Below are 251,463 nucleotides of genomic sequence, written 5' to 3' on the forward strand. Positions count from 1 at the left end.
TATATATATATATATATATATATATATATATATACACATATCTAATCCACTGTAGTATAGATAATGTTCCTGAATTCATGTGAGACAGACAGGCAGAGAGAGCGGGAAAGAAGAGAAGAACTGGAGATGAGCTAGCTGGAAGATTGAATAAGATCTGTGTCAAATAAAGAAAGATAAACTGAACTAAACGACTGTTTATTTGAACAACACAACACCCACAATTTTTATCCAAGACATTGAGATGGAAATGTGTTCATTTATCAAATCTTTTAAAACATATTGATTTCAGATAATTAAAAATACTTGGATATTATACATGACTTACACACAATAACACTGAGTGCTGCTTATTCAAATTTGGCAGTTAAATATCAAACATTAAAATCATGTTATGGTTATTATATCAAATATTTTAAAATATATTTATTCCCACCATGTATGAGTCCGCAAAATGGACTCAAAATATCATAATATAGAATCAGATATGGAATATTTTAGATGAGCAGCTGTCATTCTGTTAATATTGGAGCATTACTGGTGATCTGTAACCAGGATGAACCAGGTCAGTCACTCTGATCCTTCAGAACCTCAGATGAAATTCAAAATGAACCAGAAACCATGAGAGACCTTTTATTTATGTACTCAAGTTTTGAATTTATTTTATGTAGCTTTAATTAAGCAGCATTTCATCCCTGCCACCAGGAGGCCAAAGTTTTGTTTTTATGCTCGAAAGAAGACAACGTGTTGTGGTATGGGCATGTAGATCCCGTGGCCAGTTCTAATAAACCTGTTCAATTTGATTAAGCTTAAGTGCCTCCATAAATTGCTTTGCTTCGAGTTCAGCGCAGTGATGCTGCAATAATCCAACAAATCATGGGCCCAGAACGAATGCAAAGGCGCTTGTTGTTTTATTGTCGATAGAAAGTTGCGATGGACAGTGTGCTAAAGGCAATCTAGCTTTATGGATCAACGACAAACAAGTAGGTTACCTCCACTCATCACTCAACTCTTAGGGTGAAAGGAGACTGTTTTGAAAAAACCGAGGGGTGAGGCCATGGTAGCAGCCATGGCAAAAAAATGCTGACGCGTATGCTGAGAAGATTCAACTGGTGGACAACAAAAGCCTGTCATTAATTATGAGGGATGCGTCCGTTAATAAAAGAGATGCACTGAAAATTTTGAGAGGCTACCATGCAGGAAGAGGAAAGGCCTGCATTATCAGCCTGTACACAACACTTACATTGCTTAACCCTTGTGCTATCTTAGGCACTTTAACATTGGGAGTTGGGTCATCTGGACCCCACTAGACAGTGTGCTGAACTTTTTTTCTTCATTCATTTGTGATCTTCACTGGTTTCCATGGATTACATGAAATCTTTCCAGCTTTATCCACCTTTGTCATGGTAGGGATAACACGTCAATGTAAGGGGTGGGGTCATAGGATAGCACAAGGGTTAAGAAATGGAGCGAGTAGACGGTTACAGATTACGTCATCAGAGCTGAGGCTCTGGGCAATGTTAGACATTTGCAGATGCCCTGCTGATTGCTATGGTTCTAAAATTGGAAACCATTTCCAATACATGTGACTCATAATAAGAATGATATGACATTTCCTGAATTCAAAACAGAGTTGCGCAGTTATGAAGACACAGAAAAGTTAATGTGGCAGAGTCAAATGTCAAAGTCAAATGTCAAAGAACAGGGCAAAAGCACATCGAGTCAAGCGCACATAGTAGAGGCTACAGTGATGCAGATATTAAATGTTGTAAGTGCAGAACAAAGGGCCACCGAGCAAAAACATGCAGGAGGAGAAAGCGGTGCAACCATTGCAGGAGCAGCACACACAATGATACCATCTGTAGACATAAAGGCAAACAGGATGGAGCAAGGAAAGTCGCAGATGAAGGCTGCAACGGATCTGGAGCTACACTTGCAGATTACGCCTTCCGGGTTACAAATGCAGACATCAAAAGCCAGCAGCAACCAGCACGTTGCATTGAGGAGAAGGGCCTGATGGTCAGCACTGGAGCTATACCTCACACATCATTAATATATTGCCAAGTTCAAGAGTTTTGATGAGGAAATGTTCCTGATAGATAGCACAGGTCAGCAGCACAAACAACCCTGAGATGAGCGTTGTTTACTCCATCGTATTCCCAAGACATTTTACAAGTGAAGTCAGCTACAGCATCAGGAGCTACAGTCCCTTTCAAACAAGGATGAGATGTGTTAACCCATTAAGAAGGTACTAACTTATCATTCATGTGCATGACAAGTTGTATTCTTAGCAAACTGAAGTTGAGGATGATAATAAATGTAACACCTGTCACGATATGCAGACGTGGCATGAGATGTTAGGTCACTGCATCTATGAGGATATACTAAGGTAGCAAAATGTGGTAGATGGGATGACTGTTAAGGGCAGAACAGATAAGTCTGACCACAAATGTGAGGTGTGTATTTAGGAGAAATTTATACAAACACAAAATAGGAATCCTGATAAGAGAGCAACAGCCCCCTGCAGATGGTACACACAGACTTAGCAAGACCAATAGCAAATGAGTCTATTGATGGATACAAATAGAGCCATTCACTGATGACTCCTCGAAAACAGAATTTGTATATTTTTTGAAAGCAAAACGTGATGCACTGCACGCAACAGAGACATTTTCAGCTGATATTTCCCCTTTTGGGAAAGTAAAATGCACGCGATCTGATAACAGCTGGCGCAGTCTTTTTGAGATGGGCAGGTTTATGCTAATCTAAAGTCAGTTACCCAAAAGCCTATGGAACAATGCTGTTCAAACAGCAGCTGTAGTGAGAAACAAATGCTTTAATAAGCAAACAGGAAAGACCTCTTTCCAAATGCTAACAGGAAGAAAGCCAGACCTGTCAAAAATGCAAAAATTTGGGTCTGAATTTTGTATATAAAAACAGGATAGGGGAAAGCTTGATTCAAAGTGTGACGGAGGATTCTTTTGATATTGTGCCTCTGTCAGACTCCTCCCCCTCTCCTCTCCGCTTGGCTGCTGATTCATCCCAGCTGCGACCACTTACCTCATCACCTCACCTGCCTTCTTAAGGAGCTCCTGGATCATTATTCTCCGCCAGTCCGTTGCCCCTGATGGAATCCATAACCACGAGTGGTCGCCAAAATCCGCCTCAGCCATGACAGAACGGACTGGCCATAATCCCGACCCAACTGACCCAGAAGGACTCAGACTAGCCGTTTCCCAACAAGGCATTATGCTGGGACGTCAAGCGGACGCCCTGTCACAAATGGCTGCAGGCCAGCAGGACCTCTTTCATCGCCTGGATGGTATGACAAAGACCTTACATGAAATAACAAGTCAATTTTCCCATGTTTCGCCCGCCACAGCTCATGCTCCCGTCAACCCAGCTTCTTCCGCTTCCGGATCACTGTCCGCCCACGAAAATATCCAACTCCAACCGGAACCCTTCTTCGGGCATGTTGAAGCCTGCGGAGGGTTTTTGCTGTAGTGCCAGTTGATATGTCAACAAGCTCCCAGTTACTATCAAACCGACCACAGTAAGATCACACTCATTATCAATTCTCTGCGAAATAAAGCTCTCCAGTGGGACCAAGCCTTTCTCTCTGCCAATCCTATCACTCACCTGTCTTATGAACATTTCCTCAGCGAATTTCGCCTTATATTTGACCAACCTCGTAAGCAGGAAGAAGCGACATGATGGCTACTCGCTCTCAAACAGCGGAGCAGACCCGTTAGCGATCATGTCATCGAGTTCCGGATCTTAGCGGTGGAAGCTGGCTGGCCCGATCTGGCTCTTAAAGGTATTTTTTACCAATCCCTGAACGATCAAATTAAAGACCACCTCTGTTCTCAACCCGAAGCACGCTCCTTTGAGGAGTTAGTCTCTGCAGCTCTTAGATCGGACATTAGGATACGAGAACGTCAAAGAGAGCGAAGTCATCCACCAAATCGTCTTCCAAAGTCCGCCCACGTTCCACCGATCGAACAGAGCATGATCACCGAGCTCTCCGTTCCCTCCAAACCCCCGGATGAGCCCATGCAGATCGGTCACTCCAGGCTGTCTGAGGAAGAGCGTCGCAAGAGACGCGAAGTTGGAGCTTGCTTCTACTGTGGGACTAAAGGCCACTTAGTTTCTGTTTGTCCACTCCGTTTAAACTCCCAAGCCCCTCGCTAGACGACAGGCCGCGAAGGGAGTTCACAGCCACAGATTCTGGTAAAGAATTTTTGTTTTTACCTGTCAAGTTATGCCACGATCTTCAAGTTCATGATTTAAGGGCCCTCATCGACTCTGGGGCTGAGCAGAGCTTAATTGGTTTTCATGTTGTTAACCCCCTATTACTCACCGCACCAAGCCCATCTTGCTAGTCACGTCAGGTAACCATGGAGAATCTATCCAATTTTTCATCACTCAGTCTGCCCACACTCCCATTGTGTTAGGGTTCTCCTGGCTTAAATTAGATAACCCTCAGTTCAATTGGTCTCAGGAATCCATCACTCAATGGAGCCCTTACTGCCTCGCTAACTGTTTATTATCCGCAGTACCTTGTGTGACCACCCCTGACCCAGAGAGTCCAGTTTCCATAGATTTAACTGCTAACCCGCAGTGTTACCACGACTTAAAAGCTGTATTTAGCAAGACCAAGGCTAGCGTTCTTCCTCCTCACAGACCCTATGATTGTGAGATTAATCTCCTGCCAGGTACTCCCTTACCCAAGGGCCGACTGTTTAACCTGTCTGGTCCCGAAAGAACCGCTATGGAGCAATATGTTCAGGAAGCTCTCGCTTTGGGTCACATTCGACCTTCTTCCTCCCCTGTGGGGGCGGGATTTTTCTTCGTAGAAAAGAAAGATAAAACACTCAGGCCATGCATCGATTACCGCAAACTTAATCAGATCACTGTCAAAGATAAATACTCTCTGCCATTAATCACATCCATTTTCGACTCAGTTCAAAAAGCCCTCATTTTCACTAAGCTTGACCTCCGCAATGCTTATCATTTGGTTCGCATCAAAGATGGCGACGAATGGAAGACTGCCTTTAACACCCCCCTTGGGCACAATGAATATTTGGTCATGCCCTTTGGCCTCACCAATGCCCCGGCAGTCTTCCAGAGAATGGTCAATGACGTTCTTCGAGACTTTCTCAATCGTTTCATTTTTGTGTACTTAGATGACGTACTCATCTACTCTCACAATCAGGCCCAGCGCGAACATCCTGTGCGTCTAGTACTCGAGAGATTACTCGAAAATCAGCTTTACGTCAAGCATTAGAAATGCGAGTTCCATGTGGCTACCGTCCAGTTCCTAGGTTACATCATTGAGGCCGGCTGCATTTGTCCTGACCCCTCTAAGATTGAGGCGGCCACCAACTGGGCACCTCCTGAAAATCGAAAGAAACTTCAACAGTTCTTAGGCTTCACAAACTTTTACAGACGTTTCATCAGAAATTATAGCAGCATCGCCTCCTCCCTCACTCGTCTTACATCCATTAATCGGCCTTTCATCTGGTCCACGGAAGCTAAACAAGCCTTCGATGAGCTTAAAAACTTTTTTGAAACCGCACCCATCCTCATCCAACCTGACCCATCTCGACAATTCATTGTTGAAGTGGATGCGGCGAACTCAGGTGTAAGGGCTGTCCTCTCCCAAAAGGAAGCCACCACAGGCAAATTGAAACCTTGTGCCTTCTTCTCGCGCAAACTGTCACCAGCAGAACAGAATTATGATGTCGGGAACCAGGAACTACTCGCCATCAAGCTGGCGCTGGAGGAATGGCGTCACAGGTTGGAGGGAGCCGAGCAGCCGTTTATTGTATGGACCCACCACAAGAACCTGGCCTATCTCCGCTCCGCCAAGAGGATCAACTCTAGGCAAGCTCGATGGTGTCTCTTTTTCAACCGCTTCAATTTCACGATCACTTACAGACCCGGATCCCGTAATGTCAAGCCTGACGCCCTGTCCCGGAAATACAGCCCTTCTGAACACACCCCTTCCAATATCCTGCCGTCCACCTGCATCATCGGAGCCCTTACTTGGGATATCGAAAATAAGGTACTCCAAGCCCTGAGTAACCTCAACAACCATCCTCCTGTCCCCAGAGGCACCTTGTTCGTTCCGCCTGAACTGCGTTCAGAGGTCATCACCTGGGGACATACGTCCCCAGGTGATGACCTCTGAACGCCTGCCATGGGGGAGTGCACCGGACCCTGAGTCTCATCTGTAAGAGGTTCCATTGGCCTGCCATGGAAAAAGACGTGCGGGAGTACATCGCAGCCTGCTCCACATGTGCCCGGTCTAAATCTTCATCCTCTGCTCCAGCAGGTCTGCTCCATCCCCTTCCTACTCCCAACTTACCCTGGTCTCACTTGGCCATGGATTTCGTCACCGGTCTTCCCCAGTCACACGGTAACACAGTCATCCTCACTGTTGTTGATCGTTTTTCTAAGATGGCTCATTTCATTCCCCTTCCTCAACTCCCCACGCCCCCACGTTGTCCCATGAGGAACCACGTGATGTCTCCTCTAGTGATATAACTCATTGGAAGGACCCCGAAGGACCCCGAGAACATCCGGCAACCCGAGAACATCCGGTACCCACAATGGCCACTTGTTTTTCTGTACTTAGCTGCTTTTTTCTTGCCATAATACAAATTCTTTTTTTGAACTTGTACTTTATTGAATTTTTATTCCTTGGTAGAACATCACAAACATGGGAACAACGCGAGCAGAGGTATTATTACATATAAAGATGGCATCACACACACGGGCTGCACGGTGGCGCAGTGGTTAGCGCTCTTGCCTCACAGCAAGAAGGCCCCCGGTTCAAGTCCCGGCTGGGGGACGTGAAAAACAGAACATCAGTGGGGGACCTTTCTGTGTGGAGTTTGCATGTTCTCCCCGTGTATGCGTGGGTTCTCTCCGGGGTCTCCGGCTTCCTCCCACCATCCAAAAACATGCTTCATAGGTTAATTGGCAACTCTAAATTGACCATAGGTGTGAGTGCGGGAGTGAATGGGTGTGTGAGTGAGGACATTCTACCCTGCAACAAACTGGCGACTTGTTCAGGGTGTCCCCCCTGCCTTTGCCCACAAGTGGCCGGGATAGGCTCCGGCAGCCCCGTGACCCCGAAAGGGATAAAACGGTTAAAGAAAATGAATGAAAAAAATGAATGAATGAATCATAATCACAACAAAAATAAGATAAACAATTAACAAACAATTAATTTTTTAAATTATTTTTTGATGAAGGAATGGGATAGTTGCCAGAGAGACTCCTTTAGAAGTACTTTGTTAGATCTGCTTCCATCCAGTTTCTCCCTCCGCTCTAATCCAAGTCACCACTGCAGTGAGTTGTGCTGCAAAGTAGTAGGTTCTGAAACTTGGCAGGCCCAGTCCACCCTCCATAATACAAATTCTAACAGTCTATTCAGTAGGACTATCAGCTGTGTGTCCACCTGGCTTCTGCACAACACAACTGATGGTCCCAAGCCCATTTATAAGGCAAGAAATCACACTTAATAAACCTGACAGGGGACACCTGTGAAGTGAAAAACATTTCAGGTGACTACCTCTTGAAGCTCATCAAGAGAATGCCAAGAGTGTGCAAAGTAGTAATCAAATCAAAAGGTGGCTACTTTGAAGAACCTAGAATATGACATATTTTTTGTTGTTTCACAGTTTTTTGTTATGTATATAATTCCACATATGTTAATTCACAGTTTTGATGCCTTAAGTGTGATTACAATTTTCAGTCATGAAAATACAGAAAACTTTTTGAATGAGAAGGTGTGTCTTTGGTCTGTATTGTATATAAATACTTAAAGCATGAAATGTAACAAATGTAACAGGCGTGTATCTGCCTGGTTGGAATTTAGTTTGTGATGCACATCCGTTGACCCAAAAAAATCTGCGTTGGGTTTTTGTTCTGCTGGAACAATGGTGAGTCTGTTCCCAAACATCTGCTGATTGATGCCCTTTTTTATTGATGACAGCAGCAGGATCTGTACATATCAAACAAAAAATAAAGAAAACTCTGTGACACCTAGTTCCCTGGTCAAACACGTGGGGTCGCAGTATCCTCCTCTCAGTTGTCTCTGCACTAACTTTCACAAAATGATAATAATAAACGTAAAGCATTTATTTTCCTCGATAACAAATATACAAATGAAATACAACCAAAATATTTGCAAGCTCTTAAAATATTAAAAAACATGTAACTTAATATAATATTCAGCACAACCAGCATTAACATCAATTATGTAACAACACATGAAACAGAGTCCATACCTGTACATATCAAACAAAAAATAAAGATAACTCGGTGGCATGCAGTTCCCTGGTCAAACACATGGGATCGCAGTATCCTGTTGAGCAGGAAACAGAAAACCTGTCCACACGTGTCTTTTACAAACCTCTAATATATCTGCAAGGTTTGCTGTAGAATGAAATGCATAATCACCATACATAGTTAACATTGCACTTTAACACATTTTCTGTTGCATTTTCAGCAGTAACCCACAAAATAAATTCAAAATGCAAGCAGAGAACAAAAGCATTAGTTTGCCAGCCCAAAAGTCATCTGAAAACCGCCAGACCCAGCCAAAAAACCCCCAACAGGGGTCGGGGGAGCACGTGACGTGGGTGTGATTTTTTCCCCCGTACTGGACTGATTTAGCACCCGATCCTGTGATTTTCAACATAAATGATTTCTCAAAATAAAAGATGGTTCAGACTATTAATAAAAGTGATACAGTATTTAATATTATAAATATAAATGTACATCCTGATTATGAACAAAATGAACATTTCATTAAATATATATAAAAATGATCAGGATTTAGTTAAGTTCAAAACAAATAGGCACAAAAATAAAACAGTCTACCTTTGTTACACAATTAAATAAAATATAATAAAAAAACAACCCTGGCTATCCCAACATACATAAACTCTTTTTGTAAAAGTTAAACCTGTCCAACAGAAATGGCCTTCAGCTCTCATCTGTTCGCTCAGTTGTTGGACAGAACAAGTTAAAAGAAAAAAAGCATATGAGGTTCACACTGGACTGTCGCTACCCGATGCTAATGAATGTTCCTACAGTTGGAAGAGGCTTTGTCAGAAAGTCAAAGTCGTGCAAATATCACAAATATTGCATCAGACCTTTTCTTTCACAGCTCTATTGGGATATATAGAAAAGATTTCATACAGATTTGCCCATTTTTTTGCCCAGTCTTCAAGTTTTCACCGTAACAGTTACTGTAGTTTTTCACTCAAGTCACTGGATATGTCCAGGAGAAATACAGCTTTAGAATTTTGAATAGTGTTCCCTTTCTTTTGATAAATGTAAGCTTAACTAAGATAACATAAGCCCTTCTACTACAATAAAAATAGTTAAAGGTTTTTGCTGTAGTAGTATGACTTCTGTAAGTACAAAAACCAGATTTTGCATCCACGTTAGTTGGTTCTGTCAGCTGCTGTGTGAGAGGAGGCAAGGTTAGACTCTCTTGGTTTGACACTTGGCTGGTAACCTCCCTGGTGAAGCAGCTTAGGATCTGGACAGAGTGCTCTGACAGGTGCTGAACTTCACATGGATGAAGAGTGTGGAGGGTGAAAGGCTGGACCCATCCAGCTTAAACAAGGGAACATGTCGGTAACCTGTAAGAACAAAAGGTCAGTCTACCACAACCTCTATGAAGGCACAACCCCAACTTGTAACATTCATGTATCTCTCACCTGACCGTATACTGGTGAACGGTAATGTGTATTGTCCTAGGAAGTCATTGCTTGACGTGTAGTCATGATCCTCCACCATGAAGCGGACCAGAGCCAAGTCGGGAACACGGACGGTGAAATTCAAGGTGCAGTTCCACTGTGGGTTAAGGCCTGAGAGAAATATAAGGTATAATTAGATTTTTATAACTAACAGTGGACGCAAAACTGAGAAAACATGTCTATGAAGACTCTCATTCATCCAGGTTGGTTCCATCGTAGTAGTTTTAGGGGATGTCATCTGGACTTGGTTTTAAAGTTGGAAGACGTTTCACCTCTTATCCAAGAAGCTTTGTCAATTCTGAAATAGCTGGTCTAAGAGCTGGTATATATGCGCTCATGGGGGAGGAGTCAGACCTGAAACTGGAGGTGTTGTCCACTTAGCCTACGTGGTTTCGGGTCGTTAATAGTCCTTTGTCCTCAGCTGGGGGTTGGGGAGTCAGTGACTCCCTCTCCAAATGGTCGTCTCTTTCAGCGGTTAACGACTCAGGTGGAACTGGTTTGGTTTGTTTAGGTTTCAAAACACTGCCGTAGATGGATGGAAGAATAAACCTGAGACCACCATTCTTATTAAGAGAAGGTTTATCCTTCTTGACAAAGATGGCTTCTTTCACTCCTCGCTCAAACCATCCTTTCTCTCTGGCTAGAATTCGGACTTCACTGTCCTCGAAAGAGTGGTTTGTGGCCTTCAGGTGGAGATGTACTGCGAATCTAGCCACAGGGGTTGCAAGCCAATTGCCTCTGTGCCGGTCCCAAGCCCGGATAAATAGAGAGGGTTGCGTCAGGAAGGGCATCCGGCGTAAAAATTGCCAAAATAACCATGCGAATCATCCACAACACTTTAGACATACCGGATCGGTCGAGGCCCGGGTTAACAACGACCGCCACCGATGCTGTTAACCTACAGGGTGTCGGTGGAAATTTGACTACTGTTGGTCGAAGAAAGAGGGGAGGCAGAAGGGCCCGTGGCCAGAGAGAGAAGGGAAAAGGCAGGAACATAGGTTTGAGAATAGGGACTCTTAACGTTGGCACAATGACAGGGAAAGGCAGAGAGCTGGCAGACATGATGGAGAGAAGGAAGGTAGATGTACTGTGTGTGCAGGAGACAAGGTGGAAGGGCAGCAAGGCACGTAGTATTGGAGGAGGATACAAACTGTTCTATCATGGCGTTGATAGGAAGAGAAACGGGGTAGGAGTGATTCTGAAGGGGGAGTTTGTAAACAGGGTTCTAGAGGTGAAAAGAGTCTCAGACAGGATGATGAGCTTAAAGTTAGAAATCGAAGGGGTGATGGTGAATGTAGTCAGTGGGTATGCGCCACAGGTTGGCTGTGAGTTAGAAGTGAAGGAGAGATTCTGGAGTGAGTTGGATGAGGTCATACAGAGTTTCCCCAGAGGAGAGAGAGTTGTTATTGGAGCAGACTTTAATGGGCATGTTGGTGAGGGCAATAGAGGTGATGAGGAGGTGATGGGCAGGTTTGGTGTGAAGGAAAGGAATCTGGAGGGACAGATGGTGGTGGACTTTGCGAAGAGGATGGAAATGGCTGTAGTCAACACTTACTTCCAGAAGAGAGAGGAACATAGAGTGACATACAGAAGTGGAGGTAGGAGTACCCAGGTGGACTACATCCTATGTAGACGAGGTCATTTGAGAGAGGTTATTGACTGCAAAGTGGTGGTAGGAGAGAGTGTAGCCAGACAGCACCGCATGGTGGTGTGTAAGATGACTCTGGAGGTCAGGAAGAAGAAGAGAGGGAAAACAGAAAAGAAGACCAAGTGGTGGAAGCTACAGAATGAAGAAACGTGTGAGGAATTTAGGCAGAAGTTGAGACAGGGTCTGGGTGGTCAGGATGAGCTTCCAGATGACTGGGAAACTACAGCAGAAATTATCAGGGAAACAGGTAGGAAGGTGCTAGGTGTGTCATCTGGAAAGAGGAAAGACGGTAAAGAGACTTGGTGGTGGAATGAGGAAGTACAGGAATGCGTCCAGAGGAAGAGGTTGGCTAAAAAGAAGTGGGATGTAGAAAGGACTGAGGAAGGTAGACAGGAGTACAAGGAAGCGCAGCGTAGAGTGAAGAGAGAGGTGGCAAAGGCCAAACAGAAGGCTTACGATGAGCTATATGACAGGTTACACACAAAGGAAGGAGAGAAGGACTTGTACAGGCTAGCCAGACAGAGAGACAGAGATGGGAAGGACGTGCAACAGATAAGGGTGATTAAGGACAGAGATGGAAAGGTGCTAACAACCCAGGAGAGTGTACAGAAAAGATGGAAGGAGTATTTTGAGGAGCTGATGAACGTGGAAAATGACAGGGAAAGAAGGGAGGAAGATGTGGTTGTTGTGGAGCAGGAAGTAGCAGAGATTGGAAAGGATGAGGTTAGGAAGGCTCTGAAAAGGATGAAGAGCGGAAAGGCCGTTGGTCCTGATGACGTTCCTGTGGAGGTATGGAAGTGCTTAGGAGAGGCAGCAGTGGAATTTCTAACAAGGTTGTTCAATAGGATTTTAGAGAGTGAGAAGATGCCTGAGGAATGGAGGAGAAGCGTTCTGGTTCCGATCTTTAAGAACAAGGGTGACACGCAGAACTGCAGCAACTATAGAGGAATAAAGTTGATGAGCCACACAATGAAGCTGTGGGAAAGAGTAGTGGAAGCCAGGCTTAGGAAGAAGGTGGAGATCTGTGAGCAGCAGTATGGTTTCATGCCCCGTAAGAGCACCATTGATGCCATTTTTGCTTTGAGAATGTTGATGGAAAAGTACAGAGAAGGTCAGAAGGAGCTGCATTGTGTGTTCGTAGATTTAGAGAAGGCGTATGACAGGGTGCCGAGGGAGGAGCTGTGGTACTGTATGAGGTCGTCTGGAGTGGCAGAGAAGTATGTCAGAGTAGCTCAGGACATGTATGAGAGAAGTATGACGGTGGTGAGATGTGCTGTTGGTCAGACAGAGGAGTTCAAGGTGGAGGTGGGACTACACCAAGGATCAGCTTTGAGTCCTTTTTTGTTTGCTATGCTGATGGACAGGCTGACAGATGAGGTAAGACAGGAATCTCCCTGGACAATGATGTTTGCGGATGACATTGTAATTTGCAGTGAGAGTAGAGAGCAGGTGGAGGAACAGCTAGAGAGGTGGAGGTTTGCTCTGGAAAGAAGAGGCATGAAGGTCAGTCGTAGTAAGACAGAATACATGTGTCTGAACGAGAGGGATCAAGGTAGAAGCGTTAGGTTACAGGGGGCTGAGGTGAAGAAGGTGCAGGAGTTTAAGTACTTGGGGTCAACAGTTCAGTGTGATGGGGAGTGTGGAAAAGAGGTGAAGAGGCGAGTGCAGGCAGGTTGGAGCGGTTGGAGGAAAGTGTCAGGAGTGTTGTGTGACAGAAGAGTGCCAGCAAGACTCAAAGGAAAGGTGTACAAGACAGTGGTGAGACCAGCTCTGCTCTATGGGTTAGAGACGGTAGCAGTGAGACAGAGACAAGAGACTGAGATGGAGGTAGCGGAGATGAAGATGTTGAGGTTCTCCTTAGGAGTGACCAGGTTAGACAGGATAAGGAACGAGTACATCAGAGGGACGGCTCATGTTGCCTGTGTTAGCGACAAAGTCAGAGAAGCCAGACTGAGATGGTTTGGACATGTTCAGAGGAGGGATAGTGGATATATTGGTAGAAGGATGTTGGAGATGGAGCTGCCTGGCAGGAGGGCAAGAGGACGGCCAAAGAGGAGATACATGGATGTCTTAACAGAGGACATGAAGTTGGCTAATGTTAGGGTAGAAGATGTCCATGATAGAGTGAGGTGGAAAAGGATGATTCGCTGTGGCGACCCCTGATGGGAAAAGCCGAAAGAGAAAGAGGTGGAGATGTACTGCAGACTCAGGTCCACTTGGGTTGGCCCTGCGATGTTGGTAAAGCCGCTTGTGTAGCGGTTGTTTGGTTTCTCCTATATACTGTTCATTGCAGTTCTCTTTGAAGTGGATAGAGTACACAACATTACTCTGTTTGTAGCTGGGAATTTTGTCCTTTGGATGAACCAGTTTCTGTCTGAGGGTATTGACTGGTTTGAGATGAACTGGGATGTTATGTTGTTTTGAAAATCCTTTTAAGTTTTTCAGACAGGCCTGAGATATATGGAATTGAAATACTGTTCCGTTTTGTCTCTTGTTCCTTCTTGTCTTGTTTTCCTGTATGTTGGGATCTGGTGAATGCCCACTTGGGATATCCACAGGTTCGGAGGGCTTGGTGGATATGTTTCTCTTCCTTCTTCTTTCCGTCAGAGCTTGTGGGGACCTCCTGGGCTCTGTGTTGTAATGTCCTGATGACGCCTAGTTTGTGCTGTAAAGGGTGGTTTGAGTCAAATAACAGGTACTGATCTGTGTGAGTAGGCTTTCTGTACACTTCAACCTGGAGCTGTCTGTCCTCTCCAATGATCACAGCACAGTCTAGAAAGGCTGTGTTGTCCTTTGTGTCTTCCCTGGTGAACTTGATGTTCTTGTCTACTGCGTTGATATGATCTGTGAAAGTCTCCACTTCCTGGCTTTTGATCTTGACCCAAGTGTCGTCCACATATCTGAACCAGTGGCTTGGAGTTGTACCTGGGAAGGAGTCCAGGGCTCTTCTCTCAACTTCTTCCATGTACAAATTGGCCACAATGGGTGAGATTGGAGAGCCCATGGCACAGCCGTGTCTCTGCCTGTAGAAGTTTCCCCTGAATTGGAAATATGTGGAGTTGAGGCACACTTCCAGCAGTTCGCAGATGTGGTCTGGTGTCAGATTTGTTCTGTCTTGTAGCTGAGAATCCTGTAGTAATATCTTCCTCACTGAAATCACTGCCTCCGTGGTGGGAATGCAGGTGAAGAGGGAAGTTACGTCGTAAGACGTAAGATGAGGTCACCACACTCTTAAAATGCATTTTAGACATTGAGTCATGGATGGCAGAGAACTTCCTACAGCTAAACCAGGACAAAACAGAGGTTTTAGTGATCGGTTCTGAAGACAAGAGAGATATAGTTTTATCTAAACTAAAGAATTACAAAACTTCTCAGTGTGTGAGAAACCTGGGTGTCATTTTTGACTCTGAGTTGAATTTTATCCCACAAATTAAAAATATCACAAAAACAGGATTTTATCATCTAAAAAATATAGCCAGAGTCCGCCCATTTCTCTCTCTTGCCAGTACAGAGGTGCTAATGCATGCTTTTATTACCAGCAGATTAGATTATTGTAATGCCCTGCTCTCTGGTCTTCCCAGAACAAGAATAGCAAATCTTCAACTGCTGCAAAATTCAGCAGCACGCGTTCTGACGAGGACCAGGGGGCGGGAACACATTACACCAGTTTTAAGATCGCTGCATTGGCTCCCTGTGCAATTCAGGATTGATTTTAAAGATCTTTTATTGGTTTACAAATGTTTTTATGGTCTCGGACCTTCATATTTATCTGACATGATTTTAAAGTATGAGCCCTCGCGGACCCTGAGGTCCTCTGACACAGGCCTTTTGGTTATTCCAAAAGTTAGAACAAAAACGTACGGCGAGGCCTCATTCAGTTTTTACGGACCTCGCCTGTGGAACAGCCTCCCAGAGAGCCTCAGGGCCACAGACACTGTTCATGTTTTCAAGGGAAGGCTTAAGACCTACCTTTTTAATTTAGCTTTTAGTTGAATTTTAGGATTTTAAATTATTATTTTTTTTTAATTTGTTTATTTTTTTTTTTTTATTAGTATTATTTTTTTAATTTATTATTATTATTATTATTTTTAAATATTTTAATTATTTATTTTATTTTTATTTTAACTAGTTTTATATGTGTATGTAAATACATTTATTTATTTATTCTATTAATTTTTAAGTCGCTCTTACTATTTCATATGCCTATTAAGGTTTATGTAATTATTTGTTTTTTGTCCATGTTTTATATATATTTTAATTTTATTCCTTTTACATTTTAGTACACTCCAGTGTTTTCCTCTGAGGGATCCTCCACATCGGTGACTGACCCTTCTCAGTGAGCGGGGTCGCTGCAGTGGGATCTCCTGGGTCTGACTCTTTTGATCGGATCTGGGGGGTTCTGTGGTAGTGTTCTCCGTGAACTTGGGTTGGGGGGTCGCTGGTGTGGACATGTCCCCAAACTATCGTTTTCCCACCTCAGGACAAAGCCAGGTCTCTACATTCTATCATTTTATCACTTTTTTATTTATTTATTCATTTATTTATTTATTTATTGATATGTGTGTGTGTTTTTGCGGGGGGGGGAGGGGGTTGTCGCACGGTTTGTCTTGTCATCTTGTTTTTAAATTTTATTGTATTTTATGCACAGCACTTTGAGTGACATATGTTGTCGAAAAAGTGCTATATAAATAAAGGTTGATTTGATTTGATTTGACATGGTGTCCCCTGGTTTTATGCAGATGGACAATGCCAAGGTTAAAGCGGTTCTCACTCAAGTGGCCTGTTCCTTCCGGACGCAAACAGCTTCAGCGCTTTTTTGGGTTTGCAAATTTCTAAAGACCTTTTATTCGAGGTTTTAGTAACGTGGCTGCAACCCTTCATAGACTCCCCTCAGCTAAGCTACATTTGTCTGGGTTGAGGAGGCTGAAAAGACGTTTCTTTGTGGCTCCTTTCCTGACACAGCCTGACACCTTGAAGCAACTTATTGTATAGGTGGGTGCGCCCGAGTCAGGAGTGGGAGTTGTGTTGTCACAGAGGACGTCTGATAATAAAGTTCATCCTTGCGCATATTTCTCCTTCAAGCTCACTCCTGGATAGGGAAACTATGACACAGGGAGCTGTTGGCCATTAAATTTGCTCTGGAGGAGTGGAGCCATTGATTGGAGGGGGCTGAGCAACCTTTTCTTGTGTGGACTGACCACGAGGATCTGTAATATATTTAGTCTACCAAATGACTGAACCCGTGTCAAGTGAGATGGACCTTGTCCTTTGATTGGTTTAACTTCTCCCTTTCGGCCTGGGCAGCAAGAACACTAAAGATTCCCATCTCACCAGTTCCAGTTGGTGTAGGAGTCTGAGAGTTCTGCAGCAGCTTCCACTATTATGCCTTCTCATTTTGTGCTGGGAGCCACTCATTGGGCCTTGGAGCGCAGGGTCGAGGTTTCAACTCCTGATACTTCCACCATACCTGCGGGATGCTCTGCTGGCTGTCTATTTCTTCCTCCCTACCTTAGTCCTGCAGTCCTAAAGTGGGGGCACTTATCTTGTTTGCCCTGCCATACCGGAATTAAGAGAACTGTTTTCTTTTGGTTCAACGGTTTTGGTGGCCTACCATGTCCTCAGAAATCAGGGCCTTCATCTCGTGTGTGCCAGTGTAAAGACTCCTAGAACCCCACCTGCAGGACTCCTACAGCCTCTACCTGTGCCCTCCAGATCTTGGTAACATGGAGCCATGGACTTTATCACTGGACTACCCAGTCCTAAAGGTAAAACTGTCATTGTGACCTTAATAGACAGATTCTCTTAACTGGCTAGAGCTGTGCCCCTGCAGAAATTAATTTCAGCCAAACAACTATCAATAATTGTGTCCCAACATCTATTTTGGCCACATGGTCTTCCTCAGGACATTATTTCAGATCGTGGGACGCAGTTTGTGGCTACATTCTGGAGAAAATTCTCCAAGTTTCTTGAGATCAAGGTCAGTGTGAGTTTGGGATTCCACCCAAAAACCAACGGACAGGTAGAGCGTTACAACCAAGATCTGGAGACCACTTTACAAGCTATGTGTGCTAAGAACTTCAACACTTGGTCCGATCAGCTTCCTAATACTAAGTATTCGCATAACTCTCTGATCAACTCTACAGGATACCCTCCTTTTCAAGCCGCTTATGGTGATCTGCCACCCCTTTTTTCCCCACCAGAAACTTCAGATCCAGCAGCATTTGGTAAAGTTATCAAGTCCAATTGCTACAAAACCAGGAGAGATTCACCTTTCTGGGCAAAGTAATAAAAGTAATAAAATCTGTTGATTAATTGCTCTTAAAATGTACTAATTATTTTTATCAAAGTAGAATGATGTCTACGAAAACCATATTGGTGTTTGTATAAAACTGCATTTAAGTCTAAAGAAAAAAAACTTGTTTATATAAAGTTTTATGCAAATTTTTTGAAAATCGTAGCAAGATGGAAATACTTAAATAAAGTTCATCATGTCCACAAAATTAACTGATTTCTTAAAGTTGTTTTTTGCTCAGACACGGTTTGTGTTTTGTCATATACCTGAAAAAATTCCCAGAAACACACGAGGGGACCTAGTGAATGACCTGCAAAGAGCTGGGACCAAAGTAACAAAGGCTACAATCAGTAAGACACTATGCCGCCAGGAACTCAAATCCTCCAGTTCCAGACATGTTTCCCTGCTAAAGCCATGTGAAGGCCTGTCTGAAGTTTGCTAGAGAGCATTTGGATGATCCAGAAGAGGATTGGGAGAATGTCCTATGGTCAGATGAAACCAAAATGGAACTTTTTGGTAAAAACTCTACTTGTGGTTTTTTGCAGGAGAAAGAATGCTGGGTTGCATCCAAAAAAAACCATACCTACTGTAAAGCATTGGGGTGGAAAAATCGTACTTTAAAAAGCTACCTCTTGAATTGAATTGACTACCTCTTGAAACTCATCAAGAGAATGCCAAGAGTGTGCAAAGCAGTAATCAAATCAAAAGGTGGCTACTATGAAGAACCTACAGTATGACATATTTTCAGTTGTTTCACACTTTTTTGTTATGTCTATAATTCCACATGTGTTAATTTACAGTTTTGATGCTTTCAGTGTGAGTCTACAATTTTCACAGTCATGAAAAAAATATAACTCTTTAAATAAAAAGGTGTGTCCAAACTTTTGTTCTGTACTGTATGTAAAGAAATATATGATTGCCTCATGGCAGGCCTGCAGACTGGAAACCTAAAGGATAATAAATGCTTTTATATGGCATCTGCTGTTGCAGTCCAACCTCTTACCATTTTTCTTAACATAATGAGTTTTCTGCTTGTTGTTGTCAATAGGAACTCCATGAATCTCCACCCAAACTTGAGGGTCCACAATACAGCTAGGTTTCTCCCTTTCTGGTTTTGGGAGCTGCTGAGCTGAAATGACCTGGTTTGGCAGAAGAAAAAAATATGTTAAAAGTTTGTCTTTAACTGGCCATGTTAACTTGCAACATAAAGCCACCATCATGACCATGATAAACCACTGTTCTGATGGATGTAAGCATAAATAATAGAAACACCCATAGCTTTCTTACCCGAATGGTGAGGAGGATAGGTCTGTGACCGGGGCCTCCTCCAACGTTTTCAGGGTTGAAGGTGCTGTCAGGTTTGCACATGAAAGGAGGCTTCAGAACATATCCACACAGACCGTTCTGCAGAAAACGGCCTTGGTTCAGGTCCATCTGCTCACCAGGTGTCTGGAAGTTCAAAGCAACTGAAGAAGACACAACAGAGTTGTTTCAAAGTTCACAACTGGTTCTAAAAGGGGCTCAACCAGCTGAGCTCCATGGGTTTGAATCTGCAGGTTCTACCTCTTCATTGCCATACTGCATGGGCTTTTAACTGGCATTTTAGGAATGCAACATGAATTTATACTCCAACCATGACCTGAGGTCATTTGAGCAATTTATTGCACTTTAAATAAAAGTTACACTGGAAGGGGCAATTTATGTTTTTTTAAGGCATCATTTTTGTGTAAAGCTGCTACCTTGATGTATTGATCTGATGTTTTAGCAAATAAAAACAAGTTAGATGACTAAACATACAGGAATATTAAGCACTTGTTGCATTACTTATTTTGATTTTTTTGAAAACTGTTCATTGATTTGATATATTGATTTATTTCAAGCATTATAGTCAAAGCAATAAAGAATTTACACTGATTTATCAAACTCATTACAGTTAAAGATAAAACTCATAGATAAAAAAAACAGAAAATAAAACAGCCAAAAAAGACACTTAAATTACATATGCTTAATTAAAAACAGTGATCATTAACTTATTATCTTATATAATCCGCCCCTACTAAGTTAATTCATTTTATATTTTTACATAGATTTTGTTATCTGGTTCTGATCAGATAGTCTTTTCAAGTTACAAAATCTAGTGCCTAGTAATGATTGATTGTCTTCAAAAAACAGTCATTCATGATTTCAGTAAACAGTAACGGTAACCGATATGTAATATTCATTGATTACCACTGGAAGACATTATCACATTACACCAGTAATTATTGGTACACATTGCAGATCAAGTAAAGAAAAGCAGTAGCTTATTAAATGTAATTAAAACCTTTCAGTAAACGTTAATGCAGATTACAGTGTAATACTCATTGGTTGTAATTAAAAGAGCATTGATTATTTCACCACAATCAAGTTCACACATGTTTTTGAAATTATTCAAACACCTGTTGATCCTTTACCCCTCTTGTCTTCGTATTGTGAAATCAGAGTTTCTTTATACATTTCCGTGAATATTTGGATATATGAACATTTTACTTAACCCGTTCCAAAGTTTAGTGCCACACACAGACACACAGAAACTTTTATTTGTCGTTCTTATCAATTTGAACTTGAAGTTCCTACATTCCCTCAGTTTGTAGCCTCCTTCATTTTCCAAGAACTGTTTTTGGATATTGAATGGTAATGATTTCCCACTGGTTCTGTATAGAAGTTGCGCTGTGTAAAAATCATCAAGGTCATACAGTTTTAAAAGTATGGATTGATAAAATAAATTGTTTGTATGATCAAGATAGCCAGCTTTATGTACAATTCTGATGGCTCATTTTCGAAGTAAAAAGAGAAGATGTGGTGAACTCTTATGATTGTTCCCCCAAATTTCTGTACAGTAGGTGAAATATGGAAATATTAAGGAACAGTACAATAAATATCTGCTGTTGTATTCTAATATTTGTTTAGATTTCTTTATGATTGAAATACTTTTTGAGACTTTTGTTTGTATGTGTCTTATGTGTGGCTTCCAACTTAGTTTGTTATCAATAACAACCCCTAAGAATTTGATTTCTGTGACACTTTCAGTTAAGACATTATTTATTTTAATTGAGAGCTCGTTTTTGGCGTTGTAGTTACCATGTTTTAGCAAATAAAAACACGGTAGATGACAAAACATACAGGAATATTAAGCAATTCTTGCATTACTTATTTTGATTTTGTTGAAAACTGTTAATTGTAATAATACATGGCAAGTCTTTTATGTTAAAAACCCAAATTCTGTGTTTTAAAGTTCTAGTAAGTCAGTTAGAAGACAAAGGTTGTGTCTGAATTCCTTCACTACTCACTACATAGTGCGTTCGCCATTTTGTAGTGCTGTCTGTATCTACAATTACCAAATCAGGTGCCTAAAACTTTCCCAGAAGTCTTTGCAAAAAACCAGTCTGCATCGATGCTCAGGCTTGGTGAATATAGATCACAATGCATTGCATCGGAACAATTTTTGCCAAAAAATGTATTTAAATTATTTTTTTTAATAAACCATCAACATTTTTATCTTCAGAAGACAGTGGACTCACAAATGATGTGTCGCAAAACGCTCATATCAATTTGATTTTAACTTTGTGAAATCGATGACGTCAATTGTTTGATGCTTCCTCTCAATCAGAGTTTGCTTTTTTTGTAAATCATTTTAGACAAAAGCATTTGCTAAATAACTAAACAGCATGTCTTGCTAAAATGTAAAGTGTTCAAAGCTAACCGATCTGACAGCCTGCATTCCACATCTGCTGAGGGTTGTAGTTGGAGGCCAGGAGGCGCCGGCCAGATGGGTAAATCCTGCTGAGCTTGTGACTATTGTGGCGCACAAAGAGGACCCCTGGAAAGGTCAGGTGGACAACAGTTAGTCTGGACATTGACGCATTCAAAGATCACAAACTTGAGCACACAAGTGTCTTACCAGAATCCTTAATAAGCTTGAGTGCTTCTCTCTCAGAGAAGGACGACATTTGATACGGTGAGTTTTTGGCAGCTTGATCAAAACCCTTAAAGTGAACGCTGCGAGTGTATACCACCAACTCAGACAGCTCTGGACTCAGCTTTGACACACCAGCCTAGTAACACACGCAAAACAATCACTGTGGAACAAGAGTCACTTCCCTTTGGGCAATCAACTACTGCAGAACCAACCTTTTTGCCATCTTTCTTCTTCTTGGATCTCCCTTCTGCCACGCTGGTCTCGTCATCTGAAGAATTAAGGTCTGAAGAACTGGATAAACACTCCTCTGCTGACTCTTCCCTCTTCCCCTTAACCAGGATCTTACCCTTCAGATCCTAATTGGCAAGAAACATTGAAAAACAAATATGAATGTGGAAACTGGAGCAAAATGAGAGAAAATAGTTTGTTTTGGGAAATGTTTTGGGAAATAGAAGACATAAGCCTGAAATATAATCATCCATTTTCTGAACTCACTTTTTTCTCGTATGGAGTCACGAGGTTGCTAGACCCTGTCCTAGCTACTGTTTGGCGAAGGCAGACAACACCTTGGATGGTCCGCCAGTCCATTACTCTTACTATATCTGTACATCAGATTCATATATTATACATTAATGCAGCAAATAATTTATACATTTTTTGGATATTTTTCACAGAAGGCTTCATTGAGTTCTTATTTTTGCGCAAAGGTGTGGATCTCCCATCTAAAGCACTTAAGTGCACCAAAACGTGCAAAACCTACTGTAACTCTAAAGCTTATGGTATTACAATTTTGTACACATTCTACCATGAAATAAATTAGAACAAAAGCTTATCAGCTGAGCCTTTATTATATTTTTACTTCGGGGAAAAGCTGCTTTGAATTTTTGCTTACCTGCGCAAAGCTACTTTTCTCTGCAGATCCGCTAATTTGTTTGTCATGGTCAGAGCAAAGCAGGCTTTGACAGACATTAAGTTGAAAAAAAAAAACGTAACTCTTAGGGACCCAAAGAAAAAAAAAATCCCCATTGGTCACAATGGGAATTTGGTTCAGGGACGTTGTGCGGTATATAAGGAGAACAGGTGTGTCTGTAGGATTCAACACTTGGGCGTTTCTGCCGTCGTGGCACACACCTGCGGAGGTACGGCTACATTTGGCGCTGTGAGCAGGACCATTGCGTTAAGGAGTGGAGGCGGCTGGAGACTGATTTGCAAACCAAAGCAGCGGCTCGATCAGGTGTTCGGCCGCTGACGTCATCACGGGATTCTGGGGATTCCCTTTGCCGCTGTCGTCATGGAGGAGCTGCGAGCTGAGCTGCAGGCTTTGAAGGAATGAATAGATGTGGACTAAGCGACCATGGACGCCTGGCGGAACATGAATGACGTGTTGACTGAGCTGGGTCTGGTTAGGCGGCGGCGGCGTACCAACTGGACGGAGCAGCAGGTGGTTTGTCATCAACTGATGAAGGACTGTTTCATTTACTTCCCTAAGGAGAAGAAATGCCGCACTTTTTCCGGGGGTTCATATAAGGATTTTTACAAGTGGCTGGATGAGATTAACCACGGTGTTAAGTTTCCGTCATTTTCAGCTGAGCGAGAAAGCAATGTATATTGTAACAACCCAGCCAGTAAGTCACTTTAGTGGTGAAGCAAAAGCCAAGCTGCTAATAAAGCGGCTTCATTGGAGAGCTGTCCGTGCCCCACACGCCGCACGACCCCCGGACAGTCTCAAGAAGTAATAGGCAGGCAAAGCTTCCTTTTCAGCATCAACGCCCATTTATTTTGAACACACAAACAGCCCAAACAGTATGGACGTCACTTCAACTCACAACCCTCTCACTCATGTTTTCGCCCAAGATCCCCCACTTCCCATGAATCTTAGGGTCTGAAGGCAGGGCTAACCCCCAGGTCGCTACAATATATATGACCATCTCGGGGGCGAGGCTAAGCAGGAAATGAAATACTGATGGACTGCTGGCGATATTAAATGAAATTTATGGACAGTGGTCTTCGTTGACTCGCCTGCAGAAACTTTTCTTTGACAGAAGACAACGTGATGGGGAAACGATCTGTGAGTACTGATCATTGATGTAATTAACCGCTGTGAGGTACACTTGGTGTTATTTACCACATTCTCAATTTGCTGAGAATGTGCGGGACTCGGTTCTGAGACGGGAATTAAAGTGCATCATCAGCCAGGATCCTGCCATCTCGTTTTATAACCTGCGGAAGGAAGCTTTACTGTGGGAGGATGGGGACGTGACTGCGTCTTACACTTAATGTAGAGCTGATGTGTGTCAGGTTGAGGGGGAAAAGGAGTTCCAGAATGTAAACGCGGTTACAGCTAAGCCAGTAGTGGATCCAACTGCAGAAATGATGAGCCTTATGATGCAACAGCTGCAACAAATTACTAACTTAGCTAAGAAGGTGTCAGATTTGTCAGTAGAGATCGGACAACCACGGTTTGACTCGGAAGGGAAACCCATCTGTTTTAGGGTGTCAGTGGGCGGGGCATATTTTCTCGTCAGTGTAGATGGGGATCTTCAGGTAATCAGGCCATTTTCGTACCGCCTAACGCTTCTGGTCGTGGCAACTCGGGCATTGTTAGGGAGCAACAGGAAAACTCTCTGCCCATGTGGGGATGAGCCCAACTACAGGTGGGGGTGCGCTGGGCTCGGAATCATAGAATTCTGACGCACTTAAGGTTGAATGTCTAATTGAAGTTTGTCCTACTGTCGATGTTTTCATTGGTGATTTACGGGTCAAATGTCATTTGGACACTGGTTCAAATATGTCAACAGTCACTGAGTCATTTTTTAATAAACATTTCCGTCCGTCTTTGAAAAATTTTGAATGGCTGTCACTCTCTGCCGCAAATGGTTTAACTATACCTTATTTGGGCTATTTTGAAAGATATGTAAACGCATTTGGTGTCACCATAAAAGGTAGAGAGATCCCTGTGGTCAAGGATCCAGAGACTAACCTTATGAGGCAACGTAAAAACACTGCCCTCTGCATTTTAGGGATGAACGTGATCAAGTGTTTTTATGAGAGTAAAGGTCATGGTTATGAATCGCGCAGTCATTCATTCCCTGATGCATGGCAAAATGCTTTCAGAGTTTGCCAGTCTCAACAGGCCACTTCAGCAAGCACTTATGTTAACTCCACTGTTCCTTTCACCTGCCCAGCCGGTGTACTGTGTTTTTTTCCGGCATCATTTCAAATTTGGCCACTCCTCCTCAGATCCTTTTGCCCTTGTGGAGGCACTCAGCACGGAAGAAGGGGGTTTGCCAGGGAAACTGCTGGTTTTCAAGGCTTTAGTCCCTATGGACAATGGTCATGTGGCCATTCCAGTGCTTGATGTCGGATGTTCAGATGTGGAGCTTGAGCCGCAAAGCAGGGTCTGCTCATTACACTGTGTGGATGTTCTGCCACTGGGATCAACTGGCATCAGCTTTGAACGTGTTAGTCCAGGAGAGGGAAGGGTTGTGGTACAGGAGCATTTGGGTGTGAGGACTGAACAGCTGACAGTGGGATAAGAGGCGGGCAATCTTGACCTCAAGGGACTTACCTTAAAACAAACCAAAAATCTTAGGGAGCTTTTGAAAAAACATGAGGATGTTTTTGCACAATCAGAGTTAGACATGGGATTCACTAAACTTATAGAGCATGAAATCCCTGTCCTGAATGATGCTTTTACATAAAACAGCGTTGCAGATGGATTCCCCCCAGTCAGTATGAAGAAGTCAAAGGACACATTACTCAGTTGTTGCAAGAGGGCATCATCAGCAAGAGCAGTAGCCCACATTCTTCTCCTCTTGTTATAGTACACAAGAAAAACGGCTTCGGCTTTGCGTTGACTACCGGCAACTAAATGCAAATACACGAAAGGATGCTTTTCCTCTTCCGCAGATTGATGAATCTTTGGATGCTCTTAATGGGGCAAAATGGTTTTCTACCCTCAATCTGGATAGTGGGTACCACCAAGTGGGAATGGCTGAAAAGGATTGCTGTAAAACAGCCTTTTGTACGCCATTTGTTCTATTTGAGTTTACACGCATGCCATTTGGGTTGTGTAACCATCTTCACCTCTACTTTGAGAAACATCTAGAGCGTCTGGATCTGGTGTTTTCCCGTCTAAAACAGTACAACCTTAAAGTCAGAGAACATACTGTAAGTGATCCTTTTTGAAATCTGAAGTGGCTTGCCTTGGACATTTGGTTTCAGCTGCCGGGGTAGTCACAGATCCTGACAAAATCAGTTGTAGAGTGGAAGAGGCCGAGCTGTGTAACCCTTGTGCTATCCTAGGCACTTTAACATTGGGAGTTGGGTTATCTAGACCCACTAGACAGTGCGCTGAACCTTTTTTCTTCATTGATTTGTGAACCTCACTGGTGACCAGTGATTACACGAAATCTTTCCACCTTTATCCACCTTTGTCATGGTAGAGAGAACACGTCAATGCAAGGGTGGGGTCATCTAAGAAAGCACAAGGGTTAAGCGTGGAAAGTCCTTTTTAGGCTTTGCACATTTTTACAGGAGGTTCGTAAATAATTTTGCCAAGATGGCTGTGCCTCTCCATGCCTTGGCCTCCTTGCTATCTGCAAGCAATGGTGGTCGCCCCACAAATGGGTTTCGGCGATTATGGGATTGCGTATGTGAGGAGGCTTTTCAATGTTTGAAAAAAAAAAAACTCACTTCAGGGAGTAGAGCGAACCTTTAAGCTGGTCCGTTGTCGGGCATATTGGCCTTGGATGAACAAAGACGTGGAGGCTTTTTGCAAGAATTGTGAGCGGTGCATTGTTTCTAAGAACCCTCACCTGCAGGTGGTTGCATCACAAGGACATTTGCTGGCTTACAGGACCCTACATGACCTGTTGAGAACACTGCATCCCCATCAGAAGAGACGATGGGTTGAATACCTTACTGAGCTGCTATATGTGTATAACACCACCGAACACCATAGCACAGGTTACTCACCATATTTCCTGATGTTTGGGAGGGCCCCACTTAGGCCTTTCGATATTTGGTTGGGTCAGGAATAGGGAAGACTTTGAGGGTGACAAGCATGCTTGGGTGGTGGAACATCAGGAGTGACTGCCTTGGGCTTATCACCCAAGCGGGTCAGAATCTGGACCGAGCGGCAGAAGCTCGTCGTGCTTATGCAGGTCATGTAGGGAGTGATGCATCCCTGCTGCAGAGCCGACTGGTGTACGTGAGAAACAGGCGGTTTATTGGAAGGCATAAAATTCAGGATGTGTGGCTTCCTGCTCCCCATAAAGTGTTGGAGCATCTGGGTGGGGATTCACCTGGGTACTCTCTTGCACCTGTCGACTTCCCTGGGCCACCCTGCAATGTACACCATAATGAGCTATGGCTGTGTGGTCCCAGTGTCCAGAGTGGGGCTGTGATGGTGCCCCCTGTGGCGGAGGAGGATGGTGAGTTGGATGCCAATGGGGAGGCTGATGACTCAGTGATTGGTGTCCTTGTGCCGAGCACTGGGTCCAGTCTTGAAGTTCAGGGGCCTGGTTCTTATGGGTGGGAGTGAGGCTTCAGCTGCTTCTTTTGACACTTCTGCCCCATGTGTGCAGTGCATCCTGCAGTGCTTCCCTCAGCATGTGGGGTTGAGGTGGGAGCAGATGACCCACAGTTGACACCTGTAGTGTCTGAGCTTGTTGGGCCTCGCCGGATAGCTAGTTCAACTGCAGCGTTACACTCTAACCCTTTTCATTTGCCCAAATCGGTGGCAGATCAGTGGGGCACTAATCTTTTCTTTGGGGGGCGTAAATGTGACCAATGGGGATTTGGTTCAGGGGCGTTGTGCGGTATATAAGGAGAACAGGTGTGTGTGGGATATTACACTTGGCCGTTTCCGGTTTGGTGGTGTGTCTTGGGGTTGCTGTTTATGTGCCGCTGCTTTGGTCTGGCAATATAAAAATAAAAGGGCTTGAACCTTTCCATCGTCTTCGCTATCGTTTCTGCCGTCGTGGCACACACCTGCGGAGGTGTGGCTACATTAATAATCCTCAAGTCTTCCTGCTCTTGATCTCCTGATCTGTGTTTTTTTTTTTACTTTAATCTGAAACTCATTTGATTTGGTTCCCACTCTGCAGACACATGTGTCAGAGTCAAGGCAGGACAGACTAGTACATTGTTCCTGGTTTTCTGGCCATTACCCAACAGGAAAGTTTTGTTTACTATCAGTAGCTGTTTACATTGACACAAGTAATTTGAATAAACACCTAATTAGAATAAAAATGCATCATGTAAACACCCGGTTTGGAATACTCTGACCCCATCAGACTTATCAGGATCAAAATTCCTTAAGGATAGAGATGAGAGGTTATGCGGATTGTTGATCCGTTCGTAGTGCCTGTAAAAAATGTATACTGATTGCTGGTCATTACTGTGCTGGCTTTTACATCATGCATAGATGGTGTGGCGCTCCAGAGGCTTTGGACCACCAACAGGACTGGCCAGGTGCTCCGGACAATCAAAATGATTTCTTCTGATCGAAAGTGTGGCGTATATAAACTTTTGTTAAAAGACATTTTGCACATGTAACCGCAACTAGCGTGTAGACATGTGTGTGTGAATGAGTAAACATTCTCACTGCTCTGAGGATTTTGTAAATGAGTGAATGCCCCCTCCCCTGTCTCTATGAGCATCACACACCTCTGGGGAAGGAAGGCATTTGGACTTCTCTGTGCTGAGAGGCCGCTGCAGTAGTTTCTCCCCAAGAATGGAGCGCAGGTGTCGGGCCATGACAGCTTGTTGTTCCACAGAGCAGTGGTTCTCCAGAGAGAGGATCAGAGGAAAGGGGGACGCCTGCAGGGAGGGGGTGCATCAGCAGCTGCTCATATTCATTTCCTGTCTTACAGATGTCACTTACCTTGAAGGCGAACTCATTGATGATCTTGATGACTTCAACAAAGGGCACTTTGGAGGTCAGGATGTGTCCATGGTAGATGACAGGCTCCCCTCCATCTCCATCCCAGCAGTCCAGCTCTACACAGCGACAGCCATGGCTCAGAGCTCTGACGGACAAAGAGCCAAATCATCATTCAGAGGAGATGCAGCCCTCAACCATCGATACAATTCATTAATGCTACGGTACGAGATTTGAGAAATATTGGGGGACAAAAAGTATACCTCCGAAACCCAAGATTGCCTGGGAGTTTCAATTTAGTGGTCGGTGCAGCTGCCTTAAGAAAGAAGCATATGTATTTCTGACACTTTACCGAGCAACTTGAAATATGTCAAGAATGAGTCGGATGTGGCGTGGAGAATTGAGCCATTTTCCAAAATGAAATTTCCTTTAGAATCAGGTTATTTATAAAATAGAAAAATGTGGGGCATGTTTTTATTTCTCTGTGGCCCGGTACCAATTATACCCCAGGCCGGTACTGGCCAGCAGCCTGGGGTTGGATACTCCTGCTTTGAATTATTTAATTCAAAATAATATAAAAAAAAATTCATTTCCTGTTCCATCTTGATTTTCATTGATAAAATTTCACGTGCATGCTTATTGCAATCCAGCGCTCCTCCTTCAGGTACAGGACGTCCGAAAGCATAAAGACAGATTATGTTCTCAGACTGGTGAAGGATTACCGTATGTATGGCTCCGTGCTGCTGTTTCTGGTCATCTGCTCCTTGGTGAGGTAGGTTTTGTGAGATGAAGAGATGAAGTAGTGAGCCAATGGCTGCGTCATGTCCTGGTAGACCCAGGCGTGATCTGGATTGAATACACAGTTGTGCTTGGACAGCATGTACATGGTAAACCCATTGGGGGTCATCAGATGGTTCTTCTGGGCTGCAGTAAAAAACAAAGATGTTGAGCGGACCTGTTAATCCAATCCAATCCAATCCAATCCAATCCAATTAAGTCAAGTCAAGTCAAGTCAAGTCAAGTCAAGTCAAGTCAAGTCAAATCAGATCAATCTTTATTCATATATCATTTTTCATACTTAATGTAACACAAAATGCAGTTGGAACTGCAGTTGAATCAAAACATTACTTATCCTACCCCACTTGTTGAGCTCGTAGGTAAGGATGAGGCTCTGGGCGTGAGTCACAGAGCAGTCCTCCTCCTGCTCCTTCAGGAAGTCCCTTAGGTCATCAGTGGAGAGCATAAAGCCGTTGGCCGAGTGCTGGATGAAAATGGTGTCCAGTTCTGGTCTTTTTAACAGCTCCTTGCAGAAGACTTCAATCTCTTCATGGTCCAGGTGGCCATCAGCAGAGTGATCACATTTCTGACGGAGCAGAACTACGTCAGGACAAAGTATCTTTCACAGGAGAGCAGCTTCACATAATGCTGATGTACCTGGAAAAGGCTGCGGGCGTACTGATCGCTCTGGTCCACGTTGATCATGCGCAGCAGTTTTTGCACCTCCTCGTAGCTCATCTTGTCATCATGGTTCTCGTCTGCCCGGCTCAGGTAAGCATGAATCCAAGTAAAAGGTCAAGGAAAGCAAAGAGAATAGAGATGGAGATATTGTTTATTGATCCCACATTGGGGAAATTCAATTGCTACAGCAGTTCAAAAAGCAGAGAAGAATGACAGCAATGTGCAAAAGAATGAAGGGTGTTCAAAATGTGCAAAAATACAAATACAAAATGTGCAAAAATAGAATAAGTAATAATTTATGTACACTATTAGGACATAACGTATGTTATGCGTAAAAAAACAGAATATACAGATGGGCCATGGATTTATGATTACTAGTTTGTACATGCATATTTAAATGCTGGCATTGTACAATCTTACAGCTGTTGGGATGAATGACTTGCGGAACCGTTCCTTCCTGCATGGGGGGTGTAGAAGTCTGCAACTGAAGGAGCTGTTCAGTGCCTCCACTGTCTGATGTAGTGGGTGAGAGGTGTTGACCATGATGGATGTTAGCTTGGCCAACATCCTTTCACCCGATTCCTCCACAAAGTCCAGTGGACAGCCCAGGACAGAACTGGCCCTCCTGACCAGCTTGTTAAGTCTCTTCCTGTCCCGGTCTGTGCTGCCTGCTCCCCAACAGGCCACGGCGTAGTGGATAACAGAGGCTACCACAGAGTCATAAAAAGTCCTTAAGAGAGGCCTGCACACTCCAAAGGACCTCAGTCTCCTCAGAAGGTGGAGGCGACTTTGGCCCTGAATGAGAGTCTTCTCATCAGAAAGGACAGATTTGTTACCATAAAAACACAAATTTCCTCTTAAGGTCTGTTCAATTCACAGAAGAATGAACAAAGGCAAGCAGGAAAAGGATATTGGTCCAGTTTCTCCTTGTGGGTCATGTTATCCATCCGCTCCTGCAGGGTCCTGATGCCACGGACCCACTGCTGGGCCTCCTCCTCGCTCTGGCACAGGAGGACTAGACTCTTGCGTGGCCCCTTGAAGACCACAGTCAAACCCCGCTTTGTGGATTCTGAGCCCATCTTGTGGCGCACTGTCTCCAACTGGCAGCCTTCACGAACACACTCTACGTCCATGATAGAGACTGAGGAGCAGATAAGGATCATTAGAAAAGCAGAACTCTGTCAGCGAGGTTTCCTTTCTGAAGCTCCTGCACTGATCAGTAAACAGGACCTGCACATGAAGCAATCCAAACACAGCAATTAAATAAGATCATTATCCATAGTTCACTGTGGAGGAGTTGAGTCTTGTATGCCAAACACCAAATACTTCTCTGTGTTATATGCTAATCAGAGATTTTGGCAGATCCAGCTGGATGACGAAAGTGAGACTTCCTATTCAACACAGAGAATAAATTACAGAGCATAATGAAATGTTGTTTTTAGTTAGGATGTTATATTTTCTTAGTTTATTGAAAATGTTTTATTTGTTTCACAACTTGTTATGAAAGGGGATGTGACGTGTGTGAGTTGCTTGTTATTGCGAGATTTACACTAGGAAGTGATAATGTGCACAAGGCTAGTGGTGAATCTGTAACACATTAAAGCTAATATTCTTTAATATTCTTTAAAGCCTGTTCAAACTAAGTCGGTTATCCTGACTCATCAATATTTACATGTAAAAGAAACTGACGGGGCGGGCCGGACTCATTCGACCCGGCCCCCTGAATGACACCAGCTAGAGACCTTTTTTTTCTTCTTTTTTTTTGCAGTATTATTTTTTTAGGCTGGCCATGGAAGCAAGCATGGAAAACGGAATCACTGGAATTGTTTCCTCGTGTCAATAAAGCTTGTTTTAATGGAAATGTGGGCTGAAGTAAAAATGTTGCTACTGCAACCTCACTCTTCCCGTCATAGAACTCGAACGTGACCCCGCCCCCCAATCAGAACGGAAAATTGACAAAAAGGTTAGGTAAGGAAAACATTAATTCAGAATGCAGGGTATTTAACCTGGGAAGTTGATCAGAGAGAACAAACATTGGTTTCTCCAAAACTGGATTATAAGGAAAGAACACAAAAATCTTAAGAGACTGCTCTGCTCACATGAGTCATTTAAGAGATTCTGGACATTCTGCACATTAAACTAAGATTGTGCATGGACAACAAAAGCTTTATTTCTGTCAACAACCGACAGAGATTTATTTGGTTGTTATTGATTTTCTAAAATCTAAGATACTGTTATAATATATTTCGTGACTTTTAATGTAAAGAACCTAAATAAGGTTATTTGTTTTTAGTGATTTCATACTCTTATGCTGATTATTACATTTTATTTTTATTTTTGGTGAAGAACCCAGAGAGGAGTATTTGATATCAGATTGGGTTATTAATATTTGGTTATGTGTGGCTTTCAGTTTACATTTAGGCACCCCTGCCACTGTCACACTTTTTCTGTTTCAAACTGACCCTGGCCCCCGATCAGAGAATGGAAACATCACGTGGCCCTCGTCAGAAAAAGTTTGGGGACCCCTGTTCTAAGGGTATGTTAAATATTTCATGTTTTTTATGATTTGCTATGAATTATTGCAGAAAGCATTATAGGCATAATGACTGAGATGGAAGACCTGCAGCACTGAAAATGAGATGGTCTGATTTCTATTACACAAGAGCACAGACTCTCTCACCACTGCAGCCAACTTTCTGCCATTGGTCATCTTTATCTGCACTGATGGTGGACAATAATGGCTTCACAGGAGGATGAAAGATGGCGTTCAGGCATGGTTCAGCTGCTCTAGACCACAGCAAGGCAAAGCAGAGGTGGAGGGGAAGAGTGTTCACAAATGAATTATTAAAAGTATGACATAGGAAAAAAGAGAAAACCAAACTGATGTCAGCTATTCCAGTTTCACATAAGCTTTTCACTCAACCAGAACTAAGGCTGGATATGTGATGTCTTAATCTATTTCCATCAGTTCAATGTGTTTTTAAAAAATGTTGTTCTGTTTTTGCCACCTTGCAGAGTGTCTCCACCTTCTCCAACAGCAGGCAGTGGACATTATTATTTTTGCATTGGTTCTTATGCTGAGGTTGAAGTCCCACTTTCTGTCACACACCTAGGTCTGCAAAATTTGTTCTCCACATCTGAGCCATTCCCTGGGGATGCGTTCACAGTCGGGCTCGGCAGTGGCGGTTCTACCCTGAATTACTCCCCGGGCCGAGACCCTCCCCAGGCGCCACCCCCCATAGAGTCCCTTTGTCCATGTCAACTGACATGTTTTATTGTAATTGAAACTAAGAAATTGATAAAAAAAGACGTTTATCAGAATTCTGCACTGCATTATAACAGTTATCAGAACAAAAAAAATAAAAGACCATAAGTATGGCAAAAATACAGTTAGGTAGGAAAATATTAAAACAAACACAATATTGAATAAATAATATAAAATAAATATTATAAAGCACAAATCTTTTATCACACAAATAACTCGCTAAAATAAATATAACTGCAGCACCAATACAATAAGAACAGAAAACACTGACTAAAACCTAACCTTTCTAGCCTTCCTTGATGCAAACTCATCAATAACGTCATCATATGAAATCTGCTCCCCTACTGAATGATTGATACTAACAACGGCAAGGTATAACGGCATAATTATTAGGCAACTTAACAAAAAAAAAAATATTTACCCATTCCAATTATTTATTTTCACCAGTGAAACCAATAGAACATCTCAAGATTCACAATAAAATATACATTTCTGACATTCAAACAAAACAAAAACAAATCAGTGACCAATATAGCCACCTTTCTTTGCAAGGACACTCAAAAGCCTGCCATCCATGGATTCTGTCACTGTTTTGATCTGTTCACCATCAACATTGCGTGCAGCAGCAACCACAGCCTCCCAAACACTGTTCAGAGAGGTGTACTGTTTTCCCTCCTTGTAAATCTCACATTTCATGATGGACCACAGGTTCTCTATGGGGTTCAGATCAGGTGAACAAGGAAGCCAAGTTATTAATTTTTCTTTTTTTAGACCCTTTCTTGTCAGCCACGCTGTGGAGTACTTGCGTGTGATAGAGCATTGTCCTGCATGAAAATCATGTTTTTCTTGAAGGATGCAGACTTCTTCCTGTACCACTGCTTGAAGAAGGTGTCTTCCAGCAACTGGCAGTAGGACCGGGAGTTGAGCTTGACTCCATCCTCAACCTGAAAAGGCCCCACAAGCTCATCTTTGATGATACCAGCCCAAACTAGTACTCCACCTCCACCTTGCTGGTGTCTGAGTCGGACTGGAGCTCTCTTCCGTTTACCGATCCAGCCACGGGCCCATCAATCTGGCCCATCAAGACTCACTCTTATTTCATCAGTCCATAAAACCTTAGAAAAATCAGTCTTGAGATATTTCTTTGCCCAGTCCTGAGGTTTCAGCTTGTGTGTCTTGTTCAGTGGTGGTTGTTTTTTCAGCCTTTCTTACCTTGGCCATGTCTCTGAGTATTACACACCTTGTGCTTTTGGGCACTCCAGTGATGTTGTAGCTCTGAAATATGGCAAAACTGGTGGCAAGTGGCATCTTGGCAGCTGTACGTTTGACTTTTCTCAGTTCACAGGCAGTTATTTTGCGCCTTGGTTTTTCCACACGCTTCTTGTTGACTATTTTGAATGAAACCCTTGATTGTTCGATGATCGTGCTTCAGAAGCTTGGCAATTTTAAGAGTGCTGCATCCCTCCGCAAGATATCTCACTATTTTTGACTTTTCGGAGCCTGCCAAGTCCTTCTTTTGACCCAATTTGCCAAAGGAAAGGAAGTTGCCTAATAATTATGCACACCTGATATAGGGTGTTGATGTCATTAAACCACACCCCTTCTCATTACTGAGATGCACATCACCTAATATGCTTAATTGGTAGTAGTTTTTTGAGCCTATACAGCTTGGATTTAGACAACATGCATGAAGAAGATGAGGTGGTCAAAATACTCATTTGCCTAATAATTCTGCACTCCCTAGTAGCTGTGAGGACATACCATTTTCTTTGTCTCTTTTCTCCTCTCTCTGTTCTTTTCTTTCTTTAGGCACCAGATGGCTTTTACCTTTTTTTGTCCATATTTCTGATGGTTTTTTTGCATTTAACAATAAATGTTTTCACGAAGGCATGAAGTCCGTCGACTAAACCAACTGTCACCTTAGTGACAGCATTGTTTGGTGTTCCCATTTTTTATTTGGGCATTTCACACAAAATTAACCCAAAAAACAATTATTTTTTTATACTTTTATTAAAATGTAGCTTATAGAATGTCACCGTATGACTGACTTTAAAAAAAGTTTTATAAAGTAGATTCCACCCCGCCGCCCTTGTCCCTGAAGGAATTTATTTTTTGTGGTTCTTATTTCTCCTGGGTTTTTATCTTATCTTTATTTCATTGAAGGTTTTCTTTCAGGTTTACTGTGTGTGTGTGTGTTTCAGCCATTTCAATCAAAAGGGACTTCCTGATAATTGCATATGTAAAGAGGTTTTGATGCTGCAGCTGCAAACTCATCCCCCTCCAGGAGAAAACAGTCTTTGATCTTCTAAGACCATCTGGAAGCCTTAACTGTAGATCTGACATGGACCAGAATTAAATTATCTCCAGGATTCAATTCTAATCATGGGAAACTCTGACGGTGCCAACTCTCATGAGTAGGACAAACAGTTGGGACTGACTGCCTGTGGCACCAAAAAACTGCATGGCACCAAAAAACAGGAACACTTTAAGACACATCAAGATGGAAATCTAAATGTTAAAACTTGAGTAATTATACCAAAGTAAAATGGTCATTTAAAGACTCACTCCGTCACCTTTTGACCCATTGTAAAAACATTCCCAGTAGACAAAATAAAAAAAACTGTCTTTTTCTAGGTAGTGTTCTTTGCAGAGCAGCAAGACTTCATCAAAAACATGCCTGCTTTCATGCTATCTTAAAGCCCCTCACAACCCCAATCTAACATTACCGGTGAAACAAAAATGGAGAACAATATTGGAGCTATGCAGCTGTACAGTTTTGAGCCTGATGCCAACTCAGAGGAGGAAAACAAATACGTTTTATTCTAAATCACAAATACAATCTTTTCAAACTTTGTTTTTTCGTCTGCTCCTGATTCACGATTGGAATAAAGAAATATTCAGAAATGCAATTTTAAGCTTAATTTCTTTTATACAAATGATATCACCAAAATTATCCGCCTACTTATCCAAATGATCAGAATCAGGTGTCCTAATGACTTGGCCTGCCTACATGTGTATAAAATTAAACACTCGGGCATGCAGACTGTTTTTACAAACATTTGTGAAAGAATGGGCCACTCTCAAGAGCTCAGTGAATTCCAGCTTGGAACTTTCAAAGGATGCCACCAGTGCAACAAATTCAGTTGTAAAATATCCTGGCTCCTAAATACTCTACAGTCAACTGTCAGCTCTATCATAACAAAATGGAAGATTGGGAACAGCAGCAACTCATCCACGAAGTGGTAGGCCACATACACTGATGAACAGGGATCAACAGATGCTGAAGCGCACAGAGGTCACTGACTTTATGCACAGTCAATTTCTGGAGAGCTTCAAAGTTCATGTGACCTCCAGATAAGCCCAATTACAGAATGTAGAGAGCTTCATGGAATGGGTTTCCATGGTCGAGCAGCTGCATCCAAGTCACAGATCACCAAGAGCAATGCAAAGCGTCAATTGCAGTAGAGTAAAAGCATGCCGCCACTGGACTCTAGAGCAGTGAAGACATTTTCTGTAGTGCTAAATCACACATTTGGTGGAGGAGGAATTACGGCGTGGGGTTGTTTTTCAGGACTCGGCCCCTTAGTTCCAGTAAAAGGAACTTTGAATGCTTCAAGATACCAAAACATTTTGAACAGTTTTCTGCTCCCAATTTTGTGGGAACAGTTTGGAGCGGGCCCCTTTCTCTTCCAATGGATGGCAGAGTCTGGTGTGGATGAATTTGACTGGCCTGCACAGACTCCTGACCTGAACCTGATAGAACACAATTGGGATGAATTAGAGCCAGACTGAAAGGCAGGCCTTCTCATCCTTGAAACAGAAATTACATTCTCAAAACAACATGGACAAACCTCCAAACCATCAGAATGGCATTTGTCATTGGTTTCATCAAATTTCAAATGTTTTAGTACATGTTTCAATGTCTCAGTACATCTTAGCAAGTGATTAAGTACAGGTAGCCTTCATTTAGCACAATTTCCAAGTGAATAGATCTTGTTGATCTAAACTGATTGTTGATTCTCAGTCTAGTGGTTGTTCGCTCCAAAATGAGTCAGCATCATTTCATTGTGTAAGTCATCAGATTCACAATAGTCTGTTCAATTGTTAAAATTAGTCAAGAACATAATACATGAATATGATATATGAATCCCTTGGAACATTTGACACATTTATTACAGCAATTGACAGTCAGGTGAAACTAGAACTTGACTAACGAAGGAGGATGTCCCAGGCCAGCGAGGGGGCAATATAACTATGTGTGCTGCCATATCTGAGAATGGTGTGGCCACTCACATCCCCAGTCTTGGCCCATACAATACACAGAAGCTCCTCATCTTCTTGGACTGCCTTCATTTTGATTTGATCCCTGAAACTGAGAGAGGTCTCTTAGGGCATCACCTACCACTATATGTTATTGTATAAGACAATGCATTGGTGAATGACCTCACCAATGCACTTTTGGATTAATGGTCAAATATTCCTATAAACACACTCCTCAAGCTTGTGGACATCCTTCCCAGAAGAGTTGAAGTTGTAATAGCTGCAAAACGTGGATCAACATCATATTGAACTCTATGGGTTGGGAATGGGATTTCACTTCAGTTCATATGCAAGTCAAAGCAAGTGAGTCAATACTTTTGTCAATATAGTATATGTATGCCCTCCAACATGAGAAAAATGCTACAAGAACATGTTAACAACACATAAAATGATTTTTATCGGAGGGGGTTTCTAAGCTTTTCATATTTCCACAAATGACATAAGGCAATCTTAACTCTCACAAACGCCCAGGCTGAAATTAAGCTGGGAATTTATTTACTGGGAAAAACTCAAAAACTACAAAAAGAAAACAACCATATCAAAATACAAGGACCAATACCTCTAACAATATCAATCAAAGTGGGCTCTGTTGCTGCCAGCTAGAGAGAGAGAGGGGTGGGGGCGGGGTGTCTAACAAATGATGCGGCAGTATTTAAACCCGAGCTGGACATCCCCAGCCAATCAGGTGCTCCGGACACTTTGGGCTACAATCTGCACACAACTGTAGGAGGGGAAGAAAAAGAAAGACTGCAGACCTCCCACTGCAGCAGAAAACAAAAGAAAACAGTGACAGAAAAACACTCCAAAAGTACAAACAAAACAATATTATGGCCACAGCTATGACCCCTACCAAAGCTGTTATAGAAGAATATGGTCTTGGGATTGTGACACTAAAGACCCATACTCAGAGAAAAGCTACATATTTTTAACTTTTGATACTTGATCAAATTATGTTATGAAGATTTTTGAAGCATGATTTTTCTAATGAATATAATCTGCATATATTTTTAATAACTGATCTGCATTTGCCATGTTAATTTTAAAATAGTTATGTCTAAATTTAACATATTAATTTAAGGAATTCATCTTTGCCAGACGCTGTATTGATACATAACCCTTGTGCTATCTTAGATGACCCCACCCTTAGATTGACGTGTTATTCCTACCATGACAAAGGTGGATAAAGGTTGAAAGATTTCATGTAATCGATGGACACCAGTGAAGATCACAAATCATTGAAGAAAAATGGTTCAGCGCACTTTTTAGTGGGTCTAGATGACCCAACTCCCAATGTTAAAGTGCCTAGGATAGCACAAGGGTTAAGGATTCTCAATTCTGTCTGATAAAAGTTATGAACCAGATAATGATAAATCATGTAAAATGCTTACGGGAGAACAGGGGTGGGACTATATAAATTCGCTTCCTTCCACTCCCTTTCAAGCAATATTTAATTTTATTTCTTTTTTTTTTTTTAACTTGTCCTGTCCAACAGCTGGGCAGACAGATGAGAGCTGAGGGCCTCTTGTGTTGGACATATTTTACTTTAACAAGAGGGGTTATTAATCTTCAGACAAACCAAAGGTATGTCTGAATAAACCCCTTTTGTAATTGAGGCCAAACTTTATTAATTTCAATCATGTCTGAAAATCTTTGGTGTTGGACCGGACGGAAAAGGAAAGAAGGGAAGAAAAGAGAGGGATGTTAGAGAGAGGGGGGGTAGGGGGTGATAATAGGAGGGGAAGGGGGATAAGACCATGAAGCAGCATAAAGCAACAAGTTTACTGGTTGTTAATCATTATGGTAAGGTTCAAATGTAGAAAAAAAAAAAAAAAAAAAAAAAAAAAGGGCGGAGCCTGTCCACACACACACTCAAATGTTATAAACATTAATTTAATTTTATTTCTAATTATCCTAAGTTTGATATGTCATTGTATGAATGTATAACTGAATGTATAACTGATGATAGTAATATTTAATTTTATTTCTAATTATCCTAAGTTTGATATGTCATTGTATGAATGTATGACTGATGATTGTAATGTTTTTTGTGTATTATTCTTATTTGATTGCTTGAACTAAACCATTTCAAATCAAATCAAAAATCAAATAAATTGTAAAATATACATAAGTAACGTAACCATGTGAACACGTGAATGCATGTTTATTGAATCAGATTACAAGGGGCATATTTAAGTTTCTCAGCTATTACTTCCCCGCCAACTAAATTTTGCTGTCATTTTACTATTTATTGCGGCACATATCAACTCGAGACAGAGTTTTTAAATATTCAACTTTTTCAACAGAGTAACTGCTTTTTGCCCTTTTAATAATGTTTTTTTTGTTTTATCTTTGCTGTTAATTTATTCTTTGTCCATGTTTTATGACAAAGAGATGGCCCCGCTTTGGTTGCTGTTATACAGTGGTGGAAAAAATTGTTGGTACCCCTCAGTTAAATAGAGAAAGTCCACAATGCTCACTAAAATGACTTGAAACGTTCAAAAGTAACAATAAATTAATATTTATTGAAAATTAAGTAATCAAAATCAGCCATTACTTTTGAGTTGTTGTTTAACAAAATTATAAAAAAAAAAAAAACACTAATGAAATAGTGCTGGACAAAAATGATGGTACCTCCATAAAAGACTGAGAACTAATTGCCCAGGGGGTCATGTTGAACTCAGGTATGTCCTTTAATTGACATAACAGCTGCTTTCAAACCCATAATCAGTCAGTCTGCCTATTTAAAGGGAGACAAATAGTCACGTTGCTGTTTGGTGAAAAGGTGTGTTCCACACTGAACATGGACAACAGAAAGCGAAGGAGAGAATTGTCCCAGGACATTAGAAACAAAATTATAGACAAACATCGTAAAGGTAAAGGCTATAAAACCATCTCTAAGCAGCTTGAAGTTCCTGTGACGACAGTGGCACATATTATTCAGAAGTATGAGACCCACGGGACGGTAGCCAGCCCTCCTGGATGTGGCCGGAAGAGGAACATTGATGACAAATTGAGGAGACGGATAGTTTGAACTGAACCAAAGAGCCCAGAACAACCTCCAAAGACATTAAAGGTGAACTCCTAGATCAAGGTACATCAGTGTCAGATTGCACCATTCGTCGTTGTTTGAGCCAGAGTGGACTTCAAGGGAGACGACTAAGGAGGACACCACTGTTGAAAGGAAGTCATAAAAAAGCGAGACTGGAATTTGCAAAAATGCGTGTTGACAAGCCACAAAGCTTCTGGGAAAATGTCCTTTGGACAGATGAGACAAAGCTGGAGCTTTTGGTCAGGCACATCAGCTCTATGTTCGTAGACTCAAAAATGAAGCATGCAAACAAAAGAACACTGTCCCTACTGTGAAACATGGAGGAGGCTCAGTTGTGTTTTGGGGCTGCTTTGCTGCATCTGGCACAGGGTGTCTTGAAGTTGTACGAGGTTAAATGAAATCTCTACATTATCGAGGCATTCTGGATAGAAATGTGCTGCCTAGTGTCAGATAGCTTGGTCTCACTGGCAGGTCATGGGTCTTTCAACAGGACAACGATTCCAAAACACACAGCCAAAAACCCCCAAGAATGGCTCAGAGAAAAGCGTTGGACTATTCTGAAGTGGCCTTCTATGAGCCCAGATCTGAATCCCATTGAACATCTGTGGAAGGAGCTGAAACATGTCATTTGGAGAAGACACCTGTCAAACCTGAGACAACTGGAGCAGTTTGCTCATGAGGAGTGGGCCAAAATCTGTCGACAGGTGCAGAAGGCTCATTGAGAAATACTGAAACCGTTTAATTGCAGTGATTGCCTCAAAAGGTTGTGCAACAAAATATTAAGTTATGGGTACCATCAGTTTTTGTCCAGCCCTATTTCATTAGTGTGTTTTTTTAATGGTTCTGTTCATCAACAACTCAAAAGTAATGGCTGATTTTGATTATTTAATTTTCAATACATTTTAATTTATTGTTACTTTTGAACGTTTCAAGTCCTTTCAGTGAGCATTGTGGACTTTCTTTCTTTCACTGAGGGGTACCAAGAATTTTGTCCCCCACTGTATCTCCTTCCACCACCACCTGGGGGACCAAAGTTTCCAAAAATCAGTGCCACTGATACAGTTGAAAAAGTTGGTGTCATTCACAAGGTAATTTACTATTTGTTAATTTTGAGCACATGTAAAACTGGTAAAGAGGTGAATGATACAAATTGTAGGCAAGTTTACTTTAACATAGAATTTTTGTTCACTTGTGCAGTGCTATTTTCTGACTTGAGTGTCCAATGTCCCTTTTAAACCTCAGTCTTGCTGCAGTTTGGAAGACCATCTTCAGAATCAGCAGAACCATCAGTTATACCTCTTAGCCGTTGGTCGCGAAAAATAGGAACATTGACAGATTGTACATCTCCTTTGACAAACGTCTCATCCCTTGCCAGGCAAACCACTCCCTTGGGGCATTTGATGAACTTTTAAAAACCCATTTTGTTTTCAGTGTGTCTTACGATGGTGCACTTCTGAATCCTACACCTTTCTGCAGACAACTGTTTATAATATTGACATCGGTAAAATGAAGGTGTCACAAAAAGTTTGAGATATGAGAGCCAAACTCCTTAGCCAGGAGGGGCTTCTCACGACCCAGATTTAAAAGCCAGGGCAATTAAGGGCATTTTAAGCAAGATTCTCATGTTTTTTGTGCAAGAAAGTTTTTCCCTGCAGTCAGCAGTTGATTTCACATATAAGAGGGGAACATGGTTATTATCCAGGACCAACGTTCAAGTTGTTTTGTTGTGAGCCAAGTTGTAGGCTTCAATTTTTAAAATTATACAGGCTTTAAAAAGCACCTCAACATTGTTCATAGCAAAGTTGAACAAACTGTTTATACTTCAGCTGTCGCTAATTTGCTTAGTGATATAGTTTCACATGGTTTGGAAGACGAATCTCATTCTATAGATCTTTCTCAAAGTGTATCCAGTATTATTCTAGAGTCTAGTTCTTCCCATGTTCCAGAGAGTAGAGAAACTAACGCTTCAAGTTTTAGCAGGGATTCATCCAAAAAAATGTGTGCATCCAATGTGGCCAAATTTTTAACACATTTTAACAGTTTAGTATCTTCCCCCATGGGTAATTTGGAGGAACTAACAAGCGAGCTTCATTCAGATGCAAAGCAGGCCATCATTTCTGCTTTACGGTGCTGGTGTTGGAGCCAGACGTCATCGGTAAGCAGGGATTGATTCAAGTTGGTCTGACTCTAAGTTTCTGGCAACCACTCTAGCCAATCAGGAGTGACTCTAGTTGGAAGTCCACATGCCTACCACTTGAAAGAGGACTCGGGAGATTCAAGTATTTTGAACGTTGGCCATGAGACCACATACTTTCATTAAGGCACTTGATTGGCCAGTTTATGACTTCAAAAACTTTCACTACAGAAAAAAAATATGAAAAAAAGATGTTAAAAAAGGGAGCAGAGCAAGAACGGTTATTCTGACAGATGTAATGACCGAGTAATAGCTGTTTATTTCTCAATAGGATTTTGGCTTCTTGGATCCAGTTGGTACTTCCTGTTTGAAATGCGAGGTGGGAGGAGTCACTCAGTCCAGTTCTTATATACAGTCAATGAGATGATCACAGTGGACGGAAGGGGAACATGAAGGGTGGAAACAGAGCTCTTAAGCTCTGACCGTAGACACAACAACTAAAACCATGAAGAGGGTTTGCTTATTGCCTAAATTGATGGTTTTTGAGGAAAATGTAAGAAAAATGAAGTCAAGGTAATTTTTGAATATAAATTTGGTATGACTAATACTGTATCAAGTACGTCTTTTGTTTGTGTACAAATATAAAAATACCTCAGAGTGGAGCAAGGCCAGAACCTGAGATTAGAAGCTCACCCCCCACAGATTGAAGTGGTGAACCACAGAGTTTGAGCCCCTCTGTAATCTTTGAGCCTGCTGTCAGGAGAATTACTGCTTCTTTCAGCTGTGAGGTTCCCATCCGCTGAGGTTTCCAGTAAGAGAGGACATTAATCACCAGGGGTGTTTTTGTAATGAGGGATGGTCAGAGATGGGGCACCAACAGCCCACTCAGCCCACTCTTTGCCCCATAGGTTGGCAAATAAGAACAGCAAAGTTGTAAGCCATTAGAAATGAAAAGATCCAAAATTTGTTAATATAAAAATTACGTTAAATACCTAATTTGATGTGCTCAACATTTCTTTTAAAAATGCTGCTTTTGTTATTTTTTGCAATTCTTAGAGAAGCTTGTATTGATGATTTCTTAATCTTTGTAAACAAAAAGAGCTAATTCTATGATCTTAGGACAGAAGATGGACATCTTTTAGAAAGAGAGGGGCTTCAAAAAGAGGAGAGCATCCTCCCCTAACTGCTGCTTAACCTTCTCCCATGCTGCTCTTGAATATCTGCATTTCGACTATCAACTCTCAAGCTTTTTGCTGAAGCTGAGGACCAGCAGGTTCTGAGATAAACTAAGGAGTCCAGATCTAACGTCCTTGTGAAGCCCCAGATCTTTACGCATAAAAATAATTGTAAATTGATGTTTATGTTCAATAAACTTTATCGATAAATCAGAGGACAGCTTATACTCAGACATGTTTGTTTCAGATCTTTTTGTGAAAATTTACAGGTTTCTGTGACAGTTTGCCTCTGTATTCTTCACCTCCATCTTCTTCAAAGACAAAATAAAGTCCTGCTCCTCCACACCTTTCCTGAAATCTGTCAACAAACTCAAACCTTTTTTATATTTTGTGTTCCTTTTGCCCTCAGCATTGACTGTCAGGTGACACACGCGTATAAGGTAAACAGCAGAAACAGACGCCTTACAGGATTGTTGTTCTTTGGTCCGGCTGGATGATTTGTGTGACTGGCACCAGATAGTGACTCCATCCTCCAGCAGCCGCAGAGTCCTGCGCTTCTGCCGATGTGGGGAGCGAACCTTGAGGAGAGAGGGACGGATTAGATCTCCATCCATCAGGACCGTGCTCAGCCTAACAGAGCTTCACTGTCTGTACCTTGACTATGCTGGAGCCCTGCAGCATCTTCTTCACATCCTCATCCTCCTGGATTCCTGCACAAGAAGACATGCGGTCAGAGGTCCTAATGCAGAACACGAGAGAAACTTCAATAATTTGAAAGCCATGCACCCTTAATAAAACCTGCATGCAAACATGTATTTTGAATACATGTTTGTGTTCTTTTCAACACATCCAGCCCATTCTCAGCAATGTGACCACTTTCCACGACAAGTCTATGTAAACCTGCATTCAAAATGTACACACTCAAGCAAAGCTACGCAACTGTTTTGGGGCTCTAAGTACTAAACGTGTTACAAGTTAAACCAGGACAACTTTGACCATTTATGGACTCTGATTTGGTACTAACGTCTGGATGGCGTCCCTTTGAAAATTGATCATGGAGGAGAAATTAATATTTGCCGTTTGTGTGGAATTATATGACACCAAATCTTTGGCGTTCTTAAACATGTGTCACATGCCTGGTGTGAACATAGCATAAGAGGGCTCGTGAATTATTTCTCCTCCCAAATCAATCTTATGTTTAACCAGATGTTTTAACAACAACAAAATTTCAGATTCTTAATGAATCCAAGAAATCAGGGTTGCTCTTCGTCTGAGCAGCACCACAGACGTACTTACTAAGTCCAAGAGTGCCTCATTCACAAGCTGATGGGTTTAAGCTAACATTACTTATTGACACTAAAAAAGTGGGAAAAGTTACACACAGCAGTATTTTAAATGAGATTTAGGGAGCGCAATGGTTTTGATATAGAGAAGCAGAAGCAGGACAGAAAGGTAGCAAACACAAGATGACATTTATCTTGTAGGAATCAAGAGATATTGGTGGATGACACAAAGTAAAAATGTTGATGACTTTGTCAATAGTAGTTGACAAAACAGAAGAAAACTGAGAATAATTTGAAGTTGGTGTATATTTGGTTTAATCTTTTTTAAAGAAACATTCAAAGTATGATGGGACATAGGAAAAAGGCAAATAGATGGACCTAATTTATGGCAGCTTTAGTTGTTACCGTCAAAAACATTAAAACAATTACTGGGCTCTATGAACATTTAAAGGGCCTATACCATGCAAATCTTTTTTGAGCTTTTAAGTGTATTATAATGTTCATTCCTCACAAAAAGAAATCCCAAAGCATTATTTTGATCAGTTTACTCATTTCTGGGAATCACGCAAAAAACCTTCACTCTGAGCACCAGCCCCTCCGAACCCACAAAAACAAGCAAGTTCTCACGAGCTGACATAGACCGGTGAGAACAGCCCCTTCCAGGAGGAGTCTGTACTGGCAGCACCTCCCCGAGGCTGAAACAAACACACACTTTCTCTGCGGAGCCAGCAGTGCTCAGCAAAACTACTTTCATTTTATATGCACATTATGCACATCCATCTTTGCATAAGTTAAATAACATTTATGTGCATGACAAGTTGTATTATTTGCAAACTGACGTTGAGGATAATGATAAATTTAACACCTGTCACGATATGCAGTGTGGCATCACTGCAATGAGGATATGCTAAGGTAGCAAAATGTGGTAGATGGGATAACTATTAAGAGCAGAACAGATAAGTCTGACCACAAATGTGAGGTGTGTATTCAGGGGAAATTTATACAAACACAAAATAGAAATCCTGATAAGAGACCCCCACCCCCCCTGCAATTGGTACACACAGACATAGCAAAACCAATAGCAAATGAGTCTATTGATGGATACAAATATGCACAGCCATTCACTGATGACTCCTCCAAAACAGTATTTGTATATTTTTTGAAAGCAAAAAGTGGTGCACTGCACACAACAGAGACATTTTAACTGATATTTCCCCTTTTGTGAAAGTAAAATGCATGCGATCTGATAACGGCACAGAGTTTACATGCAGAGACTTTCAAACTTTGTTGAGAAAAAATGGTATTAAGTATGAGACGTCAGCACTATATTCACCTCATCAGAACGGCACTGCCAAGAGAGGCTGCCGTTCTCTTTTTGAGATGGGCAGGTATATGATAATCAAAAGTCAGTTACCCAAAAGCCTGTGGAACTGTGCTGTTCAACAGCAGCCGTAGTGTGAAACAAATGCTTTAATAAGGAAACAGGAAAGACTCCTTTCCAAATGCTAACAGGAATAAAGCCAGACCTGTCAAACATGCAAAAATTTTGGATCTGCCTGTTATACATACAAAAAGGACAGGGAAGAGCTTCATTCAAAGTGTGATCGAGGATTCTTTGTTGGTGAGGACAAAAACAGCCCAGCCTACTTGGTTTAGCTAGTTAATTTCCTCTCTGATTAGTGTTTGACTCTTATTGGTTGAATGCTTTATAGCAGTCAACCCATTGTTTCTCTTTATTTCTTTCTTTATTATACAGCCAGGAGAAAGGAATAGATTACTGTAAAACTTTTCACCAACAGCAAAAAGCAGCTCAAGAGAACTAGTTACTTTATCAGATGATGTAAAAACAGCTCACTTACACACTCCCATAGATTATGAGATCTACACTGACTAGCCAGAAGTTTATGAAGAAGGGATATGTTTGGTTTGTAAGCGAGAAAAATCTCTGTACGGCCTGAAACAGTCTGGTCGGAACTGGAATACAGTTTTACATGACTATCTGACTGAAAAGGACTTCACACAAAACCCAACAGACCACTGTGTTTACACCAAAGAGACAGACCGTGATTAAACAAGGATGATCATCTGAGTTGTTAATGTGATAATAGCAGCAAGTATTGAAAAGGTCATGAGAGATGTGAAAGAGATGCTTAAGTTAAGTTTAGGATGAAGGATTTGGGCAGACTTAAGCATTTACTTGGAGTTGATTTTTTCCAGCCTGATGGATGCATGAAAATTTCACAAGAAACATATGTCAACAAGATACTGACAAGTGCTTTCAGTATGCAAAATTGTAAAGCTAGGGAAGCTCCCTGTGACCAGAAGCTATGCTACACTCTAAAAAAACATTTCATGGGTGCAGTAAATATGACAGAAAAATATAGGTATTAATTCATAATAAAATTGTTGAATATCATTGTGAAGACTATTTGAGTTCATTGCAACAAGTTTTGAAAGTACTAATCTAACAAGAGCATTTGAATGAACATGTAAAAATTAAAGTAGATGTATTCAAAATAAATAAATGTTCAAGAAAGAAAAAAAATCCTTTAAAATGTTTTCATTTTAAATAGTATTTTCATCAATTTTTTTGAGAATGAACTACGAACCTAAATTAGTTTAAATATCTGCAATTATTATAGAATTTAACTAAATTGTATTAAAAATCTACCTAGACTTAAATAATTTAACCTAAACAAGCAGAAGTGGTGTTTAGATGGACAGAGACTGATTGACTGACAGCGGGATGAGCGGCTCCTCGACACAACTGTCAACCTGATACTACGGTAAGTACTAATATTTACTTAGCCTCCTAAGTTTAAGAAGCCAAGCATAAGCATAAAATATCAATTCATTCCGAAATATGAACATCACGAAATTATATTTTTACAGCAAAAACTAGTTTGTCAATTTCCTCTCTGATTAACGTTTGACTTTTATTTTATTGGCTTTACTTGTATTTTATTTTTATATATTCATGTATGAAAAATACAACCATCTGTCACTCACACTTCTAATATCCATAAACAAGAGCGTGGATAGAGAACATGCGCACTGACGCGGAGCTGCTACTGCTCTTAGGACAACAGAACTGTCACTTGTGGTTGCGCACGCGCGGCGCCCTCGAACCCTTACCTAAGTTTCTCAGGGGGTTGATGGCCGTTGTCTCGGATGTCCCAGCGTCTTTCTTCCTGGCTCCCAGCATGGCGCGTGATCGTCGAAGACAGGAGAGCAGACGAGGGACCGCTCTGTGCGTGAACCTTTATCCTGCGAGAGGCTCCAGGCGGGTCGCCGCCCATTCTCAAGCCTGATGACGTCAAAAACCAGGAATTGATAAAAAAAAATAACCTTAGCTGTGCGTTATTGTATTGAACTATCCGGGGGTGGTTGAAAGAAAAAAATATGATAAACTGGATTAGTAAACGTTGTTTACATCAGGACCAGTCTGTTGTGATCCTGTGGGGATGCTCTCATCCAGTGCCTGAGCCACACCTGCACCTCGTCCTGGTCACGCACCTGCTCCTTGTCAGCCACTCTACATAAACCTCACATGGACCTCCAGCCGACGACAGACTATTGTTCACCTCTGGGAACATTATTGGCAAGTACAATCAGAGCCAAGAAATTTTTATGTGTCCTAATCCACCTGTTTCTCCCTCCCAAGATTCTGCCAGCCAGCCAGCCAGCCAGCCAGCCTGCCATCCTCACTCTGTTCAAAATAAAACTTGTTACCCAGAAAGAAGTGTCCACATTTTGATTCCCCCTTGCACCCACCTGCCATAACAGAAAAGTCTGGCCAGCTTAAATCCAGCGGACATCTCTTCTTCCCTGGACCTTGCTCAACAACCTGCTTCTCCTCTCAACCCGGAGCTTTTGAGACACGAGCACATGATACTCACCCTGGACCACAAATTTAACAAAATTGTCGGTCAGGTTTCACAACAGTTTTCCTCTTTTTCTCTCACAGCATACGCCAGCCAGCCCCACCCACTCCTGCTCCTCCATGGAGTCCACCAGGAGCTGTTAGATAAACCCATATCCCGGACCCCAAACCTTACTCTGGGGACCTGGGTAAGTGCAGGGGCTTCCTCCTGCAGTAGGCCTTAGTTTTAGAACAAACACTGAAGATCTGCTGCATTGTCAGTTTACTAGAGGGACAAGTGTTGCAGTGGGCGGAGTCTTCTTTGGTTCACCATGGTTTTGGACATCTTTCTTTGATTTTATTTATTGTTTTTTTTTTTGGTGACTGAAATAAGACGTGTATTTGACCACCCTGTGAGTGGGCGGGACTCAGTCAACTGATGAGGATCAAACAGGGTGCTCGCAGTGCTGCTGACTATGCTGTGGATTTTAGGACTCTGGCTGCTGACTCAGGGTGGAAAGATGAGGCTTTCAGGGCGATGTTCAGAAAAGGCCTCACCAAACGGCTTAGGGATGAGCTGGCCAGCAGAGATCAACCTCTTACCCTGAATGTGCTGATCACCCTAACCATCCGATTGGACAACCGGTTAAGAGACCGGGCTACAGAACGAAGATCCAGCCTACCACCACCCAGTCCAGGTACTTCCATCTCTCACACATCATCTAATTCTAACACTTCTACCTCTACTGAGGAACCCATGCAGCTTGGCTGAACCCATCTCTCTCTGCTGACAAACGCCAGAGACGCATATCAGCTGGAGTTTGCCTCTACTGTGGTGGCCCTGGTCATTTAATAGATTCCTGCCCAGTCTAGCCAAAAGACAACGGTCGCCAGTAGCAGCGGAGACACCACATCAACTTCCGATAACTCTTCCTCTCATACTAAAACTTTTCTCCCAGCAACTTTGTGGGTACATCACCCTTCTCACCCAGTTAAGGCATTACTGGATTCCGGAGCAGAGGCAAACTTCCTGGACTACGCCTTTGCTTCTCAGGTGAACCTTTCCCTGGAAACACTTCCTACGGCTGTTTTGGCATAGGCTTTGGATGGCAGGGAACTCTTTCAGATTACTCATAGATCCACCTCAGTCAAGCTCATCATTTCAGGTAACCACCATGAGAAGATCCAGTTTCTCATAATCACCTCCTCTGAAAGTCTCATTGTTCTTGGGCACCCATGGCTGTCCTCTCACAACCCGCACATAGGAACCATCAAGAACTGCAGCCAAGCTTGATACTCTTCTTGCCTCCTTTCTGCAGTTCCCACTAAGCCTAGTCAGGCTCCCTCACTCAAGCCACCTGACCTGTAAGCCATTCTTGAGGTGTATCATGATCTCGGAGGTTTTCAGTAAGGATTGGGCCCTGTCTCTTCCACCACACCGTCCCTATGATTGCGCCATAGACCTGCTGCCCGGAGCACCTCTACCCACCAGTCGCTTATATAACCTGTCCAGACCCCAAGCAGAGACCATGGAGGCTTATATCTCAGACTCCCTTGCTGCTGGTCTCATTCGATCTTCATCAGTATCATTGCACATGAGTGAGTTCCGCAGTTTATTTTTTAGCAAGAGTTATTTTTGTTTTATGTGAAAATGAATTTTTGTTTGACCACCTGCATGGCAATAATCAAAAGCTGTTCTCCATCCTCCATTTAGTAAATCTTTAATCGCTTCAAGGGTCACTTTAGATATTAGGCTGGCTGTTCAAGGTTTAATACTTTACATTTCTGCAAACAAAATAAAAAAATATTTTGCCAGAAACCACTAATGCTGCACGTTTAATACGTACAGCTTTACATCAGCTGAAACAAAAGTGGATTATGGATTACCCATCTGATAAACTGAGCCCCAGAGGAAAGAAGTACAGCTGATCCTTTGAGAACTGCTGTTGATCTGGAAGGACTGAAATCTTTGAAGCCTTTTAGTCTCTTTAGATTTCAGATGACTGGTTATGTTCACCTGCATTTATTGGGCAAAGACTACTTGAAGTATTATACCCGGTGCAACCCAAAATAAAAAAGTTGAATCTACACATTTTTATAAAAACTACATACTTAAATGAACATTTTTTTTAAATTATTTTTTACATGTGTTTGAGACAACCTGTACACATTGGAAACAAATATAAGTGATTCATTTAATAGTCTAAACTTATTCTGCTTTCAAGGTTACGTGTATCAAAATATATATATCTCTTATAACTGACAATATATGAGTCATTCTAATCCACTGTAGTATAGGCAATGTTCCTGAATTATCCTTGGACAGACAGAGAGTGGGAAAGAAAAGAACCGGAGAAGAGGTAGTTGGAAGATTGAATGAGATCTGTGTCAAATAAAAGAAACTGAACTAAGACTGTTTATTTGAACAACACAACATATTGGTGACGAGGATGACATTTTTAAGGATTTCACAACAAAGGACGACCAGGATTTTACGTTCCTGCCAAGGAAGAAAGAAAAATGAAATTCAGCGATGTTGTCGGACGGTCAGCGCCAAGGATCTGCATGAGCTGCAGTGGGACCAAGCTATGCTCAACTACCCCCGCTGAACCTTAGTGCCTCAGATTTATTCATGGAATATAACCTGTGGATGGACTCCTATAGATTTTTTAGAAGTTGTCAGTGGTACCATTAACAATAACGCGAAGAAGTTTGAGGTTTTATTGTCGATAGAAAGTTGTGACGGACAGTGTCCTAACGGCAAACCAGCATTATGGATCAACGAGGAACAAGAAGGTTACCTCCACTCATCTGTGACGGAGATGAAAGCAAGTACGAGCTTTGGGAAACTAAAGTGCTTGGACATTTTCAACTTTTAATGTGGAAGGAGACTGTTTTGAAAGAACCGAGGGATGAGGCCGTGGTAGCGGCCATATCAAGAAAAATGCTGACGTATATGCCGAGAAGATTCAACTGGTTGACAACAAAAGCTTGTCATTAATTATGAGGGATGCGTCCGTTAATAAAAGAGATGCACTGAAAATTTTGAGAGGCTACCATGCAGGAAGAGGAAAGGCCTGCATTATCAGCATGTACACAACTCTTATTATATTGCTAAACCCTTGTGCTATCCTAGGCACTCTAACATTGGGAGTTGGGTCATCTAGACCCCACTAGACAGTGTGCTGAATTTCTTTTCTTCAATGATTTGTGATCTTCACTGGTGTCCATGGATTACATGAAATCTTTCCACTTTTATCCACCTTTGTCATGGTAGTGAGAACACGTCAGTGTAAGGGTGGGGTCATAGGATAGCACAAGGGTTAAGAAATGGAGCAGACAGTTACAGATAACGTCATCAGAGCCATGGCTCTGGGCAATGTTAGACATTAGCAGATGCCCTGCTGATTGCTATGGTTCTAAAATGGGAAACCCTTTCCAATACATGTGACTCATAATAATAATGATATGAAATTTCCTGAGTTCAAAACAGAGTTGCGCAGTTATGAAGACACAGAAAAGTTAATGTGGCAGAGTCAAATGTCAAAGTGATGAAGATGATGGCAAGAACAGGGCAAAAGCACATCGAGTCAAGCGCACATAGTAGAGACTACAGTGATGCAGATATTAAATATTGTAAGTGCAGAACAAAGGGCCACCGAGCAAAAACATGCAGGAGGAGAAAGCGGTGCAACCATTGCAGGAGCAGCACACACAATGATACCACCTGTAGACATAAAGGCAAACAGAATGGAGCAAGGAAAGTCGCAGATGAAGGCTGCAACGGATCTGGAGCTACACTTGCAGATTACGCCTTCCGGGCTACTAATCCAGACATCAAAGGCCAGCAGCAACCAGCACGTTGCATTGAGGAGAAGGGCCTGATGGTCAACACTGGAGCTATACCTCACACATCATTAATATATTGCCACGTTCAAAAGCTTTGAAATGTTCCTGATAGATGGCACAGGTCATCAGCACAAAACAACCCTGAGACGAGCGTTGTTTACTCCATCATATTCCCAAGACATTTTACAAGTGAAGTCAGCTACAGCATCAGGAGCTACAGTCCCTTTCAAACAAGGATGGGATGTGTTAACCCATTAAGAAGGTACTAACTTATCATTCATGTGCATGACAAGTTGTATTATTAGCAAACTGAAGTTGAGGTTGATAATAAATGTAACACCTGTCACGATATGCAGTGTGGCATCACTGACATATCGTGACACAAAATAGAAATCCTGATAAGAGACCCCCACCCCCCCTTGCAATTGGTACACACAGACTTAGCAAGACCATTAGCAAATGAGTCTATTGATGGATACAAATATGTACAGACATTCACTGATGACTCCTCGAAAACAGAATTTGTATATTTTTTGAAAGCAAAAAGTGGTGCACTGCAGGCAACAGAGACATTTTCAGCTGATATTTCCCCCTTTTGTGAAAGTAAAATGCATGCGATCTGATAACGGCACAGAGTTTACATGCAGAGACTTTCAAACTTTGTTGAGAAAAATGGTATTAAGCATGAGACGTCAGCACCATATTCACCTCATCAGAACGGCATTGCGAAGAGAGGCTGCCGTTCTCTTTTTAAGATGGGCGGGTGTATGCTAATCAAAAGTAAGTTACGGTAAATGCTTTAATAAGGAAACAGGAAAGACTCCAAATGCTAACAGGAAAAAAGCCAGACCTGTCAAAAATGCAAAAATTTGGGTCTGCATCATGTACATAAAAACAGGACAGGGGAAAGCCTGATTCAAAGTTTAACCAAGGACTATTTGTTGGTTTTGACACAAACAGACTGGACATGGACAGGGTTGTCTGGAAACAGACACCTCTTTAACACCTCTGCTCAAGCAGCTCTGAGGGTGTCTGCCCCCTCCTCGCACCTTTATTCAGAATTGGGCAGCTCTAGTTACATGGGGAGTGAAATACCTATATGTCACAGGGTTAGTAGTTATCGATATATCCTTTAATTTCTGCTGTAGTCACAGGAATTTCTATCATTCATGATTAAATCAGCTCACATTCCAGACACTCCTTTCTTTCTGGTGAGGTGGCACACGGAAATATCTAAAGACAACAAATTTAATCGTGTAAGACAAACAGAAGATAAAAAAACAGTCTTAAAAACAGCAGTTAGAATGATAATAAAGAAAATAAAAAATATACATCCAACAATTCACTAGTGAGAGAAGGATTGAGCAGGATTGACAGGTGGACAGGTGCAGTATTGCAGTCACTGAATCGATCTGTTGTGAAGAAGTAGCCGAGCTCAAAGGCAAAGCTCTTGATTTGCTGGTCAATCTCTGTTCCTACCCTCATCTATGGTCATGACCTTTGAATCAAGACTGAAAGGATAAGACCCTGGACACGAGCAGCTGAAATGAGCCCTGAAGAAGACATTGGACATGCTGTGTCTCTTGCCTGTTACAAGATAGCAGTGAACGATGGATGCATGGATAGAGGTTTTATTAACACAGTAAGAAAATAATACACCATAGGAAAAAAAGAGTAGAAAATGAACCTCAAAATCTATTTAAAGTCCCACTGCAATTATCTTTTAAGGTTTCCAGTGTACTTTAATTATGATTGTGCTATTTTTAGTTAAAATAAAATAAAAACTGTTGTTTTCTGTGACATAGTTTCTGCAGAGCAGCAATAGTTCTTTAGAAACTCACCTTTAAGTTGTAGTTGTAGGCAGGACTGCTGTCGCGGAGAAAGCCCACTCCCACTTACTGTCACCCACCTGTCCCGCTAACTTAAAGCCTCTCACAACCCAGACCTAATATTACTAGTAATCATAACAATCACATCCAGTTATAGATAAAACTGTTCGGACCTCCTGCAACATAAAGTCAGGAATCTGTGGTGAACCATTTTTTAAACTGCAAAGCTGTAATAAACAGTGAAATGAATTTGTTAGACTTTATTTCTCTCATTTGGGACAACTGTAAAACTTTACAACAGTACATAAGTACACCTCCTGGTAAAATAGCTTACAAACATAGCTCTGATTGAAAACCATCCCATCTTCATTTGTTAGTACAGAAATATTTAAAACACTGTTATAGTACATTAAAAAGTCATAGACAGATGTGGATCAGGAGGTAGAGAAGTCATAATCTAAAGAGTTTGTGGTTTGATTCTTAGCATCCACAGCCGATATGCTCTTTTGTAACCCCCTCAACTCTTTGTTGCTACCATAGCGCTCATCTGTGTTTGTAAGACGCTCTGAGTGAGTTTTACTTTAAGGTTCTACGATGAACACAACCAGGAGCACTTAAAAAACAAAAAACCAACAACTTCAATGCAGGCATGAATGCTGGAACTGTTTTTGGATCATGATTACATATATTGCTTTAGCACAAACCAAAACATTAATGTCACTTTGTATGGTGACACATTCCCCTTCAGCAGTACATTGTTCATCTTGAGGGGCATTTACTGGTTTCCTTTGACGGTCCTCTTGGTTTGGCAGGTGTTCTGACCTGAAGATAACTTGGTTCCTCTTGAAAATAATGGTATTCTTAACTTGCAGGTGAAATAAAGTGTGGGTTTCTTTAGTTTGAATGCAAACAGACTTCACTGACAAAAAGGACGAGGAGCACCCAAAAAAGGAGAAAAATACTTAAGATCCTTGGATTAGGAAAAGAAAAAATTGTGACAACATTTGGCCCTTGGGGCTTTGGGGCTGTAAGCCGTGCCACCACCCACATTCTCTCAAAGTTAGTTGGTTGAGGAAAAGAAAGAAAGAAATTATGAGATGGCTCTTCCTTTTTAACTTTTTTTTTAGTAAAATAATTTTGAAATCACATTCCCCAATACAGCAAAAGGTCTTAGTTGGCAAGCTTCTTATATAGGCTTTGCACGTTCTCCTCTGCATGCATGAGTTTTGTCAGGGCATGCAGGGTTCTTTTCTTGGGTACTTCTGCTTTATATCACAGTCCAAAAACATGCTGTATGTTTCTAATATTTCTAAGGTGTAAATGGGTATGTTTGCAGTGAACTGATGAATTGTCCAGAGAATTATCAAGTGATGCCTTCAGTAGTTGGTGTCCAGGATCCTAATGACCTCAGATGGAATACAGTGGGTTTAGAAAATTGATGGATAGTCCTGATTTTAGAAATATTGTAGGAGATGAAAGAAGAAAATTCCACAAACTTGATTTCATAAAAAATGACTCTAAAGTGTCTCACATCTCTGAAGACCACAATGATGTCATCCAGTGGGATTCTGTACAAGTAAAAGTAATCAAAATCTTTAAATTACTAAGATATCCCTTAAGTCTTGTAAACTGTGAGATAATTCTGGTTAAATAGATAGGCAAAACTATGTATCATCAAAAAACAAAATAAATGTATGCTATCTTGACTAATAATAATTGATGAAAGTAAATACTAAACAGAATTGCATCAAACAGAGAGCCTCTGTGGTACTCCATAACTGACAATGCTGTCTGAGCAAGCCTCATCCTTTCTTTAAGTTTTTAGGAAGAATAAGGAAACACTTAGTGTTTCATTAACACTTAGGTATAGGTTCACACATAAGACTTAAGAGCCCTGGATAGAAATATTTTTTAATCTTCTCATACCCAAGTATGTGACAACAATTTTTAAAATAAAATATATGGCCTTGGCACAAATGGGACAATAAAGTATTTGACACCCAAGGATGATGTGGTATATCTAGGACTTACCACTGCCCTTCCTGACCTAACTGCAGACAGATGGTTTGACAGTGTTTCCCTGAAATATTTCTTCACTTTAGACTGCCTTAATTTGTTGCTGAGTAAATACTTTAAATAAATACTATAGTGCCTGAAGCTTCAACATCAGAGTGGAGTTTTTTCCAGGAACATGTCCCGGACGCTACAGCACCCCCAGACTTCAAAAACAGCAGTAACTCAGTAGCTGCGGTTACAAGTGCAAAATGTCTTTGAACAGATCAAAGATCAGCTTAGAATTGAACTGTATACATGGGCCCAGAAAAACTTTATCCAATTATAACAAATGTTTACATATGCACATTGTTTACACATGACGTAAAAGCCAGAGTAGTAGTGACCCACAATCAGAAAAAATTGTTTACATCCACTATGATCGTATCAACAATCGGCATAACCCACCTATCTCGATCGGAAGGGAATTTTGATTAGAATGAGTACTCCGAACAGTGAGTTTACATGACGCATTTTTATGCTGATCAGACGTTTACTCCGATTACTTTTGTCCATGTAACCGCAGCTGGTGTTCTGAGACCATAGAGACAATAAAAGGTTAAATGAGCTGTTTACATGAAATTGAAGAAAAGTGGTGAAAGTTTGTTCTATTCAATGCCTTAGTCGCATGCAGCCATACAGGGGGTTGTGCTGTGGGTTTTTGGGTTGTCCGGGCCCATGGAGGTTAGTGGACAAGTGCACCCAATCTTTAAGTGAGCTCAATGTCCTGCAGTTCACTTAAAGCCCACGAGGCCACCTTAAGGACGTTATGAATATGCCACGTACAATTATTGTGTGTGTGGTAAGTTTGATGCTACATATACACTAACATGTGATATGTGTTCAAGAACGCGCTGAACAGCCATTAATAACCGTGCTTTTAGCGTATGGTGTTCACACTGGACTTTCGCTACCAGATGCCAACGCTTGTTCCTACAGTCCGAAAAGTCAAAGTGGTGCAAGCTCTATTTGGATATATATAAAAGACTTGATGTCATATAATTCCGGCCGGGCACAAACCTTGAACATTATCCATGTCTTCCGTTTATTGTAAACAGCAAAAACGCAGACACCGCTCCATGTTACTATCAGGCTAAAAATATTTGCTGGAAGCTCCTTTCACACGGGGCAGGGGCGTCAAGCTCTGGACAGAAAGGTGTTCTGGAAAGAAAGGTGTTCTGGAAAGAAAGGTGTTCACACAGCGAAAGAGAGCCGACTGTTGCGAATTTGCTGCGCAAATTGCTATTGACATGAACGCAGCTTAACAGGCAGGCTGCACACATGGAGTGTGCAAAGGGTGCGCAGGGTTTGTAGGGTTGAAAAAATTGAAAATTTTGGATGACGTGCCTGTGTCTCACCTACGCACCTTCCCCCTTATATGTTGTATAAGTGTTTGCTACAACCTGTAGGCCTGTAGAAAAAATGTGCATTATATAATAATGAATATTTTTGCCTTAAGGTCTATGATGTTGAAATTATTTGTGGGCCACCTGCATGTCTTATAAAGATTTGCCCATTTTTCACCCGCAGACGGCTCGTATCCACCCATTAGGGCAGTTGTGACTAAGGCATATGGTACATAAGAGCGTTTTCTGTTAGAAATGAAGAGATGAAGTCTGATAATATGTTTAACTGTCATGCAAAAGAACAGCAGATTTAAACAGTTTTCTCTTTCTTCTTTTTTGCCAAAGAAAACAGAAATTCTTCAGGTTTTCACCACAACAGTGACTAGTTTTTCACTCAAGTCACTGGATATGTCCAGCAGCAATACAGCTTTAGAATTTTGAATAGTGTTTCCTTTCTTTTGATAAATCTAAGCATAACTAAGATAACATAAGGCCTACTACTAAAATAAAAATAGATAAAGGTTTTTTGCCATAGTAGGACTTCTGTGAGCACATAAACCAGATTTTGCATCCTCGTTAGTTGGTTATGTCAGCTGCTGTGTGAGAGGAGGCAAGGTTAGACTCTCTTGGTTTGACACTTGGATGTTAACCTCCCTGGTGATCAGCTTAGGATCTGGATGGACTGCTCTGACAGGTGCTGAACTTCACATGGATGAAGAGTGCAGAGGGTGAAAGGCTGGACCCATCAAGCTTAAACAAGGGAACATGTCGGTAACCTGTAAGAACAAAAGGTCAGTCTACCACAACCTCTATGAAAGCACAACCCCAACTTGTAACGTTCATGTGTCTCTCACCTGACCGCATACTGGTGAAAGGTAACGTGTATTGTCCTAGGAAGTCATTGCTTGAGGTATAGTCGTGATCCTCCACCATGAAGCGGACCAGAGCCAAGTCGGGAACATGGACGGTGAAATTCAAGGTGCAGTTCCACTGTGGGTTAAAGCCTGAGAAATATAACAGATTAACTTAATTTTTATGATTAACAGGTGGAAAAAAATGAGAAAAGAAAATTGAATACAGTGCAGGGAGAGGCAAAAAATCCTGCAGGGGTTATTTAAAGCCTCCACCTAATACATTTGCACAAAGATTATAAAGAACTCAGACACTATAAAATACATTTAAAAAACAGTCATAATCAGAAGTTTATTATAAAGTTCATCAAAATACAATTTTGAACAAGATGCATTTTGTCAGATGGTTGCTTCTTGGAAGTCCGTTCATGTCAGATAATGCACACCTAGAAGGGCATTATCCCGCTCATATAATGGTTATTTACAAAAAAATTAATTATAAATGATTGGGCTCACACTGCATCCAGTCCAGCTCCGGTGTAGCTGCTGGAGTATTTACGTAACTTGAAAAGTGTGATCTATCCGGCGCCTCAAAAGGGGAAAGCACTTCTTTTCATGCACCGTTTTCAGTGTAGGTGGGGAGCTGTTGACTTCGACTTGGGACATTGTCAGGCAGTGGAAGGAATACTTCAAGGATCTTCTCAATCCCACTGACACGCATTCTTTTGAGGAATCAGAGAATAAGGACTTTGGGGTGAGGCTGTCTGTCACCCAAGCTGAAGTCACTGAGGAAGTCAATGAGCTCCTCAGTGGCAAGGCTCCGGGAGTGGACAAGTCCGTCCTGAGTACCTTAAGTCTCTGGATGCTGTGGGAGTATCTTGGCAGTTGGGAACTGTACCACTGGACTGGCAGACAGGGGGGGTGGTTCCCCTTTTCAAGAAAGGGGGACAGGAGGGTGTGTTCCAGCTACTGGGGAATCACACTCCTCAGCCTCCCCGGGAAAGTCTATGCCAGGGTACTGGAGAGGAGAGATCCAGGAACAACAGTGCGGTTTCCGTCCTTGTCGTGGAACAGTGGACCAGCTAGAGGGTTCGTGGGATTTTGCTCATCCAGTTCATACGTGTTTTGTGGATTTGTAGAAGTAGTTTGACCGCGTCCCCCGTTGTACCCTGTGGAGGATGCTCTGGGAGAATGGGGTCCAGGAGCCTTACTGAGGGTTGTCCGGTCTCTGTGTGACCGGAGCAAGAGCTTGGTTAGCATAGCCGGGAGTACGTCAGACCTGTTCCTGGTGCATGTTGGACTCCGGCAGGGCTGCCATTTATCACCGGTTCTGTTCTTAGTTCATGGACAAAAGACACAGCCAGGGGCCGGAGGGGGTCTGGTTTGGGTACCACAGGATTTCCTCTCTGGTCTTTGCAGATGATGTTGTCCTGTTGGCTTTACTGAGCTGGGACCTCCAGCGTGCATTGGGGCTGTTTGCGGCCAAGTGTAAAGCGACTGGGATGAGGGTCAGCACCGCTAAATCTGAGGCCATAGTTAGCCCTAATTTGCAAATTAATCAACCTAAACGTGCATCCGGTACATTTTTAAAATAAAAGGTTTTTTTCACTGTACTCGCTGCGTTTTCACCAAGTTGTAAACACAACGTCATGCCGATTTAGGGTCACAAACTGTGTGGGAGAGCGTCATATTGGTCATTTAACACCATGGAAGATGAGAGGTCCAGAACTTCCCCATCCTTTATGATACTACACATCCTTTATATAAAGATAATGACAAAAAGGACAGATCTTGGGCTGCTGCAGGACTGCAGCCATCCGTGGCCAATGTGAGTCATCTGCCGTAGCTAGACCGCTTCGTGGCTGCACCAGAGCCGGACTGGATACAGTGTGAGCCCAGGTTAGAACTTCAATTCTGTTTTATTTCTTTGTTTAAATAGTTTTTCCCGTAAATTTGACTATTTAAAACGTGGTGTTTTAAACATGGTGAATGCTACAGTGCCTCACTCTACTCTCACTCTTTTCTCTCTGATGAAAGTGTTGGTCTTGAGAAGTTAAAAAAAAGCATAATTTCAGAGGGAAAGTTCACCTCTTAGCACTTGTTTTCATCCAGATGATGAAGCAAAAGTTTGTTTCACATAAACAAAGTCCCATGTTGGTAAATTCCTCCGCAGTCAGCTCCTTGTGTCTCATTTCCTTGTGTTCTCCTTTCTCCTCTGCTTCATCGCAGTCTTTAAAATTATGAAATTCACCAATTAGATTGAAGACTATAGATTGAAAAATATTAAATCATTCATGTCTTTTCCCCTTTCTTGCTGTTGTGATAAACTGTGGAAAAAGGTATATCAACATTTGAATTATGGTATTAATAAGACATTTGAAGTCAATATTCTTTGGATTGCTCAGAAAAGTGTTCCAACTGTTTTATGGTGCATTAAATTAGAATACTCTGGACCTGATGTGTATTATTTTTATTTTTCTCTCCAAATTGAGTATAAAAATAGCCCTTGCTGATGTTAAAATAAAGGTTGTATGTCTGTTATAATAAAAAAACTTCATAAGGCCACTGTTTTTAACTGTATTTTGATCTCTTACTGTGCCACAATGTCACAAATTTAAATGAAAATAACTCATAATTTGGCTTTTCATAGCAATTATTAGGTTAAAGATATTTTAGATTAAAATTATATTAATTAAAATTTACAAATTACAGGTCATGATCAATTAGTCAACCAAAAAGATGACTAGCATGACAGCACTAAACAAAGTCTTTTTGCAAAAACTGTCAAAACCAAACTAAAATAAGACAGATATGGATAAATCAAGCTATATTAAAGAATTAGAACACTACTTTTGTCCTGCAGTTGGGGCACTTGTTTGCCCTGCCATCCCGGAATGAAGAGAACTGTTTTTCTTGTGGCTCAACGGTTTTGGTGGCCTACCATGTTATCAGAAACAAGGGCCATCATCTCTTCTTGCCCCGGGCGTGCCAGTGTAAAGACTCCTAGAACCCCACCTGCAGGACTCCTACAGCCTCTACCTGTGCCCTCCAGACCTTGGTCCCATGTAGCCAAGGACTTCATCACTGGACTACCCAGTCCTAGAGGTAAAACTGTCATTCTGACCTTGATAGACAGTCATTCTGACCTTAGTAGACAAATTCTCCAAACTTGCTCATGCGGTGTCCTTGCAGAAATGGCATTCAGCCAAACAACTATCAATAATTGTGTCCCAACATCTATTTTGGCCACATGGTCTTCCTCAGGACATTATTTCATTGGCCGCAGTACATTCTGGAGAAAATTCTCCAAGTTTCTTGAGATCAAGGTCAGTCTAAGGCTACGTTCACACTGCAGGGCTTAATGCTCAATTCGGATTTTTGGAAAAAATCCGAATTGTTTGCTAGACCGTTCACATTTCCAAGTAAATCCGAACTTTTGTGATCTCCAGTGTGACCGTGACACGACCCAAACGAGACCCGCATGCGCAGAAGCCAGAAGAATACTCAACGGTGAACGACGTCACTTGTTTGCGGAGCAGATGTCAACAACAGTGTTGTCAAAAGCGGAGCTCTTTTTGTAATATTAAATTTATTTTCACGAAGGAGCAGCACAATTACAATCTTCTCATTTTAAGAAGGCAATGGAGTCTGGATCGTCTGTACCCACTGTTGTGGAATGGAAATGTGTATGTGTTGGAGCCGCTCGCCCGCGTGTGTGCAAGCGCGTGCCGCGATAGAGAATAGGGGGGGGGGGCAGTGTGTGCGCGCATTCATGTTGTGTGTTACGGAGGACGGTAATAAAAAAAGGTTTCCCCCAAAATAAATGCTATGGACTCTTTATTAACCCGTTCTGGAGAATCTAAGGATCAGAACAGAGAGGAGGAGGAGGATCGCCTCGGGTCCCCCGCGCTTGAGCACGGTCAAAGGGGAGAAAGAAAAAAAAGTTATCGCGGTAAAGGTTCAACACCACGCTCTGCCATTTATCTGGAAATTTTTTCAAAAACCGTCCAGTTGCGATCAGAGCCCTGGAGTTTGGCCTGAAAAGAGCGATCAGCCCAAATATTAATCCAATCGGGGATCTCGCTTCCCTTCCACTGACTGATCTCAGCAGCATCGTCCACCATGGTTGATGTTTACGTTCTCGTTCCTGCCTACTTTAACGCAAAATGATGACGTTTGTTGCGTGTCGATGACGTACAGTTCGGAATCAAGTCGCCTGGCCGGTCAGACGGCGGTCGCAATTGAAAAGAACGGCTACAATTCGGAATCAGGACGGCAAACCCACGGGGCCTGGGTCGCATTTGAAAAGATCGGATCTGTGTCATTCAGACTGTCATGAAAAGATCGGAATTGGGCCGCTTAGGGGCAAAAAATTCGGAATTGGGTCGTTTCAGCCTGCAGTGTGAACGTAGCCTAAGTTTGGGATTCCACCCAAAAACCAACAGACAGGTAGAGCACTACAACCAAAATCTGGAGACCACTTTACAAGCTATGTGTGCTAAGAACTTCAACACTTGGTCTGTTCAGCTTCCTTGGGCTGAGTACTCGCATAACTCTCTGATCAACTCCTCAGGATACCCTCCTTTTCAAGCTGCTTACGATGATCAGCCCCCCCCCTTTTCCCCACCAGGAACTGTCAGCCTAAACTTCAGATCCAGCAGCCTTTGGCAGGGTTATCAACTCCTTCTTTCTCTTTCAGCTTTTCCCATCAGGGGTTGCCACAGCGAAACAACCTCTCTTTTTGAGGATGAGGCGCATGGTTAACTTGGCAATGTTTTACGCCGGATGCCCTTCCTGAAGCAACCTTCTCAATCTATCCGGGCTTGGGACCGGCACACAGAAGCAAAGAAGGGAACAGGGAACAGCCCGGATTCGAACCCTGGTTTCACGGACGGAAGGTGCCGCAAACCAGCACGAGCTAAACTGGCTCCAGGCAGGGTTATCAACTCCAATTGCTATAAAACCAGAAGAGAGGCCAACTCCTCCTAAGTACAAGGTAGGAGACAGGGTATGGCTGTCTGCTACTGACATACCATTAAAAGGGGATTTTTGGAAGCTGTTTCCTTGTTACCTTGGCCTGTGAAGACCACTTCCTTTCAATCTACATCGGCGTCTCCTCCTGCACCTCGCCATGTGGCTGGTGGTCCTGCCTACACGGTCAGAAAGCTCTTGGCATCCAGGCGAGTTGGTTGAAGTGTCCAATACCTTATCGACTGGAAGGGTTCCAGTCCTACAGATCCTTAGTAGGTTTCACAGAGCCAAATTCTAGATCGGGAACTTATCTCCCTGTTCCATCAAGACCACCCAAACCAGCCTCGACATCTGTCTAGGAGCCAGACTTTGTGAGGAGACTTATGTCATGCTCGCCCTCTAGTCTTATGTTTTGGGTTTGTTCTTTCCAGGTTGGCTGTGGCTTTTCATGAGATGTCACACCTGCCTACAATTAAGTACTTTAGGGTTTGGTATTTAAGGCATTTCTTTTGTGTGCTTGTCATAGGAGCGTATGTCATTGTTGTGATGTTCTGGCCTTCATTAATAAATTCTGTTCACCTATTGGAGTTGTTCGAGCCCTTCCTGCTTTTAGGTCTCCATCTACAAAGCGACCAGCAAAACCATTTATGTGTAGTTATAAAATCCATATATTTACAGTTTTGGTAATAAAATCTGATGATTATATCAGTATCAGTTGCTCTTAAAATGTACTCATTATTTTTGAGTGGACAGTTAACTTAATCAATTAAGTACTACTTAATCAAAGTAGAATGATATCCATGAAAACCATATTGGTGTTTGTAGAGAACTGCATTTAAGGCTAATGAAAAAAACTTATTTAAAAAGCATATAAAATTTTATGCAATTTCTTTTGAAAAACATAGCAAGATGAAAATACATCTATAATTATGAAAACAACATGGGTCATTTGTCAGGTAAAACTTTGGTGACTTTTAGTTCTCAGGTACAATGCCTGTTCTCAATGATAATGAAAAAAGTGTGAACCTGCTGAATGGAATATATAATAATAATACATTTAATTTATGAGCGTCTGTCTGGGCTCCCAAGGACTCTTTACAATTCTGAACAACACAAAGTTAAAAACATAAGATTAGAACCACAAACCATAAATGTACATTGGGGCAAAAAAGTATTTAGTCACCCACCAATGGTGCAGCTTCTCCGAGGATCCCTTTTAGAGAAGAAGTTAAAGGTCTGTGAGAGCCAGAAATCTTGCTTGTTGGTTTTTCTGTGACCAAATACTTATTTTCCACCATAATTTACAAAAACATTCTTTAAAAATCAGACAATGTAACTTTGTCAAATTTTTTTCTCATTTTCTCTCTCATAGTTGAGGTATAATGACAATGACAGGCCTCTCTCTCTTTTTCAGTGGGATAAGTTGTACAATTGGTGGCTGACTAAATACTTTTTTGCCCAACTGTAAGACGAGATGTATAGAAGTGTGTATATGGATGTAAAGATGTATATGATTCCATCATTGAAGGCCTGCAGACTGGAACACTAAAGGATAATCAATCCTTCTATATAGCTAGCCCTTTGCTGTTGCAGCCCAACCTCTTACCATTGTTCTCAACATAATGAGTTTTCTCCTTGTTGTTGTCAATAGGAACTCCATGAATCTCCACCCAAACTTGAGGGTCCACAATAGAGCTAGGTTTGTCGCATTCTGGTTTTGGGAGCTGCTGAGCTGAAATGACCTGGTTTGGCAGAAGAAAAAATTATTATGTTTAAAGTTTGTCTTTAACTGGCCATGTTAACTTGCAACATGAAGCCACTACCATGACCATGATAAACCATTGTTCTGATGGATGTAAGTATACATAATAGAAACACCCATAGCTTTCTTACCCGAATGGTGAGGAGGATAGGTCTGTGACCGGGGCCTCCTCCAACGTTTTCAGGGTTGAAGGTGCTGTCAGGTGTGCACATGAAAGGAGGCTTCAGAACATATCCACACAGACCGTTCTGCAGAAAACGGCCTTGGTTCAGGTCCATCAGCTCGCCAGGTGTCTGGAAGTTCAGAGCAACTGAAGAAAACACAACAGAGCAGTTTCAAAGTTCACTACTGGTTCTAAAAGGGGTTCAACCAGCTGAGCTCCAATCAGCAAGTTCTACCTCTTCATTGCCACACTGCATGGGCTTTTAACTGGCATTTTAGGAATGCAACATTAATTTATACTCCAACCATGACCTGGGGCCATTCGAGCAAGAATAAGATAAGATAATAATAAGAAAAGGGGCAATTCATGTTTTTTTATGCATCATTTTTATGTAAAGCTATTACCTTGATGTATCGATCTGATGTTTTAGCAAATAAAAATAAGTTAGATGACTAAACATACTGGAATATTAAGCAAGTTTTGCATTACGTATTTTGATTTTGTTGAAAACTGTTAATTGTAATAATCCATGCAAAGTCCTTTATGTTAAAAACCCAAATTCAGTCTTTTACAGTTTAAGTAAGTGAGTTAGAAAAATAAGGTTGTGTCTGAATTCCTTCACTACTCACTACTACAATTCCAAAATCAGGTGCCCAATAAATTTCCGAGAGGTCTTGGCAAAAACTAGTGTGCATCAGTGCTCACTCGATTGGTGAATATAGACCACACTGCATGGGCAGTGGCACCAAGGGTCAGTGTTAAGTCAATGTACAGATATACAGGTGCGATTTGAGCATCATGGGTGGCGCAGCGGTCTACTGAAATTCTGTTTCTGGTGATGTGCCAACGCAGTCAAAGTTTTGACTTGTGGCGAGATGTTTCCATGGTTCAAATAACGGAACTTTGGCAAAAACTGTGCATCAACAAATCAGGAACTCAACCTTGGCCCGGGATATTGATGATGTGATCAGTGGGTGGACTGAAACCATAAGGGATCTTTCTGATTTGTTTCTTACTTTTATGGAGACAACTACAAAAACATCCTCTAATTTTATTCGTATTTTTTCTCTCCTCAGAATAATGCGGGTCAGTATATTGTCAAACTGGGTTACAGAGAGACTGAAATACAGCTGAAAGCGTCTATCTTTCAGATGTACTCCTGCAGTAGATGGTCAACCGCATCACAGACTGTGGGAGGGGCAGGTTTATAAACACTTTTTTGGACAAGCATCCAGCAACAAATTTGAGTCAAAACAGAGGCGGTGGACAAATATTTGCCGTGCAAATCGTGCTCATTCTGAACAAAGCATTACTCAGCCGTGGGCGGCCGTGGTGCAGCGGTAGGGCGGTCGACCCATGATCGTAAGATTGCAGGTTCAATTCCCACCTTGCACGCCCATGAGTCGAAGTGCTCCTGGGCAAGACACTGAACCCCACCTTGCCTCTGGTGGTAGGCGGGCGCCTGTGCTTGGCAGCGGAGCCGCCACCAGTGCGTGAATGTGTGTGTGACTTTATCTTGGACTCAGCCAGTCATCTCTCTTGCGTCTCCAACGTGTTCAAAATGCAGCTGCTCGTCTTATGGTTGGAGCACGCAAAAGAGACCACATCACACCGATCCTAGCATCGCTTCACTGGCTGCCTGTGCATTTTAGAATTCATTTTAAGATTCTTCTGCTTGTTTTTAAATCTTTACACGGTCTTGCCCCGCTGTACCTCTCTGAGCTTCTCACTCCCTATTCGCCGGCACGGTGCCTCAGATCAGCTGATCAGATGCTTTTAGAGGTACCGAGGTCCAGACGGAAGCTCAGAGGGGACAGAGCTTTTGCTGTAGCCGCTCCAAAGCTGTGGAATACTTTGCCACTGGCCATTAGAGAAGCCCCTTCACTGTCCATTTTTAAAACCCGTTTAAAAACCCATTTTTATGCTCTGGCTTTTAACCCAATATGAAGACCACTGTTTTTCTAACTGTTTACTGTTTTCTATAGTTTTATCTCCCTCTGTGTTTTCCCCCCCGTAACATGTTTTAATGTTTTTTACTGTTGTGTTCAGCACTTTGTCTCAACTACTGTTGTATGAAAGTGCTATATAAATAAAGTTGAGTTGAGTTGAGTTGAGTTGAGTGACTGGGTGAATGGGTCTGTGACTGTAAAGTGCTTTGTCCTTGTAGGAAGAAAGGCGCTATATAAGTATACGCCATTTACCATTTACTCATGGAGTAAAGACCCAACTACCATTGTCTATGAGCTGGTGAAAGCCACGTCCTGTGAATCATTTCATTGCTCCCATTGCTAACACTGACTCCAGCCGATCACCACATCCATTATCAGCACTGTTGAAGCAACTCATTTGTAGTCATAGGAAGGATGATCAAATTCATTTGCTCAGCCGTTCACCTCAGTAATGTAGAAATTAGGGCTGGTTTGAGAAAAAAAGGTGGAAGGAGCCACACGATGTGGAAGCACTTAAAGCTCACAAGCTGTACAAAACTGTCAATCATGCCTGAAACATTTGGGATGTTAATAACCAAAAGGAACGGGATTGTAGATTAACTTTTAAACAGACATATTTAGTACAATCCCCAAAAAAACACAAAGTGTTCTGGGATGAGTTTTCTTATGATGAGGAACTTATGGAATTTTGTTCAATGTTGATTGTCCGACGTGTCCTCTGACTCAGAGTTTGCTTTTTTTTGCAAATCATTTTAGACAAAATCATTTGCAAAATAACTAAACAGCGTGTCTTGTTAAAATGTAAAGTGTTTAAAGCTAACCGATCTGACAGCCTGCATTCCACATCTGCTGAGGGTTGTAGTTGGAGGACTGGAGGCGCTGGCCAGATGGGTAAATCCTGCTGAGCTTGTGACTATTGTGGCGCACAAAGAGGACCCCTGGAAAGGTCAGGTGGACAACAGTTAGTCTGGACATTGACGCATTCAAAGATCACAAACTTGAGCGCACAAGTGTCTTACCAGAATCCTTAATAAGCTTGAGTGCTTCTCTCTCAGAGAAGGACGACATTTGGAGTGGCGAGCTTTTGGCAGCTTGATCAAAACCCTTAAAGTGAACGCTGCGGGTGTATACCACCAACTCAGACAGCTCTGGATTCAGCTTTGACACACCAGCCTAGTAACACACGCAAAACAATCACTGTAGAACAAGAGTCACTTCCCTTTGGCCAATCAACTACTGCAGAACCAACCTTTTTGCCATCTTTCTTCTTCTTGGATCTCCCTTCTGCCACGCTGGTCTCGTCATCTGAAGAGTTAAGGTCTGAAGAACTGGAGGAACACTCCTCTGCTGACTCTTCCCTCTTCCCCTTCACCAGGATCTTACCCTTTAGATCCTAAATGGCAGGAAACATTGAAAAACACACATGAATGTGCAAACTACAGTAAAATGAGAGGATGTGTGTTTTGGGAAATGGGCATGGAAATCCATCCATTTTCTGGACTCACTTTTTCTCGTATGGATTCACGAGGTTGCTAGACCCTGTCCTAGCTACTGTTTGGCGAAGGCGGACAACACCTTGGATGGTCCGCCAGTCCATAAAAGAACTCTTACTATATCTGTACATCAGATTCATATATTGTACAATAATGCAGCAAAAAAATTTTTTTGGCTATTTGTCACAAAGGGTTTTCTTTGAGTTCTTTTGCGCAAAGAAGTAGATCTACCATCTAAAGCAGGGGTATCAAACATACAACCTGATGGTTTAATCAGTCATAAAGAGTAAAAATTTTAAGGATGTTTAAAAAAAATAAGCACATTTCTAGTCCATTCCTGTGGCAAGTTACAGTCAGGACCATAAATATTTGGACAGAGACACATTCTTTCTAATTTTGTTTCTGAACATTACCATAGTTAATTTAAAAAAAAACACAACTCAGATGCCATTGAAGTGCAGACTTTCAGCTTTTATTCCATGGGTTGAACAAAAAGATTGCATAAAAATGTGAAAAACTAAAGCATTTTTTGAACACAGTCCCTTTATTTCATGGGCTCGTAAGTAATTGGACAAATGAAATAACTGAAAACAAAATAGTCATTACTAATATTTGGTTGAAAACCCTTTGTTGGCAATGACAGCCTGAAGTCTTGTACTCACGGACATCACCAGATGCTGGGTTTTCTCCTTCTGAATGCTCTGCCAGGCCTTTACTGCAGTGGCTTTCAGTTGCTGGTTGTTTGTGGGCCTTTCTCTCTGAAGTTTTGTCTTTAACAAATGAAATGCATGCTCAATTGGGTTAAGATCAGGTGAGTGACTTGGCCATTCAAGAATATTCCACTTCTTTGCTTTAATCAACTCCTGAGTTGCTTTGGCTGTATGTTTTGGGTCGTTGTCCATCTGTATTATGAAACGCCGCCCAATCAGTTTGGCTGCATTCACCTGGATCTGCGCAGACAGTATGTCTCTGAACACCTCAGAATTCATTCGGCTGCTTCTGTCCTGTGTCATGTCATCAATAAACACTAGTGTCCCAGTGCCACTAGCAGCGATGCGCGCCCAGGCCATCACACTGCCTCACAGTGTTCTACTGATGATGTGGTGTGCTTTGGATCATGAGCTTCTACATGCCTTCTCCATAGTTTTTCCAGAACTGCGCTGGCTTTTTTAGATCCTTTTTAGCAAAGTCCAATCTATGCTTCCTATTCTTGAGGCTTATGAGTGGCTTGCATCTAGCAGTGTACCCTCTGTGTCTACTTTCATGCAGTCTTCTTTTTATGGTAGACTTGGATTTCAATACGCCTACCTCCTGGAGAGTGTTGTTCACTTGGTTGGCTGTTGTGAACGGGTTCCTCTTCACCATAGAAATGATTCTGCGATCATCCACCACTGTTGTCTTCCATGGACGTCCAGGTCTTTTTGCGTTGCTGAGTTCACCAGTGCTTTCTTTCTTTCTTTCTCAGGATGTACCACACTGTTGATTTTGCCACTCATAATGCTGTAGCAATTTCTCGCATGGTTTTTTTCTGTTTTCTTAGCTTAATGATGGCTCCTTTCACCTGCACGGAGAGCTCCTTTGACCGCATGTTGTCTGTTCACAGCATAATCTTCAAAATACAAGCACGAGTCCTCTAATCAACTCCAGGCCTTTTATCTGCTTCACTCATAATATCATAACAAGGGAATTGCCCACACCTGCCCATGCAATAGCATGGAAGTCAATTGTCCAATTACTTACGAGCCCATGAATCGAAGGAATTGTGTTTGAAAAATGCTTTAGTTTTTCAGTTTTTCACATATTTATGCAATCTTTTTGTTCAACCAATGGAATAAAAGCTGAAAGTCTGCACTTCAATGGCATCTGAGTTGTTTTATTTAAAATTCACTGTGGTAATGTACAGAAACTAAATTAGAAAGAATGTGATGTGTCTCTGTCCAAATATTTATGGTCCTGACTGTATGTTTTTTCAAAGAAAAAAACAGAAGTGTGTAATTTCGCAACTAGGGGAAGCGAAGGAAAAGCAAAAGAGGTGAAAAAGAATATTTCTGCATTTGCCAAAAGCGAAAGCTTTGCGTCTGGGTAAGATGCAGTTTGGTTCCCCGCGAGCCTCACCGCTGTTACGTTGCTATAAGAATGATCAGTAGTGACACCTAACTACCAAAATGTTGTCCAAATAAAAAAAGGTTGAATTGGAGCACTGAGCTTTCCAGGTAAAATGGAAAGTTTGATTTCTTTACGAAGCTGAATGCAAAACTTGTGAGCTTGGTATGTCATCAACAGGTCACAGTGCTCAAAGAATATAGCATTCAGCGCAACTATGAGAGTCACCATAAAGAAAGGTTTCACCATTTGCAGGGGTAGTTAAGAAAGGAGAGGATTTATCAACTATTAGCTGGACTGAAAAAACAACCGTCTGCATTTACTGCAGCCGTGACGTCAGTGATGCAGCAGTGACAGCTGCCTCATGGCAAACAAGTTGGTGCAAACATCCAAACCATTTTCAGAAGGTGAACTTTTTGGAAAAATGCTGAAGGCTGCAGAAGACTTGAACCCCAAAAAGCAGGCGACCTTTGCCAACATAAGTCTGTCAAGGATTACGTTTGCAGATACAACATCTCTGAGGAGACTTGGGCAGCCAAATCAGCTGCGTGAGCCAATTGCCAGACTCAGGAGAACCCTGTCTCCCAGGAAAACTGTGTCTCTGAGCAGCTTCAGACTGGTGTGTGAACTGGCGGAAATGCCGCTATGTGTAGTCCTGTGAAACCATGCAAACAATCACATGAATTTTTTTTCTAATTGTGCCCAGACAAAATGTTACTCCCACATATTTACGTACAGCCAACATGCACACTGCTGCATTGACCTCATGGATGTTAAGTATATCCAAAGCAATTTTGTTGGCACATATTAGCCTAATCCTAACGCTTCTTGCGGGTCTGTGCACCCAAGAATAAAGCACTGGCCGCCCGTATTTAGAAAATTATATATGAACACGTTTAGAAGATCATCTCGCTCTATGCCGCCGCTTTTTTTGTTTACAACGGAACTCACTATTTCTTCTTCTACTGCCGTTTCCGTTATTTTAGATAGTTCTGTCCGTGTCAAAATGATTTATTCTGATCGATAGTGTGGCACATGTAAACCTTTGTTATAATTGTATAAAAATTGTCAGGGCCCATGTAATATGATCTTTGATCCAATCAAATACATTTTGCACATGTAACCGCAACTAGCGTGTAGATATGTGTGTGTGAATGAGTAAACATTCTCACTGCTCTGAGGATTTTGTAAATGAGTTAATGCCCCCTCCCCTGTCACTATGAGCATCACACACCTCTGGGGAAGGAAGGCATTTGGACTTCTCTGTGCTGAGAGGCCGCTGCAGTAGTTTCTCCCCAAGAATGGAGCGCAGGTGTCGGGCCATGACAGCTTGTTGTTCCACAGAGCAGTGGTTCTCCAGAGAGAGGATCAGAGGAAAGGAGGACGCCTGCAGGGAGGGGGTGCGTCAGCAGCTGCTCATATTCATTTACCCTCTTACAGATGTCACTTACCTTGAAGGCGTACTCATTGATGATCTTGATGACGTCAACAAAGGGCACTTTGGAGGTCAGGGTGTGTCCATGGTAGATGACAGGCTCCCCTCCATCTCCATCCCAGCAGTCCAGCTCTACACAGCGACAGCCATGGCTCAGAGCTCTGAGGGACAAAGAGCCAAACCATTATTCAGAGGAGATGCAGCCCTCAACCACAGATACAATTCATTAAAGCTACGGTCCGAGATTTGAGAAATATTGGGGGACTAAAAGTATTCCTCCGAAACCCAAGATTGCCTGGGAGTTTCAATAAAGTGGTACACACAACTTGACATCTGTCAAGAATAAGTCGGATGTGGCGTGGAGAATCGAGCAATTTTCCAAAATGAAACTTCCTACAGGATCAGGTTATGAATAAAATTGAAAAACGTGGGGCATGTTTTTCTTTCTCTGTGGCCTGGTACCAACTATCCCACAGACCAGTACTGGCCTGCAGCCTGGGGTTGGACACTCCTGCTTTGAATGAATTTATTCAAAATATTGTTATTTTTTTAATTTCCTGTTTCATCTTGATTTTCTTTGATAAATTTCAAGTGCATGCTTATTTTGATCCGGTGCTCCTCCTTCAGGTACAGGAAGTCCTGAGGCATAGAGTCAGATTATGTTTTCTGATCGGTGAAGGATTACCGTATGTATGGCTCAGTGCTGCTGTCCCCGGTCATCTGGTCCTTGGTGAGGTAGGTGTTGTGAGATGAAGAGATGAAGTAGTGAGCCAATGGCTGCGTCATGTCCTGGTAGACCCGGGCGTGATCTGGATTGAATACACAGTTCTGCTTGGACAGCATGTACATGGTAAACCCATTGGGAGTCATCAGATGGTTCTTCTGGGCTGCAGTAAAAAACAAAGATGTTGAACGGACCTGTTAATCAAAGCAAATCAAATCAGATCAGATCAGATCAGATCAGATCAGATCAGATCAATCTTTATTCATATAGTATTTTTCATACTTAACGTAACACAAAATGCTGTTGGAACTGCAGTTGAATCAAAACATTACTTATCCTACCCCACTCGTTGAGCTCGTAGGTAAGGATGAGGCTCTGGGCGTGAGTCACAGAGCAGTCCTCCTCCTGCTTCTTTAGGAAGTCCCTCAAGTCCACAGTGGAGAGCACGCAGCCGTTTGCCGAGTGCTGGATGAAAATGGTGTCCAGTTCTGGTCTTCGTAACAGCTCCCTGCAGAAGACTTCAATCTCTTCATGGTCCAGGCGGCCATCAGCAGAGTGATCACATTTCTGACGGAGCAGAACTACGTCAGGACAAAGTATCTTTTACAGGAGAGCAGCTTCACATAATGCTGATGTACCTGGAAAAGGCTGCGGGCGTACTGATCGCTCAGGTCCACGTTGATCATGCGCAGCAGTCTTTGCACCTCCTCGTAGCTCATCTTGTCGTCATGGTTCTCGTCTGCCCGGCTCAGGTAAGCATGAATCCAAGTAAAAGGTCAAGGAAAGCAAAGAGAATAATAATCTCCTAATCAGAAAGGACAGATTTGTAACCATGAAAACACAAATTTCCTCTAAAGGTTTGAACATTTCACAGAGGAATGAACAAAGGCAAGCAGGAAAAGGATATTGGTCTAGTTTCTCCTTGTGGGTCATATTGTCCATCCGCTCCTGCAGGGTCCTGATGCCACGGGCCCACTGCTGAGCCTCCTCCTCGCTCTGGCAGAGGAGTTCTAGACTCTTACGTGGTCCCTTGAAAACCACTGTCAAACACCGCTTCGTGGATTCGGAGCCCGTCATGTGGCGCAGTGCCTCCAACTGGCAGCCTTCGCGAACACACTCCACCTCCATGACAGAGACTGAGGAACAGAGAAGGATCATTAGAAAAGTAGAACTCTGTCAGCGAGGTTTCCTTTCTGAAGCTCCTGCAATGACCGGTCTGAAGCTGCATTGGATTATAAGGCCCACCATCAATGAATGGTTTATTGTTTAAAGTTATATGATATATAAGGTGCACTATACAGCACAAGTTAAAAGAGTCAGCGAGTCAGTGAGTCAGACTTTATCGACTGCATTCATGGTAATTCTGATACCACAAAAAAAAAGAAAACGCAGACTGATACCATTACACGTTAGCTGCTTTAGCGTATTTACAATAACACCCAACCTTGTTTGCCACACGTAAAAACTTGACTGATATTACTAGAACAAATGTTGCTGTGACTATCTCCCAAGCTTGCTAGTAACACGTCTTAAATTGCCCTGATACCACCAAAACAAATGTTGCTGTGACTATGCTAACTCCCAACCCTGTTAGTAACACATACAAAAACGGACTCACACGGCTAAAACATGCATGACTGTGACTATGTTAACACCCAACCTTGTTTGACACACTAGCAACAAGGTTTGTGAGTTGTCCGTTATCGCGATATACACACTAGGAAGTGGTGATGTGCATGTAGCTTGAGCACAAGGCTGATGGCGAGTCTGTGTTGAAGCCTGTTCAAACTAAGTCGGCCGTCTTGACTTATCAATATTACATCGTGTGAGAAGAAAAGACACTTGAAAGATGAGGAAATGGCACAGTTTCAACCACCACTAAATGTGATTTTGCGAGGAAAGTTAGTGGAGAACTGGAGAAGCAGGAGCCAGCATTTTGAGCTCTTCTCTACAGCCAGCGGCATTGCCAAAAAGTCAGAGAAGGTACAATGTGCATCTTTTGATGACTGAAAAAACAAAAAAAGTCACAACCAACTCAGTTTTGTTCCCACTGCCTGTTTTAAAACACACACTATCATGCATGTCTTACCAGTATGTTTTAACGTGCCCACGCCCTAAAACCCGATGCACTTTTTGTATGTGTTCAATACAGAAAAAGCACCCATAACTGAAACTATGCCCTATAATCCAGTGCACCCTGTGGTACATTGGATCAGAGAAGCTGAAAATGACATGTTTCTGAGAGCAGTAAAAACAGAGGAAAAAGTCATTGCATTGATGGATTCTGGAGATACAAACAGTGAGATTTGGACAAAAAACTTAAAGACAAACAAAAATCAGATGACATGGAAGCTGGACACAGGAGCAGATTGTAATATAAAGTCTGTGAAAATTCCCACTGCACTTGTAGGTTAATTGAAAGCAAATAAAACAAAACCACTACCCTGTTTTGGTCACAAGGTAGCAGCAGTAGGCAAGAAACTGATCTGTGAGTGTAAAGGAAACAAGCACAACACTGAGTTTGAAATCTCTCAGGAAGATGTCAGCACTATAGTTGGAGGTGCGACATGCTTGAAACTACCGTAGGCTAAGTTCACAGAGTATATGATGTTGGAAGAGAACAAGACATTCTCAAAGACTATAATAGTTTGTCAGGTCATTTGTTTGCCAGGTCAGCATCACATTCAAATAGACCACGCAGTCTCACCAGTTGTTCATGCACCCAGAAGGATTAGTAAGATTACTAAAAGAAAGAAAAGTAAAGAATGGAAAAATGGGAGTTATTACAAGACAGACAGACAGAACCAACAGAGTGGGTTAACATTATGGTCACTGTGGTTCCACCCAAGAAAATATGCATATGTATGGATCCATAAGACTTGAACAGAGCAATAAAACAAGAACATTATCCATAGTTCACTGTGGAGGAGTTGTGTCTAGTATGCCAAACACCAAATACTTCTGTGTTAGACGCTAATCAGGGATTAGCATCAGCACCCAAAGTGTTCCAGAAATGATTGAGGATCTGAATGATGTTGTTAACATCATAGACAACTTGCTAGTCTGGGGTGAGTCGAGAGAGAAACATAATCATAGACTGAACAGAAACAAATGTTTAATCAGAATTAAAGAAATCAAATACATTGAACATACACTCACAGATAAAGGTCTGAAACCAGATGAAGAAAAAGTAATAGCAGTTGCCCCTCCCAAACAAGAACTACAGAGGTTTTTAGTGATGTCCAGTATCTGGACAAATTCATACCAACCACCATCTGCTTGAAGGAGAGATAGATTGGCATTGGGAAGAAGCACAGGAAAGGAGATTTGAAAAACTTAAAAGACATTCAAGACATTCAGGCTGAATGTTTTTTCCATTTAGGCTGAAAGTGATGGGGAGCATCTTTAAAAAATCTCTGCACCAAGCTCCCATGAGATTACAGAGAATGCTTCTGAGATTGCAGAAATACAGCCTGAAAGTGACTTTCAAACTTGGCAAAGAACTTCATATTGCAGACACACTCAAGCGAGGATTCTTAAGTTTAAGCACAGAAACACGCAGAAGAAGCAAAAGCCTTACTTCGACAGAAAAAAAATAATTTTTCCAGAACTGCATGCAGATGAGAATGTTAGGATGCAGAAAGGAACAACATGGCTGCCAGCAGTGGTTCTACACAAGTATGAGCAGCAACATTCATTTGTGGTTCGCACACCTGATGGAAGACTTTACAGAAGAAACAGGAAACACCTGAGTAGAACGGAGGAGAGGGACAGAACATAAATGAAGAAATCAACAGCAATGATGTTGCGAGACAACAAATTGAACAAACCAATGACAACGAACAGACTGTTGTGGTGTGGATGCAGTTCATTCGCTTCTCCAATAGATTTTTGTCAACAAACACCTTTTTTTCTCATCTGGATCAGGATGTTTTTGGACAAAAGCTGCATGTTTATTCTGGAATGTCTTGCCACATTTTAGACTTTGTTGTTTGCTAATTCCTCATTACATATTATTCACACTGGTAAAGTCGTTGAGAGCAAGTAAATGTAGTTTTCTTCAGGAACTTCAATTTACTCAAAATTCTCCATCGTTGTCCTACTTGGGTCAGTACATTGTTGGAATTACAAGCCGGCTGGAGTTGTGGCGGTGTGCAGGTCGATCGTCACAAAGAACTTTACTTAGAAAATGTCTACATTTAGAATTTTTTTTAAACCTAATACTCAACCCGGTAATTTTTTGTTTTGTTTTTTTAACCCTTGTGCTATCTTAGATGACGCCACCCTTACATTGACGTGTTCTCCCTACCATGACAAAGATGGATAAAGGTGGAAAGATTTCATGTAATCCATGGACACCAGTGAAGATCACAAATCATTAAAGAAAAAAGGTTCAACACACTGTCTAGTGGGAATAGATGACCAAACTCCCAACGTTAACGTGCATAGGATAGCACAAGGGTTAAATTATTTGAATGAGCTTTTCCTGTTTACTGCTTGCTTTTTTACTCTTTTAATCCGCTGCGTTCCCTGCTTCTGCTCAGTGGACGAACACACCACCCTCCTGTTTCTGAGTGAGTTTGCAGACGCATCAAGTCAATGATCAGGATGTTGTTCATGTTATAAATTAACGCTGGAGACAATCACAGTCGCAGGCAAAATCTAAGCAACATTGCGTGAATGGAATAGAGCGTCAAGTGCAACAAGAAAACTAGAAGTGATAACATCAACACAAAAACGTACAGAGATGAGTGACACTGGAAAAAGAAGCAAATTCCAGAACCACTTCATTTTAATTGATAATGTGAAAAGAGAATTTAGAGACTGCAACAAAACTATTCCATCCGGAACCAACTCCACAACCAACCTGCACCTGAGAGTTATGGTTTTTTGTTCATTCTCCTGGCGAACGTGAAGATTGTATTTTGCACACAGTGGAGTTTTGTGTTTGGTATTTTGTATGTGCAATATATTGTTAATAAAGTTTATTTAAAAAAATAAATAAAAAAACCTGCACCTGAGAGAATCTTCTCCAAAACAGAACAGATCATCACTGACCGAAGAAACCAGATCAGCTTCATAAAGCCGAGAGTATTTTTGAATGCCAACCTTTGGTGTGATAAAAAAATATCCCACTGAGTTACATGCCTTACGCATGTAACTCCACCCATGGTAACCCTTGTGCTATCCTGGGCACTTTAACATTGGGAGTTGGGTCATCTAGACCCACTAGACAGTGCGCTGAACATTTTTTCTTCAATGATTTGTGATCTTCACTGGTATCCATGGATTACATGAAATCTTTCCACTTTTATCCACCTTTGTCATGGTAGGGAGAACACGTCAATGTAAGGGTGGGGTCATCTAAGATAGCACAAGGGTTAAGGTTTGCCACGGTCTGCAGTCTGCAGCCAGGGGCTTCTCCCCATAACAGACTCTGGTCCGTGTTAACACCTGAAGATTCACCCCTCTGCGCGTTCAAGGTGCTCTCTTCTCTTTCGCACATCCTGACAGTGTTAAAGGCACCACGACAATCTTAGAACATAATAGTTATTTTACAAAACCACAGAGAGCTGCAGCACAGAGATGAAAGAGCTGCATGCGGCTCCGGAGCTTCAGGTTGCCAACCCCAAGATTAGCTCAAGTACAGAACACAGAGAGCTTCATGGAAAAGGTTGCCATGGCCAAGTAGCTGCATCCAAGTCACACATCACCAAGAGCAATGCAAAGCGTCGAATGCAGTGGTGTAAAGTACGCCGCCACTGGACTCTAGAGCAGTGGAGACATGTTCTGTGTAGTGATGAATCACAAATTTGGTGGAGGAGGAATTATGGTGCGGGGTTGTTTTTCAGGACTTGGCCCCTTAGTTCCAGTGAAAGGAACTTTGAATGCTTCAGTATACCAAAACACATTCTATGCTACCAACATTGTGGGAACAATTTGGAGTGGGCCCCTTCCTCTTCCAACGTGACTGTGCACCAGTGCACAAAGCAAGGTCCATAAAGACATGGATGACAAAGTTTGGTGTGGATGAACTTGACTGGCCTGCACATAATCCTGACCTGAACCTGATAGATGAATAAGAACTGACTGAAAGCCAGGCCTGGCAAGAACAACATTCCCCCCTAAAGTCCCTACGCTCTTTGGATTACAATTACTCTCGGTCGCAAATTAAACAGCTCTTAGTCTGAGATTGTCATTGCAGCTTTTCGAGTGAATGACAAGAGCAGCTCCTTCCTGGGAGCAGTATTTATTTTCTCAATTCACCCAGTCTCTCTATTTTCTATTCAAGCTTCACGTGATTAGTCAATACATGCATGCTAAGTGCGTGCACATAAAGTAGCCTGAAAAAAATGATTTATAGCAGGAAAAGAAGCAAAATTGAGAACCATTTCACTTTTATTAACAATACAAAGGAAAGGGGTAGAGTCGTCAAGCAATAATTTAATCTATAGAGTCTATTCTACAACAAACGTACAGGTACCTGAGAACCTAGAAAACCGTCATCAAACTGTATTTCTAAAGGCTAACCTTTATTGCGACTAAGTCTTTTTTCCTGGTTTTGCACAATTTATTTTGTATTTTGGGTTGTTGCTCCAGTGTTTTGTATTGCTTTGCTTCCAAAGATTTTAAAGGAAAAAAAATGAAAAATGTGTAGTTAAAAGTTTAATTGTAAAAAGCTAGTTTTGCTTGTATCCTTTATTTTGTACATTTTATCAGGAAGAAATTAATAGTAGCATATATATATATATATATATATATATATATATATATATATATATATATATATATACTTATACGAACAAAAACACATTATTTACATCAGTTATTCATAGTGCATATTTTTATATAGCTGTTAAACTAAACAAAGCAATAAAACAACCGAAAAAGCTGCTTGGGAGCCAAAAGAGCCGGTTCTTTTTAGTGAGACAATCCAAAAGAATTATCATCACTGCAACCAATTAGAACGATGACAAAAAACGTAAAGGTGGAGCCATTTTGTAGTTTTCTGATGATATGCCTACGATGTAAGGAGGTGGGGCTCTGTCAGAAGTCAGTACTCTGTCTCCCCCTCTCTGGTCACCAGCGGGAAGCATCTCCAGAGTTCCAACCACACTTCCTGGATGCTGCACACCTGACTCTTATTCACTCAATCAACCACAGCTCTGCACTGAGCTCAGCTCGGTGTGAAGTATTGTTTGTGCCACTCAGCCTGCCCGCCTGCCCTTTGGCCTGTGAGCAGAACGGGACAGAATTACTCTCTGTGGGAGCAGGACAAAGGTGGAAACCCCCTTATCATCCACTAGTGAACAGCACTTTGGGCCTCCTTGGATGGTGAAAGAAGGTGCTATAGAAAGGAATCAATGAAATCTAATTGACAACGCTCCTCTCATGAGCCAAAACCAGTTTTAAATTTGCAGTAACCAGGTGTACTGAATGAGGCTGATCCATTGACTGTATATGACTCCTGGACCGAGTAAGTGTAATGTCACCTATAGAAAATGGCTTGTAGTGGTTCAAAAAAGTAGATTTTTTTAATTTATTTTTAGATGCAGACGGTGCCGTGTTGGAGCCAGACATCATCAGCAAGCAGTGTTGGTCCAAGTTGGTCTGAGTCCGTTTGTGGCAACCGCTCTAGCCAATCAGGAGTGAGTCTAGTTGGAAGTCCACATGCCTACCACTTGAAAGAGGACTCAGGAGATTCAAGCATTTTTAACATTGGCCGTGAGGCTGCATACTTTTAAGGTATCTGATTGGCAAGTTTATAGCTTCAATAACATTCACTGCAGAAAAAAATTTCTTGAAGAAATTGACTAACAAAAACATGTTAAAAAAAGAGGGAGCAGACCAAGAACGGTTATTCCGACATATGTGGGGCGGCAGTGGCGGATGAGCAGGTCGTCCAATGATCAAAGGGTCGGCGGTTCGATCCCCGCTCCCCCCACTGCTCCCCAACCAACCATCGCTGTGTCCTTGGGCAAGACACTGCACCCTCCTTGCCTCCAGTGTGGCTCTTTTGGTGTATGAACGCATATGAATGTCCCGGTGATGGTCAGAGGGTCAGAGCTTACGCCTACGCCGTAGGCGTAAACTGGCAGCCATGCCTCTGTCAGTCTGCTCCAGGGCAGCTGTGGATACTTCTGTAGCTTATGTGGCACTGTGTGATTTAAAAATTCATTAAAACAGATGCCCACCATTTAATTTCATTTTGATCTCTGAAATAATCAGTAACATCACTGTTAGAACTACTTAAACTGTCAGTTTGTGTTTAAAAACGGTTTTGGCCGATACCTAACTTCGCCAGCAGAGGGCGCTCGGTGCTCTATACGTCAGTAGCTGACCAGCAGCAGAAGCCAAGTCAGGACTGGATGAATGAGTCAGCAGAATATATCACGACTTGCGCTCTTTTTGACTGTGATTTTGTATATTTTGCAGGTAAGGTGGCTGAAATCAACACACAAATGATTTTCTAACAGTAATGATGTGTTTTGAGGGCTTTAGAGGGGAACTTAAGTGACGGGGGGGCAAAAAATAAGATCACGTCAAGTGAATTACACATTCACTAAACACAGATGTAGAAAGGGGATATTACTCGACTGGCTTTTTCACAGCTACCTGTCCAGTCTAAAAGCACAATCATATCTATCTATCTATGATTGGGAGAAACAACAATATACAGCTTTTGTAGATTTTTTTCCCCTACTGGACTGATTAAGTACCCGATGCGGTGATTTTTCAAAATAAAACATTTCTCAAAATCAAAGATAGTTCAGACTATTGATAAAAGGAGTACAGTATTCAATACTTCTTCAGCGGACCGGCCTTCTTCCATTGATTTTCTTAACCCGCTATAACCAATGTATAACCTCTTCCATCCTACCGACCGTGTCAACATGCTGCTATGACCGTATTTTGCGCTCTCTGTGTTGGACACACTGGAGGAGCGCGGTGGAAAACAACTCTGAGCTAAAGAGGATATGAACAGGTGGAGCGGAAAAGCAGGTAGAGAGGCGGTGGAGGGGCGTCGGCTTCAAACTGTCAGAGAGATGGAAACACGGGCGTCAGATTCACACGCATCTTTCACTGCGGGAGTTGAAGCAGAGACTTTCTGGGACGATCTCATGAACTCAAACATGGAAACATGATTACCAAGTAGAACTCTCCAAAATATTAAACCTGATCTCTCCACATTCTCCGTGTCTACCATGCATCGATACACACAGACATGCAGCGATCAGACCATAACGTTAGCTCGTAGCTCCGCCCACACGCGACCGCAGTGTCAGCTTTAAACAACGCAACTTCTGAGAGCAGGGGCGGGGCGGCAAACCACCAACAACAGGTTAGATGACAGAACCCATTAAGCGTCTCTGCCTGGTGCGTTCACGGAGCTTCAGAACATAAGACTTCAACAGCCACCCAGCCTAACGTAGTCCGCTATTATATATTCATGAGTGTAAAAAAACCCGCAGAACAGACCCTAAAACCGCCCAAATTATGCATACCCGCCCGAAGCCATTTTTACCCGCAAATTTAGAACCAAAACCGCCCAATTGGGCGGAAAACCGCCCAATCTGGCAACACTGTCTAGTATCCAGTGGGTACTTCCTGTATGAAATGCGAGGTGGGAGGAGTCACTCAGTCCAGTTCTCATATACAGTCTATGAGCTGATCACAATGGAAGAAAGGGGAACATGAAAGGTGGAAACCGAGCTCTTAAGCTCTGACCACAGACACAGCAACTAAAACTGTTAAGAGGGTCATCTTATTGGGGGTCTAAATTGATGGTTTTTGAGAAAATGTAAGAAAAATGAAGTGGGCGGAGCCACAAGATATTTTTGGAATATAGATTTTGCTTTGAATAATACTGTATAAGGTACGTCTTTTGTTTGTGTAAAAATAAAAATACGTCAGAGTGGAGCGAGGCCAGAACCTGAGATTAGAAGCTCACCCCCCACAGATTGAAGTGGTGAACCACAGAGTTTGAGCCCCTCTGTAATCTTTGAGGCTGCTGTCAGGAGAATTACTGCTTCTTTCAGCTGTGAGGTTCCCATCCGTTGAGGTTTCCAGTAAAAGAGGACATTAATCACAGTTTTTGTAATGAGGGACAGCCAGAGGTGGGGCATCTACAGCCCACTCTTAGTGGTCAGGGTGGGGCCCCATATGGAGAAGGCTGAATTCTGTCAGGTGCTCATTTCTAAATCTTTGTGTGGATTTCAGTACAAAACTTGGTGTGCATCTGAATTTAAAATATTGACATAAAAATATTCAGATAAGGAAACATGATATAAATTGTCTGTGCTCATTCTCCTTCAATCAGGGCACAAATGAGGGCCTTATTTGTCTGTGAGAAACATTGGTAGAGCAAGAACATTTTATGTGGGAGGGGGGAAGAAGACTTTGGAAGGGTGGCAAATAAGAACAGCAAAGTTGAAACCCATTACAAGTGAAAAGATCCAAAATGCATATATATATATACCCATGGTGGCTCCACCATGGGTATTTATGGGGATTATAAACTCCTGTAATCCAGCATTTTCAGTCATCCGCCTCCAAAAAAGGAGACCTCTAATTTAGGCACAGATAGTAAGGGAGGGATGCCCCACCCTGCATAACTGTGTGACTCTTTCTCACTCCCGCCTGAGAGCAAGAGTCACACAGGACTAAAATGAATCAACAAAAAGAGCTAATTCTATGATCTTATCACAGAAGATGGACATCTTTTAGAAAGAGAGGGGCTTTAAACAGATGAGAGCATCCTCCCCTAACTGCTGCTTAACCTTCTCCCATGCTGCTCTTGACTGTCTGCATTTCGACTCTCAACTCTCAAGCTTTTTGCTGAAGCTGGGGACCAGCAGGTTCTGAGATAAACTAAGAAGTCCAGATTTAAGGTCCTTGTGAAGCCCCGGATCTTTACACATAAAAGATTATTGTGATTAATGTTCATGTTCAATAAACTTTATCAATACATCAAAGGACAGTTTCTACTCAGACGTATTTGTTTCTGATCTTTTTGTGACCATTTACAGGTTACTGTGACAGTTTGCATCTGTATTCACCTCCGTCTTCTTCAAAGACAAAATAAAGTCCTGCTCCTCCACACCTTCCCTGAAATGTCAACAAACTCTAACCTTTTTTTATATTTTGGGTTCCTTATGTCTCAGCATTGACTGTCAGGTGACACACGGGTATGAGGTAAACAGCAGAAACAGACGCCTTACAGGATTGTTGCTCTTTGGCCCGGCTGGATGATTTGTGTGACTGGCACCACACAGTGACTCCATCCTCCAGCAGCCGCAGAGTCCTGCGCTTCTGCCAACGTGGGGAGCGAACCTTAACGAGACAGAGGGACGGATTAGATCTCCATCCATCAGGACCGTGCTCAGCCTAACAGAGCTTCACTGTCTGTACCTTCACCATGCTGGAGCCCTGCAGCATCTTCTTCACATCCTCATCCTCCTGGATTCCTGCACAACAAGAGATGCGGTCAGCACACTTAGAGTTAAAAGGCCAAAAGTAGTTTAGGAAGCAGAACAGTATCATAAGAGGCTGCAACAGAGGTCCTGATGCAGAACACAAGAGAAACTTCAGTATTTGAAAGCCATGCACCCTTAATAGCACCTGCAATCATGCATTCACAGTTCATGTTTGTGTTCTTTTAAACTACATCCACACCGTCCTCAGCAATGTGGGTGAGCGTTTCCACGACAAGTCTATGTAAATCCAAGAAATCAGGGTTGCTCTTCGTCTGAGCAGCACCACAGACGTACTTACTAAGTCCAAGAGTGCCTCATTCACAAGCTAACGGGTTTTAGCTAACATTACTTATTGACACTTGACCTTTAACACTTGAACACTAAACAAGTTGGAAGAATTTGAAACAGCACTATTTTAATTGAGATTTAGGGAGTGCAATGATTTTGCTATGAAGAAAAAAAAGCAGAACAGAAAGGCAGCAAACACAAGATGACATTTAACTTGTAGGAATTAAGAGATATTGGTGGAAGAGACAAAGTAAAAATGTTGATTACTGTAAATAAAGACGACGGAGATGGGAAAACCCAAAAAAATATAGATTAATTTGAAATTGGTGTATATTTGGTTTAATCTTTTTTCGAAGCAATGTTCAAAGTATGATGGGACATTAGAAAAAGGCAAATAGATGGACCTAATTTACGGCAGCTTTAGTTGTTACCGTCAAAAACATTAAAACAATTGCTGGGATCTATGAACATTTAAAGGGCCTATACTAGGGCTGTGCGACATAAGGGTAAACTCGCGATGTTAGTGACCAATATTGCGTTGACGATGTAACTTGCAATATGAACAAATAGCAAAACAACTAGAAACACCATTTCCATTTCACTGCAACAGTTTAGAAATTATACTCCAAATGACTCTCGTCTACATGGGAGGCAAACATCTAACATACCATCCGATTGGTCAATAACGTGACCATTTGATTGGTCAAATGCATAAGTTGATTTTTTTTTTATTAGTTAAATACTTTAAGCTGCCATAAGGTTGTTTTAGGCCATTTAGGTAACCATTTATTGCATTTTGCGCTGTCTTTTGCGATATGGATATTGCACAGATTGATATCGCGATAACGATAAATTTGCGATTTATTGTGCAGGTCTAGCCTATACCATGCAAAATATTTTTTTGAGCTTTTAAACGTATTATGATGTTCATTCCTGACGAAAAGAAACCCCAAAGCGGTATTTTGATCAGTTTATGCATTTCTGAGTCTTCGTGTAAAAATCTGGACTCTGAGCACCAGCACCTCCCAACCCAGGAAAACAAGCGAGTTCTCACGAGCTGACATAGACCGGTGAGAACAGCCCCTTCCAGGAAGAGTCTGCGCCTCCCCGAGGCTGAAACAAAAACACACTTTCTCCATGGAACTAGCGGTGATCGGCAAAAAGCTTTCATTTTTTATGCACATCCAGTTTGGATGTTGTTTGTTTTCGTAGTCGAAAAGCAGACATGCTGACAAGGCCGTCTCTAGGTTGACATCTTAAAATGGGTGGCACTGACATAGAGCGAAAGCCGATGCCTCAAAGATCGAGTTGTCTTACTTCCGAGTTGGAAAAGAGCTAAAGAAAATAACTAATATTCAATTTAAAAAAAAGGGTTCTTTAAACGATACTTTACTCTATGATACTCTATGATACTTTGTATCATAGATGGATATTGTTTACTATAAAAGGCTTAAGATTAGCATAGTTTAGGTCCTTTAAAATAACATAGTCTTGCCTAAGTGTTATTTGCGGTACAGAGACCGTTTTTGCTGCAAAATGAGAAGGAAATCTAACATTGTAAATTAATGTTAAGTCGGAGCGTTAGATTTTCTCTTTCATTCTTAAAATTTTTAATCACTTTGTGCGGACAAAAACAGAAATTATCTTTAAAAACAATAACGTTTGACTTTTTAATTTAAAAAGATATTCTTTTATCTTTCTTTGTTTTTTTGTATCAACCAGGAACTCTGGACCCTGGCCTCTTCTAGAATGAAATGAATGAGTAATCTAATGAGAGCCAATGAAATGTGATTTTTGTAAAAGCGCAGGCGGCAGTTTATTATCCAGAAGATGGAGTCAAAATTTCATAATATAGAATCAGATGTGGAATATTTTAGATAAGCAGCTGTCATTATGTTGTTATTATTATTATTATTGTAGCATTATTGGTGATCTATTACCAGGATGGTCAGTCATTGATCCTTCAGAACCTCAGAGGAAATTCAAAATTAACAGGAAAATAGAAGGACAAACTGAAAAAGACTCAAACATCTGTCACTTACACTTCTAATATCCATAAACAACAGCGTGGATAGAGTACATGCGCACTGACGCGGAGCATTTCTGCTTTCAGGAAAACATAACGGTCGCTTGAGGTTGCGCACGCGCGGCGCACACGAACCCTTACCGAGGTTTCTTAGGGGGTCGATGGCCGTCGTCTCGGACTTCCCGGCGTCTTTCCTCCTGGCTCCCAGCATGGCGCGTGATCGTCGAAGACAGGAGCGCAGACGAGGAGACCGCTATGTGCGACAACCTTTATCCTGCGAGAGGCTCCAGGAGCGCGCCCGCCCATTCCTAAGTCTGATGACGTCACAGAGCAGGGATTGAAAAAATAAAAGAAAAAAGCTGTGTTGGTACGTCATTGCACACGAGCGAGTTCCGCAGTTTTTTTTTTATGTTTGTTTGTTTTTGTTGCTTTTGATAATTTTAGCAAGACTTATTTATGTTTCACGCGCAAATGAATTTTCTTTGACCACCTGCATGGAAATATTCAAAAGCTGTTCTCCATCCGCCATCTAGTAAATCTTTAATCGCTTCAAGGGTCACTTTAGATATTAGGCTGGCTATTCAAGGTTTAATATTTTACATTTCTGCAAATAAAATAAAGAAAATAATTTAAAAAAAACTTTTATTCTGCCAGAAACCACTAATGCTGCATGTTTAATACGTGCAGCTTTACATCAGCTGAAACAAAAGTGGATAATGGAGCACCCAGAGCCATCACCCATCTGCTAAACTGAGCCCCATAGGAAAGAAGTACAGCTGATCCTCTGAGAACTGCTGTTGATCTGGAAGGACTGAGATCTTTGAAGCCTTTTAGTCTTTTGCTTTTTTACCTATAGAAATTACCCAAAAAATGTGAGGTAACAATTTGCATTTATCATGACTGGTTACATTCACCTGCATTGATTGGGTAAAGACTACTTGAAGTATTATACCCAGTGCAACCCAATACACGCTCTTGTCAGAAGTCAGAACTCTGGTGTCCAGTGGGAACCATCTCCAGAGCACTGAATTCACTTCATCTCCCAGCAACCCCAGCATGCACTTCCTGGATGCCAAACACCTGACTCTCATACACTCGATCACTCACAGTTTGAGTATCGCACTTAGCCACGCTTAGTGTGAAGTATTCTTTGTGCTACTGTGCCTCCTTTACTCAGTGTTATATTTTGGCCTGATCTTCTGCCCCGACTGCCCTGGATCCTGACAACCCTGCCTCTCCTCTGATGATCTTATGCATGTAATCAACCCCTGCCTGCCTGACCCTGATTTAGGTTTGTGGACTTATAGTTGAGCTAATAAACCTGCTGCATTTGGATCCGACCGTCTGCCTGTTCTTGTAATAGGTTTACTGTCGAATAATATTTTCACAGACCGGTCGGAATGGGCCAAAGTTGGCATTTAATAGTTTATTAGCTTATGGGTTCTGAAAAACCTGTTTTTCAAATTAAAACCCCCCACGAGAAATTTAGTTCTAAACAAATCTGAAAACATTAGCAGGTTTATTTTTGCAGTTGTTTTAGTTATGCAAGTTGTTTCTGATTTGTGAAAATTCAATAAAAGGGACATTACAGTTTTTTTTATTATATAGAATGTCATTATAACATTGAGAACTCAACCAATCCTCAGTTCATCTTTCAGAGCAAAAAAAGTTTTCATAATTTGTTTTTATATAAATCCTGATTCATTGTGTATTTATATTTAACAGAAGAATGTTTTCTGTGCTAAATGTTCTTAACTGCCTGCCTAATTCACCCTTAATATCCCTTTTACAAGTTTCTTCAGATCAGAAACCAGAACCTACTGGTAGCCCGGGGTCTGGTGGGAGATGGAACCCTGAGTTCTCTGGCAAGATCATGACCCGGGGATCCCATCACATCTGAGCCTGGGGTGTTGGTGTCCTTGTGGTGCGGGTTCTGGACCTTGCCCTCAAGCACCGGGCCTTTCCAAAAATTTCAACAGTGGATGAGTAAGCCTAGGTGGGCAATATTTACAACACTATTCGGGGACCCCCACTTCATTTGGGTGTCCTCATCCTGGGCAGCCCCTGCCTCGCTCTCTCCTATATCTCCTGCGGGGTGGGCAGGTGGTGTCCTGAAGTGTGGGGCGGGTCTCCCCTGGGGGCCCTGGCTCGTTCCTAGGGTTGGGGGGACGCTCAGAACTCCTGGGTGGTGGTGGGGGTTCATCTGGGGCTGGCTGGGCTGGAGCTTGCACTCTCTTTGCTCCTGTGCCTCCCTGCTCTCTGGCATTGGGGGCCCCTGTGGCGGTCCTGCTGGCCCTGGTCTGGGTGGCTGACGTGAAAGCTGAGCAGGGAGATTTCATCTATTTGCTATACCATCAGAGGCTCCTGGCTATCGCTGCTGCTTTGGATGTCTTGATGTGGGGATGACCGGACATGCTCCCTCTTTTTTTACATTCAATCATCCACCTGAGCAGAAAATTCACACTCACCTGGGTTCAGGTGTCGGCTCACCTTTGCACAAATAATATGCAAGACTGAATTAAATGCTTTACATGTGTTGGTTTGTATGCGTAACTATGTGCTTGTGAACTGCAGTTGTAATGTGTATATGCTGACGTGTTTATATGTGAAGATATTTGGAGCCAACAGGTGTGTTTGTTACATTCAAATTGTTACTTGCTGCTTTATGATTCTTACCCCACCTCTCTAATGTCCCTTTCTCTTTTTTCCTATTCTTCTTTTCTGTCCGGTCCAACAAAATAAGGATACACACATAATCAATTGAAATAAAGTTTAGCCCAGATTACAGAAGGGGTTAATTCACATATACACCTTGTGTGTCAAAGGATTCATAACTCCCTGTGACAGTTGAATATGTCCAACACAAGAGGCCTTCAGCTCTTATCTGTTTGCTCAGCTGTTGGAGAGGACGAGTTAAAAAAACATGATAGAAAAAAAACATTATAGACATAGCATACTAGATTAATTAAATATGTGATGATCAACTAAAGTCATGTAGAGCTTGATTTATTGCTTGAAAAGAAGTGGGAAGAAGTGAGTTTATATAATCCCACCCTTACTGAGTTAATTCAGTTTATAGTTTTGCAAAGTTTTCGAAATCCGGTTCTGATCAGATTCTTTTCAAGTAACAAAATCAAGTGCTTATTGATAAGTGATTATCTTCAGAAAAGATTCATTTACGGTTTCAGTAAACAGTAACGGGAATCACACACCATGTAACAGATTTGTAGTGCTCGTTGATTATAAGCAGATTACAATTTCATATTGATCTAGATATCATTGCTACACATTGCAGATCAAGTTATCAAGTAATTCAATCGAGTGCTTATTGATTATTCTCAGGAAGAGTCCTTACATCTTTTCAGTAAACATCAATGATTCACACTTTAGGTAACTACCTAAATAACACTTTAGGTAGTCTGCAATTACACGCACATCCACCCGTGCTGGATTTGTCTCCTGGATCTCCATAACACAGTGCTGAGAAGCCGAGCCCCCACAAGAATGGCAGAGCTCTCCTAAAAGGGGACATAGATGAGAGATGCTCCAACCAGACAAGTGCAGACAAAAGATAACATGATGTCATCACTCTTGCGCAGAGTGTTTGTTGAAATTGCACGAAATTTGTTGAAAATGTTCAGCTGTGTGGTAGAAAATTAGCTTTGTAGTTAACACTGGCACTTTTACAAAAATGTTCATGATACATGATCAATGTCCCTGTTCAAATAAATATTAAATACATAAATAGATACGGTAGCAGAGAGCACTCAAGTGCAGTTCCATCTTCTTCAGTTCCCATCACTGCTGAAGTGCTTTATGGCAACAGGAAAGTTGTGGAGTCAACTAAAAGTTCTATGTAGTGCAGACTTGGGCTTAGTCCAATGTAGATCTGATAACGTTGAGATGTTGTTTGAAGTTAATAATAACAAATACAACCTTTCCCACATGGCAGCAAAAGGGTAGGTAAATTAGGGTTTTCATCAAATCGCTGAGGACACTGTTGGACATTGACTGGTCACCACCAACACCAAGACAGCCTACCAGAGGGAGATCAGGAATCTGGAGAATAAATTCCAAAGAGAAAGTGTCATGTCAACACGAGAAAAAATGTTCACAGTGGACTTCTACACAAATCAAGTCAGGAACCACCTAAAGGAGCCAAGTGGAGAGAGAGAGTTTTGAGAGTCTCATTTGTTTACATCAGACAAGACCTATAGGTCTTTTAACATGATCACTATGGTAACAAGAGCCTAATAGCATCCATTCCAGACTTTAGTCCCCCCCCCCCCCCCCCCCCCCCCAGAAGTTTTATCCCTGCTAACAGTTGAACTATAAGACGGGGCTGGGGAATGTAGGCAACAATATATATATCTATATATATATATATAGATATATAAATTCTGCACAAGCAATTAATGAACTATGAGATTGTTTTGATATTGTCTCTGAATAAACAATAAACTATTTTTTAATTGTATATATATTTTTTCTAGCAAATTCTAATTCTAAAATAAAACTTAGGAAAACTGAGGATCTTTCGGACAGTTTGATTGACAGCAGTTTAAAAGGAGAATTACTCAGAAATGCAAAAAAGAAATTAATTTTTTCTTTTACATTTGTTCTCTTTCATAAGAAAAATGCCACACGTACATGTCAAAAACTCAACACATGCTTTTCATCGGAGGGGGACTTTAAAAGATCTAGTCCCTTTTGTTTTGTTCTTCAACAATGACTTAGATCAAAATATTGTCTTAAACATATTGACCTTTAAAAAATTTGATGACACTTTTTTCTTGACTTTTGGTTAAACTAAAAATCACTGGCTGTGTTTATATTATTTATTTATTGATTGACTGATACATTTTATTTTATTTGTTTAGTCTAGAAATGGCTTTGTGTATTTATTTGGCTTTCAGTTGTAGTGATAGTCCAGCTGATGTATTGTATGTGTGAAAAATAATTTAGTATTTGGGAAAAACTGTTACTGCAGCTTTAAATCCTCTCGTGGGCGTGGTTATCTACCTGTCATGTGACCTGACACGGAAATGGCTGCTGTGCACGACGCACAGTAGGTTAGCTCCGCTCGGTTCTGTTCGGGGTCAATGGACGGGTTTGTGGAGGTTGCAGAGGCTGACCTTTGACCTGTTACAGGGAGGCGCGCGTGTCAGACTAGGCGCGCTGTAAGGGTTTAACTAAGAACGGACTCTCAGTGAGGTAAGCGAGGCCCGAGTACACTTTACAGTAGATCGAGGGTTGTTCGGAATCGGTGGATCCCCACTATATGAGCCATAATGTGACCTCAAAAACATTACGGATCGATTCACCTGATCACAGAGTGACGTAAGTGAAGACGTCACTGCTGTCCTTGTAATCTTCGGGCTCGGTGTCCACGAGAATAATAATGATACCCACACTTTTGTGTGAACATGAATTAAACAAAGCGGTGTTTAATTAAGATAGAAAACACCTAAACCCGCACGTTCTTGTGTGAGAAAGTCCTTACCTGGTTTCTCCTGCAGGAATCCACCATAAAACAGATTCTGAAGACCAAACTCACAGCTGATCGTGACCGCCAGCTGCCTCAGTTTATCAGAAAATGTCCAGATGATTTCTAAGACAAAGTTGAATTTTCTGGAAGGTGTGTCCCCCTTACATTTGGATCATTCTTCCAGGTAAAAAGAATCAAACCAACAGTCAAACAAAGTAGGGGTAGGGTGATGGTATTGGACTGTTTAGCTCCTTCCTTGCTCCCGTTTAGAAAAACATGCATTCTGCTGCCTAGCAAATACTCTGAAGAACGAACTCCTCCATCCTCAAGGTGATGAAGATTTGAGTTCTGTAGGAAAACAATCAGCAACAGCAGGCCCACCCATGAAGAACAAAATGAGGACTTAAGAGTCAAAGTCCCTGTCTGGATTGGGAAAGCTGTAACCTTCAAAAGGAGCTTCATGTTGGATGAAGTACTCCAGAACCGTGGAAGACCGTCACTCATCATTTCCTCACACAGAGTCATGCTGGCTTTTCCCGACAAAAGAAACGGCTTCCTTTAGAAACACAGAGCTTTGCTCATTCGTTTGATCCTTGTCTGTTAAGAATACATTGATTTGAAACAATTCAGTGCTTGAGGAGAGCATTGTGGACCAATTTAGCTATTTAGAAGAGATTAAATTGTCAAATTATTCAACTTGCCAAAAATAAATGATGTCAAACGCAGGCAGGTCTGATTCCTCTGAGCTGGGTTTGTTTTGCTGTAGGGCTGCACGATATGAGGAAAAGTCAACATTGTGATGACGATATAACTTGCGATAAATGAACAAATAGTAAAACAACCAAAAACATTTCCATTTCACTGAAACAGTTTAATTTAAATAAGAGTCAACACAAAGAGTACAACTTAAATTGTACTCTAAATGACCCTAGTTTACATAGGAGTCGGGCATCTAACATAAAAGGGCTCCATCCATTTTGTCAACAACATGAAGTGCTGTATAAAGGGATTTATTTGATTTTGTAAATACTTCAAGCTGCCATAAGATTGTTTTAGCGCATTTAAGGTAACCATTTATTGCAATTTTTGTTGACTTTTGTGATATGCCTATTGCACAGCTTGATATTGCGATCACAATAAATTTGCGATTTATTGTGCAGGCCTATTTTGCAGAGTTTAGAGACCAGAGTGCCCCCCCCCCACAAAAAAAAAAGCATTGTGGGGTCCAAACTGCATCTGTGTGGTTCCTCCATTCAGTCTACTAAAAACCAGTCTAAATGTGCCTACACAGGACAGTTTTCTGATTATTTCAGCTTAAACTTTCCTGTTAAAGGGCCTATAGCAGGGGTCACTAACTAGCGGACTGCGGTCCGGATCCGGACCCAGACGCTGGATCATGCGGACCTGGACCCGGATCCGAACTTGACGCAAAACCAATACAATGGGCACCTCTATTTTAAATGGAGCAGCTCTTGTTGTCGTTGCAACCAACAAATTCTCACTCACAACTTGTCATAGATGGGTTAAAAAGTAACGCGGAGGGGGCCTGGGAAATACCTCCATATATAACAAGCTGGGAGGGAGAATGTGTTGGTCTTGACAATAAAGGAGTTGGCCTTAGTGATCGAGGAGACCCACATATGACCCTGATATGCGAGTTACACAACCCATGTGATACCACACAGCCAATCAAATCTGCATTCCAGACGGTGATGGTACGCCGGCCTGGGAGATGTAAAGGTATTTGGAATTGAAAGGCGGTAGACAGATACGAAAGAAAAAAAAAAGGATAAAGAGAGGTGACGAGAAGCTGAGGGAAAGGCGAGTTACCCGAAGAAAGTGAAGTTAAGACGAGAGAAAGAGGAAAAGACGAGGGAGTTGAAGAAAGTGAGGCGGAAACGAGTGTGAGGAAAAGAGTGAACCGGAGAAAGGTGGGGGGAAAATCTCCCTTTCTAAAAAAAGAAAAGTGGATAGTGAAAATCAATCCTTTAATCCTGAGTGGACAGAGTCCTTTCTGTTCATACTTCCCACTCAGAGTCCGAAACTATGAAGTGATATTTATGTCACCACATTGCAACAGAATCTAGACCAGGGCTTGGCAACCTTTACCACTCAAAGATCCTTTTGGATCAGTTTCCCACAGAAAGTAAAACACAGGGAGCTGAAACTGGGAAATCCAGTGTTTCCAGTGAATGGCATAATTTCATCCCTTTTTAAAATTTCGGGAAGAGATGTTTGTATTTTTGTTCCCTCTGTCATTTAATGGGTTCCGATGTGAACTATTCCCCAAGAGGCCACAAAACTAGCAAAAATGTTGTAATTAACTAGCAGTTATTCTGCTCTGAATAGATTTTTGTCAACAAACAACTTTTTTTCTCATCTGGATCAGGATGTTTTTGGGCAAAAGCTCCGTGTTTATTCTGGAATGTCTTGCCATGCGGTGAAAACAAACTAATCTGCCCAGGTACCATTAAATGTAGTTTTCTTCAGGAACTTCAATTTTCTCAAAATTCTCCATCGTTGTCCTACCTGGGTCGGAACAACGTTGGGAATTACACGCCGGACGGAGTCGTGGCGGTGACACGGGTTGATCGTCACAATGAACTTTACTTAGAAAATGTCTACATTTAGATTCTTATTTTTCTTATTTTTTTTTTTTTACTAATACACAGCCCATTAGTTTTTTTTGCTGTATATTAAAATTATTTTTATGAACCTTTCCTGTTTACTGCTTGCCGATCGTAGTCGTCAGCACAGGGGAGCCGCTCCAGGGATGAGCAGCTCGCCTGCTTCCGACCCGCTCCTGGTTCAGACCTGCCCACTATAATACAACAGCTGGTCAACAGACGACCCGGAGAGATTCTGTATGATGAGGCTATTATTCATTTCTCATTCAACATGTACTGTCTTTTTAGAAGAACTTTCCATCCCCTAGCCAGCTACCCCTGGCTGCAGTTTGCAGACCGAGGCTAGCTCAATGGGGGCGAACAAAACAGTTCTTATCTCGTATAAATATATCTCATATTTCTCACTAGACTAGAAAATGCAATTCGCTTCTTTTTTTCCCCTCTGCGTTTCCCGCTTCTGCTCAGTGGATAAACACACCACCCTCCTCTTCCTCCGCAGGTTCACAATGATCTGGATGTCGTTTATGTTATGAATAAACTCTGGAGATGGTCGCAGTCGCAGGCGAATCTAAGCATCATTGTATGACCTAAACGCTCGATTGTGGATACAGCAGATACAAGTGATGTCTGTGTTTGTGTGCGTGTGTGTATGTGTGTGTGTGTGTGCCTGCTTGTTGCCTTGTATATTTTAAGTTCTTCATTGTTTTCACATATGTAAAGTTTGCTGAACTGCATCTGTCGGTATTTGCTTGTTTTGTTGTGTGTTGAGGACCCCCTTGAAAACGAGATGACACATCTCAAGGGGCTTATCCTTCAAGCTAATAAATGGAAATTGAACTGATGGTATGATGACCGAATCGCTTTGCGGTTTAAACCGAACTGCAAGAGGCGACTTCTTCCTGGGAACCGTTTTTTTTAAACTGTCCTTTACTCTTTCTGACCTTTTTTCTCTTTAAGTCGCGCATATTTGGTCAAAATGTGTTTGAGCCGAGCGGACAGCAGAATGCGAATGGAATAAAACAAGAAAACTAAAAGAGATAAAGCAGCTTAGTGGCCTTGTAGTTAGTGTACGCCCTGTAACTGAAAGGTCGTGAGTTCAAACCCAGGCCAAGTCATACCAAAGACTTTAAAAATGGGACCCAATGCCTCCCTGCTTGACACCCAGCATTAGGTGTTGGTTTTCCGAGCGCGGCTGTGTCTGCAGCTCACCGCACCATTACGCATTTGACTCAGGAGATGGGTCAAATGCGACCTTTGCACACCCTAGGTGTGTGACAGATAGTGTGACTTTATCAACAAAACACAAAATCTTACAGAGATGAGTGACAATGGAAAGAGAAGCAAATATCCGGAACCACTTCACTTTAATTGAAAATGTGAAAAGACAATTTAAAGTCTGCAAAAAACGATTCCATCTTGAACCGGCTCTACAACCAACCTGCACCTGAGAACTGAGACAATCTTCTTCTAAACAGAGCAGATCATTGCTGACTGAAGAAACCAGATCAGGTTGCCGACCCCTAATCTAGACCAATCAGCAGGTTGATTGATGGCAGATATGCCACGCTAAACGGAAACTTATGAACTCAAAATCAAAGATTGGTAGAAAGCTAGATGAGACACAACGCATGTGAAAACATTTTTTTGCAAACGCAAAAATAGTTTTGAAAGCAAAATAAAAGTAAAAAAAAAACTTTTTTAAGGAACATTTTTGTGTTGCATATGTAAAAATATTTTTTGAAAGCCAATAGAAAAGTTTTTTAAAAGCAAAAAGTTTTTTTGAAAGCAAATATTTAATCCTTTCATTTGCTATTTAGAAAGTTTGTTTGCAATGCGGTGGCGTAAATATCACTTCATAGGAAACCAGTGTGTCTCATATGCTCTAAAACCACTGTACTCATTAAAAGTGCAAATGTCAAACGACACTGAAACAAAGCTTAAAACATTTGAAGATAGGTTGGTATTCATAAGCCAGGTATTACACCCCTTGAGACCAGTACAAGAGAGAAGACATGTAGCTGGTTGTTAAAGAAATGTTAAAAAAGAGGGGACTAGACCAGAAACAAAGGGATTCAGTTTTAACATATGGAGTTCCTGCTATGATAGAGAGAAAGAAGCTGTAGCAAGACTAAAAGAGGACAATCCTGAGGACTTGACCAGAGTTTCTTTCTATAGAAATGTTCCTGAAATCATGTGTTGATGTTTGCTTCAGCTTTATGAACTGGAGGATTCTGAAGTGGAGCCAAATTTCATCCGATGCCCACTGTGTTGTCATTCTTCTCTCTGTTGCAGTTTACGTGCTCCGTCAGCCCCGCCGGCCCTATCTCATCGAAACTCAGGTGTCATGCCGGTCCTGGCCATGGCGGAACCTGCAGTGGATCATCACAAACGCTTTCAGACTGCTGTTGACATCATTCACAACCTCCCCAAGAATGGTAAGTGATGGCCGTCGAGAATGTTCTCCTCAGAGACATGCAGGAAGGTCCTGAATGGTGACGGTGGAGCAGTGGACCTCCATCTTCATCGGAATTCATTTTGTGAGCGGTCATTAGTGTTATCCTAAAATAATCCTTGGTAGAAGCTGCTCTTTGTAACTTCCGTCCAGCAGATGTGGTCAACTGGACTGTCCCAAAAAACATTTTCATCTTTGTAACAGCTTGTTCACTTTTCATCATATCCTGTTAATGAAAGGTGTCTAATCAAACCATAAGTGCTGACGATATTTAGGTCATGAATTTATACCACAAAAATATCCCTTTCTGTGTTATGCTAATGTGAAGGTTTGAAATCCTACCTAGTAGAGGTACAAGTATCAAACTTGTTTTGGTTGGCTATCAGAATGGCGGGTCTCTGCCCGCTCCTGTCAGTCTCTTTAAGTCCTGTGCCTTCATTTTGGAGGAGTGTGTTCTGACTTTAAAACGTTGAGGTGGTGAATGGATGTAGTAAGACAGGGTTCAGAAATTGATCCCTGACAGTCAGCTGAAGAGTAGCTCTGCAGTGCACCTGAAACTCACTTGCACAGATCCTGCTTCTACAACACCCAGCCAGAGTGATGGGGTGGTCCTAACCCAGAACAATCTTCTAATAACAAGCCCAGACCTCAGTCACTTGCTAAATCAAAACACCAAATATTTTTTTTGAAAAAGGACTAATATATGTCACCCTTCTGCGGAATCAAAAAAAGCTATTACTCTTCACTTTGAAGTCCAAATAAACCAAATTAAGATGTTGGACACCAGGTAAGTTATTTGACAGTCCGATATAAACAAGAAACATAACTTAAGGGTCAATAAACAACAACAAAATGGATAAAACAAAGAATATATATGGATCGATTCCTCTATGTCAAGTATTGGCTAATGTAATTTTGTAAAAGAAATTGAATAAAGGAAAATAAATCAGTTTTAGTTATGATCCAATATAGAAATGAAAATAAAACCAATGACAGTTTAGGATAGATAATTTAAAACCATAGAGCTCTTGATTTCCTCAGATTAACCAACTCCAAACAAAAGAACATCAATAGTACTTTTTCCAAACCGGGGCTCAAGATGCCCAAAACAGTGGTAAGAAGAATCAATTACAGTTTTATATCTTTACATTTGCTGCCTGAAATGTGGTAAAAGGCTGAAAAGTTCAAGGAGGCTGAAAACTTTGGCAAGGCACTGTGTAATTACAGTCGGGCACAAACAGCAACTGTTAATTTCTCCTTTATGATCAATCTTTAAATATATCTGTGAATTAAAAAGGACGCCATCTATATATCACTACCAAATCCAAGTCCCTGATTAGTCAAAGTTCAACTAGTTTGACTTTCAGCATGTGTTCAATGTTCAAACGTTTGTACGTAGAACCTGAAAATGGACTTAAAAGTGCATAGCAACACATGAATAAAAAAGCCATTTACGCGTGTTTATATAGACTTTTCATAAGAAGTGGTTGCATGAGTTCCAGAGGCCAGTATCAACATAAATCACATAATGATTGTTTGTGTGTTTCAGGTTCCTATCGGCCCTCTTACGAGGTGATGCTTCGGTTCTACAGTCTGTACAAGCAAGCAGTGTTTGGACCATGTCATGTTCCCCGTCCCTCCTTCTGGGATCCAGTGGGTCGATACAAATGGTTTGCAAATTTTAATTTCTTCCGTAGAAATTCAGTTTGGAGTGGCCGTGTGTCGACTTTACATGTTGTATAGTAAGCTTGATGTAACATAACGGAGTGAAAGCGGAGGACTCAGGGTGATATCTACAATGATCTGTTAGAGAGGCATGATCAAACTCTATGTGTGTGTGTGCGCGCAAATGTGTGTTTTTTCATGTTAGGGATGCCTGGAGCCGCCTGGGAGAGATGAGTCGAGATGCAGCCATGTCGGCGTATGTGGAGGAGATGAAGAAAGTAGCTCAGGAGGTCTGAGTCACACGTGCTGATGTGAACACTCATTCATCATGCCAGGGTTTCAACCACATTTAAGTTTATGACATTCGCCATCTTTGAGAAACTCCATTAAAACAAAGGACAAAGTTTTTCTAAAACAAATCTCCATTCTTTTAGTGCAGCAAGAAACTTCTGTCTTACCTATTTTTCCCCCCTTATTTACTCTATTGACATTGGTAATTCATAGTATTACAATTCAATTTCTATTGAATTGCTGGTAATGTCAAGCAACCTCACAGTTAATATTCCTGAATTTGATGCAAGGGTTTCAAATGTTGCAGTACCTTAAAAGACAACTAGTGGCTTGTTGTAGAAGGAGCAATTTCCAATTGAATCCTTTGGATAGACAGTATCAGGAGACCTTCTTAAAATACGGATTTATCCCAATGGGAGATTCCGACACCAAGCCCACTCTGCATAATATGCTGCGACCGGCTCTTTAATGAGGCAATGATGCCCTCAAAACTGCTTCGCCATTTGGAGACCAAGCACCCCGCATTAAAAGACAAGCCTTTTGAGTATTTTGAAAGAAAAAAGCATGAACAAGAAGAAGGACTTTCGGATTTTTCATGCACTTTGTATTTGCGGTTTATCTTATTTTGAAGGCATGTTTCAATGTTATCATAGCGACCAGAGAGTTTTGCGGGGAGAGAGGACGCTACTCATGTCATAATTCGTGATTATTGTTATGTTTAGAAGATACCACCTTTTTCATGCAGGTCATATCATATTATTTTGTTGTATTGTAGTGGCGGTCACGAGCACGTAGGGTCTGCTGTCGGAGCTGCCAGCTCAGGGAATTGTGTGATATAATCCCTTATGCCTGCTTTGGTCAAAATAGGGTTGAGCACAGTGTTTGTTTGTTTTTTGCCTACGTGTCCTTTCATCTGGCAGTGATGATGTTTCACTCTTAGTTATTTCTTCCTGTTGTGTTTACTTCTGTTTTGCACCATGAGTGTGGAAAGGAGAGAGGATGATGACACCTGTGTGTCAAGCGTGTCAATATAAAAGCTTAGAGTTTATTTTATGATGTTACTCTGTCTCCTTCATTGTAGCGGTGCAACAGTATTTATCTGCCACATCTCAAAGGCTGGTTAGTGAAACCTTTGCCGCAAAAAAGGTTGGGGTACGCTGACTTAGTGCACTTCAACCGGCTTATGAACCCCATGCATCCCACCGGTCCTCCCAGGGCACTGTCAATTCTTGGAGAACGATCTGCTTGGAGGCTTCTGAGATGAGCAGCATATCTGGTCTCAGGATTCTAGTGGTGATGGTTTTTGGAAATTTCGGTTGCTTTCCAAGGTCATTTTTTAACTCCCAGTCTTGTGCTGTATATGAGAACTGGACTGAGTGACGCCTCCCTTCGCATTCCAAATAGGAAGTACAGTGCCTTGCGAAACTATTCGGCCCCTTTGAACTTTTCAATCTTTTGACAGATTTCAAGCTGCAATCATAAAGATATAAAACATATTTTTTTGTGAATAATTAACAATAAGTGGGACACAATTATGAAGTGGAATTACATCTTTTGGATATTTCAAGCTTTTTTAACAAATAAAAAAACAGAAAAACTGGGCGTGCAAAATTATTCAGCCCCCTTAAGTTAATACTTTGTGCCGCCACCTTTTGCTGTGATTACAGCTGTAAATCTCTTGGAGTATGTCTCTATCAGTTTTTCACATTGAGAGACTGACATTTTTGCCCATTCCTCCTTGCAAACAACTCAAGCTCAGTAAGATTAGATGGAGAGTGTTTGTGAACAGCAGTTTTCAGTTCTTTCCACAGATTCTCTATTCGATTCAGGTCTTGACTTTGACTTGGCCATTCTAAGACCTGGATATGTTTATTTGTGAACCAATCCATTGTAGACTTTGCTGTATGTTTTGGATCATTGTTTTATTGGAAGACAAATCCCCGCTCCAATCTCCGGTCTTTTGCAGACTACATCAGGTCTTCTTCCAGAGTGGTTTTACGTACATTTGTTTCCATCTTCCCACCAATTTTAACCATCCTCCCTGTCCCTGCTGAGTAAAAGCAGGCCCAAACCATGATGCTGCCACCACTATGTTTGACAGTGGGGATGGTATGTTCAGGGTGATTAGCTGTGTTGCTTTTACACCAAACATAACGTTTTGCATTATTGCCAAAAAGTTCGCTTTTGGTTTCATCTGACCAGAGCACCTTCTTCCACATGTTCGGTGTGCCTCCCAGGTGGCTTGTGGCAAACTATAAACAACACTTTTTATGAATATCTTTAAGAAATTGCTGTCTTTTTGCCACTCTTCCATAAAGGCCAGATTTGTGCAGTATACGACTGATTGTTGTCCTATGAACAGACTCTCCCACCTCAGCTGTAGATCTTTGCAGTTCATGCAGAGTTATCATGGGCCTCTTGGCTGCATCTCTGATCAGTCTTCTCCTTGTTTGAGCAGAAAGTTTAGACGGACGGCCAGGTCTTTGTAGATTTGCAGTGGTCTTATATTCCTTCCATTTCAATATTATCTCTTCCACGGTGCTGCTTGAGATGTGTAAATCTTGGAAAATCTTTTTGTATCCAAATCTGGCTTTAAACTTCTCCACAACAGTATCTCGGACCTGCCTGGTGTGTTCCTTGTTCCTCATGATGCTCTCTGCGCTTTATACGGACCTCTGAGACTTGATTACATACAGGTGGATTCTATTTATCATCATTAGTCATTTAGGTCAACACTGGATCATTCCAAAATCCTCACTCAACATCTGGAGAGAGTTTGCTGCACTGAAAGTAAAGGGGCTGAATAATTTTGCGCGCCCAATATTTCAGTTTTTTTATTTGTTAAAATAAAAGTTTAAAATATCCAACAAATTTCATTCCACTTCATGATTGTGTCCCACATGTTGTTAATTCCTTATGAAAAATTACAGTTTTATATCTTTATGCTTGAAGCCTGAAATGTGTCAAAAGTTTGAAAAGTTCAAGGTGGCCGAATACTTTCGCAAGGCACTGTACCCGCTGGTCTCAGAAAGCCTAAATCCCATAGACCTTTAATGAGAAATAAATACCTATTACTCAGTTATTCTATTTGTCAGATTATATTTTTGCTCTGATACCTTTTTATAACATGTTCTTGTTAATCCTAACTTTTTAAATGATATTTTTTTTATGCCTCAATAAAAGTAGGTGGTCTCACATCCAACGTTCAAAATGTGATTCTCTCGTTCTGAGTGTGGACTGTGGGTGTAGACTTCAAACAAGCTCACTCCTGATTGGTGAGAGTCATTGCCATAGAAAACTCAGATCAACTTGGACCAATCACTGCTTACTGACAACTTCTGGCTCCAACATGGCAACATCCTTATTGCAAAAAAATAGCAACCGAATTGACTTCATTTTGTTGAAACCGGAAGCAAGTTATGAATAATGGACACATTGTAAGCGCTTTGAGCGTCTGGAAAAGCAAAGATAAATCATATCTATTATTATTATTATTTTCTGTGGGTGACGTCACACTCAATCGTTACAGTTCCAATATACAGTAGGGCTGCACTATATGAGGAAAACCTGCGATATGCGATATTAGAGATTAATATTGCGATAACGTTATAATTTGGGGTATATAAACAAATAGCAATATAAACAAAAACATCATTCTGATTTCATTGCAACTGTTTAAAAATTATACTCCAAATGACCCTCGTCGACATAGGTGACAAACATCTAACATAATAGGCTTCCACCTGATTGGTCAACAACGTGAAGGCGTCGATCCGATTGGTCAAATGCATAAAGTGATTTATTTGATCCGTTAAATGCCTCAAGCTTGCCATAAAATTGTTTGAACACATTTAAGGTTTACGATTTATTGCGATTTTTGCCGTCCTTTGCGATATGGATATTGCAGAGCTGGATATTGCGATAACTATAAATTTGTGGTATATTGTGCAGGCCTAATATACAGTCAATAACAGCAAACCTGCCCCCCCTTCTCCTCATCATTGCTGAAAGCTCTCTTTTTACATGCTCTCCCGCTAGCCTACAACCCCTTACACAACCAACCTAATATTAGCGCTGAAGGCGAGCATTGTTTCAAGCTTTATATGTCCTCCATCATCAGAAAAATAACATGAGAACATATTAAAAACACCAAGAACATAATTATCATTGGAGTGGGTCTTTAAGACAAAGTTATGGATTTACAGTCAAATGGAAAATACTTACTTTTTTTTAATTTACCATTCCTATCCTTGAGCTCTACCAAGTGTCACAAACCCACTGAATACATCTTTAAAAGCCCAACAGACATCCATCAAATACAAATTTTGGTCAGTATTTGATGCAGATTTGTTTTTCTCTTCAGGTCATTGACACAATGCCGATGAATGAGACCGCAGCATCATTCTTCCACTACTTTAAGCCTCTCTACCAAGTGATTGATGACATGCCAAGGCCTCCAAGATCTCTGTTTTCATTCAGGGGAGGTCAGTGAGTGCACACTTTTGGATTTCTAGACTCATTTTACTATGACTAAGACTGCAGAATAAAATCTCAAAAGTTCCATCCAGTCAGTGCAATCTTGACAGAACATCTTCTAGAAAAAAAGTTTCTCCTTTATCACATTTAATAATAATAATTTTACTTTAAAATGATCACATTTACAGCTCTGAGCTCATTGATCTGAATACACCCTTAAAGGATAATTTACCAATAGAAAATGTCTGTTCATTCTCCTTCCATCAAAAGTAAGTCAATAAGTGGAGACGGTAATGAACCATAGCACAATGCTGGATTATCATCTCTGATGTCACCCAGAGGATACTAAGGCTATAGGAATGTTTACATATGTACAAATACAAAAGTATTTACACATATCAACAGGGACCTAAGTTAGTAAAACCGTCTGCATAATATGAAGGGAAGAAGATGTTCGAATTTGTGCAAGTCTCATTCGTCCACTGAAGGTTCATACCAAACCCTGACAGCAGACCCTCTTAAGCACAACGTAAAATCGCATGTCCGATGACCGCTGAGCTACATCCGAGGATGTTAAGATAAGAGGGGTGTTCATATGCCACCACGTTGCACACAAAACTTTCTAAGTTGCAAGTGAAAATATTAAATCTTTGCTTTTCAATAATTTTTTATTCTGCTTTGATAATTTTTTTTTGCTTTCAAAAACTTTTTTTTTTGCGTTCAAAAATGTTTTTTGCGTTTGCAAAACACATTTTTTTGCAAGCGTTGTCAAATGTCGCTTTTGTCCTATCTTTGATTTTGCTGACCACTTTGAGCGCGACTTAGGGTGATTTGACTGCCACTGCCAGCGCCAAAAAGTTTTCGCATGCGTTGTGTGTCATCTCACTTTTTTCCTATGTTTGATTTAGCTGAGTTAAGTTTCAGTTTGACATAACCAAGCTGCCATCACACAGCTGCTGATTTGTCCAGATTCTAACCAATCAATGTGTTTAAAATGTCTGGGTTCAGATGAACAGCAATAATAAGCAAAAGAATGATGGCTCACCAGAGGAACCTCAATGTATTTAACAGAAGAAGCATTTTTAACTTTTATGTTTATTTTCACAGTGTCTTGTGTTTTAGAACTCGTGAGCGTTTGTCCAAAGTTAAAAAAAAGTTAGTCATAAAAAAGGCTTTTTTCTCTTAATATTTCAACATTTATTGATTAAATAAAACAAAAGTTCAGATACAAATCTTAAAAAGTTTAACTTCTTCCGGCTGGATGGAGTCGGAGCTCGGACGTTTTTTGTTTTTTTGCTGCAGACGTTTTAAACTCTACACAGACATGAATTAATACTAAACTCTGTTTTATTTTAGCTGCTTTGCTGCTCATTCTGGGTTTTACTCTGAGACAAACGGGCCAGAGTGGTTGAAAACAGCAGAACCCCATACGAACAGAACCGACACAAAGTCCAAAGTCAATGTCTGCCCCCGAGTACCGTCAATATGAAATAGAGACACCTGATTGGTTAGAATCTGGACCAATCAGCAGCTGTTTGATGGCAGCTTGTCACATCAAACCGAAACTTAACTTAGCAAAGATAGGAAAAAAGTGAGATGACACACAATGCATGCGAATTTCTTTTTGGCGATGCCAGTGGCAGTCATATCACGCTAAAGGCCCATTCACACCGGGACGAATTTCGCCGGCGATTTTCGCCGACGTTTAACACCTTGTGACTAAACAAAGGGCACCAATGAGAGTGTGCACACCGACGCGAAAAAACGGCACGCGTCAAAGCGTCCAAAAAAAAAACGCCTCGGGTTCGTTTTTTTTTTTTTTGACGCCTCGCGTCGAAATTTATTCGACCAATGAGAATGGCGCTTTTGCACACGTGTCTGGAGCTTCTGAAGTTACAGTAAAACATAACTTGGGGGCCCTCAAACACAAAACTGCCTTGCTGAGCACACATACCAGCGAAGAAGATAGACGCCAAGTAGCGTCTACACTGCCGCGAAGAAATAATGACGGACATTCTAAAATATCCCCGAACCAAGCACCAGTTGCTCCAACTGGTGCTTGAAATATTCATGTTTTCTTTGTATTATTCTGACAAGCGCGTAAATACTTGCTCTCTTCTTCTGAGTGAAAAGCGACTTTAAGAAGCTTAAAGTTGCGCAGCGCCACCTTGTGTACAGGAGTATTTCTGTTTACATTAAGCGCCATCTAATGTCAGGGAATGAAATTGCATGTTCGCTCGGCTCATCGTCAGCGAAAATCGCCTGGGTGTGAACACAAAAACGGGGCGAAAAACGCTGGCGAATAACGCCTGGCGAATATTCGTCCCGGTGTGTACGGGCCTTTAGTCGTGCTCAAAGTAGTCAGCAAAATCAAAGATAAGACAAAAGCAAGATTTGACACAACGCACGTAAAAAAATGTGTTTTCAAACGCAAAAAACGTTTTTGAAAGCAAAAAAAAAATTTTTGAGCAAAAAACGTAGGAAGTTTTGCGTTCAACTTAGAAGGTTTTGTGTGCAACATGGTGGTAGAAATATCACTCCATACAGGCGAAATTGATTAATTTAGCTAAAACCTGGCACAACACATCTTTTCACATTCCATTTGATCAATGGTCTTTTGTGCAAAGTACCTTTTTTTTAAATAAATAAACTCTTAAAGCCGCTCATGTTTGAAATGGTCGCTGACAGTCACAGCATTTCGCAGATGACTTTATCAGATTACTTTTACAATTGAGGGCAAGCTGGGATTAGATGTCACACCCAAGGAAACAATGAGTCGAGCCTGGGATTTGTACTCTTATTCAACCAACAGGCTGCTTTGAGCTGCTGTCCTGAATATCTGACAACACACAAGGCAATGCCTCCCAAACCCTCCATCCAGCCCCACTGATGTCAAACAGATGAGGATTAAAGTTTTCCGGTAAAACTATGGAGAACCCAGAGAACTCCACCCCCAGTACCTCTTTAAGCATCTCCAAAAGAGTTGTGGGCACCTAGGATATTCGGCACATGAGGGGTTGTCACAAAGCTTTGGTCCACTAGGGAAGTGTTCCTTTTCTGGCTGCAAGCTGGGAGGTACCTCCCCACTTTTGGCAGGGAAGGGTATAGTTGATGAAGGCCTCCCAGCTGGGCTCCTCCTTACTGACTCACATGCGCCACTCTGAAATCTGTCAGGACCAGAGTCATTCCATAGGTCTTGACTCCGTATATGCTCAGAACCATAAGAGTCTGGGTTTCTGCAGCTTTGACTTTGCTTTTGAGGAGTTTTTGGGGCTGCAGTCCTCAGGTTTGCAGTTTCATTTGCATCCCAGCTCTAACTCTTGGCTATGTTTGCAGGTCCTGATGGCAGTCCTGATGATCCAGCAGAGATGGAAGCTTCCAGTGGGACTGGCTCCAGCGAGAATGGCCCTGCTGAAGTTGTGGAGCTCACAGCCACGAGGGCGAACGGTATGAAGCCGAACAGATTCGGGTGGTCAGGAAAAAAAGCTTTGTAGTCATTCCTAAGCAGCAGTACCCATGGTCCACAACTGGAACTGAATCTGAGGCAGGTCCAAGGACTCAGCCGGACTTAAGGTCCAACTGAACACCTTTTACAGGGTCGGGACTTATCTGGTGTTTGCAAATACAGAAAATAATAGAAATAACATAAATGAACAGATTGCATCTGCACACAGAGGAAGGGGGGGGTAAATCGCTGATATAAAAAACTGATCAGTAGGGTAACTGATGTAACAAAAAAAATATGGCGAAACACACTGGTCGTGAGGGAACTACATGTGTTGGATGAGCTCCTGGTTGCTATTTTCTTTTCCTATGTCCCCATATGTGAAGCAGGGTCTGTTTCCTTGCAGACGTGAAGGGGACTGAGGGATTCACACTGACCAGCGACTCTGAGAGTGAGGTCTTCTGTGACTCTGTGGATACAGTGGAGCAGCTGTACGGCACCAAGGTTTGTCTTGCGGCTGTCTCATTGAATATATATGTGAACTCGACCTAGTGAGTGTGATGTCACCCATCATTTTATTCGGCTCAACTAAAATTAAGTCAATTGAGTCGCCATTCATCCTAATTCTTTGGGATGAATTAGAGTGCGTACTAGGGATGGGTACCGAGCCCATTGAACAAGCCCCAGGGCAAAATTTTTCAAGACCGCAGTATCGGTAAGATCTGACCTCAACGGCTCTGCTATCGGTACTGGAGAAATCTAATTTTTTTGTGTCCCACAAAATATAAACTTAATCTGCCATATTTAACCCAACAAGTCAGTCAATTGTCCATTAGTTAATGATGATATTAATTTTGCTATTTTCGCTGAACAGGAGAGGAATGTCTGGCAATTTGTCTGCAGGGGGGGGTAGCTGTTGTTCAGACAGCATGCATCGCGCCTAAAAAAATTAAATCTGTGGCTATCGTGTCAACCTGCTGCTATGACCGCATTTTGCGCTCTCAGTATAGAACATACTGGAGGGGCGCAGGAAAAAACGACGCGCTGCTGCAGAGGATATGAACAGGTGAACAGGTAGAGAGGAAAAGCAGGTAGAGAGGCGGGGGAGGGGCTTTGGCTTCAAACTGCCAGAGAGATGGAAAAACACGGGCGTCAGATGAAGACGCAGCTTTCACTGTGGGAGTTGAAGCAGAGACTTTCTCTGGGATGATTTTATGAACTCAAACATTTATTTAATTTGTTTTATAATTGCATCATGACAGCAATGTGTCAAAATATTGCTGTTTATTTTTCTTTAACTTCTTTTTTCATGTATTTTACTTCTCAAGTTGGAAAAATTTATAAAGTATAATGTTTTGTTAAAAAAAACGTTGCATAATGAGGAAATAAAACACTTTGTTATTAATTTGTTATTTATTTATAAAACATGCTTCATAGGTTAATTGGCAACTCTAAATTGTCCATAGGTGTGAGTGTGAGAGTGAATGGGTGTGTGATTGAGGACATTCTACCCTGCGACAGACTGGCGACCTGTCCAGGGCGTCCCCTGCCTTCGCCCACAAGTGGCCGGGATAGGCTCCAGCAACCTCTTTACCCCAAAAGGGACTAAACGGAATAGAAAAAAAAAATGAATGAATTTATTTTTTGTCCTCAAAAAGTATCGATAAGAGTATAGTTACAATACCAGATCGATAAGCAGTATCAATGAGAGTAGTAGTAACGTTAATAATAATAATAATAATAATGGATTGGATTTATCTGCGCTTTTCAAGACACTCAAAGCGCTTACAGTCTGTCCATTATTCATTCACTTCTCAAGGAGTGAATGAATAAGGCAAGGAGGGTGAAGTGTCTTGCCCAAGGACACAATGACATTTTGGCTGGTGGGAGCAGGGATCGAACCGCCAACCCTTCGATCATTGGACGACCCGCTCAACCACCTGAGCCACTGTCGCCCATTATCCTTAACGATTCCCATCCCTTGCAAATACTGAGAGCCAGGCCTTCTCAACCAACATCAGTCAGTGACCTCACCAATGCGCTTTTGAAATAATGGTTAAAAATTCCCTATGAACATACTTCTTAACCTTATGGATGGCCTTCTCAGAAGAGTTGAAGCTGTAATAGCTGCGAAAGATAGACTGACAACATATTGAACACTATGGGTTAGGAATGGGATGCCACTTCAGAGTCAAGGAAGGCAGGTGAGCTAATACTTTTGGTAAGATAGTGTAAAAAAATAGGATTATCAAGAACTTAAAAAAAAAAGGTATCGGAGCAAGAATAGTTATTCTGACAAATAAAATTCCTGAGTGATAGCTGTTTATTTCTCTATAGAAATCTATGGGATTTTGGCTTCTTTGAGCCAGCAGGTAATTCCTGTTTGGAATGCCAGGGTAAGGGGTCTCTCAGTCCATTTTTCTCATACAGTCAATGTGCTGTCTGCAACTCACATGACTGATCATCTTCATGTGTGAATTTGTACTGTCCTGAACAGTTTGTTGCCACCAATTACTCAAATAGTTAACATGTCTCTTCAATCTGGAATATATCCCAAGGCCTTAGAAACTGCAGTCATTAAACCCCTTCCTGAAGAAGAGCGGTCTTGATCCCACTGTACTGAATAATTACAGACCTATCTCTAATCTGCCATTTTTAGGAAAAGTCCTTGAAAAAGTTGTCTACCAACAGCTCACTGACTTTCTCTTATTAAACAATTCATTTGATGTTTTCCAGTCAGGTTTTAGACCCCATCATAGCACAGAAAGTGGTCTTATCAAGGTAACCAACGACATCCGCCTGAACACTGATGATGGCAAAGTTTCTGTCTTAATCCTGCTAGACCTGAGCACTGCCTTTGATACTGTTGATCATGGGATCCTTTTGCACAGACTCCAAGACTAGGTTGACATGTCTGGATCTGCCCTAAGTTGGCTCAAGTCTTATCTAGAAGACAGGAAATACTTTGTTGAAATTGGGAGTTGTGTCTCAGACTACATGGCCTTGACTTGTGGTGTGCCCCAGGGATTGATCCTGGGACCCCTTCTGTTCAACCTCTACATGCTGCCACTAGGGCAGTTAATACGCAGTAATAACATATCTTATCACAACTATGCAGATGATACTCAGATCTATGTGTCACTGACAACAGGTGAATATGGGTGGATTCACTCAGCCACTGCCTCCAACAGATCAGTGCGTGGATGCAGAACAACTTTTCCAGCTAAACTCAAACAAGACCGAAGTTATTATTTTTGGCCCACAGAAACAAAGAAAAAGTGTCAGCAGCTACCTTCATTCTCTGTCTCTTAAACCCTCAAATCAAGTCAGAAATTTAGGGGTAATCATGGACTCTGACCTGAACTTTAACAGCCATATCAAGTCAGTAACATCAGCGGCATTTTACCATCTGACAAACATTGCCAAAATCAAAAACATAATGTCAAAGCCAGACCTCGAGATACTTATTCATGCATTTGTCTCCAGTACGTTAGACTACTGTACCGGCCTGCTCACCGGCCTCTCCAAACGAGCTGTAAAACAGCTTCAGTACATCCAGAATGCTGCTGCTCGAGTCCTGACCAAAACCAGGAAGTATGATCACATTAGCCCTGTGCTCAGGTCTCTGCACTGGTTCCCTGTACTTCAAAGAATAGACTTCAAAGCAGCTCTGCTTGTGTACAAGTCTCTCCATGGCCGCGCACCAAAGTACATCTCTGACATGTTAGTGCCATATGAACCATCTCGTACTCTGAGGACCTCAGGGGCCGGCCTCCTGTTGATTCCCAGAGTCAGAACTAAACAAGGGGAATCAGCGGTTCAATATTCTGCAGCTAAAATCTGGAACAGCCTCCCTGAAGTCGTAAGACAGGCCTCTTCTGTGTTCATGTTCAAATCTAGACTTAAAACATTTCTGTTTAGCCGTGTATATGACTGAAAGGTCCTATCTGCACTTTTCTTTCCTTTCCTTCCTTTCTTTTTAAATCAATTTTCAAAATTTTTCTTTTCTTTTAAAGTAAATATTACGTTGATTATTTCTATGATGTATTGTGATTTTAATGCATTTTTCTGTTTTGTGAAGCACCTTGAATTACTTTGTTTACAAATTGTGCTATACAAATAAACTTGCCTTGCCTTTCAGGTTCTGCTCCTCCCAGCCAACAACCACACGTCTCCGCCTGTTCAGAACCAGCATTTGCATGGACTTGCACAGGGAAGACGTGTTGGAGCCGGTCAGGGTGGAGAGAGAGCTGAGGACAGGAAAGGCCCGGGTCTGTCTCGGAGGGGTCAGAACTCTGGCCAAGATGGTTCCCACTACGGCTGGAGAGAACGTGAGCTGCTGCTGCGTGATGCTTGTTCTGGTCCACACAGATCAGAATCCTGTGGTTCAGAACAATCATGAGCAAACCACAGATTTGTAGTACTTAGTCTCATAAAGTATCAAGAATGATTAAAGTCCAGAGCCTATCATTCAGTCTTGCAGCATGCGCTCTGAATTCATCCTGTCTTCTCTGCAGGGGATGTTTCTCAAGCAGCCATGAGGCGAGGAGGCTTAGGTGGTGGTGGAGGTGGGCAAGGTGGAGGTGATGGTTTTGAGGGTGGAACAGAAAGGCAGGACACCCACCTGCAGCTGCAGATCACACTTGCTCTGCAAAGGCTCAGGCAGGACATGAGGAGTGTGATGGAGCGGCTGGAGGCAGTGGAGAAGCTCGCCACCTCACAGGTGGGGGCTGTAATTTATGAAGGTGGGGTGGGGGTGGTGCTGGTTGACTGACTGCTCTTTTTCTGTGCAGGCACAGGGTGCTAAGTGGAGGACATGTGTTCAGTGTGCCACAGCTGCTCTTCAGCAGGTAAGTTCTGTCTTCTGTGGGTTTCTTCTTGAGTTTGGACCTGCATGTAAAATAACCGCCACTTTAGGTCTCCTCATTTGGAAAAGCCAGAAACCACATGGGTCTCAGTTAATTCATCCAATTCAAACAAACTTTATTGGTCCTTGAGGGGAAGTCATAAGTCCTCTTGTCAGATTCTTCCTCGTAGTATCTCCTAAAGCAGACTTAAAGAAGCCTCTGACTGAAGACACTGTTGTTGAGTTTCTGCTATGAAGAAGATGCTCTAAGCTTTTCATCATCTTGTAAAAAAATTTGTTTGAACTATCAGCTTCAGAGGCTCTAGAGAAGAACCAAAACAAAGTAGCCCTCTTTATCAGTTTTGCTTTTTGGGTCTCTGATGCTCCTGCAGTAACATGTGATGTTAGATCTGATCAAATTCTCCACATAAGACTTATAGAAGATATGGAACATCTAACTGCGAATGCTGAAGGACATAATGCCATGATCACGTGCACCCATATGGGTGCTACAGGTTTTTGGGTCATCTTTTGCAGCTGCAGCCCCTCCTCTCTACAGTCCTCTATGGGTCTGGACTACAGAAAACATGGACCTATTTATATACAAAGGGGTTTTACAAGGGAGGTTTTGATCATGCCAATGAGATAGGGGTCTCAGAAATGCATGTATCAAACCTGTTATGCATGGTGATATAGGGTTAACAAAAGGTGTCTGTAATATTCCACTGCACTTCTGGAGGTTTTTAGAAAAGTCTGACTCTAGGTTACATTTTGGAGTTACCGTATTTTCCGGACTATAAGTCGCTCCGAAGTATAAGTCGCACCAGCCCAAAAATGCATTATAAAGTAGAAAAAAACACAGATAAGTCGCACTGGACTATAAGTCGCATTTTGACAGGAAATTTATTTGACAAAATCTGAGACCAAGAACTAATAACTTGCACAACCTCATATGACACAATCATAGCAGACTGTTTATCTCATAATTTCATAGTAATTCTTTCTCATACTTATTTATTCCTTTCATGAAGCATCATTGGCCAACCAATACTCTGTTTTCATCCTGTATTTGTAGAAACAGTTGTCATTTTTATTGCATTCCTGAATCTATGAAATTATTGGAAAATAGAATATTATGTTGTTAGCCTTCAAGATCTTACTGTAAAAAAAGTTTGCTGATTCTCTGAGTCACTTAACATACTCTTAACACTTAACATACCTCATACATCAAATTGACCCAGGAACATCATCTCTGTTCCTCACAAATGAACATAACAGGAGGGTTAACAATGTGTTTATTTCAATTTATTTCTAATATAAGTCGCTGCCGAGTATAAGTCGCACCTCTTGCCAAACTATGAAAAAAAGGGCGACCTATAGTCCGGAAAATACGGTATTTTGGATTCAATTTTTCTTTTCTGGTGTGGATCGCCTGCAGACGCCGACCTGTGACCTGCTCATAGGCTGTGTCCTGTCGTTCTCTCAGGAGGAGTCTTGGTGGCCATTGGATATGTCCCCTCACACCGTGCTGCTCTTCCTGCTGTGGCCGTTTGTCGCTCAGGGTCTGGTTCTCCTGCTGAAAAAAGCTCACCAGAGGAGCCGCACATTGTCATGAGATGAACAGAAGCTCTGAAGAAGCTCCACATCTCTGCTGTTCTATGGAAGGACACCCCAATGTGGTTTTCAGAATCCATGGCAGCACAGAACTGAACCCCAATCGGGTCTTGACACCTGAAGATGGACCTCCTTGGTCTGATATGACATTTGATTTGTCTTCATGTCTTGTTTGAGTGAATGAATGACTGGGAATATGATTGTATGATAATGTTTGCTTTTGGAAATCCTCTAAGTTGCAGAAAGCCCCAGCAGGTGACAGCCCTTTCCCTGTAGAATGGGGTAATAAAGGATCTCCTTACTGTTTGGAGTGGACTTTGGTTCTCTCCTCACACAGATAACACATAGTTCTCATGCTGCTGTTGGGAAGTTGTTTCTCTTTTCATGGATTTGACCTTCAGCCTCCTGCAAAAAAGATTTCGACACAAACACTTTTTGCATGTGTGATTATTTTGCCCTATATAGTTTATTATGTACATCATTCCAACATTACTCCCTCCTGTTTATCGCATATTTGCTCAAATTCTCATAACTTTTAGTCAGACACTTCACAAAGATTTTCAGCTGTAAGATAATTTTAATGAACACAAATACTTTACCGTATTTTCACGACCATAGGGCACACCGGGTTATAGGGCGCGGTCTCAGTCACGGGGGAAATTTTCACGTAACAAACAGTCAGCGTTGCGCCGCCGCACCACCGCTGGAGTAAAGATTCGGCGATATATATATATATATATATGCTGATCTTTCCGATGGATTGAATAAAGCATCAGTTCAGAGAGAAAGTTCACCTCTTACCACTTGTTTTTTGTCCAAATGACTAAGCAAAAGGTTGTTTTAAAGAAGCCGGTACAGTGATACAAAACATCTAAGCTAGGTGACCGGAACTTCTAGTTTCACCGTGCAGCTATCACTGTGGTTTATTACTTTTTAAGGTACACCCAGCAGACAATCAGAATCGAGTATTCACCCGGACCATGGTATAACGCCCCGTTGGGACCCTCGGAGCTTCCAGAGTGGGTTAACCCTTGTGCTATCTTAGACGACCACACCCTTACATTAACATCTTCTCCCTTCCATGACAAAGGTGGATAAAGGTGGAAAGATTTCATGTAATCCATGGACACCAGTGAAGATCACAAATCATTGAAGAAAAAAGGTTCAGAGCACTGTCTAGTGGGATTTAGATGACCCAACTCCCAATGTTAAAGTGCCTAGGATAGCACAAGGGTTAATAAAAGAACCAGTCTCTGTTCTTTAGAGGAAGCCTTTTTTTTTTGTTACCGTTCTCCCTAACTGGGTAACACAAACTGAATGGGCGCTCAGACTCACTTGCTGTCAGCGCCTGACCAGCCTTCTTATTCTTCACGCGGGGTGCGGGAGCTGAGAGCAGGCACACATTGGCTGGCGCTCAGCACCTGACCCCCCTCCTTGTTCTTCACGCGGGTGCGCTGGATGCCAGAGCTCTGCTTTCCTCCTTCCTACACATGCGCTAGTGAAGAGACGGCTTAAGCACACACACAAACACTCAGTGTGTTTAAAAAAGGCAGTAAGAGCAAATCTGAGTTATTTTTGATTTATTTTTTATCAAATAAATCAAATAATATTGACTGTTATGCCGCAAACGGGGGGGAACAAACGAGTCATCTGCCCAACCCCCCCTTTCTAAACCTGTTAAAGGTTGTGTCATATGCAGGGCACAGATAGCTTTCTATGGCAGCCAGTTAAATGGCAGTGTCTCACCCAATGAGTTATATCACTAGAGGAGACAGGCCCGCTTTAGAAGCCTGGCCGACGGTGGCGGAGCGCGACGCCATCTTGGTGAGGTCGACGACGCCCACTTGACATTGATTTCCATTGATTTTAGTGGTGTCTAAGTAGCTTTTATAAACTGTATATATTTTTAGATTTAAATATATTTATACATATATATAAATATATTATATTTTATGTATATAATATATATATACATACATCATTTGTTGTTGTTAAAGAAGAGAAACAGTCAGCCTTAAAAGCTCAAACTTGAATGAAAATGCATTGTTGCAGGGCTTCTTACAAATAAAAAAATTATTAGAAAGAATTTTTAAAATTAATTTCTAAACATATAGAAATTTTAGACCTCTTCTACATGCAATTTAAATTATTTAGAAAAACCCAACAATAAGTCAATAATAATAATAATAATATTAATAAATCAATCGTAAGTCAATACAAACAATAAATAATAAGTCAATAAATAATAAAAAAAATTTTTTATTATTATTATTATTATTAACAATAATAATAATAATAATAATAATAATAATAATAATAATAATAATAATCAAAAGAAGTCCAAAAGTGAACAATAGATTTACCCTAAAAAAACAATCTGGCCTCTTATCAAAATCTGTTTCCACAAATGTTTTGAACAGCCAGAATGTATTTCTAGTTGGTACCACAGTGATCCATCTGGGTTAACTCTTTTGATAGCCAAGATCCACTTTTTCCTGAAGTCTGAGTCCATTGGAAACCTGACTCAGTCACTGAGTCAGAAATGTATAAATCTGTATAAATAGCCTAGTATGCTGTATACAGGTTTAGCAAAATAAAATGTACATTTATATTGACAGCAAAATAAATGTACATCATGCAGCATGTTGATAACAGCCCTGCAGCATCATGCATGTCAACATGTGTTCTATTAATGAAGCCCCTGCAGCCTTAAAAGAAAAAAATTAAAATACTTACCTGTGAAATGATATACCTTCCTCCTTCATGGACTCATTTTTCTGATTTTGGCAGTTGAAACCCGCACGATGAACTGGCATTATGCAAAAAATGTGTTCACATGCATTCACTGCAGCAGTAACTTGACCTCACCAAGATGGCGGTGCTCTCCTCCCATGAGGAACCACGTGATGTCTCCTCTAGTGATATAACTCATTGGTCTCACCACTACCGCGCTAAGGGTGATGCTTTAGCAGGCCCATACTTCTCTCTCCCTTTCTCACGCCACCTTATTCAACAAACGTTTACATCGGTCACACTTTCGGTCGGAGTAAATCATTTGGGCATGCGCAGTAGTGTTGAAAATACCGTAAGCGTAAATGTATGCCGTTGTAAACAAACTGCTGCCACATACATTTTATGCAGCAGCCCGGTACTATACGAGACAATCTTCCAAACGTGCTTTTATTAAGGTTATAAATATTATGAAGCGCCTGTTCGCTCATCGTTTTATTTTTAATCCGTGTGGTCAGTGCTTTTTTGTGGAAGAACAGAGCTGGAAGAAGCCAGTGTTAGGAGAGGCTAGCAAGCGCTCACAACATTAACCTTTTGATGGACACAAAATCCAGGACCATGCGGGAAACGCTGCAATCTGCATAAGTGAGTCAACAGAAACTGCAACAACATTTACCAGAAGGGCAAGATTTATCAGGGCACAAATGCCCGCCACATTTTTCAGGTAATGCGCTACGAAGGATGTCACTCCCACAGTACCACCAGGTGTGAGCTCGGCTTTATATCTATGGGGTGGTAACTTTGTCGTCTAATGAGTACTGACTGGCATTGATGGGACCCCTCAGACTTGTTTCATGTTAAAACAAAGCAAGTAATATTGTTTGGAGTAACATCTGTGCTAAACACAGGTTTTTCTTTTTGTGATTTAACTGGTGGTAACACCATATCCCAGTGTGAGCATTCAATTTTTACTTGTGGCTTAGTCATCATTCCAAGCATGCACATGCTATGTAACTCATGGGTGAAGAAACTATTTTGAGTAAAGGCCTGGGACCCATGCATGCAATGCAATCAGACTTCATGAGCCTCCCAGCCTGTTCTGCTAAGAGAAACCAATTATTTACTTGTGTCGTTACTCCATTTACGACGGTTAATTTCATACCAGCAGTTACTTGCCGTATGTTAAGGTTTTTCACTTTGTGTCAATAGACTCATAGTTTCCAAAGCGTGTGGACGTTTTTTTGGTAGGGGCTTCAGTGCCTCATTGAATGCTTTAATCCATGTGCTATCCTATGCACTTTAACATTGGAAGTTGGGTCATCTAGACCCACTAGACAGTGCCCTGAACCTTTTTACTTCAATGATTTGTGAACCTTACTGGTGTCCATGGATTACATGAAATCTTTCCACCTTTGTCATGGTAGGGAGAACATGTCTATGTAAGGGTTGAGTCATCTAAGATAGCACAAGGGTTAAAATGCTATAAGATAGGAATCATAATCACAATTGTCATGGCTAACAAAAAGGCTTAGGTTTCCCCGGAAAAAGCAAGGTCAGTAATTGAAATTTTTTTTTTTTTAAACTTGTTCCATGTTGTCTCTGCTCATTTCAAGTCTGTAAGTCCTTCCAGGTCTCTTCATGAGTTCTGCAGGGACCTTATGTGGTTCACTGGTTTGCGACGTCGGTGTCATGATTCGAACGAGAGTTCAGGAATGACCCAGATGCTGGAACCCGGAAAGAGACTTGACACAACGGTAAGTATAAAGTGGTTTAATCTGAACGTGAGCTTGACAGGGCTTCCTTCCACAGGCAGAGAGAGCGAGAGCAGGCTGGTGGAAATCTTGAGCGGGAATCTCCTCGAGGGTGAACCGCGGCGAGAGCGAGGTTTGAATCCGGACGAGACGAGGCGCAGGCTGGAGGTTACTTGAGATGGCGTGGGCGAAGCTTGAAGCAAGGCGAGGCGAGGCGGCTGGCTGGAGGTTTCAGGGTTGACGTGACTGCAACGTGGGAGGACTGCGACCAGGTGAGGATCCAGAAGGTTAATGTCCTGAAGCAGAGCGAAGACAATAACATGAGCTTGGTTCTATGAAACTGAGACAACAAACATGAGCTGACCAGACTATGCACCATAGGAGGAACAACGAACTGGCACCGGCTGATGATCCAGGAGGAGCTTATGAAGGAAGGAGTAGATGAGGTGAGTGGATCCAGCTGGTCGCGTGCAACACAGGAAGGAGGGGGGAGGAGGGAGTAGCTGCCAGGCCATGACAGTACCCCCCCCTCAACGACCGCCACCAGGCGGTCCAGGGCGACGATCAGGATGGGCAGCATAGAAGTCGTCGATGAGGGTATGGTCCAGGATGAGCGAACGCGAGATCCACGAGCGTTCCTCTGGACCATACCCCTCCCAATCCACCAAGAACTGGACCCCGCGACCCCGACGCCGAACGTCCAAGATCTTGGAGACAGTGAAGGCGGGGGCCCCATCGATGGTACGGGCGGGCGGCGGGGAAGTGGCCGGCGGGCACAAAGGGCTCTCGGAAACAGGCTTGATCTGAGACACATGGAATGTGGGGTGTATTTGCAGAGCCGCCGGCAGACGAAGTCGAACACAGGTCGGATTGATGACCCGGTCGATCGTATAAGGCCCAATGAACTTGGGCGACAGCTTGCGAGAGGACGCCTGGAGAGGGACATTACGGGAGGACAGCCACACCTTTTGACCTGGTTGGTATTCGGGACTCACCCCCCTGTGACGGTTGGCAATCTGGCGGTTATTCTCAGCGGTGCGGACGAGAGCGGCCTTGGTCTGCAGCCAGATCTCCTGACAGCGCTGCAGATGGAGCTGGATAGAGGGAACCGCCAGATCCAATTCCTGGGAAGGAAACAAGGGGGGTGAGTAGCCCAGCGAGGCTTCAAAAGGTGACCGTCCCGTGGCTGTAGAGGTGTGGGAATTATGGGCATATTCTGCCCAAATCAGATACTTGGACCAGTCAGCATGGTTCTGAGCTGCCAAGCATCTGAGGGCGGCCTCTAGCTCTTGGTTCGCCCGCTCCGCTTGACCGTTAGCCTGAGGATGGTACCCAGAAGTCAAACTGACCGTGGCCCCCAGGGCGGAGCAGAATGCTTTCCAAACTTGGGATGTAAACTGGGGGCCACGATCTGACACGATGTCACAAGGGATCCCATGATGTCGGAAGACGTGGTTGACGAGGGTGTCGGCGGTCTCCGTGGCTGTGGGGAGTTGAGGGAGTGGAATAAACTGGGCAGCTTTGGAGAATCTGTCTATGACGGTTAGTATGACAGTATGGCCCTGTGAAGGTGGAAGTCCCGTGATAAAGTCCACCGCTATGTGGGACCAGGGACGGCTAGGGACTGGCAGGGGTTGCAGAAGTCCCAAGGGAGGTCTGTTGGAGGTCTTGGAACGGGCACACGTGCTGCAGGCCGCAATGTACTCTTTAACATCGCGTTCCAAGGTAGGCCAAAAAAAACGACGCTTGAGCAGACGAATGGTGCGATAAACCCCTCCGTGGCAGGCGATACGTGAGGTATGAGCCCAGGCGAGGACGTCGGACCTGAGGGAGTCTGGAACATAGAGAGTGCCCGGAGGGCTGGTGACACCGGCGGGGATCTCACTCTGAGCCTGCTGCACCTTGTTTTCGATCTCCCAAGTGAGATTTCCTATGAAACATGACGTTGGCAGAATGGTAGAGTCAGTGCGGGTTTCTGTGGTGGAGTATTTGCGAGACAAGGCATCCGGCTTGACGTTACGGCTGCCCGGACGGTAAGAGATGACAAAGTTGAAACGGTCGAAAAATAAACACCATCTGGCCTGGCGTGAGTTAAGCCGTTTAGCACTGCGTAGGTAAGCCAAGTTCTTGTGGTCGGTCCAGATGATGAATTGTTGTTCCGCCCCCTCCAGCCAGTGGCGCCACTCTTCCAGCGCGAGCTTGATCGCCAGTAATTCGCGATTGCCCACATCGTAATTTTGCTCGGTGGGGCTCAATTTGCGCGAAAAGAAAGCACATGGTTTGAGCTTTCCTGAACTGTCCTCGCGCTGGGATAACACAGCCCCCACTCCAGAGTCCGAGGCATCGACTTCCACTATGAATTGTCTGGACACATCGGGTTGAATGAGAATGGGTGCGGACACGAACAGGGTCTTGAGCCGCTTGAAAGCGGCATCAGCGGCAGAGTCCCAGACGAAGGGGCGATTGGTGGAAGTAAGCTGTGTGAGGGGAGCAGCAATAGAACTATAGTCCCGAATGAAACGACGGTAGAAATTTGAGAACCCTAGGAACTGTTGAAGTTTTTTACGTGATTGAGGTGTCTCCCACTGCACGACGGCCTCGATTTTGGCGGGGTCGGGGCGAATATTACCAGCCTCAATGATATAACCCAAGAAGGGGACAGAGGAAACATGAAAGGCACACTTCTCTGCCTTGACGAATAACTGATTAGCGAGAAGACGTTCTAGGACAAGCCGGACGTGGTGTTCGTGTTGAGTCTCGTCGGCTGAAAAGACCAGAATATCGTCGAGATACACGAATACAAATCGGTTCAGAAAATCCCTAAGAACGTCATTCACCAAACGCTGGAACACCGCAGGAGCGTTGGTGAGGCCAAAAGGCATAACGAGGTATTCAAAGTGGCCCAACGGGGTGTTGAACGCTGTTTTCCACTCATCACCTTCGCGCATGCGTACCAGGTGATAAGCATTCCTGAGATCAAGCTTGGTGAAAAACTTAGCTTGCTGAACAGAATTGAAAACCGACTCTAGTAACGGTAGAGAGTACTTATCTTTAACTGTGATCTGGTTCAATTCTCTAAAGTCAATACAAGGACGCAACGTTTTATCCTTCTTCTCCACAAAGAAGAAACCAGCAGCGACCGGTGAAGAAGAAGGACGGATGTGACCAAGGGATAGCGCCTCCTGAATATAAGCCTCCATGGAGCTCTTCTCCGGACCAGAAAGATTGTACAATTTGCTCTTAGGGAGAGGAGCTCCATTAAGCAATTCGATGGCGCAATCGTAAGGACGATGTGGAGGTAAGGCACTAGCCCTGGATTTGCAGAAAACGGAACGAAGGTCATGGTAACAGGAAGGTATGTTCGAAAGATCGATTTCCTTACTAGACCCTGGGTCTGGTAACTTGGTGTGGGGTACAGCAGACTGCAGGCAATTAGCCATACAGAAGGTGCTCCAGTTGGTGACGCGGGAGGATCCCCAATCTAAACAAGGGTTGTGCTTTTGGAGCCAAGAAAACCCGAAAATTAGGGGTGTCTGAGGACATTGGGTGATGAAAAAGTGATGGTACTCCCGATGGTTACCGGAGGTGATAACGAGAACCGGACCGGTGCGTCTGGTGATGCGTGACAGTTGTTTACCCCCCAACCCGGCTGCATTAACAGCGTTATCGAGAACTTCGACAGGGAGAGAGAGTTCTTGAACGAGACTAAGATCCATTAAACTGTGTTCGGCCCCTGAGTCAATAAGTGCTTTAGTTTCCAATATTTTGCTTTGGTTGCAGATTTTGACAGGAACATACAGAAACTTGGGAACATGAGAAGTTTCTGGCATACCCCCCCGTGGCCTGTCATTTAACGGGGGGTTCGGGGGTTTAAACGAACCGCGCACTGTGAGACCTGATGACCCGCCTGCCCACAGTAAAAACATAATCCCTCATCCCGACGTTTCTTTCTCTCTTCGAAAGAGAGCTTGGAGTGACCAATTTGCATGGGTTCATCGAGTCTAACCGAAGGTGAAGCAGGGTTAGCAGGAGCTACCAGAGGTAAGGGGCGAACAGGATTGACATGAGTCGACGGCGGCTTACTTTTCTGCTCCGTTTGGCGTTCCCGGAGGCGGAGGTCCGACCTTAGAGCGGCCGTGACGAGCTCCTCAAAAGTGTCCGTTTCAGGCTGGGTACAAAGGTGATCTTTAATGCGTTCATTCAAAGACTGGTAAAAAATTCCCTTGAGCGCGGGATCCGGCCATCCGGCCTCGACAGCAAGAATTCGAAAGTCTATGAGGTGTTCGCTTACCGGACGGTTGCCTTGTTTGAGACTTAGCAACCGCCGGGTGGCTTCTTCCTGCTTTCGGGGTTGGTCGAAGACGAGGCGGAATTCTCCCAGGAAGCGATCGAATGGAAGATGCGTGATGGGATGAGCGGCTAGGAATGCTTGAGCCCATTGCAGCGCCTTACTGCGGAGAGAATTTACAATGAGAGAAATGCGAGCGTGGTCGGCTTGATAATACCTGGGGGCTTGTTGGAAAATCAGGTCACACTGTAGTAGGAACCCTCCACAGGCAGAAACATCCCCGAAAAAGGGTTCCGGCTGTAGACGGACGTTTTCCGGGGAAAACTGGGAAGCGGAAGTGGCACTGTTGCCGGAAGAAGTGGAAGCGGCACCGGAGGCGAGGTTAGTGGTTTGCCCGGTCAGTTCCATTAGCGATTGCGTTATGCCGTCGAGACGGCGAAATAGTTCCTGCTGGGCTGAGGACATTTGCGTCAAAGCGTCAGCTTGGCGATTCAACAAGTTACCTTGGAAGGCAATGGCGTGACGAAGTCCCTCCGGGTCAGCTGGGTCAGGTGTTTGGCCAGTTCGTTCTGTCATGATTCGAACGAGAGTTCAGGAATGACCCAGATGCTGGAACCCGGAAAGAGACTTGACACAACGGTAAGTATAAAGTGGTTTAATCTGAACGTGAGCTTGACAGGGCTTCCTTCCACAGGCAGAGAGAGCGAGAGCAGGCTGGTGGAAATCTTGAGCGGGAATCTCCTCGAGGGTGAACCGCGGCGAGAGCGAGGTTTGAATCCGGACGAGACGAGGCGCAGGCTGGAGGTTACTTGAGATGGCGTGGGCGAAGCTTGAAGCAAGGCGAGGCGAGGCGGCTGGCTGGAGGTTTCAGGGTTGACGTGACTGCAACGTGGGAGGACTGCGACCAGGTGAGGATCCAGAAGGTTAATGTCCTGAAGCAGAGCGAAGACAATAACATGAGCTTGGTTCTATGAAACTGAGACAACAAACATGAGCTGACCAGACTATGCACCATAGGAGGAACAACGAACTGGCACCGGCTGATGATCCAGGAGGAGCTTATGAAGGAAGGAGTAGATGAGGTGAGTGGATCCAGCTGGTCGCGTGCAACACAGGAAGGAGGGGGGAGGAGGGAGTAGCTGCCAGGCCATGACAGTCGGGGACTCTATCCCTCTTTGTAGCCGGACTTAAGCCTTGTCTGCAGCAGTGGGTGACCCTTCAGGAAACTTACAGAGTTTACAATGAGACAGGTGGATCCAGCTAGGTCAATTAGCTATTTTTACTGCTGTTGGTGTGGTCAGTAGCACTTGATAGGAGCCTTTGGGATGAAACCAGATCTTCAGCTTAATAATTTTTACCAGTATGTAATCTCTTACTTGAATAAGTTTGTCCTTCTGCAATGCAACAAGGAAGTCTGACATGTGGTTACTTTTTGGATTTCTTTGTTTTGTAACATTTTAGTTATGTATTCTACTAATTACAGTAGGGTTAGCGAACATAAATAAGCAATAAAGTCAACCATACGCATTTAATAAACACAGCTTTACTAGGTCTAAACATCTAGTCCAGGGGTCGGGAACCTATGGCTCGCGAGCCATATATGGCTCTTTTGATGGTCACATGTGGCTCGCAGACAAATCTTTAATTATAGTTTTTTTTTTTCATTAGACCAGTCCTTCTCGGGCGCGATGCGATGCCAGAGGCGCGCAGTAGTAGCAGTGCTTAGAGAGAGAAATCTGCGCCAGCGCTATCAGTTACTATTATCTATTATTTCACAGAGTTTGTACCAGCTGGATACCTGTGAATTGACGTGCCTAAAACTACGCGCTCCCGTCTCTGAGAAAGAGCGCGCAGATGCGGGGACGGGATGTGTGAGGAAGAAAGCAGAGGGTGGGGCTGAGGTGTTGTGGGGACCGGCAGCAGGTGAATCGCGCAGGGATTGTAAAAACGTAAAACCCGCTGCCCGTCACTCACTGCAGCGTGTGAGTGTGTGTTTGGCTCCGCGTCTGCATGTGATCAGTCTGTCTCACATCTAAAAAACATTCAGACCTACGATCACGTTTAAAGTCTCAACGCCTGCATGAAGCAGAAACTCACCACGTATCAACCAGACTAGACCATCAGCAAAACTACCACGAGAAATACTCATCATTTATTAGCAACAGAATAACAATGTTATTAAAAAGAATCCACAGACTTATTGTACTTTAAAAATGTTGAAATTAAATCAAATGCACACATTCATTTGTATATTTAGTTTTAAACAAATTGTCGCGGACTGAGTTGGATGGCTGTTGGGCCGCGTTAAAAGTTCTGGAGTTCATTGAACGCGTCAAGCAGAGATCTGATTGGCCCTCAGTTCTGTCGCTCAGCCTGTTGTTAGGTAGTTTGGACCAATGGGGTTCAGCTATGGGCCGAATAAGGGAAATGGGAGGGGCTGCAGCGGGAGCAGGTGAATATAAAGTTGGGAGAAGCGCTCTCGTCTCGGCGGGAGAGATTCAGGAGTTGCTGAATTAATTGAACGGCGTTTGTTGCGGTCTGCAGTAATCGGAATAAAGAACTTTAAAAGAGGTTAAGTCTCCGTGCCTCAGTGTGGGGAAGGGACACTACATTATTGTATGGCTCTTTCGAAATTACATTTCAAAATATGTGGCATTTATGGCTCTCTTGGCCAAAAAGGTTCCCGACCCCTGATCTAGTCTATTGTTGTCTGAAACTAAATCAGGGTCAGGCAGGAGTCGATAAGTTCATAAGTATCATCAGAGAAGAGACAGGATGGTCAAAATCCAGGCGAGGGTCGGGGCAGGGGGCAGACAGTAAGAGTCAGGGTCAGAAGACCATGTCCAGGTACACCACTCAGTAATGAAGGCAGAGTGGCACAAACAATACTTCACATTGAGCTCTGCTTTAGTATGCTGTGGTATTTTGAGTGAATGAGAGTCAGGTGTGCAGCATCCTGGAAGTAAGGCTAGAACTCTGGAGACAGTTCCCTCTAGTGACCAGAGGGGGAGACAGAGTACTGACTTCCAACATAAATTAGTCTGGCATCTTTCCCAGGTTTAGGAATCAGGATGATGACACCCTGCTTTATGGTAGTTGGAAGGATGTTTAATACAGATATTTCCTTTATAACTAACAAAAACTGCTCTTTCAGGTGTATCCAAAAGTATCTGTAAAAGTTAATGGTAAGCCCATCAGATGCTGGAGATTTACCTAAAGCTAAACTTCTCATGGCTTTTTCTGCTTCTTCATAGTAATTTTTGCTTCACATAGTTTTTCAAAGTTTTCCTCCACTTTTGGAGCCAAATCCTTTTACATTTGGCTTTAGAGATGTACATGTTATCCAGTGAGGTTTGCAGGAGTGCAAGTCTCTGTTTCTCACCTTTACTTAACAGGATTATAATGATGGTTTTAAAATGTTGAAGGAAATCTGTCAAGATATTCATGTTACGTCAAATTGAAGCCACCTCCAATTACAAGATTACTGTTAGGATATCTTTGGTTTAGTTCTCTAACAGAGTTTGTGAAGTCTATAAACATGATTTTGTTTTGTGTTGCAGAGTTGTATCCATATAAATTCCCCAGAATAACAAACTTATCATCTTTATTAAAAACACAAATTAACCAGTAAACCGGAACCGTTTCTCCTTGTAACTGGAAGCTTGCAGAAAAATTATTTAGTATTATAGCGACCCCTGCTGATTGGTTGGTGCCATGAGAAAAGGAGATTTCGTCTCTCCACTGATTAGTCCAAAGGTTTTGGTCGTTTTCATTGGATTGAGTTTCTTGAAGACAACAACTTTTTTGTTTTTGCAAAAAAAAAATGTAATTTTCTTTTAACAGAGTCCCTACCTCTAGTATTTAGTTAAACAAATGACTACACAGAGCTTAAAGACATAAAAAAACAAAGAAAAGAGAAAATTTAAGATTAAAGAAGCTGGTGTTTTAAATAAAAGATTAGCCACACCCCCAACTATTTTCTAAATATAAAACACAGAATTTAACATTAAATGGTGAATTTCACTGAAATGTTTATCTGGAAAACAATATAAATTGCCATGAGATAAATTGTTCAAACACCATAATGAAGACCTCTCACATCTTGGAAAAAATATCTTTTTGTAAGTAAAGGTAAATATTTAACTTAGATTTGCTGTAATATGTAAACAACGTGAATTAAATCAAATAAACCAGCAAACTTTAGAATAAATATAATAAAATGACATATATAAATGAAAAACTTTGAACTATCAATGACATAAAATAAATAATTCACCTTCTTGTAAATATCTCACTCCACAGTGACCCTAGTCCCGTTGGTGTATCCCGTATGTCCCCTGTAGTAGACGTTCCTCCCTTCTGCCCGGGCTTCATCTTCGGCCAGACAGGTCTCATTACCTTTTTCTTTCAGACCAAGAATTCCATCTTCATTTTTAGCTTTCCAGGTCAGCAAATCTTTCCTTCAGTTCCTGGTTCTCTTTCTATCCGTGGGATCTCTCTTTACATTGTTGCAATCTTTGTCTTGCAGTCCTTTATCTCAGCAGCGTTCATTTCAACCAGTCGGGAGATGTCTGCCACCATTATAGTGTTTTCACGCAGCTGATTTCTAAAATCCTCTATTTTGGAAGTTAGCCTTTTCAATTGCAGCCAAAATAACCTCATCTGATCTGGAAGTAGGCTCCTGTTGTCAGGGTGGGGAGGGCTGGAGAACGTGAATGACCCAGAATGCAGAGACGGGAGGCACACGGTTCCAGGGCAAGGGGTTTAGTCTGAACAAAAAGCGCTGCAGAGCAGGATAACAAAACAAAACTCACTGTGGACAAACCATGAACAAGGCAGAAGGGAGTCAGGGACGAAGAGACATTAAAGACGTTAGATACGTTAAGGATGTTAATGGACCAGCACAAGAGGAAGGCAGAGACGAGACTTAAATACAGACAGGGCAGACAAGACACAGGTGAACATGATCAGGACAGATAGGGACAAAGGAAGTAAAACTCAAAAACGTGACAAAACAGGAAACCTTTCAAAATAAAACAGGAACAGAACTCAACCATGCCAGAACAAGACAGAAAGCAAAAACCAATACAAAGAAACCCAAACCATGACACCTGTCCCGTTTTTACCTAAAAAAAGTGGTCCAGCAGATTTTGTGGGAGTTGTTGGTGGTTTCCTTTTCATGTTGGAAGAAACATCCATCCAAGGATAGTCATGCTCGCACATGACCGATGGCTACGATGTAGCTAGCTTTGGATCTGTTTTCTTCGACGCCATGTGAGCAAAATGGTAAACTTTCAGTTCCTGTTAAGCACCTTTTTTTAAGGAACTGAAAAATCCCATCTTGAAAAGGCATCCTTCAAACCTGAAACAAATGGAGCAGTATGCTGAGGAGAAGTGGGCACAAAATACCTGTCGACAGGTGCAGAAGTTGTTTGATTGCAGTGATTGCCTCAAAAGGTTGCGCAACAAAATATTAAGGGTACCATCATTTTCGTCCAAGGCTGTTGATTTTATTTTTGGAAATAATTATGTTGAAACATGGTTAAAAAGCGTGACTTTCATTGGTTCAATTTCTTAAATGTTTTGTTTATCATTACTTTTGTCAGATTAAAGTTATTTCTGTGACCATTGTGAGAGGTACCAACAATTTTGTCAGTGTGTGTGTGTGTGTATAAATGTGTATATATATTTGTGTATATATACATATACTATATATCATGTAGTTGTAGTGTAAGAAGTAGGGGTGGTAGTAGGGGTGTAATTATTAATCAATAATTTGATTTGTATTCCTATGATCCATCAACTTGACTGAGGTCTGAGGCTGTTAATGAATCTACCTATACCATTATAAAATTGTTTCAAAAAGAAATTAATCGACTATAATCAATATTGGAAATACCATTTTGATTGAGGCACGATAGGTTTATTTTACTATAACGCAAAAATGACCAAGGGCTAGCAAAGTGGACAACACACATGATGGCAGAAAAAAATGTTCAAACCATCATTACATTCCAATGTGTAAAACACTTTGAATTTTGCAAAAACATGTGACAGTGTGGTATATTGTTCAGTTTGTATTGCTTTTATGTGGATAAAAATATGTAAAAATATTTATGAATCTTATCAACAATCACAAATTATGATATGAATTGAATCATTGCTAAAATGAATTGTTACTCTCATAGTAGAAAGTATACTAACTGTATATCTCTTCAGATTACATAGAATGATTTTAAGTTTACAATGTATGGATAGTCTATAAAAAGTAAACTCCACGTACACTGCTTTAATATCCCTTGTTTTATCTTAGATGACCCCACCATTACATTGAAGTGTTGACCCAACTCCCAATGTTAAAGTGCCTAGGATAGCACAAGGGTTACAGACTAAGTATACTTGTAGACTTTATGCTGAGGGAAGCACTGGCAGGCTTTCATCTTTTATTTTTTAAAATGTCTTTTTCAGAATTAGACTTTTATTTTGTATATACACCAATAAGACTGGATTCATTGTCAAACATTTAGCTGACTCCTTCCTTCTGCCTTCAGACGTTGGTCCAGGCTAAGTCAAAGGGTGTATTCAAACTGGAAAAATCATTTGGTGTGGACAAAGTCCACTTAATTTGGTCCAGATCATGTCCTGAACGTTGCGTTTGGTTTGTTTTCAGACTGCCATCAAGCAGCCTTTCCTGTTTCAAACCAAATGTTGTAAACAAAACCACGTGGCTAAAGATGTCTTCAGACAATGACCAGGAATTATGAGAGTGGGGCAAAGGAACTAGAGGCAGAAATTGTGGAAGTCCTGTACTTTGCAGTCCTTTTCGGTATAGTTCATTGAGTCACACTTTATATTTCGCTGACCACTTTTGAACGCCTGTATCATCGTCAGGTACAACACCTTTTACTCATTTTTTTGATCCAGCTGAGCCATGCTTCAAGGCTGTTACTGGCAAGAAGACACTGATACTTCTGATGAAGATACACTGATAAGTGTTTATGACAATTAGATTGTCGGGAAAACGGTGAGAAGCAATGTGTATCACCTTAACCCTTGTGCTATCCTAGGCACTCTAACATTGGGAGTTGGGTCATCTACACCCACTAGACAGTGCGCTGAACCGATGAGTTGCTGTGTCTCATCGTTGTGGTGTTGGCATCATTTTTAAGAGGATTCTGTAAGGAACTACATAGTAGCTTTTAGGATGATGTCACAGCAGCAGTGAGCATGTGCCGCGCAACGAGACACAGAAAAGCATGTAAGAAGCGTTTTCGGCTGTGTGAAAATTAACATTCTAACAAATAAGCAGTTGGACCCTTTTTTCTGTTTGATAACAACTATAGTTGCTTTACATATGTCAGCTGCTCATCTGTTGCGTTATACTTACTCTGTTTACATCACGTCACCACCTACTACGGTGGCTGTTTCGGTCCAGTTGTTCTGCTCCGAGAACAGATCGTATTCAGACTTAGGAACGAACCAAAGCTCAGTCTGACTGCAAACGAACCGAGACCAACTTGAAAGATGGGTCAGAGAGCGGATCCTGTTCCAGGGTCTGCGTGGGTGTATTCAGACTGAAAATTTGTTGTGATTATTGGGGGAAATAAACTCTGGTTCACTTTACGGGAACCAAATTTGTACAGTCTGAATACAACCAGAGACTCTGAATCCTCCAGTGCAGCTGTTGCATGATGGGAGGAACTTCATTCATTTACTCATTGGACTCAAAAATAACCAACAGACCCATTCCAAAACATAAATTATTTTATATTCATATAAGCAGGTAAGATATTATTAGTTGGCCCTTGAACTGTAGGAGTATGTAAAAATACAGAGAAACAAAAGATTGCTCTTCCATCACTTCCAACATGCAGAAAAACAAAATCCAGAATATTTGCTGGCCTGTTTTTGTCCAGATGCTCCTTGAACCTGCAGCCTCTCCATCTTCATGAACGTTTTAATACTTTTAGTGTTACAGGTACGTTTAGTTTGCTTTAGACTGCCTTTTAAGTACCTCTCAAGTCAAAACTTAATTTTGGCAGAATTTCATTTTGAGCAAGTTTTAACAGCAGCTCATTCGTGTCACTTTACAAAAGAGGGTCAAACAAAACAAACATGAAGGAAACTATTTCCTTCCCTGCTCAGAGATATCAGGTACTGCATTTATTCACACCATTTAAAAACAAGGTTAGTGTAAAGAAGTGGGGTGAGTGGGTCCCTCCTCCACAATCTACTGCTTACTCCTTGTTTTCTTATCTTTGAGTGCTGAAACGACCATGGTGGGGAGGTGTAGAGAACAAGACTTGATGGGTGTTCTGTCTCAAACCACCACAGTGTGACGCCGCAATGCCCTTGTCTTGTCCCGTTGGTGCTGGGCCAATCCCCTCAGGACAACGGTGGAAGACTTGTGAGCTTTCGGGTCGATCCAGGGAGGAGAAGTGAATGAGAAAGGGAGGGAATCAATTTTCTGAAGTGACCCCTGACTTAGAACTGATCCCCGTGGCCCCACTGTCCCTTCCATTACTCTGATAACCTCCACCTTGTCTGTCCTCCATCCTCTGGCTCTCCGCTCACCCTTGCCCAGCTCACTGTCCAAGCACATGGACCGGGCCCTGGCCCGCTCCACAATGTTCTTCCTAAATCGGACAGACTGGCCTGTGTGGGACGGCTGCGCTCCCTGATGGCTGGAAGGCTGATATGGGTTGGGATACATGCTGGGGGGGACCCAAAAGGGAATGGATCGTCCTGTGGCCAGACTGTGGCTCTTTAGATGGTAGGGGTCAACTGGAGGCGGGGCGTGAAGGACAACGTGAAGAGGTGAAGGTACGTCGCTTCTTCTCGTGCTTCCAATTTCGATCTCCTTTCCCAGGTCCTCCCTCCACTCCTCTGCTTCCTCACTGGTGTCTGAGGCTGGTTCGCCTCCACCCTGCCTTTGCTCGCTTGTGGGAAAGGCATGCTTCTCTTTGACTTGCTCTTCCTCCTCTCTGTCCTCCTCTTCTCCATAGTTGCTGGCTTTCACTGGTTCATGTTCAGAGTCTTCGTCGACGCTGCTGCTGCTCAGGGGGGTGCTCAGGCATTTCTTACGTTTACGGGGCACAGCTGAGACAATGGACTTGGGGAGGAAGTCCATGGGATTCAGGTCTTTTTTGGGGCTTGGTGAGATCTGGAAAGTGGAATTCCAGTAAGGAAACCAACAGAAGCTCATTATCGAACTCAATATGGATTTGTCTTACCTTGGACTTAAAAGAATCGCTGGTGGTGGAACCTGAAAAAAAGAACACGAAGAACGATGTTCCATCATTGTTGAGAAATAGGAAGCAGTCATGATGGAAATGCAATAATAATCCCAGAGACAACAAGTCTGCATCCTCTCAAGAGAAAATGTGTTTTTAAGTGTATCTAACGAAGTTTGGCGTCAGCACGACAGATGAGAGGTGAAGAAACCAACACTGTACGGGACACAGAGGAGGAAATGAGACCAGACATGCACACCAGCACCCAAACAAGCAAGGAGGAAGACCTGCTCCTACCGAAGAGGTTGGTCCAATGATTCAACTAGAGAGGTGAGGCAGGGGTGGGACAGAAAGGTTCAGAAATGAGAGATTGAGACAAAGTGGAAGAGGTGGTGAGAATCCAGGAACATGAGAGAAGAGTTTTTTTTCAAGAAATACAAGAAGTTTAAAGAAGAAATTCTTTATGACTCTGTGATGTTTTGCAAGTTGACAGCTTTCATTCCAGACACTTAAAAAAAAAGACTGTCTTCTTAACATGTATTACACTTCTTGATTTGGTAGCTCTTTTATCTGTAATGTCATTTATAAACAACCAACTACTATAACCCAGATCCTTCACATGTTTACAAATGAGCAGTAAAATGTCAAAATATGAGACACACACAATGGGTTGAGCAGCAATGTTGATTGTGGGCTCAAATTCCAAGCTTCAAAGCACTGTGTTAACCCAGCTCTGCTGATCTCATCCAAGGTCACCTTGTTTGAAAGCATTTGCTAATAACTAAATATAAATGCATGTAAAATCCTCCGTCAGTTCGCTCATCCCAGAATTAAACCCACATCGAGGATCCAAACAGCTGCTTCATCCTCACCTGAAGTGTCACCAGGCATGCCCGGACGGCCGATGTTGGACAGCAGATGGTCAATGTTGGGTGCAGGCTGGATGCTCTGCCTGTCTTCAGGAGCCTACAAAGGTTCACACAAAACAACAAAGGCCATCTGAGCATGAGCAGTTCTTCCACTCGTGCTGTTCTGTTAAGCAACGAAAACACAACACAAGTTACCTTTTCATCCTGGTCAAAATCTGAATCACTGAAGAACCAGTCATGCTGTAAAAGGAAGACCAGGGAGGATGAGCAGATAGACAAGACAGAGGCAATTGCCATAAACTCTGTAAACATTCTGCTGCTTACATGTACGATGAGAGTCTCCACTATCTTGTAACGGTCAGGCATGTGTGTGACCATATCGGTCATGTTGTCTTCTGACGTTCTTACCAGTGTGGGGCCAAACACCAGGGCTAAATTTCTGGGTTCCATCTGTCCAATTGGTATAAGACCTGTCACTGATTGCAGTTCAAATGTGCAAAAAGACACTTTACCCACAACAATGTTACCTTATTCTTTTCAGAGTGGTCTGCCACCCTCTTCAGATGGCCAACCAGAAACTTCAGGGTGTGATGATAGTAATCTGGAAGGTCATGGATCTGGAGCAAACCAAGAAACGGATACAAGTTAACAGAATTTATGTTTCAAGCTGGAATAAAATTTTTAAAAACTTGTCTACATCTTTTGAACATACCAATTTCTTCATGGTTTTCAGTCTATCCTCTGTGTTTTTAATCCTATTGGCATCAATAAAGTCACCGTATTTGTCTGTAGACAGAAGGACGATGGATTTTTCAACACAACATGGGAAGCTTCTATAACAGAACAACATTTAGCTAACACGTTTATTTCTTAAGAACCGATGAAGATGAAACAAACCTATCACTGACAAATGTGTGTATATGTTGATAGGGAAAATTTTTGTTTCAATTTTAAACATGTTGATGCTATGATGATAAAAACAAAACACAAAAAGGAAGGAGGCATGCGTTTTGTAGCCCTTTTCATTATTGTAACAATACTCCGGTAAAAAAAAACATTATGCTGTCACGTTATTTTTTTTTAACAGGTATCATATGTGTACGGACTATTTGTTTGTTGGGTTGTGGTCGTAAAGTAGTTGTTCACCTTTCAGCACATCCCTCAAGGGGTCGCCACAGAAAATTAGCTTCCACTGAGAGGTTTGCAGAGAATTTTATGCCGAATATCCTTCCTGACCCAACCTTGTATTTTATCCGTGCTGGGGACCGGCATAGTGAGACCCAGCCTTGAGTCCCCTTGTGGCAACATATGTTGGCAGCAGCGTGATGGGTCTTGCCCATGGACCCACACTATAGTTAGCTCATCGCGCCTCCTGGGAAACAAACCCTGGTTTACCATGCGCCAGTCCTACACGCAGCGAACTATGCCAGATCTTCTATGTCATTTCCGTTTCAGAATCCCATTTCACTGTAATTGTAATTGTTCATTGTTCTTTTCAGACTGATTGAGCTGCAGCTGACACATGCACTTCACTGTTTCTGTCTTTTTATTGTCATAAAAGACGTTTTGTTTTTAATTACTTAAATTGCTTATTTCTTGCCAACTGTCTGATTACATTGGTAGTTTTTGACCCATTTAGTCTTTTTATCCAATAAAAATGCGCATTAGAAATACACTAGGTAAGGCGCGCAGTACGCATACCTCAAGGCAGAGGGTTCTGTGATCCAGAGAATATGACACAGCGGCTAAAGAATAAAATAACTAGTGGTAGTAAGCATCATTGGCCATCAAAAACCTTTTACGCATGTTTTAAAACTACCACATAATTTAGGCTTTCTTGTGTTGTCCCAAGACAGGCACAAAAAGCAGCCTCTAATTGCGTACAACCCGCACATCCAAAATGCTGTTGTAGTGCGTTCAAAACCAGTATCGTTTTGTTGTGTCACTTATGGGAGTCGAAAACGCTGTTATGACTGAGTAATGACCCTAGTGCTATCCTAGGTACTTTAACGTTGGGAGTTGAGTCATCTAGACCCCACAAGACAGTGCGCTGAACCTTTTTTCTTCAATGATTTGTGATCTTCATGGGTGTCCATGGATCACATGAAATCCTCTTCACCTTTATCCACCTTTGTCATGGTAGGGATAACACGTCAATGTAAGGATGGGGTCATAGGATATTAAAAGGGATAAAAAGGCTAAGGCTGTGAGCATTTTAAAGTTTTTTGTTATAGCCTGCTGATGAAGGCAGTTGCACTTAGTATTTTTCTCATGCAGGAATTGAGTTTGACTTCTCGACTATGGAAGCGATTCTGTAGAATAATTAAAAATAAAAGTCAAAACCATAAATGCGTTTTAATTTTCAAAATGAAGCTGCATTTTTTGACTCAAAATTAAAATGAAAAAGCAATCCGCCAAATTGCTTTTTCATTTTCTTCTCCAACACCGCTTATTCTGTCACTTAATTAAAATGATAATGAAATTGATATTTGACATTTCATTTTCAAAAAGTTCTCTAGTAAATGTGTAGCAAAATTTATTTAGAAATGTCTAATTTGACAATTAAAATGAATTAACAGAAATGCTTTTTCATTTTCAAAATGTAACTGCATCAAATGACTCAACATTAAAATGAAAAATCAATAGTTCAAAATGCTTTTTTATTTTCTACTTAAAAACCGCTTATTCTGTGTCATAATTAAAACGAAAACGGCTGCTGAGAGACACAGACATACAAGAAGTGGAGCTTTGTGTTAGCAGCAGAGAAGAGCGCTTTGTAATGGTTGTGAACTTCTGATGATTGTACACAGCTTCTCAGGACTACGTAGCAGCATTTCCGCCTTCTGCGGTCCCCCTTCGGAAGATTGCAGGTTCTAAACATAATTACCTTTCATCTTGAAAAAAGTTGGTTTTACATCAATTTGTCACAAGCAGCCCTTACTAGACTAGGTCAAATGTGGGTGGTGTAATAGTGGGCGCGGGTAGAGAGGTCTGGCGTGGCAGGGGTGGGAGGTGAGGGCAATGGTGGGCAGTGAGGGCCGCAGTGGGTAGCGCCTGCGGACAATAGTGGGCAGCAAGGTTGTACTTTAATTTATAGTAATTTTATTTCTGGTGCTTCCTCTGTTTGATCTTCCAGCTGCTGCCACTCTAAGTGGGGACCTGCATTGCCGCATTGTTGTAATGACTGGCGGTGCAGAGTGGTAGGTCCCAAATGTTAGCATTTCCACCATCAACTTTGTCTATCTATCAGTTAAAAACAAACCTTGCTTTTATATATTTTGTTTGTTTGTTTTGCTTTGGTGTAAAGACCTTTTTGTTATGTTTCATTTGAAAAGTGTTATGTAAAGACTTATTAATTTGTCCAGTTTATAGTTTTCACGATGTCCATATATGTTACCTCATCCTGGTCATGTGAATCAGCAGTTTAATAGACCAATCTGTGTAGTTGATGTTTGAATCAGCCCAAATTGTACTCTGAAAAAGTGTTTGCACTAACATCCCTCTCTCTTCTTTTCCGTCCGGTCCAACAAAAAACTACAAATATAATTAATATAAATAAAGTTTAGCCTACATAACAAAATGCAAATATACACCTTGTGTGTCGGAAGATTCATAACCCCCTGTTGTAAAAGTAAAATATGTCCAACACAAGGGGCCTTCAGTGTCTGAATCAAATCACAACCCGTCAGAAGTTAGAGCTCTATCTCTCCCTCGCCGGCGGGAGCCGGCTCCAGAGTTCTAGACGTACTGCATCTCTCAGCAACCCCAGCATGCAGTTTCTGAGTGCTGCACACCTGACTCTCATAGGCCAAATCAATAACAGTCTACCTAAGCACTGCACTGAGCCTCACATAGTGCGAAGTATTGTTTCTGCCACTGCCTGCATTCACGAGCTATATATCTATACATGATCTTCTGATTTTCTGACCCTATTTTGTCTCTGACTCCGTTTGCCTGCCCTGAATCTCGCATGGATCTTGACTACTCTTTTTTCTTCTCTGATGCTCCCATCCTTGTTATTGACCCCTGCCTGCCTGAACCTGATTTAGCTTTGTGGACTTTTAGCTGTGCTAATAAAACCTGCTCCAATTGGAACCAGCTGTCTGACCGTTTTGTGACACAACCCCAGTTCTGCTTTCTAAATAGAAGGCGCTGTGGCTTGAGAAGATCTTATCAGTACTGATTTCACAGCAGACCATATCTATACTAGAACCCATCATCATTCCATTGCCACTATTAAGAGCTCGCACATTCCCTTCCAACCCCTACAAGTGTCAAATGTGTTTGCTGTTCTCAATAATCTCATTTTGTATTTTATTATTTCCTTTTTTTTATTATTGTGAAGCACTTTGGTAACCTTATAAACAAAGTTCATTCATTAATAAAATGATAGATCAGAAACATAAACAAAGACGTGACATTGTCAGTCAATACTATTCATGTAAAAAGTTTTTTCTTACCGTCAGTAAACAGAGGCTCAGGCAGTTTTCTGAAGAAGGATTTTAGGAGACTACTTATGACATTGAGGTCCTGCCATCTCTGTAGTAACAGTAGAGCAAAATCACAGAAATGCTCCCATCTTTCAAGACACTTTGAAGATTTATCCCAAAACTTTTTTTTAATAGTTTGCAGATCCCCGTGCAGCTTCCTCACCTCTTCAGTGATGTTGATGTTAAGTCCTTTGTTGAGATGCTCCTGCAGGTTGGATACCATGGCGTTGTTCCCAGGTACACGGTAGATTCCAGTGTACTCCAGACCTATGGTTTCCACAACTTCACAGCACATCTCCACAATGAGAGGAACGAACTGTGGGCAGACGTGAGACTCCTCTCAGCAACAGAGCAAGTCCTGACTAAGGTTAGGGTTATATAGGAATACTCTTTATGTCTGTGCTCATATTAATGTTAGTTTCAAAAAGTTTTGCAGCTTAATGTGGAGCTGTTAATGTCATCAGCCTACATTTGTATTTTTAACCACCAGTAGCACAACAATTACCTAACAATCCATCATGTCTATTAATTACACCAAAGTGCCAAAAGTAAAAAGGCTGGTTTACTGTAATTCGGACTTTACCTGCAGTTGTTCCCATCTTACTTTGTCTTTACATGTTCTTTCACTTACTTTATGATTGACAGCAGGCTGACAGTCCTCCAGTCGAATCCCAAAAGCTTTAGGGCTGCTTGTCTTCTTCGCTTTCTTCATGAGACTGATACCCCACAGTGCTTTGTTTTCTTCTATAGGAAAGGTTAAAAATACACAAGACAGAAACACGTTCTATCATGAAATTTAATGTTTTGATCATTTTAACTGATCATATCATGTCATAATATTTTAGTCACAGATGCCTTTACCTAACAGCATTTGGATAGCAGAGCTGGGACCAACCTGATTTGGAGACTCGGTTCACAGAAGTGTTGTCAGTTTTGGCAAGGAAGGGAGACATCATTCTGTAGGTTTTTGGCGAAGAGTCCAGCTTGTTTCCTGTCAGGCTGCACAAAGAACAGACACCAGGATGAAAAGCTTTAATCCAAAGCCACAAAACAACAGGAAATGATTTTTAACCAGGTCCTTCTTGCTGACCTATGTTTGCGGTAATCGTTCAGTTTCTTGTTGATGAGAGCTTGTCTTGAAAAGCAGATCTCCTAGAAGTAATGGAAGATGAGTAAGACAAATCCTGTGTATTTCTTTGCGCATTGTTGGTTCTTTAGCTCTTCCATTTTTTTAAAAGAAAATCATAAAAGAATAGGTACTGATTTGTTTACTTTTTAATAAAAAACAAAAAACGATATTTAGAAAATGAACAGTGGAGAATTTGTCCATCAACTGGAAGGCTGATGTTTGGATGCTCCTCCAGCCATCGAGTAAGATCTTCCAATCTTCAGAACTTTGATCATGGTCAAATAAACTTTGGTTTGTTTTGATTGATTTATTTATTGATTGGTCGATTGATGAATTTATTTGCATTGTAGTCAAAGCAACAAATAATGTACACAGATTTATCAAACTCATTACAGAAATGATGAAATGCATGGATAAAAAAACAGAAAAAAAACACTTCAATCAATTTTTAAATGTAATAACCACAGAAAAAACCATAGATAAATGCAAATGTCTGCCGTGCTCTCCAAATGTAAATCTGACCTCGTTGTCCGTTTTGCTGCTCTCCCTGATGACCCTGATCCAGGCCAACATGCTGTCCCTGTCCTCGGCCTGCAGCAGGTACTCGCAGAAGTCTTGTGTAGTAAGTCTCAGGGTGTGCTTTCGCTTGGTCTCACAGTAGGCAATGTCGATAAGACAGCCACGGATACAGATCGGAGGATGGTCTTCCTGGCAAGGCTGCGCCCCTGCGGCATGTAGCACAGCCTCTCGCTTGTCTTTATAGAGGAAAAGCAGGTGGGAGCGCAACACTGTGAAGGCGCGCTTCCAGGGTCGTATGCTGCCTCCCACTTTCTACAATGACAAACAGAGACAGGAGCAACATCTTCATATCTTTATGTTTTTTTAGTCCGTCATCTTCAAGTTTAAGTTTTTTCATGTTTTGAAGAAGGTTCAACTCTGTCACGGTTGTCCTTTGTCACTGATTCTGTTCAGAATCTTTCCTATTTGCAGATGATTTGGTCCTTTTGGCTTTTTTAAACTATAATCCCCAGCTCTTTCATTGAAGATTAGCAGATGACTGAAGTAGCGGGGATAAGAATCAGCAACTCTTAGGTCATGGTTCTCAGATGGAAAAAGTGGAACACTCCCATCCATGATAGGCAGAGTCACTTCCACAGATAGAAGAGCTTGAGTATTTGCTGTGTTCACAGTGAGGGAAAGATGGTGACTAACTGATGGATTGGCATGGTATCTGCACAATAGTCTGCTGTGGTGCAGAGAGTTCAGTCTAAAGACAAGGCTCTCAAATCTTTGTTTCTACCCTTACCCATGACCATGACCTGCTCCTTGTGAACAAAGAGTTGACAAATACAAGTAGCAAAACTGAAGGAACTTTTTGTGATGGCTGAGGAATCCATAAGAGGCAGAGCTCAAACATCCTGGATTATCTTACAGAAGAGCTGCTACTCCCCCATATTGACAAGAGCCAGTTGAAGAAGCTTGGGCATCAGGCACGTCGATACTGGAAGAGAGACCCCACAGCCACAGAGGGTGAAAGAGGAAGAGGGAGATTTGGACCTTCATGGATGGATTGGATGGATGGATGGATGGTACCCTGGACGTCCTAAGCCTAAACTAGGCATCAGTTCCTTATTTGACGGGTGCTATTGGGCCTCATCTCATCTAAAAGCACTGAACTTGGATTCTCAGCAGATCTTCTTTAAACTTAGTCCACTTAAGTCTCCACTTGGTGAAGAAAACTAGACAATAGTAATAACAGAAGTAAAAACGAATTCTGACTCTACTACAAATTCTACATGGTTTCCCAAACATGGTGGACCACACGGCAGTCGGCTAACAGTGGGAAAAATGTCCTTTGAGAACACACTTTCCTTTCAACACTTTGGTTGTGATGTACATCATACCTTTCCCTTCTCAGTCAGGATCTGTTTATAATGCAGCCAGCCCTCCTTGCGGACATCACTGAAGGCTGTGGTTCCCAGCTCTGAGGTGGAGTGGCGTTTCGAGCAGGCCTCCTCCTGAGCCTGCAGGCTCTCCAGTGACTGTAACACAATACACATGTGAGCACGCTTTCTCACCCAAGAAATACATGAAATCAAATTACGATAACAGCTAACCCCATCAGTGAAGAAGCTCCTGACCCTCTTTGGTAGTTTTCTGAAGAACACACAGAACACAGTTCAGATTAGCAAACAACGCTTTGTACCTAAACACAATACTACAATAACTGTAAATGTGTGGTTTCCTTCCTTTGAATAAATGAAACATCAAACTCTGATCTTTACTACAAACTAAAGAAATACACAACATGCAACTTACAATGTAAAGACTTTTGTCAGCAATGGTATAAATACATTATATTTCAAAGTATTTACCCCTTCGCCCCAGTGTTTGAGCTCAGGTGTTCCTGAGTATTCCCCGTTTTCAGTTGTTAACATCATCATCTTTTATACAGACGGTATCACTAAGCCGTCTATATAAGACACAGGCCTTTTGTCCAAGAACAGTCTAAGCTAACAAATGAGCATCTAGAAAAACACTTAAGCGTTTTGAAAATACCCTCTTATACTAGAGGAAAAATGTCCCAGAGACATTGAAGCTGTAACCTCCAAAGGGGCAATATAAATTAATTATATGGATTATGAGTGGGGGGTACTTGATTTTTTAAATTTGTCTGGATGTGAAGACAGAAGAGCAGATACTTTTTGACAGTGTGATGTATCTACTGCGGGGCTGTACAGCTCTAATTTTCAAGGTCTTTTTTTCCAGACATCCCTGCTCTACTGCATTACTGAAGTTGGTCTATTTGGTTAATCAGAACCAGGACTATCCTGATCCATAAATAGTTGCTGTGAGAACACGGATAGCTGGATAAAGAGAAGGGTTGTAGTTCTTGAGGAGTGGGCTATAGCTTTAAAAAAGCATAGACATTTTTCAAATAATGTTATGGTTTGTCCCTTGTGTCTTTGTTTCTGGATTTTTCCTGTAGGCACTACCTTCCTGAGTTCTTTTGGAGATGCTCACAGCTGCCTGAAATTGTCCCATTTGTACTGATTATTTAAGGTGGTTCTGTTCTGTGTATCGCATTGGAGCATCTATGTGTTTGGATCGCATATTAAATCCTTTGAATGTTTTGAAATTGTTAGAGTCTTCGTCCCCCTGGGTTTATCTACACAGTCTACCTGAGCAAAAAAAATCCTTATTTACTCACGAAAAGACTTGGCTTTCTTCTCTGAATGTGTTGAGGCCCTCATCGCAGGACTTGGACCTTTCAGTGGTGATGGCCAGAAGGTAGGAGGAGCGGCGGCTTTTAATACTGCCTGAAGACGAGAACAATCATTGAGGTGGACAGTGATAAGAGAGCCAACACTGAAGAATTGACAAAGGTCTTCTGAAGATACCAATGCATCAAACACCCATGACGATTAGGACAGGAGACAATAATCAGATGGTAAATCCTAGTTTTACATTCTTTTCAGAAAAAGAATACTGCATTGCTCAGTACTCGATATGTAGCTAAAGCAGTACCAGGTTAATTGAAAGAAAATGTAAAGTGGTCTAACATGCCCCAAAGTATGAAGAAGATTGTCCTGTCATTAAAAAAAAAAAAAAAGAATCTCCCTAAAGCAGCTGATTCTGGTACCTCATCAATTCCCATTCTTCTTGATCTATAATCGATAAAAAAAATCAAATTTGATTTGAAAAAAAATCACGTTTTCAGAATGTTCTTTCACCTCCACAATATTTCTAAAACCAGGTACATTTTGTCTTAGGATGACACAGAAAAACTAGTATAACATTAAAAAATGTTCATTGGCACACTCGACGATTTTATACAGCACACTGGTGAAGACCCCAATCAAAAACACATCAAATCTGACTGTTTCTTAACATCAGGTGAGATTCCAGCAGTTTTGTATTGTCTGCCATTTTGGTAAAAAAGAAAGACATGCTTCTGTTTATGTTGAGATAATGTCCTGATCAGTAATCAAAACAACTGAGAAATCTTCACTAACCTATAAAGGGAATAGAGGATAGCGAGTCGAAGGCATGCTGTGCCAGGCTGCCATTGGCTCTGCGGCTGGGGGTGGATCCTGGTGAGGGTGTGGCTGAAGTCAGCTGGGGGGGCACCTCTTCCAATGGACTGCGGTGTGAAGGCAGCAGAGTGGGCTTTAGTCTCAAGACCAACTCTGAGGATGTGACCTCTTTGCATTCCACAGTCTGTACTGCCTCCTCATCTGAAGCAGACAAAAGTGAAGCAGACTTGGGCCGGGCTGGCATCACTCTTTCACTGTTTTCTGTGGTGCTGGGGCTCCAGTGAAGGTGGGGGCCACTGAAGCTGGATTCGCTGAAGGACTGGGTATTTTGGAAGATGTGACCAGCTTTGTTGGGGAAAGGGTTTTTCTGACTTTTATACCCTCCCCGCCACTCCTCTTTCACTTGTTTCGTTTGGGGTTCTGCTACCTGCTGACATGGCTGCCTGCCATTAGGTGGCATCATGGTAAGGGCTGTGCTCTGTTGTTGATGTCCACCTGAGGCTTTTGGCTCTTTTTGCTCCGGCTTCTGGGGAATGATTTTGGAATGTGAGGAGACCAGTTGTGAGGCTTGTGTTAGAGTTTCCACGGAGCGCCCATAGTTGTGCTCATATTCAGCATAGGCTGCCAAAAGACTCTCTGAGCAGGGCCTGCTCCCAGAGTCTGATGCTCCACCACAATCCCTCGGCCAGCAGGAGTTGTGGGATGCAGCAGCTGCCGGGTGGTGGAGTAACAGGGTTTCTCTTCTGTGTTTACCAGCAGAGGTTTTAAGGGTCGTACCAAGTGCCGGATTCATCGCCAGCTCCTCTAGGTGATCTTGAGATATGCTGTGTTGATGGGAAGACACATGCTCTGTCACCTTGGCCTGGCTGTAGTACCAGTCTGACAGGGCCTGGCTGCAGGGGGGGCTTGTGTATGAACGGAAGGAGGTTGGCAGGCTGCTCTTCCGGGGTGGGGGCAGTGTTGCAGAGGTGATGGCAGCATTGTGGTTGGCAAAATGAAAGTCAAGCACATTCATTGGGGAGGAGAACTGTTCTCTGTTTCTCTGAGTCGGACTGTAGCTGGACTCATCAGGAACCCCGGACCAGCCAGAGGTGAGGACAGCTTCAGCAGAGGGGCAATAATCCATTGCACCGAGTCTGCACTGCCGGTTGTCCAGGAGGGTGTGGGTATCAGGGTTAGGCTGACACTTGGTGGAATGATAGCATAGGGGAGGGGATTCTATGAGATCCAGCCCCTTACTTGAACGAAGGTTATAGCCCCTTGGAGCGGCATCTTGGGAATATGCCTGCAGAAAGAATTGCACGGCAACATGTAAAACAAGACATCAAAGATTGAGGCTGTCAGAGCAGCAGGAGATGGCAGAGGATGAAGAAATCAAATGTTAATATATAATACATAATAAAGCTGCTCAATAGCCCTGGCCCTATTGTCCTGCTACAACAAAGATGATTTTCCTGCTGACGGTCCGTTGGCAGCCGTCTTGCTGCATGTCTGCATTTACAGCACAAAGAAATCATTTATCATTTAAAGGCAGGAGAAAACTGACTTTTTTCTTTAGAAATGCGTTTGTAATTCAGTCTCTGTGTTAATACAAAATGATTGAGATACTTGCTGTCACATTTGAACGTTTATCAGAAGAGTTATTGAGGCAGGAAGTCCGAATCTGTGAGGACCTTTCTAACTTTACCGAATCCTCTGAGTGCTGCACTTTGATTGGCTGACTCCGCCTCCTCTGACCCTCCCTCCCCCCCTACTTCCAATATCGGACACAGATCTGTTTTGACACAAGTTTCTCGCAAGGAATGTGTCAGATGTGATTTGCGCCAGCAGATTCTAGCACACACAGAAGCACATTTGAGCAGTTGTAATCACAGATTAACTCTAAATGAACACATGCAAATGGGAATTTGTCAGTTGTAATTTAGTTTATCAAACTTTACAGCAGAAGATTTTTACACACAGATTCAGATTTTTGGTGTGCAAGTTCTCACATTCCATATACAAGTTCTTACATCAAATCTACACGTGCATTCTTTTTGGAACATATTTACTTTCATACATGCTGCCCATCACATACCAGACACTGCAGCGTGTGAGTATTGCTGTACTGACAATGTTTGGCTCCACGTATGCATGTGAGCAGTCTTTCTCACATCTAAAGAACATTAAGACCAACCTAGGATTACGTTTAACGGATAAGTCTCAATGCCTGCATGAAGCTTAAACTGACCACGTATCAACCAGACTACAAGATCATCAGCAAAGCCAAGCAGCACCAGAAGTCACATTAATGGTAATAAATACTAATTATTAATTAGCAACAGCATAATGTAGCGTCCCAAAAAAAAAAAAAAAAAAAAAAAAAAAAAAAAAATAATGTAGCGTCCCTTTCCCACGCTGAGGAACGGAGACTTAATCTCTTTTAAGGTTCTTTATTCTGGTTACTGTAGGATGTAACCAACACTGTACAACATATTCAGCAACTTCTGAGTCTCTCCCGCCGAGAGCGCTCCCCCCAACTTTTTATTCCAGCATTTCTGCTTGATGCGTTCATGAACTCCGGAACCACCCAGTCCAACTCAGTCCGCTACAATAACAATGTGTCCACAGACTTATTGTATTTTAAAAGTGTTGCAATTACGGTACATAAAATTCACACATTCACTTGTATTTCTAGTTTTAAACATTGTATGGCTCTCACGAAACTACATTTAAAAATATGTGGTGTTCATGGCTCTCTCGGCCAAAAAGGTTCCGGACCTCTGGTCTAGAGTATAGCATGGCATTTGGCAAATCGTTACTTGAATGGTCTTTGCACATGAAATCTGCTATTGAAATAAACTTGAAGTCTTAAAGAGTACATGCATTGGCAAATAAACAGTTTCATCAAGTCAAATTGTAAAATAATACTTGAAAGTAGTCCACACTGGGTCTAACACTCTGTACTGTCTTCTGCTTTCAAGTTTCTCCTTAAAATTAATCTAAAGGGGGTCCAAATGCCATTCAAAGACCCAAATTAGTCGAAGGTCTAATTCCAAAATTAGGCAAAAAGGTCCTTTGAAAATCAGTGACTTTTGACTCATTTATAAGATATATAAGTGATTTTGACTAGCAGAATAATTGAAGCTTTGTTTTGTAATTAGATTTGAACATATCTAGCATGGCTTTATAGATATTATTTGTGAATGCTACATTTTATTTTTCTATTTCATTTTCCCTAATTTAGTATTTAAAGTCAGACAGGTTTGGTCGGTACCAATAGAATTAGTTTTTTAAATAAAGTTGAGCATGTTTTCATAGGTGAAACCATTAGACTGAGAATCTTTTGCTTGCCTGAGAACAACAACATCCATTTCTTTGTAAGCTGTGCTAATTGTGAGATCTTGCTAACTGTAGGCTATTTGTACATAACCATTTGGAATGTGCACTAAGACACTTAAAACACATGCTCAGAAAATTGCAATATCTGTAAAAAGTGTCACAGGATATGAGCCAAACCAATGGATAAACACTGTAAAACAACAAACAACAAACTTCTGAAAATAGAATCCCTTTAAGTAAAAAATAATTTCCGTAAAATATATTTAATATTAAAAAGCTGCAAAAGGAGAGATGTTAATATTACTATAGGCACCTTTACAGTAACTATACTGTAACTGGGCTGTATTTTACTGTAACGTCTGTAAACGGCAATGAATTTGAAAATTCTCATGGTCACTCCTGTAAGCGTCAATGTAGTATTTACAGATATGAATGGACGGGGAACAAGATGACTTGTTTTTCTATGTTCTTTCCCAAAATGTATAGCTTTTTAAGGTGTGCATGAGTGGGAAATCCTGTTTTTGAAATGGAGAGGCTTGCAGTGCATTTTCATGATGCTTTTATTTTGTTACAAATTTTGTTATTGAAACATCCTGTTGGTGTTTTTAAGAGGAGACCAGTCCAGCATTATGTGCAGTGGAGGCCTGCAAACTTTCCTTTTGCACTCGTAAAGTGATCAATAGGACTGTCTTAGTGGTCTTTCAGTATGAAGCCCATTAAGACAACTATGTTGTAATATTGGGCTATATAAATAAAATTGAACTTAATTGGAGATTTTCCATTTCTTATTTCGCATATTGTAACAAATGATCTTTACGCACAGTTATAACATAAATTGACATGTTTATTGTGCAAATATGTTTCTTTTTAAGGTGAACCAATCTGGAACTAAACTTTCTCTGGAGAAAGTTACAAAGCTGCAGTGGTTGAAAAACACTGCTCTAGGTTACCTGTTTGGGGGTCTAAAGTTGATGTCATCGACTAGTTTTCTGTAAAAGATTTGTGACATAACATGCTTTCAGAAATACACTCTTGAAGGTGATGTTACCCAAGAGTGGCAACTGTGCATGTCCCTAAGTGGCTTAGTTCAACATCTAATTTGCAATTTTGGAAGATGAGAATTCAAGTTGATCCTATTCAAAGATAGCATGGTGGTGCAGTGGTTAGCTTTGTGGCTTCATAACAAGAATATCACAAGTTCAGTTCCTTATATAACTGTCTAAAGACATTCTGTGTCTTACCCAGTCTAAAAGATTCTGCACAAGTTTTTGAATTTTCAACAAACATTGTATGATTGTTGTAAACAAAACAGTTATCTTAAATATAAACTGATATGGATTTAATGCAAAACAAGCATGACTAATGCTGACTACTGATGTGCATGAAAAAGATTATTGATGATGTATCATTAAAGATGTATCATTAATTTTAATAGTTGTTGAAGGCTTTTATTTTTTGGAATTGGGCTAGTTTAAAACAAAATAAAACACTAGCTGTTAAAAACGTCATTATTTATTGTTTATTAACCATTTTATTATAGGTACAGTGAAACCGTGGTGACGTGGTGGTGCAGTGGTTAGCACTGCAAGAGGTCCTGGGTTCCCTCAGTGGGAACCTTTGTGTGTTGAGTTTGTCTATTTTCTCAGTGCATCTGTTGGTTTTATTCAAGTAGACTTGAAATTGTTCAGTAGTGTAAAATTATATTTTGCACGTCTCTATCTGGTGTTGCATTGTTCTAAAAGCTCACTCAATGTGAACATGGCCTTGGCTAAAAACAGCTACAAGAGTGAAAGTAATGAACTACCGTAAGTAAAAAGGTGAAAATGGCCTAAAAACAGCTAAAGAAGTTGTGGTAAGAGAACCAGAGTTACTTTTAGCTACCATATTTATTGTACAGTTAATAAACTAGAAAGGAAAATACAGTAATATTAATGTAAAATGAAGCACAGTATAATTACTGTAGGAACATTAACAATTACTACTGGCAGGTGGATGCCACTAACTACTGGTTTTCATTTTAGGGTAGTACACCTGTAAAATAAAATACAGTAAAATATCTATGGCACAGGTAGAGGTTGTAGCAGGTGGTCTTCTGGGTACCTTGACACTGGCACAGACAGGGCACGAGAACATAAAACCCTTTATGTCCGAGGGCCACCAAAATGTTTGAGCCACTAGGAATGCAGTCCTTGTCACTCCAGGATGACAAGCTATCTAAGAACTTCACTGGGAAAGCTTTTACAATAGCTAAAAAGATAATCAGAGCTTTGAACTTCTTTCCCACAGGTAATACAAAACATCCTTCTGTTTTTCCTCTTCTTCAAAACTCAAACAGCATCACCCAACTAGTGATGTCCCATAACACCAACCTTTTCTAGTTTCTTTTATTTTGTTTATTTTTTTTAACATTTGATTTTGATTCCTGAGAATTACTTTTGTTTTCTGAAATGTTTTTATTTTTGTGGTATAGTTTCTGGAATTTTGTTTTGATTTTTAAAATGCAATGCTGTTTTATTTATTTGTTTTGCTTTTTTTAATTGTCATTGTGATCTTTAATAGGTTTTTGCATTGAGTGATTTGTTAATGTGATTTGTACTTCAAGGGCCATTTAGTGAGGGGTCCCGAACAACACCTGCTGTCATGCACAACTTTTTCTGTAAATTGTCTGTGATCCCATATTGCTTCTCGCAAACTCACTTACTGGTCTTCTCAACATTAAGCGGATGGATGTGAAGAAAAAGCAGAAAAGAATACTCACACTTACCAACTGCAGCACATCCTCATCCTTAGGCATGATGGAGAGCTCCAGTATGTCTTCGCTGCAAACACAGACACAACAGAGAATGATCAGGGACTGGGATGTCTCATTAGAAACTTAAAGTTAATCTTAGGCTGACAACTCCTACCTGTTTTGGATAAGCATGATGACCTGTGAGTAGGTCTTCCCCAGAACTGACTCTCCATTAACCTTCACCAGTCTGTCACCTGGAGAACAAATGCATAAAGAGTAAAGTGGAGCTTTACATGTTGAACAGCTGACAGACTGGGTACTGTATGTAAACTAGTTATCGATATTTTAAACTGTTTAGTAAAAAAAACTGGAGAAATTCCATTTGAATGGTGTGTGTGTTGCTTTGCAACATGAAATAACAATAAATTATATTCCATCCATCTTCAAAACCTACTTAATCTCTTTTGGTGTCACGGGGTTGGTGGAGTCTATCCCAGCAAATACTGTTGGGTAAAGTTCACCAGTCTGTTGTACGGCGACACAATCACACACACTCTCACACCTGGGGGCATTTTAGGGGGGGTTGGTTATCATTTGGTTACAGTGTTCGGCAGCGGAGCCCCCATTAGTGTGTGAATGTGTTTATGAATAGGTTAATGGGAGTGTGACTGAAGTGCTTTGGGCCTTTGAGGAAGTTAGCAAAGCACTATACAAGTATACCCCATTTACCATTTAGTATTTTAGCATGCACAGGGAGAACATGCAAACTCCACACGGCTATATCCCATCTGGGGCTTCTCGCCGTCAGGGGAAAGAGCCAACCACCCCGCCCAAAATTATATTCCATGCTTTCAAAATAAGTGAAAAATCCTCTGGTGGTACTATATAAACACTTAAATATCCTGAGTTTAAAAAAAAAAAAGCTGTTTGGAAAAATTATGATTCATCAATCAATATTAAAAAGAAAATATTAAAAACAGAACCGAATTGGACATATTTTTCTCCCATTTAGCACTCCATTACTTGACCAGAGTTCACCTACTTAATTTTTTGTTTCTCTGTGTGTGTGTGTGTTTGTGTGTGTGTGTACGTGTGTAAAGGTTTGGTGATTGTTTTAGCAGTTATGTACGTACCTGTGCACAATCCAGCTTCATGAGCAGGTCCATTTTCTTTCACACTCTTCACAAATATGGTGTCCACTGGCTCTAAACGGGACCGCTGACATTCTACGAAAACACCCCAAGACAGACACACACACACACAACATAGAATTAACTTTAGTTTCACAGATTTGCACAGCTGTTCAACAGTTAGTAGCAGGAGTTTGAGGAGATCCTAAAACCAGTGGTTTTTTTTGTGGTTTTTGTAAGTATGTCAGGATCAACTATAGGGTTCAGCTTTGAACTCAATCTGCCAGGATAAAGTGAAATACTCACTTTTTTCTGGTGTGCTGCTATTTTCTTCTTCCTGCAGGAGAACACAGAGCTGCTGTTAGTAAGGGGAGCCACAGGGGGGTGCTGTCAGGCCCAAAATGCCTATCCTAGGCACTTTAACATTGGGAGGTGGGTCATCTAGACCCACTAGACAGTGCGCTGAACTTTTCTTCTTTAATGATTTGTGATCTTCACTGGTGTCCATGGATTACATGAAATCTTTCCACTTTTATCCACCTTTGTCATGGTAGGGAGAACACGTCAATGCAAGGGTGGGGTCATCTTAGATAGCACAAGGGATAAAAGCCGTCAGAGAGTATCTTAATTTCAAAATGCCACTGGTAACTGAAGGGGTTTATTCCCAAAACAGACCTTTACGGACCCCACTAAGACAGAAGGCTCACACTGCTCACACGGTGAGATGAGTAAAAGTGTGGTGAGAGGTAAAAAGGCAATTTATGTCCAAGCTGTGTCATGCAGAAAATGTTTTAAAATTCTCTCTTTTGGGGTATTTTTATATACCCACTCATGCCTAACTGAATGTTAAATCGTTCCCATGGTTTCCAGATGCATTTAGAGCTCCCATTTGACACTTATCATACTTTGCCTTGAGTACAATTAGCCTCATGTGGCCAGGTCTGTAAACACAATACCTAGCCTTTTTTGTCTGTTATGTCATTTCACCAGCAGTTGTTCTTCTTGTTTCCACCTATTTATTTCAAGTTCACCTTAAGCTACAGACACACCTGGCACATGACATGGGTTAAAGAACGCAATAAACGCTGGGTTCACAAACTTGCCTTTAGCCCATGGTGTCCACACTGAACAAGCATAGAGGGGCTTCTTCTTTTCTTTTGCGACTGTTCACTGCATGTCCGCCAAATACAGTTGGAAGAGGCTTGGTGTGAAATGTCGTAAACCTTGCTCCAGGCTTTTTCTTTTACAGCTCTATTCTGGTATATGAAAGACTTGATGTCAGAGGATTCCAGCCTGGCACAAACCGCAATGATTACATTTCATATCCTTCATCAATTTTCAAATGATTGGCACTTCTGTGAATTAAAGGGGATAGCAACTCAACATCTCTACAAAATCTGAGTCCCTAATTGGTCAAAGTTCAACTGGTTGAACTTGCAACGCACGTTCAATTGATCTTAAAAATGTGCATAGCTTTATTTAAAGCAGAAAGTTTTGAATGCTGAAGCCTGAAATGTGCCTTTTACGAACATTTACATAGACTATTCATTGAAAGTGGTCGCTTGAGCGCGCGTTGTCAACAAGTGTGAGCATAACGTCAGAGTTACTGGACCACATTTCTTTTTGTGGACCAAGAGTTTTTTAACACTGTTTTTTTGAGTTTTTGAATGATGTATTCTCAACTTTCATTTCTGACATGGATTACATAGTTTACAATTGTCTTGTTGGTTCATCCACCTAAATCTGTCTAAATTTATGGCTAAAAACCTCAAAACAGTTTATTATTAATCACCAAAAGGAGTAAATCATTACCACCCTGTTCTGTGGTAACGCCAATCCAGAGAAGCAGCACAGGAGACTAGAACACACATGTTTTTACTGATGTGAGCCAGGACAGCAGGCAGCTCAGAGTCACCAAAAAGAGTAGGCTCCACATGTAAAAGATGATGTGCATTATCATGGTCCTTGGTGAACAACAAGACTCCAGAAAATGTCAATGTTAAGGACCATTCAGTAGGAGACAAAGGGAGAATTGATCTCATAGCTTATTGTTGTTTTATGAATTCATTATATTTTTTATCAATCCGACATCAACTGTCCAAACTACTGACAATCGTGTAATCCAATAAAACGCCAATGTCACTGAGATGTACCAAGAACAAATTCATGATCATTCTCAATACACCTCTATCCCATGACATTGTATGAATCCGTCCATTTTCTAAAACCAAGCCATCCATGTTGGGACCACTGGGTTGCTGGAGCCTATTCCAGCTACGGTTGGGTGAAGATGGGATACATCCTGGATGGGTCACAGGTCTGTTGTAGGGCCACACAATCCCACTCACATTCACACCTAGGGATAATTTAAAATCATCAATTAACTTTTGGCGCAGGTTTTTGGACTGTGGGAGGTAGCTGGAATTAGAACACTAACACATGTACGAGAAGAACATGTGGCAAACTCCACACAGAAAGGTCCCAGCTGGGATTTGAACCAAGGATCATCACAGTGAGGTAAGAGTGCAAATCACTACACCACCGTACAGGCCCAAGATTGTTGGAACTTAAAACAGACCTGCACAACAAAAGCCGTAAGCCCTTTGGTCAAATACAGTAATTCAGAACACAATCAACAATATTTTGAGAAACAAAGTCAGTGTATGTATTTGTTTACTTTAACATCAGCCTGATTTTCCTCCATTTAGAAGCCAAAAATCATCTGGTATGGAGGGGCTTTTGTTTTTTACTCCAAAACTAAATCTTTGAGAACAATATAAATTTGCATTTGATCTAGTTCTTTCCTGTGCTCTAAAGCTCAAGATAGATTTAAGCAAGGTCGTATCTGCGTTGACCTGACACACACCAGAGAGTGGTAAACATCTGGCACCCCCATTTCCTTAACTGGCCTTTTTCAAACTGGCCTTGTGCAGTGCTTTTGCTCCCTCCTACTGAGTACATTTTGAAAGTAATTCAGGGACAAAATAAATTGAAATTTACAGCTATCCTGCTTTCGTCAATTTAAAACGTAATTTTTTAATTTGAAATTTATTTGCAGAAAGAAATACAAAATAAAAATATATCATTTGAATCAGTGCATCTCTCACATGTCCACAAAGGCCTGAACATAGCTTTTTCTCTTATAGATCGCTGTCAAAAAAAGATGGAGAAAACAGGAAATGCTACCCATGTTTCCACTTCCTGTCTCTTTCACAGTTGAGTGTTTTTGTAGGATCAGAGTGATGCAAAATGGGCCATATTTTAACAAACAACTAAGATACCCAAAGAGAGAGCAGTTACCAGGTCTGACTGGAGGTTTAGAGTAAGGTTGATGCATGCTAGTGGGGGTCCTAACATTTACCTTCAAGCAGTGGATGGACGACTCTGGTGGGTAGACAATAAAGTGGCGTAAAGTGAATCCGAATCCCTGGGAGTTCTTTTGGAGGTAAATGGTCCTTGGGCCCTGCCACAATGAGCCCTCCACATCACCCGATGACAGCGGCCGCCGCCTGCTCTCATTGGATGACACTTTACCATATCTTTGCCCTTTTGCCTGCAAGAACAGAAGATGAAGCAAAAATTAAACTCTTTTCTTTACCTTTATGTAAGGAAATAAAAAAGAACCAGAGGTTACCATGTAAACCTCCAGGTACAGAGCAATCACACCCTAAATGCTTCTTTACTGCTTCTTTTATACACAACTGTGCATTCAGCTGTGGCTGCATTTGAAGGAAGCATGAAGGGGTGGAAGTGGGCGTTTTCTTTTGCACTCCATTTACTTGAAGCTCTGCCCCCATCACAATTCCACCAATGCCAAAAATTCTTTAGAGACTTCCTTTCTCCAGCAGACTCTCCTATAATCATGTTTATTACAGCCTGCCAACAGCAGAGAGGTTTTAAAAAAATGACAACTATAAATAACAGGCATGGAACAACAGGAACTTATTTGGACTCCTGAAAACTAATCTGGAAAATGTGATAAACAATGGACAAAAGAGTCCAGAGTTTCCAACGAGAAATGGCTGACAACTGGTGTTTCTCTAAGGATTACTAAAGTGAGGATAAGATAATCCTTAAGAAACATTCATGCTTGATATGATCCACCTCTAGTTTGGTCAATTTTTTTAGGACAACTTCTGGTTGCTGACTGAAGTTAGTAATGATTTTTTTATTCGTTTGTAACTGTAAAAAACTACCGTACTTACTCACGATTTGCAATCTCAATATGCACCATCCTTACATGTATTATGTTAGTACCCAACAGGTGTGATGGTACACCGTACACAGTACATTACGGTCATTGACTGTTTGTGAAAACTGGACTGAGTGACCCCTCCCACCTCATGTTTCAAACAGGAAGTACCATCTTGCTCCAAGAAGCCGAAATCCCATAGACTTCCATTGAGAAATAAACAACAGATAATGGAAAGCTCCCAGGTCTTACTATTTTAGGCAAAGAGGATAGAGAAACCTGCTGAAAGACAAATCAGGACCTAGAAGAAAAGAAGTGACTAAGGCTATGTTGTTTATTGAAAAAAACATAAATTAAAGCAGCAAGCAGCGTTTTTATGGCCCTACCCACCGCTGCTCTCGCTGCCCGCTATTGCCCTTACCGTCCACCACTACCTTGGTCAGTATCTCTATTGGCGCTTGCCCTCCGCTGCCCACATGACCCAGGCTAGTCAAAGCTGCTTGTGACAAATTGATGTAAAACCAACATTTTTTTCAAAATGGCAGCTTATCTGTTGGTTTGATCTCCACAGGAACCGTTTTATGTTTTGGCCGCTTTTAAAAGAATCTGCAAAAACATTTGGATTTCCTTAGCAACGGGGGTATTTGCTAACCACGCCCATATCCCTAATGTAGTCATATCGAATGTTATATCATTTTGTTTAACTCTCACCAGGAGTTTATGCATTGAACTTTCAGAGTAATACGTTAAAAAAATTTAACAGCAGAACACCACTTTTGCAAGCTCACCATGTGCACACCGTTAAAAAAACGAAAAATTCTGATTGCAATGTTTTTCCCCAATTGCTTCACAAGGACGAACTTTGATTTGTAGCTGGTGCTAAAGGTTTTTTATTTTTTTAAATTCAAGATGACGGGCTCTTCCTGAGGTCAAAGGTCAACAAAACTCCTGGGGGGTTGTAGACTCAAACTAGCGACATTTGTGTGAAAATTACTTTTCCCATATTGTGGGAAAACATGAAATCCCCAAATCTCCCGTTGGAGATTTTTGCCCCATACACTTTTTTTTATGGTTTAAGTGTGTCATTTCTTTTTGTTCATCTTGAGCCAGGGAATCATGCTTTAGACACGACATTCCGATACAAAATGTGCATGCTAGCTAATATGGCAACAGTTACAAACTCACCACGTGCGCGGCATTTAAAATCTACAACTTCTTCCAACATTTCAACATTTTCTGCACATTAGGTTAACAATGATGCTCACGAAGTTACAAGACAATTGATGAAAATTCCTAGGACGAGTTTTCGTTTGGAGCTGGTATTAAAGGTGCTTTTTCTTAAAAAAATTTAAGATGGCAACCTCTTCTCAAGGTTAGAGGTCAATGAAACTTGTGGCAGCTTGTCTGTGAAACTTTGTGAAAATCGCATGAATAAAAGTGTCATTTTCCAATATTGTGGAAAAACATGAAAATCACCAAATCTCACATTTTGCCACAAAATTGACGCACAATAATTACAAAACTAGTTTTGGTGTTGTTTGTGTATTTCGAAATATTTTTTTTGTTTTTGCTCCATAAGCGATTTTCAGCCCATTCAATTTTTAACGGTTACGCTCGCCATGATATCATTGTCTTGGGGGAGGGGGTTGTCATTCATCATTCCCAAAATTCATTTTCACTTGATACTAGGTGTGTGCAAATTTTTGTGACACAAACCAGAAGACAGAGACAGGTCCAATCTGTACCTGTTTCTCCTGGTTGGACCAGTCACAGACTGAGAGTTTGGAAAAGTTTTTAGTGGATGATAAAATGGTCAATGAAGCTTCTCATTCATCCAGGTTGTGTTGAAGTTGAATCACGGCATCTGGGGTTCTTCCTTGGAAATGTTTAACCCCTCATTCAAGTGAAGACTGATGCCATGTGGATGTGAGGTGAAAGGTGTAAAAGAAAGAAGACTTTAAGTCCTTGATTCAACTTCAAGACATTATAAATCGGAGCACAGAGATCAGAAGAATCCAAATTAAAGACAAAAATTTGCAGTTAAGCTGGAAAAAGTCCCACTGAGAGACAGCCATCCATTCAAATCAGGATTTGTTAGTTGAGGCAAGCAGCTCCACCTTGGGGGGACTAGAATGCAAGATCTGACTTCTGCAAAGTAAAAGTTATTTCTTTATCCACATCAGGTGTTGGATCTGTTCAGTGGACACTTGGGCAAGTACTAGTTGCATGTTTGTTTGGAGTGTTAGAGAACCAAAGTTCAGCTCAGCTTCTGTATAAAAAATAGATCTTTATTTCCCATCACAGGGCACACGATGCAGACCTGCACCACCTCAGCACAAAAAAAGGTCCAGAAAATCCCACTTTGTGTGATGGCACTAAAAGCATACAGACCTTCTTTATACTGTATATGAGTAGCAATTTTTTCCTTAATTTGTCCAGAATTGCAACTTGTACTCCAGCAAAGCCAAGTTCCACCTAAACTCAAACCCCCTTTTCTGAAGGGTGGCAGAGAAGTCAAAAAAGGAGACCTGCTTTTGTGAAAAATGCAAACCTTAATGGCAAAACAATGTGAAGGAAGAAATACATTTGTTGCAAAAACCATTTGTATGTGAATAAAGATGTGGCGTGGGCTTGGGCAGTTTGGAAAACAAGAGGAAGTGTGTTTGTAAGACAGGATGTGGAGAGCGAATCGAGTCGCAGAGGTGAGTTTGTCAAACTATGAATAGTTCGAACCAGCAGCAGGGCGGAGGCACTTTCCCCAACAGGAAGCCAATCAGCTGGCAGTCATTTTTTTGCTTTCCATGTTCTTACAAACAACAACCAACTTGATGACTTTGATCAGATCACATCGGCTTAAGCAGGAACCCGCAGAGGCCTGACTTTGAACCAATAAGTTAAAGATGAATGAACTCAACCATGATATTTACAGCAGCTTTTTTTAGAGTGCAGTTAACAAATATGTAAAAAAGTAAAGATCTAACAAATTATTTTTGGAATAACTGCACATCACAATTTACTGATTCTACAGGATAGATGATTCTGTTATCATCGATCTCCATTTTCACCATCACTCAACATCCCTCTCTCTTCCTCCCTCTTCTTCTATTCCGTCTGGTCCAACAAAAAAATGATACAAATAACATCAATATAGATAAAAATTTAGCCTCAAATACTAAACGGTCTTATGCAAATATACACATTGTGTGTCAAAAGATTCAAGACCCCCTGTTGCAATATGTCCAACACAAGAGGCATTTAGCTCTTATCTGTTTGCTCAGCTGTTGGACAGGACAGGTTAAAAAGAAAGAATAACACACAATATACATACAAGATGAAGGTACATACTCATGCATGCAAACCCCAACATACATGTGTTTAAACTCACAGACGTGTATACATACACAGACACACGTATGTGGAAACCCACATGCACTAGAGCACAGAACTACAAATTCAGAAAATTCAGACATAAGCTCACACATGGATATGTAAATGTGCACACACAAACATACATATGTACAAACACACAGACAGACATGTGTATACACACACAGACACACAGATGTGGAAACACACATACACAAAAGTATAAAGAAGTATAAATCCATACAAAAGCACACAAACGAATATGTAAATGAGCACACACAAACACACAGAAATGAATCATCTTAGACATGCACACACACAAATACACACCAATCCTTTACACCCATACACACATACGTATGCTTACAGACAAGTGAATGCGCACACAAGTACACACCTACACACAACACACACCTATACACACGCACACACACACCCACACACACATGCAGACCCACACATACACAAAAATGTGTGTCCATGTTTATCTAGCATCTAGGTTTATTGCTCCCTAAATCCCCCCCTCGCATTTCCACATATTATAACATAGCACATCAAGGAGGCCCAGAACGTCACACACTTCTGCTTACACACCTGCACATGCTCACAAACACACGAAAATACCACTCTGTTCACAGATGAGCTCAGTGTCTGTAAAGGTTTTGAACCAAAACCTAAAATAGTTGCTTTCTTTCAAAGTTGTGGTTACTTTTTTTGAAATACTGGACATTTAAATGAAAAATCAAATGTTTCATACGTGAAAACAGAAAGTGACAAAGACCCATGCTGTCAAAAGGTTTAACAGCATGTGCACAAGTGTGTTCTATTGAAAGCAATTACCCAGGACAAGCGATGGCGCTGTATCAACCTCCTGGAGCCCCTCCTTCGTGGTGATATCATCAGTGTTGTTTGTGGAGATGGTCGAGGGGAAACACTCCTCAAAACTGCCAACCAAATACAGCGGGGTTCAGCATCGCTGCAGTCCACCCCCACAGAGCACTGAAAGTGCCACTCGTAGCCTGATGGAGCAACTGCTGACCCCCTCAGCATAGCCCGTCCAGCTATAAACGTGCATGGATGTGTGCAGTGGGCAAATGTGCAGGATGCAGCATAACTACTGTTCTTCGACAATCAACCAAAATTTTGATTGTTTTTGAAGAAAATGCCGACTGACAACTGTCCAATCCAAAACCGGAGAGGATCCACTATTTTGAGTCAGACTTCACTTAGTCCAGTCTTCTATCCATCTCTCTTAAGCTAGTCCTCATGTTTGTCTCTGACAGGTCCAAAGAAGGGGCCATGTGAATGTTTCCTCATTCAGTTTGATCTGTGCTCTGGGACAACTACCACCAATCCTCCCGTAGTTCCAGGTAAAACCACTCCAAACAGAGAACAACCAAACTTCAGTCTGTGACGAAGAGGGATTGCAAACCAAGTTCAGTGAAGGGTCCCTTCAGAACCATCCAAAAACCAGCTCAATTCTGTTCCACACCAGGCATTAGAGTAGATCCTGCTTGTTGGATTGGAGCGGGCCCGCACATGCTGGCAACGCAGCCTGACATTGGTTGTGGCTTGCTGGCTTTAGTCTTTGCTGATGTCTAAGTATAGACCTACCTCCTCTCAACTGGGCCATGCCACCCTCTTTTTTCCCTTTCTCTCTCCCTGAGGTCTATTTGCTGACTTTTATGCTCTCTTTCTCTCTCTCTCCACATTCCCCTCATCCTCCCCATGCACAGCTCGGTCTGTTGGCATGGCGCACAGTCATGGTCCTGCCTCCCTGTCACCTCTGCTTAAACTCAAAGTTCTGCTGGAAGTGTTTGGGCTACAAGCACACCGCATCTATGCGACCGCAGACTGTCAGCTGGTGAGTCTGCTGAATGGACACATTTAAAACTATCAAACTAAATTTTGGAAAAGCATCTTTTTCCTAAATGAGGAGAAATGGTTTATATTTTTTAGCTAAATAATAGTGCTGCATCTTCAATCAGAATTCATACTGCACTGAATTCTCATAAGTATGAAAACAACATTAAGGGCTTTTCAAATCTTTCTTTGGTTCTCAATGTAAAACCTGATGCGCAACCCTGGTAACAGCATGCAGTGATTCTGCTCTTCCGTTTGAAGTTCCCACTGGGACTATTTTCAGATATTATGTAATCATTTAGAGATGCACTGATTTGCTTTTGATCAATTTAGATGAGTAAATCATTATTAATAATTGAGAGGAGCCAGTCTAGGTGGCTCAGGCATCTAGTCCAGAAAGTCCTTGAAGCCTCCCTGGGGAGGTATCCGGGCATGTCTCACTGGGTGGAGGTCCCGGAGAAGACCCAGGCTAGCCCCACGAGGAGCTGGAGGAAGTGGCCGGAGCGAGCAAAGTTTAGGCATCTTTGCTTAGACTGCTGCCCCCGCAAACCGGTCCCCGAAGAGCGGAAGAAGATGGATGGATGGAATTTTCCTTTTTTACAACTTGTTTCCCACTGCGAAGAAATTTGAGTATTTCATGTTTTTAACATGTTCTTGTGGCATTTCTCTGTTGATGGAGGACATATATAAACATTCCGGTTCTGGGTTACGGCACGGATGTTTGTGGCTGACGGTGGCTATACAACTATCTTCAAATGACTTAAAAAGTTGATTTTCTACAAAAAAAGAGAGCTGACCATGGCCCCTAAGAAAAACCATGACTACCATGACTATTGTTTTTGTGTATTATTCCTATTTGATTGCTTGAAATAAACCATTTGAAATCAAAATCAAATCAAATACATAAAGAAAATAATGCTCAAATTGCATTTCTGAATTTGCCTTTATTCAAATTGTGGTGAATCAGGAGTAGACAAAAAATGCTGTTTAAATTAGATTATTTGTGATGCTGGGTCGGCCACAAGCCTCCTGCTTTACTCTCTTCTAATGCATCCACTTGCAGTCGACTAGATCCATGTACGTATTTGTTTTTTTTATCTTTGGACCTATTTTAAAAGCATTCCCAGAGGTATTTTAACTACACTAATGCCGTTTTTAGCCTAGATCAAAAACCTGTGTTGTATTCTAGGACATAGTTTCTAAAGAGTGGCAGTATTTAATCAGAAATGTACCTATGAGTTGTGGGTTGGACCATTGGTGTGTGGAGTAAGCCTGCGCTCATTTCACATTATGTATTCTCTGCCACTAGCTCATAGCCCTTCACAACCCTAACCTAACATTACCGGTGCAACAAAAATAGTAAGCAATATTGGAGATATCAAGCAATACAGGTTTGATCCAGATGACAGCTCAGGTGAGAAAAACAAAGAGGTATATGGATCGATTTGTCTACAAGTGGATGCAACAGAATGGAGCAGAGAAGGGAGCTTGTGGCCCGCCGAATGTAGTTTGCATGTAACAACTACAAGCTTTGTCAAGCAACATTTTTTGTCTAGTTATAAATTTTACAATTAAATTTTACATCCATCCATTCATCTTCAGGACCCGTTAAATTCCTTTTGGGGTAACAGGGTTGCTGGTTCCATCACATCTACTGTTAAGCAAGGGCGAACTCTGAACAGTGCCAGTCTGTTGCACCGTTTGTCTGTTGCTACAGTGGGGCAAAAATGTATTTAGTCAGCCACCAGTTGTGCAAGTTCTCCCACTTAAAAAGATAAGAGAGGCCTTTAATTTTCATCACAGGTATACGTCAACTGTGAGAGAAAAAATTAGAAAAAAATCCAGAAAATTACATTGTCTGATTTTTGAAGAATTCATTGTCAAATTGGAAAATAAGTCTGTGTTCAACTAAAAACAAGCAGGATTTCTGGTTCTCACAGACCTGTAACTTTTTCTGTAAGATGATCCTCTGTCCTCCACTATCAGTAGCGGTTTTAGGCACGGGCCATACGGGCGATCGCCCGGGGCGGAAAAATGACGGAGGGGCGGCGCCAGCGGCTCAGCTCTTGTAAAATACTTTATGCACCACTATTGGTTTACTTATATCACAGAGTTTGTAACAGCCTGAAACCTGGCGGAGCCCCCACCCCGCAGCTGCGCTCCCTCCTGTCTTTGAGAAGTAGACGCAAATGTGTGTGAGAAGGAGAAGGGAGGGGGCGCGGGGTGAAGAAGGAGAAGGGAGGGGGCGCGGGGTGAAGGTTGCAGGCTGAGAGGTGAGCACGGAGCGCAAAACGCATGCGCAAATCTGGCTGGATCTTCTTCCAGGGGGGCAACGGTCGCGGGCCGCGGCTCAGTGCTTGATGAAAAAATAAAAATTGCGCCGCCATGTAGCGAATTGGCGCCCCTGGGTGCAGCTGCACGCGCTCCTTCTGGAAATGTTTGACGAACGGGGGGGGGGGCGCTGCGGGTATAAAAAGGTATAAAAAAATCATGCTTTTTGGGTTATTTTGGTGTGAAATGCCCAAATAAAAAATGGAAAAACAAAAAAAATTCTTCACTTAGATGAGAGTTGGTTTAGTCGACAGACTTGATACCTATGTCAGGACATTTATGCTAAATGCAAAAACATCTGAAATATGGACAAAAAAGGTCAAAATTGGTGCCCAATTTAGAAAGAAAAGAGAAGAAGAGGAGAAAAGAGACAAAGAAAAGGGTATTATCGCATAGCTAGATGCACGTTTTCTAAATTCGAATGCTACCTGCCCTACAACAACAACAACGTTGCAGAAGAAAAATCTCTTGTTTGGTCTATCATGACCAAAACTGAAGTAGGCCCAAATATTGCAAATAACGTCATTTTTAAGATATTTATTCTTAAATGTTTGCTCTGCCTTAACTTGTAACATTAGTTATGATTCGTGTGTCTGTCTGCTCTGCTGTAACACAAAGTTTGTGTTGTGTTTTATTGTTGTATATTAGTTCATAATGTTAAATAAGCTGTGATGGTAGCATGCTGCTGCTGCTGCTGCTGCTGCTGCTGCTGCTGCTGCTGATGCTGCTGCTGCTGCTGTTAGCTTTTCAAAACTCCAGTTGATCAAGTCATACCTGAGATCACCAATGTCTCAGGAGCAACTCACTAACCTGCTGTTGTTAGTATCAATCATTCAGGGGGGGAGCAGATTTCATATGATGACGTTATTGACAAGCTTGCATCAGGAAGGCCACAAAGGTTAGGTTTAGTTAGTGTTTTCTGTTCTTAGTGCCTCAGTTACATTTATTCTAGTGTGTTATTAGTGTGATTTGTAGTTTATAATATTTATTTTAGATTATTTATTTGTGTTTGATAAAATATTTCCCACTGTATTTTCAGTTACAATAAATGGACAAAGTGACTCTATTGGGGGGGGGCGCCAGAGGAGGGTCTCGCCCGGGGAGTAATTCAGGGTAGAACCGCCACTGTCCACTATTTATCTGTATTAATGGCACCTGTTTTAACTCCTTATCTACATGAAAGACACTTGCCCACAACCTCAGTCACACTCCAAACTCCACTATGGCCAATACCAAAGAGCTGTCTAAGGACAGCGGAAACAAAATTGTGCACCAGACAGATTCAATCTGCAATATGGAAGCAGCTTGGTAATTAATCAACTGTCGGAGCAATAATTAGGAAATGGAAGACATTTAAGATCACTGATAATCTCCCTCCATCTGAAACATCTCGCCCCATGGGGTCAAAATGATCACAAGAACGGTGAGCAAAAATCCCCAGAACCACATGGGGGGACCTAGTGAATGACCTGCAGAGAGCTGGGATCAAAGTAATCAGAAACACACTACGCTGCCAGGGACTCAAATCCTGTAGTGCCAGACGTGTCCCCCTGCTAAAGCTAATACATGTGAAGGCCCATCTGAAGTTTGCTAGAGAGCATTTGGATGATCCAGAAGAGGATTGGGAGAATGCCCTATGATCAGATGAAACCAAAATAGAACCTTTTGGCAAGAACTGTACTTGTCATGTTTGAAGGAGAAAGAATGCTAAGTTGCATCCAAAGAACACCATACCTGCTGTAAAGTATGGGGGTGGAAACATGCTTTTCAACTGTTTTTCAGCAAAGGGACCAAGACGACGACTGATCTGTGTAAAGGAAATAATGAATGGGGCAATGGACCATCAGATTTTGAGTGAAAACCGTCCTTCCATCAGCAAGGGCATTGAGGATGAAATGTTGCTGGCTCTTTCAGCATGACAACGATCCCAAACACACTCCCCAGGTGGCTTTGTAAGTAATTGTCATGTCTCAACCCCATAGAAAATCTTTGGAGGGAGTTAAAGGTTCGTGTTGCCCAGCGACAGCCGCAAAACATCACTGCTCTAGAGGAGATCTGCCTGGAGGAATGGGCCAAAATACCAGCAACACTTTGTGAAAACCTTGTGAAGACTTACAGAAAATGTTTGATTGCTGTCATTGCCAACAAAGGTAATATAATAAATCAATTTTATCGATAAATTAAAATTTGTTGTTTTAGACTATCTATTTTTAGGAAAATCGAGACCCCCCCTCCCCCTCCAGCTCTCTGCTCTATTGGGCTTCCAACGTTTCGAGTACGGTCAGGCCGCCTCTCGCAATGAGCAGACATGAAAACGGCAACGAACAAAGAGGAGGTTCTTCTGCATACCGAGAGTTTAATAAAAAGTGTTGATCTGAGGACAGCTGGGTTTTACACACTAAAGCTATTATGCGATGATGCTGCGATTCTATGATGCTTTGCTAAAGAACTGTTCTGTTTGTCGCCAGTTTGTGACCACAAACTGGTTTAAAGTCAGACAATTTTTTTCACGGAGCTGACTTTAAGACGTGGCAGATAAATACAACAACTTAATTCATGTGATTCATTAACAACTGTAATTTCTAAATACAATAGCAGGCATGAATCCACTGGGAATGAAACTTCACTAGCAATTTCTAACATTACAGAGCTGGTGTTTAGCTGAAAAAAGCCCCCCTTTTAAAGCGCTGCATCTTTACTGTGAATGACATCATGACAGAAATCCATAACATTATAATATTTTAAAGCTGTTTTTGTTATGATTTCCTTAAAAAAAATGAATCACCTGGAGGCCGAATTAGGAAAAAATTTGGACTTTCTGTCAAACTACTCCCCCTTTAGTAAATCCATAACATTATAATATTTTAAAGCTGTTTTTGTTATGATTTCCTTAAAAAAAATGAATCACCTGGAGGCCGAATTAGGAAAAAATTTGGACTTTCTGTCAAACTACTCCCCCTTTAGTAAATCTGTCCTTGTTTTCTCAGCAGGTTTTGATTTGATTTACGGCTAGATAACATTAAAGATGTGTTTATACCTTTTATAATTACTTAATGTAATTTCATTTTCTTAAAAAAATTAGAACAATTATTTTCAGTCTCCTCATCTGTTTTAAACCACAGGTGACCGACTGACAGCCCTCATTTAATATTAGGTGCAGGGGGGCTTTTTATCAGTACTAAAGAGATTAAACAACTTATTTGAGGAACAATAAAAAACTTCATAGACCAGTTGAAAATGCCAAAAGCTAAGACCAAAGACAGATTAGAAATTGGCGTCACTCAAAACAGTTTTGTTTCCTGCTTGTTATTTTGTGACATCCTCTCTCTTTGCATTCAACATAATATCATGTTTTAAAATAACACCAATAGTTTTTTCTTTGTGAAATAGTGTATCAACTTCGTCCAGTAAACTGTAGTCCAGTAGCTGATGTCTTAGCCCCGCCTCCCTCCTGGAACTGCTGACTAGAAAGGATTTATGCAAGAGTTTTTGCAGGGTGGATGTGAAACGAAAATGCAACCCCCCCCCTTGCATTTTCGCTGTAACCCTTGTGCTATCCTGGGCACTTTAACATTGGGAGTTGGGTCATCTAGACCTACTAGAGTGCGCTAAACTTTTTTTCTTCAATGATTGGTGATCTTCACTGGTGTCCATGGATTACATGAAATCTTTCCACCTATATCCACCTTTGTCATGGTAGGGATAACACGTCAATGTAAGGGTGGGGTCATCTAAGATAGCACAAGGGTTAATTCCATCGCAGAACGAGAGCTGTTGAAATAGAAAAATGAAAAAGCATTTTGGACAATTGATTTCTAATTTTATTTTTGAGTCACTTAATGCAGTTACATTGTGAAAAGGAAAAAGCATTTCTTTGTTCAATTTTAATTGCCAAATTAGATATTACTAATTGAACTTTGCTACATATTTACTTGAGATCTTTTTGAAAAGGAAATGTCAAATACTATTTTCTTTATCATTTCAATCAAGTGACAGAATGAGCGGTATTGAAGAAGATTTTAATTTTCCGTCAACGAAGGCAACTTTATTGTAAAAATGAAAAAGCATTTCCAGTACAGACTTTTACTTTGAAATATGAGACACATATGCTTCCATTGAAATAAACATGATGCTCCACAATATGGCTTTGTTACCTCCTGCCTGTTGTTGGCCGAACATATTTAAATCGAAAGAAAATTCGAAAATACAAAAAAACAATATTTTCTATTGTATGAACATAACCACGCCATACAAGATGTTAACTTTCAGTGACTTACACAAGCTTTTTGGCTTTTCAGTTCTTCATTTATTAGCTTTTTCGTTTGGTTTTGTAAGCAATGACCAACATTGAGTTCTGGACTTAGTAACTACTGGAGTGAATCGTATTTCCTTCACATGTTCATGTTGTCCCTTAACTCACACAATTCATGTTCACAGGCTGGGTGTAAACAGAGGAGCAGCGCTGCCACACTCGTGCCATCATGTGTGAAATAGGTGTCTGAGACTAAAAATGACCACAACTGCCAGCTTACATCAGTGTTCCTGCTTCCCGAGCAGCCATACAAATCTTTGCCTGTGTATATGTGTGTGCACGTTTCTACTCAGCACTGTCAGCCTTTCAGCACCACCGCAGCCACCCTGAAGGACAAGCAGGGAGACAAAGACTGAGAAGAGAAGACATTCTGAGAGAGGATGACGCCCCGCAAACGTTATTCAACAGCTCTCCACCTTCATTTCCTGCTCTTGCCTTCTCTGTTCAGGTGGAAGATGAAGGAGGCTTCTAGCCAAGATGGAGGTCTCATGGAGAAATGTTGATTGTTGTGCACTAGATAGGGTTCTACTGTGTGACTCCCCATCATAGGGGTCAAGTTGAAAAAAGCGCTATTATGAGATATGTGACTCAAAGGACAACAGACATCTGCCCTGTTTTCATGATTGCAGGATAACTGGATGGAGCCATACTTTCCTTTTACTTCATCTCATGAAAACACTAAACATGTGATAGAGGAGAATCCCAAGCTATCAATTACCCTCTATTTTAAAATTGCTCCAACAGTTTTTCTTAGCTAGTTAAGCCGTTATGTAGATAGCATTCAGGTAGCTTTAGCTCTACTGCAGTTAGTTTTTTGAAGAAAAAAAAACAAAACATTTGTCCTATTTGCATTTTTTCCTGTTATAGGAATGATGTCCTTTTGGCTCCTCCCTTTAGGGGTCAGCACAGTAAGTCACACCACTATTCACACATGTTTTGGCTTCATTTTACGGAAAACACCTTTCCTGAGACCAGCACTCTGCACTTACTTAGACACTGGGACTAGTACACATGGAAACACTGGAAAGTGCTCCCATGTGATTGTAGTGTCCAGGATAACAGATATGCTTTCCATGCCACCTCATTTATTTTGTGATGAACTTTATGAAATGTAACAAAAATCTTGAGGTTACTTGTAAAAATTAACAAAACATTAGAGTACTGATTAGAACTGCCACAGTTTTTGAGCTGCATAGTTTTTTTTTATTATCTTTTTGTTTGCCGTGGACAACTGAAAAAAAGGAGGGAAAGACATGTTTTACTAAATTAATCAACGTGAGCAGAAATCTATTCATATTTGTTTCAATTCAGTCCAAAATACACAATTTAATCTTTTGTTTTTTCAGGCAGTACAAACTGTATTCTTGAGAGATGAAGAAAAAAAAAGGAAAAAGACAAATGGAAAAAGGAGGACATAAAGTAAAAGTATATTATGTATCCACACTTAAATACATACTCAAACCTACCGGTATACCTAAATATAAATGCATACATACATATGTTGGTTTTTAGAATTCTTAATTTGTAGGTCAATTTTTCTATCCTGAACATTTCTAAACAATTCCCACTCAATTCTACAAAGTGGGTTGGACTGGCTAAGCCTTGTTATAGTTTTTTTTAACATGCCACCAAAAGTAACTGAAGGGGTTTTATCTCAGACCTACACTTCATAAAAGGTGTGAAATCCAAATATAGCACAACTTACCTGAACCACACCTCCCTGCCCTTTTAAGCTAGCATCATGCTAACTCCATAAACAGTTTTTACAGTTATCTATAAGTGTTTCAATCAAAAAACCTTGCTCATAGAATTTTTACTTTGGAGGGCAAAAAGTTGTTTTTTTTTTAACCAAAATGTGCTTTCCTGTCAAACCTAATGTCTCCCTTCTTTGGAGGATGATTGAAATGGATGCCTCTTAAAAACTGTGTGGCCAAATCACATTGTTCTTCTGTGGTTTTGTAAATAAGAGGGGTAACACTACTTGCCCCTTGGCACAACTTACTCTCCCCTAAACTGCCACAGGAGGGCAGGAGAGCCTGAGAAATCTGCACAGCAGGCCCCATCCTCTATGCTCAGCTGATTTGTGACACAAATGCAAGTACAAAACTTGTTATTTTTAACTTTCCATTTAGATTGAATTTCAACAGTAGACCCTCCTCCTAATTGTGTGTGGATTTGTTGTCTCTTGAGGACACCATAGTCTCATATAAAAAAGTCTGACATTAATAAAACTGTCATTGAAAGGGCTCTGCCTTTTCAAGTTTTACTGTAAGGATAGCAGCAGCCCTGACTGTTTTCAGAAAGCAGAATGAGCAACACAGGGTTTATGTCTTGGTCAACTAAAGTTTCCAAAAACAGCAGAAAGAGTCTCTGAACGTTGCTGCTTTTCAGAACAAGAATCCGTGTTGACCTGGAAAGATGTTAAATCTAACATCCTTTTCGACAATAGTTGTTTTATCCAGGTTTGTTTTCAGGTAAGTTAGCATTTCTGAACCTTCTTCGATTGTTCCACTTTTTTTTTCACTTGATGATCACAGCAAATTATGTTGAAAAAAAAAACAGATTTTGATGCTGGCTGATTGTTCAGGGCATTTTTTGAAAATATTGAAATCAATATTCCTGTTATGGTTGGTAATCATCAAGCTTGTTGTTTCAATCTTTTAAATTCTTCCAAATTTGCCAATGTTACATTTAATTGATGGCAAACAGCTATTTCTGGATGAAAGTTGTTCTCAAGACAGAATTGTGGCCTTTTAAAAAAAAAACAATGTATTTTTACTTTCTGCTGCGTTGATGCGAGATGAAAGTTTACTTTTATTTCTGTGAGCAGTCTTTGTCTCTGAGCTGACAATGTCAATTTGTATTTCTTTTTGAAGGGATCCTGGATCATCATGAAAATAACTATATCATGATCAAAGCCAAACTGAAGCTGGAGACTGAGCAGCGCATGTTGGTGATCCACTAGAAGAGTTTAGCTGGATGCACACATTCTGGCCCTCACATACCGCGAAAGCTCACTGACCCACTTTTATTCAGCCATGAACACAACTGTTATGTGAGTCACAGTTCTAGTTTCTCTGCACGCCTGAACGAGCAACTAAAAATAAATAGCTTTCGTGCAGCAGGAGAGGAGCTGTCGTGGAGGGCATCTTCTGATTGTTTGCAAAGGTGTGAAGTCTGAGCTTCATCTCTGCTTTAGTATAAATGTCTCTTTTTGTTCACTTTGAGGGCACATGACCATAGACACTGAATACCAACTCACTTGTGATCTCATTGGGATGTTTTTACTGATGAAGTGAATTAGCTGAGGACACAAACGGCAGCTTTAGGCCATAGTGCGTTGTGTTGGGGGTGCGTGACAAGGCGAGTTCATCCTTTAAACATTCAGCTCACTTTTTACTTTACCATTTTCAAATGTATGACAGCTTGGTTATATTTTTATCCTCATAATCCCCGATGTCACACAAGATTTTGGTGAAGTAAAACCAAACAGTTAGTAAACATTGTCAACAACCTTTAAACCCGTAACCTAAAAATAGATGCTGGTTTGTTGTATTTGCAATACAAAGAACAGTCATGTGCAATGGACAAACCCATATGTGAAGTTGCCCTTTGCACGTGGGTTTTTGGGTTGTCTGGGTCCATGGAGGTTCGTAGAGAGAAGCAGCTGCATCTTAAATGGAGCACAGGTGTGTCTTACAGTTGCCTTCAGGCTTGTATGGCCACCTCAAGGGATGTCATGAAAATGGAACATACCATTGTCGTGCGTGTAATAAGTTTATTGTTAAGTATTTGTAAGGCACACCTGTGACGTACGAGTGAGGCTGTTGGACAATGGATGCCCTTACGCCACACTGTAGTTGTTATTAGTAAGGTGCAGGTGCGGGCTCCTAACTGACCTTGCACAAATGCTGCTGCACGCACCAGGTGTGCAGGCAACACATTGGTTCCCGTAGGATCCCTTAACAACTACACTCTGTTTAATTTCCTCATTTCAAACAGTCAGGCTGCAAACATGGAACACATACTTCACATGAACAGCACCTACAGGCTCTTTGCACAGTGAGTAAGTCGGGGACAGCTGATAGACTGTCCTCCGGTGGTCAAACAGCTGTCCCCGTGCCCCCCCCAGCAGAGGGCCCAGGTCCCCCCAGCCCAGGGGTCCCATCCCTCGAGGCACTGACACCCCAGGCCCCACACCACCCACCCCTCACAGACAGAGAGGAGCCAGAAAGCGCCCCCCCCCCCCCCCCCTCCCGGAGCAAGCCCAGGCCCCCGCCCCCAGGCGCCACCCTGGAAGAGCTCTGGTCATGCCTCGATGGGACCGGGGCAGCCAACCAACCGGGGTGACCGCCGATTGCCTCAGCGGAGACCCCGACTAGTCAAACCTCCAAGGTCTCGTACCGTTGGTAGGCTACTACCCCCCCTCCCCCAGGAAGCCCCCCCACAGGACAGGGCCGCAGCGCCCCAGCCCGCCCCACCCAGGCACCAGAAGGCCCCAACCCCCATCCCGAACCATGGCGGTAAGGCAAGGAACAGCGACGACCAGGCCCCCCATCCCCTAAGTCATGGAGTTAGCTATGGGAGACCAGAGAGACTGAATTCTTTCAAAGTTACTTGAACTTTGGGCTGACATTTTTTCCAAGCTGATATGATAAAACAGCAAATTTCTGTATTGACTTACATTAATATTTTTCTTGTTTTTTTGTTGTTGTTTTTGTTGGCAAAAGAAAAACAAGTGATGCTTCTAAGAGCAGAAATACTGAATCTTCAGTTGGTAACTCCAGCCAACACAGAGCTAAGTCAAAAAAATATGATGAAGCCTATCTTGCTTTTGGGTTCACAGCAAATGTGGTTGGAGATGAAGAGAGACCAGTGTGTCTTCTTTGTCTAAAGACCCTTGCAGCTAACAGTATGAGACCCAACAAATCAAGAAGACACCTTTAAACATTACACCCCAGTAAAGTCAATAAATCACCCGATTTCTTTCAAAGGAAGCTCAGTGAATATTGTCAGCAGGAACATCGATTCTTAAAAACTGCATCTGTGAACAACAATGCGCTATTGGCATCTTACAAAGTGGCATACAGAATTGTGCGATGCAAGAAACCACACATAATAGTAGAGGAGCTCATCCTGCCTGCAGCTTTAGATATGGTGTTAGCTTTGCTTGATGAAACAACTGCTGAAAAATTGAAGGCTTCCCCTCTGTCCAATGACACAATTGCAAGACGGAAATGTGATATTTAAGATGATATTGAAGAAAAAATCATACAAAAAATGAAAAACAAATGCTTCGCTTACAAGTGGATGAGGCAACTGACATCAATAAAGACTGCCTATTAACCCTTGTGCTATCTTAGATGACCCCACCCTTACATTGATGTGTTCTCCTTACCATGACAAAGGTGGATAAAGGTGGAAAGATTTCATGTAATCCATGGACACCAGTGAAGATCACAAATCATTGAAGAAAAAAGGTTTAGCGCATTGTCTAGTGGGTCTAGATGACCCAACTCCCAACATTAAAGTGCCTAGGATAGTACAAGGGTAAATTGCTTATGTACGCTTTTCACATCTGAATTATTGTGTGAGGATTTGCTGTTTTGAAAGTATATAAGAAACAGATCGACTGCTGATGAAGTCTTTTAGCTTCTTGACAGTTACCTGACAGAACATGGGCTGAAATGGGAGAACTGTTTAGGCGTTTGCATGTATGATGCATAAAACATGGCTGGGAAAAAGCAGGGATTGCAGGCACTAATCAGGCAACTTTTTCCCATAAATGCACAATGGACCCACTGTGTCTTGCACAGAGAAGCGCTCGCATCAAGAAAGATGAGTCCAGAGTCCAGCGACGTCCTGACTGACGTTATTCGAGTGGTCGATTTCATCAAAATAAGACCCCTGAAAGTGCTGCTGTTCTCCATAACTTGTGAAGAGATGGGAGAAAAACAAAAACACTCAGCCGTGTTGTTCCACAGAGAGGCCAGGTGGCTCTCTCGAGGAAAGGTTTTGTCACGCGTCAGTTTCTGATGAAACTTGCCTATTTCAGCAATATTTTTGGAAAGCTAAATGATTTCTATCTTCAGCTTCAAGGCAGACACACACACCCCTCACCCGGCAGACAAGATCAGCGCATTCACTCGTGACATGGAGATGTGGAGTTCGAGCGACTTGATCAAGGAAACACTGATTTCTTTGAGAATCTGAGTGAGCCTAGTGAAGGAATAATTCTTGCACCACCAAAATAATTCCATGTCTCAAAGACCACACGTCTTCCCTGCGAGGATTCTTTTGAAATTTCCCAGACAACAGTGGTCAATATGACTGGCTGAGAGATCCATTTAACACAGCAGCACCTGCTGATTTGAGCTCTGCTGAGGAGGATCAGTCTGTTGAAATCACGTCAGGAACCCTGAGTTTACAGCACAGACACTCATTGAATTCTGCTGGTTGTGGAGAGGGAGCATCCAGTCATAGGGCAGAAGGCTGTGGGCATTCTGCTTCCATTCGATGCATCCTATCTATGTGAGATAGCCACTGTAACCCTTGTGCTATCCTATGGGGTCCAGATGACCCTTACATTCCCTACCATGACACAGGTGGATAAAGGTGAAGAGGATTTCATGTAATCCATGGACACCAGTAAGGTTCACAAATCATTGAAGAAAAAAGGTTCAGCTCACTGTCTAGTGGGTCTAGATGACCCAACTCCCAATGTTAAAGTGCCTAGGATAGCACAAGGGTTAAAAACAAAGAACTTTAAAAACAAAGAACAGAGCTATGCTCAATATTGAGCATGACTTGAGAATTGCAATAACAAACCTGCAACCTCATTTTAAACAAATATACAGCCAAAAGCAGGCACATTGCAGCCATTAAAACAACTTTTTTTTGCACAATAATATTCTAAGAAATTACATTTTCTTGTTTTTGCACATAGGTTCAATATTATTGTTCCAAGAAATTACATTTTCTATTTTTTTGCACATAGGTTCAACGTTAGTGTTCTTACAAAGTGAAGGATCCGTTATTACATTTTTTCTAGTCTCTAGCAGCAGAAATGTTTAAGATTTTATACGGTATTAAAGTAAAAACACAGATGTATTTGGCTTATTTTGTCACAGTTTTTCCGCACGTGTGTGGATGTCTGTGTGAACATTTTTCCTCCTTCAAAGGGGTAAACAAGAGAAAACGTTTGAGAACCACTGTCCTACCCTATGACCTCTGCCTGCCTGAGACTTCTGGCTCTGGCTTAAATAGCCAGCAGGTGTCAGAGTGATTGGTCACCACCTTCCAGGTGAGCAGAAAAACAGGGCAGGCAAAAGGTTAAAGCAATCGCTCCCCAACTTTGGAACGCCCTCCCTCCGTTTCTGTGCCAGATTAACTCTATCAAGTTTTTTAAAAGTCAAGTTAAGGCGTTTCTATTGAGACATTTTTTAATACTTGTAACTGCCTTTTATTTGTGATTGAATTAATTGTTAGTTAATTGAGCATGCTTACCTGCTATAAGAGGCATGTATTATTTCTTTGTTTTTGGTTTAAAGGTAATCAATATTCGTGTATATGATTATTGACAAAATTCAGACGTGCATTTTCTCTACAAGTACAGTTTTTGTTGTGGTTTATTTGTTTGATTGTTCCAGAGCACCTTACAATCTTTTGGTGTCAAAAGTTTAGAATTAACCAACACCTCCTTTAAATGGTCCTTTGAGGCGGAACTTCAGTTTTCTCATTTCTACAATGGCTTATGGCCGTCCTCTACATGATGTGCGTAAGCCACGCCATCTCGACAACTTCCTGTTGAGTCCTCCAAGGAGTCAACTTCCCTTAGACACACTTCATGACCATTCCACCAAGGGAGCTACAAGTCCTCATCCTCATCCAGTCATCACTCATCAAACATCTGTGCCTCAACATGTAAATTCTGAAGCAGTCTTATCAGCATTACAAGAGATGAGAGAAGACAAAGAATGAACTCAGACGGGAAATGCAAAGTTTCTTCAGATCCCTTTCCCTGAGATCAGCTCCTCAGCCTTCCCACCAAATTCAAAGACATTCTGATAAATTTGAGGACAGCTGAGCCTCATGTGACTAATTCTATGCATAGTGCATCCACTCCGAGCCATCTTCACACACAACCAGTGGATGATCCTCAATCTGTGCCTTGGCCTGAGTCAGTCCCCTTTCTGCCTTCTCCCACAAAGTAACCCATTGTCAAGTATTGTCTTTTATGCTATAGGTATGGAAAATTTTGTTGTTGTTTTTTGGCATTGAGATTTAATTATAATTCGTTTGAATGCCTGTAGAACACCCTGCTCAGTCCTGTACAAAGGTATGAACTGTGTATCTGGGCTCTGAAGAAAGCTGCGTCTTTGTTCCCTCTGTAGGCTTGGATAAAGGTACAGGCCAGAGATCAGTGTGTTTGCATTAGTGTGCCTTTACATAAACAGCATCTCAGATCACTTCCGCAATTCAAACTTCACCAACACCATCTATTGGTTAACCTGACCTGCCTCCAGCTGAAGTTGTGAGTTGCAGTCAGCACTGCGGGGGTCCAAATAAAAGCATCCGGACAGCAGATTGGGGTGAGTCTGACAACTGAGGGTCTAAAGACTAATCACCCACTTTATGCAAACCGATGGAGTGAAGAAACAGCTGAGGAGGCTGTGACAGCCGTCATGTGTCAGCTACAAAGCAATGACTGAACAAACTGCACAGATAAGAGATCCAGCTCTGTTACAGGAAAACAGTTCTTTTTTAAACTGCCTGAATCCTGCATGAATGAAGAAAAGATGTTTTTGTTCCTGACTGAACATGTGCTGTTTGGAAATTCAGACATTCCAGCACTTCTGCTCCTCGCCTTCTCCCACCATCACAGCATAGACAGAAGCTGTGAAACAAAAGTATGTCTGTGTCACAGAGAGGTTTTTTGTTCTGTGCACCAAACATCCTGATGAGTAAGAGCTGTTAGTTTGGACTTTACGTGAGACAAAACCTGGATTCCTTTCATTTTATTTGCACAAACAGACACAGATGTAACAAAATACTGTGACAATCTCATCTGTCCTGCTCCAGGTAAACCAAACCGTCCCATCACTGAGCTGATCTGCATCTCTTTCTCTGGAATTTATGAAAAAAATTGTAATCCTTCCACATAATGAATCCATGGTCAAGGAATCTACTTTCTGCCAAATTAACAGATCTCTTCAACCAAGTTACAATCAACAATAGCAAACGCAAAATAAAAATAACTAAATGTTAAGGCAAAAGACCAAAAGAGTGATACAACATAATTTATGGCGAATCATCATTTCAGCCATGTGACTTTGAGTCTTCTTTCTTCCGGAATGAACTCAAAAAAGTTTGTTTGAACCTTTTTTTTTTTAAAACAGCTCAGGTCTGTTCATGATCTTCAAAGAATTCCCACTGAAGCAGCAGAAAGAAAATGTTAGTCAGTTTCCAAAGCAGTTACTGTCCCGTCCATGAAGCATGAGAGATTCCAAATTTGGATTTATAAGTTATAAATCAGACATGCAGAACAAATCTTTGCAGGAATCTGTTTCTTTAAAGCTCTACCTCTGGCTCTTTAGATATTTGCACTCCACAAAAGATCACAATGCATTTACAAAAAGCAGCAATAGTCTGACTTTGACCTGAGATGGGACTTTAAAGGAGGTGAAAATAGTGCCAGCACGAGTGTGAGTGGGGAGGTGGCAGCAACCCCAGTTGCCCCCTCAAGAGAAGTCCCCTGTGAGAGTTGTGCCCTTTTTTTTCCATTATATTGCTTGGTTTTGGTCATTTTCTGTCATTGCCAGGTCATCTGTTTTGTCCCCCTATTGTTGCTCCCCTAGTTCATATTTGTGACATGTTTAATTTCATTTTTATTATTTGTTTAGGTATCCACCACCAACACACGTTTACTACATTTTGAGTCCTAAACCACATGTTCCAGACATCCCCATTTTTTCTTTAATAATCATGTTCAGTTAGAATTAACTGCGTCAACAGAGAAACAATGAAATTTTTGTGTAACCTAGGGCTGTATCATTAAATTATTAATGATGTTTCACAGTTCTTCTAACCAAGATCTTTGTGACTCTTCTTCTACAAAAAAGCAAAAAGGTGCGCTTGTAGGATAGTTTACAGAATAAAAATTGACAGAATAAAAATTGACAGAACAGCAACCCCTGACTCTGAGTCCCTCTATCAGCATTCTGCTACTTCAACACTTACTTCAGGCTCCGGTGGGATCCCCACAAGGCAGAAGGTCACTCCATTCATGAGCCCCTCTGAGTAATTGCGTCTTTTTCACGGACCGGTCCCAGCCTGCTGCTATCACTGTGAAGCCAGTGCACATCTGAGGCGTGCTCTGTGTGCACCAATCCAAACTCATCTGGATTCCTCCCATGTTACCCTTCCGCCCCCTCATCTGAACAGAGTTTTCTGACCAACACAGATGGCACTGCAGCTGGAACTTTGTACCAACATTCTGTCAGTAAAAATATCATGATCTCAATGGTGTCGTGAGTTTCTGTCACGTCTTTGATTTCTTCTTCAAAATAAATAGATTTTGTATTGTTCATTCAAAGTTGTAACAAGAAGTTCTTTAAACCAAATCCTGTCAGGATCATGGAGCTATATTTTTATTCTTGAATAAATTACACCAATAATTCTCGATTACAATTGTGGTGTCTTGAATGACGAGACATGAAGGCCGGTCTACTCTTTGTTCTGCCATTTTAACAATAAAAAACTCTCTTAGGAATGAGGTGTATTGCTATTGCTTCAGAACAATGTAACATTAACAAAATGTTACTATAATCGGACTTTGGAGTAATGAACAATAACTAGTCAATATGTCACATTACTCCTAAGTAATGGATAAATAACTTACGCATTTACAACCATGCTTAACAACACCAATTACTTCAAAGTAAGACATGTAGGCTTTTTACAGTTTATCCTATCTTCCTCGATCTCAAATTGGAACAGTTCAGTTTCATTCATCGAATCAAATGGTAAGTCTAATTTCCCAGTTTGAGTGTCTCAAAACCACGGGTTCAGGTTTGAGAGGCTCAGGTGACTGTTTAGGGAAATCTCCATTTGCAAAATATGTAACTGTTCAAACTCTTCTCTGCTTCTGAGCTGACTTCTTCAGTTACCGCTGCTGTCTGTGCCAGAATCCCGCTCTCTGACTTCGTAAGACACTGTCGCACCACCACCAGGAATTCACTTGTGACCCCCACCCACAGTGCTTCGCAGATACGCTGCATTCTCCTCTCAAAAAGAACGGTCTGTTGCACTGGAATCGTGGCAGGCTTTCTGGTGATAGTGTCCCTTTCTCACCCTCTCTTTGATGCATGGGTTCAGAAGGTAGTTGGATTATAAGTCACAATTTACTCTGGCAGACAAAGAATAAATCAATCTACTAAGTTTTACGACAGTGGCTTAGGTGGTGATTTGTGGCATTTGAAATACTTCCAACCACTTTGTGTGGGCGTCGACTGCTGTCATAAACATGGCACTCATGAAAGCTCCAGCAAAATCTATATGCAATCTTTTCCATGGCTCTCCAGGGAACTCCCTTAGATGTAGGGGGACTTGAGGAGGCATTATTTTGTCCAGCTGGCAAATCTCACATTCTCTGCAGACTCGCTCCACATCCGACTCAATGCCAGGACACCAAACACATTTACGGGCAAAGGGTTTTGTCTTGACTATACGTTGATGTACTGAATAGATCTTTCTAGGACATTCACCCTCATCTTGGAAGAGATGACAACCCTTTGTTCCCCTAAGAACACAACCATGTTCTGTGGAAAGTTCATTTACTCTTGTGCTAAATCCCTTTAGACTTAAATCAGGTTTCATCGTCCAACCTCCCATTATACACTTGTAGACTCGTGACACTTTACAGTTTGTGTGCGTTGCTTGTGCCACCTGTTGCACTTTAAATGGTGGCCCTTGGAGATGCTTTTCTAGCAGCAAATGGTCTAGTGCTGAGGTTCCATCTGTTCTATAATCGCTAGTTTCAGGTAAGGGAACATGGGAAAGGCCATCTGCGTTACTATGTTCTTGTGACTTGTGATAGACAATAAATCTGGCAAATTTCTAGCTAATCAGCTTAAAATTAATTTATTCCAACTTTTTTTATAAAAGAAGTTCAGCAAATTAACATACAGATCATATTTTCAAAAGGTAAGAGTGTTCAAACGACAATACAGCTCTTTGTTTCTCATATCCCTCCCAAACCCGAACCCAAAACATTCCCATATCCAGGTCATGCGTATACACACTCTTTCATACACACAGGACATTATAGAGATTAAGTCTACAAGCACACCCCAAAAAAAAGGGGCGGGGGTATTTGTATGATTATTGAATTGAAATGCTTACATCTAAAGGGGGAACAAAAAAGAAGATGATAAGATAAGATAATGATGACAAGATAAGATGATAAGACACGGAGAAAAAAAAAGTCTGTGTGTGTGTGTGTGGGGGGGGGGGGTCAGTCAGTTTCTGCCTCTGGGTGGGAGTAATGTAAGTGTATCTGCCAGTGATAAAAATGGATGCCATGACTCTCTAAACTTGCTTAGAGATCCTTTGAGTGAGAACCTCAGCTTTTCAAGTTTCAAGTTATATAGCACTTCCTTTACCCAATAGTCATGTCATGTGAGGGGGGGGGGTCAGAGTGCTTCCATCTAAGCAAAATCAATTGTCTTGCCAACAAGGTAGTGAATGCCAGAGCAGGTGTACAAGGTCCAGAGAGATTCATATCAACCGCAAAACCAAAAATAGCGGACACTGGATTAGGCAGTAGCGTCGTTCCATATGCCTGGCTGAGCGTGTTAAAAATATGTGTCCAGAAACTTCTTAATTTGGAACAGCCCCAAAACATATGGATATGGTTTGCTGGCGAGTGTCCACAACGGTTGCACTTATCAGGGACAGACGTGTAAATTCTGGATAGTTTTGCATTCGTGTAATATATCCTGTAAAATACTTTTCACTGGATCAAGGAAAATAAATAAATCCTCCGAAATGTAAATGAAGTATATATATCATGGCAAGAAACTTTACTATTAAATGAACAAATAGCAGAACACAGAACCTGTGAGAGAATACATCATTTGTAAAGTAGGAACCGAAAATTACCTGAAAAACAGTCAGAGTTTCTTAGCTAGCTGGCTGGTGCAGTTCAATATGGTTCTTGGCGTCTTCGGGTGAAGCCGCTTCCAATCCCCCTCTTTGGTCATGATGAAAAACCTACCAACATTTTATAAAATGGTCATATTTATAAAGGAAAGCCAAGCACTACCACCTAACATGAACTCAGCCAACATAATCCTTGTTCTAAAACCAGACAAAGATCCCACAAAACCTTCAAGCTATCGATCGCACCATTTCTTCAATCAACACAGATTTAATAATAATTTCCAAAGCATCAGCACAGAGAATAGAAAAAAATCACTCCTCATAATTTACCTTGTTCAAACTGATTTCATCAAAGGGAGACACACGGATGTCCGCAGATTCGTTAACATTGCCACTATTAAAAACCAGGAAATGACCATACTCTCGTTGGATGCTGAAAAATCATTTGACAGAGTAAACCTCATTTCTGCCCTCCATAAGTTTGGGTTTAGAGAATCATTCATTGATTTGATTAAAATATTACATTGCAACCCAAATGCATCAGTCATAACTAACAAACAGACTTCAAACTGCTTTTTTTTTGGAAGAGAAACCAGGGTTGCCCATTCTCCCCCTCTCCTTTCGCTATATTTATTGAGCGTCTGGCTGCAGCAATAAGACTGTGTGAGAGCATTAAAGGACTTCAAACAAAACACAGCCATCATAAAATTTGTCTCTATGCAGATGACATATTATTCTTTTTAAATAACTCACATTCTGTAAATGAAACAGCAACAGTTATTAATGAATTCTCCTCCATATCAGACTACTCAAGTTATTGAAATAAAGCTGTTTTATTAATACTGAATAGTATTGCAGAGCAAGGACTCTTGATACCAGTCAAATCAGGCAATATCAGATATCTAGGTATTTAAGCTCTCAGTTTAAGTCTAACTGATGGTTAGACAACAATCGGTTGTCCCTGTGTTGTTCCCTGTGTCCTTTACAATCGGCGTTGCTACGATTGTAAGGGACACAGGGAACCTTCAGGGTGCTGCACCATTCACAGCGGCCACACGCAAAGAGACAGTTCAGAAGGAGAGCAGGTTTTCCTTTAATCATCGGTTAACAAGCATTCAGGTTCCCCGTGCAGCTTCCCGGTCGGCCCTGGCGTCCTTTTGCACAGTTGGCACCCCCGTCTCGCAGGGCTCCTGCTACATCCTCTGGGTCGTTAATGGGCTGTCCCTCTGCTCCCTCCCTTCTCCCAATATGCTGTCCACCCCGTGTTTTCTGTTCAGCGTCTCACTGGATGTTCGCTGCACGCCTCTGACTCAGGTGCTCGTCAGTTCGAATCTCCACCCCCTGTAACTGCTCAGAGCTCCATTTGAGCAATGGTGAGGAGTCCGGTTCAATGATGTCCAGGTGCGTGCCATCAAGGCAGCTATCCAAACAAATCACACAGCATGCAAGAGGAAAAAAAACACACAAAATGCCACGGCACACAAAGAACGACCCCACACCAAAAAGAAAAATGAGGACAAGCAGCAAAATCATAACACATCCGGTACACCTTTGACACGTGATGACGCAGGCGAGTGCGTCAGTACATCAACCAACCTTTCATTTTACTAAAACAATCTTTGAAAGATATTATCAAAGAAAGAATCCTGAAACATCTGCTTTGGGATCTGGCATGGCAGCAGAGAAGCCAATGTGTGTTCATGTTGGAGGGGGCGGGGGCCCATCTGTCTATTAACTGCAGAGAGATTTGGCTCAACCTGACTAATCCTCCGTGAAGTTCCGATTGAACATGCAGTGATGCAGGAGCCCACCAGGGGGCAAGCTGACCCCCTGCTTAAGACGGAGTGGAGAGGAATCAGGATGGGCTTTGCTGACCAGATCACTGATTGTCAAATTAGAGCTGGGCCACTTTGCAGAGGCTCAGCACTGCAGCTCAGCCTCCTCACATCAGCGTCAATTCACCAGAAGAATTGAAGTTCATTAAATCTTTGTGCTTTAAGCGCTCATGTGATCTACGCTGATATAAAAGGTGTCCCTGCTCGTCACTGGGCCTGATTATTTCACCAGAATTCAAGAATCCCAGTAAATGTTTCTTTTTTTCGAGAAAGCAGTTGGCTTTGTACTCAATGGTTAGTGTGGACAGCTTTATAGAGGTGTTGTAATTAGAATGGTTGCCTCACAGGTTGAAGGACCTGCTTCCATGAGACCTGCAAATTACTTCGGCAAAAATTGTTAAATGAGTAAAACAATTGTCATACTGAAACCATTTTTTTCTTTAATCTCCTGGTTTCTCAATAGACAAAAAGTGTATATAAACTTTGATACATATATCTGAGGCTTTAATCTAATGTAGAAAAGGACAACTGCTCTCTTATTTCTTTACCTAATGTTTAAGATCAGGTCTGATCTCAGCAAACCTTCTCCACTCTCAGTCCTTCATAACACTGGCCGCTCACACGCCTTGGCCTCAGAAAGCACAGGCACATGCAGGATTACACAACAGGCGTAATCTGCTGGATTTAGAGCTCAGCATCACTCATGCACATCTAGAGACCTGATCTCCTGATCCTCTGTAGCACGTCTCCTTCTAGTCACACGTCACACCACTGCTCACATCTCTGCTCTGGTTTCCTGTGGCTGCTGCATCATGTTTTAAGTCCCAACACTTCCGACTGAGCATCTCCTTGGATCCTGCTTCCCTCTTTGAGCTCACTTAAGTCTTTAACTTATTCTGCATTTGAATTGCAACTTTAAAAATCTAGAATTCTGCTGAGTGTTTACATTTTGGAGAACGCCTTTGACCTGGCAGATTTTTGACTGAATCTCCTTAAGGGTTGGCAACTTAGAATTACAATCAGTTGTGAGTTCTGGTCTCCTGCCCAAGAGGCAGTTCTTTAGTGTGGACATCAACAACTATCAGTAATCTTTAAACTACAGACAAATCGTGCATGTGAAGAATGTTCAAGAATGCACTAGACATGCGTTCTTGAATGTGCCTTTAGTCTATGGTTATCACACTGGATTGTTACCTGACACTAGCACAAGTCCGCTAACTTGGAAGAGGTTTGGTGTGAAATGTTGAAGCGGTGCAAATTTTGCAAATCTTTCTCCAGGCTTTTTATTTCACAGCTCTATTCTGATATATAAAAGACAAGGTGTAATTTAATTCCAGCCAGGAACAAATCACATTTCTCCTTCAGGTTAAATCATTACATGGTTGGCACTTCTGTGACAAGGGGACGCCATCCATACATCCATACGGCAACCATAGGAGGGGGGCCACTGCCAAGTAGCTCCCCCCCCCAGGCGTATCGCAGGCTAAACCCCCCACTCCCTCACCCTAATATGAGGTTATATGAGGAAGGGGGTAAGTTGGGGACAGCTGGTAGACTGTCCCCCGGTGGTCAAACAGCTGTCCCCCAGCCCCCCCCCCAGCATAGGGGCCAGGTCCACCCAGCCCAGGGGCCCCATCCCCGGAGGCGCCGACACCCCAGGCCCAGCACCACCCACCCCACACAGAGAGAGAGGAGCCAGAAAGCGCTGCCCCCCCCGGAGCAAGTCCAGGCCCCCACCCCAAATGCCGGCCCTAGAAGAGCTCTGGTCAGGCCTCGACGGGACCGAGGCAGCCAACCGGCCGGGGCAACCGCTGATTGCCTCAGCGGAGACCCCGACCCGTCAACCCCTCATGTCCCGTACCAAAAGTGGGCTCCCCCTCCCCCCCAGAACGCCCTCCCCCAGGACAGGGCCGAAAAGCCCCCCACCCCACCCAACCCCAGACCCCGCAGCCGAAGCGGATGACACCCAGAGCGACCGGGGGTCCCAAGAGGGTTGTCCCGTCCCGTCCCAGAGCCAGCGAAGGGCTGATCCCAGCCCCAGGTGTAGATGGGCCCATCCAGCGCCGCTGCCCCCCCCCCCCCCCCCAGCAGGGCCCCCGCCAACCCCCCCAGCACAGGCAAAGGGACCACCCCCCCAAGCCAAGCCAGACCACCACCCCACCACGCAGCCCCACACCCAAGCCCAGAGGACCACGCAGCGCCCCAGCCCGCCCCACCCAGGCACCGGACCCGACCCCCCGACCAACAGATCCCCCACCACCCCCTGCCAGGCACCGGAGACCCGGGCCCCCACCCCGAACCGCGGCAGAAGGGCAAGGAGCAGCGACGACCAGGCCCCCCCACCCCCTAAATCACGGAGTTAGCTATGGGAGACCAGAGAGACTGAATTATTTCAAAGTTACTTGAACTTTGGGCTGACATTTTTTCCAAGCTGATATGATCAAGCAGCAGATTTCTGTGTTGACTTATATTTATATTTTTCTTGTTTTTCCAATTTAATAAAATAGTTTTTTTAGCAATACAAAGAGTTATGAAAATGATAGATACTTATCCTCTTTCTACATCGATGGCACTCATGTCACCAAGCACACAAAGTGATGGTGAAGCCGTGATTGAAACTTTAAGCCAGACTGATAGATCGGCACATACCTGCTGCCAGAGAGCCTGGACAGGCGTGCAGGACCACAGTGCGTGCATGTAACTGTCGGGTAGATTACTTTCACAGTGCTCAATGTCTGAGTTACTGAAACCCATCTTGACCATCCTCTGTCCAGTGTGGTAAGTTCTGTGAAGAGTTTTGAAATGGATTAGCTTCAGTTTTGGACTTTTTGTCAGTTTAAAGATGTTTAGACAAAGTTCTGACCAGAAGCTTTCATCTGTGCTGATGCTCAAAGTTAAAGTTCTTCTAAAATGGAAGATTGAATGCAAAAAGAAGGAGGGAGAGTGCCCAGCCATCCCCACACCATGACCCCTGCCGCATCAGCAGCGGCAGCCAGAACCCCCCAACACCTGCACGGTAGCAGATAGAGATCAACCGCACCCCGGAAGATCACATCCGCCACCCAGGCCAGGGCCAGCAGGACCGCCACGGGGACCCTCAGAGCCAGAGAGCAGGGAGGCATGGAGGGACAGAGAGTGCAGCTCCAGCTCAACCAGGAGAGCAGCACCCCCGCCGTGCAGGGAGGACCCAACTCGGGGCTCCGCCCGAGAAGAACGCCCACAGCCCCAGACGAGCACCCCATCACCACCCAGGAGTTCTGGGCATCCCCCCTGCCCCAACCCTGAGTACAACAAGGACCCCCCAAGGGAGACCCGCCCCGCGCTCCAGGCAGCCACCCACCCGGCCCACGGTTGGTCCAGGAAGGAGCAAGGCAGGGGCCAGCCGTCCCCGCCCAGGAGGAGGACACCCAGGGGAAGAGGGGGTCCACAAGAAGTGTTCTAAACATGGCCCGACCAGGCTCGCCCACAGTTGGAAATTTGCCGAGGCCCAGCGCTCAGGGGCAAGGACCAGAACCCAAACCACAGGGAGTCAGACGCCCCCCGGCTTAGATGTGATGTGATCCCCGGCTCTTGGCCTTGCCAGAGAACTCAGGGATCCCTCTCCCTGCGTGGAGAGAGGGCTGCCGGGCCGAGGAAGCCAGCACCCTATGGAAGCGATTCTGTAGCATAAATAAAAAGCAAAGTCAAAACCAGAAATGCTTTTTCTTTTTCAAAATGAACCTGCATTTTTTGGCTCAAAATTAAAATGAAAAAGCAATCCACCAAAATGCTTTTTATTTTTCTACTTCAACACCGCTTATTCTGTCACATAATTAAAATTATAATGAAAATGGTATTTGACATTTCATTTTCAAAATGTTCTCTGTTAAATGTGTAGCAAAATTCATTTTGAAATGTCTAAAATGACCGTTAAAATGCATTAACAGAAATGCTTATTCGTATTCAAAATGTAGCTGCATTTTGTGACTCAAAATTAAAATGAAAAAGCAATACTTCAAAATGCTTTTTCTTTTTAGTCTTCAACTCCGCTTATTCTGTCACTTAATTAAAATGATAATGAAAATGGTATTTGACATTTCATTTTCAAAATGTTCTCTGTTAAATGTGTAGCAAAATTCATTTAGAAATGTCTAATATGACCGTTAAAATGCATTAACAGAAATGCTTTTTCTTTTTCAAAGTGTAACTGCATCAAATGACTCAAAAATAAAACGAAAAATCAATACTTCAAAATGCTTTTTCATTTTGTACTTAAAAACCGCTAATTTTGTTGCATAAACAAAGCGAAAATGCAAAGAGGGGATTGCATTTTCGATTTCACCTCCCCCCCGCGAAAAATGTCGCATAAATCATTCTCAGTTCGCAATACCACTGGGAGGCGGGGCGATGACGTCAATGTTCACTCTTCTTCTGTGGTGGTGGTGGCATTCTCCACTGCCTTTCTTCTTCTGCTTTGGCGGTAATACCACAGGCAAACGGCAGCATGGCAAAATCTGTGCTTGAACTGTTGAGGGAGGCTGCTGCTGCCCTCGAACGGCAAAACCAGCGGGAAGTAACAGCGGGTGTAGACAACAATCCCACCACATCTTCATCAACAACACCGTCTGCTCCTGAGGGTCGCACCGCTCGAGGTAAGATCAAGTTAGCAAAACGTGCGTTGGGGTTATCCCGATTGGCCGATTTATTGAAATAAAACACAGTTTGTCCGCTCGTTGTGGGGTTACACAACAGTTATTTGCCTGTAAATGGCCAGTAGACTTGTAGTCCCTCCCCCTGTTGACATAACATATTTGCCCTAATCCTGCTAACTTGCTCCCCCCGCCAGTAGTAAACGAGTTCCATACGTTTTGCTATTTTGTACTAGTTGTAGTAGTTTTCTACTAAGAAAAGATAAGAGGTGTTTAAGCTCACTATTTGTAAGTGGTTGAGTAACTATCATGTTTGTTATATTTCCATTTAATATATTTTTTAACCAAGTTCTAAATGAAATTTGATTTCTCATGCCATTTTCATATTTCTTCCAGCCGAAGTCTTGAGGTTGTTCAGCCCTTACCCTCCACGAGGTGTACCACGGAGGTCAATCCCACCAGCCAATACCAAGAAACCAAAAAAAACCACATACACACACATTTTTTTCTGTTTGGCAAAAAGAAAGGACTGTAATATCCCAAATCCAAAAATGAAAAAATTGCTTCAACAGGCAGGATTAGGAGAGAGGAGAATTACATTCCCAGGTAGGTTTATAGTATGTATTGTATGTGTTAGTGTTGGTTGTGCTATTTAAAATGTCAAAGATTGGTCAGCTACCTTACTTCAGGGCACCAGTCGAGGTTTGTCTAGGTGCAATGACTTGACAAGCTGCTAATAACCTGTCTCTTGGCCAGTCATATGAATTAACAGCATGAAAATGTCACAGTGCTTACACCCAGTGCTACGTGAACTATGGGTAGCTAGTATTTGTGTGTAGACTTTGAGACCAAAAAATATGTGGCTTGTCTGTATCAATCACTAATTAAACAAGATCTTTAAGTTGCTATTCACAAAATATGCACCTGTTCCTGTACGCATAAATTTTGTTTGTATTTATAAATATACATATTGCTTGGTTGACACTCTCTATTTAATTGTTTATAATGCTGTTTTGTTGTCTCCCTCAGATCGATCTTGTAGTGCAACTGAGTTTTCAGATCACCTGCAGTTGTCCTTTCCTCAATTGAAGCACTGTGGTGGGTTTCGACTGTTGAGGAGCCGTGGTTCCACAAGGTCCAGGGTTTTGGATGTCCTTCCATGCTCAAAGGATGGATATACTCCAGAGTTCTTGTGTAACAAAGAACTTGGAGTTGGGGCAGCTGTGATCTACATTAGACCACTCCAAAAAGATATTGTTCTGGAGGTAATTATTAAAGATGTAATATTTAATTTTTTGGTGTATGATAGAAAACAAACAAGGATGTTCCCAGCCAGAAACCCTCTAAATGAAAATGTGTTTGAACAAAATTGACTTTGCTGTCTTGTATTTTTTATTTATTTATGTATGTTATTGTCTTTTAATCAATGCTAGAACACTCCCAGTGCAACCACCTCTGTTCAGAGTACTGGACCTACGGTGGAATGTGTCTACTGCACAGATACATTCACGCACTCTGAGATCGAAGGCCACATCGACTCTTGTGAGAAGTGAGACAAATTTCTTCTTTTCTTTACTCATCTACATATTGTGAATTTTTTGAGTTTTTACCTATGCTGGATTGTATTTCTTGCTTTTTACCCAAGTTATTAACATTTTTCCTGTTAACATTCCAAGAAAACATAACTCTGATTTGAACGCTGAGGAAACCTCAGAGAGTACCGCGTCAGGGAGCTCTGGAATGAGCCAACCAGGAACCTCTGATGCTACCTCATTAAGCAGCCACAGTCAGAGCGAAGCAAATTACAGTAGCTTTGAAGGTGCCACCGTGTCATTGCTTATAAATTTGAATAATTGACTATCTTTAATTTTTGTCCGGTCTATACTGATAATTCCTTTTTTTAACAGACTGGACAACAGAGCCAAATATTTACAAAGCAGTGCTTTGTGTATTTACATACACATTTAACAGAGAACATTTTGAAAATGAAATGTCAAATACCATTTTCATTATCATTTTAATTAAGTGACAGAATAAGCGGAGTTGAAGACTAAAAAGAAAAAGCATTTTGAAGTATTGCTTTTTCATTTTAATTTTGAGTCACAAAATGCAGCTACATTTTGAATACGAATAAGCATTTCTGTTAATGCATTTTAACGGTCATTTTAGACATTTCAAAATGAATTTTGCTACACATTTAACAGAGAACATTTTGAAAATGAAATGTCAAATACCATTTTCATTATAATTTTAATTATGTGACAGAATAAGCGGTGTTGAAGTAGAAAAATAAAAAGCATTTTGGTGGATTGCTTTTTCATTTTAATTTTGAGCCAAAAAATGCAGGTTCATTTTGAAAAAGAAAAAGCATTTCTGGTTTTGACTTTGCTTTTTATTTATGCTACAGAATCGCTTCCATAGCACCCAGGGTACACGGCTGCCGTTGCCAAGGGCCCAGTACCCCCTACCAGGTATGGGGTAGGGGACAGATGGTCCGAGGTCCCACCTTCCTTGCAAACGATGTGTGAGGGTGTGCATGTATGTGTGTTTTTATTGAAGTATATATTTTGAGGGTTAAAGGGTGTGTGTACTAAGGGGGTGCAGATAAAATTGGTGGGTGGGGTACTGAGAGGACATCTCCTGATTACTCACAGTGATGTCCAATCACCCTCCCCACCAAGGGGCCCTAAATGTCTACGGTGCAGTTAAAATTGGCGGGTAGGGCGCTAAGAGGACATCTGCTGAATGTAGCTTTAGAGTAACACAAAAACCTTCTGAAAGAAGATAAACAATGTTTGAAACATCATATATAGACAATCTTTAGAATATTCTAATTATAGTTTTTACAAGAAGCAGAATCACATCATTTTCCTTATTCCAAAGACACGGGAGTTTGTCTTTTGTTGGAGTTTACTGCTTCTGGTGAAATGAAAGAATCCTGACAGTTATCAATGTCAAAAATGAAGCTAGCACTAGATCAAATCAGATTAAAGGAAGAACAAATTTGATAAAAAAGGCAGCATCAAAAACTGAGAATAACATGAGTTTTGGATCATTTGATGGAGAGTTAAACCTTTTTGACCCAAACAAACGTCTGATGGTGATGCGCAAAACTTTTAGGAAACAACTGTACGTCAAAGTCAAATATGTCATTTAAAACCTAAAATGCCAGAGTAAAAAGAAAACTTATTTTTGTGCATATATGTGCACAGATAGATGTATGTATACATATATGTGTATGATGCATATATCTGCATGAGGGAGATTGGTATTTATACATACATATGTGTGATATGTAATATATGGTGTTTGTGTGCAAAAATACAGTGTGTGGGTGTGGATTTGTGTGTGCATGTTGGATTGTAAAACCCTTTAACTCCAAACAAACCCTGTCCCAGTCTGGTCACTGGCACAGCCGCTTTCGCCATTCTGTCACAAGTTGTTGGCTATGATCTTCATGTGTACCCCGCCCTTCTGCAGTCACCTGTTGCTGGATCTGCTGGAATTGGTCATGAATGCTTGACGGGAGAATTCCCTAGCCCTAACCATAACCCTAACCCTAACCCCTTGTCTCTGGCTGCTTGGGACTGGACCAAGGTTTTCACCAGCTCTGCCAGCTCTTCCAATCTTTCTGCTGGGCTTTTATTGGTGCCATGGCCCCTTGGTCATCTGATGGTCCTACTCCATCATCACAATCCAACCTGTTCTCAACATTAAACTCCATCCACCTCTCCTTTCACTGAGCATTCACCAAGTCTGCTCCTTGAAATTGCCGTCTGACTTTAAATTAGTTCTTGCTCGCAAACTGACAACACACAGAATGGTTAGCAAAGCACCATACCATCGTAGCATCATAGGATAATAGCATCAGTGTTTAAGAACACAGCTGTCTCCAGATCAATACTTTTTATTAAACTTTTGCTGCTTTGAGTCCAGCAGGCTTATTCTCAAACTCTGTTTTGATACAAACCGCCACATCCCACTGCTCCATCAGCCTAAACTAAGCGCTACAGAGAAGTGTACAGAAGTTACGGGGTGGGGGGCATGCAAGGCAACAAGCTTTTAATTATTTTCTCGGCCTTGTAGAAGAAGCTACTCTTTGCTGTTTTCATGTCTGCTCGTTGTGAGAGGTGGCCTGAGCTTACTTCAAACAATGAAAGCCCAAGAGAGCAAAGAGCTGGGAAAATAAAATCTAAATTTTCCCAAAAATAAATCAACTAAAACAAAAGAATTGAAATTAATTGATAAAACTGATTTATCGCACATTCCTACGTAAATAAAGGGTTAATAGCCGACGAAGTATGCATTGTCACTTTTTAACACACGCCGTGGAAGCCTGAACTGTCCACCGCAAGAAGTGCTTTAAAAAGTTATAATGCATTCTTCGAAGGCCATTAAATCGCTAATACCATGGTCACTTACAGTAGAAATAAATAGTAATCAGTTTTTAGTCCTTAATTCTTGTTAAAAGCGACGCGACGCAGCACGTAACAAATAGTTCGTGTTGCGCCGCACCACCGCTGCAGTCAAGACTCTGCGATATAAAGCGATATATATATGCTGTTTTTTCCAAAGCTCAGTTCAGAGAGAAAATTCACCTCTTACCGCTTGTTTTTGTCCAAATGATGAAGCAAAGGGTTGTTTTAAAGAAGCCGGCACAGGGATTTTAGCTAGCATTTAGCATTTAAGCATTTAAGCTAGGTGACCGGAACTTCTTTTATCCAAATGATATTTTCCAAGATCGATAATAATACATTTACTTCATTTTGAATTGTTTCATTTAATGGCATAGTTCAACTTGATTAAAATTTTTTCTCAGACAAATTGATCTGGTAGGATAAATCAACATATCATTTAATTGTTACACCATCATCATCATGCCCCTTCCCGGTGCGTAGAGACGATTAAACACCAAGGGATTTCCATTTTTTTCTGTCTTATACCAGAAGCTCAGCATCCTTCATAGCAACTCCATAAGGTTTAACATGTCTCGCAATGATGTCTGTCCTCTGAGTGTGGGTTTGCCTTGAGGTCGTTTTCAGCCTGCGGGCCCTTGGATTCAATTGTTACACCCCTACTAATTAATAGGGCTGGGTATCACCAATAATTTCCAGAATTGATTTGATTTGATTCACCGGAGTCTGGATCGATTTGATTCCCTTTTCGATTTTTCGATTCACTTGATTCAATTCTGTTCGATTAAATTTTCCAATTACATGGTTGACACATTTAGACATATTTGTATGCAAATATATATTAATAAAATAAAATTAAAATATTAATACAAATATCTTAATATTAATCTGATACAGTTCACGTTCTTTGAATATGATTAGGGAAGTAACATACCAATGAGATTTTTAACACAATGGGTCAAAACTGTACAGCTGGATACCGCCAATATTGCTCGCCATTTTTGTTGCACTGCTGATGTTAGCTTGGGGTTGTAAGAAGCTGTATGCTAGCACTAGAGAGTGTAAACAAAGCAATTTGGGGATATCAACGGAGGCTTAGTCCCTTTAGTCCCGCCCATAGCTCAAAGGCGCATTTCTGACTAACTACTGCAATGTTGCACAAAGTTTGTCCTACAGGGTTAGGGTTAGGGTTAGGACGTTTTTGAAACGGAAAATGCAATTTCTAGGTCCTTAAATAGTTTGTTAACCTTTGTGCTATCTATCCTGCGACCCCACCCTTACATTGACGTGTTATCCCCTACCATGACAAAGGTGGATGAAGGTGAAGAGGATTTCATGTAATCCATGGACACCAGTGAAGATCACCAATCATTGAAGAAAAAAGGTTCAGCGCACTGTCTTGTGGGGTCTAGATGACCCAACTCCCAATGTTAAAGTGCCTAGGATAGCACAAGGGTTACAAACGACATCTGTAAAGTTTCATGACATTTTAATATTTTGGATTCAAAAAACAGCAAGAAATAAAATAGCTCAACATAAGATTTGAACTTAAAATGTGGGAGAAATTCAACCTCATGCTATTGGTGATGGGAATTTACGTTGCAGAAAACCAGGTCGAGTTTCAATCAGTTCAGCGCATGGTGCTTTTAACTTCCTGTCTGACATGGATTGTGAAATGCTAGATACATGCAAGATGCAGACTTTGCTTTAAGTCCTTTGACACAAGCAGCATTGGAGAAGCAAGGCTGGTGAGCCACATGAAAGGGAAGAAACATGCAATGGCTACCGAATGCTGCAGAAGCCAGTGTTGGTCAGAGAGTTTTTTAAAACGGGTAATAATAGAAATACTATAAATAATGCATTCAATAAATAAAAAGCCATGGGTAATCTTCAGTTAAGTCTTTTTTCAATTATTTTCGTTCCAATATTTTTAGGAACTACAAAATCAAATAACTACAAACAGGCTAGGAACCAACCTCATCTACTCATGAAAACTACAAGATGAGCTACAATATTTTATTTATTTTGTTTGTGAGTAAACTTCGCTTTAATTTTTTCTAATTTTTCCACAAAACTTTTTCTAATTTTCGCAATATTTTTTTTTTGTCTTGGTTTGATTTAACGGCACAGACTACAATAGTCTGAGTGAAATGTTTTTATTTTTATTTTTAGAAATTCAGTGAAAGATTATAAAAAAGTTGTGGAAAACCATTGCTAAAAAAGTGGATGAACCCTGAATATAACTCCATGATGTGTAACTAATACACAAAGACAGACACACAGCTGCTTCAGATTCCAGTAATACATTTTCATTTAAATTTGACACGGCGCCCCCCTCTGGCTATGCATTACTCCTACACGCATTGACACTGGAACAACAACAGATCTAAATATGATCACTGTTACAGAATCAACTGAGTGTTATGCATCTCCATTACATCCAGCTTGTACCGCTGTAATCATATAAGGTTTTGGTCCCACGCTACATCATTTCCTGCTGCATCATAAGATTTTGACAACTTTATCACACACTGACTGGTTGAAAAATGTCTGCACTTGTCCTAGTGTCAGTCCAGTCAGAGCCTGTACATATCCGGTTGTCCTGTCAGTGATGCCTTGCTGAATTTTCTCCTGAATATATCATCCCATTAACAACCATAACAAAAAACCCATTTAGACTCATAAAAAAGTTAAAGTCCCTGCTGGCTGATGGGGACATTCTCTCCTGGTTAACCCAAGTTCAACAGGTTTCTGCAGGAGAAACTCTAGAAAAGTGTTTAAGGTCTTGTCTCAGGGCTGCTCCAGCTCTATGTCTATACTTTGGCACTGACAGCTCTGAGAAAGGAGCATGTCTGCACTAAATGAGTCAGCGAGAGATGAGAAGTTTTTCAGAGGATCTTCTATAGCTGTGCGTACCTGCTTCATGATATTCAGGAAGACCCTCTGGTCCTCTAAAAGGTTCCACAAATCTCTTTGTCCAGATGAAGTTGGCTGCAGATCCTCCTTACATCCCCCTCATCACAGGTCGTTGTAGGTTTCCCTCGAACTTAGACCCTTCCCTCTCCGCTTGGTGACTCATATCCTCCTCAGCTAGAGAGAAATCCTCCTCCTGTTTTCTTTTAGTGGGGAAACCATGACAGAATTGAGTTGTCCCACTGCTTTTCTCCACTGTGCTGTCTCAGCTGCAGGCTTTACTCGTACACTACTCTGTATTTGCTCCTCCTCCTAAGCCCCCCCCCCCCCCGCTGCCAGCCTGTACACATGGCATTAGTGAGGCGAAGGGGGAGGGGTATAGGATCAGAGTCTGTGTGCACCATGTGACCTGATAAAGCTAGTGTAGGATTCCCCGGCTGTTGTCATACTCCTTCATCCTGCATTACCAGGAGTGTACACATTTCTACCCATAACCATTAGGAATCTCCTATTGTAGATGACAAACACACAAACTTTTTTATTGACTCCTGTCATTTTTCTTTTTGGTAAAGCCGAATAGCCACTCTGAAGAGTCCAGGCAGGGCCCAAGCTTGCTTCTCCACTCCATTCTGGTGCATCCACTTGAAGATGACTAGACCCATTTATGCCCTTGTTTTTCTTGTCCGAGTTGGCATGTGGCATCAAAGCTGTACACGAAAGCTCAGACATGTTACATTCCTAATGTTAGGTTGGGGGTTTAAGGGGCTGTAAGCTAACAAGAGAGCATGTAAATAGAGACCTCTCAGCAATGGGGAGGGGAAGGTGGGCGGGATTGCTTCCCTCCAAGGGTGCCGCTGTGCAGAAACTATGTCCTAGAAGGTGACACTGTTTTTTTGATTTTTACCAAAAACAGCATAATCCCAATTAAAAGATCACTGGGAACACTTTCATGGGCCTATGCCATGCAAGCTTTTAAGTTTTGTATACTATTCGTTCCTCACCAAAAGAAACCCCAAAGCGGTATAATTATCCATTCACACTTTTCTAAGTATTCTTCTAAAATCCTGCGCTCTGAGCACCAGCCCCTCCCAACCCGCAAAAACAAGCGGGTTCACATGAGCTGACGTAGAACAGCCCCACTTCCAGGTAGAGTCTACAAGCACCTCCCCCACAACACAAACACCCACTTTCTCCACTGAACTAGCAATGTTTGGCAAAAACGCTTTCCTTTTATGTGCACAATATTCACATCAATCCTTGCAAAAGTTTGGATGTTGTTTGCTTGCGTGGGCGAAACACAGACACGCTGTTGATGTCATGAAATGGGCAGCAGCCACATGGAGCGAAAGCCAGTGCCTCAGAGATCAAGTTGTTGTACTTCCAGGTTGGAAAAGAGCTACTATTTAATTAAGAAAACGCGTTCTTTTGTGTGCCAAAGGTAATTGTTTTTTTTTACCAAATACAGTTCATGGATATGTTTTACTGTGAAAGGCTTAAGAATAGTATGGTAAAGGCATTTTGAAATAGATCAAAAGATGATCAAAGTGAGACTTGAAGGTTAACCGGGTGACTCTGAGCAATGCTGCCAGTCGTGCTGCTATAGACCTGGACTGCTGCCCTACAATACAGAGTGTGTGCTTTCCTTGCATGTTGTACTCCAGTGTCTCTGTTGTTGTTGTTAAATTATTTTTTGTTTGCTTCTCACATCAAATGCATCAGTGCTTTTATTTGTGAATATTTTCCTCTGTCCAGCTCCCCCAAAAATCCTGTATATTGTATTGCTAAAGGAATTATGGCACGGTCTCGGAGAGTAAAGATCTTATGGAGAACACAATGTATAAATAAATAGATGGATGCTTGAATGAATAAGTCGATTAAGATTCTCATTGATCAATGATCAATCTGGACTTTTTGTCTTCTTTTCTTGAAATGTTTTGTCACTCATCCAAGTTGGCAAATGAATCTACTTGGATGAGCAGCAAAACAAATAAAGAAGAGAAGACAATAACTCTAGATACCATGAGTTTACTTCAGACACATGGATTGATAAATAAAAATAGAAGTACCAACCCTTCAACTTTTTAAAACGTGTCCATTACATGGTTGAAATGAATAAAATAAAAAAGCTGTTTTAGATTTTTTTTGGACCCACAGTTTGAACCTTCTGTGGTCCAAGCTGTGGACCACAGAAGGTTTTACACCTCCAAAGTTTTCCAGCGGAACACATATAAAAAACACCTCAGGCATTCAGAGACTTATTGTTTCCGTAGGAATGAGGAAAAGGACATCCTGTGGTATTTCCTACAAGCTGTGTATGTGGAAACTCCCCAGCAGCAGCAATGAACAATGTTGCTCCTTTCAAACCTTCTCCGCGGAGTCAAGTTTAAGCTGAAATTCAGTTTTCATGGTTGATCTTGTATTTTTGCTCCAGTGGTTTCATCAGTTTACCTCAGACAACAAAACCGGATACAGACATACACAACAACTGGTGGAGGGTGCCAAAATTCAGGATGTGACTATTCTAAAGAGGACAAATATTTGTTGAAACTAAATGTCTTCATCTGGTTTTCAGGACGGTAACAGTTTGGAGGAATAGGCCCATTCTTATAACCATAAGAACTATAAAAGCAAACATACTTAAGATTGAAACATTTGTGTCTTTTATAAAAATAATTTGACATCAGACACACACACACATGTATACAATTTTTGTTTTTTATATTTATGTGCAGTCTGATCATAGAAACTTTCAAAATTTCACCTACTGCAAAATACTGGGACAAGAGCACCACCTTGTGAGTAACACTGTCACTGACCATGAAGTGCTTTCTGTCATGAAATAAGAAGAGGGATTTCTTTCGATAAATCTTCACACAGACCATCCTCGCAATCCCTAATTATTTTGAGTAATTATCTACAAACAGACGTGCAGATCCGGATGTCTTTGCCTACATCCCTTTGTAGATTGATTGGAGATGCCAGTGGGGTCTTTTAAGGTGCACTTGTGGAATAAACTCTGCTTTTCTTGGGTTTTTCCTTCCTGTCTTTTACATCAGCAGTTTGTGTTAATGACTCTTCTCACCTTTCCTAAAGCGTTCAAGAGCCGACCATATGAAAGGCAGGGGGTTCCAGGATCAGCAACATAGATCTGAATAATTCATCAACTACTTTGTGTTTGCCTCTCCAGCTCACCTTTACTGTTATTGTGTGCTCACAGAAGCTTTTGTCATGTGGGGTTTGCATGTCCATGATGTTGGTGGGTGGGATATTGGAGGGTTGGTATTTTTCAGTTCTCATGAGCTGAGGTTCACTTTTGAGTCAGTGACATGAGCCCTTGAAGACAAGCTGAAGCACTTTGCAGCCCCCCAACCTTGTCTGCGTTTCACCTGAGAAGCTTGGTAAGCTACATTACATTGAAATGAACTCTCACTAATTTGCCCCCAGGACGGAGGTGCTTGATCACACAGTTCTGGAGATAACCTTTCACTACAGTTTCGATCTAACCTGCAGATAAAGTTTGGTTAGTTACAGCAGGAGAGGAACTGTGTTTTTAGAGAAGTACAGAAAGAATTTACAATCAAATTCTGTGATGCCTTTCAAAGCTGCTTTTTTAAGTGTATTTAGGTTTGTATTCATGAGGCTTTACTGAAGATGTCACCTCGCTGTCTCTAATTTTTTTTAACTTTGCCATAAAAGCATGCGTTGTTAATTTAAAAGTTGACATCCCTTCATTTTTGAATGAAGCTCAAAATCAGCTGCGACAGACTGGCGACCTGTCCAGGGTGTTCCCTGCCTTTACCCACAAGTGGCCGGGAAGCTCCAAATCAGCAAAATAAAAATACAAATATTTTATATGTTTTCTGCTCACTTAGGTCATTTAAACTCTCAATAACTGTCTGTCATGCCGCCATTAAAGTCTAAAGGAAAAGGAAATGGCACAAAGCAGAAGGCAGAACTGAAAAGAAAATCAGCAGAAAAATGTGAAAGAAGCGGCTCCAAAGCATCTTCCCAAATCCCTGACGAGCAACAAAATAAAAGTGGTCATTCATCAGTGGCCAAAAACAAAAGGAGTGATGAGAGAAAGACCAGTAAGATAAAAAACACAAGTAAGGTGGATGAGAGCAAAAAGAAAGATTTGGAACTGCAAGAAAAACAAAAGCCAACAGTAAAGGGGAAGAACCGGAGATCACAGCCTCAGAGCAAAGAGCAAAGTCAGAACACACAGAGCATGATGAAGAAGAGGAGCAAATGCTCAGCAAAAACCCCTGATCACAAACAAAGGACGAAAAACAAAAGTGGAGGGACAGAAAGTGAGGAGGACCAACTGGAAAATGATCCTGTAAGCTCAGCGGAGGCAACAGAAGGGGAAACTAGTAATCAGGAGGAGGAGCAAGGTAGTGACAGAGAGTCAGATGAGACACAGATGAGCGAGTCTAGCCTTGAGGAGGCTCCAGCATCCAATGTTCAAAGTGAGACAGAACAAACAGAACCCAAGAAATCAGAAACAAAAAAGCCTAAATCCAAAAGGGGACTACCTGAGCTTCAACCCGGTAGAACAGAAGGAAGTGAAGAAGAAGAAGACGAAAGACAAGAAGCTGAAGCATCCAAAATGGTCAGTGATGGAGATGAAGAGCACGAGACCACTGAGGAGGACACTAATGAGGTTTCTGCTCCCAGGACTCGTGGAAAACAAAATAAGTTAAAAAAATTAAAGGCAGATAAACAGGCTAAAAAGGCTGAGGAACAGAGGGCAAAGCTGGAGAAGCAAAAGCTTAAAAAAGAAGCCAAAGAGAAAGCCAAAGAGGAGAAAATACAAAAAAAGATGCAGGTCAAGGGTGTCAAACCTGTTGCAGAGAAGGTCCAACCACCAAAAGATCTACACAATGACAACGATGAAAACGAGGAGGAAGTAGAAGCTGCAGGAACGCAGAACAGAGTCATCAAAGACCAGAATGCTGTCCTCTCTCTTCAAGGCAAAAGCAAGCACACGGAAGCTGTAAAGGAGCAGGATTCTGGAGATGCTCTCAAAGGGAAACCTCACAGCTTATTCAGCAAGTTCAAGATGGCATCTTCAGGCGAACAAGCAGGCAAGTTGCTAACAAACATTGATAAAGAACCATCAGAACATGAAGATTCTGAAGCTGTCTCCAGCCAATCAAAGGAACAGTTAATTTCACGCAGAGAAAGCATAACAGCGATTCGCAGGGTATCCGGTTGGATTCAGAAGAAGATACCACGAGAATTCAACCTGAGGAAAAAACTCTCTGCTCTAACCAAAGCTATTGGCATTTCTCGCTGGCTTTCTTTTCGAGCCACCAAACAGAAACAGGCCACTAAAATATCCAAGGGTAATATTTTCAAACACAAGACGGCAATGAAGATCGCAAGTAAAACCAGTCTGGTCAGCAAGAAAAACAAGAGATCATCTGAAGACAAATTGAGTCACGAAGAACACAACCTTCACCAAAGGGAAGAAGAGGAGGGAGCAGCAGCTACTGATAAAGAGACAGAAGCTAAATACGCTATTGTCCTCCCAAGAGTTAACAAGCTCGACAAACTAAAGAAAATGAAAACAACTCAGGCAGCTCTTGGACCTTTACCAGCATCCCAATTATCTGGAGAACCCTTAACCTCAGAGCCAAAACCCCCAAAGCCTGGTGCCAAACTTGTACTTCCTGTCAAACCTGATCTTCTTATTTTGAAGTCATTGAAAAAACCTTCAGGAAAAATACCAACTTCGGACAGAGATGTACTGGGGAGGATCTCTGACTCCCATGGCTCATCCGAAATTTCAACTAACCTTGAGGACAGAAAAAAGAGAGATGAAGTGGAGCATCCCAGTACAATCAATGTGCTGCAAGCTGCAAAGGGGAAGCTAAAACCCTCACAGGTAAACCTAACCAAAATGGCAGGTAAAACAATCAGCAGTCAACCAACACGACTCAAGGAGCCAGACATAGTCAGAGAGAGAGGAGCTGCAATACCCAGGTTTTCCTCCAAGGCTCTTCATGGAAGGGACAGTGAAGCTGTACCAGGGGGTCCGTCTCTGTATGAAGAAGAGGCAGACAGGGAAGTGGCCCAGCTGATGGGCGACTGTGGTCTTCATCCTATTACTCAAGCAGAAGTTCACTGGAGTGGGAAGTGCTGGATGAGTGGAGACCCACAGGTCTGAACAGCACTTTTAAGTAACGCAATCATTCAAAATCCTAAATAATTCCCAGTAAAGTGTTTTTACTCCTAACTAGTTCAGCTGTTTTCCTCTGTGCGGAACAGGACTGGCTGCGATCAGACGCTCTTCTGCCCCACCAGACTGTGGAGAAGCTAAACAAAGCAATTCTCTATGATGATGACGGGCAGATGATAACCCCATCAGCCCACAGTGGCAGGGGACCCTGGGAATCTGAAGACCCTACCCAGGAGATGCTGGAGAGTCAGCTGGTCAGCACACAGGTACTACTGTTTGAGCAAAATTTGCAATGCCCTTCCTAAAACGTCCTTCCTGATCTGAGGGAATATTCTAGTAACCCATGGTTCATTCAAAGTCAGATTCTTCATTGAGGACTGTTGGGATTTATTTAAAAAACGTAGCTTTCTAATATACTATTCACTTATGAATTTATGAAAACGTATAGCCTTAGTCACAACTTCTGTCTCGGATAGAATGTGTGCTGTCTGCGGGTAAAAAACAGGCAAAATTGAATGGGGGACACAAGTGGCCCGCACAAAATATCAAGGTTGTATCATTCTGTAGAGTGAAAATATTTAAGCACTTTCTTTTCTTCTGGCATGCTGAGAGCCACAGGGGGTAAATAACGGTGAAGATTTTTTCTATCTCCCTAAAGTCTGTGAACCGTGCAAAGAACTTGTGAGCGCTGATCATGTGACACACTATATGATTGGATGAAATACCGCATGACTTGATATGACTTAATGCTTAAATTAAGAAGTTCAGATGTGTGTTAAAAGCCAAAGTGCTGAGAAATTTTATTTTTACATCCAAGTTGAACTTGTTCATTTAGTGTTTTTATTTCACTGCATTGAGACATAGGTTTAAAGGTCACTGATGTACTAATGTCACCAGATTAATCATGGTGTTATGAATGTTTGGAGTTGTCATAAGCTATTGCTTAGGAAAAATGCTTAACTTTTCTTTTTTAATAAATATGCCAACAATGTGGGTTGTCATTTGTAAAATTACACAGTCAAATATTAAAAGCAAGATTTTTGGTTATTAAGCCTGTTTTAGGTGAAAAAAAATTAATTTTCCAAATGTATATTTTCACCTTTTCAATTTAATGTTAAATAATATTTAGTTAGTAAATGTTACATTTACTAACTAAATATTTTGCATAGCAAAATTTTTAATTGACGTTTGCCTTTCATTTAGTATAAAAATTAAAAATTTTGCTTCTAAACTAAATATTCATTTTTGTGGAATGAAACTTTTAGTTTGCAAATTAAATGTTTAAATCTGACCTAAATATTTATCTTCCAAACTAAACATTTAAGCTTTGTAACTAAGCATTTATTTGTTAAATAAACATTTAAGTCTAAATTCAATATTTAGGCATTTAACCAAATATTTGGTTAAATGCTAAACATTTAGCTCCAAACTAAATATTTAGCTAATAAGCAAATGAACTTGCCAATAAGCGGAAATGGACTACCAAAATAAAAGCTGGATTTTACTCAATCTCTGCATGTACTTGTGCTTTACTGATTTAAGACTTGTCCAACCTGCTGGCCGGAAACATTGGATGAGCTGTTTTAATGGCTATTTTGTTGTAAATAGGCTTCTTCTTGGAGCACCGCTACACTTTTTTTTTTTAATTAAACATTTAGTTTACAAACAAAACAGTTTTAGTATGTAAAAAAATATTATTTATTAATTATTATGTAAAAAATTTACTCTAAGTTAAATATTTAGCTTGCTACCCAAATATGTAGTTAGTAAATATAACATTTATGAATACATGAAGTAAATGGGAAAATTTGCATTTAAAAAATGAAATCTGTTTTTTTCTCCTAAAACAGGCTAAATAACCCAAAATGTTGTTGTTAATATTTGACTGTGTAACTTTACAAACAGCATCCCATACAAGAACCTAAAGTTGTTTTGCCTCTGCCACCTTCTGTTCCCCGAGTTCATCACTAGTGAAGTTGCAAAGCTCAACAACTGAGGACCAAAGAAAGCAGACAGGAGAACAGGGAGATGAAGCAGAAGGCTAAGGTGGAGGTGGAAAACGCCACACAAAGGGTGCATGAGGACTTGTGTGACATGTTGGACAAAAAGGAGGAACAGGTGGATCTGTCGAGGTGAGAGAGATGAAAGGATGTGCAGCAGGTTAAGCCTTAGTCACATGTACCTGGACAGGTCAACCTCTGTATGGGTGCTGCATGTTTTTGGGTTGTCAGGGTTCATGGATGTTTGTAGAGAGGAGGGGCTGCATCTGAGACTTTTGCAGCAACCTCATGAAAATGGAACGTACCATTATCATGTGTATCATGATGTGTATTTGTAAGGGTGATGTATGTTACATGACGTATCGGTGATGCTGTGTCACTGCATTGTTTATGCAACATTCCAGTTGTTAAATGTAAGGTGGACACACTTTTGTGATTGGCTACTCCTTTACTCAGACATAAGCAGCAGCACCCTAACTACATAGATTAAAGTCACATCAGCGACGTGAAGGCGCAATGCACACCCCTCAACACTAGGTGGGAGTTTGCACCTCAACACATGACAGTGTTGCCAGATTGGGCGGTTTTGGTTCTAAATTTATGGGTAAACATGGCTTGGGGCGGGTAGGCATAATTTGGGCGGTTTTAGGGTCGTTCTGTGGGTTTTTTTCTCATGAAAATATAGGAGCAGTTAGGCTAGGTGGCTGTTGGAGTTCCTCTTCAATGTACTGGAGCTCCGTGAAGCAACCAGGCAGAGACGCTTAATGGCCCTGGACTCTGTCATATAACCTGTTGTTGTAAAACCAGGAGACCTGATTTATAATCGTTGTCTCGATGAAAGTAAAAAAATATCATAAGGATCAGGAGGCCAGAGCAGGCTGGCTCCCCTGTCTGCAGCGAGTCTCTGTCTGGCTGCCAGCTCGCCTCCCGGAAGCCGGCATAGTGATCGCGTTTAAGTGAAACTTTGATGTGATGTCAGACTGAATCTGTGAGCACAGACAGCGGAGCTGTGTTAGCTACAGAGCAACAAATAAAAAACTCTGAGAGAATTGCTTGAGGATTTCCGGATTAAACCCGTGCATTTTCCAAAAAGGCTGCTGTACTTTTCAGAAGAAATCCTTCAATAAAATGAACCGCAGGCTCCAAAATTTTGGCCCCCCCAACAACCAGGCCAACCTGCTGAAGAAATATTCAATACTATACTCCTTTTATTATGAGTTTGAGCTATCTTTTATTTTGAAAAATGAACGGACATGGGTGCTTAATTAGTCCGGTAGGGGGGGGGAAACAGCTGTGTATTCTTGATTATGATCTCGTTGTTTCATATTTAAAAGGAGAGGGTGCGTAGGGGTGGACGTGTGTTTTCAGATAACTTTTGGGATGGAAAACTGGGACACTATCTGGCAAGCCTGCACAGAGAACGAGAGTCCTGAGTGTTTCAACGGGAACTTCAAGACGTGGATGGCTGGCGCTTAAAGAAAGCTCCTCTGTTTTGTGGTCCACACGAACCCGGTGCTCAATTGCTCCCAAACTAGCAAAAGCTGAGTCATCGATGTTTCTTTCTTATACAGCAATAATCATGCTGAGCATTTCAAAAATGCCCTCCAACGACTCAAAATAGCGTCTGCCAAATGACTGTTAGTCTTTATTTGATCAGCTAATGTCAGTAAAGCCATGCAGATGTCCCCTGCACTGCGTTTAGATCCCACCCACTTTCCCTGACTGACAGACAGACACATTCTGCTGAAAAAGCTGATAATGAAATAAATAAATAATTCTGAAAAATAGCAATGTGAAATAAAAACAAAGCTACTTTGGAAAATATTGATTTTGAAATCCGAGTTTGTGCAAAAAGCCATAGATTTATAATAATATTCAATATGATTAAAAATGAATATGGTAAAATGCTGTTTTAAAGTTATGAACAGGTTTTTAAAGCAAAACGAAATAAATGTAATAATATAATGGCTAATTTCAAATCTGTGTGCAGCTTTTTCCCAATTTCATGATCTTTTTATATATTTATGAGAGATTTGTTGGTTGATTGTGTGATTGCACAAGGTCATATTTATTTTTTTAACTATATACAATTTGGAGCTCCATACGTCTGCTGTTTTGTTAGTCTTCATCACTGAGAAGAGTTTCTCACACAGAAATGTGCGACCAAACATGTACAAGGTTTGAGCCGCATGTAGATGGAGCCGGGGCATTTCTGCAGGAATGGAGAGAATAAACTGTGCAGCCCTGCAGTTTCGTACTATGCCTTCACTGTACCAAAACACTGCAGCTCAACCAGTTCCATCTGAATCTACACAGGGGCAGTTTTCACATTGACGGCAGACAGGTAATGAAGTAACTCAAAATTCTAGATTATATAGATTATATTCTATGTAGATTATATTCTTTTATATTTACAGCCACACTCGCTCCACAAATGAGACGCACGGGTTTACCTTCTCAGAAACATTTCAGTCAGACAACTCATGCAGTAAAGAAGATTTATTTCCATATTTCTTTTAATTTGGTATAAGGCTCCTATCAGATACATAAAACAAAGATCTCAATACAAAACTTTGGGTATTAAATTACCTCTAACGGAGCTCACAGGTGGAAGCTGGGGAGGAGGGTGGGGTGATGAACGCAAATCTTGCGGAAATGGAAGAAGAGGGATTGGACCGCACACCTGGAACTTAAGTAGGATGCTAAAACAGGTAGGTTAATTAGATTGAACCGCCGACGGGGAGGAGTTACCAGGTGAACGCACTGCTCAAGTTGCCTGCCTGAAATACTCCCAGGGTCGTTCATTTATTCTGCCTCCAATCGGTTTATAAGGGGTCTGTTTTCAGGATCTACTTTTCTCTTCAGTATCATGAGGGGCAGCTGAAGCGCTGCATTATGGAATCTGTAGTGAGTATTGTTCCACAGTGGGTGCGGAAGAGTTTCTGCAGAAGTAGAGCAGATTAAGATCCTTAACAAGATCCTAGAGAGAGAAAGGATGTCTGAGGAATGGAGATGAGTTCTGATCCCATTTTTAAGAAGAGGGAAGATGTGAAGAGATGTGGAAATTATGGCATCCTTCTGTTTCTAGAAACAATGGAGTCTGCACCTGAATTTTAGTTTGTTGTTGGGCAGCAGCGCTGACTGTGGCTGAATAAGCCAATGCGGGAGCTGTAGCTCCGGCCGCATTTGCTGCAAGTGTGGTCCATGGTTGACCATTCAGTGTAAGCAGCAAAGAGCAGCTCCCGGATGAGAACGTTGTGCACCTTTGTCTTTGCACAGGTTGCTGTTGCTCCGTGTGGGAAGAAAGATCCCATCTTCTGACTCACTGAATGAGTAGCACAGGAGCAAGGAGAAGAATATGCCAAAAAGTGTCTAGGCCAGTACACAACCTTGTTTAGCACTGCTCTTGATTGGGAAGGGGGCTGATGACGCTCTATCATACTGAACAGTGCCAGACATGTTGTCATTGAAAGATTCTACCATCTTTAGTAGCTTAGGAGGGCATCAAGTCTTGTGGAGGAGGGCGAACAGGCCCGACCGACTGACTAAGTCAAAGGCCTTGGTCAGGTCGATGAATGCGAGGTACAGGGGACGTCGCTGTTCACGGTACTTTTCTTGAAGCTGCCTGAGGGACAACACCATGTAGATGGTTGATCACTTGGCCCGGAACCCACACTGTGACTCGAGATATACGCAAGTGTCTGCAGTTGTGGACTACCCTGGCAAAGGCTTTTCCCACAATACTGAGGAGAAAGATCCCACAGTAATTGTTACAATCGCTGCGGTCGCCCTTGTTCTCTGTAGTTTCTTATGTGGAAACTACAGAGGAATAAAGCTGATAAATCACTCATTCATTCATTCATCTTCTAAACCATTTTTGTCCCTTTGGGGTCACGGGGCAGGCGGAGTACGGTGGCCCAGAAGGGTCACAACACAACACATTAACTTTACAAACAACACATTAACTTTACACACAACACATTAACTTTACACACAACACATTAACTTTACACACAACACATTAACTCACAACACAACACATTAACTCACAATAACTCACAACACAACACAATAACTCACAACACAACACAATAACTCACAACACAACACATTAACTCACAACACAACACATTAACTCACAACACAACACATTAACTCACAACACAACACAATAACTCACAACACAACACATTAACTTTACACACAGCACATTAACTCACAACACAACACATTAACTCACAACACAACACATTAACTCACAACACAACACATTAACTCACAACGGAGGTAAAGCTGCAATGGAAGTGCTTTTATTCTGAAATTTCCACTGGGCTGAGTGGCTAACTGCCTAACAGAAAGTAACGTCACAGTGAGATGTGGAGGGAGCATGTTTCTTCTACAAAAGAAGCTACACAATGTTAACGCGCACTCCTCCGCGCTGCACTCACACTCCTCTCTGTCGCTGCACGTGCTCCGCTCCTCTCCGTTCTTCAGCCCCCTCCTCTCACACTCACTCGGTCCCCAACACCCCCCACCCACACACACACCCTCCCAGTCCCTGCACGCGCTCCTCTCCTTTCTTCCGCTCCCTCTTCCTCTTCCTCTCACACACGCACGCGATCTCCAACACTTGACACAACAAATGTGGAGAGATCGCACTGTCAGGCTTTAATGAACACAATTTCTAAGAGGAGGGGCGTCGCACTCCCCCAACAACAGGTTAGATGACAAAACCCGGTCCATTAAGCTCTGCCGTTCACGGAGCTTCAGTAGAACTCCAAAAGCCACACGGCCTAACGTAGGCTGGTATTATATATTCATGAGTGGGAAAAAACCCGCTGAACCGACCTTAAAACCGCCCAAATTATGCATTTTTGATCGCAAATTTACACCCAAAACCGCCCAATCTGGCAATGCTGCTGCTAGCTTCTCTTGTAGAAGAAACATGCTCCCTCCACAGCTCACTGTGACGTTACTTTCTGTTAGGCAGTTAGCCACTCAGCCCAGTGGAACTTTCAGAATAAAAGCACTTCCATTGCAGCTTTACTTCCGTTGTGAGTTAATGTGTTGTGTTGTGAGTTAATGTGTTGTGAGTTAATGTGTTGTGTTGTGAGTTATTGTGTTGTGTTGTGAGTTAATGTGTTGTGTTGTGAGTTATTGTGTTGTGTTGTGAGTTAATGTGTTGTGAGTTATTGTGTTGTGTTGTGAGTTAATGTGTTGTGTTGTGAGTTATTGTGTTGTGTTGTGAGTTAATGTGTTGTGAGTTAATGTGTTGTGTTGTGAGTTAATGTGTTGTGTTGTGAGTTATTGTGTTGTGTTGTGAGTTATTGTGTTGTGAGTTATTGTGAGTTAATGTGTTGTGTTGTGAGTTAATGTGTTGTGTGTAAAGTTAATGTGTTGTGTGTAAAGTTAATGTGTTGTGTGTAAAGTTAATGTGTTGTGTTGTGACCCTTCTGGGCCACCGTAGCGGAGCCTATCCCGGCCACTTGTGGGCGAAGGCAGGGGGCATCCTGGACAGGTCGCCAAACTGTCGCAGGGCAGCTGATGAAATACATTGAAGTTAATCGAAAGCTACATTGTCTTACCAAAAGTTTTCACTCACATGCTTTAACTCACAGATGAACTGAAGTGCCATCCCATTCCTAACCCATCAAGCTTAATATGAGTAATATGAGGTCCACCTCTTGCAGCCATTTCAACTTCAACTCTTTTGGGAAGGCTGTTCACAAGGATAAGGAGTATGTTTATAGGAATTAGTGACCATTACTCCAAAAGTGAGGTCACACACTGATGTTGGTTGAGAAGGTCTGGCTCTCAGTCTTTGCTCTATTTCATCCCAAAGGTATTCTATCAGGTTCAGTTCACGACTGTGCAGGCCAGTCAAGTTCATCCACACCTGACTCTGTCATCCATGTCTTTATGGACCTTGCTTTGTGCACTGCTGTAGTCATGTCGGAAGAGGAAGGGGCCCGCTCCAAACTGTTCCCACAAAGTTGGGAGCATGGAATTACCCAAACTGTGTTGGTATCTTAAAGCATTCAGAGTTTCTTTCACTGGAACTAAGAGGCCAAGCCCATGTTCTGAAAAAACAACCCCACACCATAATTCCTCCTCAACCAAATTTCACACTCTGCATAGTGCAGTCTAAAATGTACCGTTCTCTTGGCAACCTCGTCACATAGAAAAGTGTGATTTAACACTCCAGAAATGCGTCTCCACTGCTCTAGAGACCAGTAGCGCCATGCTTTACACCACTGAATCCAACTCTTTCATTGCTCTTGGTGATGTGTGACTTGGATGCAGCTGCTCGGCCATAGAAACCTATTCCATGACGCTGTCTGCGAACTGTACTTGTATTACTAGATTTTTTGTACAGGTGGCATCCTATGACAGTTCCGGAATTTACTGAGCTCCTGAGAGCAACCCATTCTTTCACAAATGTTTGTTAAAATAGTCTGTATTACTGAGTGCTTGATTTTATACACATGTGGCCTGGCCAAGTGAATAGGACACCTGGTTCTGAGCAAATCCTTTTAGCAATATAGTGTATGTCCTCCATCATCAGAAAAATGCCACAAGAACATGTTGAAAACTCAAACAATAAAATTTTCATTGGAGTGGGTCTTTAAAGGTAAGGACATTTGGCAGGGCGTACAATAGTAGTGGATGTTCTGCTTCATTCACAGTTTTGGCCAATGTCCAAAAGACATCAGTCTGTGGTTGAAAGATCATCTCTACATCCCCACCTTTTGATTCTCCTTGTGGTGTTTTTTTGTGTTTGAATAGGGTTTATTTTACGTTCTGTTTAATTTAGTTTGTTAAACTGTTTAGGTTTCAGTCTGTTAACAGCTATTCATTTTAATTCACAACCACCCTTTTTATGACAGATGATGTTGGAGAAGCATGTCCTGAGCAATCTCTCCTTACAAACACATTAAGTTTTTTAAAAAGAAATGAACTTGAAAGGCTGGTATGTGGATTCTAGCACCCTTTATTTTAGTTCATTGTCTTCCAGCCTGAGGTGGTGTGCAGATGCTTTTCCAACAGCTGGTAACTAAAACACTTCCATTACTGGAGCAATGTGAAAGCTGATATGCAGGACACTCAAAGCAGATTGTTTCTGCCGGATCTGCACGTTTGTGTTTTCCAGTTTCCTTCAGACAAAAACTAATTTTCCTCATTTTCTCTGTGTCTTTCACCTCAGAAGTCTAAACTCTCCTCCCATTCCGTAATGCAACATTGACTTTGATGGTATGTCTCATTAAAACAGGAAATATCCATACATGTCCATACACAGCTTGTTTGTAGCACTTCCATGTGTCAACCATGCAAAGTGTTTTGTTTTTGCTGGTCTTGGTGTTAGCAAATCAGTCATGCTTCATCATTTCTAGACGCACGCACACAAAACAAAAGAGCACAAAGGACCTGCTACTGGTTTATTTATTTCCTGGACGGGGCAAATACAATAGATTATGCAGCTTGCAGGAACACGCTGCTTTGAGATTGCAACATATCAGCTATCATGCTGCTTCAGTGAATGAAGTGTTTCAGTTACCACCTGTGGAAAGTCTTTGCACAGAGCAAGCCATCTGCAACAACATAACACAGTCCTTATGTGGCTCAGGGTAAGGGCATTTCTTCATTCAGTGATTTAACTTAGTGTTTTTTAGTAGCAGGGTGTGTGATCAGGGCCAGGGTTCATCTGTGCTCATCTTTCAGGTGATCAAGCCTGGCAGCAAAAAAGCAGTGGAAGTGGATGAGGTGGAGGATCTGTCTCAGCTGGAGTAAGCCCAGCCCAACACTCATCATCTGTTCATTTTGCATGTGCAAATGCTTTATTTCATATGTGTTTTGTATTTATAGAGAGGTGTGTGAGAGCTCAGTGCTTCTGAATCTGAAGAAAAGGTTTCAGCGTGACTCTATCTATGTGAGTTTCACTTCTGACTGTTGTAAGACACAAATTACTTGAATCTCAAAAACTTCCCTTTTTTTCAGTTTTGATGTGACTGATAACACTTTTTTAAAATCCATGTGGAGGTATCCGTTAGGCTACTTATATGTAGTCTGAGAAAGACATGGGCATCCTTTAGAGCAGGTCTCCAACCTTTTTCAGGCCCTAAACAAGTTTAACGTAAGACAATATTTTGTGAACGGAGCCAAATTTTGCGTAGTAAGTTTCTGTTTCTAAAAAACTATGTTTAAAAAGGATAATGGTTCTACAAGAAAGTTTGTTTAAGAAAATCAGAAAACATTTGTAGATTCTATATTTTATTTTATTTTTTACAGATGCTGAAGATTCAATGAAACAAAGTTGTTGATATGTGAACATTGTTTCTGATTTGTAAATAATTCAATAAAAGCAATATAACTTTTTTTTATAGAATACCAATACAACACTGACAACTCAACCAAGTCTCAGATCATCTTTCAGGACAAAAAGATTAATCATATTTTGTTTTTACATAAATCCTGATTCATTGTGCATAGTTTAACACAGACAAAAAATTTCTGTGCTCAAGTTTCTTGACAGATGCCTGCCCAATTCACCACGCTGTAGCAAAGTTCATAAATTGGCAGTGGCTCAGCTGTTGGGCTGGTCGTCCAATGATCAAAGTATCGGCAGTTCTATCTCCCCAGTTAACTGTTGTATACTTGAGCAAGACACTTCACCCTTCCCTGCCTCCAGTGTGGCTTCACTGGTGTGTGAATGTGTATGAATGTCCTGGTGCTGTAGGCGTGAACTGGCGCCTCTGTCAGTCTGCCCCAGGGCAGCTGTGGCTACGTCAGTAGCTCACCATAACCAAGTGTGAATGAGGAGTCAATGAATAATGGACACATTGTAAGCACTTTGAGGATCTGAAAAAGCGCAGATGAATTACAAGTTTCCCCAAATCAGAAACAATTAAATTTTATTAAATTCTATTTAAAATGTTTGCGGCCGGTTTAAACTTAGACTTTGTGATGTCCAACCGGACGCTAACTTCTGCGACGTCCGACTTTTGAAAGTGTGATGGATAAATAAAGCAAAACAGAAACGACACAACCGTCTTAAAACTGGTATTTCTAAAAATAATAATGAAACGTAAATCCATCGTGTCTACAACATGATCTGCGTGTGTGAAATATTCAAAAGTCGGGTGGAGCTATAAGCTTCTGGTACATGGGAACAATTGTCTCAATAAATCTGTATTTGGAGGAAGATTCCTGGTTTTGTCTGTTAATAGCAGTTTTTTTTTTTTTAAGTTGAAGGCCCTTCTTCGGTTTTCTCATTGACTTTTTTCTCAATGAAAAGTGCACTTGGTCTTTTTTTCCAAAGAAACTTTCAAAATATGTTTCATTGTTTGGCTTTTGTTAGCTTTTAAGCGTGGAGAAACAAGCTTTGCGGTCCAAGCAGCTGCTTAAAGTCCTGTGAGGTGTCGAGACAGACAGATGTGGTGAACAGAATCTGGTGGTTGTTTAAAACAAATCTTTATTTTGTATCAGAAATTAAACAAAATGAAAACAATAGAAGTTAACATGCATTTTTTTCTGTCGGGCTGGTACGAATTGGCCCACAGACCGGAACTAGTTTGCGGCCCAGGGGTTCGGACCACTGCTTTAGAGCAGGGGTGCTCACACTTTTTCAGCATGTGAGCTACTTTTGAGTGGGGCAAAAAAGTATTTAGTCAGCCAGCAATTGTGCAGGTTCTCCCACTTAAAAAGATGAGAGAGGCCTGTAATTTTCATCATATGTATACCTCAAATATTTTTAAAGAATGCATTTGTAAATTATGGAGGAAAATACGTGTTTGGTCAAGAACAAAAGTTCAACTCAGTACTTTGTTATATACCCTTTGTTGGCAATCACAGCAGTCAAACATTTTCTATAAGTCTTCACAAGGTTTTTACAAACTGTTGCTACTATTTTGTCTTATTCCTCCAAACAGATCTCCTGTAGAGCAGTGATGATTTGGGGGCTGTTGCTGGGCAACACTGACTTTCAACTCCCTCCAAAGATTTTTTATGAGGTTAAGATCTGGAGATGGCTAGGCCACTCCAGGACCTTGAAATGCTTTTGAATTGACCAGAGAAGTTGTCTTTCAGTAAATGTATAATTGCCTATACTCTTTAACTGCGTACTAAATCTCTTTTCACAGACATTAATTGGAAACATGCTGCTGTCCATAAATCCCTACAAACCTCTAAACCTTTACACAGAGGAGATGAGGATCAGATACAAAGACAAAGAGCAGCAAGCAAACCCTCCGTGAGCAAACAGTTCTCAAAGTCTTAAAATTCTGACTTTATAATTTTAGTGTGCACCATGTGACCTTTGTTTTCCCTGCTTTGATGTGCGGTCATATTTTTCTTTGTTGCAGCCATGTGTACACCATTGCGGAATCAGCCTTCAAGCTTTCTCAAGCCTCCACACAGGAACAATGCATCATCATCAGGTACTACAACAATCATTTTAACCTGTTTCAACTGTTGTTTGTTTGTTTAGTTAAACACAGATTATGTGTATGAATGAATTTGAGTTCTAAATTTTAGTGAACAAATGTTTTCTTTGTTGTGCAGATTCTTTAACTACATGAACAAAAAAGTAACTCAATTGAACATATAAAGAATGAGACATTAGCACTAACTTTTGAATTGCTCTCTATTTTAGCTATAGATTCTAACATATTCCTCTTTGCAATTCCAGGTAAAGTCTAAAGTCTCTGCATGTGTTCAAGTTAGGCAACAAGTCTTTAGCTTTTAATTTCACACTAAGACACAACACCTAAGATACAGATAAAATGATTGTTTATGTCACAAATCATTATTAAACACATTTTAAACATATTCTAGGAACACAAAAACAGGCAGGTGCTGTTTCTACAATCCCAATGCAAAAGTATTGTAAATAAGCCATTTTTCACTTGACAAGGATGTCTTTAAGAAAAAAATTAGAATAAACAAATAAACATTGATTACAAGCCCTGAACCTCAAGTCCTTGAAGTCAAGCCTTAAATTTCTGTGTGAGACTTGAGTGTAACCCAAGTCATAGTTTCAAGTAACTACCTCTGCAACATACTAACTGCCCAGACTTTAGATGTATGCATCTTAAATTTTCTCTCTTATCAAATGGTAAATGGCATATACTTGTTAAGTGCTTTTCTACCTCCCTTGAAGGCCCAAAGCGCTTCATAGTCACAGTCACATGCACACACTGAAGGCTGCTCCGCTGCTGAACACTGGCGCCAACCATCCGCCAGATTCAGTGTCTTGCCCAAGGACACTTACATATGGGAGGGCAAGGCGGGAATCGTACCTGCAATCTTCCTATAAGAGGTTGACTGCCCTACCATTGCCCCATGGCCACCTCTGACAACTGTGGCATCACTAACTATAATACGAACTATAGTACAAAGAAATACAAAAGCATTTCCAATATATTTGAAATATTATTTAGCTCACAAACAACAGGTCCAAGAGCTTTATTAAATATATTTTGGCATTAACTTAAAAAAGTGCTTTCATATTAATTTAGGACAAGGAAAATAGGTCAAAGTTGAAGTAGTGTTACAACTCTGTTTGTTTGAAATTAAAAGTACCAGTCCACATGTGTTTTGTGGATTTGGAGAAGGCGTTCGACCGCGTCCCCCATGGGATCCTGTGGAGAGTGTTCTGGGAGTGTGGGGTCTGGGAAGCCTTACTGAGGGCTGTCCTGTCTCTGTATGACCGGAAAAGGAGCTTGGTTCGAATAGCCGGCATTAAGTCAGACCTGTTCCCGGTCCACGTTGGACTCTGGTAGGGCTGCCCTCTATCACCGGTTCTGTTCATAGTTTTTATGGACAGAATTTCTAGGCGCAGCCAGGGGCCGAAGGGGGTCTGTGTTTGGGGACCACAGGATTTCCTCTCTGCTTTTTGCAGATGATGTTGTCCTGTTGGCTTCATCGAGCCAGGACCTCCAGCGTGCATTGGGGCGGTTTGCTGCCGAGTGTGAAGTGGCTGGGATGAGGGTCAGCACAGCTAAATCTGAGGCCATGGTTCTCGACCGGAGAAAGGTAGTTTGCCATCTCTCGGTGAGTGGAGTATCCCTGCCCCAGCTGGAGGTGTTTAAATACCTTGGGGTCTTGTTCATAAGTGAGGGAAGACCGGAGCGTGAGACTGACAGGTGGATTGGAGCGGTGTCCGTAGTTATGCGGTTGCTGTATCGGTCCGTTGTGCTGAAGAGAGAGCTGAGCCAAAAAACAAAGCACTCAATTTACCGGTCGATTTTCGTTCCAATACTCACCTATGGTAAAGAGCTATGGGTCATGACCGAAAGAACGAGGTCCCGAATACAAGCGGCTGAAATGAGCTTCCTCCGCAGGGTGGCTGGGCGTTCCCTTAGAGATAGGGTAAGAAGCTCAGTCACCCGCGGAGAGCTCAGATTGGAACCACTTCTCCTCCACATCGAAAGTAGCCAGTTGAGGTGGCTCGGGCATCTAGTCTGGATGCCTCCTGGACGCTTCCCTGGAGAGGTGTTCCGGGCATGTCCCACTGGGCGCAGGCCCCGGGGAAGACCAAGGACATGCTGGAGAGACTATATCTCTCGGCTGGCCTGGGAACGCCTTGGGATCCCCCCAGAGGAGCTGGAGAAGGAGGCTAGGGTGAGGGAAGTCTGGGCATCTCTGCATAGACTGCTGCCCCCGCGATCCGGTCCTGGATAAGCGGAGGAATATGGATGGATGGATGGATGGATGGATGGATGGGTGGATGGATGGATGGATGGATGGATAAAAGTACTGCAATTATGGTAATGTCATACCTACAGCAAGAGGCTCGGACATGCCAGAACAAAATACCCTCAATATTTTTAAGAATTTCACAACCATTAACATTAAAAAATAATCATATTTTGGCTTATTTATTTTTTGTCATGAGACAGGGACTGAGTAACTTAATGTAAGTTCATTATGTTATCGTGCTTTTAATGCATGTACATTTAAATGCTTTCACTTTTTCCTTAGTTTGCTAATTATAGTGATATACATTTTCCACAGTTGGACAGCAACATTATTCATTTATTTCATCCTCAGTAAATGGAGTGGCAATCAGTTTTAGTATTTATCTAACCCTTGTACTGTCCTAGGCACTTTAACGTTGGGAGTTGGGTCATCTAGACCAAATAGACAGTGCTCTGAAACTTTTTTCTTCAATGATTTGTGATCTTCACTGGTGTCCATGGATTACATGAAATCTTTCCACATTTATCCACCTTTTTATGTTTCATGACATAAACCTAGAGCCATCCTTGGCAGCGTGTCTGTGTTTCACCCATGAAAACAAACAACATCTGACTATTTGGAAAGATGGATGTGCATATTGGGCATAAAAAAATGAAAGTCTTTGGCCGATGATCGCTAAGTCCGCGGAGAAAGGTGGCCGGGGGGCGGTGCTGGCAGCATGGATTCTTCCTGGAAGGGGCTGTTCCTCACTTATCAACTTCAAATGTGAGGACCTGCGTGTTTTCATGGATTAGGAGGGTCAGAGCACAGGTTTTCAGAGGAATAACCAGAATTGCGTGAATGGATCTAAATAGTGCTTTGGGGTTGTTTTTCAATAGGAATTAACAATGTAATACACTTAAAAGCACAAAAAATTATTTTGCATGATGTGGGCCCTTTAAAGTATTAATAGTTGATTCAATATTTAACACAATACTTAAAATTTTTATGTATTGCATATTCTACTCCTAAAGATTATATGTACAATGAAATTTTCATACTGTGACACCTTTAATTAGAAATGAATTTATCTTTGAATGTTTTTTCTGCTCTGGTATAGTGGACAGAGCGGGTCAGGGAAAACTGAAGCTACTAAGTTAATCATCCACTACCTGAGCTCAATGTATCACAAAAAAGACAACAATCTTCGACAGGTAGCTCGCTTAAGTTTTAACATAAACTATTATGGTTGGTCTGAAAAGAACCAGATGGTGCTCCTCTGACTTTGTGTCTGACTTACTTGGTTTTGTGTTTTCCCCAATGAGCCTATGGAGGTCTTTCCCATTTTGGAGAGCTTTGGAAATGCCAAGACCATTCTCAACAACAATTCCAGCCGCTTTGGGAAGTATCTCCACATTCACATTCTCAAGTAAGGTGATCAATCAAAACCCCACAAAATAGAGTCCTAAAGTATAGAACATTGCTCGGGTTCCCACAGCAATCATGTGTAACTATTGTGTCTTGCAAAGTGGAGCCATTGTTGGAACCTCCATGTCCAAATATCTTTTGGAGAAATCCAGGATAGTCTTTCAGGTGAGTGGTGCTTCTGGATGAATTCTTATCAAAATATTGCTTATAAATTGTATTTTATATGTCACTTTTCTACCGTAATTAAAGTTTACAGTCACAGGTCCCATTCACTGATGGGTTTTACTGTCTAGCCCAAAGACACTTTAGCACGTGAGCAGGCAAAGCAAGAACCAAGCATATGACCTTCTAATCCGAGGTTGACCGCTCTACCCCTTTGTCACAACTTCCCCTTTCTGTACCTTTAAAAGAATGTAGGACATCTGAGCAAAATACTCCAAATCTTTGACTTGCAGTTAGTCCTTTATTTCATTTATCAGTTTGTTAGTTTAACAAAAATCATTGATATAATGTGCACTAAATGATTCCATAAACCCAAGAATGCATGCTCGCTCAAATGATTACCAGCAGTTTCCAGTGTGTTCAAGTCACTTATTAAAGGCTTAAAGACCTACTCCAATGAAAATTGTGTTTTTAACATGCTTAGGTAGCATTTTTTCTGTGTGAAGGATAAATACAAAAATTTCGGATTGAAACTGAGTATTTTTTTTTATTTAAAGTCCCCCCTTCCATGAAAATCACATTTTTTGAGTTTTTGACATGTACGTGTGTTATTTGTCTTTTTCTTATAAGAGAAAACAAATGTAATAACAGCTTATTTCATTTTTGCATTTCTGAGTATTTCTCCTTTTAAATTGCTCTCAGTCATGTCACAACAGCCCAGGAGAGCATGCGCATTGCACAAGCTCACTGATTTGCCCGTGCACATCAGCTCAGATACGGGAGAAGAGAAGATGGAACATTGTTGCATTCCCTGCGTGCATCTTAAGTGGGTCCAAGGCTGGTGTTTGGCTGCACGTATTTAAAATCAAACTTAAAGTCCAATTAACTCCCTGGTCCACCTAGGTGTGTGAAATGTGTTCTCCGCATTTCTCTCTCTCTGACTGAGTTTGAAGGGTTGCTGGCTCGCATTAACCAGAGAGGGTAAAAATAAAAACAAGAACAAAATCAGGGGACCTTCTTTTTAGTATTGCCTTGATAAAAAAATAAGAAAAATATTATGAAATTCAGGAGGCCCGAGCAGGCAGGCTCCACATCCTCCAGCGAGTCTTTGTCTGGCTGACAGCTCACATACCGAGAACGGTGTACCTGCTGTTGCAGCCCTGTATGACCTTTGCAGGTTCAGATGGTTCAGGACACCAAAAATCTAATGTGCAGTTAGGAAAACAAAAAAATCTAAGAAGAGTCTTCATACAATTTCAAACCTTTTGCGAAGGGGGAGAAATGCAAAGACACAACCAAGGAAGGCTCCACTGTTTTCCGCTCTCTTTCTGCCCCCAAAGCAGAAAAGCTTTATTATTGTACAGCAAGGCAACATGTGAATTACGTCATTAGACTCTGTGTCTGTTCGTGCAAGATATTCCCACGCACAACACAGAATCAAAACAGAGACCTGGAAAAACAGACATCTTTGCCGCTGACCTCAGCATGTCTTATCGTGTAATGCACATAGGTTTCACTGTTCATTTTGGAGCAAACAAGCATGTTTCATATACAGTATATGCATGAACATTGTATAGGATCCCTGTTCACCTCCACAATTACTTCGCCCAAGAGTAGCCTGGACAGGCACTGTTTGGCAATTTAATTCACACTGGTACCAAATTGCGCCACGCTGCTAATAATTGCGCTGCTGCCAGACCTTTGCACCGCAACTGCAGCTCAAATCGCACACCCAGACCTCAGGTTGCGTCTCCACTATTGACTGAACATTGAAACTAGCCGCCTCTGTGGCGCGAATTGGGTTCGGTGTGAATGCAGCTTTTGGGTTCGGTGTGAAAACTTCATGATCATGATTAAAACACCACTGGGAACGTTTTTAGTAAAAAAAAAAAAAAAATTGTCATTGGGGGACTTTATATCGTGATGGATCAGGAGCAGACAAAATCCTGCGATCTGAAGAAGGTTAGGATGTGATGCAGCAACTAACGAGTGGGACATAGTCTCCCTTCTGCGCTCCAATTCTAAATTCTCCACTTGAAGACAAATACTGTAGATCCATTAATGCCTACGTTTTCTCTATCTGAGATGGCATCTGGCTCAAAACTGTACAGCTGGATGACTTCGATATTGCTCGCCGTTTTTTTTTTTGGTACATTAATGTTAGCTTGTGGTTGTGTGGAGCAGTGTTACTTTGAAAAAGTAATCAGTTATAGTCACATTGCCCAGAAAGTAATTAAGTTAATAACTCAATTACTGCACCTAAAAGTAAAAGATTCACTCAGCAAAACAACTCCAATTACTTTGCCAGTTAAAATATTTAATATGTAAATGTTATATTTTCCCCAGCTGCCTAAAAATACAACAAATAATAATAATAATCTTTCTTTGTCATGACTGTCGAGAGCAGTTGGAAGTTGGCCAGCAATAACTTTGCAAATCTTTATTGACAGTAAAACTTCTAGTTTGCTGGTATAGTTCTACAAATGAAAAATTATAATAGAGAGACAATATTGAAGTGTAAAAATGTAAACATTAATTAGAATGATCAAAACACTGCAACAAAACAATATATAAATATTAATAGTGTTAACTTCATATAAACTCAACATAAATGTTTTAAGTATCAACTTCAAGTTTCAATTATTGTAATAGAGAGGAAAAATGTAAGGGCAGAACTGTCAACAAGAATAATTAGCAACAACAAAGTAACAATTTCTCTGTAGCACTTGGTAATTAAGTAATTCAGTCTTCTGTTACACTTTAACCTGATTGCCATTCATTTTTTGTTATCGCACTACAAAACTGCAACAAGAAGAATATAAATAATATTAACTTGGTTTGGGTCTCAAAGGAGTCAAGACACTTTCTTTTGTGAAGGCAAAAGTTCAGTTACACAAATATCCAGTTGACACCAAGCCATTTGCTTTTGTAGCTGTGAAGAAATGTTTTGCATGTTAGATAAACTTAAACAAAAGTTCTGTGTCTTCTAAATGTAACAGGAGGTTACTTAAAGTTCACACAAAATGGAACGCATCCTTTTGTCGTAAATTCCCACAGGCACTTGGGGATGCCGATCTGCCAGAGTTTAACTGACAGACAGGGTTATCCAAACTCTTAAATAAGTGTACAATGGCAGGTCCAGTGGGATGAAGATGTAATTGAAGAAGTGATCGAAGAAAACCCACACATACCGGTACATGTGGAGAACACAAACTCCACACACAAGTTGAATTAAATTTGATTTACATTTTGTTGTACCAGTGAAAATGACAAAGTATTTATCCATCTATAAAGGACCTACCTGATATTTGAACCAGGACCTTCCTTTATTATCTTTAATGGTGGACATATTTCTAATAAAGCCCTTTGCCATTGTGTTAATTTACATTTCAAATGTACTGTAATGAAAAAAACAGCTTTTTTAAGCTTTAAATGATTAACGCACAGAGCTCACTTCCAATAACTGTTTGCATACTAACTTTGTTCGTAGGCTAACGAGGAAAGAAACTACCATGTGTTTTATGAGCTTCTGGCCGGCATGAACGAATGGGAAATGCAGGATTTTTATCTACAAGGAGCTGAAACCTATTACTACCTAAACCAAGTACACTTGCCATTTAAATATATTATATATTTTTTCTCATTTTCATTGTTTTTCCACCCATCAAACATTGGCAACTTATTTTTGTTAATGCTCACAGGGTGGGGCCTGCGAGCTGAAGGGGAAGCAGGACAAACAAGACTTCCAACTCCTGGTTAAGTGTTTTCAGACCATTGGTCTACATGCCAATCAGATCTCCACTATCTGGGCCGTCCTTTCCTGCATTTTGCAGCTTGGCAACATATGTTTCAGTGCATATGAGGTGTGCATTTGTGTGTTTTTGTGGCACAATATGCAAAAGTTGGAATGCTAAGATGCATGAAGGTAATCTCATTTCAGAGTGACTCGTTTGAGGTGGCGCGTCTCTTTAGCGAATCTGAGGCTCGAAGGGTTGGCTCTTTGTTGCAGATCTCTTCAGATGCCTTACAGACAGTAATTACTCACAGAGTCACAGTAAGTAGTGTCTTCTCGAGCATTTATGCCCTGTCTTTCATTGGTGTACTACGTTAAAAATTTATTTCTTTTTAGTTTTCTCATATTTCAGTGTGTAAACATTTCCAGCTGATCAAAACAAAATCTTTGCCCCTTAATTGAAATATGCAAAAGAGACATAGAATAAAAAAAGAAAGTAGAACTGGTTTCTCGTGCGCATGAGAAACTAACTGGTCATTTGTGCACAGGAGAACTTACCTGAAAAGTACATTATGTGTGAGCTTACAGAGTTTTACCTACAAAAACATTGAAGCTTTGCTTGCCCAGCGTCACCGTTATTTTATCTCTAAAGCCATGTGGTGTGTTTCACTGCTGTCATGTTAGCCACTGTTTGCATTCCTGTGGTCAAATCACCCGTCAATGGATTTTAAGTGTGGGATTCGTGGGATTTTACAGGACTGCGACTGCTAGATAGAGCTGACACTGGAGAGCTTTAACCCTTGTACTATCCTCAGATATTACTAACACATTTTACCCTTGGGGTCATTCTGACCCTAGGGATATTTGCCTCCAGAAAATGATTTACATAAAATTGTTAACCAAGTTTTTGTCAGACACATTGTTTATTTGTTGAATACATAAATAATACCTTAATAATGAAACCTGTCAGTGAGTTGACCTGTTCTCTCGCCAGCATCAGGCCAAATTTCTAAATTAGAATTAATGTATCTTGAAAAGTTTTCATATAAATCTTCTCAAATTTAATGACAACAATCGTCATATTAGCACTCCTGGTGAACTACTGAACTCTACTGCTAAATATGACTTGAGGGGCTGTTGAAGAACAGGCTTGTAACTGATTTTTACCATTCACAGGAGACTACTTACGACAGAATCTACTGCCCACTCTCTGTTGAAGGTGCCATAGAATCCCGGTAAGACCCAGTTAGGAAACAGTATTATGCAAATATGTTGGATGTCTTCCTTTTTTACTTTTTCATTTCTATGGTGAATGTTTTTCAATGTGACCTATATGGGAAGTACATAATTAATTGATGTGATTAAATTAGTAGGCTGGTTATCCAGATTTCTTGTAATCACTGCAAGAACATTTATTGAAGGTGTCAAGTTGATGGTACATTTGGACGCCTGCTTTTTGCTGAAATTATCAAACATTAGGGGCAACAGGTTTTTTTCCATTTCTGACAAGCTCATCTATTTCTATTAAATTTGATGTTACTTCAGTGAGTTTTCTGAATCTGAATGTAATGAATCTGGGTCATTGCGGAATGTCGGTCTTGCCTGTTCTTATTGGACAACCCATGTTCTGGCAGCAGAGTTACCAGCTATGTCTGCTGTCACATTTTCTGAACCTTACCCTAACCCATTTCACACTTTAGGTAATGCCACAGCATCTCAATTGAGTTGAGGTTGGGACTTTGACTGGGCTATTGTTTAAGCTATTTTTTGTTGAATTACTTCTATGCTTGGGGTCATTGTCCTGTTCATTTTCTGTTGAGCTTCAGTTGGTTAAAAGTTTGTTTTAGGTTTTCCTGTGAATGGTTTGATAAACTTGGGAATTTATTTTCAATCGATAAAAGCAATCTGTCCAAGCCCTGAGGCAGCAAAGCAAACTCAAAACATGATACTCCCTCCACCATTTTTCACTGTTGGAATGAGGTTTTGATGTTGGTGTGCTGAGCCTTTTCTTCTCCACATATGGCATTGCGTTTATCAGTTCACAGGATATTTTGTCAGTAGTGCTGAGGGACATCCAGGTGCTATTTTGCAAACTACAATGTGCAGCATTGTTTTTTTATTTGGACAGCAATAGCTTCCTCTATGGTGTCCTCCCATGAAATCCATACCTTTTTAATGATTTTCTTATAGTATAGTATGTCAGCAAAAATATTAAAATGTGATAGAGATTACTGTAAGTCTTTAGCTTACACTCTATCATTCTTCTTTACTTCATCGAGGATTCTGCGCTGTACTCTTTCAATCATCATGACCACATTTAGGAAGAGTAGCAACAGTACAGTATTCCCCCCCATATTCGCATGGGTTAGACACCAGCGAATACGCAGAATCATCAAACACGGAGAACCACCCCCTCCCCCACAGTCAAAGAATGTCACTGATCCTTACTTATCAAAAACCCTTCTGAAACATTTCTGCGACTTTGTAAAACATTTATTAGAGAACACTGGAATATTGCTCAACACGAAGATTTTTTTTTTTAATTCAGACCAATAAACTTTACCATAGTGTACTTTATAGTGCACATTAGGAGTGTCTCTGTTTCTCACTGTGCCTTAAATCCAGGAGCCCGTGCTTCCTTCTCCTTCAGCTAAGAGCGAGAGGGCATCTTCTTCCAGAAGAGGCCGGTTTCAACCATATTAAAGCCCTGCTCCAGATGATAATTATCTTTCTCAATGTATCAGGATATTTTCTGGCTACTGCTTAGCCAGCTGATGCCATTTCTCTGTGCATTGGCACAGTTGGTAGCAATTCAGGAACCAGTGGAAATAGCTTTGAAAAATTCCTTCTTCATCTCTGCTCCCCTCCTCCCCGGCAGCACCTTCTTCAGACGCAAAAGTCTTATACAAGCCTTTGAATGTACATTCAGTGATTATGTGAAGATGTGAATATTAAAACGCGAATGCGCTGGGGAACGCTGCACTGAATCTTTCCCCATTTATGGATACATGGACACTAAAGGTTTTAGAGATACTTTTGTAACCCTTTCTACCTTCATGCAATTCATCAGTTCTTGATTGTAGATCCACTGAAAATTATTTTGCGCAAGGCATGGTTCATGTCAAGCAATGCTTCTTGAAAGCAGTGAACTCAAAACTTGTGTGAGTTTTTAAAAGGTCAGGGCAGCTTTAACCAACACCTCCAGCCTCATCTCATTGCTTGGATTACAGACTGACCAATTCCTAGCCTCAGTTAGCTTCAGTTAGTTATGTGCCTTGGGGTTCACATTATTTTTCCACACTGCACTCTGAATGTTTACACATTTTGTTCAATAGAAACGCAAAAACATACTTTTTTGTGTTGCATCAGTTTGAGCAAACTGCCTATCAGGTCATGTGACTTAGATGAAGATCAGAACATATTTTATGACAAAATAATGCAGAAATCCAAGTATTCCTAAGGGATTCACATGCCTTTCTTGCAGCTGTAAGTAAAAAGATGGATATTAATATATTAAGCTATTTTTTCTGATTTCTTATTTAGAGATGCCATTGCCAAAGCATTGTACTCTGTGCTGTTTGACTGGCTGCTGGAGCAGATCAATGACTGGCTCAGTCCCACAGAGATGGACAGCTGTGTGGGTGTTGTTGACTTCTATGGGTTTGAGGTCAGTATTGCCTTAGAGCCTGTATTCTTTCAAAATGTAAACTTAAATTTTCCTTTACATGGAAGTGGATTCACTGACGCTCTGTTTTCCTTACAGGATCTGGTTATGAACAGTTTCGAACAACTTTGTATCAATTTTGCCAATGAGAAGCTTCAGCATTTTGTCAATAAAGCAGTGATTTCTCAAGAGCTGGTCAGTGCCTGTGGTAGAAACTAACAGAAACTTTTGGATTCAACATTAGTGTGTTTGTTCATTTGAGATTGTCTATGTGTCCAATGAAGGAAGAATACAATGCAGAACATATTCAGTGGTATCCAATGCCACTGAAGAACTTAAGTCCCTGTCTGGAGCTGATTGCTGGGAGGCCATGTGGCATCCTCCGCATCCTAGATGATCAGACTTTCCTGCCACAGGTACACACAAACAGGTTGATACTTTTACTGTAAAAGGGTTTGATTTAGGGACTAAGTGAACTGTTGTAAGCTAAAATACTGAACTCGTTATTTTAATATGAGAATCCTTCTGAATTAAATAAACTAAATGTCAAGAACTGGTGGTGTAGGATCCAAAATCAAGAAGACCAAACTTGTGGTAAAAACTCAAAAGTTAGACTAGAGAAAAGGAAACAGCCATGAACACAAATCTGGTGTGACTGGAACAGGGGGACAACTCAAAACAGAACATGACCAAAATCCAAAGAAATGACAATAGTATGGGCAATCTATTTTGCACATTTTCGACTATTTTTGACTGTAAAGTAAATGTGAAATTCAAAAATAACGATTTGCCAGGTTTAAGGTGCTCCTCTTATCTTGACATCTTTTTGCACTGATCTGTTTCAAAATTTCAGATAAAGTTCATTTCCCGCTAGCAGAAACTATCAAAGATTTTCTGTAAAGGAAAGTGGAACAAAACAGTTCTTTACAATCCCAAGGCCTTGTGTGTGTGTGAATATGTCTGCACGCTTGCATTGGTGTGCAATTTGGAGGCCTGTCTAATTGTGGAAGGTTTATTTTTAGACAGACAGACAGATAAACTTTAGAATTTACAGAATTTAATTGTTTAACACAGCAGAATGTATAAAAATTAATTAATGAATAACATTCTTAAAATAACTAAAATAGCTTAAAAATGATAAATACATAAAAATCATACTACACATCCACATAAAGTTTAAAACTAGCACTACTGGGAATTAGGCAGAGTGACTGCATTGGGAATAAATTATTTTTTTGTAGCTGTTTGTCCTGGCAAACAGGGTTCTCTATCTTCTGCCTGAAGGCAGGAGAGAGAAGGAGTGATGGAAAGGGTGGGGGGGGGGGGGTCCTCAGTGATGGAGGTGACTTTCCTTATCACTGATTACCTGTACAGGTCACTGAGTGGGGACTGTGGTGTTTGAGTAATTTTGGTGGCCTGACTGATTAGGGAGTATTTTTTCGCTTAAGGGTGGGAAAGTTGAACCAGGAAGAAATACTGAATGTGAAGATGGATTCAATGAGTGAAATTTACACAATGGATAAGATGTCCTTTGTTAATAATAAAAAGAAATACCGTAATATTAACAAAAAAAATCACTTTAAAAACATCAAATTTATGTTTAAAGAAAATGGGAAGTGGGGCTTTTTAGGAAATATTGTAAGAAAAAAGAAAAGTAGTTTAATTGTGTAATCACTTGGGGGGAAACATCTGATCACATATCATTTTTAATGGTGTGTGCTGTGTATAGATACACAGACCTTGCCCAAAAAGAACATTTATGGAAAGTTACATTCATTTTCATAATTCCATCAAAAACATTAAACTTTCTTAGAATAGGCTCATGGTCGACTATTTACCGGTAATTCATTTCAAGTGTTTATTTTTACATAAATTTGAGCTAATAAAACTCACAAAAATCAGGATTTCAGAAAGTTAGAATACCATGGAGAAATTGCAAAAGATAAAGACAGAGATTATTTTCACATAACAATAAAAGGTAAATACAGTCCCTTGCCAAAGTATCCGGCCCTTTTGAACTTTTCAACCTTTTGCAAGATTTCTGAGGGTTCCCTCTGGATCAGTGTTGTTCGACTTTCCATAAGCCATTCGCGTTGAGTCCCATCTCTTAGCAGCTGGTTTATTTGTGCTGCCAGGCGCTCATGGAGTGCTGTGAGTTTCTTTAGCCAGTAAGCATGTATCATGTCAGGGCTCGATGCTGTCCAGTTCTTCATACCTGAAACTCTTTCTTGGATGTCTGCCACTATGATGGTTACTGGATTCTGTTCAGGAGGGTTGCTATGTTCTTTTCTCAAAGAAACCAGCCATTGAGCGTTGCTGTTATGTGCTGTCTCTTTCTCCTATATACTTTTCAAGTGCTGTTAAGTTTCCAGCCTCGGTGGATCTGTTCTGCTAAAAAACAGGTGTGAAACGCCTGTTTATTCGTCTTGCTTCATTGTCTCTGGTGTACCTCTTCAGGCGGCTGCTCAAGGCCAGGAGTCTTCGCACTTTGTTTTTTGTTTCTTTCTTTATTCCCCCGGCACGTACCAGGGCTTCTGCAGTGCCGGCCTGCTATGCGACAGGTTCACACCGGACGGTTACTCCAGCCCGCAGGAGCATTTATTGAGGACCCAGCCAGCCTGCGTACCTCCACAAGCAAGTCTGAGATGCCCCGTCTGACCCAGCTGTCTTGCCATGTTTCCTGCTGCTGGGTCTGCGGGATCCGAGCCAACACAGGCGGCAGTGCCCAGAAGCATGTGTGTCTCGAGCCCTGCCCACAGGCCAGGTGCCACTGTTCGCTAAGCAGCGGTTAAGTTAGTCACGCTTTGGAAATGTCACCCGCCCCCCTCTCCATTATAAGCGACTCGTCGCATTTCGGGCAGACACTCGGCAGAATTGCAGGTTACTCCCCTAGGGCGGGTCTGTTAATTAACCCACCTGCTTAGCGTCCTATTTAAGTCAGGTGTACAATTGTTCATTCTCTCTTACCTTCAGCGCTCATTCTTTGCCCCTCCCTCCTCCCCGGCTTCCACCTGTGGGCTCCGTTACGGGGGTTGTTACCCGAAAGTGTATGGAAAAATAATTGTCTCAAGGAATTGAACGGAGCCTTATGCCAAAACGAAGTTGTGAATCAAATTGTGAATGTCATCCTAAAGATGTTGTGAAAACCTAAAGATGTCGTGAAATAAATGTTCTTTTGCAAGAGTTGTCTGACTGAAATAGGGTTTACTGTAGATCAGGAGTGCCCCCTCCTTTTTGGCATGCCAGCTACTTTTGTCAATATGTTTTCATTTGTTTTCTTCGTTTATCTTTTATGGCCTACCATTACATTCCAGTAGATCGCAGTCTACGTAATGAGCACTCCTGCTTTAAATCAATTAAAGAGTGGGCCTTGAATTTATATTCTATAAAAGTTTTAATTTTTTAATGGAATTGTGAAAATAAATACACTTTTTCATGGTATTCTAATTTTTACAAGAGGGTCTGTATAACATGATGGTGTTTACTTCTCAATTGAGTTTCAGTCTGCAAAGCACACTGGAACTGTCCTGGTTCTGGTCAGTTTATCCTTGAGGTTGTTATGCTGCCAGAAAAGTCTGTTGAATGAATCTGTATCATATCATGGAAAATATGATTTGAAATTTTTTAGAATACTGAATTGTGTCCTTGTGGGGTTTACACAGGCCACCGACCACACTTTCCTGCAGAAGTGCCACTACCAACATGCACACAACCCTTACTATGCCAAGCCCAAGAGCCAGATGCCAGTTTTTACCATTTATCACTATGCTGGGCCCGTCACATACCAGGTAACAAAGACTTCTCTCTCTGCTATCACTCAGTAATTGAGCAAATACATCAGACTGACAATGGTTTTTCCTTGCAGGTTCATAATTTCCTAAATAAGAACCATGATCAATTCAGAGCAGAAGTGGTGGAGCTCTTTGCTCGGAGTCGGACTCAGGTGAGCCATGTTGTGATCTATTCATGATATGCAGACTTCCTAGGACAGTATTTATCTGTAATAATAAACTTGAAATTTAAAGCACTGATTGTAATAATAAACATATAAATATCCCTGATCAAGATACAATTTCCAAATACATCATCATATTCGGACATCCCTAGTAAATACAGTACAGTAGATTTAACATTACCTGAAAAAACTTAATATTAAACCATTAATATCTCAAGTACTGACAACCTTTGAGAGTTCACCCTTTCATGAAAGTGTTGAGATTATGCTCAATTAGCAATTTTACACACTTGTATTATGTGACTAATAAGTCTAACAAGTTAACTAACCCTTAAGCCTGGGAACGAGAAAGCACAAGTTATATGTTGGTTTTGCAGAAGGTTGTAAGCTTGATTAAAGATGTGGTGCCTTCATGCCATGCAGTTTAAGCTGATAGACTGGCTGATTGTGGCTTAATCAAACAGACTCCAATTTAAATGAAGATCTCAGATAGCGTTTTTTGGCTTTACATAATAAACTTCTTATTCAAGAGTTCCAGACAGTATAAATTTGCTTCTTTCATACAATCCTATAGATGATTTCTGAGCTTTTTCAGAAACTTCAGGATAATTACATCCAACAAAGAGAACTGGGCTGGAGGGGGCGTGGGCCCAGACAGCAGCCTTCTACTGCTGCTTCCCACTTTCTGCAGTCCCTGACGGAGCTTACTACTCGTCTGGAGAGGTACACGTCAATTTTTATGAGTCTCTTGCGTTTCAGTGACTCTGGTTTTACCCACCGTGTGATTTGCACTGTCATAGAATGATGTCACTTTACTTTTCTTTAACTCATGCAACCTGTGAGGTTGAGACAGAGGTGAAAGAAGAGCAATAGCAACTCAGCATTTAGTTCTGTCATAAAAAAAAGGGATGGCTGCCTCGCAACGCATGTGAGCCTTCCGCCGTTTTTTCTCTGTATGTTTGGCAATGATAACTGTTAAATTCTGATATTGTTATAGCCAGACAGGCAGATAGCTGGTTCCACATGCAGCAGGTTTATTAAACAGACAGGTTAACAGCACAAAAGTCAGACACAACTGTAGGTCTGTAGAGCTAAGACAGGGTCAGGCATATGAAGGTAAATATGCTCAAAAAGAACGCACTTGTAGATTTGATCTGAGAACTTGTAATATAGAATGTGAGAACTTGCACACTAAAAATCTGCATCTGTGTGTAAAAATCTTCTGCTGTGAGCTGATAAATTCCCATTTGCATGTGTTCGTTTAAAGTTACAACTTCAAATCTGTGATTACAACTGCTCAAATGTACTGCTGCATGTGCTCGAATCTGCTGGCGCAAATCACAAGTGCGCTACAACTGCGCTCTGATTCTTACACATTCCTTGCGAGAAACTTGTGTTAAAACTGATCAGTGTCTGAAAATGGAACTGGGGGGGGGGTGAGGTTAGATGAGGTGGAGTCAACCAATCAGAGTGCAGGACTCAGAGAACTTGGTAAATTTAGAAAGGTCTTCACAGATTTGGACTTTCTGCTTCAAGAACTCTTCTGATAAACGTTCAAATGTGACAGAGTATCTCAATCGTTTTGTGTTAACACAGATGCAAATGCATTTCTAAAGACAAAAGTCAGTTTTTTCCTGCATTTTAATGAGAAATGATCTCTTCTTGCTTAAATGCAGACATGCTGCGAGACGGCTGCCAACGGACCGTCAGCAGGAAAATCATCTTTGTTGTAGCAGGACAATAGGGCCAGGGCTATTGAGCAGCTTTATTAAAAATCATATGTATTAACATTTGAAAAAATATATTAGATTAGATTAACGCGTTTCCCGCGGCTGTCGCGGACCCAGGCGCGGGGCCACGGCGGCCATCAGCCGCCGAGCTCCGCGGAGGAAGGATAGGCGCTTACCCAGCCGTCGCCCGGCGGGATCCTCGCCTATCCTTCCTCCACGGAGCTCGGCGGCTAGGTCCACCACAGCCACGCTCCACCGTCACCGTGCTGTGCCGTCACCGTGTCGGACCCAGCCGCCGAGCTCCGCAGAGGAAGGAGATGCGAGGATCCCGCTGGACGAGGGCGGTGCGCGGCTTTCGCACACGCAGCAGCACATTTGAGCAGTTGTAATCACGGATTTGAAGTTGTAACTCTAAATGAACACACGCAAATGGGAATTTGTCAGCTCACAGCAGAAGATTTTTAGACACAGATGCAGATTTTTGGTGTGCAAGTTCTCACATTCTATATTACAACTTCTCAAATCAAATCTACAAGAGTGTTCTTTTTGGAGCATATTTACCTTCATACAGGCAGGCAGAGGTCAAACACGAGCTAAGCAGTTTTAGGGGTCAGGCTTCAGTAATCATGGTTGAGGCAGTGGTCGGGGCAGGTGGGAAACAGAGTCAGATTCCGGAGTCAAAGCACAATCAGGGTCAGGTTAAGAGAAGGTCAGGTTTATATGGTACAAACAATACTTTGTACTGAGCGAGGTTCTGTGCACTGCTGAAGTCTCAGACTGATAACTGCTGCGTCCCAGCTGGGTGATTGTAAATGGGATCCAGCGCTGAGGAGGCTGGAAGATATAGTGAGCCAACAATCAGGGGATGGCTCCCAGAGGGGGACACAGACCCCCGCCCTCACCTACGAGCAGAAGCGAGGGGCACTCGGCACAGGGGTCGTTCGCCCAAGTCTTGGAAAACAAACCCACACCATAATTCTTCCTCCACCAAATTTCACACTCGGCACTATGCAGTTCAATATGTATCGTTCTCTTGGCAACCTCAAAAACCAGAGTTGTCTATCAGATTGCTAGATGGAAAAGCGTTATTCATCACTCCTGAGAACGTGTTTCCACTGCTCCAGGGATGGCATGCTTTACACCACTGCATTCGACGCTATACATTGCACTTGGTGATTTGTGTGGATTCAGCTGCTCTGCCATGGAAACCCATTCCATGAAGCTCCCTGCATACTGTACTTGGGCTAATCTGAAGGTCACATGAAGTTTGGAGCTCTTTTCAACTGACTCTGCAGAAAGTTGGCGACCTCAATGCACTTCAACATCTGCTGACCCCTCTCCGTCAGTTTACGTGGTCTACCACTTTTTGGCTGAGTTGCTGCTGTTCTGAAACTTCCATTTTGTTATGATAGAGCTGAATGTTGACTGTGGAACATGTTGGAGCAGGGACATTTCACAACTGGACATGTTATAGAGGTGGCATCCTATGACAATTCCATGCTGGAATTCACTGAGCTCCTGAGAGCGGCCCATTCTGTCATTATCTGATTTCCTCCACCTGGGCCTGCTCCTATTAAGCTCTGCCACTGATCCTGCCGGATCGCTGCACTGCAAGCATTCAGTCAACTCACCTGCTCTGTTTTCTGCCAATGTCTGCTCGCCATTCAGCCTGGCTTCCAGCTAAAATGCTCAGCCATTCTCTGATCTCTGCTCTCAGCTTCATGTCGCTACGGCCATTTTCTGCTCCTGTTTCCCTGCCACACCATTCTGCCCCAAGCCTCGTAAATCCCGGCACCCCTGCAATTTTCGGAACCGTTTCCCAGAGACCCTTGTGGATATTATTATTTGGATTTTAAATTTAAGGCTGCTTGTGACCAAGCCCCAGACCCCTGAGTTCCACCACGCTTCAACGAGCGTCTCTCTCTTTTCTGATTTCTGTTTCTGGAGCCACACCTACATCCATTTGCTATACTGAGGACTTCACTCTGTCCCTCTCTTCTACCTGTGGATCAAACTCTTCATCCCACATCCGTACATTGGCTGTATTTCTCCAGGAACCGGGCTCCTTTCAAGTTAAATAATAAAATATATCTGGTTTCTTGCACTCCTGAGTTTGTCCTATTTTTGGGTCCTGGAAACAATTCATGACACATTCTTTCACAAATTGTTTAAAAAAACTATGTCTGCCTGAGTGCTTGATTTTGTACACCTGTGGCCAGGCCAAGTGATTAGGACACCTCATTCTTATCATTAGGATGGGTGAGCAAATACTTTTGGTAACATAGTGTGTATGCATGTGAGAGGTAGAATGTATTTACGTGAGAGTAAATGTATATGAATGGAGTTAATGAATGGAGAATGTATGTGAGTGAGTATATATCTACCGGTATGTGTTAGCTAGAATATACTTTAGGTCTGTGAGTGTTTCATAATGAAGAATGTTTTGTATGGCTCCTCATATCCACCTGCTTTCGCTACAAATCACTATATCGTCTGCAAACATCATAGTCTAATGTGATTCCTGTCTAACCTCATCTGTCAGCCTGTCCATCATTATTACAAACAGGAAGGGGCTCAGAGCTGATTTCTGATGTAATCCCACCTCCACCTCATCTATAACACCAAAAGCACAGCTCACCACTGTCTTACAGCCCTCATATATGTGCTGCACTGCTCTAGCATTCTTGTCTTTCACAATTATTATTATTATGTTTTATTATTATTATTATTATTATTATTATTATTATTATTATTGTTGTTGTTGTTGTTGTTGTTGTTGTTGTTATTATTATTATTATCATTAGGTGTAGGTGTTTGTGTGGGTTCATTATAATATAACAATGAAATCACATCCAAATGTGTCCTACATTAAGTACACTTTCAGGTCTAGCAAACATATTCAAATCCCACAAAATATTAGTGGTTATCACAACAAACTCCCTTCTCTTCTCAAATATCTGCTTCTCCCAGTGCTCCTTTTATTAAGAATTCAAGTAGGAGGTTACAATTTACAAACAAAGAGAAAAGTTCATTAGGGAGTGTCGTATAATGAACCATTTGGGAGGACTCTAAGTTCAAACAGTATTCCTTATCAGCTAAGGACAGTATGTCGTAAAACCCCCTCATCCTAGCTGGGGAGGAGAAACAGATGAACAAACACAGAACCATTTCTAAAAATGTAAAAAGGTCAATCTGAGTTAACATTTAAATATGCATTTAACCAAATACATTCAAACAATGATAATAATAAAACAAATTTTTTTCACACTCTGACATTAGTCAAATATCTCCCTGCTGCCTTCCTTCCACCCGCCTGCTTCTGGACCGCCACCGCACAACCTCCAAATGTGCCAAGAAAGCCACTGTCCAATGTCAGCACACCGTTCATTTTAAAAATGCAACTTCCACCTCCCACCGATTACAAATACCACCATGTGGCCACGTGGTGATTATGCTGAAAAACAATGAGGTTGCCACACTGGGGCCTTTTTGGTATATATGACCATGTTCTTATAGGTCTGTGCACTAATACCCTTGTTAAGGTAATTGTCTTTGACACATAGTATTACTAGGTTGGGATGTGTTTTCCGCTACTTAAGTAGTTCGTAAAGGTTCAGCTAATAATTTCTCAACAGGTAATAAACTGCACAGACAAATTTTAAAAGCCCAATAGGTTTTATCACTTTATTTTAACAGTTTTTGCCCATCTGACACTTGTGTTTTTTCATTTTGCCACAATTTTAGATGTAAAACCACCTTCATTCGTTGCCTGAAGCCAAACTTTGTCAAGGTAAGGAAATTTGCAGGACTCTTTACTTGTTTAAATCTTTTCATAATGTAGAGGTTCTACATTATAGGAAAAACAAAACCACAAAGCCTACATATTTGATGCTACCCCCCCCCTCCCTGCATATACATGCACACTTACCCGTTAACCTCTTGAGACCTGGCGTCCACATACAAGGACATCACATTGTGGGTTTTATTTTCACTGTGGTTAATTCCAACAGTTTGGGTCTCTACATGTGCTGCCTCCTTCTGCTCCTACGTGCACTTAGTTGAAGAATCTTTTAAAACCAGTCTTGTACTATGTTCACACAGGGCTTGGAAATGCACCATCAAGCGACCACTTTCAATGGAAAGTCTTTGTAAACTCACTTATATGCAAGTTTCAGGCCTCTGTGTTCAAAACTCTTGCGGTCACGTGTCGCAATGCAAGACCAGGGGCCTCATTTATAAACGTTGCATACGCACAAAAGAAGGCGTACGCCACTCTCTACGCAATAGTTGAGATTTATAAAAAGCAAACTTGATGGGAAAATGTGCGGTCCTTCTCGCAAGCTCTGACCCAGGCGTACGCACAAAAACGGATGGAATGAGAAACGGCGACACCGTCGGCAGATGGAAGAAACACGTGAAAATGAAAATGACAATACTGCCTCTCAGAAATAACATGAAGACTTCACAAAGCAAGTCTTACAATTAACAGCCTACACGAACACCCGTTTGATCGATCAGCAGTGAAACAAATAAAAAAAATCAAACGAAAATTACAACAGAAATTCAAATGAACACTTATTTGCAAAAAGAAAAGTGAAAAATGTTCTGCAATATTGGCATGTTGTGCAATTCATCCTCATAAATAATATAGTTAACAGAACAAAATAATGTACAAAACTGATATTCCCGTCAATGTGTCCATCTGGCGGAGCAGATATAGGTGCAATTAGACAGACAGATGGATAGATAGAGAGAGATGCATTAATTGTCCACTTGGGAAAGTTGTTTTCATAGTAAAACATTTCTTCATAAGCTACAGAATTATGGTATCCATGCATATGCCTTTAGTTTGTTTTATTTTTGATAAAACAATGTATGGCGTATGTCTCAACCATTCAGAAAGCAACAAGAAATTACATTTGCGCTGATCAACTTCCCATTTCCACGTCGATTATTACCGACATCTGTAGCTTGTCAGATGTAATTAAATGGATGGAAATAAAATGCCCCATCACAATGCGTAATGACGCACAATGGCTGATCTTGCGCTCTTAGAAGATGTGGCAAATGGAAGAATTTGGAGTGAACGCATCTTTAGACAGCAAGAAGACGTGCTGGCAAACGAGGACGACTGGCTTATGAGCCGGTTCCGACTTCCTCGAGCCGTCCTGTTGGACCTCTGCGGGCTTTTGGGGGTGTGTCACCCGGTGCATCTGGCGCGTCGGCATCCCCCTGCACCTCAGTCACCACTCCACTAAGGGATTCCCCAATTGTTGCCGCTTGTCTCTCATCAAGAGGGGTCAGCTCCGGTGTCCCCCCCGTGGCAGACACACTCTGCTGGCGATGCAGCACCAGACGTTTTTTTGCCTCGACTTTGATGTCCGACCATTTATTTTTTATTTAACCACGGTCCGAGGTTGTGAGGCTACAGCATTAACGGCGTCTGCCACTCACGTGGCTTTTTGGCATTAGAAATGCCCACACTGTGCCCTCCAAACAACACTTTTCTCCTCTTTTCCACCTCGCCAACGATAACTTCTACTTCACATTGAGTGAAGTTACGTTTTTTTCATTTCCTCTCGGTGTGTGCCATGGTTTCGCAATCAATGAATATTCATTTGTGGGCGTTTCACGGACTATTTATGGGCAACTATGGGCGTGTCATGAGGCCGCAAAAGCTGCGCTGCATTTAGAATTGGTTGTGATTTATTAAGGGAAAGATGCGTAGGATGTGCGTGCGCACGGTTTTATAAATCCGAATATTTCTGTGCGTACGCACGTCCTATGTTTCATCCGTACGCCACTTCTGACGAAAATCCTACGCAAAGTTTTATAAATGAGGCCCCAGGTCTCTATCAACCAGACGAGGTTAAGGAGGTGGGCCTCTAGGGGGAATTCTGGAGGAAACTCTTCTTGAAGTGTTTAAGCTTTCTGACGTGGAACACCGAATGCACTTGTGGGGGGAAGATCCAAACAAAGTGCAACTGGAGTGACAATCCGGAAACAAAAAATGGCCCCAGGAAGCTCGGTTACAGTTTCCTGGCTCGTCTCGTGCCCCGAGCTGTCCCTCAACTACATCTGGAGGAAGCCCATCTGCTGGACTTTTTACGAATGAAAATGTAGAGTTAGATAAGTTAATTCTTCTCTAAGAGTTCTGGTACATCGCCTGTCCATCCTGGGGGAGGATCCCTCCTTCATGTGGACACCACTGAGGTTTTTTTCTTTCTTTTCAGATCCCGTTTTTTAAGGAGGTTTTCCTCACCGCGAAGGAGGGTCTAAGGGCAGTGATGCCCAGTTTAGTCTGCTTAATTATTTCAATTTAGAATATTCCTGTTGAATTCTATGTAATCATGATACTTATGATATTATGTTTACTTTACAATTACCGGTATAAAGCCCATTGAGACTACTGTTGTTGTAATTTTGGGCTATATAAATAAACTGAATTGGCACATCCTTCAAGGGAAAGGTTGGCAGAGGAAAGCCACATCCGTGGTATACAGAAGTCGGGTTAGGTGGTGGTTAGTGATCAGCGAAAGCCTCTCTTGGTCGCAGATCAACAGGGTTCGATATTGTCTCCAGACCTGATGGCACCGCCGCACCAGACCTGCAGACCAGAAGTAGAGGTAGACAGCTCCTGATGTGGAAAGAGAGGGGGTTGCTATCCATAGGCCACTTGGAAAGGAGAGAACCCTGTAGAGCAAGTAATGAACATATTTTATCCAAAGGTGACTGGCCCAAGTACCCAGAATCCTGGAGCACATTGCCCGTAGAGAGGTCTCCAAGTCCTGGTTGAATCGCTCCACTTGGCCTTTGGTCTTGGGAGGAAAACCAGAAGACAGGCTAAACCAGTAGCTTGCAAATCTCCCTCCAGACGGCTGCCACAAATTGAGCACCCTGCTGAAACAATGTTCTCTGGGAGACCATGTAAGCAAAATGCATGTTAGCTAGCCTAGATCCCAAATTAGATCAGTATAACAAAATGATGATACAACAAGACATTTAGTCTTTTATGTCCGTGAGTGTCTCAAAATTTCAAACCTGGGATCAATAAAGTTTTGTTTTGTCCATCCATCCATCTTTCTCCCTCCCTCTCCGTACTGATTTGATAATAAGATAAATGAATAACCAGCTCCAGAATGTTTTTATTCATAGAACAGGGACTAACCTTTTATTCTTTCTTCTGTCAGCTTCCTGGGATCTTTGATGTGGACTATGTGTCTGATCAGCTGCGGCATGCAGGGATATTAGAAACCATCCACATTCGAAAAGAAGGCTACCCCATTCGGATTCAGTACTCCTACTTGATACAGAGGTGTGTAAACATACACAACATTCCAACTAAAACACATCTATACAAAAGTGTTTTGGGTAATCTTGTTGCCTGTCTTTATTTGTGTATAATTTATCTAATACTAGAACCCAAAGCTTTAATTTAGGGCTTAAATCAATCTGTCTGTATTGAAGAATTTTTTTTGTAAAAACCTGCCATATTTTATACAAATTTCCCCTGGTGTAAAATTTTGCATTGGAAAACAAGTTTTCTTTTAAAAGGCATAAAATGAAAAATTAAATATCTTCTTAGGACACGATAAGTTAATTAGATATCATGCACCATAAATTCATTTCATTCTCATTCAAAGCTGTATTAGTTGTCCAGAAAAATATGTTCTAAATAGGTAACAAATCATTGCAATGTCTATAGTTTATTATGAAATTATTTTTCTTTAATTAGGAGAATGCACATATGGATCAAACCTCTTTGATAACTTAGGACACAGGGACCATGTCATATTTAATAGCACCTGTAAAGAAGACACTGAGTAAACAGATTTATCTAAGTCTATGTCACGGTTTTAGTTTCTTTGCTTTTGTGTTTTGAGTTCACTTCCTGTTTTATTTTGGAGGGTTTCCTGTTTTGTGTTGTATTCGAATTTGACTTTTGGTCCCCATCAGTGTTGCCAGATTGGGCGGTTTTCCGCCCAATTGGCGGTTTTGGGTCTAAATTTGCGGGTAAAAATGGCTTTGGGCGGGTATGCATAATTTGGGCGGTTTTAGGGTCTGTTCGGCGGGTTTTTCCCCTCATGAATATATAATAGCGGACTACGTTAGGCTGGGTGGCTGTTGAAGGCTTATGTTCTGAAGCTCCGTGAACGCACCAGGCAGAGACGCTTAATGGGTTCTGTCATCTAACCTGTTGTTGGGGGTTTGCCGCCCCGCCCCTCCTCTCAGAAGTTGCGTTGTTTAAAGCTGACACCGCGGTCGCGTGTGGGCGGAGCTACGAGCTAACGTTATGGTCCGATCGCTGCATGTCTGTGTATCGATGCATGGTAGACACGGAGAATGTGGAGAGATCAGGTTTAATATTTTGGAGAGTTCTGCATGGTAATCATGTTTCCATGTTTGAGTTCATAAAATCATCCCAGAGAAAGTCTCTGCTTCAACTCCCGCAGAGAAAGCTGCGTGTGAATCTGACGTCCGTGTTTCTATCTCTGACAGTTTGAAGCCAAAGCCCCTCCCCCGCCTCTCTACCTGCTTTTCCGCTCCACCTGTTCACCTGTTCATATCCTCTGTAGCTCAGAGTTGTTTTCCCCCGCGCTCCTCAGTGTGTCCACCACAGAGAGCGCTAAACACGGTCATCATAGCCTATCATAGCAGCAGGTTGACACGGTAGTAGTCGGGGCGCTTTGGCGCAAGCGCAGCACAAGGATGGAAGAGGTTATAGATAGGTTATAGCGGGTTAAGAAAATGAATGCAAGAACGCCGGCCCGCTGAAAAAGAATTCAATACTGTACTCCTTTTATTAATAGTCTGAACTATCTTTGATTTTGAGAAATGTTTTATTTTGAAAAATCACCGCATCGGGTACTTAATCAGTCCAGTAGGGGAAAAAATTCTACAAAAGCTGTATATTGTTGTTTCTCCCAATCATAGATAGATAGATAGATAGATAGATAGATAGATAGATAGATAGATAGATAGATAGATAGTGTTGGAAAATATAATCTGTCGCTTTGAGATTACTTTCCTTGTTGCATGTTCAATAAAGTCGAGAAGAAGAAAACCACGGGATTCGTCCGGATTAAAGATTAACAAATTTATTCCCTAACAATATTTCTAAAAACAGAGTAAAACAAAATAAAACAGATCGATCTGGGTGTCCAAAATCAAGGCCTGCAATACGCAAGAGGTTACATTCCGAATTCACATGCAGCTTGTCTGGAGACACAGGAAAATTCCTTGAGTTCAGACTTTTAAGCATGTGGGCAGAACATCCTCCCCCGGGAGCAAGATGGCCGCCGAATCTCCGCCTCTGGTCGCTAGAGATTGGCTGGCAGGGAGCCTGCCCACTTCTGTCAGTCCATGTTAGGAGTCAGCATCCGTTTTCCCGCGTCTGAAGTCACCTCCCAGACTGACATGGTCCCGCAACCAAATGGCTCCCTAGGTGGCCCCCACGTGTGGCCGGATCTTCTTAACATACAGTAGACAATACACCTTTGTTCCCCACACGGGAGCAGATGCCTGTGGCGGTTCCCAGGGATTGAGATGATTGATTTATGATCCAAGTCAGACCTACAACCAAATGGCCCCAGAAGATCAAAGACCGTTTTCTCCTGAAGGGGGTTGGAGGTTGGAGCTGCATTCCTGAAACCTCTTTACATATGCAATTATCAGGAAGTCCCTTTTAATTGAAATGACTGAAACCCACACACAGTAAACCTGAAAGAAAACCTTCAAAGAAATAAAGATAAGATAAAAACCTAGGAGAAATAAGAACCACAAAAATAAATTCCTTCAGTTTCCCTCTCTTGACCTCACGAAGTGAGGTCACACAAAAAATAAAAACACATCACATCATGCAATCAAAACAGCTGTGGTCTCTCGCCCTCACAATCTTTATCAGAACCAATGTGCCCTTCAAAGGTGTGAATGATTTGTTCATAAGTGTAGGAGCGAAAACCTGTCAGAGCTTGCATTAACCATCTTTAAGAAACGTTCAGTTGGACAGGGAAAATTCTCGCTACGGTCCTGTGCCCCATCAGCGACCATCCCTAAGGATACTTATGCTTCATTAGATATTTGGCACATTGGCATTTACAAAGAACAATACATGAAATAGTAAATAAAGAAAATGCACAAATAAAAATTCAAATTATTCTAAAAAGTAAAAGATAAAGACAATAAAATAGCACTTCCTGTAAGAAAAAGGAACACCTGGAATTAAGGAGGGGAATTGAGAAATGTTAAAGCAGAACAAAATCACACAGACGAAAAGAAAAAAGAAAATTGTCAAACATAACAGTAAGCAATTTTATAAAATGCAACAAAGTCCAAAAAAGGTCATTTCGGGCCTCGAACACTCGCGTCCTCCTTCTGCATGTCCCACAAGCTCTGGCAAGCTTGGATCTGGCCTCCTATGGACTTCTCAATAAGCCTGTTATCAGAGATGTGACACATGGTGAATCAACAGAACGGCTGCAAAAGGACTTGGGGTGTCCACTGCTGTGGTACTGTTCTGCCAAGATGATTCTGCTGTGGGTCTAAGTTTTTGTTAGTGTTAGGGTCCGGAAATTAAAAAATAAAAAACAATAAAACACAAAAGACAATGAGACAAGAATCAATTTACGCATGCGCAGTAAGAGAAAATATGATGGAAAAGGTCCACCACATTTCTCTTCTCAAAGGTCTGCTTCCCCTCGTGGTGTTTTATGAAGAACACAAGTGGGGAAAATACAAATTCAAGAAAAAGAAAAGTTTATTATGGGCTGTTGTCTAATGACCCAGCCGTAGAACCTACTCATCCTTGCTGTGGATGAGAGAAAATCAGATGGACACACAAAGCTTTAAAATTTTAAAAATGGTCAATCTGTGTTACTATTTAAACATTCTTTCTAGACAAATACATTTAAACGATAATAAAATAATGTCCTTCTTTTAATCATTAAGACCTCTTTTGTCTACCTCCCTCTCTTGGCCTGGGGCTAAGCTCCAGGACAAACACATAAAACGAATTAAATGTAAAGCAAGAACATAAAAACAACAGTTTGGTGCACAGATAAGGTGAACAGGCGTCCTGTCCACGCTCCTGTAAAAGGCAAGGTCACAAGAAGAAATAATACAACTGCAACAGAAGATCTTTCATTAATTGCAGGCAGAGTTCAGCAGTTGGTACTGCCAGCAGGAGGTCATCAGCCTACATCATGAAAACACAAACCTTTTATAGCATAATGTTCTGTCAGAGAGACTTTAAACAGTGATCAAAAATGCAAGAAGGATTTTATGAACCCCTCTGTACTATAATGCGAACAATGGTCTGCTATTTTTATGTAATGATTCCATTAAAAGAAAACGTGTGCTAAGTCAATAGCAACAAACAACACACCTTGTGAGGTTAAAGGTGACAGCATGCAATATGGATCAGGGACGTATAGGTTTTATAATAATGGTGACGTCATCAACTCAAATTAACATTAGCTTAAATCATATGCAATCCATCTACTTTTAAAACCGGTTTCAAAGAAGTACACCATGAAGAATACGAATATTCAATGACACCATAGTTCCACAGCCCAGACTGAGTTTCCTTCCTCCCTTCATCTGCATCAGTCACTCAGCTGCACTGAGATCTAAAATCTGTGCTCCTGTAGTTACCTGGATCACCACCGGGGGGACGATGAAAAATGAACCAACATCAACTGAACCTGTGGACCACGAAGCATCAGAGAGCGTTTTAACATCACCTCTGCATCTTCATGAGCCGTCTCCTCTCTGCTCAGTTGTTGAACGGCAAAATGAACCTGTACATTTTTATTGAGGGAGGAAAGTGAACACCTGAAAAAACACAACTTAACCAATGTGTTGTTAATGTCCTGCTTAGTCTAATCCTATGTGAGATACAGCTGTGTCTGACAGCTAGTATCATTGCATTTGTGAGTGTATGAATGCACAATAAGCCGCTCGCCCTCAGGGTTAATATATGTCAGTGTAGTTCAAATGCCACGTGTGGTCTTCTACCTGCTGAAATACTTCTTACTGTTAATCATGCTCTCTGTCATAATGGAGTGTACAGGTCAGACCATTCGGAGGCTTCAAACACAGGAATCCAGGCTTCAAACCTGAAATTAACGAAACCACCTGGAATTTCAGGGCCCTTTATATGTCTGCAGTGGGGGTCGGCTGTGGTGTCCAGCATGGCATCCAGTCTGCTGTCTCCTGTTTTGACAAGACTGTCCCATCCCAACAGATTCACAGGCGTGTTTGGTGAATGCACGCATGAATGTTCCACCATCTGGTCAAAAGTCAGTCGGATGGTCTTTTGCAGGTTTTGAGGAGTCATTTGTTCATTTGTCAGAGCAGGTAGAGTGTCCAGTAGACTCATCAGTGGTTACCTTTGAGCTTGAAAAAGACAATGGCTCCTGCATCAAGTGGTGTTGTCCGACTTGCCCTGTGGTCCTCGCCACGGTGGAGGAGGGCTTGGAGTGGTCATGGGTACTGTTCATTTTTCCTCCAGACCCTCTGCCTCTTGGTCTGTACATTCTGCTGTTGGGCACCTCGTTGTGGGCTGTCAGGGTTCAGAGCGCCATAGATGCCATTTCCAACTGCTGCTGGGGTCCCCTGGGTGGCCTGCTTCTCCCAGGATTTTTCCACCCGTCCTCCTGTTTTGGTCTCCGAATGGCTGAGCATGACACGTCACTACTGCTGTCTCTGAGGGCATCAAAAGTCAAAATTCATGTTAGTTTCCTTTTCTTTTGTAAAACACCTTTTATCCTGTGTGAATCATTTCAGCAGGGTAAAGAATTGTTTTTCTTCAGTTGCTCAACCTCCCCCTCTCTCCTGTCCTGTTTCTTCAAATGTGCTCTGGGGGTCAGTCACTGCTGACTCGGCTCCCTCCTGTGAAGCTAGAGAACTGCGGAGGATGGTAAACTTTTGCGTCTTTTGTCACTCACCCACAAAGCAGAGGGGGGTTTTCTGTCTAAAGTTTTATGAGATCTCGGGGGGGGGCTGCTCTTCTGCTTGGAAAGATATTTAGAAATGTATTAGTCATGTTCAGTCTTCACCGTCTCCAACACCGTCAGTTGATCAGTAATGAAAGCCAGCAAGGGGAAAAAATCCCTAAAATTTTCTTTGGCCGAAATGACGGACCTGGAGCAAAATCTTTGGAAACTATATTGTATTACATGCATTCTGGCCGCTAATCATTCACTCTTAATCAAAAAATAAAGACAAATTGTTTTGACTTACCCTTAAGGACTGTTTTTGCCCTACAAAAAGAATTTGGAGAAGTACTAAAAGCAACAAAATCCCACAATTTAAGGTTTTCCTTATTTAATCAAAAACACAATTCACACTCTAAAACACAGACAATCAATACAAAGACAAGAACTTTTAACCGTTTTTGCAAAAGACATAACACAACAAATTAGGTACCTTACACAAACAAAAATAAACCATTTCACTGAAATGAATCGTTCATAACTAGCATTTTAACATTCATGTTCCCCCTTCTTCCGTTCTACCAGAACCCGCACTTTCATACCACACCTTTCCATGTCCACAAACCCTCCATTTTACTTACAATGCTTTTCATTTCTCCTGCTTGTCTACATTGCCACATCCTTCCAAATCCTCAAAAACCATGTTTCCCTTTCCTTTACCTCGTCCTTTTCCCCATTCTGATAACAATTTTCAAATACTATTGAGTATGATTCAAACAAACAAAACCACCACTCATTCGCTTCTCATTCAACCAGCAGTGCACAAGATCAAAACAAACAGAAAAACGAACTTAAACAAATTAAAAATGTCAATAATACTTCTTCGAACAAAACTGAACTTAATCGCGGTTATTAGGACATACAAACAAATTAGAGACATGTATTCACAAGAAAACCGAAATAATTACAAAATTATTTTACCCCAAATGTATTAGACCCTGCAACCATGCACGTTGATCTCACCGTTGCGGCAGAGGCTCCCGTCGGAGGCGCTGTGCAACATAAAAACCTTTTTCGGCGAACCGAAAACCCACTGGAAGTTGTTTTTCAACGCTGTCTTACAACCAAGGTCATTACCACGCTCGATAACGACGATCATGATTTTACCGCAAATTACATCCCAAACTCTTCAAATGTTCCTCATGAAAAAGTTCAGCACGTTCCGTCATATTTGGTCGTCAGGGACGCGTCTCGCCGACCACATGGTACAAACAAAGCCAATCACAGCCACACGTCGCCATTTTGGCTAGGACTCCGTCACGCTTACCACGTGGTACAGACAAAACCAATCACAGTCGTCTACACATTCGAAAACAAGTAAAACGTCCCGTCATTGGTCCGTTCGATGTAAACATGATGAACAAGATGGCTGCGTCCATAGAGCAGACAATACACAGGGAAATGTGGAAAATACAGTTAAAATACACAGATTTCAAACATTGTCATCCCATTCTTTCCAAAATCGCATACATTTCATTCCATTCATTCTCATTCAAGCCATTTTCACCGCTGTTGTAAAGTCAAGTCGTCGGCGTCATTAAGTCTGTCGTCAAAAGAAAATTCACCGGTTTCCTCATTTCTTCTGTCTAGCGCACCTTTCATTTTTACTGTGAATCCCTCTGTGGTTTCTCTACGCATTAAAAATAATTTGTGAAGGTTCGCTTCCTTCCTGGTTTTTCCGAAAATCCTAAAACGCGCAAAATTAGTTCCTATAGTAACACTGTTGTTTTCGTACGGGATTTCGTACAGGCTTAAACAGACGCAAAACCTACTATTTTTTAACGTAATCCAAATATCACACGCTCCCAATTTACTATTTATTCAATTTTGACAGGCTAAACAGACACAAAACCTGCACAATTTGCTCAGCTCTAATTAATTTTCATGAATTTCCTTAGTCCAATTTGCTGTTTCAGGAGGGTGAACCACAAAACTTATACAGGTGCGCTATGCCGTCCACATACTTCACTTCCCCACAATTTGAGTTATTCACTAAGAGAATAACCTGGTCAATATGCAGAATTTACGAACAGGTTCCTGCTTTACCTTTTGTTTGTGAGGCCTCGAGGGAAGTCAAGCACGTGGGGGGGAGCGTCACCGACTTTTCGCCGAAAGTCTCAGAAATCTCATAATAAACCACTATCGGTCCTCTTACCCGCGTTGCGCTTCCGCGTTTCTTCCCCACTTTTCACGTTCAGGGGTCACCAATTAATGTTGGAAAATATAATCTGTCGCTTTGAGATTACTTTCCTTGTTGCATGTTCAATAAAGTCGAGAAGAAGAAAACCACGGGATTCGTCCGGATTAAAGATTAACAAATTTATTCCCTAACAATATTTCTAAAAACAGAGTAAAACAAAATAAAACAGATCGATCTGGGTGTCCAAAATCAAGGCCTGCAATACGCAAGAGGTTACATTCCGAATTCACATGCAGCTTGTCTGGAGACACAGGAAAATTCCTTGAGTTCAGACTTTTAAGCATGTGGGCAGAACATCCTCCCCCGGGAGCAAGATGGCCGCCGAATCTCCGCCTCTGGTCGCTAGAGATTGGCTGGCAGGGAGCCTGCCCACTTCTGTCAGTCCATGTTAGGAGTCAGCATCCGTTTTCCCGCGTCTGAAGTCACCTCCCAGACTGACATGGTCCCGCAACCAAATGGCTCCCTAGGTGGCCCCCACGTGTGGCCGGATCTTCTTAACATACAGTAGACAATACACCTTTGTTCCCCACACGGGAGCAGATGCCTGTGGCGGTTCCCAGGGATTGAGATGATTGATTTATGATCCAAGTCAGACCTACAACCAAATGGCCCCAGAAGATCAAAGACCGTTTTCTCCTGAAGGGGGTTGGAGGTTGGAGCTGCATTCCTGAAACCTCTTTACATATGCAATTATCAGGAAGTCCCTTTTAATTGAAATGACTGAAACCCACACACAGTAAACCTGAAAGAAAACCTTCAAAGAAATAAAGATAAGATAAAAACCTAGGAGAAATAAGAACCACAAAAATAAATTCCTTCAATAGATAGATAGATAGATAGATAGATAGATAGATAGATAGATAGATAGATAGATAGATAGATAGATAGATAGATAGATAGATAGATAGATAGATAGATAGATAGATAGATAGATAGATAGATAGATAGATAGATAGATAGATTTTCAGATGACTTTTGGGCTGGAAAACTGTGACTCTATCTGGCAACACTGGTCCCCATCTGTCCTGATTGTGTTCACCTGTCTAGTCTTGTTTGTGTGTATTTAAGTCTCGTCTTTCCCTTCCTCTTGTGCTGGTCCATAACATTCTGCTTTCCTGTTGTAAGGCTCCGCTAGTTCCCAGTTTTTAGTTTTGATGTTTCGCCATTTCAAGTTTTCTAGTCTTTTGAGTTTGCCTGCCAGTTCTGCAGTGGTTTTTGTAGTTTGTTTTAGTTATTAAGCACCTCCTTTGTTCCTGAAACTCCTGCCTCCTCTTCTCTGTGCCTGGTTGCTTCCCTCATTCCCCCACACATCAGTCTAACCATGATCCAGCGGTATGATTTTTTTCTTTTTTTTCTTTCTGTATTTTCTCACTGGAAAATGTCAGCTTTTATTTTCCCAATAGAAATCAAAAGTATTTTACACTTTGTATAGTGATGTGCAAGATGCATAAGTATAATGAACGGACAGATACAAACCTAGATAAATATTTCTCGCAAGTATAAAAATTTACTTATTTTGCTTTCAAAATTAGGCCAGTGAGGCCCCTGTCTGTTTTTGTGTGCCAGGTATGGGGTTCTTTTGAACCAGCAGCTGACAGGGATGTTGGACAGAGATATGACAGTGGCACTGCTGCAAAAGATTGAAGCCCAGGAGGGACAGTATCAGCTTGGACTCACCAAGGTAAGAAGAAAACTAGGGATGTTCTGATTAGGGTTTTTTTTGGCCCAGTCATTTGATTTTCAGTGTTTGCTGACTCTGAGTCCCATATAGTTCTGACAGTTTTGTAAGCACATTTAAAAAAAATGAAAAAGTTTAATAAACAGATCCAGGTTGTCCCTAAGTTTTTTTTTCCACTTTATATCATTTGACACTTAAACAGAGCACTTCTGAGAAGTTGCTTTAACAATCAAGAAAAAGTAGTGCAACTATCAACTAGGAAAAATTGTTGACTAATAACTTGTATTAATGGGTTAGTGTCCTCACTTCATTGTGTTCATGTATAGAGTTGGAAACTAAGTTGGCTCTATTGGTTATGCCATTGTGCTATTTTTTGTCTGTGTCTGTATGTTTGTATGTCAGGTTTTCCTCAAGGAACACCTGTACCGACAGCTAGAGGATAAGTGGAGCAGCACTCAAACCTGGGCTGCAATCACCATACAGAGGAACATCAGAGGCTTCCTTTGTAGGAGGAACTTCAGGTTCTTCAAACAGAAAGCCATTGTTATCCAGAGCCACATCCGAGGACACCAGGCCAGGTATACACTTTCATGTGATCAGTTAGGAACACAAGGTCAACAATGGCAAAGAAGCATGTTTTTTCATTGCAATTAAGCCTCAGTTTTGGCTGAGATTCCAGCCAGAGGTTGGCTGGCTCATCTGGAAGTTGGAACTATCACTACAACTTTTTGGCAGAAAAGCCACAATTTGGACCTACTTAAAATTAGGGGTGTCATTATCATGGTAATTACAATTAACTACTTACAGACAATTGAGCATCTTTTATTTTATTGCATTAATCTCATTTTTAATCTATAACTTTTATCTAGTAGGCAAGGGAGGGGTGCTCATTACGTCGTGATGTGACACTAGACCAGGGGTCGGGAACCTATGGCTCGCGAGCCATATATGGCTCTTTTGAGGGTCACATGTGGCTCGCAGACAAATCTTTAATTATACTTTTTTTTTCTTTTTTTCATTAGACTAGTCCTTCTCGGGTGCGATGCGATGCCAGAGGCGCGCAGTAGTATCGGTGCTTGAAGAGAAAACTATCAGTTTACTGTTATGATTTCACAGTTTGGGTGGAGTTGTGGGCACAGGCAGCAGGTGTGGTTTCAAAGCAGGTGAATCGCGCAGGGATTGTAATAACGTGAAACCCGCTACCCGTCACTCACTGCAGCGTGGGTGGGTGTGTTTGGCTCCGCGTCTACATGTGAGCAGTCTCTCACATCTACAGAACATTCAGACCAACCTAAGATCAGGTTTAAAGTCTCAACGCCTCATTTATCAGCAACAGCATAACATTATTAAAAAGAATCCACAGACTTATTGTACTTTAAAAATGTTGAAATTACATCAAATACACACATTCATTTGTATATTTAGTTGTAAACATATCGTAGCATACTGACTTGGACTGGGTGGCTGTTGGGCCGCGTTAAAAGTTCTGGAGTTCTTGAACGCATCAAGCAGAGATCTGATTGGCCCTCAGTTCTGTCGCTCAGCCTGTTGTTAGGTAGTTTGGACCAATGGGGTTCAGCTATGGGCCGAATAATGGAAATGGGAGGGCTGGAGCGGGAGCAGGGGAATATAAAGTTGAGAGAAGCGCTCTCTTCTCGCTGGAGAGAATAAGCAGTTGCTGAATTAATTGTACGGCGTTTGTTGCGGTCTGCAGTCACCAGAATAAAGAACCTTAAAAGAGGTTAAGTATCAGTGCCCCAGTGTGGGAAAGGGACACTACATTATTGTATGGCTCTTTTGAAATTACATTTAAAAATATGTGGCGTTTATGGCTCTCTTGGCCAAAAAGGTTCCCGACCCCTGCACTAGACACTAGGTCAAAAAGAAAGAAACAAGTGTTGTTTTTTTTGTTTTGTTTTTTAAATGCCGTTAGCGAAAAATCCTCCTCACAGTGAAGTATGTCAATTGGTTGACAGAAAAGCCAAAAGAACATCCTGTGAGACATAAGTCTCTGCACATGTGTGTTTAAACACAATTAGCAACACGTTCCGCCTGCCTTCCCCTGTCAGCCCCGTTGCGTCCCTAGCGAGGGACCACTTCATCCTGCTGGAGTGTTTATTTAAGCCTGTGTCGCCCTGTGTGCCTCCTCAATTGGAAGTGAGACGGAGACGCCCTGTCAGATCCAGCCGTCCTGCCATGGTGCCTTCGATTCCAGCCCGAGGGATCCGAGCCTGCTCAGGCAGCAGTGTTGTCCGGAAGCACACGCTCCTTGAGCCCTGCCCACAGACCCGGGGCCTGTGCTGCATGTGCTCTGTCGCCGCCCCACAGCCCAACCAGACCCACCACTATAGACCGTATGTAGAGTATTTACAGTAATAATTCCCCCATTGGAAGGCCTGACTTCGGTGCACTCTAGCTCCTGGGGATACCTGGTTGATCCCGCCAATGGCGTATGCTTGCTTAAGCCCCAAAAAAATCAGCGCCAGATGAGGAGTTTTACTTCCTCCTCATCTTCAGAAAGGCTTGAGCAATCGGTGTCAGACTCATAACCATGCAGTGACGTGCGGTGCGAATATATGCAAAATATAGCTGAAAACTGCAAACATAGTTTCAAAATACATATATTAAATAAGATGAATATAATTTTTTTATGAAAATAAAAATCAAACGTGCAAGAATTGGTGAACACTTTAATATCTGCAAAAAGCTGTGGAGGCTTAGAATTTCCTAACTTCCACAACTACGTTCTTGCAAATAGATAAAAATACATCTTAAAATGGTTGAAAAACAATCCAGAAACCGACTCATGGTTAGACTTGGAACAGGTGTTGTGTGGACGGATCAACCTGTCAAATCTACTGTTTGTCAGCCAAACAATAAAAAAACTCTTTGGTTGCCCCGAGTGCTCAAATTACTATGGGCACTACCTTTACCTTCTATGCTTTTTCAGTATTTTTTAATGTTGCCATTTCTTGATACTGTACACAGGATCTTGGCTCTCTCATTCTCTACCATTTTCGAAGGTGTTTGACTTTGGGGTTTCCAGTCCATACTCTGCACATACAGTATGTTACTGTATATTATTCTAGCCACTTGGTTCTGGCGCTCCATACTATCCCTGCCAGCATCTTACACCCTGCAGTTATGTGCTGGATTGTTTTAGATGCATCTTTGCACAGCCTACACCTTGGGTCTTGTCTGGAGTGGTGGATCTGAGTCTCTATTGCTCTGGTGCTCAGGGCTCACTCCTGAGCTGCCAGGATGAGTGTTTCAGTACTGTCCTGTAGGCCAGCCCCTTCTAGCCGTTGGTAGGATTGGTAACTACTTCAGGTATGGTCCGATGGTACCGCTTGTCCTCAGATGAGGATCTGTCCTCCAGCACTGCATCCTCTGCTCTCCATTGCGTGAGACATTCACCAAGCACACTGTCAGTTGGGGCCTTGAGCTTGATGAGTTCATGCACCTTAGATGTTTTATCCTGGATAGTATAAAGTGATATTTATGCCACACTGCAAATAACTTTCTAAGTAGCAAATGAAAATATTAAATATTTCCTTTAAAAAACAGATTTTTGCTTTCAAAAACGTTTTTGTTTAAAAAAAATATTTTTGCGTTTGCAACACAAATGTGTACACATCGTTATGTCTTCTCTCACTGTCTCCCTATGTTTGATTTTTGGATTTTCAGTTTAGCGTATGTGCCATCAAATAGCTTGCTGATTGGTCTAGATTCTAACCAAATATTAATTTAACATGGTGTCGGCTACTGAGGTGCATAAGCTGTACCACCTCTTTTTACCTTCGATTTTGCTACTTAGGCTAAAGAAAATGTCATTTCTAGTCGTATTAAAAATAATTCATCTTTTTTTTTTTTTAAGCATTGATCAACTTTTAATTAGAATTGTGAATCCATGGATGAAGAGGTCCTGAAATTGAAAAAATAAACTGTAAACATTTTCTGCTGATATTGCACTAAATCAGGGGTCTGCAACCCAAAATGTTGAAAGAGCCGTATTGGACCGAAAAAAACAAATGGCTGGAGCCGCAAAATATTGAAAGCCTTATATAAGGCTTATAATGAAGGCAACACATGCAATATGAATCTATATTGGCCTACTATCGAAATTACTAAGTTGGCTAAAAATAATGAGCATTCATCATTAAATGTTTATTTGCCCTGCAGTGCATTCTGCGGAGAACGACTCATCACGTGACTGCTCTGTTGTGCACGTTTAACTTCATTACAATATTAATGAATTATGTTTCATTGTTTTGATAAAATGAAAGAAATGCAATAAAGAAATCTGATTTTTGATGTCATTTTTATTTTGAGTATTCAAAAACAAAATGGAATGTGCATAACGTGCCCCTTCTCTGCAAACTAAACAGAGTACAATAAAACACAGCCTTTTGAAAAGGTAAAGTATTTAAAATCAAATTAATACAGTTTAAGTTTGATTTCTGTGCAAATGCCAAGCAAGTCAGTGCAAGGGTAAAATGCAGCAGCATCGTCTTTTTTGACACTCAACCAACGCAGCTATCCTCAGACCTGAGCAACAAAACACAATATCCCCAAGTGTCATTCCAAATATATACTGACAAAAATCAGAAATCACTCCAGAAAGGCTGCTACTTTGTTACTTAATACATGCCTATGACAGTTGCGGGTAGTTCAGGTTTAGATAATAAGGTTCATCACTGCCACACACTGGTTGTGAGAATTTTTGTGCATACAGTGCCTCTTGATGCAAGATGCAGTGAAATGCAAGCAGATTTCGATCCAATGCTTTCTGTAGCAAAGTAACAAACCCCCTTTTTGATCCTCTCATGCTGGGTGCCCCATCTGTAGCTACTGAAATCAGGTGGTAGTGTTTATTCCATTGTCATTTAAACACTTCAGCACAGCCTCACATATTTCCTCCCCCCGTGTTTGGCCTTTCAGTGGTATTAATTGGATCATTTCTTCTTGCGGCCCTTTGGAGTTAACATACCTGCATAAAAGCGCAGTCTGTTCAATATAAACCACATCACACGAATCATCACAGGCTATTGAGTATGTTGGCGCTGAATTAATGTCCTTGATTTGCTGATCGGGGATGTTGCCTGCAATTTTAATTGCCCTTTCCTTCACTGTTTTAGCGGAGAGTAGCATGTCTTTGATTTTCTGTATTATCTCGTTTTGCTTTTGAAGTCTTTAAATAGGTGTTCTGATATGTTGATAAAAGAATCCTTCAAGTAGTCACCATCTGTGAACGGTTTTCCACGCTTTATTATCTCCTGAGTTGCAACAAAACTTGCAGCAGTAGTGGAGCTTGGAGATGCAATCCACTTCGTAACCCTTGTGCTATCCTAGGCACTTTAACATTGGGAGTTGGGTCATCTAGACCCACTAGACAGTGCGCTGAACCTTTTTTCTTCAGTGATTTGTGATCTTCACTGATGTCCATGGATTACATGAAATCTTTCCACCTTTGTCATGGTAGGGAGAACACGTCAATGTAAGGGTGGGGTCATCTAAGATAGCACAAGGGTTAAGACGTGGGTTGCCGACCCCCGCACTAAATCAACAGGCCTGTATGTTTGTCAGAAGTAAGAGCTTTCTCTCCCCCAATGGTCACATGTGGGAAAAGTCTCCAGAGTACTGAATGCACTTCATCTCCCAGCAACCCCAGTGTGCACTTCCTGGATGCCACACACCTGACTCTCATTAACTCAATCAATCACAGTCTACTTAAACACTGCACTGATCATGCACTCAGTGCAAAATATTGTTTGTGCCACGCTGCCTTCCTTACTGAGTGTTGTATTTGGATCTTATCTTCTGTTTTTGACTCAGTTTGCCTGCCGGCTGCCGTAACTCTCGCCTTGATCCTGACTACTAGGGATAGGAATAGAAGCCCCATGAAGCCTCATTGGGGTTCTTGTAATTGTGCCTGAAAAATGAACCACTCATTCAGGGCTTTGAAACCACACAGAACAGCGGCATCTGGTGGCAGACTGGATG

General features: G+C 41.7%; 5 protein-coding genes and 2 long non-coding RNA genes across 15 annotated transcripts in view; 3 read left to right on the forward strand and 4 right to left on the reverse strand.

Moving 5' to 3' along the window:
- Positions 1 to 7,715: 7,715 nt before the first annotated feature.
- Positions 7,716 to 50,357, reverse strand: LOC101172964 (1-phosphatidylinositol 4,5-bisphosphate phosphodiesterase delta-3-A-like). The gene is made up of 16 exons (XM_004086844.4): positions 48,383 to 50,357; positions 44,619 to 44,674; positions 44,431 to 44,542; positions 30,934 to 31,162; positions 29,998 to 30,127; positions 29,701 to 29,926; positions 29,286 to 29,487; positions 28,567 to 28,711; positions 28,350 to 28,502; positions 21,890 to 22,033; positions 21,660 to 21,813; positions 21,462 to 21,578; positions 19,007 to 19,185; positions 18,723 to 18,858; positions 9,741 to 9,890; positions 7,716 to 9,662 (listed from the first exon to the last, which is right to left on the reverse strand). The coding sequence occupies exons 1-16, from the start codon at positions 48,450 to 48,452 to the stop codon at positions 9,553 to 9,555; spliced, it is 2,313 nt and encodes a 770-aa protein (XP_004086892.1). The 5' UTR covers positions 48,453 to 50,357; the 3' UTR covers positions 7,716 to 9,552.
- Positions 50,358 to 55,032: 4,675 nt separating this feature from the next.
- Positions 55,033 to 87,671, reverse strand: LOC101173208 (1-phosphatidylinositol 4,5-bisphosphate phosphodiesterase delta-3-A). The gene is made up of 16 exons (XM_004086845.3): positions 87,569 to 87,671; positions 85,049 to 85,104; positions 84,859 to 84,970; positions 74,544 to 74,772; positions 74,275 to 74,404; positions 73,978 to 74,203; positions 73,598 to 73,799; positions 72,929 to 73,073; positions 72,712 to 72,864; positions 69,131 to 69,274; positions 68,901 to 69,054; positions 68,703 to 68,819; positions 65,901 to 66,079; positions 65,614 to 65,749; positions 59,040 to 59,189; positions 55,033 to 58,961 (listed from the first exon to the last, which is right to left on the reverse strand). The coding sequence occupies exons 1-16, from the start codon at positions 87,636 to 87,638 to the stop codon at positions 58,852 to 58,854; spliced, it is 2,313 nt and encodes a 770-aa protein (XP_004086893.1). The 5' UTR covers positions 87,639 to 87,671; the 3' UTR covers positions 55,033 to 58,851.
- LOC110014867 lies at positions 87,553 to 90,209 on the forward strand. Its single transcript, XR_002289870.2, has 2 exons — positions 87,553 to 87,794; positions 89,221 to 90,209. It is a non-coding gene; the product is annotated as an uncharacterized LOC110014867 (long non-coding RNA).
- Positions 90,210 to 92,439: 2,230 nt separating this feature from the next.
- acbd4 (acyl-CoA binding domain containing 4) lies at positions 92,440 to 114,641 on the forward strand. Of its 3 annotated transcripts, none has more exons than XM_011473526.2 (11): positions 92,440 to 92,641; positions 97,835 to 97,977; positions 99,544 to 99,664; positions 99,865 to 99,949; positions 104,314 to 104,434; positions 107,763 to 107,873; positions 108,278 to 108,375; positions 112,013 to 112,202; positions 112,389 to 112,594; positions 112,665 to 112,721; positions 114,156 to 114,641. In XM_011473526.2, exons 2-11 carry the CDS (start codon positions 97,887 to 97,889, stop codon positions 114,330 to 114,332), a joined length of 1,257 nt encoding a protein of 418 aa, XP_011471828.1. In that variant the 5' UTR covers positions 92,440 to 92,641; positions 97,835 to 97,886; the 3' UTR covers positions 114,333 to 114,641. The 3 variants fall into 3 exon arrangements, with proteins under 3 accessions (XP_011471828.1, XP_020557684.1, XP_020557685.1); XM_020702025.2 differs by lacking the exon at positions 92,440 to 92,641 and adding an exon at positions 92,669 to 92,767; XM_020702026.2 differs by lacking the exon at positions 92,440 to 92,641 and adding an exon at positions 92,674 to 92,767 and having other exon boundaries at positions 114,204 to 114,641.
- Positions 114,642 to 130,846: 16,205 nt separating this feature from the next.
- On the reverse strand, positions 130,847 to 193,334 carry LOC101173450 (rho GTPase-activating protein 23). 7 transcript variants are annotated; one of them, XM_023949522.1, is made up of 24 exons: positions 176,344 to 176,500; positions 153,402 to 153,593; positions 150,347 to 150,377; positions 150,044 to 150,136; positions 149,086 to 149,164; positions 148,938 to 148,998; positions 142,838 to 144,143; positions 142,033 to 142,141; positions 140,939 to 140,978; positions 140,726 to 140,863; positions 139,344 to 139,652; positions 138,783 to 138,844; positions 138,588 to 138,691; positions 138,324 to 138,436; positions 137,856 to 138,008; positions 137,663 to 137,741; positions 133,915 to 133,988; positions 133,730 to 133,819; positions 133,527 to 133,652; positions 133,398 to 133,442; positions 133,206 to 133,299; positions 132,631 to 132,655; positions 132,334 to 132,365; positions 132,151 to 132,263 (listed from the first exon to the last, which is right to left on the reverse strand). In XM_023949522.1, exons 1-23 carry the CDS (start codon positions 176,389 to 176,391, stop codon positions 132,341 to 132,343), a joined length of 3,396 nt encoding a protein of 1,131 aa, XP_023805290.1. In that variant the 5' UTR covers positions 176,392 to 176,500; the 3' UTR covers positions 132,151 to 132,263; positions 132,334 to 132,340. The 7 variants fall into 7 exon arrangements, with proteins under 7 accessions (XP_011471834.1, XP_023805286.1, XP_023805287.1 ...); XM_011473532.3 differs by lacking the exons at positions 132,631 to 132,655; positions 176,344 to 176,500 and adding an exon at positions 193,060 to 193,334 and having other exon boundaries at positions 130,847 to 132,263; XM_023949518.1 differs by lacking the exon at positions 132,631 to 132,655 and having other exon boundaries at positions 130,847 to 132,263; positions 138,324 to 138,433; positions 176,344 to 176,491.
- Positions 193,335 to 211,391: 18,057 nt separating this feature from the next.
- Positions 211,392 to 251,463, forward strand: part of myo15b (myosin XVB) — an 86,143-nt gene continuing 46,071 nt past the window's right edge. Inside the window, exons 1-18 of the mRNA XM_023949806.1 lie at positions 211,392 to 211,486; positions 211,599 to 211,673; positions 215,036 to 215,129; positions 215,241 to 215,344; positions 215,445 to 215,508; positions 218,996 to 219,109; positions 219,207 to 219,368; positions 219,446 to 219,559; positions 220,415 to 220,473; positions 222,782 to 222,905; positions 223,002 to 223,097; positions 223,187 to 223,318; positions 226,565 to 226,690; positions 226,768 to 226,845; positions 235,778 to 235,906; positions 245,014 to 245,114; positions 245,349 to 245,463; positions 245,863 to 246,038. Coding sequence (XP_023805574.1) covers positions 211,392 to 211,486; positions 211,599 to 211,673; positions 215,036 to 215,129; positions 215,241 to 215,344; positions 215,445 to 215,508; positions 218,996 to 219,109; positions 219,207 to 219,368; positions 219,446 to 219,559; positions 220,415 to 220,473; positions 222,782 to 222,905; positions 223,002 to 223,097; positions 223,187 to 223,318; positions 226,565 to 226,690; positions 226,768 to 226,845; positions 235,778 to 235,906; positions 245,014 to 245,114; positions 245,349 to 245,463; positions 245,863 to 246,038 — 1,958 coding nt within the window. The remainder of the gene's footprint in view (positions 211,487 to 211,598; positions 211,674 to 215,035; positions 215,130 to 215,240; positions 215,345 to 215,444; positions 215,509 to 218,995; positions 219,110 to 219,206; positions 219,369 to 219,445; positions 219,560 to 220,414; positions 220,474 to 222,781; positions 222,906 to 223,001; positions 223,098 to 223,186; positions 223,319 to 226,564; positions 226,691 to 226,767; positions 226,846 to 235,777; positions 235,907 to 245,013; positions 245,115 to 245,348; positions 245,464 to 245,862; positions 246,039 to 251,463) is intronic.
- Positions 238,541 to 241,896, reverse strand: LOC111946390. The gene is made up of 2 exons (XR_002872091.1): positions 240,977 to 241,896; positions 238,541 to 240,876 (listed from the first exon to the last, which is right to left on the reverse strand). It is a non-coding gene; the product is annotated as an uncharacterized LOC111946390 (long non-coding RNA).

The sequence above is a fragment of the Oryzias latipes genome, chromosome 19, assembly GCF_002234675.1.
Source record: "Oryzias latipes chromosome 19, ASM223467v1".
NCBI lineage: Eukaryota > Metazoa > Chordata > Actinopteri > Beloniformes > Adrianichthyidae > Oryzias > Oryzias latipes.

Coding starts and splice junctions, on each gene's coding strand:
- LOC101172964 (XM_004086844.4), bottom strand. CDS start 48,452: ATGCTGGGAGCCAGGAAGAAAGACGCTGGGACATCCGAGACAACGGCC. Junction 44,543..44,618: donor AGGGCTCCAGCATAGTCAAG/GTACAGACAGTG, acceptor TCTCTCCTCAAG/GTTCGCTCCCCACATCGGCA. Junction 29,488..29,700: donor CTACGAGCTCAACAAGTGGG/GTAGGATAAGTA, acceptor TTTTTACTGCAG/CCCAGAAGAACCATCTGATG.
- LOC101173208 (XM_004086845.3), bottom strand. CDS start 87,638: ATGCTGGGAGCCAGGAGGAAAGACGCCGGGAAGTCCGAGACGACGGCC. Junction 74,773..84,858: donor GGCCAAAGAGCAACAATCCT/GTAAGGCGTCTG, acceptor TCTGTTCCTCAG/TCTCTGTCATGGAGGTGGAG. Junction 73,074..73,597: donor AGCACTGAGCCATACATACG/GTAATCCTTCAC, acceptor TTTGTCCCTCAG/AGCTCTGAGCCATGGCTGTC.
- acbd4 (XM_020702025.2), top strand. CDS start 92,709: ATGAGCCATAATGTGACCTCAAAAACATTACGGATCGATTCACCTGAT. Junction 92,768..97,834: donor TCACCTGATCACAGAGTGAC/GTAAGTGAAGAC, acceptor TCTCTGTTGCAG/TTTACGTGCTCCGTCAGCCC. Junction 108,376..112,012: donor AGCAGCTGTACGGCACCAAG/GTTTGTCTTGCG, acceptor CTTGCCTTTCAG/GTTCTGCTCCTCCCAGCCAA.
- LOC101173450 (XM_011473531.3), bottom strand. CDS start 176,391: ATGAATGGAGTGACCTTCTGCCTTGTGGGGATCCCACCGGAGCCTGAA. Junction 148,999..149,085: donor ATCATGCTTATCCAAAACAG/GTAGGAGTTGTC, acceptor CTGTGTTTGCAG/CGAAGACATACTGGAGCTCT. Junction 133,820..133,914: donor TGAAAACCATGAAGAAATTG/GTATGTTCAAAA, acceptor GGTTTGCTCCAG/ATCCATGACCTTCCAGATTA.